Raw genomic sequence first — 276322 nt, forward strand, 5'->3', positions numbered from 1 at the left:
TTTCACTGTGCAGGGGAGGGATTGAAGCTTGGGAGTGTTCTGGGAATCCCCAGGAGGAGGGCAGGCACCTTTGCCCAGCTGCTCAAGTCTGGGCCATTCCCACTTTCCTTATGTCCACCCTGCCTGGACAGATCAGAAAGCCACCTTTGCTGTCTGTGCCAGCTGCTGTGTCCAGTGACAATTCCAACTGCAGAAACCACAAACTGGCGTGGGCACTAAGGGGAGTTAAGTTGTAAAGGGCAAACCTCCATCAGAGAGCAGCAGGGAGCTGATACAGGGCTGGGGAAGGGGTTTGATCTTTTCCTCTCATGCAGGGGACAAGGAGTGCTATTGGTTCTGCCTCTCCACTTGTCTGCAGAGCATCACTCCAGGAGTGACAGAGTTAACAAATACAGTGGAAGAGACAGCTCTGTAAGCTGAGCTACGTGGTCACATGCACAGGTTTTATTTTTAACATCCCAAAACTACTTGATGTTTCTGCCTGGGCTTGCTCTGTGTCCTTCTGATCTCCTCTCTTTCTTTGTGTGCAGCTCTCCCTCACCCACCTCACTTCAGCCCAGCTGAGCACAACCAGGAGACAAGTGTTTGGTACGTGCACAGGGACTCTATGATCAAGGTAAGCCTTTGTAAATAGAGTTGGAGGGTTTTTTTGGACAAACCTTGATGCACTGTAATGGTTACTGTAGCAAGCTATGAAAATCAAGACATCTTCAAAACAGCCTTAGTAATTAAGATGAAATAGAATAATCATGAGATGTCTTAAATGACACTCTAAAACAGAGGCAGCTGGTAACTGTGAGCACTTCTGTGACATACTGCTCTAAAAAAAACCCTTCCATAATATATTCAGTGAATTAGCTGTAGTTTGCAGCACTGTATGCAGGATTTTAAAAAAACCCTAAGATGCTGATTGTAAGATGGGAGCTTCAGCAGCAAATCAGATGATAAATCAAAAACTCAATTTCTGTTATTTTCAGGAAATTCAGAGAAGACAAGAAGATACAGTAAGGGTCAGAGGAAAGGCAAGAGCAATCTCATGGCAAAAATGCTTATACTTAAAATTAAGTGAGTTTTGTAGATTAAGACTGCAAACTTTATGTTGGCAATCTAGACTGAATGAATGATGAAGTAAGAACTGCAAGAGTTAAAGGTATTACTGTACCATTTAGTCTTGTGACTGCTTAGCAATTTTTATTCATTAATCATTTTTGGTTTTATTTTTATTTTTATTTTATTACTTAAATCTTAACCAATAACTCTGAGATTGTTTACACTGGGCACCTTTCAGTAAAGTATGTTAACTAGATTTTTACCAGAGTATAAAATAGATCCTGAGCCCAAAGAGAAAAAAAACATGGTTTGAACCATTACCCTCCTTTTTTTTTTTTTTTCCTTAAACTGCAACCAAACTGGACCTATTCTTTTAAAGCACTTGTTGAACTCAAACCAAGACCAAACCCATTTCCTAGTTACCAGTGCAAAGTGGAAGTTTGCTTGACTGTGTCTACCAAGGACAGCACAGGGACCCCTGACATGTCCAAGGAGCAGCAGAGCAGCTCCATGTCACAGCCTGCTGATCTGCCTGTCTCCCACAGGACTCCCCAGCAATCCCAGCACATGATACTGATGCTGAGCTATCCTGCACTATGCCACCAGCCCAGGGGACCATTTCAGAACCTGGAATTTTTGGGTGTGTTTCTCTCAGATGACCTATGGCTACATTGCACCAGGTAGGGAGGAGCAAGAAACCTGGATTGCTGATCCAGGTGTTCTAGTGGGGAGTGCAGTGCAGGGTTCCCACCAGCAGTGCCTTGTGTTACCTGTGCCTCACTGCTCTGAAGTCTCCCTGCTCCTCCTGTTAACAGCTTTAGTGCATTTCACCAGACAGAAATTGCACAAGCAAATTTTGGTGCCACTTTACTGCCCGTGTGCAGCACAGATTTTCCAGGCAAGGGGGATCTCCATGGTCCTGCATGTCAGGTGTGGGGAGCTGAGGAGAACCTGCTGTGCTGTTCTGAGGACCTGAGCAACAGGCATGCTCCGGAAGAAAGGCAAGGAGCATGGACTAAAGTCCTTGCCCAACCAATGCACTATACTGTGGATTTATTTTTTTCAGTATAAAGCAATTCCAACTTGTTCAGTAACTCTGAAATAGTGGTTATTGCCATGAAACACCACAGCCTCATCCAGATGATCCCCAGGTAGGAAATACAGGAAATTCTCACTGCTTCATCCTTCCATTGTTGGGCTTATCCAACAAGTCAGTTGTTTCACAGAAAATCTTACTCCTCCTCATGTCTTATGCTAAGGATTTGAAGTTCACCAGGATTGCCCTGGAATCAAAGTGCCCCTGTAAAATCCATGTGAACTTGTTCGAGGTCACCTCAAAAGTAGGTCTTGTTTATGCTCACTATTAGTGTTATTGATGAAGATTTCATCTACACCTTTAATTCTCCCTTTCCACCTGCCCTGAGCTGTACCATACTCACTGCCTGCCTCATTTAAAGCTTGGCTGGCAGCTTGTATGTACAAGGTCAGTCTGAATGGCAACTGCAGAGCAGGAATGCCATGAAGGACAGTGACCCACTGTGCTGAGTGCCAAGGGGGTCACCCAAGCTGCAGCTGACCCTGCTGTGGGTGTTGAGGTGTGGAGTTCCACTTATTTAGAGGTCTCCACGATTCCAGGTGGTGGCATTCTTGGATTTGCTTTTTATTTTGTGTCTAAGGAGGGGACTTAAGGAAACTTGGGCTCCTGGGATTCATGTACAAATGCAATACACTATGGTTTCCAATGGCACAGTGATTTTGTCCTCACCACTAAGAAATAAAAATATCTATTTAGCAAAAGGAGACTCAAGCCTGATTTCTTGACAAGGTTGTTAAACAAGTAGTGATTGAGGAAGAGCAGTGCAGGAAAGGAAAAGAAAATCACTAATTAAAGAAGACTTACTTGGTGTCCTAGAAAATGTGGTTCTACAGCTGGCTCTGCCAAAGTTTTTGTGCAGAAGGCATGCAACTGCAAGTGAAACATAAGAACCTGAGCATCTCCATGCTTGGCATTTTTGCCTGGCATTTACATATTTGTATAAAATACCATATTTAATTCTATATATTTTCATCTTTCTAAACTTTCATTCTATATCTGCCAAATAGAAAGTATTTTAGTATTTTTCAACTTCAAGTGCTCCTCTAGAATTGCAAAGATAAATTCATTATTGTGAACACAATCAGATCTAAGATAGTAAATATACTGACATGAAAATTCTTATATTGTAAGAAAATTAATGACTATTCCCCTCAAGATTTCAGTATGATAAAGATGAGATAAACACTATATACTAGGTAACAAGGGTTAAAAGAAACAGAGAACACTGCCTATCTGCCAGTTCACCAAAAGTATTCACATTCTTCTGTTGTAACATTATATATAACTTCAGCATTCTTGGCTCCAGCATTTGGATGTGAACTTTCATGAGATTTTTTTTAGGAGCTTGTTATCATGTTGTAAAATTTAGAAAGTTTGTTTTATGTTCATTTGCAATCTCATCTCAGAGGCACTCTTTAAGGTCATTATCTGGGTTTCTGGAGGCCCCTTTTGATGTTTCTTCAAACTGGGAGGTACCCCTTGATTCTGTGCAAAGAGCTCAGGTACAATGTATGGCCTTAGTATGTCAAATGGTCAGTCACATGCCAAATGAGAAAATACTTGTATTATTTTGGCTCATTGACTGCAAATTAATTAAATATATGTCTCCTGAAAATAAATTTTAATTGGTTTATAAACTGTAAGTTATTATCACTGAACAGGCCCACTCCAGACACAGACGTAGCTGCAGTTAAAATAGCAGCTGTATATTTTTAAACCTTACTTGATTTGCTGTCATGATAGTCTAAAAATATTTACCAAAGTGGACAGACTATGGACTGTAATGTGCATTCTTTCCTTACACAGTAGCTTGAACATGATTGAAGTAATCATTTCTGGTTTGTTTGGTTTTTTTGTTTCCTAACCCAGACCTTGAGAAACTTTGCAAGTTGCAGGGGATCAAGAAGTGTACAAGTTTAGAGAAATATTTTGTTACCTGACTTATCTGTGTGTCACCTGCCTCTGGATCTTATGTATCAAACCTACTGAGACAAAATTTGTAAACTTTCTGCTAAGTGTTTTGAGTTTTTAGTTTCTGTAAATACCATCAATGAAACCACAGCCAAGTAAATTATCAATTAAAATACAGAGCTCCTGACTACTGGCATGTCAGAATATAAGAAGCATTCAAACCCTGATAAATGCCAGAAAGAAACTCTCTGTCCCTTCTTCCTGTCCTCTATGTTCACAGATTTGACAATGAGAAGAGAGGAATAGATATCTTTTGTCTGAAAAGAACAGCATATACAAGTTAGAGATGAGGTAAACTAAACTAAAAAATGCCTGAATAACGAGGAAGACTGATTCTGCATCTGAATGATGCGATATGGTCACTCTTCATAAACAAAGCATGTATTTTCTTTCTCTACACATGATTTGGATGGGGTTTATTTCAGCATGCAACAATGTGAAAGCAGGCTTCCCTCCAGAAACTTTGTCATCAGCCTTTTCTGTGTTTTGAAGAACAATAAGGCCTATGCCTCTAATGTAGGGGGTTTTTTTTATCAACTATTTCTCCCCAAGAGTTACTTTTGCAGTGGAAAGTATTGTTCACACAGTCATGTTTTTATTGCAGTGTAATGTACCCAGCCTTCCTCTGACCTTATGCAAGTCATGGCTGGGACTATTTTTAGAGATTATATTTGCAGCAAAATGCTACAAGAATGAGAGCGGCAAGGATGCCGCCAGTGTGAAATAAATCCATCTGTATCTCTGCTTCTCTGAGCTGCATAAAAGTAGATGTAACTGAACAGCCTAGAGGAGGACAGGTGCCACCCCAAACCACATGTATTTAAGGACTTGGTGTGGCTGAGGCCACTCTGGCCAGCACCCTGGTGTCACCTCTGTGCAGAAGCAGGTGTTTCCTAAGGCAAGGATGTTATAATGGGAAGTCACAAAGTTTTATTTTCTGCATTGCTGTCTTGAGCTCTTTCCCTCCAAGGTGATGGTACCTTACACTTGAGAGTGCAAGTTTGTCTCTGAGTAAAGGTTCCCCAAGGCTGTGTGTTCCTTTACTCTGCAGGGCCAAGAGGGAATGGGGTTAATTCATTAGGAGGTGTAAGCAGGTATTGATCAGCACTGGAAATTGCAAACGACGGAACAAAGTTGTGTTGAGCAATTAACGCACATCAAATTTTCAAATGTGAGTGTTGGTATTTAGTGCAGAGACCCACAAGCATTGCCTTTCCCAGACATCTTTCCTTCTCTGGTGGTGTTCATGGCTTCCACTGCCAGGGTGTAAAGGTGTGAAAGATATGAAGTTAAGAGAACACCTTCAAGAAAGAGAGAGGAAGTTCTTTGCATAGAATCTCTTCCCCTGAGCCTGAGCCCACTTCCTCTGCAGCACACCTCTTCCCAGGGCTAGGTCACTTAACCCTAGGTTTGCAAAAGAAAACACATCTAGGTAAACACTACTTTTCTTTAACTTGTTTTCTTTAACCTAGGAAAAATAAAACAAATTATTTTATTACCAATACCTGTCTTTTCTCAGAGCCAAGTGAGAGTCTGTTGGACCTATGGTAGTTCTTACTGCATGAAATGGAGCAGGGGGGAGGGGTGTGTGAAGATTTGTCAACATTTTTTTACTATTTTCACATAAAAAAGAAAAGCATCCTGGGTCCTGTTTGAAAACAGAACTTGAGTTCCTCCTTATCATTAGCTTTTATCTTTCCACAAAGATTCACAGTGATTCCAGAATCAGGCTGGAATGCAACTCTTGTAGTAAGGAGCAGGAAGTGAAAAGTTGGGAGGTTTCTTCTTGCAGCAGGTCTTCTATGGGCCAAGTTACTGATACCAGTTGAAGGTATCCAGGGAAGTAGGGACTGAGCAGCCTCTAGTTCTGTAAGCCAACAACTGTAGTGTAAGGGTAAATCAGGAAAGCAGAGTAAAGAGGGCCAAGGAAACCAACTCTTACTCAGGCTGTTTTCCACAGTGGGAGCTGGCATCCTGAAGACAATTCTCACTCTTGACCTTGGTGGTGTAGAGCAAAGGAAGGTTCATTGTTCAACATTCGTGTCTTTGTGGGGAGAAGAGAAGAGGCCTAGGCCAAATCTAGAGAGGAAAAAAGAATGTCATTTTTCCTATTCAGTGTTGAGGTAGTGGGATGCTCCTTTACTGTGTTCCTAGCAGTCTTGATTTCAGCAGCCTGGTGAAATATTGGGACAGAAAACAGCTCATACCCAGCAGCCTGAGCTAAGGAGTAAAGACCTTGTCCGTATGTGTGCTGCTTCCAGGCCAGGCTGTACTGTGGGGGCTGGCAGCCACTTTCTCACAGCCTCATTCCCACCACAAGGGCACGTGAGCACCTCCTGTGTGGAAACCAGCTGTGGGCATGGAGGGCCTGTGGCCATCCTCCTTCCTTCAGGCAATAACTCTTGTCTTCTTGCCTTTGCCACACACAGCACCGGGCCCAGAAAGCTCCCCCTGGGCAACACAGGCACTGCGAGCGATGCTTCAGCCGGCACTGCCGCGCGCCCATTGAGGTCTCCGTGTCCTGCATGGTGATCAGCTGCCGCCTCCACTGCGGGGCCACCTTCCACATGTGCAAGGAGGAGGAGCACAAACTGCTCTGCCCCTTGGAGCAGGTGTCCTGCCTCAACTCAGCCTATGGCTGCCCTTTCTCCATGGCCCGCTTTAAGCTGGGGAAGCACCTCCAGGTCTGTCCAGCCAGTGTTGTGTGCTGCTCGATGGAGTGGAACCGCTGGCCAAACGTGGATTCAGACACAACGCTGCACAAGAATATTATGAAAGAGGCCTTGAATGAAGAATGTCTGGACACAGCTTTGGCACTCAGAGACCAGAAGATACTTTTCAGGGCTTTGAAAGTAGCTGAATTATTTCCAGAGTGGAGGAAAGAGGACGAACTGAAAGAACTAATGGATCAAGCCATGGGTGGGGAAGCAGGTGCTGTGGGAGGAGCTGCCTGTGGTTCCCAAGAGGGCAATGACCAGTCTGAGCTCAGCCAACGTGAGCGGGAAGATCTGGCAAAAGACAAAGAGGGAATGGATCTGGGGAGTTACAAAACATGGGAGAACATTTTCAGCAAAGAGCTTCTGGCTTGCCAGGTAACAGGCTCAGCAACCAGCTCAGGGCAAAAGACAGAGGAGGCTTCCAAGAAAACAGCAGCAGCCTCTCGTGCTGCCAGCTCCACAGAGAAGGCAAAGGAAGGACCTGATGGTGCAGAAGAGGGAAAGAGCCAAAAGTCTGAACAAGTAACACCGAGCAGAGAACTGAATGGACTGGCTCCCTGGCAGGAAGGGGTGCTGGAGAGGCTGAAGAAGGAAGTCGGTGTGGCAGATTACAACATGTATCTGGTACATCACGGGGGAATGCTCATCCGCTTTGGCCAGATGGCTGCTTGCACTCCCAGAGAAAAAGACTTTGTCTATGGCAACTTGGAAGCCCAGGAGGTGAAGACTGTATACACCTTCAAAGTGCCAGTTAGTTACTGTGGCAAAAGAGCACGACTAGGAGATGCACTGGGCCACAAGATGCCAACTTCAGACAAGTCAGTGGATACCTCAGAACTGGGAATAAACATAGAAGAACTACCTAAGACAAATATAGTTGAAGCCACACTGCTGTGTGCTCTGGAGAAAGAGCTGAAAGGCCATGAGATCTCTGAAGCAAGAGGTATCGATGGACTCTTTGTGGATTTTGCAACACAGACATACAGCTTTCCTTTGGAGCCCTTCTCCTCCAGTGCAGTTCTAGCAGATATTCTGGATGAAAACAGCCCACCAGAACTGCACATGGAGCTCTACACTGAATGTGTAACCAGAAGACACAACAAAAGCAGTTCAGCTTTCACATTCACTTGCAGTCATTTCTTTAGGAGGGATGAGTTCCCATTCCACTTCAAGAATGTGCACGCTGATATCCAGTCATGCCTGGATGGATGGTTCCAGCATCGCTGCCCACTGGCCTACTTGGGGTGTCCTTTTGTCCAAAATCACTTCCGCCCCGAGGGACTAAAGGCCAAGGTTATTTACAGCAAGCCTCTCAAGACGTTTGCTATTAAGCCAGAAGTGGACACCCTTCTTGCTGAACCAGGCAATTCCATAGTGGATTGTCGAGGGAGAAACAAGGACTTGCTGAGCAGCCTCCCAGTGGAAGTGCTCAAGTACATTGCAGGATTCCTGGACAGCTTCAGTTTATCTCAGCTATCACAAGTGTCAGTGCTCATGAGGGACATCTGTGCCACTCTTCTTCAAGAGAGGGGAATGGTCCTGCTGGTCTGGGAGAAAAAAAGATATTCCCATGGTGGTACTTCTTGGAGAGCTCGGAAAAAGGCAAGTGACTGTGACACTGGGAGAAAGAGTCATGAGTTCTCTTCAGATAAAACATGGGAATGACAAGAAAAGCTGCATATAAACATGCAGATGTGGGGAAGGTTCATGAGGTTGTGAATTTGTATGGGGGTTTGTTTTCAGGGCCCAGGGCTGCAGAGTGCAGGACATCTAGCAAAAGGATGAAGGTGTAACTAGACATTCTCTGACTAGCTGAAAGTCCCCACCCAAGCTCATCTTGGGTTACCCGTTTCCATGTGCACCATTTCTAGGCACTGAGAACTAAGAATTCCTGATATTTAAGTATTACCATCCCCGTTAAAAATGGCAGGTGATAACTAAAGCAGCAAAACCAGCAAGTATGAGGTACATAACAATCCAGACCCCCCTTTCACTTGCTATGCCAGCCCTGCACCATCATTCATTGCAGTGTCCAGAGTGAGTAATGCCCACCCATTGTAAGCACAGACAGATATTTAAAATCCTCATTTCCTCTCCCCAACTCCTGTCTCCTCTCTTGCATTAGATCTGGCAGTTCAGCAGCCTGTTCTCCAGAGTTCACAACTGGCAGCGCAGCGATGTCCCGAGCATGTCGGAGCACCTGAGGAATTGTCCCTTCTACCAGGCAGAGCCCAGGACAGACCCCGTGCTGCTGACGGGCATGAGCGAATCCCGGGAGCAGACTCGAAAGACTTTGGTCTCTACTTTCAAGCACAGAGTCTGAACAACTTTCTTCCCCTCTGACATGCTCCCTTCAGGGCTCTGAGATGAAGATTTGGGGATTCAGGTGTAAAGATTGTTGCTTCCAACTCTCCTTTGGACATACAAAATTGGCTTCTTCCCAACTGCGTTTGAAACCTCTGCATTTTTTTCCCCTGCATTAAATTGTTAAAGCTTCAACCACTGCTTACTAACATCACATGCTTTCTGTTTTCTGTTCCTGGTTTAATACAGCATCCTGAAGAAAGCAATGAGGATCTTATTTGAAAACAGCATTTTTACATCCTTGAAGGTAGGCTGCTGCTCCTTTACCATGTACCTGAGAGAAGCAAGAGCGGTTAATTTACTTAGCTCAAATAGATCTGAAACACCTTAGTTTTGTCTGGAAAGCCAAATTCTTGGAGCACAAGTAGGTGCCCTCCTGCCTGGCAGACCCAGGGACTGCTAACCTGCTCTGAGACGTGGGCAGAAGGAAAGGACACCCCAAAATTAGGTGAATTAATTAGAACTCCAGCGAGAACTTGGGAATTCACTCTGCAGCCACAGACCATCATTTAGGACCCTGACTAAGGCAAGCACACCCAGCTGAGTGCAAGCCTAAAGCTGAGCTCATGGGAGCATTCAAACCAAACCAAAGCAAGCAAACTTGTCCTTTGTTAGGAGTAACCAAGTGCAAACAATTTCAGAGGCTCAACTGACTTTTTATATTTTAAGGTAACAACTTTCTGTGTTTTATCTGAAAATTCATTAAAGCCATTAAAGAATATTTGAAGTCTTTTTTAAGACTGCCTTACCAACTCACTTTTGCAGTTGTAAATTGCAAATTCTAATTGCAAGCAACTGAAAACAGGATGTCAAAGAAATAATATTCTTTTCCATAAAAGGAAAGTAATTCAGTAACCCATTCAGTAATAGTATGGATAATGTTTGCTTCAGCTGAATGGTCTGGAGCATAGCATTTTTGCAGAGCAGAAGAGTGATTAGGATTTGGTTTATCTTTTAATAAATACACTAACTGAAACCAGAATGGGCTTGCTGAGGCAACAGATGAGAGGGAACAGGCATGTTACCAGCAGTGTCTGTCTCATTACACTACTTGAAACCATTCCAGTGGTGCTAGTCAGAAATGCCATGGATGTGGTGGTGGGTGAGATTCCTCTGAAACAGCCATAAATTTATTTGTCAGCTTAGGACAATTTCCAGCCACTGCACAGCCACAGGGTGCTGACTCACATCCTTTCTTTTTTAAGTTCATAGCCAGAAGTGGGAGCTCAGGACAGGTCTAGCTTTCATCTCTCTGTCTTGGGCAGGAGAACCTAGCTGGGAGCTGGGATATTTGCTGGCATGGACCACTACTCTTCTCACCTGGTCTGGTCAGGTGCAAACTGGCTCAGGCAGATGGATATGTGCTGCACTTGCCATCCTTGACCCTGGTGCAGATCTGGGATGAGGTGGCCATGCAAGAAGGAGCCCTCTCTTACCCAGAGATGCACCTGAGTGCTTGGTAACCAAAGGCATGAATTGCGTGGTGACCCAAACCACCCTGAGTGCAGCTCAGCCTTGCCTGCACCTTGCAGCTTAAGTGATCCCTGTGAGATTTTTAACCAGATGAGGATATTTTTCGTTTCCAGACACACACCTTCAAGAACTTACAGTCTGAGCTGTGAGGACAATGGAATGGTCCCAGGAACAAGAAAAGTAGCACTTCTTTTTCTTTTTCTTTTTCTTTTTCTTTTTCTTTTTCTTTTTCTTTTTCTTTTTCTTTTTCTTTTTCTTTTTCTTTTTCTTTTTCTTTTTCTTTTTCTTTTTCTTTTTCTTTTTCTTTTTCTTTTAGTCTTTTTCTTTTTCTTTTTTTCTTTTTCTGTCTCTCTTCTTTCTCTTCTTCTTTCTCTCCTTTCTCTTCTTTTTCTTTATGCTACTCTATTTTCTGCCCCTAGAGATCCTTTCTGGGAAGTCTCATAATGCTTTAGATATGAAATAAACTTCTCTGCACAGGTATCCTGTAGAAAACTCAAGCAGCATCCCAGGTTTATGAAGAGAAAAGGGAAGGAAATGAACACATGGAATCTAAGCTGGGCCAGGAGCAGTTAAAACCACTCTGATCCTTCATCCTGATGTTTAAGCCACTGCGCAAAAACAAACTGTCCATCCTTTAAAGTTGCTTACAAAACCTCCCCTGTCCTCAAAACATTCCATATAACATGAGCTGCCCAATATTATCTCCTTGTTTTACCCAGCTGACAAAGTTGACAGATGTGAAAACATACAGCCAGAATTCCTAGACTTCCTAGGTCTCTAGGAATTCCTAAGAGACTTAGAATTCCTAAGTCTCTACATCAGGGCCTCATTCTTCACTTATCATGTTTCAAAATCATCTGATTTTGAAATATGCCGAGCACCCAGCTGTAGCTGCAGACCACAGTATCTGCAAATGCATGTCCAAAAACTGGGTGCCAGAATCTACGCTGGGTTCTTGAAAATGGAGCCACTTACTTTTATGGATAATTTGGGGAGGATGGAAAAAGGGTTACTTAAATAATAAGGTCTCAGAGTAAGTCAGTGTTCAAGGCTGGCAGGAGACCATGAAAAATTTCAGCCTGTGAACAAGATCTCACATGATCAGCCACTTTAGGTGCTCTGAAGTGCTGTGGCTGCCCTGAACTTTTGGCCTATGTTAGGTGTGAATTTTGCTCATTTTACCTTTAGTGCCAGTGTCTCCAGCACCACTGTCTCTTTCTGCTTCTGGCTGCCTTCTGTCAGTTCCAGAGGATTTTGTTCTTGCCACTCCCTGCTCCTGGAGATGCCATGACTTCAGTTACAACCTTATAAAAATGGATCCTCCTTCTTCCCTCTACAGGAGGTGCCTGAGTCAGACTTCAGGGGGATGCAACCTTTGGAAATACAATGGTTGATGGTGCAGGTCAGAGTTAGGAATATCACAACCTCTACCTCGTGGGATCAGCCAGGGTGTGCATGGAACATCCAGGATAATTTCCCTTCTGGTATTCCTACAGGCCATAGAGAGACACAGAGTGTTCATTCATAGAGAGAGATATTTGCTCCTGTGAATACATAGGTGTATTTCTGTAAACTGTAAATTTGATTAAGTAACTTTCAGCATATCCAGTCAAAGCTGAAAATCCACAGCCAAAATCTTCAGGTTAGTCTGGTCAACCTGATCTGGGAGAGGCAAAGCTGTATAGGGAAGGGGAGATTACCCTTGCATTTCTGCATACCCACCTGGCCAATGTCAGCAGGGAGCTGCTTCTCACTTCATCCCAGCTTTACCAGGAGTGGAGAGCTGTGGGATGGTGTCAGATGCAGTTTTATTAATCTAAGGCACATGCCAAGCTAGCTCAGTGTTGATGGTCCTGCCATTAGCAGGATCAGAAGATTTAGGAGCTGGAAGGAACTGAATTTTCCTGCACTGTGTGTCTTGGTGAGCACAATGCTGGCTTATTTAAAAGGTGAGAGGCTCTGGTTTGGGTTCAGCAAGTCCTTAGCTCCTGGTCTGAGTTTGTAATTTGGAAAAGAAAACTGGTTAAATCTCAGCTTGAGTAATTTGATTAGAAAAAACTGAGCATGTGGTGTTTTTCAAAATAGTCTATTGTTTTGGCAGGGTCTGAACTGGAAAAGGGGATCCAATTCCAGCAGAGCATTGAGGTTGCTCTCAGTCCAGCCCCACACTCTGGATCTTCATGACTTTGATCTTGTTTGTGCTGTCCACAAGTCCTGTGAAGTGCAAGAGCAATACTCCACACACTCCAGGCTGGCGTGTCTTGCAGTGTTTCCTCTCACTGGAAGAGTGGAAGTGAAATGAAGGAATCGTGGAAATCAGAAAGGTCAGAGCAGGGCAAAAAAACTCATGACAAGAGAAGACAGGAAACAGAAAAGGTAATGGATTTGGATAGAGAGACCTGCCTCGTTGTAGGTGGTGTCAGGAGAGGCAAGAGGAGATGGGTGAAAGGGCACAGGAATGAAAGGAGTTGGGATGTGCTGCCAAAACCAGAGGTTTTCTGGATAAAAGCATTTCCTTGACAAAGACTCTGGAAATTCCCAACTGGTGCTATACAGTAACATGGGGCAGATGATAATTTTTAGGGGGTGAAAGGGCAAGTGACCTACTGACATGTATCCTAAGTCTGGGTTGAAGGATGGATCTTTTTGATGGACCTCCAACTCCCAAAACTGAGAGAGCACAGATAAGGTGACGTTTATCTGAACAGTGCCTGTTGTTTTGTGAAACTCTGTAACTCCTTGTTGCATTCTTAGGAATAAAAATTATTATGGTATAAAAAAAATCCATTCAAATTCAGGTCTTACCTTTTTTTCTTGACTTCATCACATAAATGTATGTTTTGCCTTCAAATCAGGTGTGGCAGTTCCTGTACTCTCATATTCATTATGCTCCTGTCCTCTGCTCTGCTTTTCATTATCATTTTCCTGGTTGAAGACTTTCATTTATGTACGTTTTATATATATTTAATTTTAACAAATATTTTTAGGTTTGACCTCATCCTCTTTGCAAGCCACTTTCTCCTTCCTGGTTGAGGTATTTACTTAAATGAAAAGCTATCTCTTCTTTAAAAAATCCATTTTCCAGATTAATGCTACATTATATCTACAAACATATGAAGGAACATTTTCTCCTTACCCTTCACTTTATGGCTGTTCATCCAGGTAGCTACAGAGGGGCTTTTGCTTCTTTGCTTTGCATGTTCCAGATCTCTGTCAGAAGTTCTGAGCATCTTTCACATGCAGTTTCCTTACCACTGCATTCCACACTAAAGAGTCTCAAATTCCTTGGGGGTTTAATTTCTTTTGAAACAAAACATGCATGTGCAGTGCAGGCTTATTCTTATTTATCTTCCCACAGAATTTATATGTAAGGAAATTATGATCACACGCTCCAAATTTATTTTTGATGGCCACCTGCTCTATGACTTAATTGCTATTTACAGCTAACAAATCTTTTGTAAGTTCAGTGATGGTTTGGTGAAGGAATTTGTCGTGTCATGCTGAGAATCATAGGCCTGAGGGCCATTATGATGATGAGAGATGATTCACTGGTCCATAACTCTGAAGCTATTTTCCCCATGTCGGCAGAGTCCTTACTGGGGTTTATCTCTTGATATTTGCTCTCTCCCTAGATATCCAGGTATGAACTCAAGCAGTTCACGGCTGGCACTAAGCTGCACCAGAGAAAAGCCTCTTTTAGCTTTCGAGTTCCATCTAATCAACCTGTGACATCATACATGTGATATTAATGAACTGGTTTTATTTTCCTTTCTACCAGCCCTGAACAGCAGAATTTTTTACACTGGAGATGTCTGTTAAACTACCGTGTTCCTGGTACTTGCCTGGTGTCCAGTTTACACCCGGTGTTGTTTCCTACCAATATCTACAAGGTGGTTACAAAGATAACGGAGCCAAGGTCTTCTCAATATTAACAGCTGATGTGATCAAGGGACAGTGGCAGCAAGCTGAAACTTGATGTGTTCAGGCTGAACCTCAGGAATGAGTTTTTTACTAGAAGGGTAAAAAAGCAGCACTGGAACAGGTCCCCAGAAAGGTGGCAGTATCTCCACTCTTGGAAGGTTTCCATATTTGGTTGGACAAAATTATGGTGACCTGAGAGTGAGTCAGAGGTTGGACTGGAGACCTCTGGAGTCTCCTCCCAGCATCACTCCTCTGATTCCACAGCATCACTTAAGATTCCCTCAGTGCACCAGCACCTGTCCCCTGGCCTCACCTGCTTCCCCTAGCTGAACCAGATGGTCCTTTGGCTGCTGCTTTTGGCTGCTGCTGCTTCTCTCATCACAATGAGTGCATTCTTTCCCCTTGATGTCTAGGCCTCTGCTCACTGATACCTCCTTATCTGTCATCACATAGTGATTTAGCAGGTTTTGATCTCCCTGAGTAGGAAAACAGATCCACAGGCTCTCCCAGCAGCTGTAGCACCACTGAATGGCTCCCTTGAACTCGATGCCTTCATGGTAAAGCTGTGCTTTGCTGGAATGTGTGGGTGCCCCTCTGAGAGCATGGATAATGCTGGACAATGGCCTGTAGGGCCAGGGAGCACAGGTGAGTGCATCTCAGACTGGCAGGGACTCACAGGGTGTGCTGGTAGGTGTGTGTGATCTTACCCTGGAGGGGCAGTGGGAGCACCAGGCAAAGCCACATCTGACAGCTCAAGGCTCCTAAGCACAGCTTCTGCAGGAAGAGTTGATATTCCTTGTGAGGCTTTTCCAAGCAGGACTGAACTGGTGGGTGAGGAAGGGACTGGGATGCAAAGGGTAAGTCTGTATCCAGACCTCTGAGCTGTGTCTGGTGGTTATCATGGTTTCCTGCAGATGTGTATCCATGATTTTAACTGGCCACAGTGAGGGTGAGTTCTGTTACTGTGAGGAGAGGAAACAGATCAGCAGAGAAGCAGCCAACTTCTCCCCATGTGTTTGAAAGACAGAGAAGATGCAGTTAAACACCCTCGGAGCTCATCCATTTCCTTTCTTGCAGCTTGTTTTATCCCCACTGACGTTTCTTCCTGCAAAGCCAGGGCTGAATTGGCAGCTGCTGGTGGCACTGCACGCCCACTGGGCTAAAGGGGAGCTGGAGCTGGCTCATGCCACTGCAGAGCAACCATCTTCTTTCCAGCTGAAGAAGGTTTTGCAGGGAAGAAAAAGAAAAAAAAATAGAAAAAAAAAGAAAAAGAAAAAGAAAAAGAAAAAGAAAAAGAAAAAGAAAAAGAAAAAGAAAAAGAAAAAGAAAAAGAAAAAGAAAAAGAAAAAGAAAAAGAGAAAAAGAGAAAGAAGAAAAATAAATCCGCTTCAGCCTCCAAGTCTTTCACAAAGATAAAGTAGTCTAAAAAGCAAATATGCAGAGAGGTGACTGCTTTCAAACACTGCAGGTTGGGAAGGGCTCCTCGACCCCAATGGTTGTGCCTCATTTCCCTGCTGCCTCCAGGCTCCCAAGCTTGGTGTAGGAAGAGTTAGTGGGTTTAAATGTAGGGGTTTTTTTCCCTGCAGCTTTGTCAGAGTGAAAGTGAAGCAGCTCTGGTGGCAAGTGTGGGACTTCTCCTGCACCCCCACCCCTGTAGTGAAGGTCACCCAGTGAAAAGAGGGTCCTCCCAAAGGTGAATGCTCTTCCAGAGAGGAAAATGGTACAGGTGAGAGGGGTCCACTGACAGTATCCATCCCCCAGGCAGAATCCCTGCTGTGTATGGTCTAGGATGGGAGGAGGTGGACCCTGAGATCCCCACACACACCTTTCAGCAGGCTGGTGAGGACCCTGCCCTGTGTCCTGGCTCATGGTCACTCTGTGGCTCTCCAGCAGGGTCAGCACTGCCCTGCTGCTCAGAAAGACCCACTGCAGCAGCCAAGGAGGGAACACAGCTGGCTACAGGTGACCAGGTGGTCAAAAGTCAATGAGGCTGTATCAAAGCTGCTAAGAAATGGGGACCCATCCCTTGGCTGCAAGGACTGAGCCTGGGAGACAAGAGATGTAGCATTTGTTTGTGTGTGCACCCCACAGCACCAAGCCCAGCAATCACCCAGCTGTGTTTGGCCAGTGAGGAAGGGAAGTGCCTGGAGGCAACAAGACTCCCCTGTCCCCAGGCACTGAAACTGCCCTGCACCCTCCTACCACTGCTCCCAACACCCATTGTCACAGGCTGCTCAACTTCTTTCCCTTGTCACAGACTTTTGTACTGTGCTATCAATAAATCAATGCCCTGTTTACCTCCTCCAGAACTTCCAAGAGCTCACATCATTCCAGCAGTGGCATCATTTGAGAGAGATGTGAAGCCTAACCTGACCTGCCCCAACACAGAAATTCCTCTCCCAAACACACATTTCTCCAGGCACTGGCAAAGCTGAGATGGCCCCTCCAGCACCACCTCCTGCCTCAGCATCAGCTCAGTCCCAGCACAGGCACCAGCCACCTAGAGCTGCCCTGGCACAGCCCATCTTTGTGAGTGCCCATCTCACCCAGGCACCAGGTGGGTGTCAGGGGCAGAGGGACAAGTGCTTCATCCTGCCGAGACCTCCTCACACCTCATCTACCCACCACGGGGATCAAAACCTCTGAGTCACTCCACATCTTCCTGGTTCCCTGTGCTTTCTTTCTGGTGTCCTCTCATACCCATTCTCTCTGTCCTCCTCTACCCTTTCACTTCTTCAGCTTTTATTTAACTCCCTGAGGTTCTGAGGGAGCAAACATCTCATTTCCTTCAGGGGAAAAGAGATTTTATGACTGAAGGTGAAGCAACAGAACAGAAGTCTGTAGCAAGTGGGCTGGACCCCAGTGGACAGGCACAAGAAAGCAGCCAAGCCCCAAGGAGTTAGGCACAGAGCTGCACCCAGTGGTCAGCTGGAGGCTGATGCTACTAGAGAGCTACTAGAGAGCTAAAAACGCTTCCCCCTGTTGGAGCTGCTGGGGTTGGCACTCTCCTTGCTGATGCCACATTGCTCCTGCGTCTCCTTCTGACCCAGCAGGGAACAGCAAGCCTGCAGTTCATTGAGTTGACACATCGGTGCAGCCAGCACACCTGGCCCTGGCTCTGTGTGGCTTTGGCTCACTTGGTTCCTGTCACACGTGTGACAAGAGCACGCACACGGCCAGCTCCTGCGTTGTTCAGCTGTGACAACTCGCTGGCTCCTCCACTGCTCCAGGCAACACATCACTGACCCTTCTCTTCCTCTGCAGAGCAAGGGACATCCCAAGGACAAGTGAGGGAAGTTATTGCTGCTGTCATCATCACTGACCTCTTCATTGTGCTCAGGAGAAGAACAGGTGGGAGTTTAAAATGCTGAGCTTCTTCCCTCGTGGTCGAGATGCAGAGAAGAGCATCTGCCTGTCCCCTGCCCTGCTGCTTAGGAGAGATGGAGGGCAGGATATCCCAGGATCCTGCAGGGAGTGGATGAGCTGGAGACTCATTTCTGGTGGCAGGCAGCATGAGGTGATATTTTGCACTGCTTTGGTCTTACTGCATTTTATTTCTTTTATTGTTTCTCTCTCATTTTCAGATAAACCAAAGTCTCAGCAACATAAAAGACTTCAGAATAGAGGACACCTTTGTGCCACTCACCTGCAGTCCTTTGCCTCCTGTTCCTTGACACATCCTGCTCAGAAAAGCCAGGCCTGTCCAAATATTAACAGAGTGCTTGGCTGGTATGGGAGGGGGAGGGCTGCCCTTGGTGGAGGAGCTGAGTGACCATTCAGGGATGCACGCACAGAAAAACACATTTTTATCCAGGGAGGGCAGCTTGGACAGCCTAACTCTGTGCTGCATGGCTGTGTTACAGACAACAGGCACACACTTTTAGAAATGCCTCTCCTCTGAAAAATACATTGCATATAGGTGTGTTTGTATGCCTGCACACATGCATGCATGATGTGGAAGTGCAGGTACATGCATGCATGTGTACATGTTGTAAGTAGATATACAACATGTGTGTAGATGTGTGCCTGTAGATGTATAGACTTGGTCAATGCCTACAAGGCATTAACCAAGATCTTTATGTATTTATGCATTTTATGGGTGAAGCTGAGCATATATGTAGGCAAAAATTGGTATTTCAAAATGGTAAATCCTCAAGCAGGGGAAGTTATGGGTTAAACTGATGGCAAATCAAGCAATCAAAAAAACAGGACTCCCCAGGTGAAAGCTGCAATAAAATTTTTATTAATACACATTTCACTGCTGGGAGTTTACAAGATGAAGAAGATCTGTGTCTCCGTAGTTGTGAAAAAAAAGACAGACACAATGCAGCCCTTTTCTGACCTAACAGGGAATTTGAAGGTTAACACTTAGAAATCTTGTATAAAACCAACAGGGGGGGGAAAAAACCAGAAGGAAAGGGTATGGAAAGGAGGTATATGGCACACAATAAAAGTGAGAATTTATGAAGCATACAAGGTGATAAGGAGCGTTCAAAATAATCTGGAAAAACTGGATTGCTGCAAGTGCTAACGGCACTTGGAAGCAGCTTTTTTCAAAATATATTGAAAACTAAGAAATAGCACTGAGAGCCTAGCCTCTGACTGGGTGGCTAAAGGTAAAACTGTTGATAATGATCACTTTTGATGGAGGCTTCTTGATACAGAAAAGTTAGTCATTTGCATGCAAAAATAAATGAATTTGTGTATTCACACTACAAGAGGATCATAAAAATCTTTCTGCAAATTAAGAAAAGTTTTAACAGCATCTACTAAGCATAAATCTTTTCAGATCAGTATTTGAAGCAAATTTGCATCTCAAAATCATAGAAATATGTGACTGAGGAGGCACCTGGCCCAATGGAGTTTGGAATTTAAAAGTCCTGGTGTACTAGAGAAATCCGGAGGTCTTGGAAAAACATGTGCCAGTGTCCAGAGACAGAAAGTGAGATGACACCTGACTGGTAGATGGTTCTGTTTTAATAATCATAGGTAAGAGAGGGTGAATTTATTACAAATTAGCTAGCAGATGCTGTAACAATTAAAATAATTTTCATAATTTAGTATTAAAAAAAAAGTTGTGAGATACAAACGTGACTTCATTCTTTGACAAAATAATATATTTGTTTGATGAAAGCACTGGTGAAAAGAAATCAAGAAACTTGTAAATTCTGAAGAACAAAAGGATAGCATCTGTATACATCACAATTTGCATTACATGGATTAATTAGCAGCTAACAGGCAAAGCTTCATTGCCCAAAAAGAAGCACCAATCACTGCTGAAAATGTGTGTCTCTCTGCAAGAGCTGTGCTGTCCAATAATTGCACCAGGAGATACAACTGTAAAATCATTGTTGATAAAATTTGCAATTGTCAACGTCAGTAGCTAAAGGAGAGGGAGCCCTTCAGATGAGCACGAGTCACCCGGCCAGGTGAACATCCTCAGCCAAGACAGGATGCTCAGGGGTGTTAGTGGAGGCTCTTCAGGTCCTGCACCACCACACTCCCTCCGTTCAATCCTTGAATCCCTCTGAATTGTCTGACCTGTGGGAACACTTAAGAGTGACCAGGGGCACAGTGTAGCTGCTGGTGGAAGCGGTTTTTGCTCAGATCCTTTCCTCTTCACTTTTGGTGCTGCTGTTCTGGCTCAGGACTCACGGGAGCTGGACTCGGACAGCCCCAGACACCCCCAGGTGGGAGCTGACCCCTGGCTGCTGTGCAGACAGCAAGGAAGGACAAGCTGCCAGGAGCAGGAGCCTCGCTGGCAGCCACTGGAGAAGTCACCTGTGAGCGACAGCGCGGAGTTGAAAGCCCAGCAAAGGCTGAAGCTGCAGCACCCACCCACAGAGCAGCCGCCCACACGGCTCTTCATTATCCTGAAAGCCTGGAGAGGGTCCAGAGCAAAATGACAGGAGCAATTAGGAAGGTCAGACAACGCCTGGCAGGGGACACTCTGAGCCATTGCTGTGGTCTAGCTAAACCAGTATCTCTCAGTCACAGCACAGAAAACACGGAGTGCTGGTGGCACCCTCACCTGTACAGCAAAGTGAGAATCAACCACTGCGAGTTTTGTGCAGGCACGTTCAGAGCAGAGCAAGACATCACATTCCCAACAGTGAGGATGACTGTCCTAGCTAGCAGTCAGCCAAAGGGGTAGACTGTCTTTCAAGGTATTCAGATAAAGGTCAGGATAGTTTTTTCAAGCTGTCCTTTCATAACAACGTAAATTTTTTTTTTAAATTAATTACATCAGTGAAAAGAGGCACTGGGTAAAATTCCAAGGCCTGCGTTACACCGGAAATGAGAGCTGGCACTTTGTCTGCCTTTTTGGCCCATAAACTGACTTGGAAGGAAGGGAAAATATTGGAGATATGGAAGAAATGCATTAGGAGTGGCCGTATTCCTCATAAGGAGAAATATACCGTGGCATTTGATTTTGTTTCACTACCTGCTCTCTGATACTCCCCACTAGAGTCTGCAATTACTGCACCCCTGAAGGTCTCAAGCTGGATTTAAATAGCAAAAACAAGTGAAGTATATACTCTGAAACAGAAAAAAAGTAATAGTCACTGATAAACAAGGTGACCTTGTGCTTAACGGCAATATTCATTCAATTTTAAATATGAAACACTTATTACGTAAAATGTCACTGAGACTAAGAGTGCATCAAATATAAACTTGATTGCATTAAGAAGACAGGGATAAATAATATTAGTCCTTCTGCTTCTCTGGGAGACAGCCACGCTGCCTTCCAAGGTCAAATGTGCCGTGGCCAAGTGCCACATGGCATCACTGCCTGGCCACGTGGATCAAGGAGCAGGAATCTGGTCATCATCTGATTAGCTGCTGGGCACACCAGCCCATTGTAAGGCACACTGTGTCAGTGCAAATAAATATTAAATTTAGGCATTTAAAACTGACTCCTTAGTAGAATTGTTGGATATAGGATACAAAATATTATACGTTTTGTCAACGTGCAAAACAAAAGATTAAGTTCTTTGCACTCGAGCCAACAAAGATTACTTGGAGGCTGTGGCTGCATTGTTTTGTGGATATGGACAAGCCAGAACATCTAAGGTGGTATTAAAAGAGCAGATATTTTTCAAAGAGTAAAGCAAAGCTCAGGATTATATTTTCCCCATAGGTTCCATGTGTTTGATTATGCTCATTCAATTTTAGTCAGCAAAATAGATTCAGCAGTTTAACTACATTGGTTTAGAAGCACTTTATGAACAGAGCTGAAGCTCAGCTCCCTCCAAGAAAGCATACACTGAGCAGAGGTAAATAATTTAAACAAACTGTGTTTGCTTCAACCTCACATTATATCACAACCACACATTCTGCAGTGCTTCCAGAGCTGTGGGCAGCACACGTACGGCAGCACAGGCACCGTGTTCAGCCAAAGCCCTTTTCTGGAACTTGGCAGACACAAGAACAGGAGAGGCCACTCCCAACCCTCCAGGTCAGTGTGCTGGCCCCCACCAGCCACGCACCTGCCACCTCGGTGACACTGGAACTCAGTGTACGTGCACCACAGGAAAGACACGGCTCACCAAGGATTGCTTTTCAAGCTGCAGAGGTGTCACTCCAGAAACACATGAGAATGCTGGATGGAGCTCTGAGCAGCCTGGCCCAGTGAAAGGTGACCCTGCCCAATGGGGTGGGACTAGATGATCTTTAAGGTCCCTGACAGCCCAAACCATTCTCTGATTCCTGGCATCTCTGAAAGTGTCAGAAGCCTTGAGAGTTGTGCTCACCCTCACATGTAACTGCCAAGTTCATCACAGATCAGACTGCAAAGAACCCTTTATGGGGTCTGAAGGGTTACAGAATTCTGACCAAAGACACATCCTCACTAGTGCTGCGTGTCTGCTTCTCCTAGTGACACCAATCTTCTGCACTGAACACTTTCTCTGACGTGTCCTTCACCTGGACTTCAGTAACATGAGCAGTGATAAGCTACAATGGACAACAAAGTGCCTGTAGCATTTCATATTCTCTGCCTCTCAAAAACCCCACAAATAAACAGAAACCACACACCAGAAAAAAAAAATAAAAAGAAGAAGAAAAAAAAGGATCAGTCTTTTTATTTCTCAAGGCCTCCAGCTCTGAATTGTGTCCCAGACAAAACACGGGACTCATGCTTCCCTCCAGAGCATGATGTACAACATTAAGTCAATCCAGCTCCCACCCACTGCAAAAGCATGCTCCTCCTTACAAGTCCCAGTTGAAAATTCCACTTCTCCCAGCACACCCAGGTGGGTACCCATGCATTTCCTTCAATGAGTGATGAGCAGATGCTGAAAAATAGCAGATATTCTCTCCGGATTAAAAATTAACCAAGAAATTCAAAAAGCCCTTCTGGAGTGGAGAGGGCTGATTTCAGGCTCCAGGAGCAGCAGCAGTTGGCAGCAGCCCCTGGTGAGGAGAAACAGCAGAGGAATGGCGAACATCCTCACCCCTGTCCTCAGGAAGGTTGCAGCATTGGGAGCTCCTTCTCCTGAATCAGGAAAGGAGAAAGGAGAGGAAAGAGACACAAGCACATCCCTCTGTCACTGCTGCTGTCCCCTTCACCAGGAGCTGGGTCAAAGCACCTGGACCACCACATATCTTTTGTCTTGCAGCAAGAGCCAACCACTGCACAAGTCCTGGCAGGCTCCAGTACCACAGGCAGCATTCATCCAAGCATGCATCCAAACCTTCAGGAGTGGACCAGAGCACACACACTGTCAGGTTGGCAGAGGACAGTATGGATGTCCTGCTGGGGGCATAAGCACCATGGAGCAGTGTGCCAGGCTGCTCCAGACTCTCTTAGTCTCTAGCTGTGCTAATCTCTCATCTTTTTTATTCATCTGAAGCCCAAACAAGCCCCAGAAACTGTTCCACCACCTGCCCCTGGCCAAACTGGGGCATCATGTTCAGCTCTGTCCCCTCCTGAGGCACAACATTGGGGGCAGACATTGGGTACACACTACTCGGAGCAGTTTCAGCCATTTTACTCCAGAGATCCTTTAAGACTCTTGGACAAGTGCCATTGCTCCCAGCAAGTTGTTACTGTTTGCTTTGTCAGTGCAGAACAGCCTTTTCCGGCAGCCGCTTCAGTTTCAGACACGTTGGCTGGCAAACCCCACCCTGCTGAAGAATGGGTTCTGCCACCCTGATCTCATCACTCGGCGCTTCACACAGGCTGCAGAGGTGTCTGTGATGGCCTTATCTCCCCTGGGCACTCCCTGCACAGCCTGATCACTGTTTTGCCCTTCACAACATCTGGCAGGTGCCTGATGCGTTTCAAGAGAGATCTGTTAATTTTGATTCCTTTTCCTAGCTGTTCCTTGTTTGACCCAGCTTACTGCCTTTCTATATGCAACATTACAAAGTTTCTCTACTTTTCCAGTTGTAAACAACCCCAGATGCTTTTTGGAACTTCTCTTACCCCACTGGACAATTGTTTCTGTAGCCCACAAGCAAAGGTGTTCGCCCCATTTTTCATCCCATGAGTGTGCCTAGTGACTGAGGATGGCAAAATGTGACAGGAATGAATTCAAGGTGATGAAAACGTGAAAGGGGGGACACTTTTGGACACGCAGCAGAAAACAGCTGGGACAGGTGCTGTTATAGGTCATCAGTGCTGGGCACTGGAATGTCACAGAGAGGGTGAGCGATGAGTAAGAGGGAACAGCAACCCTGCCCCACCAGGTAGTGGTGTGGTGACAAGAGGAGGCAAAAGGGGTCAGGGACAAATGAAGGGCAGTGGCAGAGGGCTCTGTGGGGTGGTGGCACTGATTGCCCACCATATCCAGGTGCAGCTGGCAGAGAAGGAGGGCACAACTTTCTTCTCTTTTTGAGTTCATTCACTACTGTTCTTCCCATTCAGCTCCCTCTCCTTCCCTTGTTTTCAATCCTGCTTTTTATAATTTTCTTTTCCATTTTTAAAACAGTTCTGAACCCTGTGTTTCATTTAGTATTGGTTTCTTTACAAATTGCTGGTTTTCCCTTCTTTAATATTTCTGTACATACCTACATCATCCTCACAGACCCATCCTCCCATGAAATACCATCAACATTTTATTAAGTCCTTAGCATGAAGATCAATTCCTGATAAACATACACATCCTCATACCAGGAGCAAATACTTTGAGATTCTTTACTGGCAGGGGATATGAAAGACAAAAAGCCTCAGACCCCTTGAAGTGGACCATTTTTCAAGGTACAGAGGAAGATTTTTCTCTAAAAAAACAACCTATGTGTCTCACTTAATGCAAATCCCTTCCCAACCCCAAAATTCACCAAGGTGTATAAACTTCTTGGTACATGAGATGTATCTGAAGTAGCTGAAATCTTGATATAGAGTTAAAGGAAGAAATGACAGAATGGAAGAGTGATTATAATGAAGAAAACTCACTCTTCTCACTATCACTAGAAGTAGTCACATGGCTTGACTACAATTCACGTTTTGTTGGCCAACCTTTTCTGCTTAAAAGGATGAAACAAACAAAAAAAAATTAATATGAATGGATCCAGATATTCTGAGTCCTACAGAGGACAAACTTGAGATTACTTCATTATAAAAACCAAGACAACACCAAAGAGTATCTTGTAACCTAATGCTTCACTTGAATTTATCAAGCTACAGCTTGAACAAAATTTAGGTTCTTTGCCTCCTGGGCCATTCCAGACCTTTCAGACCATTTCCAGACCATTGCGTCACTGCTAGCCTGAGATCTTGCAAGGGAAGACATAAAACCTCTCAAGCAGAAGAATGAATTGAACATTGGAACAAATAAAAGGGCGACTGGAAAGTGGGGGTGATGCCTTCTACTCCTCCTTTTGAGAAGGGTGTGGTGGGAGGTGCTCCCTTGGGCCATTTGGCTATGAAATCTGGCCTTGCCCAGAAAAGAATCAGGATTTATAGATTGACTTTTCTTCTTAAGGGCTTAATTACATTTGGATTCCCTTTTCAAGGGTATAGGTTTTGGCTTGTATTCCAGAGGAGAGATCACCATCAGCAGAGCCGAGAAACAGAAGCAACATGAAACCACTGGGACGGGACTGCCTGGGGAGGGCATTTGGAGAATCACACGAGGCAGTGTCAAAAATCAAGCTGAACATAAGCAAGGCTGTCGTGTCACCAGCTCTGGTAAAGCTGCAGGCAGGCAGCAGGGAGCACCTGCGTCCACCAAGCTGTGCAGAGGCAGCTGCTGCCTTGGGCTCGCAGGGACCAGCCCCAGCCCTGCCATCTCTGTTGGCTGGGGAGCAGCAGCTGCTGGATGAAAAACTGGTCTGAGGTGGCTGCTTCTGCCTCTGATCTCCAGGAACAGGCAGGAGAGATCAGGAAAGGGGTGGGGACAGAGAGCCAGGGAGTCAGGTGGCTGTGATAATGGTTATATTGTTCGGGCTGGAATGAGGAAATTGAAGATTTCACATGGGGGAGCAGGGGAGGGTGGGGGGACGTCAAAGAGGCTCCATCTTGATTGCCCACTTATTAATTGCCCCTCAGGACAAGGCAGATGCAGAACCAGTCCTATAGGTTTGCTGGCTGCTGTTCCAGCCTGGACTGTCCACCCAGCTTCCAGATGTGTGTTAGCTTAGCTGCGCCAGTGGGTGGGAATTTTGATCTGGCCATTCCCACACTTGGTCCCATAGCAGCAGGACTGGAATGAGATCAGTGTCTGGGGAGCTGTGGATCTGGCTGGGAGATCCTCCATGAGAGGATGTGCAGCAGAGGTAGAGTTTGGTGACTCTGATTCTCTCGTGCAGGACAACGGGTCACAAGTAATGAAGATGGCAGCTGGCTTGGACACAAAGTTGTGTGGCTAAAGAGTCTGGGTCACTGGGCTTCTTCAGCACCCTGCCTCATACACCATTTCCAAGAAACAACATCCCTTACCCTGAAATATGGATGACAGATGGGAGTCAGCTACATTTTTCAGAAGCTAATTCAGGTTTGCCAGATAAGTCTTCTGGGGTGCACTCACCTTGACTTCATTGTCCTAGGAAGAGAGACTAGGTTCCCTCCACCCAGTCTCCAGCAGGACTTTCTCAGTCCTACAATATTTTATTTTCATGATTCTGCCCAGTAGTCTCCCATCTTTCATGCTAAAAGGTACAGATAACACACAGAGCTTCAGTTTTCCCCTGGGGCTCCCTTTTGCTTCACCAGAGTGGTTCTCTGCAGCCACGCTGCTCCTACAAGGTACAAATGAAGACCTGCACTGAGAATCAGCCTCCTGGGGACATGAAAGAATGGAATTGTGTACATGGACATGCTCTTGCTACTTATTTGGGACAGACACCACTGCTGCCTAGCAAGCTACATCAGTAGCAAGAGAGAAGGCATTCAACAGCCCTGTAGATTGGTCTGCAAATCCCTGATGGCTTCTTAATAATGACACTCTTTGGAGATCCCCTTCACACCTAGGGAAACACCTCCCTGCTGAAGACAGCAGCCATTCAATGTGCAGCCTCACATCCACCCATCTTCGCCACCTACTGTGCTGGGGCTTCTTTGGCCAAACAAACTTACAGCAACATCCACAATGCTATTCCTTGACTGTTCAGATCACTAGTTTTAATGAAGAAAAATATAAGCAGTCCAGAAATAATCCCAAAATAATCACTGGGTTTTGCTTTGTAGCAGAAGGAAGGTACAATTGAATTTACAGATATATGAAATAATTAAATGGATCAAAGGTCTTACAAGTAGCTCAAAAACATGTATAATTTGTCACACTTGGAATCCATACCAGAAAGGGAGATTTTTTTATTTTTTTTTCTCCCATGACAGCAGGGACAGTAGCAGTGTGTAAAAAACAAGCTTGTTCTATTTTAAAATGTTATGTGCACTACAGATCATTATCAAATTCCTACCTGGGCAGATAATCGACGTACCTGGTAAGGAAACATTTCAAATTTGGTGCCATAAAGAGTGATTCATGTTTACTCAAAGGTTGTTCAGTAGCAATAAAAAGCAATCATGCATTCAGAGCTTGTGAAGATGAAATATACAGAAGCACTGCCCAGAACAACAGGGCGCTTCCCATTTCACAAGAAAAGGAACCAGTGACAAGGATCTTCTCAGCATAAAGCTCCTTGGATTTAAAATGTTGTTAGAGGTGGAGCAAATATGATGAACAAAAACTTCCAAAGATGATTTGTAGTGCCTGATGGAAGATCTTTTATTCTGTTGCAAGACTTGGGATTTCAGAAGACAAATTATCCCATAATTGCTGAGCCTGAATGGCAGTGAGGGTAATAACCATCACTGTCAAAACCAGTTCCATCAGGTGTGACTCACCTTGATAGGTCAATACCTCTGGATGGAAATATCCAGAAAGCTGTGGATGGGCAAAATGCTCAGAAGACTCTTGTGTGAGGAAAGCTTGAGGGAGGAGTGAACCCAATCACCCAAATGATCAACAGGAGTTGCTTTTGCAAACTGCACCAATAACTCCTTACCACTGACTTCTGTTTCAGTGCAGTGTGCCTGAGGAAAATGGTACCATTTTTGACTGACAATCTGGGTCAGAAAATGGTCACTTCCGTGATCTACGTCATGTATACACTAAGGGAAAAAAAAAATAAAACAGCACAAAAACTGGGAAGATGTGAGTAATAATTGAAAAAGCCCAAGCCTGAAGACTTAGCAAATTCTGATCTTCTGGTGGAGATTGAGACTGGCAGCTGAGCTGGCAACAGGAGACTTGTCTGCATTGACTCTAAAGTATTTGAGGAATCAAGTGATAATTGTGTTTGTAGCAATGTTAGAGATAAATGTTTGGTCCCTTTGTGCACTGGCAGTCGATCTGCAGCACACCTGTGCGACCATGGGGACACAGACACTTTTACAGACCCATGGCCAAAGGTGATATTCACACAACTGGAAGTCACCTCAGGGCTGATACCTGCTCCAAGGTGTGCCCCAGCAGCAGATAATGCACAGACACCGGGGGGGACAAAGAGGGAAAGGGGAATTGCACAGAGCACAGCTGTCATGGCCACTGGAAATGGGCAAAGGGCCAGTAAATGGCTTTTCAATTCTTAAAAAAACCCAAACAACACATGGGTAAAGTTTTCTGAAAAATAGATTTAGATGTGTATGTGTATAGAGAGATACACAGATACATGGGCATTATCATTATCTGCTATTCTTGTCCAAATCTAGTCAAAGACCAAAAGTTCTCCCAAACAACACGGTGAGGGAAATTGTCAGCTATGACAAAATGCTGAGAAAATTGTTTTAGACTGTCATTTGAATACAGCAAATCAGTCCAGATGTCTGAGGTCTTAATTACTCCTCACCTCAAAAGAAAACAAAAAATGTAAGTTACCTTTGTCTCACACCAACAAAGGGGACCATATTTCTGAAGTAATTTGCAAAAATCAGTTGAAGACAATTTAAAATCCTTTTACATACTGTGGAAATCAGAGAATGCCTACGAGTTACCAAATTTGTCTGTAGTTGCTAGGTGGGTCCTGTTAACTTAAATGAGTATAAAAGATACTAATTTATAAAAGGCATTTTCAGGGCAAAATAACTTTTGTTACTCCAGTAAGACAGAGTCACAATTCCAGTAGGAGACGTGGTACTGGAAGATTAGTCCATTAGTGTAACAGTAATTTCAGGAAATTGTGATAATAAAAGTCACACAAGTTTCTCTCTGTGAAGCGACTGGATTGGAGCTCCATAGTTTCCAGTGGTAATTGTAAAAAGTAAAGCTGCATAATTCCCAGTCTCCAGGTCTGTCTGAGCACATGAAACTTGCACCTGGCACCAGCCAGAAGAGATCACTTTCCTCCACTAAGTGACATTTCCTGCTGGCACTGCCCAAGATGGGGTACTAACAGTGGACACAAGACTGACACTGAAGATGGTGGCGAGCATCAAAAGCCCACCTTATTGCAAAAGCCAGGCTTTTCTAGCAGTTAGCTGGTTATCAGTGTACACAGTTTTAAGGCACAACAAGCCCAAGTCAGCCAATCACCATACACCACGATGGGGACATGCAGCAGTCTCTGCAGCATGACTCTCACCTCTCTCTCCCCCTATTCCAGGTGAGTCCCTCTCCCACAGTCCTCTTCTGCTTAGCCAAAGCAGCAGGCCTGAGCCATGATTTCACAAGGGCAACAAGGCCCTTATTTCATCAGGCTTCAACTAAACAATTCCCCCTTTTCTGTTTTCTGTGCAAAGGGTTTGTGTACCCTGATGTTAAAACGATTTGCACTTGTAAGGCCATTACCTTATTAAAAGTATTATTGGTCATCTGCTGGACACAGGATAAGATACATGGAATACAGATCACAATCAATAAAACCCATCAAATACAACCAGGCCACTGATAAAGAGACTCACAGTATAGAAGAACAAAAGGATAATGTCCAAGATCTCCTAGGAAGTGGAAATAAATGGCTACTGTTCTAATGTTCATGTGGTTGGAGTTCAGGGGCCACGCTGTTTAGGCAGGAGGAAGTCCATCAGCTGGAAATGTTGACCTTGACATCACTGACTGTCTGTTTGGAAGCCTGGAACAGGGAATGACTGCAGAAGGTTAGTAGGAACTCAACACCATGATGATGACACACCTCTGTTGGCAGGTGGCCCCTGTAAGTCTCCAGACAGCCATGATTTGGCAGTCCTACCTCTGCCCCTGCCTCGGCCACGAGAGCTGGATGCTGATTAGGTCACTTTTCTTTTCACTGGGCCTCATCCTCTCAGAGGTGATCAATGTTTGTCCAGACGAGCAGGCAGCCACCCTCGACCTGTTGGCAATGAAACACATGCACACCTTCTCCCCTAGGTTAATCAGCTGGGCCTTGCCATTGCACATCTAATTGGGAATCTTTATGTTGAAGCTTTTAGAAATTGGTTCTGTACATGCAAATCTTCAGAGCAGTATCGCTCTGCTGGGGACTAAATTTGATTATTTGTTTTCAAAACTTCTAGTGTAAATTTTGCATTATCTAAATGTTCTTGAAGAGCTGTACACCTTTTTTGGGGTTTTTTTTTTACAACATGCACATTTCTCACTATGCACATGAAAGTAAAACAATACACATGGTAAAGCAACAAACTCACACTAAGCAGACATAGGCAAGGAAATACACTAAATCAGTAGCACACGAGAGATAGGATGGTAATTAAAAATTATACATTATCAGTTCCCTAAATACTGTACTATCACCCAGAGGTGGGAACAGCTGACAAGCCTCATTTTTAGTGAGGACAGGGAGAACCATGCCCAGGTAAGGTTTCCAAGTTCACTTTAAAAGAAGTGTCATGAGTCCAAATGGGCAAGTCAAAGTGACTGGAGTATTGTTTTTATGCAAAAAACACAAGGGTTTGTCAGAGTACTGCCTGACCAGCTAGAGCCATGGCTTGTCCAGAGCCAAGGCCTTACCTGGAAAGGTCTCCCTAGCACACCTTAAAAACAAGCCTTTCCTTAACAGCAGCTAGGAAAGTTTCCTAAAATGGTGGATGTCTTGCAGATAGTTATAAAAAGACATGTTAAATCTCATAAAGCAGACAGCTTGTCATTTATCCTCAGTTAAATAGTATCTCATGGACAATACCTGTCATAAGAATTCAGTGAATTCATGTCATGACATTAAAACAGAATAAGAGTTAAAGAAAGAAACTACTACACCGCTTACAACTAAGAACAGTCATGATCTGGAATTGTTACTCATTCTTCAGTGTTACCAATGGAAGATAAAACAGCAGCGATTGTTAAAAATAATTATGTCAATTAATCAGTGTGAAACATTTACATTCACAAAATCCTTGATGACATTAAGGATTTCAGAAACTGTATTTTCACATATTTTACACAACTTATTATCTTATATTTTTTAACAGGTGGCTACTAATGTTTCATCAGTTATTTCAGTTGGTTTTATCTTATCGCTATAACAAAATAACTGCATCTTGTAATTCAAATGAGCAGACATTAACAGAAATTAATCTTAACAGAAATTAGCAGATCTTAAATTTAACAGAACCTTAACCTGCCAGAACTCAAATGTAACAGAACTTCAAAGTAACAACATGCAGGCAAACAATTGCTTTATAACTGAAATAGCAGTAACATGGATTTACTGGAGAGATTATAAAGGTGTGCCAAATATATTGTGATTTTATGCATTTGTAGCAAGGATTTTTCTGATGTAAGTAACTCTTTACTAGAGTTTTGGTTTTGGTTTTGTTTTGTTGTGTTTTTAAAGTGCAGCTTTACTCAGAAAAAATGACAACAGTGTAGTTTTTGGCAAATTGCCCTGCAAACCTGCAGTTTTTGAGATTGCCTGTACAATAGATTTGAGCTTGGCCTTATAAAGGTCAATGGGGTATAAATATTCAAGGCTAAAACAATAAGAACTTAGTTATATAATGCCATGAGTTTTACACAAGTAACTTGGTTACTTTAGTGGGTGTGTAAGACTGATAAACTGTTTTCATACCAAAAGATTCACAATAAAATTACCTTGTTAAAGCTGCGAGGTAAAAAGCAAGCGAACTGGTAACACTGGGATAAGTTTGTCTGCCTTTGCAGAGGAATTTCACATTGTAATTATAACTAAGTCTTGAAGAGCAACTGCAGATAAAGTTCAAGGTTTGCCTGGAATGTGAGCAAAAGAATGTCAAATTTATGACTTGTGCCAACTGCAGGCTTGAAAGTTAATTGTTGTTCCGTTAACATCGACCTAAAATATTTGCAAGGAGGGATCCCAGGAGGCACTGTATCTTACAAATATGAACCTTCTTGTCCATCAACTGAAATATTACCCATTTGCAAATATTTTTACAGGCATGTAAGATTTTGATTACCATGGTAATAGCTAACACCATTATAAATTAGCAAAGAATCAGTGTAAATTCAGTTCAATCAGACCTCAAATCAAAATTCCTGAAAAGGGAGCACACACTCCACAGGGCAAGCTCCACCAATCACGCAATATATCAGTGTCTCTGCCAAGGAACCCAGATCCTGCCCAAGTGCTGGGCAGGGTGGCTGTACCATCCAGGGGCTCCAGAGGGTATGGGGAGCTCTGACAAGCTGGGGGGCTTTCAAGCCCAGGGGATCCAGGTCCCAGAGCGAGTGGGGTCCCATCACTGCCATCCCAGACATGGAGGTGGCATGGTGGTGGTGGCCACTGTGGCTGCAGGGCCTGATGCTACTGTGGGGCTGTGCCATGGGCAGGGGTATCAACCCATTCCCAGAATCCTTGTCCTGGATCCATGCCCAGAGTTCATTATCTATGTCTGTCTAGGACTCCCTGCTGCAGCTGCACACAGGAGTTTTTAACATTGAGGTTTCTCTCATCTAGTAAAAAGGCACAGGGTTTTCTAACCTGTACTAAAAGCTGCTCCAGTGTGGAGAAATGACTGTAATATCTGTAAGGGTCTGCCTTGCCAAGCTGCTCCATCCCATCATTGCAACCTAGCATCCTGGTGCTTTGGTCTGTGGGGCTTTGTTGTTGGCCCCAGGCCTCTTCCTCACCATAATCCTTCCTCCTGTCGTTCATAGGCAGAGGAAGATAGAACAAATTTTGGAAGGGGGGAGATTAAACAGAGGAGCTCTCATGAGTTGGGCAGTGACGACAGCGGCAGCAACCTCTGCCTATCGACTTTGAATTGCAGCAATGAGTCCCAAATCAAGCCCCACATTGTTAGTCTTCTTCTGGCTATTTCATGGCCCTTGGTAGCTGCTTGCCATAACATTTGCCCTGCTTCCTCCCATGTTCTGACAATAAAGGCAGTCTGCACATCAGTCTGTACATTCACACTCGCCTATTTCTCTTGCACCAAATGAGCAAGGTGAGTAGCGCCCGCTTCTCATATGTGACACCTCTCTTCTGTAATATTCACAAAAGAATGTTCAAATCAGATTTTTCTTCTGCTGATATTTGAGCCCCCATGTCTCTGATCCCAGTTGCTCACCTGGAGTCAGGTGTCTCTGCTTTCTTAAATCGTCCAGACTTTCAGTCTCTCAGGTCTGCCTGTTTTGCTTGACTGAGCTCCACCGCTGGCTGCTCTCAGGTCTGCAGTCCTGACCCTAACACATCCAGGGTCACCATTTAATGGTGGACACAAGACTGACACTGAAGATGGTGGCAAGAATCAAAAGCCCACCTTATTGCAAAAGCCAGGCTTTTCTAGCAGTTAGCTGGTTATCAGTGTACACAGTTTTAAGGCACAACAAGCCCAAGTCAGCCAATCACCATACACCACGATGGGGACATGCAGCAGTCTCTGCAGCACGACTCTCACCTCTCTCTCCCCCTATTCCAGGTGAGTCCCTCTCCCACAGTCCTCTTCTGCTTAGCCAAAGCAGCAGGCCTGAGCCATGATTTCACAAGGGCAACAAGGCCCTTATTTCATCAGGCTTCACCTGTAGACAATAGGATATGGACCTGCATGGACTGTCAGCCCAACCCAGGATAATTCTAATCATGGAATGGTTTGGGTTGGAAGGGACCTTAAAGGTCATCCAGTTCCAACCCCCCCTGCCATGGGCAGGGACACCTTCCACTAGATCAGGTTGCTCAAAGCCCCGTCCATCCTGGCCTTGAACGCTGCCAGGGATGCAGCATCTACAGTTTGTCTGGGAAACCTGTTCTGGTGCCTCGCCAAACTCACAGTGAAAAATATCTCCCCAACATCTAATCTAAACCTACCCTCACTCAGTTTGAAGCCATTCCGCCTTGTCCTATCACGACATGTCCTGATAAACAGTCCCTTCCCAGGTCTCCTGCAGCCCTGTTAGATTCTGGAAGGCTGCAGCAAGGTTTCACTGCAGGCCTCCCTTCTCCAAGCTGAACATCCCCAGTTCTCTCCCTGCAGCCTGCCTTCACAGAAGAGGTGCTCCAGCCCTCTGATCATCTTTGTGGCCTCCTCTGGACTCCATCCAAAAGGACCATGTCCTTCCTGAGCTGGGGGCTCCAGAGGTGGATGCAGTAATGCTCCGAGGAAGCTGCATTTTAATAAGCATTTGACTATATTAGTCCATTCAACTCACACCACCCACTTTTTGCAGGTTTTATCTCGATGAAAGTTCAAAATCAATTTACTGGAGATACAATTAAGTTTAGAACTGCAGGGGGAAACGACGCTTTTGTTTTGCATTGCTCTTTGTCACGGGACAGAGCTAGCGGAACGCTGCAAATTGTGGCTGTAGGTTTATAACAAGCACCTGTCACAAGGCTGTTTCTGGCACGCTGACACTTAACTGCTGGCCTCAAAAGTGTACTGCTTGCCATTTTCAAGCATGGGATTTTGCAATATGAAGAGGTGAAAGTGGCTGAGTATTTTGAGTCACTAACCAAACCACAGCTAACTCAACAAGGATCAAAATTCAGTAACCAAAGACTCCGAACAAGGACTTACCTGAAGGAGGTAACCAGAAAGAGAAGAAATAAGTGAAAACTTCAGAGACGGCTAGTTTAAAAGAAAATCATTGGGAGAAAAGATTGGTAAAGGAGTTTCACGGTTATAATGACGGGAAAGTGTTTGGGACTTTCGGTCACATTTTGCTAAGGGTGTTCATCAAAATGGTCCAAGGAAACACTGGAAGGTTTTGGGTAATGCCGGGAGGCCTTGATTTCCCAGGCACAGCTCAGCGAAACAAGTTCCCACTCACGGTTGGACACAAAAGATTTCTTTAGCTAAGGCACCAGCAAAGGCGATGCGGCAACTGAGGCGTATCACTGACTTCTCTGCCCCAGCTTCATGCCCCTCGCAGATCCCACCCGAAACCCGCGGCTTTGCCCTTGGGAAGCACAGTTTGGCGATGGAAGCCAGGCCCTCTCCGCCGGCCGGTGGCAGGGCAAGGTCCCGGCGGGGACGGACCGTGGGGGTTCCCGGCCGGCCGGCGCTGCCTCGGGGACCAGCGCTGCCAACTTTCTTTCTGCATCGCCTGGGCTCGCTGGGACGCCGCGTCCCCGCCGGAGGGGATGGGAGGAGGAGGCTGGGGCTGTTCGAAGGCCGTACCTGGCGGGGCCGGGTCCCCTCGGGGCCGGGGGCCCCGCTGCCCCGGGAGCGCCTTGACCCCGCCGGCACCGCCAAGGTCACCGCCCCGACGTGTCCCCCGTCCCCCGGCCGCCGCTGCCCCGCCGCCGACACCGGAGAGTTTAAAGAGGCTTTTCTTCCCCGGGAGCGGCGCCTGAGGGAAGGGGAAGGGGCAGGAGGGGGCAGGCAGGAGGGACAGGCGGGAGGGGCGGGGAGAGGCTGGCAGGGCAGGAGCCGGGCGGGGTGCTGGCTCCAACTGGAAAGGAACCGGTCCCAGCCCAGCCGGGGAGGCTGCGGGAGAGCCGGCAGCGCTGGGCAGAGCACGCCGGCCCCGGTCCCGTCCCCGTTCCCGGCCCGAGCAGCGCCGCCCGCCATGGGCACCGCGCCCCCCGTCAGTGCCGCGGCCCCGGGGCGGGCGGGGGCGAACCGCGGGAGGGACGGGGGGCTCTGGGGGGCAGGATCGAGCCCGTGTCAGATGTGGGACGGGAGGACTCGGGTTGGGGACCTGCAGCCTGGGCGGGGGTCAGGGAGGAGAGGGTGAGAGCAGCGGGGCTCGGGGAGGATGGTGATGCAGAGCCGGTCTGTGCCGCGGGCATGGCTTCCCGGAGGCACAGTCCTGCTGGGAGACTAATTCCGAGTTTGTGCTGCAGAGTGGGTCTGTGAAGGCGGGGAAGATGCCAGAAGGGGAGAAAATGGGACAATGTAAGCAAGAAGAGGAGCAGCAACAGAAAGAGGAGCGGGAGGGTCTCATCGAATTCTACAGTTCCTACCAGGAGCTATTCCAGTTCTTCTGCAGCAACACGACCATCCACGGGGCTATCCGCCTGGTGTGCTCCAAAAAGAATAAGATGAAGACAGCCTTCTGGTCAGTCCTCTTCTTTCTCACCTTCGGCTTAATGTACTGGCAGTTCGGGATCCTCTACAGGGAGTACTTCAGCTACCCTGTCAACCTCAACCTCAACCTGAACTCCGACAGGCTGACTTTCCCGGCCGTGACGCTGTGCACCCTCAATCCGTACAGGTAAGAAATACACTTGCAGAGATGTTGACTGCCTTGACTTTGATGGGTGCGGGATAAAAGCACCTACTCTGGTTCTCCTCGTGGTCCTCGACTGCCCGCTGGTGTGGCTGTGCCGGTGGAAAGGACGCTTTTCAGAGGCCTTTGCTGCTGCTGCTGCTGCGGGGCACTCACAGTCCAGCATGTGAGCTCAGGCATGGTGTATAGCAGGCTGCGATGTAACCTGCCACAGGGCTACAGCAGATTTGCTTCTCCCTCCAAGATAGCCTCCAGCAAGGGGTTAGATTTTTACAGCTAGTGGCAGGAATCACCCCAGCAAACTCTGCTGCCTGTCTTATTCAGAGTTGTTGTTTGTGTGCACCCAGCCCTAAACCTGCTGCTCCTCTCCCCCCCCTGTACAGATACAGCGCCATCCGTAAGCAGCTGGATAAGCTGGACCAAATCACCCAGCAGACACTGCTAGACCTCTATGACTACAACATGTCTCTGCCACAGAGAGACTGGTCCACATCGTCCTCACAAAAGCGCAGCTCAAGGAGCCTGCTCCATCACGTCCAGCGCCATCCTTTGCGGAGGCAGAAGCGGGACAACATAGTCAACTTGCCAGAGAACAGTCCCTCAGTGGACAAGAATGACTGGAAAATTGGCTTTGTTCTGGTGAGATCCCTAGATACCCCGTGCCCTACCCACTCCAGTCTGCCTGGCTGCTTTTGTCTTGTTAGACCCTTGGCCATGCCTTTCCTTACGTAGAAGTCTGATTAATCTCCACTGGCTTTTGCTACTGACAGATAAAGGTAGAGCTGAATCCTTTGCTCCATACAATCCTGCTCCCCAAATTCTATCCATGTTCATGCAGGCCCCAGGGACATGTCCAAGTCAGTGTATATCTCTTCCCAAGAGCAGGAAAACCTTGTCCTTCCTGAGGGTACATCAGCCTTGCAGTTGCCTTTGAGAGCAGTTTATCAGCATCAGCTGCTGCATTGCCCAGTAATAGCAAAGGAGAAAGTATTTGATGGTCCTGGGCCACCTGAAAGCTGATCACGGTCGCAATTGCTCCTAGGTAGCAGCTTCCTCGCCCTAGGGTATTTGTGTTTGCATTTAAAAAGGTACTGAAGGACTGAAGCTAATCGCTCAGCAGTTAACTGGGGTTCCCACAGGATCACAAAAGTTTTTTCTGGACACACCCTGAAGGAAGGGCTCCCCATGCAAGAATTTAAAGCTCTTGGTTTTACACCAGGTAGAATTTATGTGCATATTACCCTGTACACCTTGCTGCCTCCTGGGTCTTACTCAGCCTCGCTTATTCACCTGGCGTCGCCCTTCCACCCAGGAGCTGCGCTGGGTTTTTTTTTTTTTCCATCTGATCACACTCAGGAGTCCTGTGGAACTCTTCACTTCCTCGGTCATCCCCTTGTGCTGAGGGAGCACAGCTTATCCACGGGCAGATCCTTGTCTCCTGGGTGAGAAGACTTCTCTGACATGGTTCTTCTTTTTCTTCTCAACAGTGCAATGAAAACAACGACTGTTTCCATCAGGCGTACTCCTCGGGAGTGGATGCCGTGCGGGAGTGGTACAGCTTTCACTACATCAATATCCTGGCACAGGTGCCTGATGCAAAAGCCCTGGACGAGTCTGACTTTGAGAATTTCATCTATGCTTGCCGCTTCAATGAGGCAACGTGTGACAAGGCGTAAGTAGTGGCAACGCCCCTGAAAACACCTATTTTGTGCCTGGGCTCGAGGGGAATCAAGGAACCCACATCAGAGAACCTCTTTTCCGAGGTGGGATCATTCCTTGTTCAGTTCCCATTTGAAAGGTCAAAAATTATCTTTCTTGGGTCTTTTGTGTGGGTTTTGCATATCAGGGTCACAGGTTCTGTGGCCTGGAAGCATGAACCTCGAAGGATGGCTTTGCCTTTTTCTGGGTTTCACACAAACAAAATAATTATACTGGTACAAACACCAGAGAGGGCACAGATGTACAGCGTAGAGGTATTTATATTCTACCCTCCACAGTGGTAAAGTACATATCAGCCCACAAAAAGGAATAAGAGAAGAGAGAGTTGACACAAAAACACAGTAAGAACATATCCCGCTTTTCTCCTGTCATTATTGGTCAAAAAGCCCCAAGGAGGTAGTGGAATGAAAACAATATGCAAGGAAGGAAAAGGGGTAGGAAAATCTAAGAGGTTCATAAGTATTAGGAAGATAATACAGTAATTGCTAGCACTGCTAAAACCCATTTGGGCTCTGAAAAGCAGCATGAAAAACCTCGTGTAAAAACCTGCCTAGCTCCAGGACATTTTTTACAGCACATTTTAATTGCTTTTCCCTGTTCATGAGAGTTTACATAACAAATACTGCCCATCTGCTGTAAGCCCCTGTCCCTGCTGATGGAAAACAGAGCTGTTTCCTTTCAGAAAGCCCTTCCCCTTGGTTTCACAGCCCTTCTCACTCTGTTTCTGTTCCCCTTTCAGGAACTATACCCACTTCCACCATCCTTTGTATGGCAACTGCTACACCTTTAATGACAACAGCAGCAGCGTGTGGACATCCTCCATGCCTGGGATCAATAATGGTGGGTGAGAGGCACTCTTTGGTGAGTAAGGAGAACAGCTTAGCTCTGTTTTCCCTAGGAGTTATTATGGGCATCCTGCTGTGATTAGTACTGGTGGTGGCAGATTGCAGCCCTGCTCTGTCTCGCCCAAGCTGCTTTCACCCATCTGGAGACAGATGTCTCAGGGACATGGCTGCCCCTCACCACTGCCCACTGAACTCTCTCTCCCTCATCAATGCCTGATCCTTATGCTCTTTGTGCCTTCTGGACTTGTGCTGGCCCTTCCTAAAGTTCTGTGCTGAGCCACAGTACTCCTGGTCTTCATCTTTCCCATTTTCCCCTTCAAGAAACTGACCTGTTTGTGTTCCTAAACCCCCTGACACCTATCCAGACCCAATCTTCAGGCTTTTCTTCCATCTGGCTTCAAGTTTATCCATGTAATCTCCTCAGTTCCCAGTTCTGTTTTTTCTAAGCCACAGTGATTAAATCCAGTTTTCACTGGCCTCTTCTGGAGTGTCCAGCTTTTCCTCTGGCCTCCCTCCAACCACCCTCTATTGCTGCCAGGCTTTGGTGCAGCCCTGGGTGATGTCTGTCTTCTCCTTTATCTCTTTCAGACTTCCTTCTAACCATCCTGCTCTGCCTTCTGTGCTGCACCACAGCTGGCCGTGACCTCCCTGGCTCTCCGATGTTCCCTCAGGTCTCTCTCTGGTGGTGCGCACTGAGCAGAATGATTTCATCCCTCTGCTGTCCACGGTGACAGGAGCCAGGGTCATGGTCCATGACCAGAACGAGCCAGCCTTCATGGACGACGGGGGCTTCAATGTTCGCCCCGGCATCGAGACCTCCATCAGCATGAGAAAGGTGAGCAAGCAGAGGAGGGAGAGCTGTGGGTGGGAGGTTTAACTCGGTGGACCTACGGTGTGTGTTTAAGGGAAGGGACTAATCACATGGAGTGAAGGGAGAGGAAGAACAGCTCGCTGGACTAGATGAGAAGCATTTGGCTACAGTTTGTCGGTGAACAATGAAGTGGAGGCAAGCAGGGGGAGCTGGCATCCCGAGGAAAGCATAAAGAGCAGATACCGATGGATGAGCAGTGTGTGGTGTGGGAGGTTGGGAAGAGGACGGCAGTGCAGGTGTTCTGTGCAGCGAGGCTCTGCTGTTGCAGGAGATGACCATGCGCCTTGGGGGCAGTTACAGCGACTGCACAGAGGATGGCAGTGACGTGCCAGTGCAAAACCTGTACTCATCCCGCTACACCGAGCAGGTAACTCACAGTCACCCCTCCTCGCTTCTCCACTTTCCTGACATGCTTCAGCCCCCTAACGGCCATGCCTGTCCTTGGGCTCTGTTAATAGAGTGATGTGATACAGGCAGCAGTGGGGTTGGTTCCCTTGATCAGCCTTTTCCGCCTTATGTGCCTCCCAGGTCTGCATTCGCTCCTGCTTTCAGCTCAACATGGTAGAACGCTGTGGCTGTGCATACTACTTCTATCCCTTGCCCCACAGAGCAGAGTACTGTGACTACACGAAGCACAAAGCCTGGGGTAAGTGGGCAGCAGGGACAGTAGGGCTCGTGCCCACCTGAACCTGTTTGGTCCCATCATCTTCACTGAGCTTCCCGGTGTCAGACATCCAAATGACAGTCTTGCCTTGAATGATTAGCCTCTTGTGGAAGGAAACCTCTTCTGGGTTCCCCTTGCTGCCACACACCACCTTTTGTCTAAAGATACTGTGAGCTTACCTGGATTTACTTTCTTTGCTGTTCAGGCTACTGCTATTACAAGCTCCTGGCTGAATTCAAAGCTGACGTCCTGGGCTGTTTCCGCAAGTGTCGGAAACCTTGCAAGTAAGTTGATCACCAGTCAGGCAGGAAGATTGGAAAGTATTCCCAGAAGTGCTGGGAAGCATTCACTGATGGGCAAAAGCTCGAGTCAATAGCTGAGCCCCAGCCTGAAATGGTATTTCTCCCATCAGGAAGCCAAAATGGCTGAGGAGCATGTGGGTTGGCTTGGGGGTGAGCTCCCAAGGACTCTGCATTCCACATGGTGGGAAGTGGGTGGAACTTCAGCATGGGAGGGAATCTCCAGGTGTGCCTGAGGATGGTGAGACCTGGCCCTGTGGCTCCTACAGCTTCAACAGCTAACACAGCCTCCTCTTGCCTTGCAGAATGACAGAATACCAGCTGTCAGCTGGATACTCCCGCTGGCCTTCGGCTGTCTCAGAGGTAAGGGGGGGGTGTCCTGGCTTCCCAGCACTGCTCCCACTTCCCAATTAGTCCTTCCTCAGTGGGTACTAAACCTGCAGGAGGTGACTGTGATCATGTGACACAATTTATTGCACTTTCGTTTCAGGACTGGGTTTTCTACATGCTTTCACAACAGAACAAATACAATATCACATCCAAGAGGTGAGAGCCCCTAAACAGAGACTGTGTCCAAACCAGAAACCATCCCAATGGAATGTGTGTGTTGGAAATGTCAGAGTTAAGATTAAATCACTGATGGGAAGAGATCAGGCATGGGACCTGTGGACAAGGGCAGTGGATTTGGGTCAGAGTAGATACATAGCGAGCCTTCAGCAAGAACTGGGGACCCAAGTGAAAAATTTTGAAAGAGGTGAGATGCTGATATGAAAATAGTAAGCCCCACCACTTGCTGTATGTTCTGGGGTCACAGTGAGTGCTTGTGGAAAAGTGGGAAGGAGAGCTGTGTGGGAGCTTTTGCCACAAACTTTGGGTTTTACAGTACAGTGCCAGAAGTGCACTGTAAGTACCAAAGACTGTATTTAGTGCAGAATGAGAACTGCAGAGATGGGAGAAAGCCTCTGGGTAGTATGTGTGGGAGAAGGACAGGGGGCAGAAGGGGACAGAGGCAATTAGGCTTGGTGAAGAAATGTAGGGATTGAGGAGTTGGGGTTACTGAGCATCATGTCTCATTCACAGGAATGGAGTTGCCAAAGTGAACATCTTTTTTAAGGAGTGGAACTACAAGACCAATGGAGAGTCTCCAGCCTTCACGGTACACACTTTACTACCATGTCTTCTCTGGCCACCCATTCCCCCACGATGTCCCTCCACTGTGTCAAGCTTTTGTTCCAGCAGCATTGCTGGATATTGTCTCTTTTCCTTGGGCAGGGTGAGGGGAACCCCCCCAGCCCCACAGGGAAGAGGGAACAGGCAGGGAGGCAAAGTCCCAGATGAGGGCTGTTGTCACTGCTCTTTCTCCATCTCCTGCAGGTAGTGACTCTGCTGTCCCAGCTTGGGAACCAGTGGAGCCTCTGGTTTGGATCCTCTGTCCTGTCTGTGATGGAGCTTGCAGAGCTGGTTCTGGATTTCATTGCCATCACCTTTATCCTGGGCTTCCGCTGGTTCCGCTCTCGGCAGAAGCTGCCTCTGCCGACACCCGCTCTGAGCAGCCAGGATAACGCGGCTTTCCAGGATGAGGCACCAGCTCTCCACGCTCCACATCGCTTCACTGTTGAGGCTGTAGTGACCACGCTGCCACCCTACAACAGCCTGGAACCACGTGGGCCGAGCAGGGATGGTGAGGAGGGACACGAGTGAGGCAGCGGCTTCTCCCACCGTTCAGATGGCTGGCAGCTGGAGCAGAGGCTGCTCTCTTTGTCTGTGGGGCCTGTGTTTCCTTCTTTCTTCATGGACCATAGCAAGACTGCTCCATGGTTGGCCTGGGCTCATTGCTTTCACTTCTGTAGGCACATTCTTCAGTCTCATAAAATACTATTGCTGTGGGATCACCAGGGATGAGAGTTGATCTAGTGTATGTGTGGGGGAGATGTCCTCTTGATTTCCTTATGCTCTGTGCATGTGCACACCTACATGTGCAGGCATGCTTTCTTTTCCCTCCAACAAGGATGCTGCCACAGTTCTGGTCTGTCATTAATTAAAGAGGTTTGGCAGGTGTGACTGGCCTCCTCTGTGGTATGACAAGGAACAGGAATGGAGTCTTAGCAGGGGTACAAATCTCTCAACAGGCTGAGCTTCGTTAAGCTTTCCCTAAATCGGTTGCTCTTTCCTCATTCTTCATGAGCTCTCAAGCCTGTGTCACCTACCCTCTCCTCCCCTCAAGGAGAGGCCACTTGAGACAAGAGCCACTGGCACGATCTTAATCTGTATTACAATACACAGTGCTCTGGAGAGGTGCTTGAAGCTTGCTGCCACTCCCAGGTCAGGGACAAAACACCCTGGCAAAGTAAAGGCTCCCTTTTCAAGCTGCCTTTGTGCCATTGGCAGATCTTGGGTGTCCCCCCTTCCTTGGGATGCACCATACATGTGTATCTCCAGCTATTCGATTGTTTGATTTGCCCCAGAGCTGTTGGCAATCTCTACAACTGCTGGACCCTCCCTGCTTTCTTCCTGAGGGAAGCAGTTTGGCAGGATTATGAACACTCTCCAAAAACCCCAGATGTAACCTCTGCAGCAATGGGATCCTGCAAGAGAGGCTCAGAGCAGCGCAGGTCATGCAGTGCATGTTCTGTTCCTCCCAGCCCTTGTCTGGTCCACCCACAGAAACTCTGCTGAGCCTCTTGTTCCTGAGGGAAGCACAGGAAAGTACTGCAGGCTCCAATCAAAAGTGCTTCCAAGGAAAGCTTTAGCCATGGGCAAAAATGGTCCTCTTCTCAGGAACTAACTTGAGGACCTTTGTGTGAGAACACGTTTCTTGCAGTGAGCTTTTCTTACAAATACTCAGACTTCTGCTGCAATGGTGTTTGCTCTGCACTTTATGGGGTATCAAGAGAGCAAGGGTGATGTCCTTAAAAAACAGGATTATCCACTTCACAGGACAAACAGAGATACCAGAATTTAAGCAGTTTAGGCAAAGACCTGTGGAACCCTGTAACCACTCACACTGTGAACAGCCACTTTTGAATTTAAAACTAGTTAATCATAACAAAAGAAAAACTGAAGCTATTTTAAAATTTAAGGTAGATGCACTGCCCTTGGGAAGTTGGAGGAGTTTACTGTAGTATCTAAACTGTTGCCCAATTTTTCCCTTTGAGATGCTAAACACATGCTGGTTGTACTGCTCTTGCCTTGATTACCTAAAAGTATTTTCCAATTCCCAGCAGAGTGATTTTATTCTTCTTCACACACACACACAAATGCTATGTTCTTTATTGCACAAATATTCCTGGTTTTACAAATTTTATCCCAGTGTTCAGCTGATAACTCTTGTTTGAAAGTGGAGATAATGTCTCTCAGCTAGGAATAGAAGCTGGTAATTCGGGAGGTGTCCTTCAGCAAGGGTGGCAGCCCAGCAGGAGGGAGGGGCTGCAACAAGCACTTAGAGGTGTGGAAACATGAATTCCTCCTTGGAGGCCTCCATTAGAAAAAAACCCCAGAGCTTCTGCAAACATGAAAAAAATCCATTTTCTAAATGAAGTAAAAAAGAGTGAGCAATGAATGAAATCTCAAAATTTCAAAGTACCTCTGTGAAGGCAGTTTCATGTTCTGTAAACACAGCCCAAGAGGCAGAGGTAAAAGCTAGGTTTAGTTGCTGAAAGTAACTTTGGCCACAATTAAAATACAAAAGACAGGCAGATAGAGGAGCGAGGATGCTGCACCCAGTTCTTGGTCACAAATTCAGTAGTGCAGACTGATGCCTTGGGTGTTTTCTAGCACATGAATGAGCAAAAACCTGACACTGGACACAAAGCTGTTTGCTTCACAAAGCCACCTTCAAATTAAGAAAGGATAAAGAGCAGGTGCAACACCTTAAAACAGTCTTTGTATACCATAAACATACAGTAATTCATATGGTAAGCATGATATTTCCTCAGTATCCAAAGAATAAGACAATGCTTCACAGCACAGAACCATAAATAACCTTGCAGTAACCATCAAATTGATGAGACCTGCTGCATCATGCATAGTCAAGTGGGTGATTAAAGCAAGATTAATCAGAGGCATAACTACTTGAAACAGTAAGTTCTCTTCATCAGTAAAGAAATACAGCTGCAGAAGGCGGTGATGTATGCCCTGGGGGAAGCTTGAACCATGCCCTATCTGTTCCATAAAAGTGTTAAAATGCAAAAAAAATGGGCTTTGACTAATGAACTCAAAGCAATGGCACCATTCAGAACAGCTGTAAATCCAGAGTTAAAAGCCTGTACAAACATCAAGAAGCAGTTACACAAGTTGGCAAATAGATGAGCCCTCCCCATCCTGTGAATCAGTGCAAAAACTGCCACCTTGGGAGAAATCAGGTTCCAGAAATAATCCCTACATTTCTTGTAGGCTGGCAAGACCACAAGTGAGCTCAGCAGATGTATAGAGAGCTTGGTCTGGCTGAAAACAAGAGGCAAGGCCAGCAGAGCTGGAATGAGAGCCCAAAAAACAGGAGTGTTTCACTGGGAATGTGAAAAACTGAAGAAAAGGGAAGAAAGTATGCAGGGGTGAATATGTACAAGAGGAGAAGGTTGAGGGGATGTAAATGCTCAGTAGTCATAGGTGTGCTAGAGGCATAGCAGAGTCATTTTGAGGACATGGAAAACATGCAAGGAACAGCTGAAAGTTGTGTCTTTTTGGACTGGGAACAGATGACAAAACTATTGTTTTTCCATAAGAATTAAGGTAATAGAGGAAAGGCATGGAAGTACAACATAAGGGTCTAGGAAAGCTAGGAAAAAAAAAGAGCAAACCATCCCTTTGGAAAACAAACAATATATTTAGAAGAACTGAACCCTGCTTGCTGGAGGGCTTAAGAGAAGCTGGACAGATGGGTCAAGGACTGTCTGCACAGACTGAGGTCAAACCAAGAAGGAATTTGAAGAAAGGGTTACCAAGCTCTTGGGACAGGTTCAATAAAATCTGTGGGGTTAGATACTACATCAAGAAATGGAAAGGGCAGTAGTGCGGCTGGTGAAAGGACACAGGGGAACCACAGAGATCAGGAACACACCGGAGGCACAGCCACATTCAGTCACAGTTCTTTGTATTTAACAACATGCAATATTTAAAGGGGGCTTGTAAGCACAAGAGGGGAAAGTGCCTTCAGCTTCCAAGTCATGCTTAAAAGCAATGAACTAAAAAGAGCTTATAATCTTTATTAAATTCTCAATATGTTTATGGCAAATTTAGTTTTAAAAAATAGTACAAAGGCTTTTGGAAAAGAAGCCTCTGATGGAAGAGCATAAAGTGTCATCTAGTCCTCTGCAGAAATTATTCAGTGGGTCTGTGCACAGAAGGACCTTATGAAGCTGCTCATGGTTGAAAGCTGGGGAGCAAGTAAGGGTGCTTGAGTAAGTGTTGCACTCTATCTCAGGCCAAAAATAGGTCAAATAGTATCAGGAGTGTGGACGCTCAGGTACCCAACAGACATGGCTGAGCTGCCTATTTGTAAAACCTATATCCTTATCTGTTACATCTCTCAGGGCAATCACTTGTTTTGAGGTCAGAACAAAGACAAAACCTCCCCCTTATTACCTCTCTTAAGGCTTCAAGCCCCAGTGGATACATCAGAGCAGGGACCTCTGTCACTTCCCAAGGAAGCCAGGTTCATTAAAAAAGTGTTGATGCTGCAGTCCAGGTCTGAAGAAAATCTGTCTTCCCCACCATCATTTGGTTGCTCTCCAGCTGAGACAGCAAGTCCCACCACTGATGAGAGCCTGCACCAGCACAGAGACACCTCAGGAAAGGCCAGAACAATGCCTCAGGCATCTACAAATATGAAGGTTTAGGTACATCCACTCAGGAGCAGTACAGCTGAGGCTTTTCTTCCACCACATCTGAAGACGTCAGGATGAAGCAGTTGATATGGAAGCTGCATTTTATATGGAATGGTTTGGGTTGGAAGTGACCTTAAATATCATCTCAGCTCCAACTCCTTGCCACAGACAGGGACACCTTCCACTAGAGCAGGTTGCTCAAAGCCCCAACCAACCCAGCTCTGGACACCTCCAGAGATGGGGCATCCACAGCTTCTCTGGGCAACCTGTTCCAGCTCAAAGGCATGTTGAACATGTTCCGTGTTTAAAGGCACAGCTTGACTTTTTAATTAGACATACAAAGAACTATTCTCCCAAAGCCTTGGCCTTGCTTTTGGAGCACATTTAAAATCTTGTTTTGTCTGGGTAAGAGGGTGCAGGAGCAGCAGAAATTCTGATGCAGGTAAGGAGGGCACCTCAGAAGAGCTTCCAGTAGAACATATTTTCAATGCCTAACAGAGGATTTATGGCTAGATATGCAAGTCTTTGCAAACAGCCACAACATGACTCATGAACTGGGCTCAACCCTGGGGCAACTTTCAACAGTATGCTCAGCCCCAGCTCTGTGCTCCAGAGCAGCTGCCAGCTTTGGAAAATGAGCATTCAGTCCCCAGCTTTGGCTAGGGACTTGGACACTGCATCATCAACAGTCCAAAAGTGCATCTGTCCTCTGAAAACATCTTCCCTATCCCCCTACATGAGTGAGGCTGAGAACTGACAGGAACGCAACACAAAACTTGGCAGGAATTGTAGCACAACTCGTTTGTTCAGGTTGTGCAGGCCTGAACTGTGTGGAATTTTAGACTGTACCTGCTGCTTTAATCCACCAGCCAGTCCAGACACCCTCCTTTCCCAGGAGGGCTTCCATCTTTGAAGAATTAGTCTAGCTGCCTTCCTCCAAATTCGCCACTGAGAGTTGTTCCAGTGTGTTCACTGTGATTTTGGTGATGTTTAAGACTGGATTATCCCAAGATTGATCATAAGGGAACCAGAAGCCACATGGAAGACTGTTTTACAACCTAGCTTTTGTAGCAATAAGGGCAGATAAGGGCACAAGTACCTAATTTTAAAAGAAGTCTGCACTGGACAAAGCTCTGTCATTTCCTTTTAATGAGTTTCAAATGTACAGTGAAGCAAAACAAAGAGGCACTTACCTTTATTCCAGTCATGCTCCAAGATATATTGTGAACAGCACCCTACTCTTGGAGAGCTTCTTTTGGGTCCTGAACTTGTATTCCAACACCAATGGAGAATTATTTTCTGGGTTTAAGGATCTGAGGTTACTGAAACCTAAAGGCAGCACAGCCTGAGAGCCAGAGCTGCCACTAACACAGTAGTGTACAGAAGGCAGTCCCCTGAGCAGGACAGTGGCTGGACATTTGGTGGCTGAAGGCAGGCTTGGCTGGGCAGCCTCTTCCCCCAGAGCTGCTGGTTCCCACATCTTGTTACAGACTTACCAGAGTCAGTCCAGCACAACTGGAACTACCTTCATTTACAATGGAAAACCAGCCACTGCTTTGAGGGACAGAACTTCAGGTATGTGCATGCTATGGAAGTCACAAAAAAAAAAAAATTCCAACAGTTTGGCATCCCAACCCCTTCACGCTCACTGACAGACCAGACAGACTCAGTAAGGTGGTGAATTGTGTTTCTTAGAGACCATTAAAAGTACATGAGTTGATTTCTAGAACATGCCAGAGGAGATTACAGTTGTGTTTATAGAGGAAGTAAACAAACTGCACGTGCATGAGTGGCTGTGATGCTGTGGGCAGCAGAGTCCCTTGCTTTTACTAAGAGGGCCTTGGTGATTTGTTTTGCCCATGCACAGACACACAAAGGAGGGGAAAGGGAGCAGAGGAGGAGGCAACATACAACAGCAAAGAGAAAGAAATGAAAGAGACAGCCTAGGGGGACCTCAGCTCCCAGAGAGACAGGAGGAATGGGACACCAAAGGCTTGTTTAGAAGAGTTTGAGAGAATTGCTGGTCTGGGGGCCTCGAGCTTGTAAAAGCCTACCCCCTAAAATGAGAGCAGTAGCAGGCACAAGCAGGCCCTGGCTCCTCTTCAGCAGATGCACTTCTGACGGTCCATCCCATCTCAGTTCCACAGGGAATTAGGGAATGCTCAGGGGACGAGGGCTGCTCCACTCCAGATCTTCATCTCTGCCCTCCCCCAAGGCGGAGAGGAATGGAATTGCAGGGAGATGAACTCAAATGAAAATGCTAGGGCATGGAAGTGAGCATGCAAAACCTAGCCCCTTGCCAGGTGTCCTGGGAGGCAGAAAGGGGTGTCCCCAGCACAGCCAGTGAAACAAAAAGCATCTGCTCCTGCCATCTTTTGTACTTCGCTCCTATCTGGGAACTCCAGTGACGTCCTCCCTGCCTCCTCTTAGGCCAAAACAGATCCCAGTGCATTCCAGAACAGAGGCAGAGCTTTCCAAATTAAAGGAGTACCCTCTTTCCAGTCTAGATTACAGGCTACAGCTCAGCTTGTTACAAAAAGTTAAAAGACAAGATACACATTCCTCAGAAGACTCCACAGAAACAGGGCAGCTCATTTAACCCACATCTGACAACACATGCAAACAACTCACAGCTCCTGTTACTTTTGATGGAGAAGAACGAGGGAATTGCTCACAGAAAGCCACAGACACAAGTTTACTTCCATCAGAGACCACCCTGGACCTAAATTCAAGAGAACCCACAGCAAGTAGGAGGATTCAGTTCGATCAGCAAGATCTCTAGGGGCGTAAGTTGGCAAACTGGAAAATCTGATGTCACTTTCCAATATCCATGCCCAGAGTATCATTCCCCTTTGAATCCCCAGCTAACCATTTCAAGTGTTTTCTAACTCCTGCTGAAAGTTAGGGCTTTGTGGCAGCAGAAACAGAGCAGATATTCTTCATCAGAAAGCTGTGCAGCTCATTCAGCCTCATCTGGAATACCTCCAGCCCCTTCACCTCTATCTGCTATGGCAGTGAGCTTCCTCGACGTTCAGCCCAGTCACACAAAAGCAAAACACCAATTCCCAGTCTGCCACTACTCCAAAGTCTTCCTTCTGGAAAGCTACAAGACAGTAGGAAGCTACAGGGTCCTGGCTTGTGTGTGCATAGATGAAAGGCATATTTGACACTCCCCACCAGACTAATTGTCGTTCATTTGTTCCTTGTGGAGAGAGACTTGACTCCCACACATCCTTTTAGATAGCAGCAATGCCCCTTTCACTTAACTATGTTTAGCCTGTTGCACTTGACTGAGGTAATCATGTAGGCCCTCCTTTATAAAAACTGAAATGGCCATGTTCAGGCAGCAAGTCATCTGGAAATAAGGACAGGCAGAAAAAAATCATTTCTTCAAGTGCTCACCTCTCCATGGCTAGAGAAACCTACATCACTACGTGTAGCTTAGATGGCTCACAGCCACTGGCCAACACAAACCAGCTTTTATTTCAGAAGCTCGATGAAAAGCTCAAGTCATGCTGCCACTCTTTTTAGGCAGAACACTAAAGGCTCTCACATGCTGAAGTCCTTCATCCCAAAAGGCACTGTGTTAAGGCATTCTTATTTTGCTAGAGTTCACACAGGCACTATTTGACAAGCTTACACCCAAAAATAAACACAAAAAGTTCACTGCAGAAGAGTAGGAGCAAATAGCTACCCACTCTTCCTCAACTTCCCTTTCCTCTAAACTTAGAGGATGCTCCCCAAAGCTGCAGCAGCTATTGAAAAATCTACCTATGTTAAGTAAGCAGCTCAGAATCCTATACAGGAGATAAATTGAAATCAATAGGGAAATTAATGAAGAAGCTAGGTGAAAGGGAAGGAAAGGAAAAATTCAGAGGCAAGAAGAGACAGGCAAGGTAACAGGGGACAGGAGGTTGCAGACTGAAGGAGCTACATTTAAGTAAAAAAGTAGACTGGAGACAAAGCAATGGAAAAAAGAAAAAAGGAAAGAACAAAAGGGCAAGTTACACCAAAGGTCCCTCAGAGAACTCCAAACCACCCACCAGGGAAGGAACTTGCCAACCCACCCACTCCAGGGTAAACGCCCCTCATACTTACAGCTTTGTCTGACCTGGCAGGCAGAATTTCCCATTTCTACAATGATGGCATTCCCCATTCCTCATATTACTAGGTAAAGCATATCATTTCCACACTAAGTGAGGGAGTTCCAGCACTTCTACCTCCCTTTCCCAAAGACTGGAGTTGACACTTATGCAACTAAGACCCTCAAGCTTTCAAAACAAAAAGGAAAAGTTTAAAGTGCTCTAGAACTGGTGTTTCCTCACCTTGGAGCCTGAGGTTTTTGGTACTTACTTGCAATCACCACCACCACAAGGGCACCAATCACTCCCATCATGATCATCATCTGAAGAAAAAAAGATTGTCCAAGAGCAATACTCAGAACAGATTGACAAGCTCCCATTCTTCCTGACAGCCAGAGAACCCAAGCCAGGCCCAAAGGCACGGCAGCCAAGGCCTCAAAGCCTTCCCACAGCAAAAGAATCTTAAGCATTTGAAATCTCTACTTGAAAGCTCTGCAGGAGAGGAGTAGCCCAGTCCCCTCCTGACGAGGAGATGGTGGCGCTGGGAAACCCACCTTGCAGTTCTTCCACCAGTACTTCCTTTTGAGTTTGGCCGCGCTGCTCTCGAACACCGAGGCGCCGGCCTGCAGCGCGTCCGCCCGGTCATCCAGCTCCGACAGCTTCTCGTCTCGCTGCAGCACCTTGTCCACGTTCACACACATTATATCAACCACCTGCAGGAGAACAACAGTGGCAGCAGTTCTACGGGTAAAGACAGCTGAAAATGTAAGAGGAGTTATTTAGCCAATAACTGGTGTGGCAATATTAACAACAAAAAGCATGAACAAGGGGGAGAGGAAAAGATCAGGAAGAAGTAATTTCAAGTCACTGCCTACTCTGGAATGAAAAAAATAAAATCGGAGAGTCGCTGTTAAAACATCACTTCAAGTACACTTCAAGCAGGTCCTCAGCCTCACATTCTCATCTGCTTCTAAGAGCGCTCCGTTCCAGCAGCAAGCCAGAGCCACCCTCGCTGTGAGAGGAGTCAGGGCTCGCTCCCTCCCCGGGAGCTGCGGAATGACCGGATCGGCTGCGTGCGGCTGCCCCGCTGAGGCACAGGGGTGCCACTGCCCGCCAGCAGCCCAGCCACCGACTCCGATCCCGGGGAGCCAGGCAAGGGCTCCCCCACATCCCTGCACACAGCGTCCCCCTGAAGCAGCCCGCAGGGATTAAGAGCTGGCCTGGATGCTGTACAGCTTTATTCCCATAAGAGATGCGCCATAACGAAGTACCAAAAGAATCTGGCAAGCCCGGCTCTTGGAAGTCATATCTGGAATTAAGTGGCTTTTAAACATAAAGCAATCTCTCCTCCAGCCTCTTTAATAGGTTTGCCAGTCTATTTTTGAGTATGGGGCATTAGTTAATTTCTGGCTTTGGCAGAAAGGAGCCGCCCCTCAGCGGCAGACCCGGGCGAAGAGCATCGCTGCAGCAGAGCAGCGGGAGCGGAGCCCAGGCATCCCCCGGGGCTGGCAGCCACTGACCTCCTGCACCTGGGCCTGCGTCTGCTGCAGCCGCCGATTGCTCGTCAGGTTCGGGGGAGCCCCGGGGGGACCCCCACCGGGGGCTGCCCCTTCGGGAGCGCCTCCTTCGGGAGCCCCTCCTTCGGGAGCGCCGGGAGCAGGCTGCTGAGCTGGGTCAGACCTAAGGGAACACACACATGAGCGAAGAGAAAACTCAGCCGCTCCAGAGGGAACCCCCAAATCCACACGGACCCCAGCGTCCCCAGGCTGCAGCAGCCTCGGGAGCTTGCAGCCTGCCTGGATCCCGCCGGACCGGGGGGACCAGGCAGTCACCGGGCTGGGAGCAGCGGTGGCCGCCGGCCAGGCTGGCTCCAGCTGGGGCCCCGCACATCACCACTGGAGCCCAGCCCACGCCCCCACGCCCCCAGCGGGGCAGCAGGACCGCCCGGGGGCGGTGCGGGCAGCCCTGCCCGCGGCTGCTGCAATGCGCCACCCGACCCCACCGCCGCCGGCCCGGCCGGGACGCGGGCTCCGCGCTGACCCCCGGCCCGCACGCTGCCGCTGCCGCGCCACCCCCGCGCCGCGCCCGCCGCGGCTCGCCCACGGCCCGTGGGCGGGCGGACGGACGGACACTCACATGGCCGGGCCGAAGGCACCCGCGGGACACCGAGCACCGAGCTCCGCACCGACAGCCCGGACCCCGGACCCGCACTTATAACGGCGGGGCCCCGCCCACGGAGCCAGCAGCCAATCAAAAGTTGCTCCGCTGAGAGCCGCAGCTCGGCACCGCCCCTGGGCTCCTCCTCAGCCAATCAGCGCTCCGCGCCCTGCGGGGGGAAAAAGGCCCCGCCCCCTGACCCCAACAGGGCAAGCCCCGCCCCGTCGCGAAACTGTCCAATAGGAGCAACGCCCTGCGCCCCGCCCCCGGTCTGGCCCCGCCCCTGCGGAGGTCCCGCGGTGCCCGGTCCGGGGGTGCCCGGCGCTCCCTGCGCCCCGCCGGGCCCGCTCCCGATCCACGGCCCCGCTCCCTGCGCCCCGCCGGCCCCGCTCCCGAGCCGCGGCCCCGCTCCGCAGGGCCCGATCGTGGGCACCTGCCCCGTTCGGTTTTCCTCTTGGAGCGCAGCCCGGCTGGCGCTGCTGTGGCGGGGGCTGCGGAGCGCTGCCCAAGTCCCGGCTCCGCAGTGTGTCTTGGCTCCGGTGACGCCGCTGTCCTGGCAATTAAGAGATGGTGTCGCTGGCCCACCTCCAGCATAGAGCGCGTCATGAAAGGGAAGCTGAGCAAGACCCGACCGAGCTTCTGCAGCCTGCTGGGAGGAATGAGGCTCACACAGCAGCCCTAAGAACGGCAGTGTGTTTGGGGTTTTTCCATCTAAATATCTGGAGAAGCCTGCTGGATCAGAAGGGGAGATTCTCCAGCTCAGGACAGAAAAGGGGGCAGGAGTGTACTGGAACAAGAACTCTTCATACAGAATTCGGCATGGTGAGTAGAGAGTGACAAGCGTAGGCTCACACTTACACTACCTTTTCCTTCCATAACACGATGCAGGATGTTCATGTAAGTGGTGAGTAGAGAGTGACAAGCATAGGGTCACACACTACCTTTTCCTTCCATAACACGATGCAGGATGTTCATGTAAGTTTTTAGTGTCAGTTCTCACAGATTATCAGGTACACAAGACAGGTAAGTTACAGATTACAGCACGGTAACTACAAGATCATGGTTAAAAGGTGAATAATGCAGCACTGTGACTGGAGACAGGTGATTTGCAGACAGGAGCAGTCCAGCACTGACCTCAGAACTCCAGGGTTTTACATGCTGCCCTCAGACAGAAGGCACAAGTTGAGGAAGAAGCTTCTGTAGCCTGGCAGCCTTTCCACTGCAGGCTGAGGACCATTCCAATAACCACTGCAAATACGTTTGAGCTTATGGAATTAGTGGCCACAGAGCTTCTGCCAGGCTGGTGCTTAGGGATGAAGAGATGACAAAGGGTACAAGATACACTCTCTGATACTTTTCCAGTTTCTGACATATTTTCAGTCAAGGATTTGCTATACCTGCTCAGTCTCCACTTGGATCTGTGCAAGCTTCCTGAATCCACACCTTTTGGTAAGTCCCACGGGTCTGTCACCCTGCCACTGAAAACGTGGACTTCAGCTGTTCAAACAGAGAGTTTGCCTTCACTTTCCTCAGGCTCAGGCCCAAAGTTCTTTCCATTCCTTCCCTGCCACTTCCAACCAAACGTTTTTGGAGACAGAGCAGCACTGCTCTGTAGCAAGATACATCAAGTCAGCAGATAACTCCCTAATTACTTAGCAGCTAAATTAACAACTAAGGCAAATACTTGCTCATCTAAATGGATTTTTCCCAAGTGTACAGTGCTGTGATGCTGGACTAGAGGGATGCCAGCTGTGATTCACTGTAACCTCTCCTCTAAAGGAACTGGCAACAGTTATGGAAAACTAGAAGCTAGAATTAAAAAAAAAAATAATTTACATACCTGAATTACTTTGTAAATCCTGCCTAAATTATAAACAAAAGGCCATTTGGTCATTAAGTGTCATTAGCAGGGGGTAAAGTCATCATGAGTGTGGAATGAGGCAAATCCCATTCTTAAGACAATTCTGATGCATTTCAGCTAACATTTGGATCATTCACACTTAACCACAGATGAGTGGAGGGCAAGGGGAAAGCCTTGAGCAGGAAAACATATCAGTAGGACCTCATGCCATTAATTTGAAAAATTTGACTATGAAGAAAAATCTAAGCTGTTGAATACTGGAATTATCATGTGAGCTGTGTGAACCCGGGGCTCAGAGATTGAAAGGATGCTCAGGACCTCGTGGCACTAATTTGAAAAATTTGACTATAAGGAAAAAATCTAAGCTGGAGAATACTGGAATTATCATGTGAGCTGTGTGAACCCGGGGCTCAGAGACTGAAAGGATGCTAGAAGCTTGGCCAAAAAACCAGAGGAGCAGAGGGTCAAGTTCAGGGATGCAGGCTGGAACAGATGCCTGCAACAAGTACGTCAGAAATGAGTGAGGGGGCACAGAGGAGCTCAGGCCTGGAGCAGCAGCAGGACCTCGGCACTTGGGTGGAAATACGCAGCAAAGGCTGTAGAAAGCACTGGGAACTCAACCGTGTGGAAGCTGGCTTTATTCTGACTGCAACGCCACAAAACTACACTCCACGGGCCGAGGCCACCGCTGTTGCCTAGCGGTGCTTGCCGGTGCGATTGAAGCGCTTGTACAAGTAGCGGATCCTCTTGTTGAGCTTGTGATAGTCCTCTGCAAACATCCGATCGCCCACCATCTGCTTCTTGCGGATGCACCTCTGCAGCTCGTTCCCCCGCCAGCCTCGCAGCCAGGTGGGCCCCATGATGAGACTCTTGGGGTGGATCTGGAAGCCGCCTGAGAACGGGAGAGCGGAGAGATGAGGGCAGGCACTGCGGAGGGCTGTTCCCGGGGCCGGCCCCGGTGCTGCCCGCAGGTGAGTGCAGCCTCGCCAGGGGGACGCGAGTCTTACCCAGGATGCCCACGTTGTCATACACCCCGAACAACGCCCGCTTCTTCGTCCACCGATCTACCGGCTTGCGCTTGGGCGGCTCCTTGATGCGGATGGGCCGGGAGAGCCCCGCCAGGGGCGAGGACAGCGGCACGGGGAGGCCGGGCCGCACGGGCGCCCAGCGCGCCCCGCCGCAGTCGCTAAAGCTCCGCTGGGCGCAGGGCAGGGGAGCGGCACGGCCCAGCAGGGCCCGGCCCGCCGCTCGCAGCAGCAGCGATGCCGCCGCGGCCATGGGGTGACCCCCGGTGCCCCGGGTCGGGACGGGACGGGACGGGAAGAGCGGCGCCGCCGCCGCGCCGCCCCTTCCGCCGCGGGGCGCAGGGGCGCGCGGGTGACGCTGCGCCAACGGTCGGGAGGGCAGGGCAGCCGGCGATTGGGCGAGGGGCCGGCGCGCGGCGCAGCCGCCGGGCGCTGATAGGCCGGTGGCGGGAAGGGGCGGGGCGAGCGCGGTCCGCGCGCGCTGTTTCGAGCGCCCGGGGCCGTGCGGGGCTGTGGCAGCCATGGCGGCGGCCCCGGAGTTCCACCTGCCCCTCGCTGCCGCCGATCTGCTGCGCGATGGCGGCCCCGGGCGCTACGTGGTGCAGGAGGTGCTGGCGGCCCGCGATCTGCCGCCCGCGCTCGCAGGTAAGGTGTCCCTACAACCCCTTCCTGCTCGGGCCCGGCTGTGCCGCCGGCTCACGGGCATCGCCCCCGGCTCTCTCCGTGTTTTGCCGCAGCGTTCCGGGCCGCCTTCCGAGCGCGGGGCGCGCTGGCCGTGCTGCAGCACTTCGACTGCGTGTACAGCGTGCTGCAGTGAGTACGGGGCGGGGACGGGCCGCAGCGGCGGGCGCTGTCCGCTCTCCCCCTCACGCCCTGTGTTTGTCCCGCAGCCACTTCCGAAGCGCGGGCACGGCTGTCAAGGAGGACGCCCTGGAGCTGATGAGGCACGGTGGGTACCCGCTGTTTGCGGGACTGACAGAGAGGTTGTTTTCCCTTGGCAGCTCAGTGATGATGTAAAGGCTAATGTGACTCGGCCAGCTGGGCTGCACCCTCAGCCCGCTCCTGTCGTACGGGTCTGTAATCTTGGTGGACGATGCTGAGTTGTGCATGTTCGCTGTAAGGGCAGACCGACAGAAAATCCTCATGCCCGTGTCCCTGGGAAATACATCTGTGGGATGTATCAGCTCAGAGGGAGTGTTTCTCTGAGCTGGTGGAGGGCTGTGGGGATAGGACAAGACAGCATGCCCGAGGACTGGGTTGCAGGGGGCAGCCCGTGTTACAGCTGGTGAGATGTGAGCACACATCTTTGGTAATCTGATGGCTGCTCTAAGCTTCCCAAAGAGAGGATGGCTGAGGGACCTGGCAAGGAGTGCTCATGACTTTCTGCTTCTCCTCAGTGATGTCCCATCATGCCAATGAACTTCCCACTATCTTGAGCGACTCTGAGCTGAGCCAAGCAGACCGTGCTGCTCACCTCAACGCTCTGAAGATGAACTGCTATTTGCTGACTGGCCTGATGGATGCCTTTGAAATAGAAACCTGCAAGAACAGCTCTTTGGAGGCAGATCCTAGTAGGAAGGTAGGTGAAGAGACTGGAAGAAAGATAATAAAAGTCAGAACAAAATTTTAAGCTTGCTGAACTCTCTAGTATTTGTCACATTTTATAGCTGAGTTTATATAGACATGATGCCATTGAGAGCAGTCCATAATGTGGAGCACTGGTGCGTCTGTGAAACTGCATGGAAAACAGCAAAGGGACTATTGTGTGTCTAAATATCAGAAGGGACTTGGATGCCCAGACCTTTCTATTTCATTCTTGAGTTTCTGGCTGGAACTTAATGTGCCAGTATTTTCTCAATGTCTCCTTTCTGTGATGGCAGTGCATGCAGGTATAATCCTTAAACCACAGGAGACACTGGTGCTGGCTTGAGCTGAGAGAAAGAACTGGGGGAAAAAGCCCCTGTGATCTCACACTTCTTGCTGGTGTTTTGTCTGTTGTGAAGCTGCTGATATATCTCACTGTGTAATCTCCTTTCTAGAGCAGGAAGAACCAGGCCAAGACTTCTGGATCCTTGTGGGAAGAGGAGAGGGAGCCGCTTTTACAGCTGCTTACACAGCTGCTGCAGCTGGATCTCCGTCAGCTTTGGGGTGGTTTAGCAGTGGAAGAAGAGTTTGTCAGGTATGAATTGGAGCAGGTGTATTGGTGGAACGAGTGACTGGTTCTGAGGGATAAAAGGTTAAATGATAGATCTACCCATGAGATGGTATTACAGCCCTGTGTGGGGTGCAGATCATTGGGAAGCTGAGGAAACAGCTCGAGACAAAAGCAATGTGTATAGGAGCCACTTCCTCTCCTCACATAGGCCACAAAAATTTCAGATGCTTGCTAATTTTTAGAGGACACTGGAGAATCTCTCAAATGGAAATGTGTGGTGTGCTAGAATGATGTTTGTGCAAGTTATGACAGTGAGGTTTGCTGTCTGTCTTCTGTGGGTTTAGCTTAATGACAGGAAACTGCTACCGTATCCTGGAGAACCCCAGTATCGGCCTTCAGAGGTACCGGGTCACGCGGGAGGCTGTGACACACCTGCTTGCTGCAGCTCTGGTTCACTGTGACCACATGTTCAGTGAGTTCCTGCTCTTCTGCCTTCTTCCTGAAGCCATTCCCAGTTACTTTCCCTGACCTCCTTCTTCCTTGTCACGTGTTAAAGGTGCCACGCTGAAGATCACGCAGATGCTGCAGCACTTTGAACATGTAGCCCCCGTGTTTGCACAGGCCGTGAGCCTCTGGGCTAAAGAGTATGGTCTAAAAAGCCTGGTGGGTGAACTGCTAAGGTGAGAGAAATACTTGGAGGCTTGTCCTTTTATCCCTAGCAATTTGAGGCACCCCATTCCTTGTTTCGTCTTTCTGTTCAGGGAAATTGGACAGAAGTGTCCCCAGGATTTGGCTCGTGAGGCTTCTGGAGTCAAGGGTTATGCTACTTTTATAAGTGAACTGGCTGAACAGATTCCAGCTCTGGTGCTCTCCAACATGAGTGTTCTCCTGCCTCACTTGGATGGGGAGGTACGTTTCTGCAAAGTCACCTGTTGAAAAGTCAAACAGTTGAGATGCAGCTATCCAGTTTTTCTGTCTGAAACAGAACAGAGCTCAAATATCCCAAACCTGCTCTAAATATCCCAAACCTGCTCTACTGGAATAGATTCTGTCCTTACCTAAAAGATGCAAAGGGAACAGAAACCATGGCATCTCTGGTTGTCACTATCAGATGTCAGAGAACAGGAGCCCCATCCAACCTGGCATTGAACAGTTTTAGGGATGGGGCATCCACAGCTTCTTTGGACAAACCTGTTCTAATGTCTCACCACACTATCAGTAAAGAATTTGTTCCTCATATGTAACCTAAATCTACCTTCACTTTGAGGCCATTCTCTCTTGCCCTCAACTGAATACCCTGGTAAAAAGTCCCTCTCCAGCTCTCTCACAGCCCCTTTAGGTACTGGAAGGTGCCTCCCCAGAGCCTTCTGCAGGCTGAACAAGACCAGCTCTCAGCCTGCCTTCATAGCAAAGGTTACTGTGTCTTGCACGCACAGCTATGTTCACCCAAACTTAACACAATATCCATACTGAAAAAAAATCACTTAGGGCTGGAGCCTGGGATTTGGAAAGCCCAAACTCTGGGCATATCAAATCATGTCTTCTGGTCCGTTCCTAGTTCAACAACTCCTGTCTTGGCAGAGTTACACGATGCGAAATGCCATTCTGGTGGCTATGGCAGAAGTGCTGGTGCAGGTGCTGAATGGTGACCAGCTGGAGGAAGCTGCCCGTGGGACTCGGGACAAGTTCCTGGACGTGCTGCAGGCCCACGTGTGTGACGTCCACAGCTTTGTTCGCAGCCGCGTGCTGCAGCTCTTCACTCGCATCGTGCAGCGCAAGGCAAGTCTGTGCTGGGCAAATGGTGCTGCCTCAGTCATCTCTTCCCATCTTGTGTGTTCTGAGGGAATTTCTGCCACCCTGCTTTTTGTTTGCGGAGATTGAAGTTTTAACAGAGAAATGTGGTGTCCCTGTGTACTGTGGGGTCTGCAGTTTCTTCCAAGATACCAAAGATCCCAAGGGTGGGGGGAACTGGGGGATGGAAATTAGATGCTGCTCATTATTACCAGGACAAACTAGAAGAAAGAGCATAGCATACAGCCTCTTTTCACACACTGGTATGGAAGAGCATTGCAATTACCAGATATACTAAAACTCAACTCAGCAGGATCCTGGATAACCTAAATCCTGGCTTTCAGTGGAGGCTGGACCAGAATATATCCAAAGGTCTTTTGAGCCCTAGATTTTTCTGTGAATGTGTAGTCTGTGCTTTTTAGTACATGAATATGTCTGCAGTAAACTTTTCCCAAGTCTCTGAGCCTTCTTGATAACTTTATCTGTGCTCTTGTGGTGTTCTAGGCCCTGCCTTTGACTCAGTTTCAGTCTGTGGTGTCGCTGGCTGTCGGGCGGCTCAAAGACAAATCTGTCTTGGTGGTTAAGAATGCGATCCAGCTCCTGGCTGCATTTTTGTCCAATAACCCCTTCTCCAGCAAGGTAATTCTGGTTCATATGGTGGATATGTCAGATGTCTCTTTGCAAGCTAAATATTTGCAGGGTGCTGTAGCCAGGGCAGTAGCATTTCTGTGTCTTGTGGGAGGAATGGTGTAGCCTTTGATTCTGCAGGTGGCAGCTTTCTGGTCTTCCCAGGTTTAGATTATGAGTTCTTGGACTCATTCTTCTCTTGGTGAATCCATAGCTATGCTGAAGGCCAGGAGGGATGTGATTGAGGTAAAAACCTGCAGCAGTTTTGAGTCCACTGTGAGGTTTCCCTCCTTAGGATCAAAATCAGTTTTTTAGAATATTCTTCATGGATCTGAAGTTCTTTGTGTTTAGCTGCACCTTCTCCTGAGTTTTTGAGCCTTAGATGGGCAACTTAGGGCAGTTCTCATTCTAGGATCGGGGCCAGAGTCTACTCTTCCACTTTCCCAAAACAGGGTTATTATCCATGGGGATTGACAACTAAAGCAGGGAGTGGAAGAGAGAGGAGAATTCTGCCATTTCAGGAAAAGGAGGATAACTAACATATTCTTCTCTTCCTGACATCTTCAGCTAAGCTGGACTGACTTGGATGAGCCACTGAAGAAAGAAGTGCAGAAACTGAAAGAAATGAGGGATCGTAGCAGACCCACAGCAGGTAATTTCCTTTCTTCTTTCCACTTTCTAGGACAGTCCAAAATGTGCTTTTCCTAATATTAAATTTGCTCCCAGGTTGTGACAGCTTTTGTCTCAGATCTTACCTGTGTGAGACCAGATAACTGGGATTAAACTCACAACAGTTTTCCTTATGGTGGTGTTATAAAAGGATCCTGTGTGAGATGGTGAAAACAGATAACTGGGATTAAACTCAACAGTTTTCCTTATGGTGGTGTTATAAAAGGATAATATTAATGCCCATGTCTAAATCAACAGTCCTTATAGCTATGTATGCTATTTTCGGGGTAAGAATTGAAAATGTCTGTGAACACCCTCCCAGGTTTCTCTTTTCTACCACTCAAGGACTGCTTGAGTCATGATTTTGATCAGATGTTATTTAAACTTGATTTGTGGGCAGCATCAAAGTCCAAGGCTAAACAAATGATGGTTTTCTTACCTGTCTTTTTTTTCTACCTTCAGTAGTTTATTTGTTTTAGTCAGAGTTTTTGTCTTATTCTCACTGCAGTCTGGGTGGGATCAGCAATGGGAACAGTGCCTGCCTGGGGATGGGGTAGGGGAAGTTCCTAAGTTCCAGGTGAGTTTTTCCTTCCCATTAAAGGTGTCACCTGAGTCTGTGTTCTTCAATCCCTCTGGTTTTTAAGTAGCTCCAGTGATCGTCCCAGAGGAAGAGTGGGAAGCAATGCTGCCAGAAGTTAGAGCTGCCACACAGCAGCTCTTTGAACCACTTCAAGAAGAGGAAGAGGATGTGCTGGAAGTTGAAGAAACAGTGGAGAAGACAGTGGAGCAAATCACTGGGCTGTTGAAGAAGCTGAATTACAAGTAAGAAGGCTGTGCAGTTTGACAATGTTTATCCCAAGGGGTGATTTCCAGTAACATTACTCTGTAGGAAGAGATTGACGTGGGCACCCAGCACAAGATGCTGTTAGGAGCTGCTATCCCAGGTGTTCAGGGCAAAGTTGGATGGTTTCCCTTGTGTTCTGCTCTGATGTGTTGCTGATGCTCTCTTGGGCAATGTCATTGTCCAGGAGCGCAGCCCGCCTTACGCAGAAGGCCCTGTGTCGCTTCCAGGGAATGGAGCCTTTCATTGGCCCTGGGGAGGAAAACGAGGAGGCAACAATCCTGGGTGTTCTGAAGAGACTTTACACAGGTAACTGTATCACTCTGTATCTGTTCTCCAAGTCCAAGATCATGGCAGAGCCAGACTAAAACCCTCTGGAATGCTCTGTCCCTCCTGACCTATGGGGCTCAGTCTGTGTGTACGGCTCCCAGAGCTGCAGCATCTCTGCACTGTTTGTTCCTTGTTTGTCCAAGTACCTTCACATTTTACTTGGATCATATTGATCTTAATTTTTGGTTGGAACAGTTCCATGGTCCCACTAGAAGTGCATTTCTGGTGCATTAACTCACATATCTGAGGGGAGTGAAGCCTGTGTTGCCGCTCAAACCCTTCTGCCCTGTCTGAATTTGTCAGGAGTTCTGCTTCCTGAGCAGGTGGTGGCACATAATGTTTACCCCCAGCAGCCTTGAGCAAGTATCTGCTTCAAGCAGAGTCTTGGTTATCTGGGACCTGAGCCTCTGGGTGTATTTTCAAGACTTTGCACACCTTGTCTGGTGTTTGTTTCGGCATAAGGTTGCTTAGTCACATTGAACATCTTTATGTTGGAAGTCTATTGTCTAAAAATCTTAACTTTGTGAACTCTCTACACTTGCACAGACTTTGCTAGGGAGTAGTACTGTTTGCCTTCTCTTGGTTCCATTTTAGGGCCCTCTTCTATCTTTGGGGAAATACCAAGTTCAGATTAACCCCATCAGCATTTTAATGACATTTACCCCAACTGGACCATGCCTTTCATACCCTTTTACCAATGTGGCAGTTCTCTGGAAGGTCACACTGTAGTACTGGAACTTGCTCCACAGCATGCTGATATTTTGTAGCTGGGTCTGATTGCAGAATTTGGATTTTTGTATCCTGGCTCTTGGAAGGTGTCACTGTGGGATGGGGAGAGGAGGGTTAAATTGCCCTGAACTGTGCCTGTTTCTCTGGTATCTTCAGTACTGCTCACAAACAAGTGTGCTGTGCAGGTTCATGCCCAGGTGAGAACAGTGAGGATCCTCCACGTGACAGCAGCAGTGACAAGACTGAAGAAGTTGTACAGGAAGAGCAGCCTCAAACAGAGCTGATCAAACAGGAGATGTTGGTGCACTACCTGCAAGATGCTTACAACTTCTCAGTGAAAATCACAGAAGCTCTGAACCTGATCAGCAAGATGATGTACGAAAATTCTGTCTCAGGTATGTCAAGTAACCATGTGAAATAACCTTCTTTCGCCATTCAGCATTTCTAGATCTTTCCTTTCTTGAGAGAAAATGTTGGAGTGGTAGAGCTCCAGGAGAAGGAGAAAAGCTTGAAGGAGCTGCTCTTCATTGGGCAGATGTCATAGACACTTCCAGGGTACTGGAAAAGCAAGCACCATCTAAATGAGTGTCATTTAGATTGAATTAAGTTGAATAGGGCATAAACAGGGGTTTTAGGAATCCTTTTTTTTTTAGATACCTGACATAGCTTCAGCTGGTAGGTTGAATAGGGCATAAACAGGCTTTTTAGGAATCCTTTTTTTTTTTTAGATACCTGACATAGCTTCAGCTGGTATGCTGGCCTCAAGAGGGGAACGAAGCAGCTGCTCTCATCTAACGCACCTTTCCTCAAACTTTATTCTCTAGTTAAACGTGAGCCTGATTAACAGGTTCTGTTGCCTGGTCCTCTTCAGTGCTGTAGAGAAAGGTGGTGATCAGAAGGCCTTTGAGTTAATTCAGCAGTTCATATTTAATATTAGAACTACTGTAATGGCTTAGGTATTTTTGTAGTGTTTATCAGAAATTGGCATTTCCAAGGGATGAGGGGCACAAGTCCCACTGCCATCCTCTCCAGCACATCCACTTGCACAGATCTGGGCTATGGATGGGTGTGGGCACTGCAGTGCCCCAGGCTTCATGCAGACACTTCTGAGGCTTCATCTCTGTTGAGGGCTCATGTTAATTGTGATAAGCACATGGGCTTCCCCAGCAGGGTTTGGTGTTGTTAGCTGTTTGCACACGTGGAAATGAATTCCTTGGGTTCAGTGTTTATACAGGTCCTTTGATGTTCAAGGCCAAGAAATTGCCCTACTTGGTACTTAAACACCTGGGGTTTGATTGTGGGGGTGATTTTTTTTTTTTAATGGAGGTACAAATTTTAATCACTTTTCATCTCCCTGTTGTCCTGTGCTGTAGTGTAAGGACAGCAAATTCAGTGTGTGAACAGCAGAGGTGTTTTGAGACAGTCTCCATTTGGAGAGAGTATGCTGCTGGGTTAGGAAGGGACTGGTGTGTGCTCACACTGAGGCTTTTTTAATTAAAGATTTAATATTTGAAGATTTAAATTTTTTTCTGTTGCAAATTTATGTATTCTGGTGTGACTGGAGACAGGGAAAGCATACCAGCTCACCTGTTAGATGTTCTTAATTGTGATTTGTAAGGGCTTATACTGGTAAAAGCTCTTACTTAACCAGAGGTCAGACTCTGTGAACTGTTTGTTGCAGCACAACTCCTCTGATCACAGCTGTGGATGTCTTGTGGTGCACTCTAACTTAATGGGTTTTGGGGGTTTTTTTGTCTTATGAGAAGACTGGGCAGTCTATTTCAGGAGTCAAGCTGGAATCAAACACAGTATTCTTTACCCCATTTGTACATCAAATAGCTATGTTCCTCTGGTTATGGCATTGCACTGGGGCTTATATTCATCTGTCTGCTGCAACTGTGAGATCTTTTTTCCCTAAGCTACTGTTTCCCAGAAGAGAACTTTGTTCTTCCTCAAAGATATCTCTGTACTCTTTCCCTAACCATATCATATTGGATTTAGCTGTAATATTGTTAATTTGTGTCTCCTTTCTGGGACATCTACATCTTTGTACTAGTGATCCCATTCTGACTCAAACCCTCTGTAAAGCTTGCTGTGAGACCAGTACTCCTGTGAATTTGTTTTAATGGCCTCTTTAATGGGAACTGGGGAAGAACTGCACTATCACAGCTGTTCTCTCTGCAGTGGTGCAGGAAGCCATCGAGTTCTTCGTGACAGTCTCACAGTTTGGAGTGCCCCAGGCACTGCTTGGAGTCCGCAGGATGCTGCCCCTCATATGGTCAAAGGAGCCTGGAATTAAGGAGGCTGTGCTGAATGCCTACAGACAGCTCTACCTGAGCCCCAGCGAGGATTCAGAGAGGTATGGATCTCCATAACCAGATATTTTTTTTTCTTTCCCTCCCTCCATTCCTTTTCTGCTGTTGGGAATGGGGTATGGACAGGAAGAGAACTGACAGTTGCCATGCTTCATGCTGAGCTGAAATGTAAGGTTGTTATCTGAGTATCCCAGTCCTCCTGCAGGAACTACTGCTGAGCTTCTGTTCTTGGTTTGTCATAGAGCTCACGTGTAGGAAATTCATGCAGCAAAACTCTGTGAGACCTTGTGAAGCAGATGCTGAGAATTACTTGAAGTTAAACGGTTGTCAGGCACTAATATTTATTCTCATAAATTTCACTTTCATACAAAGCATTGCCTAAATAGTTTGGGTAGGGTCCCTGTCTGATAGGGAACAAGAAGAATGTTTCTTTTGCCAGCAGGATTCTTGATTGGCAACAATGAATTTCAGCCCATTAGGAGTCACCTGTTGATATGGAGTCATCCCATGTCCAGGAGTCTTACATACTTCACTCTGTGGGCAAAGTTGTTGGCCAGTGTCAGTTGTCCCATTCTGAGTTCCTTGTAACTGTAGTTGTTCACCCTGCTGTGATAATAAGAGGAACAGTGTGGTCTGAAGTTAAAACTATATTTCTGTTACCAAACCTCAGGGTTTTTTGCTGACAAGTCATACATGCTGGGGCCTTGGTCACATGTAGGCATTTGTCTTCTGGTGTACAAATACATTCCTCATTTCTTTATCCTTCACAAGGTTGGTTCTTATTTGGTTGCTTTCACCTGTATTTCTGTTTGTATTTCAGTCAGACCAATCTTAAATATTTTTCTAACAATTTCTACATGCCTTAGATATTAGAGATGTTAAGATGGGAGGATGTTAAAGGGTCTTTGTTGTTTATCCTTCTTGAGGATTTGGTGGTGGGAGCTGGCTAGTACTTGCAAGTTTGCTTCTGCCATACTAGAAAAGAGCTATGTCTCCTCTCTGCTCTGGCACTTGCTCTTTTTTAGTGCTTACCCACTTGTAAATCCTGTTGGATATTCATACAATAAGATAAGTAGGATTCTTGGTGAGATGCACCATAACTCACCCTCATTTGTACCATCAGGGCAATAAAGAGCACCTGCTGCTTCCTATTTCTTTCTGATAATACTGCCTGGAAACAGCACTTGTACACTACAGTTTGTGCTCTGTGCTCTTCATAGAGAGATTTTCAGTTTCTAGGGAATTGTACTTTGACTTGTGGTTAGAACAAACTGGGAAGTGGCTGCTTAGTGCCTCTGATTGGATCTTTAAGCACCAGAAGGAGCACCGGTGCACAAGGCAATGGACTTATAAGCCCACATCATGCTCATTAGCCCTTGTGTGACTGAGAACTCAAGTTTGTTGTGGGAGTTTTCCTGATGCTGTGGATCATCTCTGTTACCCAACAGATGTTTTCAGCTCTTTCAATAGGGCAGTAATTGTGACAGTTGCTTTTTCTTTACGTTTTAGTATTTTATTGTTATTTTTCCCCTTTTGAAGGGCCAAGGCACAGGCCCTGGTGCACTCTTTCTCCCTCATCATGGTGGATGCATCACTGGGAACGATACAGTGCTTAGAGGAAATAGTGAGTATTTGCCTTGCCTGGGTTTGGGCTGTGCATCTGTTTTATTCCAATGGTAGTCATTGCAGATTACATCTTTACTTTGAAGCTCATTCTCCTTTGCCTCTCTGTAATTTTTAAATTGCATTCCTTTTGCAGAGCTCAGAGTTTATGCAGAAAGACGAAATAAAGCCTGCTGTGACCCAGCTGCTTTGGGAGCGATTCACGGAAAAATCTCCGTGCTCGTCGCTGGAGCGCCGCGCTGCTGTGATGCTGCTGGGCATGATGGCACGGTGAGCCTGGGGCCAGGTCGAAGCCTCTGAGTGGAAGGATGTACAGGCAGTCAATTTTTATTGAAGAGCTGTGGGTGCTGCATCAGCTGACTCTTTGGCTCTAGCTTCAAAAATAGTAACCCTGTCATGGGGTAACAAAGCCTGGAACTAAACATGGTTGTGCTGGATCCCACCAACACGGCCTCTGAATGATTATGAGATTATTTTCCTTGTGTGAGCCCATCCCTTCCCAGAGTTTACAGTGTCACAACTCTGCAGCTTTGTCTGTGTTTGGATAAGAACAGTGAGAAGCTGCTGAGCAGAGATGTCTGGAGCCTTTAGCATGAAGAAAAATGAATCTTTTTCACTTTCTGGAGGCAAAAAAAATGTATCTGCACTAAAAGGTTTTCACTTGCTCAGTTTCCCAGCCCAGTACTCTTTGGCATTCAACTTACTTGCTCTTCTTGCTGTCCTTACTTCAGTCCTTCATTAGTCAGAAACAGACCTGCATAATGATGATCCTAAAGTTTTCACAGACAGAAAGGGGAATGGGTGGGTATGGATTTGAGATTGGCTTTTCTTGGATAAGTGTTGGTTTGGTTTGTTTTGTTTCCCACAGTAGAGGAAGGAATGGTATATGTCACAAGTCCTGAGCTCCTCTACTCTTTCCAACTTTCCAAAAATTTTGTTTTTCTTACCCCTTTAAGTTTTGGTCCTTCCTGATAGGAAAGAAGAGTCAAGAATCTTCTTTCTTTACAAAGAGGCTGTTGATCACTTTGGAGAAACTCATCTCCTATTGGAGAGTGGATTATACTGGCTTCTGTGGACTACTGCTTGCTACTCCTCCAGCTGTATCTTGAGTCATTTGGATGGGTTTTATTTTTTCCCCTCTTATTCAAACCACTCCCTTCCACAAGGCACAAGGAGTATTTCTCTTGGTTATCCATACTTGTGTAAACTTTCAGCAGCACCTCATTGTGATATCCCCATCCCTTCCATTCCACAGAGGAAAGCCAGAGATCATTGGTAGCAACCTGGACATCTTGGTGACAATGGGGCTGTCTGAGAAGGCATGTGAAGACTATAGGCTGCCTCAAGAAGTATGCAATGTTATTTCCAAGCTTGCTGGTAACCCTAAGGTAAGGCTATGGGTTTGTTCTTGAGGTCATCCAGAAACAACAAAGGGGGGAAATTGTTTGCATGGAAGAAAAGAGAGAGGTAATTAATTTTTTACAGATTTTGAAATTAAGTAGGTTGAGACCATTCAGCAGCACTGTCTGGAAAGCTTAGCACACATCAGTGAGCATGTAATAAAAGGATTTTCATTAGGCAACAGGCTGAATTCAATTAGCGAAGAGTTCAGTGCACAAGAAAATATGTTTTCCTTTCAATTCTCTTCTTCAGACTCCCAATTCTAAACTGATTTGTGTTTTCTCAACCATGAAGCCCTTTCCTCTACTGATGTTTTCTGGTGGTGTGATTCTTTTGCCCTCCCTATTAATTGATATTCAGGAGTTGTCAGCTGTACAGCAGAATATAAAACATGAAAGGCTTTCAAACCTGTCCATGTTGTACTTAGAACAACACGATGGTTGATGGCTTCTTTCCCTGGGAAACAATTTATACTTCTTTTTTTAATACACTTGGAAAAAAATCTGGTTTTTTGACTCAGTCATTTGGGGCATTTTGGTTCAGGAGTCCTCCTTTACAGAGCAGCATCATTCTGTGACAGCCCCTTCCACTGGGGATGTTGCTGCAGGAACTTCATGAGTTTTTGTGTATCACAACATTCTTAAATGTTCTAAAGATAGCTATAATTCAATTTTTGGTTGACTTAAGTCTGCAGTTAAGCTTGTATGTGAAAAGGGACTGAACTGAAAATACTTGGCTGTCTGACTGACTGGCAATAGCTCTGCTGCCCCCAGCCATCCTTCCAGCCAGAATTCAGTACAGAGGACAGGATTGTGGTGAATCAGGAGTTCTTGTTTCAAGCTACTGAAAGCTGGTAAATCCTCGAGTAAATTCTGTTTTGTTCAAGTCTATATTAATCAGGCAGACACAGGTGTGCTGGGACACCTCAGGTATTGTCATACTTGGCTTAGTAGTTCTCTAGGTTATCTTATTCCCAGCCTAAAAGGTGGTGTGACTGATACAGAATATATGCAACAACCTAAGTGTGAGGTAGTCTTGGATCTAGACCTATCCTGTGTTATTTCCACTGATGATATTTTGCTTTTAAACAAACCCATATGGTTCTGGCACGTTGACTTACTGTTGATGACTTTAAGATGCCCCAGAGGTGTCCCTCTTTATTCATTGCAGAGAGTGAGTAAATAATATCAGATTTTAAATTAATCCTTTTGACATTTCAAAAGAGTTACTTTGATTCGAGGTGAGAACTGTCTGGGTTGGCCTGGGATCATCATTTGGTCAAGCTTTAAATCTACTCAATGTATTCACCATACTGTCACAAGTGACAGTAAAGTCCCTGCTGCATGAGCAGTACTGGATGTCCCTGGCATGGGTTTGATTAACACTGTGCACACAGGAAGGCTGAGTACTGGCAAGGGCATGGGCAGATCTCATGAGCTGCTGCCATGGGAGTAACTCACCTGTTGTCTCTGCAGCCAGCACTGGAGAAGAGCAGTGCCCCTTTTCGACTGCCCCAGAACCACACGCTCTTTGGTTGCCTGAGTGAGGCTGTGACTAAAGGTGAGCCCAGGTCAGCAGGAGGGTTGGAGGAGATGGGGTTGGGCTGCGAGACCTCCTGTGTTATCACTGCTCTGTGTGGGTACATTGCTCCCTCTTCTCATCAGGCTTTGCCCGGCCAAGCAGTCACTGGATCCCCTTCATGGAGGCAGCTGTAACACTCATCTACCAGCTGGCAGAAGGGGCAGAGGAGATCTGTGCTGACATCCTGCATGTGTGCAGTCAGCAAGCTCTGGAGAAGCTGCAGGAGGCTGATGAGCAGAAAGCTGGTGAGGGAAAAAAGCTGATGAAGGAAATCTGTACCTATGGTTTCAGTGCTGCTTGGGGGGCCTTGAGCAACTGCAGGAGAGCAGAGCTGAGGGGCTGGTGGAAGTGTTGGCATGGGAGGGCATGAGTGCTGTGCAGGAGTCTGTGGAGATGGGTTATACAGTGACACTTGGCACTGACTAGCAGGGAAGAGCTCTAGATCAACACTGAACTGGGGCCATTTTTCTGCTTTAGATGCAGGGGATTCTCCACGCAGAGTCTCTGATGGTTCTGGCAGTCTCTCCACATTCCTGCTGCTGCACCTGGTGGCCCTTGTGGGACAGGTGGCACTGCAGCAGGTAGCATATTTGGAAGTGTCAGTGAGTGCAGAGCTACGCAGGCGCCGCCTCCTCAAAGAGGAGAAGACCAAGAAGCAACCTGACACCAGCACAAAGAAGCAGAGACCCCAGGTGAGAGCCAAGGGGTTTTTTCCTATGGGCAGCTCTTCTGGTGTCCCAGCTGCAGCAAACTTCTCAAGAATGCAACCCTGAGGCTGCATGAGGTACAGGGCAACGTGTGCTTCAGGAATAGAAACAGACACGTATTGGTCGGGATTGACAGGGAGAGCTGAGGTCCTTGAATGACCCTATTCACTAAAACTCCCGCACTGGTCTTGAGTTTTGAAGAGGCAGAGGGGAGGGAGTGAAGGGTGATGTCCTGGCCATGCTTATCCCACTGCTTCAGGCAAACATTCCCCTTTCACTCATCACCTTTTCTCTTACCAGTGCAGTCTTTTGCAACTGATGCAGTAGTGGTGAAGAAACATCCATTTGTGCCCTGAGTTCTGGAAAAAGGCTTCCTAGAACCCCGGTCCAGAAGATTTGAGAGTCCTGTCCTCTGTTAGGTAGTAGTGATGAAGGATTCCTGTCCTCTGTTAGGTAGTAATGATGAAGGATTAACAGTAGTCTTTCTAACGTGTTTTGGAGGCTACAAATGCCCTGTTTGGTTAGGTCTGCCTTGGAACACTTTCCAGAGTGTAATGAGGCTGACTTTCCTGGGTAAGAATAGAGAAAAACATTGTGTCCATCTAGGTATGCAGTCTCTATTAGATGCTTATACTGCTAAGTCTGCAGAGAACGTTGTAGTTCATTTCCTCATCCACCTGCTTATCAGTGTCCATACAATTTTCCATAAAGGAGGAGGTTGTTATGAGATTTTCAAAAAAGTAGCAGTTGGATACAGATTTGGTCCCCATTGCAATACCCATGTCTCCTTTCTTCCCTTGTGTTGCTTTTTATTTGCTATAAGGTTTCCCATAATCTTGCTCAGAAAACCAGCAATTCAAAGGCTGATTTGAGCTTCTTGCTTTTAGTATTTGAATGTCCCTTAAGTTATGCAGGACTCACACTGGTGTTGGATGTCTCCTAGGCCAGTTTTGTCTTAGTAGTGTCAGTAGTGTAAGCTTTCTTTACATTCTGGGCTCCTCATTACAAGAGAGATGTGAGGTTCCTGGAGCAGGTCCAGTGGAGGGCAATAAAGATGATTAAGGGACTGGAGTATCTCTTAGAAGGAAAGGCTGAGGGAACTAGGCCTCTTACAAGCCTCAACACTGAGAGGGGACCTCATCGATGTCCGTAACTATTTGAAGAGGGGGGTGCCAAGAGGATGGAGCCAGGCTGTTCTTGGTGGTGCCAAGCATAGGACACGAGGCAATGGGCAGAAATTGATGCACAGGAAGTTCCACCTGATTATGAGGATGACCTTGTTTACTGTGGAGGTGACCAAGCACTAGAACAGGTTGCCCAGAGAGGTTGTGGAGCCTTCGTCACTTGAGATGCTCAAGAACTATCTGGACACAATCCTGTGCAATGTGTTCTAGGAAGACCCTGCTGGAGCAGATGATCCACTGTGGTCCCATCCAACCTAACTGTGTGATCCTGTCATTGGTTCTGTAGCATGTGGGCTGGCAAATCCCAGACTACCCTTCACAGCTTCATTCAGTTCTTGGACAAAGTGGGTTATTACACTCTGTGTCAGTCTGTTCTCCACTTTAGTTGTGCAGCTGGTAACATGCATGTACCTCACACCTGAGAGAAGAGAACCCTGTGAAGAAAGAGGTTATTGTTGCCTGACACCTTTCTTAGAGTCTGCTCTCTGCACAGAGCACGGGGAACGAGACCACAATGGAGGAGGAGCTGGGCCTTGTGGGAGCCACGGCTGATGACACCGAGGCCGAGCTCATCCGCAGTATTTGTGAGGCAGAGCTTCTAAATGGTAAGTGTGGCTGCCACCGAGGAATGCTGGCTGTCTGCCTGTGTGAAAGAGCAGGTACAGTGGGTAACAGGTCCTGAAGGAGGAAGGCTGTTTCCCTGGGAAGGAAGCACTGTCATTTTCCATGGTGTCAGTTTCCATGTAGGCTGTCTGTTTCTTGGCTCTGCCTTTCTGGAGGTGGCTGTTCAGTGGTGAAAGTGAGTCAACCAGTTACTGTAGTTTGCAGCAGCTCTGAGATAAATGGAGTAATTGTTCTTAAAGCACGATGCACAGACAGTGCTCTCATGCCCACTGTCTTTATCCCCATTCTCTAGGGAAGCACCTGCTCTCTGCCTTTGTTCCACTGGTGCTGAAGATCTGCAACAACCCTGGACTCTACAGTGACTCGGCGCTGTCAGCTGCTGCAGCCCTCACTCTTGGCAAACTCTGCATGATCAGGTACTGCTGAGCCATGCCAGAGCTCTTTTCCCAGCCTTCCTAGTACTAAAGCACATGCAAATGTTGCAATTCCTTTCCCAAGGAAAGAACAAACATAGTGTTTATAGATCGCTTTTTTTTAACTGTTTTTTTTCTTCTGCTCTCTGAGAGATGGAATTTTGCTATCTACCTCTTCTTTCCTGTACCCTGTCTTGTTAGCTCTGAGTTCTGTGACTCCCACTTGCGTCTGCTGTTCACGATGATGGAGAAGTCCACCCTGCCTGATGTGAGATCCAACCTCATTATTGCAGCAGGAGATCTAGCCATCCGCTTCCCCAACCTGGTGGAGCCTTGGACATCACATCTCTATGCCAGGTAATGCTACGCTCGTTGCTGGGAGAGGACATGTGACAAAAACCATGTGGAAGGGTGACACTGGGCCTCCAGAAGGTGAGAATGACCCAAGAAAGCAAATCTGAAGATGCTGGTGCAGGGAGTCCACCAGAGCTTTAGGCTGTCAGAGTACCAATAACTCAGAGACACTCCCTTGCTGCTCTCTGCAGTGACTGTTTGCTCCTGCCAGGTTGCGGGACCCCTGCCCGAGTGTGAGGCAGACGGCCGGGCTGGTGATGACTCACCTCATCCTCAAAGACATGGTCAAGGTGAAGGGCCAAGTGAGTGAAATGGCAACTCTGCTCATAGACCCAGACGAGGCAATCGTGGCAGTGGCTCAGAACTTCTTTGGTGAACTGGCCAACAAGGCAAGTGGATGCTCAGGGACCTTATTGCACAAGAGTGGGCAAGGGCTGTTAGAGGCTGGATCAATTACATGAGCCCTGGAGAAAGTGTGTTAATGTGTAGAGCCATTGGTCTGTCTTTCTGTGGACTAAATAAGGGTAGTTAAAAGAAATTTTGCAATACAAGTTTTGTTTCATCCTTGCTTGGTGTTGCTGAATTTGACCTCATCCATTCACACTGGAAGGCAGGCTCCAAACCACTGCCCTTTCCCTTTGCTTGCTTGTATATGCCCAGCAGAGGGTTAGGAGCAGTTTTCTGTAGCTTGCCTTTAGGCCTTACAGTAGAGTTCCCAGACCTTATGGCTCAGGCAGTGCACCTTCTCTGAAACCTTTCTGAGTTGTTCTTGGCTGTGGGACACTGAGATATTTAAACTGTAGCAGTTTCTGCCCAAGCAGGTGAGAAGAGGAGCAGTGTTACCCCCACTGTTCACTCCTTGTGCAGCCTCACGTGGGCCCTTCAGAGTTTGAGTTTTACTGCCTGAGAGGCTGCAGTGACACTGGGACTTTTCAGTCTTGCTTTGTTAAAGCAGGGCTGACCACCTGACTGCACTGACTTTCTATCTCTGCAGCATGGATGACAAAGCTATGTATAAAGCTATGTAAAAGCAGTGGGAAAGAGAATATGGATTGGACTGTTTCAGGCAAGAAAATGGGAAGCAGTTCCATGAACTGAAGAGCTGTTTCCTTTATCAGGACCCTTTTTTTAATTGGGTTGTGGCAAGGTTGGAAGGCAAAGAAAGTGCGTCCAAGTCTGCCAAAGAGCAGAGCTTGTGGTGCAGTGTTTAGCTTGTTGGTTGGCTGGGTTTTTCCCCCCCAGCCAAATAGTCCTGGGTAGGTTTTGCTAGCTGTGTAAGCTCGTTTCAAAAAGCTGATGCTTTCAGTCAGTAGATTTGGGGTGGAGAAAAAGGAGGTAATTTTAAGTGGGCAGCTTATTTGGCTTGACTCAAATTATCCTGTATAATTCTGTATCTCATGTAGAAACTTGTGTTCTGCACAGGGTAATGCTGTCTATAACCTGCTTCCAGACATCATCAGTCATCTCTCGGATCCTAACAGTGGTATAGAGGAGGAATCCTTCCACAGTATTATGAGGTATTCTGAGGTTAAATAAATCTCTTATTGCCAGGACTATGTTTATGCAAAAGGGGTGCCATATCAAGGGAAGAAAACTACATTGGCATGTATAATATGCTTTTCCAGTTGTTCTCTTTGATCTGACTTTTTCAGTCTGTACGGGAAATGGAATCATGCTGAGGGGAATTGATTTTAAAGCCACACAGTTGGCTGTGAGGAGAGACTCTACAAAGAGTAACCACTAACTCAAAATTACTTTCCCTCTAGAAAAGGAAAATAGTTGGTTTTACAGATGGAAACATGGATATGTGTCATTAGGAATACACAACAGGTTTTAAAGACTGCTGCCTTTGTCATTTTGGTGGCTGCTGGAGTTTTGTAAGCAGTTTTAGTAAAGCTGTAGTTACAGTAACAGGTTTGGGTCTGAGTTGGCTTTCTGGTGGTTTGTTTTGTGTGGGGATTTTTTTTTTTCTGGTTTGGTTTCAGTTTTTTTCAAGAAAGCCCGACTCTGGAGTATAGAGATCTTGGAATATTTCAATCTGAGGTTATTGGTTGCTCATAGACAGCACTAATAATGACTTTATTGGTACAGACATTTTCATGTCATTTCTGGAACTTAGCCACATGAGGGTTTTTCTGAGTCATTTGAATCCCTGTGCCTTATAGAGGGGGGTGTTAGACAAAAGTATTGCTTTTGCTGAAGAGAAGAACAATAAAATCTCCTGTGATTTTTCAAGTAGTCTTTCTGTCTATGAGAATCCAGTGCATTTAGGAAGAGGGATGGGATTTCGGATAGGCAGGAATTTCAAGACACAGAAAAGGTCTATTAGTGAGGGTGTAATTGAAACTAAAACTAATTTATGGTAGTAAAAGTAGATGGATATCTTTGCTTCAGCTTTAATTAAGGAGGGTAATGTGAAATACTGGGAATTATGGCTTGTGGTTCCTGACAGCACAGGTAGAAGTGGAAGTTAATGCCTGAAGTGAAACAAACTGTCACAGGTAGACAAGAGGCAGTGTGTAAAAAAAATCCAAATAATCTTGGAATTTTCAATACTGTTTTTAATTAATAGCAAACTGAAGGTGTTACCACAGACATAGAGCATAATTGTAGCAATTGCATTAAAGTGTGATTGGTGGGGTTAAGACAGGTGTAGGATGGACTTTTTACTTCCAACAACATACATGGAGAGAACTGGAGGTGTCTGGCAAGAGAAGAAGCAGTATTGATTTAACAATGTAGACAGGCATCAAATTAGCATCAGGATAATTAATTTTAAAGACCTGATCATCAGTTAACACACCACATATCCTTTATGTAAGAAAATAAGGAAATTAGTCGTTAAAGGTTAAATGATGCTGGGAAAATGCAAAGGGAGGACTCTTGAGATGCTTTCTGTTATGTATCTTAGAAAAGCAGCTTGGTGTGGTGGTTGTAGACATAACAAAGACTGAACAAGGAAGTGCTTTAGAACAACTACATCAAGGCCAGTGGCAACCTGACAGAGTTAAAGTTAACAGAAGTGTTGGTACAAGAAATAGGGAGAGTAGCAGGACCTTCTTAATAAATAGAAGTTATTCAGTGATTTCGAAGAGGACATAGTGCAAAATGCACAAGTACTTAACTGTGCTAAAGTCCAGGTGTCTATTCCTCAAGAAGCTAATGGATTAAGTTAGCATTTAAATTCTGTTAGACTTTGTTCCCATTTTAGTGCAAAGTACTGCTCACTTCTGCATTGATCCAAAATGCAACAACACACTTTCAGCAAATTAATAGCAAAAAAGTCACAAGCATGGTTTTGAGGAGGGAAGACGCTGCATGCCACAGTGCTCCCCTCAAGGTTTGCTTGTCAAACAATCTAGTCAGTCAGTGCAACTTGTGAAGTGAGGAGATTGTCTGGAGGTGCTGCATGCTCTTAAAACGGGATAGAAGGAGCAGATAAGAAGTCAGCACAGCTGCCTTTTCAGCACCCCTACTACCTGAAATGGGGATTCCTCTGTGGGCTCTAATCTTTTACACTTTTTGTCCCCTTGCAGACATCTGTTCTCATATATTACAAAAGACAAACAAACAGAGAGCTTGGTGGAGAAACTTTGTCAGAGATTCCGGACTGCCAGGTGGGTTGTAATCTTAATTTTCCTGCCAAGCGCTTCTGCTTCTCAGGATTTTTCAGAAGAAATGACCTTGTATGTGGTGGTTGTAAAAGGTTCCCATTATATTCTTCACATAACAAGGTGACAAACACAACATAACTTGGTTTAGGTCCCCCTTTTTTTTAACTACCTTCTCCTAAAAATACATGAATATTTGTAAATTAAGGTTTTTGTTTTTATTATGCAGTGATTGACCCCCTCTTCCTTCCTTTTTTTAAGGAAAAGATTTAGTCTAGATCTGCATTATAGCTGAGCACATGTGGAGACATCCCACATGTGGATTTTACATGCCTTTGTGATCCTTCTCCATGGGCTATTCCCTTGCAGCTCAGCTAGGAAATTAGTGTGTTCAGCTGAGAAGTTGGGATGTTTCCAGCAGTCCTGTCTGGGGTGATCTCAACTATCAAGCTGATATAGGCCTGTCCTTGTTCTGTGTGCATGGGCTGCTCAGTACCAAGTCTACGCCTGGGACTCTGTTCTATGTTTTTTATTATTATTATTTTACCTAAGGGCTTATGCCATCATACACTTTGGCTTTTGCTCTGCTCCATCTTCCAGGATGTGCCTACCTTGCTTGTGCGTTGCTGATTACAGAGTATAGAGTGCACGACCCACACTGTGAATATGGGATATCATTTTTCTTTCTGGGTTTGGGGGCTTTTTTGCTACTTTTCTCCTTGCTTTTCTTCCCAAGCTGTAACTTCACTGACCCAGGCGTACACTTTTTGTTTCCTTCCAAGAAGAATAATAATAGAAATTTATCTCCTTCCATTCCAGTGAGATATCTTCATTTTAACTTCCACTGGCTTTGGTGTACCCTGCTTCCCTCCATTCCTGTGGTTTTCCTTCTCCATTGTTGTGGCTTTGCCCTTGAGATTTAAGCTGTCTGCTTATCTTGGCCATTTGTGCACAGTGCCCGGGCATGTGACTTGCTCAGCTGCCTCAGGGAGTTGCATATTTCCCAAAATATTTGGATTTTGTTTCCCTGAGCAAGAGTGGAGAGTGGTCCCTCTCTCCAAAGTTGTCTCTCAGGAGCACTGGTGATCTCTTCATGCCACATTTGTAATTAACTGTCTGTGTTTATGTTGTGTCTCATCTTTAGTAGAATGTCCTGATATTTCTGTACCACCAAGGTGATCAGCTTGGTGCACACTAGTGGTACTGCTAGAGCAAGACTCTCACTCCAGGCTAAAACAGGAGCTTATCAGAGAAGATTTGCATCCACCATCACTCTCCTCAGCATTTCTGGAGCTCTAAACATAGCAACTTGCCAGGTGTCATTCAGACTGTAGAGGTGGAAACACCTGGATGCTGCAGCTTTGTTCTCCATCTGTCTGGGTTTGAGCAGGGCATCCTGAGACAGCATGTGCTGGACAGACTTGAGGCTCTCACTTAGTGTATATTAAAAATAGGGGCTTTGGCCTTGCTTTTTCCCTTCCCATTCCATCACAGTGATCTACATTAGGGATGTTAGTTTGTGCTTTTTTTTTCTTTCCTTTTGGTTTTATTCCAATAACTTTTGCTGGAATTTGAATGGAATCATTCTCTGATACAGCATTTGTTATTTGTTGACTTTATAACTTAATGAATATGACCTTCCTTATGTAACTAACCAGGAAAGGGAGAGAGAACATCAAATACAGCTTCTGCTTGAGATCATCTCAAACATGCAAAAATGAACAGCCAGGGGGGTTTCTTATGTCATTGAAGTAAGGCCCTTCAAGAGAAGTCCTGACCTCACTGAGTCTTTTCCTCCTGGTCAGCGGTAATTTCTGACACTTTTCAAACAAGTGACTGTGTTCTTTAGCAGTGGTGGTGGTGTCATGGAATACAGTGGTTGTTATCTGTGGTATGGCACAGCACCCTGTCACTGACCTGCAACACAACAACGTGAATCTCATGCTCTCCAGGGCAGAAGCACCTGCAGGAAATGCTGGTAGCTCTGGGTGAGATGTGCTCATCCTCACACACCCTTTTTGGAGGAGCTCATGGTGATCTTTGTCTTTGCCAGGACTGAGCGTCAGTATCGGGATCTGTCCCACTGCCTTGCTCTGCTTCCAGTCTCGGAACGGGGCCTTCACAAGCTGCAGGACAACTATGACTGCTTTGCAGACAAGCTCCAAGACCCAGCTGTCTACAACTGTTTCCAAACTGTGCTGGCTCGATTCCGCAGAGCGGGCATCAAACCTGAGACTAAAGTAAGGGTGTAGGACAGGGTCCAGGCCAGAAAAACAATTGCTTTTTACATACAGGGACTGGAAAGCCCTGCAGTTTTTCATTTTAAGCACACTATTCCTCAGCCCTAACAATTTATCAATTTATTTATTTAACTTAATGGCAATTCTGCTCTGAATGTAATACTTCTCTCCCCTCACCTTCTCTTCTTTTTTTTTCCCCTCCACTGCTGTTTTACATCTCCATCAGGCTCTAGCTGAAGAGCTGGAGCAGAAGCTGTCTGCCTCCCATAACCGAGGACTGGATTCCACAGAGACATGCCAGGATGGTAGTCAGACTCCAATGCCAGCGCCAGCCAAGCGGAAACCAATAGGAAGTATGTTCCTTGTTGTGAGATTCCAGCCTTCCCCTGATCCTGCAGTCCAGCAGAGACACCTGAGGATTTTTCCTCACCCTTACAGACAGAAGTTTGCTGCCTTTCTCTATTTTTTTCCCTTTTTCTTGACAGGTTCACGCCGCCAGCCCCTCAGCCCAGCTAACACAGATAATGATTTTGTCACACCCCCATCCCGCACCCTCCGAAATCATAAGCGTGCCCAAAAGCGCCCTCCACGCAAAAAAGCCACCATTACCTTCTCCAGCGACGAGGAGAACAACTCTGAGGATGGTAAGGCACTGAACATGTGTGCTCTAAGGGGGGAAGCACCACAGATTGGGCCCAACAGGGATGTCCCTTTGGTCACGGGCTTCAGATCACTGTGGAGGTTGTCTGTAGATTTCTCTGCTCAAGGCAGTGGAGTGCTCATTATTGACACGTTTTACTCTCTTTAGAGCTATTGGCAGAATTAAGAGAGGAAGAAACCCCCACCAAAACAACTCCCATCACCAGATCTTCAGCCCGACGGCGGCGCTGAAGGAACCATCTGCCACTGCCTTTAACTAAAAATAAAACTCCCTTTATGCAACCGTCGCCTTCTCTTGTCTGAACTACCCCAGAATACAAAAGTGCTTTAAACGAGGACAAAATGGAAGTTAACACCAGGCTAAAGCAAATCCAACCCTTTCTTCTGATATCTCCACAAAGAAAGGCAGTGATGATGAACACAGTTGCCACTTGGACTGATTTTGCCCTGACTTTGCAGATGAAAATAAGCTACTTTTTTTTTTTTTTAATCTTTGGAAGAAAGTCTTTCTAAGAAGAGCCAAACTACCCACAGAGTGCAAAATGCTCATTCCTTTCTTGTTTTGTATGTGCTTTATACTACACTATTCAGCTTTTATCACAGGACCAATGCAGTGGTGCTGGGTTTAGGCCCTTTTATATTTCATGCTTTTTGAGGCTCTTATCCTGTAAATCCAAAGCCATGGGTTTTGAGGTGAAGGCACCTGCATCTTTTTCTTGTGCATATCTCATCAAAGAAGTGTTCGGGGAGTGGGGTGTGAGGAGAAAGTGAGAGAAAGGCTAACTTAGACTAGAGTACTTGAATAAACAATAGGTAAAGTCCATAAGAAAAAAAAATCTTTTAAAAGCTAAAAAACAAAAAAAAATTCCAACACTAAAACTTCAGAAGTAACTTGTAATAATGCTAATTTGATAACTTACTAAGTATTAAGTGTGAGAAGAAAGAGAGAGAAAGCCTAACTTAGACTAGAGCACTTGAATAAACAATAGGTAAAGTCCATAGGAAAAAAAAACATCTTTTAAAAGCTAAAAAACAAAAAAAAAATCCAACACTAAAACTTTAGAAGTAACTTGTAATAATGCTAATTGAAGTGTTCGGGGAGTGGGGTGTGAGGAGAAAGTGAGAGAAAGGCTAACTTAGACTAGAGTACTTGAATAAACAATAGGTAAAGTCCATAAGAAAAAAAAATCTTTTAAAAGCTAAAAAACAAAAAAAAATTCCAACACTAAAACTTCAGAAGTAACTTGTAATAATGCTAATTTGATAACTTACTAAGTGTACTGATAGCCTTGATTGTCTTACTGCTTTCTGGAATGTATTTGCTGCAAATCCAATTATGTTTCAAGTAAAATTGGCACTTGGGTTTTTTCATTTCACAAATGCCACATCAGTTTTCAAGTCAGTCCTGGCACTCCTTAAACTGCCCTGTGAACATGAAGTGCCCTAAATTAGATTCTGTGTTAATCACATAAATAACCTTTAACCTTCTGTCTAGAGGCAAGTTGGCATTCATCCCAGAGCTCTTACTACAGAAATGTTTCCTCTTACCTTGTCAGCTGCCTAGAAAGCAGACTAGTCACTAGCTGGGCAGGAATGGGAAGGGCGCTCTTCCTCTCCACTGCTTCCCGCAGATCTGCAGTCTCTGTCTGAGGCTCTACCACCTCCCCACAGTTGTGCTCACCCTGGGTTACCCAGCAAGTAGAGCATGCTGCTCAGTTCCCTTCCGCTCTGGCTGCAGAACTAGCTGCTGTAGCTTATTTTGATCCCTGTTTTTAAAAAAAAAACCAAAACAATAATTAGGAAGTGCATGGCTTTGCACTAACCTGAGCATACCTCAATGGATATAATCATGTTAAATGCTTCAAGAAACAAGTGAAGTGGGGAATGATGGGGTAACAGGTGTATTTATAAACACTCCACTTGAGTTCCCATGACTCGGTGAAAATACCTGCCCACTTGCCTCCAGACTAGAATAGCCAAATACCAATATAGATATGCTCCAAGGCCAGAGCACGCCAGTAGCCTCAGGACAATCACATGAAATACAAAGATCAGAAAGCTACAGCAATGTTGTCCTTCTCCCCTCCTTCCTGATAAAATACTCAGTGAGGGCTCCAGGAGGCAAAGGTAGCAGCTACAGCATTGACAGTAAATACAACACAGAGTCATGCACACCATACGTGATTCCCTCACCACCCACAGGGTATGACACTCACATACAGGAATAAAAAAAGAAAGGACAGCATATATGGATGTCTGCCCAGGCTCAAAGTTTTACAAGGAATAAATCTTATGTAGATGTGAGATAATATGTTGCTAATGCTACAGTAGGGGAGATATGAATGGGTGGATAGAGGAAGTGAGGTGGCCATAAAACTCCTAAGCACTGGCTCACCTTCAGGCCATACTTTTTCACAAGAAGTGGTTGAACTTTTTCCTTCAGGGGATTCACAGTCACCCTTCTGGAAAGAGGGTTTGGCAATCAGTGACTGGACTGATATGCTGGCTCCTTCACTGCTTTGCTCACTGTCCTTTGCTCAGGCCACTCAGACCCTGTGCTACCTGGGCAGGTGAGAGTGAAAAGTCAGTGGGTGAGAGCTCTGACTGATCCCTCCCTGCAGGTTGTTCAGGTGGAGCACCTTCCTCTCCTGATATCAAAAGAATGAGCAGTCCTGTGTCATGCACAAAAGGAAGTCCTGAAGAAAGATGAGGCAAAATCCAAGAGGGGTTTGGGCAGCTACACACTGGCTACAGCCTTAAGTAGATCTTTGCTGCTCTTCTGTTCCTCACAAAGGTCTATTTTGGTGGCTCCCACAATGACCATAAATCACTGCTGAAGGAGTAATCCCACTCCCCTGCTCCTGAGGCAGTGGGATTACTCAGTGCCAAGATCAGTGGTGTTTCCATTCTCTAGGGATTCCTGACTATGGTTGCTCAGAACTCCTAGAAATGGTACCAGTGGAATAATGTGAATATTGTACACTTCTAGAGCCTGCAGCAACCATCATCCCTTTCTATCACCGTGGGCCAAGGGGTGTCCCCTCAGGGTTCTTTGCTCAGATCCCAGATCTCCCAGTCTCCAGTTGCCCTGCTCCTTTCCTATATGAGCAACTGTTTGTAGGAGGCTGATTGTGATTCAGCAGCAGACCACTTTTCTGGTCTTGCAAGCTCTAGAGTCAGTGCCCCAGCATCCAAGGGGGAAGGGTTTTTATAAAGGAAACTTGTTAGCATCAGAGAGGAAAAAAGGACAATAACCTATTTGAGTCTGAGAAAACTGGGGCAATCGAGGACTTGTCTGCCAAAGCCTTTTCACTTCACAGTCATTGCCAGGACATGTCAGAGTAACTATTCAGTTCTACTGCAGTCCCAGCAAGGATCTGGGACGCGGAGCAGCTGCAACATCACGGCACCTGAGTCACTGAGCACCTGCATTTTATCCAGGCTTTGCTGGATTTACAAGAACATACAAGAATCTGCAAGAAAATTTGCAAATTTTCTGCAGTCTCTGAAGTTTCTTGCTTGATATGGGTGATGGTTTTTTCCCTCTTGCCAGCCGCAGCTCTTGCTGAACCCAAGGAGGACACTTGTCATTTGAGTTCTCAGAGCCTGCCCACCCCTGCAGGGCTGTCTTTGTGCAAGTGGACTGGAATTTTGGAGCAGTTGCAAACACATTTCTGGCATTCTTCTTGCAGTATGGGGGCCACCCCATTCAAGGGTTGCCAGATCAAACTGCTGCTACATTTCATATCAAAACCAAAGCACTGTTGCTTTTGCACTTACCTTTCCCTCAGGAAAGGACTGACTCTGACTCATGTAACCGGGTGGAGCTGCTCCTGCCAGCAGCAGGAGTGCTCGAGAACACTGACTCAGCTCTTTGTGGATGGCCACATGTGACTGGGAAGTACAGAACAGCATCCTCTGGGACACCCTGCATGCAGCATGAACATGTGCTGAGTTCCTGTCCTTCCTTTCTTTTCCATCCCTCTGGCTCCTTACACTACCTCATCCAGCACAAGGAAGGGCTGCTGTGCACACACATCCCTGTCCCCCATTTGTGCCCAGGCACGCCTACGTTGGGTGCGTGTCCTGTGACTGTCCAGCAGTCCCCTGTGCTTTGGAGATTCAAAGGTTGGTGTGAAAGCAATCCTGTTTCCCACAAAATGTCTTGGTGGGACCTCGGGAGCCCCTCCATGTGCTGGCCTGGGTGACAGGAATGTCACATTGCTCTGGACACAGCACCAACCATGGGCTGCAGCCATCAGCTGGAGCTAACAAAATTGGATGTTCACAGCTGTGCAAAGTGCTGCTTCCAGCATCAGTGCCCCACACTGAAGGCACACACTCAGTTCTCAAGGACTGGATGCAAAAGGTTTGTAAAACTTTCTGTCTACTTGGGCAGAGAAGAAATGGACCCACAAACCTGCATCTGCAAATGGAAAATGTCTGGAAGGAAGAAAGGGAGGGAACAAGGGAAAGAGTGGCAGAGCAAATATCTGAACTGTGCCTTTTGTTATCTCTGAAGACCTTTTTCTAATTTTCTTCTTTCTTTGAAAAAAATTTAAAAAAGAAAGCAGGCAGAAGAACATGTTCTGTAAAGTTCTGGCCTGTTTTGTGCAACAGTACCGAACAAAGGGAAGTTGAGGGTGTTAAACTCTCCCAGCACACCTACTGCTAATCCCGTACTGGGGTACAGTCCCCCCATTCCTCTCCCCTGACAAACTTTGCTGATGAGTTTCTGTCTTAATACCCAGGCTGACTTCTGCACCCTGATCTCTAAACAGTGACCTCATTGCCTTGTTCAGCTGGTGAGAAACTACAGTAAAATGGAAGAGGTAAACAAAGTGGGGGGAACTAATGGCCAGAAGATTTAGGAGGTAGGAATCTGCTCCTTGCTATCCTGCTCCCATTGTGTGCCTGAGCTTGACAAAGTGCAAGCTGAGTCTTGACAAGCTCTTTTCTGTGACGGTTCCTCTGGAAACTCAGCCCAGTCCTCCAGATGGTGACTTGGGACAGACAGCCTGCAAATTATATGCTAATAGTACTAGACCCACGCTCCTGTCAGTGCTACAAACTCTGCATAGTACTGGAATTCACCCACCTTCTGCAGCAGGAGCTCTTCATTCCCAGCCCAACTGTCTCACCAAGATATAAATATTAAAAACATAAGCCTGTGTTGTCACAGAGCTGAATTTGTGTCCACTCGGTGCAGCCAGCACTGTGCCTACCTCTAACTGAGCTGCAGTTCATGCTCACACTGATCAGAGAAATAACATTAACAGCACTCTGCCTATGAGGAGTATGTTCAATAGTCCTACACAATGCAGCCTTCAATATCCTCCTTTTGGGACGTGTTTTGAAGTGTCACCCCATCCCTGACCCTGCGAGACACCTCCAGGTCCTGGCCAGCAGCAGCTCAACTCACATTTGTCTTCCCAGACACTCAGTAAACACCTTTGTGTCCTTTTTCTTTAGAGGAAGGGGTCTTGCTGAGCTCACCCTGAAATATATCACCCTGGACAAAAGGGCTGAAAGGTTAAGGAGCTCCAGGGGGTGGTTCAGCAGGGAGCTGGGGCCAGTTGCCTGCCAAAACTAAAGCTATAAAGGCAGAGAGGGGTTAGGGACCACATCTGACACAGATGCTGTGAGTCCTGCCTTGCCTCCCACCAGCCCTGGGCTAAGAAAAAGATGCTGGGGCTTCGGTCATGGTCTTGCTGCTCATATTTCCTCTTCTTGGTTCTGCTCTCTGCCAGCGTTCAGACTGTGTCCTTACCAGGACAGAGGCTACAGGTAGGAGGGAGTGGGAGAGAGCTGAGGTTGATTTCAGGAGGGGAGGAGGGAGGATGTGTTTGAACCTTGAATGAGAGGTGGTCCCAAATTCCAACTATAAGAAGGCTGCTGTCTATTCTTGTTGCACTCTCCCCTTCAGCAGCCTCAGATCCAGGGTGACTTTATAATTCAGCTCCTAAGGAGCACCAGCATTTCAAGATAGGAAACAGACAGCTTTTTAGTGCTCTGCAAAAGCTTTTAACAGTGAAAAAACCTTTTAACAGGTCCTTTCTAAGGCCCCTAAGGAGCACCAGCATTTCAAGACAGGAAACAGACAAAAGCTTTTTAGTGCTCTGCAAAAGCTTTTAACAGTGAAAAAACCTTTTAACAGGTCCTTTCTAAGGCCACTCTGTGTCAGCAGCCACCAGACATTACAGTCATGTTCATGGTTCTGGTTCTGATTATTTCAGAGGGAAGATGCATCCTCTTAGGCCAGGAGTTTTGCTCCTAAGCTCAGTATTACCCCCATTAAAGACCCTCTTTAAGGCCAAGAGCCCTGTCAGGATGCCAACTAAGGGCTTCTTTGCTTGAGTAAATCTTTATCTCTGCAATTACAGCAAAAATATTTTTGACTTTCCAATCTAGCCAGCTCCCTCTTACCCAAACCTTAACCTGAGTCCCAGCACCCTGCCTTTACGTCAGCCTGGAAAAGCCACAGGGAAATAGTCAGGACTTGAACTAAAATCACAAGACTGATCCTGCTATGACTCACCACTTTCACTCCTCACTGAGGATGCCTGTGTCCGCTTCAGTTAACTTGCTACCACAAAGGGCTGCACAAAGGCATCCTCAGCCTTAGCTCAGCATCCATGTGAGGGACAGATGTAGAACGGCTCCTGCAGGCTGCTTCTGTGGGCAGCAATGCCATGCCTCCACTGCACCCAACACACCCCAAACCCTTGTCTCCCAGCAGTGCAGCAGAGGGCTTACAGTCAGCACAGCTAACCTAGAGGATTTCCAGCAGATGGGGAGTCCCTCTTCCTCACTCCCCCTCTGCTCCTGCCTCTCCCTCATTTTTATCAGGTATTTGAGGCAGGACCATCCTTCCCAGCAGCTCTCTGGAAAAATGAAATAGTACTCACCAGCCTGAGCACACAGAGATGCTCAGCATCCACAAAAGGAGCAAGGATTGAAGAGTTACCTTCCAAATCTGGGGCAGGGCAGGACGTGTGTATGGTTTTACAAGCATAGGGCAATCTGCCTGCAGGCAGAGCTCACAGCAGCTGTCTGCCTGCTGTTTTGGACGACAAAGTCATTTCAGACAGTGGGAGCTGCTGGTCAAGCCCTTCCCTGTGTCTGGATGCAATGTCACAGGGACAGTGCTGTAAGCAGGCATCACTTTAATGTCCTGCCTGAGCCCACAGCAGGGTATGGCGGCAGTGGGTACCGGGGGGTACCAGGCTTATCACCAGAAGCACAGGCATCACCTCTCTCTCCTCCGTTTATCCCAGATGCTCCTTTCACGATTGCTGCCCCTGGAGCCCGAGTCCACGCTGACCGAAGAGGACACGAAGGAGGGGTCCAGCTTCGGTCCTCAGCTGCTCTCCTCCACTCTCCCCTTCCTCCCGTCTGGAGTTAGAGCTGCCCGTCCATCCCTCTGGCGCAAGAACCTCGCCAGTCGCAAGTGGGCACTGCCTGGAGACTGGGCCTGGAAGGCCATGCCCAGGGGCTGCTTCGGGCTGAAACTGGACCGAATCGGGACCTTCAGTGGTTTGGGGTGTTAGCTTTGGAGGGCGGCCGAGGTGAGAGGGCCTAGAGCGTGGGCTCGAGCAAGCGGGCAGGGAAGAAGTTCAGGGCAGAGACAGCGAGGGGCTGGGGCAGCGGGGCAGGCTGTGGGGCCGCCACCTGCCAGCCGCCGGGCAAAGGCCGGCACCGGGGCGGCCGGTGCTGCCGGCGCGCTGGGCGTGCGGCACGCGCGGCTGCGGCGCGGTGCGGCCGGGGGGGCGGACACGGGTGAGCTATCGACCGGGCACGGGGCACAAGGGCCGCGCTGCTCACCCCGGCCGCACTCTGCCCCCGCCAGAACAAACACCGGGGCCTCCTGTTTGCGCTGAAGCTTCCCCCCGAGAGCCCGCCTCGGTGGGCTACGGCTGGGGCACCACCGGCCCCGGCACGAGCTCGTAGCCCTGCTGCTGTGCCCCGCGAGCCATCACCATGTCCTGGCCTTTAAGAAAAGGTTGTAACCTCAGCTGGGTCTAAACTTAGCCACCAGCCCCTCAGCAGCACCGGGAATAGCAGCGGTTTAAGGAGAGTAGGGTTACGTTTGAGCTGCATGACCCCTCTCTCGTTCCCCACCCCAGTACCTGCGTGGTTCCCCCAGCCTGCCCACCCCCTCCCTTATCCTCAAAGCCGGAGGGACATTCCAGCTCCCACCACCCCCTCCCGCTCTGACAGTCCAGATTTCCATTCCCACTGTTCCCACACCTTCCTCCGGGATGGGATATCTGGGATTTGTGCGTGCTCTGGGCGTTGCACCTAAGGCGGGTGTGTCCCGCAGCACCTGCCCCGCATAGGGATGGAGGCGGCAAGGCTCGGTGAGGGAGCCCAGCGTGGGGGGCGGGGAACCGGGCAGCGGCCATGCCAGGAGCGCTTCCTCCTCGCAGGCAGCCAGGGAAGGCGGGCCGAGGCGGCAGACGAGCAGGATTTCCGCCGTCACGTCCCGCGGGCAGCGGCAGCAGTGCCGCAGTGCCTCATTAAGATGGGGCTCACGCTGCCGCCCGTGGCCTGCTGGGGCAGCGCCCGGCCAGGGGCCCCGTCCGGAGCACGCCTGGATAAACCCACCCAGGCGGGGGGGGGAGGCCAGCCTGGAGGCGGGAGAACTCCCAGACAGTACCTCCCGACAGTGCCGGGGGCAATGGGGATCCGCTGCTCCCTCGGGGTGACCCGAGCATCCCTGCAGTCCCTTTCCCCTTGCAGCCATAGAATCTCATGGAATGTTAGGGGTTGGAATGGACCTTAAAGATTATCCAGTTCCAACCCCCGTGCCACGTGCACGGACGCCTCCCACTAGAGCAGGTTGCTCAAGGCCTTATCCAGCCTGGCTTGGAACACTGCCATGGTTGGGGCATCCACAGCCTCCCTGGGCAACGTGTTACAGTACCTCATCGCCCTCACAGTAAAGAACTTCTTCCTAATACCCATCCTAAATTTCCTCCCTTTCAATTTATACCCATTACTCCTTTTCCCATCACTATAGCTCCTGACGACCAGTCCCTCTCCGGCTTCCCTGTAGGTCCCTTCGGATACTGGATACTACTCCATCCAATTGGGCACAGGCTGCAGCCGGGGCGGGTGTCTACCTGGCCTTCGTTATCAGGTGAAAGCAGCGCATACCATCCTCCGGAGCAGCAGCAAGCCCGGCGGCAGCAGCCCCTGACCGGCTATCACCCTCCCTGCCTCCTCTGGCAGGGCTGCAGCCGCCCATCCCCGCTCTGGGGACACCTCCCCGCAAGGACCGGTGCATTTTTCACCACCAGCACCGCCAACCCCCTTGGGGTGGCTCGACGGGAGGGTGATCGCTACGGACCCTGCGTTTCCAGAGCGGGGCCTTTGTTAACGGGGGGCGGCGGGGCGGGGGAAACAGGGGGGGTCTTCAGCTGCCGCACCCGCAGCACGGGCGCACGTAGCCCGGTCCGGCCCCCGCGCTGCCATTCGACGGCGTCGCGGCGGGGCGGGCCCCCGCCCTACCCTCACGCGGCTATAAAGGGCGGCGGAGAGGCGCTGCGCCACCTTCTCACTGCGCGCCGGGCGGTTCGGAGGCAGCAGGTAACGGGGGCGATGCGCGGGGGGAGAGCGGCGGCGGGGGGTGGGCGTGCGGGAGCCCTCTGCCCACACGCGCGCACCGCCCACCGGCAGGGCGTGCGGCAGCCCCCGGGCGGAGCGGGGCCGCGTGGCGGCGGGGCCCACGGGCACAAAGGCGGCGGCGCCGCGCAAAATGGCGGGGGCGGCGTGATGGGGCTGGCTGGGAGCGCGGGCCCCCGCTTGCCCGCTCTCCCCGTCCCCCCCCACCGCAGTGCCCGCTCGCCCCTCGGCGCGGGCGAGGCGTTAACGGCGCCGGGCGCGGGCGCCGCTGCCCAGGGTGGTTGTTGGCGGTTCCCCTCATGCCCCTACCGGTGGTTTCTGCCCGCAGGAACATCCCGAAGCGGTAAAGATGGTGAAAGTCGGAGTCAATGGGTGAGTGCCGGGGCCGACGGGACCACCAGGGATTTGGGGAGGGGTTGGGGGGGGGCCGGCAAGGTCGCCTGAAGGGCGCGGGGAGAAGATTTGGGGGGAGGGAGAGGTTGAATCCCGCCGGTCCCGCTCCGCCGGCGCCCCCCGGGGCAGAGAGCGGTGCTGCTGACTCACTTCTCCTCGGGTTCGGGGTGACTCACTCCGGAAGGGGCTGCCGTTGCTCGGCTGCCCCAATTTCCCTCTCCCTTCCCGGGGATCCCTGTAGCCCCCCACCAAAAGGTCTCTCGGTGGATCGTGTGTCGATGGCGGCACCGGGGATGTGACCTTCTCGTGCCGGGCCGAGGAGTAACCGGATCCCCGGGGCTCTCAGTAAATTTAGCGATTGACCTTTCTGGGGCGGGGGTCGCTCTTAATCTTTAACCGGGGTGCCTTGGCCTTTGGACGAGCTGCAGGGCTCCCTCCCGCCCTACTGGGCAGGGAGCAGCGGATGATCCCGAGGGAACGCTGCCAAGGACTGCCTCCCGTGCCCAGCTGGGCTGGTTCTCTGTTGCACCTCCTCACCCATGTCTTTTTCTCTCCAGATTTGGCCGTATCGGCCGCCTGGTTACCCGGGCTGCCGTCCTCTCTGGCAAAGTCCAAGTGGTGGCCATCAACGATCCCTTCATCGATCTGAACTATATGGTGAGTTGCTTTGCAGTGCCCCCTCTGGGCCTTTCTGAGTAGGGCTCCTCTGGATCTGTTCTGGTAATTTCCCAGGGTGTTAGAGGATGATGGCAGCCTGGGTGCCTGACCTTCCACTCCCCCTCTCTTTATTAGGTTTACATGTTCAAATATGACTCTACTCATGGCCACTTCCGGGGCACTGTCAAGGCTGAGAATGGGAAACTTGTCATCAATGGGAATGCTATCACCATCTTCCAGGAGTAAGTATCTCTTTCCCAATTGCCCCTGTGGAGGTTGAAAGCAGGTGTCTCATGGAGCAGCTTGTAAAATTTTGTCCCTCCTTAGGCGTGACCCCAGCAACATCAAGTGGGCAGATGCTGGTGCTGAATATGTTGTGGAGTCTACTGGTGTCTTCACCACCATGGAGAAGGCCGGGGTGAGTATGCCACAGAGGCACAGGAGAGAGAGGATAGTGCTGCTTCCTACCTGTCGGGCAGCCACCATGTACAGGGCTGTGAAGGACAAGAGGTCTGAAGAAGCAAGCTCAGAAGGATCCTGAGTTATGTAATCTCTTATCTCTCTCTCCAGGCTCACCTGAAGGGTGGTGCCAAGCGTGTGATCATCTCTGCCCCCTCTGCTGATGCTCCCATGTTCGTGATGGGTGTCAACCATGAGAAGTATGACAAGTCTCTGAAAATCGTCAGGTAAGGAGAGAGGAGCTTCCTTTCTGGCCTGGAGCTCTCACCAGCTGCCAGGGGTCTCACTTCACCCCAGTGGAAGTGTTGCCTCTGGCTGATGTGCCTTTATCTCTCTACCCCAGCAATGCTTCCTGCACTACTAACTGCCTGGCGCCCTTGGCCAAGGTCATCCATGACAACTTTGGCATTGTGGAGGGTCTCATGGTAGGTGTGCAGCTTGGTGCTGAGGAGGGTGACCTACCACAGATCCCCTCGTGTGAGAGGGAAAGCACCTGTACTCCCTGTGTCACCTGGGATGCTCTTTCTGGAGAGAATTGGCTGTGTCCTTATTGCTGTGCTCTTTCTTCAGACCACTGTCCATGCCATCACAGCCACACAGAAGACAGTGGATGGGCCCTCTGGAAAGCTCTGGAGGGATGGCAGAGGTGCTGCTCAGAACATTATCCCAGCATCTACTGGAGCTGCTAAGGCTGTGGGAAAAGTCATTCCTGAGCTCAATGGGTGAGTGTTGCCCCTTCTCAGTTGTCAGGAGGAGGCCAAACATTCCTAGGCTGGCAGAGGAGTGCCAGCTGCTGTCCCTTACTGACTCATGTCTCTCACAGGAAACTTACTGGAATGGCTTTCCGTGTGCCAACCCCTAACGTGTCTGTTGTGGACCTGACCTGCCGTCTGGAAAAGCCAGTAAGTGTTGTGGATGAGGTCCTAACAGCTTCCAGATGTGCCCCTGCTTCCTCTAAGCTCTGTATTGCACCTGGAATTGCCCTCTCTGCATCCATCTTGTCCTGAAGATGTGATCTTTGTGCAAAGAGACCTGCTGGGGTGTTCCCATGTGTGCCTCCTCCCTCCCCTGTCCCCAGTGGACATTTTGTGTCAGGATCTGATCATCTTGGATCTGTCTGTCCTCAGGCCAAGTACGATGACATCAAGAGGGTAGTGAAGGCTGCTGCTGATGGGCCCCTGAAGGGCATCCTGGCATACACAGAGGACCAGGTGAGGAATGCCTGCTCTCTCAGCCCAGTGGTTCTTGGCTCTTGCCTCATTTCTCTGAAAGGCTGTTGTCAGCAGGATCCTGATTTGGGCACTTGGAGTAGAGATGCTGGGCAGCCATATGCACGACAATTCCTTGTGTTTCAGGTTGTCTCCTGTGACTTCAATGGTGATAGCCATTCCTCCACCTTTGATGCGGGCGCTGGCATTGCGCTGAACGACCATTTTGTCAAGCTGGTTTCCTGGTAGGTGCAGCCCTGGGGGACTGGCACAGGCAGGTTACAGACTTGGGTGTCCTGTTGGTTACCACTGGTGATCCAGGTGGATACACAGAGCTCCAGTCTCACGGTGGAGTGAGATTGCTTCTTACCTGAAATTAGCATAGCTGCCTCCTTGCCCCCAGAGGGTAGATGGGAGTTCAGTTGTGTGGGATGGGGCAGAGAAGCAGGAAGAATGGAAGAAGGGGGTGCAAGAAATGGGTCAGCCCTGACACGCTTGTTTTCTGTCCCCAGGTATGATAATGAATATGGATACAGCAACCGTGTTGTGGACTTGATGGTCCACATGGCATCCAAGGAGTAAGCTGAGCACACAGTCCCCCCTGCTGCCTAGGGAAGCAGGACTCTCCTTTGTTGGAGCCCCTGCCCTTGTTCACCACCGCTTAGCTCTGCATCCTGCAGTGAGAGGCCAGTTCTGTTCCCTTGTCTCCCCCACTCCTCCAACTTCTCCCCGAGCCTGGGGGAGGTGGAGAGGCTGATAGAAACTGATCTGTTTGTGTACCACCTTACATCAATAAAAGTGATCACCATCTGAAAAGCCTTGTCTGTCTGTCAGGGCGAGATGGGAGGAGGGGGCATGTATGCAATGAGCAGCTGCAGGCGCCTGCATGGCACAGTCTGTGCCAGCTGCAGTGAGAAGCAAGCTGGGGAGTGCAGCCTGCTGAGCTGCTTGTTCCACGTGGGAGAGCCCAGAGTCCAGCCCCTGAGCCAAAACAAGGTGTGGTGCAGGGCTGTGCCCCACAGCAGGTGTGGTACGATGGCAAGCGCCTCTGTGGCTCCAGCCACCTCGCTCTGGATTTGCTTGTCTGATGGGCGCATGCAGAATAGAAGTGCTGAGCAGATGACTCCTGGATTTGGTTTGGTAAAGGGGCACAAGAAACTGATTCTCCTTCCCCTGCCTCTGCAGGGGACAAGGGAGATATTTCCTGGTGTTACAAGGCGGGTATTTCACTTGCTTTTACCTTTTAAAATGAATTGGCTTAGCCCCGGAGGAAATGGCTGCCTAGGGACGTGTTGGAGGCCATCGCTGGCATGGTGGTGGCCAGTCTTAATTCTGGCTTAATTCTGTGCGTAAGGAGGGGCAGTTGCAGTTAAGCTGCTGAGCAGCAAATCTCTGCAAGGTGAGTGTCAGCCCTCTGCCTCCCTGCATTAGTTCTGGAAGCATGAATGCCACTGGGCAGCAAGGGAGCCTTCCATGACCTGTGAGCACCAGGACAGATAAGCAGCGCACTGCACACAATCACGTGGACCTCCATTTTTAGCAGCTTAATTTAGCATCTCAGGGCTGATGTGCTCTTTCCCTGGCAGGCACGGTTGGAGCTGTTGTCCGGACCCCAACTGCTTTAGACCCTGATCTGGATGCTGCAAGGACGTAAGCTGGAGGATTTAAATTCCCAGGATCAAGGTATGCCGGACACAGTTTCCCAGAGCCGCTTATCTCCAGCAGCTGGGCTGCGTAAGAATTAAATGTTTGCTGGACTAGAGGGCGATGACTCAAAAGTTATTTTGCAAAGAGAAGAGGTTAAATAACCTGCCTCTGGATAGGAACTGGGATTCTGAGCAGCTTGTTAGCCCTGGGACAGCAGAAATACTTGGATTGCACCACAAATGGCTCCGTCATTGGAGCTTTAGGTAAATGGTGTCAAATGGGAGCTGCCTGGTGCTGGAGCTCACTGGAGGCAGCCCTCCCATGGAGCTGGGTTTCTGCTGGGGGCGCTGTGTAGCCTGGAGACCTGTCAAGATTACAAATGAGTTGGGGATGGGTTGGTCCCATCCTCTCCTTGATTGCTGTGCTCGGATGCTTTGAATGGCTGTGCTGCTGCGTGCACATTGTGTGTGTGCCAGTCAGCACCTTGCTTGAGAATCGGCTGTGTAGCCTGGAGACCTGTCAGGATTACAAATGAGTCTTGGGTTGGTCCCATCCTGTCCTTGATTGCTGTGCTCGGATGGTTTGAATGGCTGTGCTGCTGCATGCACATTGTGTGTGTGCCAGTCAGCACCTTGCTTGAGAATCTGGAAGTGCAGAGAGGCTACTGAAACATCTAAAGGGGGGGAGGATAGAGGTCCTGTTTTCCCATGTAAAACATATTTTGAACTAGGTTAAAAGCTGGAACATTTATGTGAGTCAAATCTTTCTCTTAAAAAGCTTTATGTTTCCTAAACGAGATAAGACTACCTGAAAATTCTAGAGCAAAGAATTCTTGTTATTTAACAAGCATGAACCCTATCCAACTCGAGATCAAATTGCTCTGAGAATGAGCAAAGTCATACAGCCTCAGGGTGGAGGAAGAGTATGTGCTCTCAGACCAACAGCTGGGAATCTCTTGAAAAAGTTTCACTCTGTTTTCAAATACCATTTCAACTGGTTTACGATCTCATCTCTCCTAGAAAAATTATATGGTATTGAGGCGAGGAAAGCCAGGAATCACAGCATTCAAAACATGGTTGGTCTTGTATGGAAACAGGGAGAGTGAGTGTGGCAAACTAGTCATGCAGCTTTTGGACTGCCTGGAGGCCTTGGTTTCCTCTCTCTAATATTACCTCCCTAAAATGCACAACTCTTCCAAATCCTTCTTTTGCATCCAGACACTGTGCCTACAGATGGCACTACAGCAAGGCCCCTCTGGACAGATGGAAAAACTAGCTCAGTGACCAGCCTGTCTGAGAACTGCAACCCTGACCTAAAAAACCCCATGCAAATTTTTTTTTCCCCCACCAGTTTGCAAAATTGACATATGTGACTGTGGATGGCATTGAAATAAAGATGAAAGATCCGTGGCAGCTCCTTCTGTCTCTGGAGAGGAGTTTTCCCCCAAGTAGGGGAGCTCTAGGTTTGCTGACAGTGTTACTATGGAAAGCAGACAGAAATGCTTGGTCAGGCAAGGCAGGTGCTCAGGCAGACATAAAGAGGCTCTCATTCAGCAAGGTAGTGAGAAGCGATTGTGCCACTTTGCTGGGACAAAGCAACTCCAAGAGCAGCAGCCACAAGCCAGAATCCATCCTGGTTTGTGAGCACCTTGCAAGGGGAAGGTACAGAAAGACACTGATCCTGGCTAAGGGGTTGACTCTGCCTTCCTTGGCTGGCCAGGCACCAGGGCTCACTGTGCAGAGCCATGTAGGAGAGGGATGCACCTGGGAAAGCTCTCTGGTGACCCAAGACCAGCTTCTCTGATGGGCAGCCGACCATTTCTAGGGGTGATAAGCTCTATGTTTTATTCTTCTATTTTTAAGACAGCTAAGGGTAACTAGCAGTGGTGTTACAGAAAATTTAGTTTTATGATCACTTTGAACATTTAGATAAATTTTCATACTTCTTTGGCATTTGCACAGACTACTACACATGCATTACTTCCCCAAGAAAGGTCCTCAGACCACCTTCACGTTGAGATGTCAGCATGAAACCTCAGCATTAAGGAAGATGCCAGGTAGTGAAAACCAGCTTGAGCAGATGTGGAAAATAATTAAGTTCACTTGAAAAATCACTCCAAAACATAACAAAATATTGTAACTGTGTAAGCACAGTGAAAAAAGGTCTTGGACATTTAAAACATCCTATATCCACTTTTAAAGTAAATCAGTATTTAAGCAAAGCAATTGGCAAGACCAGGGCAAGGAAGAGGAGATACAAGTCTCTGAAAGACTTATGACACAGTTACAAAAGACAAACATCTTAAAGGGTGATGTTTCAACCTCCTTCATAACTGATGCCATTCACAAAATGCAGGTTCATGACTAAGGGTATGCAAATACCCCTGCAGGCTCCAGCAGTGCTCACATTTCATCAAAACCAAGCTGCCTACCTTTGGGCAATCACAATGTATACGTGCTGCAAAAACAAGTAATTTGTTACTTACTCTTCTGAGCTGAATGTAATCTCTTACTCTAGGACAGCTGACTTACCTCCATAAATTACCTTACTACAGAAGTATCATCTTCTTGAGGGAGTTAATTAAGTGTTCCCTGGAAGGAACAGTAGTGCTGGGTTATACTTCACAGCGTAAGATTTGAAAAGACAGCTGTCAAAAAGCAGAAGCTGTAGTCAAATGAAAACAAAAGAAAAACTCATAAATACTAGTAAATGAGACTTAGTAACTGTAAAGGGGGGAAAAAAAAGGATATTCTGTGACAAATAGAAAAGGAAGGCTGAAAACCTCTTTCAAGTGCATCTTGGAGATAAGAAAGCTGCCAAAAAGCTGTAAGATGGTGTGGGAGTGATTAGGGAAGCTTAAGTCCAGAATAAAAAGTGAAGTTGATGTTTTGCTGTCAGAGGAGCTTTGAGGGGTTGCCAGACAGGAGATTTCCCTCAGCAGCAATGAGATGGAGTCTCCACTGAAAACTGAAGCATCAAGACTTGAGAACATGTCTGTGACATGAAGGGCAGCAAACCACATGTGAGACTCAGGTGGTCTCCAGCATGAAATGGATGAACAGATAACTGTGCTGCAAGTAACTCACCACTCACCTCAGCCCCCCATGATGAAAAGCAACAGAATTTAGGGAAAAACAGGCTGGCAAAACCTTTCAAATAACTGCCTAAGGACACGAAGACCACCTCGCCAGGCTGAAAACTTGTGGCAAGGCTGGTTGCAGCTGAGAGATGCGAGTGGCCAGCATCTGGGGCCATCTGCCCCACCAATCAACACTTCCAGAAAAATGTGGAGCACAGGGTGCAAGGTGTGTTGATTATGCAAAATGACCCAAAGCATTCAGCCCTGAATGAGCCTGTGGAAAGGTGCAGAAGGATCTTGTGACTGAGTGACTGGGTTATTAAAATGCTGGATGAAATTCAAGGTTGCCAAGTGAGAAATACTACATGCAGGCCTCAAAGCCCTCTTTTGACATTGCCCAAACCTCCAACAAACAAGTGAGCAACTTTTGTTGACCTTGGTCTGAGTCCTGTGACAGAAGGGAAAAATTAAAAAAAAAAAAAAGGTGTTGTGTATCTCTGCAGTCTCGAGTCCTGTGACAGAAGGGGAAAATTTTAAAAAAAAAAAGGTGGTGTGTATCTCTGCAGTCTCCAGTTTTTTAGCTGCCAAGCTGGATATTGGTTTAGGTGCTGGACACCAAGTACCAAATCTCACAAGGCCTCCAGCCTCCCCATCTCCTCAGAATCCTCGTACGCCTTTATCAGCCTGACTAAACTGCCACCTAGACCAACATCATGAAGGGATCTCAGGCACTGTGCGAAAATGCTCACTTGCCTTTCTTTTTAGGAGCAAAGGAACTAAACTTTTCACTTTCAAAACATTTTTTCCAGCCTGGAATCATGGTTAGGTGTCTTTGGTCCATCTCTTCCAATTTCTGATGCAAAGCAGGACAAAGGACACCAATGTGACATGTGGATAAAAGATGTTTAAAGACATCCTCAGTGTCTGGCTGAGAACTTGCACATGACTGCACGTAAGCCCAGCTCCCTAGGTCTTCCCAACCCTTCTGTTCTCCCAGGCAAGGTCAGTCACTATTTCTTGCTCTTGGATGTATCTATGCATGGCTATGTATGTCTGGCAACAGAACTTCTCTTTTCACCCTATTCAGAAATATTCTGCAATGCTTCCTGGCACTTTTGACCAAGACATTTAGCTCTTTTGAGAGTCTGTGTCATTTCCACATATCAAAAATGGTATCAGTTTTGTCTGTCAATTCCTTGCCCTTCTATAAATATTCCTTAAACTGCAGATTTTTTCCCATCCCTTCATGATTTCCCGCCTCCTCCCCCCTCCACTGGTTTCTCATTGGCTTTCATCCATGCTCTGTCAGACTAAGCACTGACGTCATTTGCTTGCCCATCCACCCAGGCTTTTCTTTAAATGACTTCCCTGATGCTTTTAAAAACTGACCTCAGCAAACCACGGATTTCAGCAGCCAGTGTTTTTCTCTCGGGGTGGAGGTTACCGCGCTGTGCAGACACCGTTTGCGGGAGCTTTTGCTTTCAGCACTGCTCACTCCAACTCCCCAGGCAGCCTCAGGCTCTGTGTGGGGGCTTGCTCATCCCTACAGCACCCCATGCACCCTCAGGTTAGTGTGCTCCAGGTCATCTGTGCCTGGAACTGCAGCAGTGCTCAGCTGGAGATCCTGTCAAAGATCCTCCTTATTGCTAACTGCCTGGAAAGTGCTTCATCATTCCCCTCTGAGCACATTCTGCATTTTCCATACACAGAGCAGACTTATCTGGTGAGTACTTCTCTTCTTTTTTGTCTTGTTTTGATTATTTTCCTGATTTCAGCCAATAAAAAGAAAATATTACTGTTAGGATTGATTTTTCTTTAAATATAACTAGAACAGCATGTTAGTTCCTTAAACATTCAAGTATTGTTATTTTTCTCTGAGGTGATACAAGCAGCTGAAGACCTTTTCTTCAGACAGCTGAATATTCTCTTGTCCCTCTATTCCTTTTCTCCTAACCACAGTTGTCGTAGTTGTTACAAGGATTATTTTTTGTTCATGTAGGTCAAGCTTTATTATTATTTCTATCAGTTATTCTTATTTCTAAGTACTTTTGTCACATGGTCACTTACTCAAGGAAGTTCACTCACTAAAAGTTATTTTATGTTACTAAATCACAGCTTTTTGAAAAACTGGAAAAATACTGCTGTTTCCAGATCTGCAAGTTCACTTGTTTCACTCTAAGGAGAAGTTACAGGACAACACACAGCTCTCAGCTGTGACATTTTGTCCTGGCTGATGTCTCAATTTGTTTCTCGGTTGATCCCTTGTCCTTAGGCAACCATCAATCTTTACCCAATCTTCATCTGTCATAAGGACATACAAAATCATTGCCTTACTTGGGCATTCCATCACTTGTAAATTGATGAGAAATTCCCCCTGGCACAGCATATTCTTTGGTATCCCAAGCCAAAGTCTCCTATTGACAACATAATTTTTCTTTAAGCAAAGCAAAACAGGCAGATATTTAAAAAATAAATGTTTTTTGGGGGGATTCAGGAGTATTTATAGAAGACCCTTCAATGCCTTGATGAAATTGTATGTCAGAGCATGTTTGGCTATCAACTCTATCTATAGATTATATATATCTATATATTATATATAGATATATAGAGTGAATATGACTTTTAACATCACTTGTAAACCAAATTCACTCCCTTATCCAACAGGTCAGACTGATCTAGCAGTTCTACTATATGGCTGTGACCCTTAAAAATATCAGTTAACTACATTTCTTCCTACCCTGCTGATTTCTATTTCCTCTTGCACTTTGCCCAGATGCAGTCTGCTCTCGAAGCTGGAAATGCTGCCTCTTCCCATCTGTTGTGACATTTGTCCAGCTTGACCCTGATGGCTTTACCATCACTCCTAGCGTTAATCATCACGTGCAGCAGCTTGCCAGATGTTTTCAGGAGCATGTCCCTGCATCATCCAGGTGTATTCCCAAGGAGACAGTACCTCCACCGTGTTCTGCATTAATTCTGACCTCTCCTCTTGAAAGGAAGTTTCTTCCCTGTAGCCAGAGTACTTGACCTACTTGGTCATCACCGGTGAGTTCTGGGGCACCCTGTGTCACAGGTACCTGAGACACAGCAACCATAAATGTACAAAGAGTATGGCAAAAGGCTTAGGAAAGTCAAGCTTACGGATCAAACCGAGAAACAAGAACACCTTTCTATGCAGCTTTGTCCTCTCCTAACTCTTGACTAAGAAACATGGTAAATAAAATAATAAAACAGGTTAGCTGGAACCCAAAGGTGTTCTGGTGAAGGCTGTCAGCATCCCATCTGGGTCCATCCAAGGAATCCTGATATGGGGAAGGGTAACTCACACCACCGCGAGTCATGCGGGATGAGTGACAAAGTGCCTCCAGCAGGAGGGTGCTGGGTGGAAAACACAGGACCTTGACTGACTCGACAGACAAGTCAGACTCTTTCAGTGATAGGATCTAAAAGAGATGGGATCCAGGAATCAGTGAAGGGAGGGTAACGCAAGGAAGAAGATGTAGGCTACTTAGTGGTTAGGTTTCCTGAACCCACTGAAGCAAGTAAAGCACCATCCCACACTCGTGTGGTCAGGTGCAAGGAAAGTGATGTTCCCCACCCTCTCTGTGGAAACATCTGCTAGGATTCATCAAGAAATTTAGTGGGCCTGGTCAGAATCCCAGAATGGGTAAGGATGGAAGAAACTACCACTGGAGTAATCTGGTCTCAACCCCTCTCCTCAAGCAGAGTTATCCCAAAGATATGGCACAGGATTGCCTCCAGATGGTTCTGGAATATCTGCAGTGAGGGAGACGCCACAACCTCTCTGGGGAATCTGCTCCAGTGCTCAGACACCTGCACAGTAAAGAAGTCCTTCCTTTGTTCAGGTGCAACTTCCTCTGTTCCAGTTTTTGCCCATTGTCTCATGTCTTCTTGGCACCACCAAGAACAGGAGCCTGGCTCCTTCCTCTGACACCCAGCCTGCAGATACTCATAGACATTGATGAGGTCCCCTCTCAGACATCTCTTATCAAGCCTGAACAGGCCCAGCTCCCTCACCTTTCCTCATGAGGCACTTCCTCACCTAATAATCTTCATTCCCCTTTGCTAGACCTGCTCCATGTCTCTCTTGCACTGCAGATTCCCCTCACCAGGGCTGAGTGGAGCCTCACCTCCCTTGCTTTGCTGGCAATGTGCTCCTCCTAATGCATCCCAGGACAACACTGGCTTCTTGGACACCAGGACGACCTGCTGGCTCATGGGGAGCTTCTTGTCCACATCCCCAGGTCTTTCTCTGAAGAGCTGCTCACCAGCAGGTCAGCCCCCAGCCTTTGCTGGTACACGGGGTTATTTTTCCACACATGTAGGGCCCTGCATTTGCCTTTGCTGAATTTCAGAAGGTTCCTCTCTGCCCATCTCTCCAACCTGTCCCTCTGCAGGACACTGGAGTACTGGCCACTTTTCCCAGCTTGGTGCCATCAATAAACATGATGAGGAAGCATCTACCCTTCATCCAAGTCATTGATGAGTAAAATAAGGATGGGCCTGGTACTGAACCTTGTGGGACACCACTAGTGACAGGCCTTCAGCTAGACTCTGTGCCACTGACTGTGACCCTCTGGGATCCGCTGTTCAGCCAGTTCCCAACCCACCTCACTGCCCACTCATTCACTCCACACTTCCTAAGTTTGTCTATGAGGATCTTGTGAGAGAGAGTATTGAAAGCCTTGCTGCAGTCGAGGTAGACAATATCCCCTGCTCTGCCCTCAACCCTCCAGGCGGTTGTCTCACGGTAGAAGGCAATCATGTTGGTCAGCCATAATTTGCATTTAGTGAAGTCAAGCCCACTCTCCTGATCACCTTCCTGCATTCCACATGCTTAGAGATAACCTCCAGAATGAAGAATGAGGGGCTCCATCAGTCTGGATTGAGGTGAGGCTGACTGGTTTCCTGGGTCCTCCTTCTTGGCCTCTTTGAAGAGTGGGGAGACATTTGCTTTCTTCCAGGCCTCAGGCCCCTCTCCTGATGTCAGACCCTTCACAGATGACTGCTATGGTGTTCACCAGCTCCTCAGCACTGTGGATGCATCCCTACAAGGGCCATGGATTTGTGGATATCCCATTTCCCTAGGTGATCTCTAACCCAATTCTCCCTGTCCAAGGGAGAATCTTCCTTCCAGCATTCCTGAGGGGTAAGAAGCTGATGAACCAGTCTGCCTAAATATTCAGGGGGAAGACCTTATTGCCAGCCCAGAGATACAATCCTAAAAGTTCTTAAATGTTCAAGAGGTCAGCACTCAGCAGCCACAGTCCTGAGCTGAATGCTGGCAGAGGGACTGCCCAGATGCACCCTGCCATGGAACCCCACTCAGTCTGTGCTCAGACTGCTCTTGGGTATAAAACACTCACATTAATGCACCGACACTGAGCTAGACAGGACTCGAGAGTGCTTCCTGAGCTGGCACTGCCGAGAGGCGTCCTGGAACAGAGGTGACTCTAGGGACTCAAGAAGCAACGCCGCACTGCGCAGTTCCTGGACATCGCAGTTCCCAGCAGGGTGTGTGGTGCAGAAGAGCAGGCTCGATACTCCCCAAAGAAGGAAAAGGAGCCCACAGAGAAGAACTCAGTAGATGGAGGGACCACATCTCATTTCAGCATCAAAGATGTGGGGTCACCACAGTTAGACAGGTAGGTGGCCCAGCTAACACCAGGGGCCTTGGGCGGTGCTTCCCATACCGAGGAATTGCTGAGGCAGAGGATCCATGCCGCATATCCTGCCAGGGAGATCTTGGAGGCTGTCAGACTGGTGGGGGAACAGAGCCCCTTGCTGGTGATACAATGCACCAGGGAACAGCATCTTGCACATGTGGGTGGCAGAGATTTTGGTTTCACTGCAAACAGAGTCCTGGCAGGCAGTGTGGGAGCAGGGTCGCCGCGTGTCCTGGGACATGGGTGTCTGTCACCTGCTGCTCCCCTGGGCAATGACTGCTCGAGGCAGAGATGTCAGTCCTCCCGTGCTTCATGCCTGAAATCTCTCAGGGTGTGTACTCTGCAGTCTTGTGGGTTCCTTAAGCAGGACCAAGGCAAAGGTATGCGTGTCCTGGATTATGCACGGGGGAAGCCAGAAGTCGTCAGCCACTCACAGAACTCTCCTCAGGAGAGAAAGAGAAGAAAACACTGCAAAGATGCCTACAGGAAAGGGGAATTGCATGAAACTGAAGATCCTCCAGACAGGATAGGAAGTGAACCCTCATCTACTGTGTGTGTGAGGCATCATCACTTGAAAGCAGAAAACTGAAATAGTAAAATATTTCCTCTGGCTTCAGCTCTTTTAGGTAGAAAAATAAAGAGGGAAGACAGGAAGAAATGGAAACAGCTGAGCAAGGTGGCATAGAGGTGAGGGCCATGGCAGGCACTGAGGCACGCAGCTCCCATCTACCCACAGACCCACAGGCAGCCAGGGCTTCTGCTGCTTCCCAGCACCCTGCTGCTCCCGTGAAACACTTTCCCAACTTCCTGCAAGAAGTGAAGACAGCAGTCAGGAGCTGCAGCAGACCACAGCCTGAGGAACTGCCATTCCCCAGCACCAACAGCGCTCCACCTGCTCCCTTATTTCCTGTTTCCTGCTCAATTCTTCTGCCATTTGCAGGGACTCGCCTCCCTGCCTGCTCCAACCAGCTCAGCCCCTGCTGAAATGCCAACACACGCCTTAACAATGGGGCAGGCACGGGCAGAGCACCTCACCCTGCCCGAACATGGACACTGCTGTAGTGCATGGATGCCACAGCGCTCCCAGCTCAAGCACCCAGCAGCATCAGCCAGCCAGGCCACAGCTACAGAGAGAATCTTGCATCCCTCAGCCCCCATTTTATCTTCCATACCTAATCTTAGTGATGATCCAAAAACTCTACTGCCAGGTACTTCCTCTTCCCTTCAGTACCTTTAGTGGGAAGCATTTTTTCTCCAGAGCTTCACCTGCCTTGGCTGTGCAGGCTGTATCCACTTCTCAGTGCCCACACTGCCTCTCTGGATCACACTGCCTCTCTGGAGGCTGCTCGCTCCCTCCTGACACCCTGCAGGCCCCAGCCTCCATCACCATCACCAGAGGAGCAGGTGCTGCAGCCAGCCAGGACAATGCCACAGGAGACGGTGGGACAGGGGATCCCCCACTGCAGTTACACTGAGGTGGGATATGGGACTGAGGACAGGCAGGAAGGTGCTCTGGGATGCCCTGGTGTGGCAGAAGAGGCCAGGAAATAGGAAGACATTCACAAGCCAGGATCAGTTCCATTTTCAATCCTTCAGCCTCTGCATTGATGATGCTGTGGGTTGAAAACAAGGCAGCACCAGTGCCTGTTGAGGGCCAGTGGCTCTCAGAACAGGGATCTGACCGCTGTCCCACCCGGGACTGCCATGGGGAGACCCACTGCTGCGGGCTTGGGGTCTGATGGACACAGCCCCGCCTCAAGGCACGCGTCGCCCGCGGCAGCACAGGGAGAGCCCACACCCAGCCGAGCTGTAGAAAAGGAAACTGTCCCATTTAATGACCTCGCCCCCGTAACACAGACGTGAGCGCATCGCCGACGGGCGGCAAAGCAAAGTGCACAGTGAGTGGGACTCGGCCCCCGCCCTGGAGAAGGCGTGGGAGGGCTCGGGGCGCCCGGCACGGCGTGGGCACCAGCCAGGCGCCCGGCCAGCAGCAAGGACAGGGAGAGCCCCGGGCTCGGTCCAGTTGGCACCAGTGTCAGGTCCAGTTTGCAGGGAGGTACGGCTCTCGTTCGGCTCCGTGCAGCGCAGGGAGGGCAGGGGCAGGTCAGGTGTACCAGGACGGAGGCCAGAGGAGGTGGGTCTGGGGGCGCCTCGGAACAGGTCCTGCAGAACGCCACCATGGCAGGTTTGGAGCCTCCCTGCCCGAACCACGGTTTAACCAAAGCAGGGAAAGGGAATAGAGAAGGGGCTGAAGGCAGAGCAGCCCGGGCAAGGGCCCTCAGGTCTATCTAGCTATTCCCATTTGCAAGGTATCCGGTGAGGGGGTGTGTGGGATCTGCCAAGCACCCCAAAACGGGAGTGAGCCTGGGCGACAGACGGTTACCAGCAGTTCCACGTCCCTGACAGTCTCTCCCAGGTGTGACTCAGGCAACCCCGTGCCAGGAAGGGGGTCCGAGGGAGCCGGGCCTCCCCTCATTATCTGATGGAAGCATCGCTGGGGGGATCACGGTCAGACTCCTCGCTCTCCTCATTCGGGGCTGACTCGCTGTTGGAGGTCGGGGTGAAGGCAGGAGACTTTCTGCAGAGAACAGCAAAGGGCAGCAGTCACAGCATCGCCCAGGGTGAGGGAAAGGACCCAGTTTGGTGTGGGCAGAGGTCACCAGAGCAAGAAGGACAGAAGCTGAAGTGCCCTTTTGGGCGTGTGTGTGTGTGTCTGCAGGCTGCAGGAATCCTTTGGGAGGGTGTTCCAGAGGACACCATTCCAGAGCATGAAGCAGAGCGAGGGGAGATGCTGGAGGGGCCTGCCCAGAACAGGACCTTGACAAGGTATGCAAGGCTAGGGGTCTGTGGAAGTCCACCACAGGGGTCCCCAGCCTGGAGCCACCCTGGCTCCAAAACTTTGGGGATTTACACAATGTCCCTGCACAATGGCAGCTCCTCTCTCCATCAGGGGGGTCTGCCTTCATGTGTCAAGAGTGACTCCTGTGTGTCTCCTACCTTCTGCAGAGGCTGCCCCATGACCTGTGTGGAGGCCAGCCAGGAGTCCAACAGCCTCTGGGAACTGCCCTCTCCCCACAGCACACGAGGGCAGGGCAGGAGTTCTACCATGTCCTCCAGCTCCCCCTCAGCACCACCCTGGCTTCGGGCCCAGGGCACGGGCGTCCTGGCTCTCCTGCTGAAGCTCACCTGTCCCCAGACTGGGTGATGAGCCGCCGGCACGTCTCCATCTGCACATCCAAGCCTCGCTTCATGCTGCACATTTCCATGTACTCGTGCAGGTGCCGGTTCATGTCATTTTTGGCTGTGGCCAGTTCCAGCTGCTCAAGGGAAATGGTGCAGAGATTATCTCAGGGCACGTGGTGCAGGGCAGCAGGCATGGCCAGACCAAGGGCTGTCACCCAAGTGACCTGCTCCAGCATCCCTCCCCCAGGGACCCACTCCCCCATTTCACATCCTCCTGTGCCATGGTTCCCCCATTTCCTCCTCCTCCCACCTCTATTTGGTCGATGGTTTCCTGGTACTCCTTCTCACGGCTCTTGAACAGCGACTCCGTGTCCTTAATCACCTTTTCCAGGCTGTCATCCTGCTGCTGAGGAGAGCAGACAGCAGGTTTAGAGGCAGGGAAGCGTCCAACATGAGGAACCAAAGGCAAGAGAGACACAAATCAGAGAAAGAACTGGCAGCACAGGGAAAAGAGGAAGAAATATATCCAGTGTAGTACAAATAAGACAGGAGTCAGTCCTGTCAACATGGACTTGAGAGACTCAGGACTCGCCATACTAGGCAGTGACCACATCAGCCCAAACAAGCCCAGCAATGCACTGAAGATTTGGAGAGCACAGACTATTCCTGAGCATCCCCAGGGGACTGCCAAGAGCCAAAGATTCGGGATGACAAGGGCTTTGGCCAGACACCAAGGCCCCTCTTCGGGCAGTTTTGCTGCACAGTGGGCTCGTGGGCTGGAGAACATGAGCAAGGATCACCAGAGACCAGTCCAGCCAGAGGAAGTGTTCTGTTCTGGATGGGCTGTGGCTCTTCCCACATGTGTGCACCCCGACCTCAGCACACCCCTCAGGCTACATGTCCCTGGCCTGTCTCTAAAACAGAGATCTCAACAGGGAAGCTGTAATGTATTCATGCAGAAAAGGCAGGAGAGCATCTTGTACAGGCCTGCAGAGGGAAAGGGGCTGAAATCTGGTCTTTGAGAGAGCGTCTTCCAGGCTGAGGCAGGATCGAGCATCCAACCCAACAAGACCTCAGGGCCCTGACACCACGGTTACCTCCCCCTGCACCTCTGCGGCTGCAATGGCGTATCCAGAGAAGTCCTCCCAGAGGAGCAGCGTTTCTTCCGTCTCCTCCCATGTGAGGCTGTCACAGTCATCCTCAAAGTCATATTCCCTCCTGGGCAGAAGGGAACAGCACGTCAGCACCCAGCAGGAGAGCACAGCAGGCAGGGGGCTGTGTTGGTGCCAAAGCCTCGCCCTGCTCATGGGCAGGGCTGCAGCTCTTGGGGGTCTGGGCAGGGTGAACACAGGTGTGCCCAAACCCAACAGCTGATGGGAAAGGGGCTGGTTTTATGGTCAGAGGCTCCAGCAAATCCAGATTCCCAAAAGGCAGGAAGCAGGGTGAGAGAAGGGGAGCTGAACCAGCTCCCACTCTCGGCACAGGTGGGCTCAGCTCTCCCAGGGGGTCAGTCCCACTGTGCCACAGAGCACAGGGTGACCATTCTCCACAGCAGCACCTCTCATCTTGGGAAGGGAAGCCACAGACCACCCTTGCCCTCCCCACCCCAGGAGCAGCAGGGAGCCTGCTGCTGGAGCCTGGCTGGACAGCACGGGCAGAGGTGCAGAGCAGCTGCACTCACAGCTGGTTCAGCATCCTCTGCATTTCCTCATTGATACTCATGGCCGTGGACTCGTCCTCCTCCTCCTCCTCAGGTTTCCGGGAGGCATCGCTCTCCGACAGCGAGGTGTCCTCGTCGCTGACCTGCTTGCGCTCCCGCTTCCGCCCCACCGAGGCTGGGACCTTAACGGGAGACAAGTGCAGAGACTACAGAAACGAGGCCGGGTCCGAGGTCAGGAGCAGGCAGTGGGGAGGAGATGGAAAGGAGAGGAATGGTGCAGGGACAGAAAGGCAGGGAAAGAGAGAAAGACAGAAAGAAAGGAAGGAAGAAAAGAGAGAGAGAGAGAGAGAGAGAGAGAGAGAGAGAGAGATGGGCTCATTATGATCAGGTTAAAGATGGTTGCAATGGATAAAACATGGTTTTAGCATTTTCTAAAATTAAAACTAAGCAACTAAAGATGGAATCTATGAATTTGATGAGAAAACAAACAATGTGGTTTTACTGCAGAAAAACTCAAATCGCCCACCACCCCAGTCCAGAGACAGGGAAACACAGTGACAGAAACAGGAAAAAAGAGACAGTCTGAAAAAGGTGAAATATGTCAATATTTATAGGCCGACCTTTTTTAAAGAAAGTTTATAATTTTTTTAATTTCTCAACTGAATGGAACTAACCAGTTGCTTCTGTAGGGACAAAGAGCGAGACAGAAAGGCAGCAACATCCAGAAAGAGAAAAGAGACAGAGACAGAGAAGAGAGACAGAGAGAAGATGACGGAGAGGGGAAGGGAAAGGAGAGAGATGGAGTTAGAGACAGACACTCAAGCACCTTGTCTCCCTCCTGCAGCTGTTTCCCTAGCTCTGTGGGGTCCCCGGGCCCAACACAACAGGTCAGCAAGAGGCTGAGGGGACTCTTGATGTCCAAAGCAACATCTGGAGCTTTCCATCTCCACTCTGTGCCCTTTTGCCTGGTCCTCCCAAGAGAGACAGAAAGCAAGGGACCAGAAGGAGCAAGGGCGAGGGTGACCAAGCGTCTCCCCTAGCAGGGGGCTGGTGCTGTCTCTTCTACCTCCTGCTTTGGGATCTCTCCTCCCCAGAGCTGGTGGCTGAGCTGGAAGCAGCAGCGGGCGCTTCTCACCTGAAACATCTTGATCATGTCCTCGCAGTTCCGCTGCTGTGCCACATCACACAGCTTGGCAGTGATGTCGATGCGACGGCAGATGTCCATGTCCACCTTCATGGCCTTCTCCTGGATCTTGGTGTCCAGCTCCGTGATGTTCTGAACCCACAGCACCACAGGAAGGGGACAGGGAGGAATATTAGGCAAGAGAGATGGCAATCAGTGCCCCCACATTTCCCCTCACGCAGGACTGCTCCCTCATCCCTGCTTTGCTCACTGTGCCCCAGACCAACCCTGCCAGTGCTCAATGGGCCCCACCAAGGAACTGCTTTTCAACACAGCCACACCACGTGGGCAGGACACTGCTGTGGGGTTGGAGAGGGATTAGGGACTCACATTGCTCATGAGTCCCTTGAAGACAACAAGCTCTGCCTTGAGCTGCTCCACCTTCATGGCCAGCTCCTCCTGGCAGGCTTCAGCCTCCTGCGCTTCCTGCGCCAGGGCGAGAGAGATGTGCAGATCAGCACCAGTGTGGGGCAGCTGGGCTGCAGGGGAAGGGGGAACAGCAAGGCTCACCTCCTGCAGCTCAGTCACCCGGTCCTGCAGCTGGACACGCACCGTGTACTCCTCTTCCCATCTAGGGAGACAAACGCCGGTCAGATCCCATCGGCCTCGCCTCGCCGGCTGCCAGAGGGAGAGGACGGAGCGGCAGCTGCTCACCCCAGAGCTATCCGAGCGGGGGGATGGCAGCACCAGGGCGGGACGGAGAACGTGCCCAGGAATGCACGGCCTCTTGTTTTCAGGCCGTGGCAGCTGCCGAGCCCATCGGCCCCCGGCCACAAACGCTGCCCCAGCACGGCCATGGGGGGAGCTGGGGACACCGGCTCGGCACGGCAGCTGGCCGTGGCCATCACAGCCCACCGGCCTCTCCCTCTGCCCCTGAGGCCTCCGACCCTCAACAGCAGCTCTGCAGATGTATTGCAGAGCTGCCCCCACCTGCATCGTTTTTGTGATCACGTCTGTGTGTCTGCAGCTCACCCTGATCCTGACACCAGACCACCTCACAGTGTGAGTGACCACGATGGGCACCAAGGGCTGCTCTTCTGCCTGTCCCGGTGCAGAGGGCTGCCCTGGGCCAGGCCATGCTGCCTCGGCAGGGGCACAAGACTCCTTGGCTCTACTGCTGCCTAACAGGCTGGATTAAAGAACACTGTGTCATCCCACAGGGAAGCAGGATGGATTGTGCCACTCTGTGCCGGGCTGTCCGGTGGGTATTGGGCTCTGCAGCTTTGCAAAAAGCAGAGCTGCAAGGGCGCCCAGCCTTGCTGTGCAAAGACACATCCCCTAGCAATTATTGTATTATATTTCACTGCATGAGATCAACCCCTCGGGTCTCGCTGCAGTGCTGGCCCAGCCCGTGGTCTGCGGGGAGGCCATCAAGCCGTGCTGCTCTTGGCCAAATGACGATCCCATAGAGCAGGGGGGTGCCATGTGCTGCGCTGCGGCGTGGGGCAGGGCTGCTGCATTCTTACCCAGCTCCTGGCTCTTCTGGGAGAGCCAGGTTTTTCTGAACAAGTGAGATCACTCTGGGATAGCAACCAGAGCTGGGCTCTTCCTGGTGCTGTGAGGTCTGGTTTCTATTTAATGCCTGCAAGCACCAACACAGACACTCCGACTCTGCACAAGGATGTGAAAAATCTCTCCTCTCACTTACCCACTCCAAGTTTGAACAATAAATCCTAAGGTCTGGGAGGCCAGAAAGCATATGAAAAGCCCTCACATTTGTTATCTCAGAGTATCTGGACAATCTGACGACGTGGGAGAGCACTGGCTTATGAATTTCTAAGCTCTTAAAGCTAGCAATGCTGCTCCTTACTCAAACAAGGACAAAAGTGTGCACTCCTCGTGCTGGTGTTGGATCCATACCACAGCTTCAGAAGGGGAATCAAAGAGTGTTCCCATCCCTCCGGGGAAAGAGACATGAATGGAAAAGAAAGGAGAAAGTTAAAAGGTAGAATTGCCCTTATATGGGAACTGCTCAAACAAAGCCTCCCTCCCTAGGGACAAAAAACGCCTTCCAACAGAATAAAAAAACTTCAGCATCTTTCTTGGTGTGGCACTGCCTCTTTTTTGGTCCCCGCCTCCCTCTGGGTCCCCTATATAGCCCAGACTCACTGGGGACACAAAGCATAGCTGCAAAGCCTGGTAAGAGTCCATTTCACACCAGTGCTGTGGAAGACGAGTGCAAGTCACATACACACCAGCTTGAAAAGCAGGAGAAAACAGCAATTCACCCCACCAGGGACAAATCCACGCACCCATCCGCTGCAAACCTCTCTCCTGCTCATCTCCTGCCTGGCTCCTTCTCCCCTGCTCCCTCCTGCAATGCACCACTCCTATTATTAGGAGTGGTGCATCACTGCGCCCGCAGCCGCCGCTGCCAGGTCGCTGCCAGCTGGAAGCAAGGCTGCCCCGCAGCACCCCAGGGCCACCGGTGTGCCAGGGGGAGAGGGCAGGGCCTCCCTGCACTGCTGCAGAGCAACAACCTGCCCAGAGGCAGCCAGCAAGGGCAGCAGGGTCTCAGCTGCACGCAGACCTGACCATCTCCTTGCCAGCTAGGGGACAGCTCTCCCAAAGCCAGAGACGTGGAAAGATGCACTGCTGTCCCTGCCAGGTGTGTCCCTTCGACAAGTTCACTTAGAAAAATCAACAATTCCCCCATTTTTAAAAATCCTGCTCACTGCCACAGGCACTGGGGTGCTTTAGCCCGTCCTGCAGGTCAGTGCACACTGGGGCTTTGGGCTGCTCGGGGTCTTATCCTCAGGGAAGCTCCACTTATCCCCCCTCCTGCCACATCTGAACTGTGCTGGAGCTCACCTCAATGGGGATGGCCCTGCAGCCTGGCACAGCTCCTCAGAGGGCAATTACAACAACAAAAAACCTTCTTGAAGCACTTTAATAAACAAGGGGCCTTAGTGCCTTATAAGAATGGAGAGACTTTGTACCAGACCTTTTGCCTGCAGTGACAAGAGGTGATTTTTAAACTAAAAGAAGGTAAGTTTAGATGGGACATAAGGAACAATTTTTTATGATGGTGGTGAGATACTGGAGCAGGTTGCCCAGAGAAGTTGTGGATGACCTATCACTGGAAATGTTCAAGGTCAGCACTTTGAGCAACCTGATCTAGTGAAACCTCACAGCAGGGAGAAAGGAGTGGGTAACCCCTAAAGGTCTCTGACCCAAACCATTCCGTGACTCTAACACACCGTGCTGCAGCACTGCTCACTCCACACCTCCAGTGTGTCCTTGCAACATCCAGGACAAGAACTACTTGTGAATACAAGGAGTAGGTGTAGCAGACAGCACAAACCTGATGAGACTCTCAGATCCCCAGCACTTAGCAGGTCTGTGTGATACTCACAGGCACCCTTTGCCCCTACCCAGGCCACCCAATTTCAGTCTGCTCCTCCCAAGTGCAGCTCCTGTGAGCCTCCCTCCTGCTGCTGCAAGTATTCTCATCCCTCCCCACAGCCCTCCTGGATCCCTGACTTGAATTTCAGGCCCTGTGTATCCAGAGAGAAGCTCCTGCTGCACTGCTCCAAGTGCTGTGGGGCACACAGAAGCAATGCTGTCCTGACAAAAGCACAAAAGCTCCAGCACCCAAGCCATGGGTAAGAGAACTGGGAAGTCCTGTGTTAATATGGCCTCTTCCATCTGTCTCCAGGCAGGTGGAAAATGCGTGACACCAGCTGCACTGTCCCCATGGCAGATCACAACCCACTGTGGCAGGGAACTCTCAGCTCCCAAGGGATGTTGGTGTCAGCCCCCATCATGGAGAAGGGTGTGGAAATGGAATCCTTCTGTCCCATTCCCCTGTTTGGGACCTGGCTGTACCCGTCAGGAAGTTCCCAGTTCTGGACAGGGTCTGGGGGTGGGGTCTGCTTTCCCCCAGCTCCTGGTAACACACTCCAAAAATAGATCCCACCAATAACATTGGCTGATAGCAGCTTGTGGTGCCCCCCCACCTCACCCTCAGCAGTCCCTCTGTCACCCCCTCTGCAGCCTTCCCTGAAGCTCACTTGCCAGAGCAGGACAACCCTGAAAAGCTCTCCATTCTCCCAAAGTTTCAGCAGCACCAACAAACACAACTTGGCTGACCCACTCTGAGGCTCAAGCTTTCCTAGCCAAAAAACTGGCTCCAGCTTCCGACTCTCTGATCTAAAAATGCAATGCAAGGAGTGCTGCTCTTCTCTGGAGAAGGAGCCTGACCACTGGCTTAATAATAAAAGGCCTTAGGTACATGCAGCAGTAGGTGGGAAAGAAGAGATGCCAACTCTTCCTTTCCACATACCTTGCTCAGCACCTCCAGAGCATCTGACAGGCAGGTTTGCTCAGCCTAAGCCTTACAAAGCCAAAAGCATAAGGTGTCATCTTGGACCCCAGCCTTGATCTTGGCACTGGAGCCCGTGGCCGTGCAGAACGGGTCGGTGGCACAGCTCCTGTGGGGAGCTGGGTGTGGAATCACAAACTTTCTAAAGCGTCATAGCATGACTTCTGAAAACACCCCAGAGCAGTGGTGGTGTCAGTCGCCGGTGACGCTCTGGCCCGGCCCTGTGCTCTGACCCCACAATGCCAGCCCAGCCTGATCTCATCCTACGTGCGGATCCGGGAGAGGCCTCGGGAACTGGCCTGACACAAAGCAAGAGCAGCGGCCACCCTGCACGGGAAAGAAGAACCGGCCAAGAGATTAGCTTTGCATTCTGCTTCACCCTTCTCCAAGGCACGTGCCAAGCCACAGCTATTTTGGGTCAGGAGGAAAGCCCCTGAGGAGTGGGGTGTCCTGCCTCGGATCTCTGCTGCTCAGGGGCCAGCTGGAGAGCACTGGCCAGGAAAGGGCCTAGGAGAGGCCAGCCATCCTGCTGAGGGGCTTCTGCACACCTTCCGACACATCCAGAGAACTCCTTCCTTCCCAGCAGCCTTCCCCAATCCAAACCCGCTCACTGCTGCGTGTCCACCTTCCTCACCTACTTTCAGCCTGCTCCTCCTTCCTGAGCATTCCCAGATCCCCTTAGCTTTAAAACACAGCTCCTGGAGTTATTCCTCCCCTGCCTGGAAAAGCGTCCCTTACGCCAGGTTGGAAAGACGGAAGGTTGGAAAGACGGAAAAAAGCTCAACAAACATCCCGAGAGGGTTCGCACGCCGGGTGGCAAGGGAGGAGACCCAGGCACAAACAAACACTTTCAGGGGTGCGCATTTTTCCTCATGCTGCCTGCAGCCCGCGCTCCCGAAAAGTCTGGCCAGGACTGTCGCCTTCCCTATCGCCCCCCGGGCAGCCTCCCCGGGGACAGCTTCGGTGTCCTTTCGGTGTCCCGGGGAACCCCTCGCTCCCTCTCACCTGCGCTTGTACTCGTCGCGCTCCCTCTTCACCTTGGCCAGCACGTTGTAGAGCGCTCGGATCTCGGGGGTGATGGTGTCGATCTGCACACCCACCCCGTCGGGATGGACCCACGAGACGCCGGGTCCCTGCACCAGGGTGGTCTCGGGCCCCGGGCCGAGCCTTCGCGCTTGCGAGAAGGACCAGATGGTGCCGGGCATGAAGCGGGAGCCGGCCGAGTAGGCGGAGGGCTGGCCGGGACCGCCGGGCCGGGAGCCGGGCGACCCCAGCGCCCGGGCCGAGCCCAGCCCCAGCCCCGGCCCCAGCCCCAGCCCCAGGGTGCGGATGGGACCCACGAAGCCGGTCTGCACCGCCTGGTCCCGGCGCGGGGGCCCGCGGCCGCGGCCGCCCGCCCCCTCCTCCAGCGCCTGCTGCAGCTGCTTCTCCAGCTGCCGGTTGCGCCGCTCGAGCTCGTGGACCTTGGCCAGGAAGCAGCGGAACCGCAGGTTCAGCGTCTTGAGGACGCTGATGTTGGAGCCCAGGTCGTTGCGGAGGGCCATGGCGGCGGGAGGCGCGGGGAAGGGGCCGGCGGGCGGCTCCGCCGACAGCGGCTCGGCGGCGGGCGGCGGCGGCAGCTCGGGGCCCGCCAGCCCCTGCTGCTCCTGCGGCAGGAGGAAGAGGTTGGGGCCGAAGAGCGGGTTCATGGCGGCGGCGGGACGGGGCGGGGAGCGCCGGGCGGGGGGATGCGCCCGGCCGGCCCCGGCGGCGGGGCCCCGGGCGGAGCGAGCAGAGCTGGGGACGCGGCAGAGCCTCCCTTTCCTCTGCCGGCCCCCGCCCAGGGGCGGCCCGGCCTCCCCCGAGGGTTTCGGGGCGCCCCGGGGCGCAGGGACGCCGCCCGGTGCAGCGGGATTCCCCGGAGGGAAGCCCCTCTCCGGCACCGCTCGCTGAAGCCCCCCCCGTTACCGATTTCCGTAACTAGCCCAGCCGCAACACAGAGCGCTTCTGCCTCCTTTTTAATATTTTTTTTTCCCATAGAATTTAGTGTTTTCCCTGAGCTGCCCCCCTTAGAGAAGGCATAACTTCGTCTCTGCACCCCAAAGCCTCTCGTTGTCCTCTCTGGAGCCCCCAGGGCAGCCCTGCCCCTGCCGTGCCAGCAGCCCGCCCACGGGCTGGACAATGGCGTGATGTCCCTTATTGTTCCATGTCCCTTATTGTAGCCTTCTTTAGGTCATTCCCTCTTACCCCCTGACCCCGACCTCAGGTGAGTTTCGCAGAAAGCGCCGGCGTCGCCCCTCACCCCATTATCCGGTGGGAGGAGATGCGCACAAATCCATGGCTACATAAATGTTTTATGGAAGTGGACACCTGTGTGCCCTTGCTGTCTGCGTGCTCCTGGCCCGTTCCCCCAGGACTTGAGGAGCGGAGCTGAGTGTGGCACTTGCGCCAAGCGGCCTCTGATGTCTCACGGAGCCGAAGGGGTGAGCGAGCAGTGGGTTGGAATTCAAAGAGATGCCCAGCACCACCCTACGCTGAGCTCTGTGGAAGGAGCTGGGCATGCTCCAGTGTGCTACAGCCCTTCCCTTGGGATCCAGTGTATAGCTCAATCCACGCTGCCAGAAACTTCCCAGCTCCACTGAGGATGGCCAGCTTTGTGAGTCGTGACTGAGAGTCTGCCTATTGTATGTTCCCTGCTGCTTCTCCTCCAGGGCTACAGGTCTCCTCCATCCCTCCGTTACTCTTCTGCCATCCTGACCTGGGAGCAGTCCAAATCAAATTTGTTCCCCTCTCCTGCCCACAGTTATGTCGTGTGGCCTGCCTGTCTCCCCTGTCCTGCCCACGACTCAAGGCTCCCCAGAGTGCATTTATAATACTTCCACCAGTAACCATCTGCATCCTCCCTGGCACACCCATGACCACTGAAGCTCAGCTGGATTTCAGTCCCTCCGAGATGGGCTTAGTTTGGGGAAGAAGTGAGCTTTTCTGTCACCTCTTTTTTAATGCTTTTGCTCTTCTCAAGCAGATGTTCCTTTGCTCTTCCTCTGACTAGGGGGGGCTGAGTGGTGGCAAGCAGTGCTTTTCTCCAGGGAGAGAAGGGCAGGAAGGCTTTCCTCATGGGCAGGCAGAAGAGATTCCCATCTCCCAAAAACCAGCGCTGCAACAGCAGCTGGTAGGGAGCAATGTGCCTGGCAGCAATGCTACCAAATAAACACCCAGGGAAAAGAGAAGGACAGATGGACAAAAGGGATCCCAGTCAAGAAGCTTGTTTTGAAGCAGCAGTGACAGTTCCAGCTCGGAAACCTCCCAGCATGTGACCTTCAGCCGCTGCTGACTCCCTCCTTCCTGCTGCCACGTCCTGTCACCCGTCCCCCGCGCTGCCACAGCCTGCCTGCGTGCCTGGCAGCCCGTGCCTTCTGCCAGCATCCTCCCCTCTCACACACTCCTGGTTTTTCCCCTCCACACCCCTGCACCTGGGAAAGCAAGGTCAGACTGGGGGGATCTGCTGCTGCGTGCAGCCAGGGGAGGGCACGGGCAAGAGCAATGCCACAAACTGTGCAGAAAGTGCTTTCCTGAGCTCTGCCCTGCCTGGCTGGGGAAACCCAGCAAGTGGAGCTGATTAATGAAATGCCAGTGGAGGAAGGCATTGCCATCCATCAGGAAAAGCTTTTTTTACCAGCAGGCCAGCGCAGCACTGGAGCAGGTGGTGGGATCTCTGTTTGTGGTGGTTCTTGGGGCTCAGCTGTGCAAATCCAGTGATGTGAGCTAGTGCCAGGACAGCCCTGCTTACAGACTGGGCTACAGACCTCCAGCATCTCTTCCCACCAACACTCCTGCTGCCTCCTGGACAGGAGGCAGCGTGGAGCCTCCTTTTTTCTCTAACTTTGTTTGCTTAGGATACTTGCTGGACTAAAGGATTCCTACTGATGCAGAGGATTACTGGGGCAAAGGGCCAACTTATTCTACTTATTCCTGCAGAAGCCCAGAAGCTGGAGACAATCCTGCTACCCAGGGGACCACAGCACTCCTCCTCTGGGGCTCAATCTCACTCCAGCACAACAGCTCCTGCTCCTCATCTTCCCCTCTTGGTTCACCTTAACACCTGGCACTGCTCCAGACCCTCCCACTGCTCCTGCTCCCACTTTTATCAGCTCAGGGTCAGCAGTGGCACTGCTGGACTGCAGCTGCTGACACGCAGAGCTGCTCGTTACAGCCCTTAAAATCATTCCTTAGCCAGTGTGAGAAAAGACACTTACTTGCAAACGTGGTATTTATCTTCCACGGATTTTAAGGCCAAGGAAGAAGCACTTGCATTTGCTGACCCTGTGCAAAACAGACAGTGCAAATTCCTGTAGTTCAGATCAGGTACTCCTGTGGCACTCTGTCTGTAATTGCTGACAGCGCAGTGAAAAGAGACTAAGCCTCTACCACTATCCTCCACGGGCAAATCAAGGCAGGTTTCCCAGCTGCAAACCCCTATTAAAATCACCTGTCTCCTTTGCATGTGCCCAGCTGTAACATCCATTACCAGGCTGAGATGCTCCTCCTCTCTCAGATCTCAGAAGCCCTTGGTAGCTAGCACACCCTCCTGGCAAAGGTACTTCGTAGGTGAAACCTGTCCAGATCAGCTCCACAGCTTCCACAGATGCTCCTTTTGGAAGGCATAGGTCTCCTTGGTGTGTCTGTACCCCATCTCCCTGCTCCCCTTTCCCCCCACGTGCCTCAGTGGTACCTCCTTCCTTGCACAACACTGCTGAAGTATTTCTGTGTAAACTCTCAAGTCTTCCAACGTCCGAGATTCTTCACTAAAACTGACCCGTCAAATTGCTTCTATCCACAACCAGAGGGAGGTGTTGCAATGCACACACGACTTTTGGGCCTAGCAGAGTCATCAGCCCAGCCAGCTGCCTGGATTTGAGTGCAGATGTGGAGAAATTGGTGCAGAGGAGCAGTTGCCAGCAGCGGCTGGGTGATCGCCACGCGTAACACACAGAAATGTTCTGGTCTAACAGCAAAGGAGGGGATGCATTTTCTTCTAAAAAATACACAAACACCAGTCCAGGAGGGAGTTTTGGAGCCAGGTCTTCATGAGAAGGCAGCTCTAGGCAGTGCTAGAGCCTGGGACCCAAGAGACTTTACCTTCTCAGCATTATTCCAGACTCCATCAGGCAGGTGGGACTTGCAGACATCCTCCTCAGGAGCTCTCCACACCTCCCTAGCAGGGATGGACAGACAGCCTGGGGGAGCAAGCCCCACTGATGGGTCTTAGGCCATTTGTGGATTCACCCCTACAAAGGTCTCTGTATCTCTGGGTGCTGTGTGCAATGCAGTCTGTGCACGAGGATCCAGATTTCACACCCTAGTCCCTGAGATGAGCAGGGCAGGATTTCAGCCCCTTGCTCAGGATGCAGGCAGCCACAAGGCAATGCAGGCAGAGGCAGCGTGCCCGGCCCAGAACAGACATTACAGCACATGACATCACTGGGGTCAGCGACCGACCCTGTCACTGCTGCAGTCTCTTCTCTTTCCATTACACACTCCTGTCCCCAGAAGTCTTCCTTTTCCTTCCTGCAGCACCCCAAGGTGCAGGGCCTGCCTCTCTCTGCCGGCGTGCAGAGGGGAGCTGCTGGAGCCTGCAAGGCAGGAGCTGCCAGCTGCCTGCCTTCATTGTGCCCTGATAAGGCTTCTCCAACACACTCCCAGTTTGGGGAGAAGGACAGCACGCAGCACAGTGGAACAGATATCACGACTCCTCTCAACAAGCTTTTAATCTGTGACAGCATTTTTACCCCTCAGATCTGCTTTCAATCCTTGCTCTGCCTCAGTTCTTGCTTTGCTCTGTCTCAGCTCCCGCAAGCCTTGTTATCAGCAGCTTTCAGATATTAAAACACATTAAAGGAAGGTACTGAAAGATGATCCAGCAGTCACATTCTCCAGAAATCTCAGCTTTCAGGTAACAAAAGATTCCCAGAGTAAGGAGGTGGCTGCAAGCACAAGCCTAATGTGGCCACAGCCTTGTACCAGAATGCAGAGGAAACCACCAAGCTTTGTCCCCAGCTGCTGCATCCCCAGTACTGCCTCTGAAGCTCAGTGGTGGCCTTTCAATGTCACACTCAGCATTATCTCTCTGAGCAGCGATAACTGCAACAGCTGAAATCAGGAGCAGGAGATCAAACCACCAGAGATGAAAATTCATCCCATCTCTTCCCAGCTATAACAAAAGGTTTGCAGGCATGCCAAGTGATTGGAACAATGCTCAGCAAGAGAGATGTTTTCTTGACACACTTCAAGCAGTGGTTATTCCTGCATTTCAGGGATGAAATTCCACCATAATTTTGACATTTGCTGGAAAACAGACAGTTACCGTGGGATCCCAGCCAGGAAAGCTCCATCCCTGCTGATGGGGTTATCAGGATGAACAGGATCTCAAGCTGAGGCTGCACACTCACTTGGTTACCTCAGCAGGGGCAGCAACATGGGACAGATCCACATTGCTCCCGAAAGGACAGGCCTGGGGCTCAAAGAGGCTCTTGCTGCTTTTCTTACTAAAACTTAGGGTGCATCTGTCTTCTCTGAACATTTCCCAGTTTTACAGCTTTTATGCAGATAAAGGGGGGTACTAGAAATGCAATACTGGGGCAGTAATTCTTTCCCTTGGGTGCTATTGCACCTAGCATTTATTTAATTATTCTGAAAGACGTCGAAAATCTTCCCTTGGGTCCTTTGTAACCAACAATCCAGACCTCAAAACACAAACCCAAAGTGAGACAGTTGCATTCAGAGACTCCTCCCTGACCTAATTCACATGGGGAAGGAAGCATGGGGAAAAAGTTAATTTTCAACTAAGAAGATATTTGTTTAATGGCTATTCAACACAAAATGATAAAGTCAGTTCCCCCCTCCACTCCAAACAGGGTTATAGTAAACAAAACACACAGATAAGCCCTAAAAAGCAGAAGATAACAAGGTCTGTAACAAAGACCAGGACTCCTGAGACACTGAGAGACTGAACCATTACAGGAATCTCTCAAGTGCAACCTTGAAAAGCTTCAGCCAGAAACTTCACAACTGATAAAAAAGCAGCATTATCATGGGCTTCATGGGAAAGAGCAGATCTGTGATGGGATGCTTGAGGGAAACTGCAGGAGGGTGTAAAGTTTGTTATGCAGTGTTTTAAGGAAGATTATGGGAACAAAATTTACTATGGGTTGTTGAGGAGAAGGATCAAGGGAGGCATCGAGCTAAATCAGGGAGAATTGAGCATGGGAAATGGAGAAAGGAATAAATAGCAGCCAGTCACACAGAGAGTGGCGGCTGGTCGGTGTGCCTGTGTGGCTGAGCCCTGCTCCCAATTACCACCATCTGGCCTGGCCTGGCATTAAGCTAATCCCAGCCCTTTTCCCTGCACGCATGCACGCTGCTGGCCCTTAGCTAACTGCGAGCTAGGCTGGCCTGCCAGCAGGAAAGAGGCTGAGAACCAGGCAGCAGACAGATCACAAGCCCGAGGACGCTGCAGTGACCAGCAAAGTGTGGGCAGACAATGCACCAGCATGGTCCAGGACTGATGGGCCAGGGAGCAAGAACAGGATAAGAACAGGATTAGGCCCTTTTTGTTCGTTTTTTAAGTGCTGTTTGGTGTTTCCCTGGGCACCCATCACAGCAGGTTCCCTCAGTTTCTGCTGATCACTCTGTGCCTGGTGGCATTGACAGGGTGGAAAGCTGCAGCCTCACATGTAGCAGACCAGGACATTTAAATAGAAACAGCCCAGACCACTGCTCACTGTGTCTTAGGAGGAGCAGCTGCAGCTGGGTGACCATAAAGGCAGAGATCTTCACTGTACAGCTCCACAAACCAAAAACAATCCCTGCTCAAGTCTGGGAGGCCAAGAACTGAGACACTGCTGGGGACGAGAAAAATGGTGAAATGGGGACAGTCACAAGAGTGAACTAAGTGACAACGGGGAACTGGGGAAGCACTGGACTAGAGCCTTGCCCAGACAAAGCACTCAGCTGACAGCTCTACACAATACAGCCTTCATGCAGGCAGCAAGGATTTCAGCTCCCACTGCTTCTGCACAAACATCCCTGTTGCAGGGAATGAGGACAGACACCAGAAATGCCAGAGCATTTAGCTGGGAGTAAGAGGGGTTTCTGCTGCAAAGGAATAAGGGGACACAGCAGAATTCTGTATTTAATGTTCCAAGAAAAAAGAACAAGACTTGAGCAAGAGTATAAAACTTTTAATGGGTCAGTGCATCAGTCCTTGATGCAAAGGGGGCTATGACTGTCCCAGGTGCTCAGAGCTGCAGAGATGATCTGCACAGAGCAGCAAAGTGGGGGTACACACAGAGCTGCAGCAGCCTTTGCTCTCCAAGGAAGGGACCAACACGTGGAAAAGCAGTTCCTCTCACTGTCCATTCGCTTTCACTCTGTGCTTCTTCTTCCTGGTAGGGACTTTAGGCCGCATCATTTTGGGGGAAGGCCGGACAGCCTTCAAGGGTCTCCTCTGGGCTTGCAATGAACGCTTCTTCTTCAAAGCAGGATGGGGCAGCTTCTGCTCTTTGTCAGCCTTTGATCCCTCAAGTTTCTTCTTTTTGGGCGGAGGCTCCGTGATGGTGGTATCAGGGACAGCGGACGGAGCTGCCGCTTCCACAGCAGGCTCTTCATCTGAAAGGAGAGAAAGGCGCTGTGAGGAGAACCCGCGTGGCTGCTGCAGGGGAAGCAGCCTGTGAGGGCAGGCCCAGCCAGCCCGGCTGAGCTCCAGCACTACGTCACCTTTCTGTGCCTGCGGGATGGCATTGGAGAACTTCTTGAGCTTGGCGATGAAGAAGCCGTCCATATTGTGCGTGTGGGGGTAGAAACGACGCGTGGACTTGAGGGACGGGTGGAAGCGACGGTCCTTGAACCTGGAGGAGGAAGTGGGGTGAGGAGTGATACGGCACTCTGCTCAAGCCTGGCCACCAAGGAGCAGTCACCTGTGCAGCTTGTGACCTGGCACGCACCTGGTGAAGCCTTCCTTGCCAAAGTCCAGGCCCGTGGCCACCAAACGGACATTGCGTTTCTTCAGGGCATAATCCACAACCCACTCGTTCTCCTCCACCTGCCAGAGGCTAAGCATTAGGATCCAAACCCCACCATCTCCTGAGGAGGAGGTGACCACAGCAGATGATGCTGGGAGGCACTTACCATGATGGAGCAAGTGCAGTAGACAATGTAGCCCCCTGTCTCTGAGGCAGCATTGACCGAATCTATGGCGCTAAGAATCAGCTCCTTCTGCAGGTGGGCACAACGCAGGATATCCTTCTCATCCTGAGGGAGAAAGGAAGGTTAGGATGCCACAGGCACAGGGAAGCACCCCAGGCCTCTGCTGTGGATGAGGGAATGACAGGAGAGCAAAACACACATAATGTACAAGACTATGGAGTCTTCTGCAGAAGTAACACCAAAAAACCAGCCCTGGTACAACACCCAGAATAAGAAAGAAAAGGAAAAAAATATTGTAGCTATCTCTCAAGAACAAAGCTGCCCCCAAAGGCCTTCCTCTCATGACTCATACTTGAGTCTGCACTTGCCACCCACCTTGTTGGTTTTGACAGCAGGATCCTTGGAAATGACACCCGTTCCACTACAAGGAGCATCAAGCAAGACACGGTCGAACCCTCCAAGCACCTACAGGCAGATGTAGATTTGGAATTACGCTCACAGGTGGGGACTCAAAACAAGGCAAGATTAGAAGAGGAACCAGAAGACTGGGAAGGCAGGAAACACTCCTTCTCCCTCTTCCCTGTCCACCTTCCTGCCTCTGTATCATGTAACAAACACAGTCCCCAGCAGCTCTGCTCATCCTGCTGTGACAGGTGACTCTGGAGAGCACAGCTTCACCAAAGGGACAGCAGAGCAGCTCTGGGCAAGCACTGTAAGCAGAACCTACCTTGGGGAACTGGCGTCCATCGCAGTTACTCACAACAGCATTGGTGACTCCCAGGCGGTGCAAATTCCCCACCACGCTACGCAGCCGCTCGGCGTTGCTGTCATTAGCCAGGATCATCCCTGTGTTCTTCATAAGCTGAGCTGCCAGAGGGCAAAACACACCAGCAAGGGGCTGAAAACCTCACGTGCATTCACCTCCAGTGACAGCCACCCCCTCCTTTCCTCGAGTTCAGTCCCCCTCCATTCCCCCTTTCTGTGTGGACCAGTGGGAACTCCTCACTGGACAGAGCATCCCTCCCAAGGCTCCAGGGTGGTACCTATGTAGCTGGTCTTGCCTCCTGGAGCACAGCACATATCCAGGATGCGCTCATTCTCCTGCGGAGCCAGTGCCATGACAGGGAGAAGACTGGAGGCTCCTTGCAGCATGTAGTGTCCAGCCAGATACTCGGGGGTGGCACCTGGGCAGGGAAGGCAGAACAGAAGAAGGTGACACGTGAAAGAAAGGGGAGCAGGAGCGGGTGAGCCCAGCCCTGCAGGGTAAAGGTGATCTCACCGATGGGCACAGTGGAGTCATAAATAACCAGCCCCGTTTTCGACCACTTCCCCAGGGGGTCGAGGTTCACGCCACGGTTGATGAGAGCCTGCAGGGCAAGGAGAAGGGCCTGAGACGCTGCTCTGGGGGACAGGCAGCTCGGGACATGGCCACCAGCCCCAGCTCACCTGCGCCAGGTCCCGCCGCCGCGTCTTCAGCGTGTTGGTGCGAATGGTGACAGGGCGCGGGACCTCGTTGGCCTCCAGGAAGTTCACCAGCTGGATGGAAGAAGGGACACAGAACAGAGACAGCAATGAATTCCCAGGGAGGCAGCCAAACCCCCGTCGGTCAGCGCAGCTGCGGGCAGGGCAGGATCCCACCTCAGGGAGCGGGAAGATGTCCATGAGCTTGGTGAGCAGGAAGTCGCTGTAGGAGTAGTAGGCGGCCATGTCCCGGCGCAGCAGCGCCAGGTATTCCTGCCGGGAGCGCCCCTCCTCCCGCTTCACCCCAAAGTCCTGCAGCACCTCCATGTTGCCCTGGATGCGCTGGTGAATGACGTGCAGGTCAGGGGGCTCGGCAGGTGGGGACACCGTCAAGGAATCACCGACAGCCAAGGAACTCACACAGGGCTCTTTACAAGCACAATCAGCCGCGCTGGACGCGCGCGCCACAACAGAGCCTGCTCCAGAAAGGCTCTGCTGGAATGCTGCTTCCATCAGAGCTCAGCAGATGCAGGACTCAAGGGATTAAACTGGGCAAAAAAAGTCCACAAAGCAGAACTAGAGGGTGCTTAACATAATTACTTTAGAAAAATAGAGAAATTTTCTTTCTATTGAAAAAAAACCAACAAAAGAAGTGTTTTAATACTGAAAGCATTACCTGCAGCAGAAAAAAGAGACCAGAAATTCTCCAAGGGCAACCAAGCGGTACAGAGGAGTGTAAGAAGGGAGGCAGGAAATGAAAACCACCAAAGTCCAGAAGCAAGCACTTTGGATGCTAGAATTGCTGTCATCAGAAACTCTGGGAATGGGTTACGCAAACACCCACCAGAAAAATCAGGGTAGAGAGGAACAAACCACATAATAAATCATCCATATGTATTTAGGACTAGAAAGGAAATTGGGGCAGGTTCCAAGCCCCATACAGGGCGTCACAGATTTCCTAACTGTGCTATACAGAAGCACAGCATTATACACTATCTATTAGAACAGCTCAGCTAAAAATACCTTGTCATGCACAGACACTTTTGCTAAGCAATATGCATGATAAAGTCCAAGTGAAGCTCTTTGGTTGTATCCAGGCCCCGTGCTGCATCACGCACATGGCTTCTGGATGTCACAGATAAAAAGGATATCCTCCTTCTCAATCTCTTCACTAGTTGGCAGTTTAAATTGCTCATCTATATCCAGGTTGAGCTGCAGATCTGGGCCCTCTTCTTCCTTCTGTCCCATTTTCTGCTTGCTTGCCTCCTCTGCTTCCTCTTCCTCCTCCTCTTCCTCTTCGCTGTCATCTTCACTGAGGGCTTCCCTAAGGACCAAGAACAGGATCACACAGATGCTTTTCAGCTACCACTTCTTACATGGCACAAAAGACAGAAGAATAACAACACAGGCTCCTCATCTACCCAGAAAAGGCTCTACACACTCACCTCTCAGGCTTCTGCTTCAGGGCAGCTTTTTCAATAGGCAGCAGCTAAACAGAGACAAAAGATTAATGAAAAAAAATCCAGTTTTTTGTCCCCATCCACAGTCGTCCCCTTGCTCCCCACCATCTGTGAAATTTACTTGCTCTGTTTAAAAGGGACAACAAACAAAAGCACTGAATGTTTTGCTGGAATCAGCTACTAAACTTGAAATCATTCTTGTGAAGGAAAGAAGGGAAAGCTTTCCACCACCTCTCCACCCCCTGCCACCAAAGCCCTCCTTTCCCCCCAGGCCCAAGGTGTCCTTTCAGCCAACAAATCCACGTATTTCTTGTGTAATTAAGAGCAAGAAGTTCCTACCTCTTCTTCCTCTGATGATGAGGCACCATAATCGTCCACCATGTCCTCGCTGCTCCCATCCTCCTCCTCCATCTCCCAGCCCTCTTCCACCTCACCATCACTGGATAATTCCACATGGTTCCCTTTTGGCTGGGTTTTCTTGGCTTTGGCTGGAGCCAGCCACTTGGAATTGCTATCACTGAAGCCGGAACGGCCACGGGCAGTTTGTCCTGCTGCCTTTACAGCACGTTTGTCCTTCTGTGGGGACACCTGCTCTTCAGCTAGAGGCAGAAGAGGCAGTTAAAAGTTAGGCATTATCTCCACAATCAGCTGCTCTGCTTTTTCAGTTGTTACACAAGAAGGCTGAGTGCTGAGCTGCCTGTCCAGAGGAGGGACTGCTTGCTCTCCACATCTGATGAAGTCCTGGGCATATTCTCACCTGTCCCTCAGTGCACCTTGCAGGAGATCTAACCAGAATCACCAAATTAAAACACTGCCACAAAACTCTGACAGTATCTGCTCTAACATATTGCAGTACTCTCTGTCCCAAATCTTTGTCTATCCTTCCTTTTTTCTACTTTAAAAGTTTCCTGGGCTACACAAAATGTAACACAAAGACTTAAAAGTCTCAGCTATAAAAGCAGCCTGCAACAACTGTGCTGTGAATGGAGGATAAGTAAAAAATGGATTTAACATGCAGAAGGGAGACCTTTGACTAGTTCTTCAGACAACTCTGCCTCCTGGCATGGCAGCCAGCAGAAGTCAGATAGAATTAATTGTTATTATCTACAACACAGAACCCAAAAGAGGTCCCAGATGATGAAGGGTCTGGAGAGGAAGCTGCATGAGGAGCAGCTGAGGTCACTTGGTCTGTTCAGCCTGGAGAGGGGGAGACTGAGGGGAGAGCTCATGGCAGGCTGCAACCTTCTCATGAGGGAAACAGGAGGGGCAGGCACTGATCTCCTCTGTGGTGACAGTGACAGGACCTGAGGAAATGGCCTGAAGCTGTATCAGGGGAGGTTTAGGCTGGATATTAGAAAAGGTTCCTGACCCAGAGGGTGGCTGGGCACTGGGACAAGTTCCCAGGAAGTGATCCCAGGAAGACACCGAGCCCGTCTGAGTTTAAGAAGTGTTTGGACAACACCTTCAGGCACATGCTGTGACTCTTGGGATGGTCCTGCGCAGGGCCAGGAGAGCGCGTCTGAGTTTAAGAAGTGTTTGGACAACACCTTCAGGCACATGCTGTGACTCTTGGGATGGTCCTGCGCAGGGCCAGGAGCTGACCCAACCATCCTTGTGGGTCTCCTCTAGCTCAGGAAACTCTGGAATTCTGTGACTTAAAATAACGAAATTCCACGTGTCCTTTGCCTTGAAAATGACGCTAGAGAAGGACGGTGGCGGCAGCGCCGGGGGGAGCAGGCCGGGGGCCCGCCGCCCGGTTGGGGCCCGCTCGCACTCACCCGGCGGCTCTCGCTCTGCTCCTGCCGCCGCTCCTGCTCTCCGCCCGGCCGGGCCGCTGCCCGCTCCCAGCCGCCTCTTCGCAGCCCTGCACCGGAGGGAAGCGCCGATCAGCCCCGGCCCGGCGCGGCCGCCCCGGCCCGCCGGCCCGCCCCGCTCACCTCCTCCTGCCGTGCGCGGAGAGCCTCTTCCTGCCGGCCTCGGGCTCTGCGGGAAGACACGCGGCGGTCAGGCGGGCGCGGGCGGGCGCGGCGCGGCGGGGCGGGCCGGTGCAGGCCGCACTTACCTGGCGGCAGGAAGCGGGCCAGCTCCACCTCGGCGCCGCGCTGCTTGCGGGCCTTGCGCCCGGGGCCGCGCTTCTCCTTCCTGCTGGGGTCGAGCTTGCGCCCCATGGCCGCGCCGCCGCACCGGGACCCGCCGCCGCACGTGCCGCGCTGCCCGCCGCCACGCCGCCCACCGCCGCCGCTGATTGGCCCTGCCGGTGACGTCAGCGGCGCGGGCCGCCCGCCCCCGGGGCGCGAGGGGCCGCGGGAACGGCGGGAGCGGGAGCGGGGCTGCTGCAGCCGGGACAGGGAACAGCGCAGGGCAGGCAGCAGAGAGTGACTCTGCACCTGAGACTGTCACGGTGAGGGCGCAGCGGTTCAAAGCTCACCTAGCCCAATACCCATGCCAGGTCAGGGACAGCGCTCCTGAGAACAGGGTCCTCACGGCCTTACAGAGCCTGGCCTTAAACACTGCCAGGGCTGGGGGCAGCTACTGCCCTGCTCAGAGGTGTAGATACCCCAAAAGCTGCTCTGATACCGCAAAAAGACATGACTACATCTTTCAACGCTGAGACCACATACTTACCCCAGTACACTCATGATACTAGAGACAACAAAATAAAATACAAGGAAACTTTATTTTTCAGTTTTATCAACGTTTTGCTCTGTTTTTTGTTGGTTTTTCATTGTTGTTTGCTTTTGTCTTCAAGCTGCTTATTAGTTGACAAGTCCGGTCAGTTTTTGTATTAAAAAGGATTTTGATGGAGGTAGCTTTGTCTCTGTCCTGGCTTTTGCTTGGTCTTGCCTGCGCACTTGTCTCAGTAAACAAACTCAAAATAAACTTAAGAACGAAAACTGGAATTCCAGGCGGAGGCAACGAGCAATGCAGCCAGGTTCTCCATGTAACAGACATGGCGCTGGGGCCTCCAGTCACTATGTACAGAGTCCATCATACATCCATCCCCCTCTCTCCTAAACACACTCCTTGCTCCAACGGGCTGGCTGCAGAGGAAGGAGTTTCTTCTCCTTCCAGAGACCTGAGCAGCAGCTTCCATGGAGGGAAACAGCACCCAGTCAGGAATGTCAGGCAGAGGGGTAGAGTGTGAAGGGGTGGGCTAGGGGAGTCACTTCAGCTTGGCCGAAAGGTCAACAGCACTGGGCCAGGAATTCACTGCTGCTGGGCCACCTGCAGGGCGAGAGAGCAGGACCTGAGCCTCGCGGGCTGGTCCCGAGGCCAGGCTGGCCGAGGGAGGCCCCTCCCCAGAGCTCCCTCACTGACCAGAGCGGGTACGTACTTGTTGGGGAGGGGGCGGCGGCGGGGGCTCGCTGCTGCGGTTGGCCAGGCGGCTGAGGATGTTGCGCTCCGACATCTGCAGGCGCACTGCCACGGGGGGGATGCGGGCAATGGTGGCAGGCAGACGGGTCACATCTGCCTTCATGTCACTCAAAAGCTCCTCCAGCTGCTTCAGAACTACAAGAGAAAGGGACATCTGTTCGGACGGGAAAGGGACACCCCAGAGGGGACGGCACTGCTGAACACGTATCCCACCCCCGTTTAACACACCGCATTACCTTTGTGCAGCACAGCATTGGCTGGTTTATTCCCAGCCATCGATTCCTTGGATAGGTGCTGGTGGCTCTCAGCCAGGCATTCCACCTCTGCAAAACGTGTGTTCAGAGCCATGGATGGGTGGGATGGGTCTTCGGACATGTTCAGGTAGGCAGCTCGCCGCAACTGCTCCTCAATCACCAGCGCTTGCTCCAGGAGCTGCAAGGTGGGGCAGGAATGAGTCTTTCAGCAGCAGCCTGAGAGGGAGCCTTGTCTGTACCCCCAGCCTCCCCTGATCCAATTCCCCACCATCTCATAAGGTGAGATTGTGTAGCTGAATCTCCTTTCACCAGCTGGTTTCACCGAGTAGCCCAAAACAACACGGGCTTCATGAAGCAAAGTCAGGTACAGAAGGAAACCAGGGTACATTGGGTTTAACAGACTGCTACAACTCCTCTAGTACTTCATTCCTCCTCTTTTTACACATTCTTTATGAGGCAAATTGGACAGAGATTACTCTTGGAACCCAAGTGAAAAGTATTCCATCCTATTTTATAGAAAGAGTCAAAAATCTTGTAAGGATTTGGAGAAATCAGCTGGAATCCTGTCAGTGCAGAACTTATCATTCAGTCTATAGTCAATCAATGTTTTGCCCCAAGACTGAGACCTACATGGCTTTTACCTGATCATAAATCACTCCCACAACTAAGCTAGGCTCACTCCTAAAGAGGATGAAGGAGAGACTGAGGCAGCCCTTTAAGCAACCAGAGTTCTGTTCAGGCACACGGAGGGAGTTGTAGCAAACCGAGCAGAAGCTGTGACTGTAACAGCCGCTTGAACCTTAAGCCTCTTGCTTACCAGTTATTCAGTAAACATTTGGATAGAGAGCACTGAACCCAGCTCCCCAATAACACTTCCAGAAAAAAGGGAGCTCCTATTGGAGCAACAGCACGACACTACTTTTTTATTACCCCTAAAACAAAAGGCATTGCATACATCTTTCACTTTCTTGGTGGAAACTCAGAACTGCAAGAACCTGTTCTTAGAGATCCAGGCAGTTATCACACTAAAGAGAAATCCTTACCTTAAATCTCCTTGCCAAAAACTTATTCTTTATTTCCAGGAAGTTACCCCTGTTCATCTCACCCTTGAAGGGTTCATTGAGGATGGCGTAACGTGGATCATTCTGAATATCCTGCCAACGGGCATAGCCATGACTGAGATGGGATGAGCTCAGGCAAACAAAGGCAGTGAAAACAAGGGAATACACAGCCCAGGCAATACTGTTGTCCAGGGGGAGTGGGAAAAGGGGGTACAGAGAGGGGACAAACAGGAGCCAAGGAAGGGGAATGAGAACTATGTCCTGCTAAGTCTTAACTATGCTGCAGGAAGCTCCCCCATCCCACCATCACTTTCACTCTTGTGAAGATTAAGCACTCTCTCACTTAACCTACACCGGTCAGATCCAGAACAGTCACTTTCACCGTGACAAATTATGTACAAGGTGGGAGAATGTGTGTGTCATGGCAAGGATACTTGATAATCCCAGCTAGGAGCCAGTAGTCGTGACGCCGATGCCAGATCTCGTAGGTCTTCTTGGTGACAGTGGCAGCCCGCTCTTCATTCTGCCAGAGGGAGTGTAGCTCTGCAAAGGCAAGGGACACCAGAACAGTTGGAAGTTATTTCACAAAGCTAAGCAGGAGCTTATAAACAAGTTCAAGCAGACAAAGATCACGTACCAGTGAAACCACCATCTGCTATGTTGAACATGAAGCGCTGCTTTACTGCCTTCTTGTGCCTTTCATCTACTGACTCTTTCAGCATCTCTCCGTTCTGCAGCATCACCACATCTCTCTTATCATCATCCTTCTTCTCATCTGTACACACAGGAAATTATTGCTACAAACATGGCAGACAGTGCAACAAGTTGGACCCACAATGAATCCTTGCAGGAGAAGGGTTAAGGAAGAGAAGGGAGTCATAATACCTCACCTTTCTCATCCAAAGTGATTATAGGAGGGTCAGGAGGATTTTCAGTAGCTGCTCTGTCTTCCACTTTCTCCACATCAGCTGCAGGAAAGAAGGGGAACATGAGATGCACAGAACATAGCAAGTCCAGTTTTGTTCTTCAACCAGTAAAACCCAATACTATACTGTAACTTCCCACCGATTTTCTACATTCAAGCCTATTTCTTTAGGATTAAGTGCTTTGTACCTTTGCTTTCTACTTCCATTGGTTCATCTGATCTTTCCTTCACTTCTGTTTCCTCTACTTTTTTTTCATCTGCTTCTGTGGAGTTCACTGGGGATTTTGCTTCCTGGGGCGGTGTCTCCACAGGCTGAGCACACTGCAGAGGACAGCAAACAGTGAGACAAAAGTATAGCAGTGCATGACAATCGAACACAGTCACAGTCATTTGAAAAGCAAAGACACAAAACTGTGAGGCAAATTCTGAGGACCAGAGAATTCTCTTCAAGTATCACTCTAAAAACTCATCTCTGGCCTCAGTTAAAATGAAGAGGAGGCAGAAGTAGAGAAATTCACAATTACAAGGCAAAAAAGCCAAAACTCACCTCCATAGGGGCCTCTGTTTCAGCAGCAGAGGCACTGAGCTCCTTCTCGGGTTCAGAAGGCTCTCCTTGCTCCTTAGCACTAGCTCCTTCTTCTACTTTTACTCCATCTTCTGTGTATTCCCCATGCCAGAGCAGCACAGCAGACAAAAGAGAAGCAAATCAGTAAGGTCTTCCCTACTACCAAGACCACTTCTTTGCTCCCAGAGATCAGGCCCATCAAAACGGAACTAACATGACCCCTCTTTTCCAGCCCACTACAAATATGCTGGGCTTCTCACTGCTGTCAGCTCATCCCAGGAAAGCCAGTGTCCTCTCTTGCCTTTAAGGGCTTGCACATGTCTCTGGCAGCCCTCCTAACATGAGAGTAAGTTGATCTGCGTCCACCCCCAGGCCCCACCACCACAGTTACGGTGAGGGGAACAGCCAGGCTGAGGTCAGGACGCAGGGCTGCACAAGAGGGGAGCCCTCACCAGGTGGAGGAACAGGGGCTGGTGTGTTTGGCTGCGTATCCCCTGGTGTTGAAGGAGTTGGAGTTTTGGGAGAGGGTGAGCTGGGCTGTGAAAGTTTCTTGTTCTCCTCTATCTCTGCCAGTTCTGGCATACTCCAGCGGCCGTTCACATGGAATTCCTGCACCTGCACAAGAGGGAGAGAAAGACGTATCACTGGAGGAGTCATACAAAACCCATCCTTACACCTGCAGAGGCAGACCACTGAGCACACAAGAAAGGTAGGTGTGAAAGAAGAGCTAGCTCTCCAACTCAAGACCTTGGTGACTACAGCTGTATGTATGGCCAGCAAAGGCCACACTGCTCTGCCAGGCACCCACCTTTTTGCGTATAAGTGACATGACCCCAATGCGAGTGAGGACATGCTGTCGAGAAAGACCTTCCCGTGGGACCCCATCTGCAAAGGTCTCTGCACCATCAGCTCCAGGTTCACATAAATGACGCATGAACAGCGAGACATAGGCCCTGCAGCGATGGAGAGACAAGCAATTCATCCATAAATTGCATTATCTGGAGACATGCCTTGTCAGACCCCTTCCAGCACATAAGGGAAATTACCCCGAGACTCTTAACTCATAGTAAGAAGCTCTGCAGCTCCAGGCTCCTTCAAGGGAGAATTTCCTAACAGAATCACTACAAATAGAGGACACACAGCTAACTCGAGTCCTGAGCCAGAAGCAATTATAAACTCAAGAAAGACTCTGGGAGAGTATTCATTACATGCTACTCCTATAAAAGCATTTACTTTTGGTGACTGAAGAGTCAGATCCAAGTAAGAGAGTTCGCAACAATCCCAGCTTATACTTCATTCTCCCATAAAGAATCAACCAATACATGAAGGAAATGTAGTCTCCAAGAAAAGGCCAAATTCTCATTTTCCCCCAACAGGTCTAGTTGCTGTCAGTCTCCCATTCCTGCTTACTGCAAACTCACTTGAACTCTTTCTCTGACTTGCCACGGAGGTCCCGAACAAGCCACTGAGTGGTGAAGGCATCCTGAGGTGGCATTCCATAGCGCATGATAGCATTGAGGAAGGCCTTCCGCTGGCGAGCGTTGAAACCCAACACCTGGAACGAAGGAGCAGACAGAGGGATATGGCAAGAGGAATACAGGAGCAGCTGGGATGCAACTGCCTTCCCTGGTACAACTTACCTCGATGTTCCCTCCCACACGGGCCAGTAAGGGAGGCAGAGGCTTATCCTTATCATTTCTCAGGCCCTTGCGGCTAGGCCGGCGAGCTGCTGAAGAGAGAAATGCAGCTAAGTAAAGAGACAATGCACAGCACGTTGTTGTGTGAAAATTCCCCAGCAGAAGAGCACCACAAAATGTATAAATCGCCCAAATCAAGTCCCAGTTGTTTCCACACTCCAAGCAACCCAGGAACTCTGACTCCAGTAGAACTTACCTTCAGATCTCTCATCAAAGTCCTCGTCCCCTTCTTCAGAAGCAACTGAATAGTCTGACTGATTATCTGACTGGTCATCCTGCCAGTCTGAAAGAAAAACAGCACGTGAGCCTGAGACGCTACTCCGTTACTTCCCAGCAACATATACTTACACCCGTTTTCCCCTCAGGGTCCTGTGGATTTGTACCTCTATCCTCCTGTGAGCCATCGTTGTAGTTAACTTGCTTGCGAATACGTTTGCCCTTGCCCAGGTTCCTGGCCAGATCCTCCTGTTGTTGCTCATAATGGTGACGGAGCAGTTTCTCCCAGTAATCAGGATCTACTGATTCCTCCTGCTTAATAATTTCCCGTTCAACCTCCTCTTCCTCCTGCCAGAGAGGCAACAAACTTAGGGCCCTATGCTCCAAGTCCCAGCCTGTCATAGCAGATATATGCCTGCCTGCTTAGCCTTAAAAGCTTCAGAGCCCAATTAACTTAATTGATCCTCAATCACTCAGGAGAATGTATTAGCTGACATCCATCTCATACTCACCCCCATCTCCTCCTCACGAACCACATACTGGGCCACCTTGAAGGAGCTGAGATATTCATTCATGCCCTGAAGTTCTGTATCTTCTGTTTCATCCTGGTTCCGATCCAAGAGACGCTCAATTGCTTTGTCATCGTAGTGGATGACACTACTGTCCTCACCTTCCTTGTTATCCCCTGAAGGAAGAGTACAGGCACTGTTGCTGTATGGATCTCACTGGACCATGAAAGGGAATGCCACCCTAGACCCTCTCTATAGAACTATAATCAGCAGTGTGTCTACAGTCTCTCACTAATTAAGGAGCCAGATCTCCCCACTCCCTTCAGTTCTACTCCCAGGCACTCACCCCCCTCAGTAGCTTCATCCTTGAAGAGCTCTTCAGTGCCAAATTTCAGAATATCATCAAGTTCCTGTTTGGACATGGAGCCTGTCTTGGAGCCCAACCCTGGTCTCACTACGAGGTGAGTCAGCATCATCTTCTTCTTGGCCACCTGAGTGATACGCTCCTCCACTGAGGCCCTTGTCACAAAGCGGTATATCATCACCTTCTTGTTCTGCCCAATTCTGTGTGCACGGCTGAAGGCCTACAAAAGAGATGTGCTCAGAACAATCTAGAGCTGCACATGCAGCACGTCTGATATAGCCCTCCTACCTCCACACACCTCCCACCTGCCTTCACATTCGCTCTTGGCATTAGTGAAGGCTGTGCTCTAGAAGATTCCTCCACTATTTCACTTCCCATCTTTACCCATCCTCACTGTTCTAATTTTGCATATTTCTAGAGGGGAAGTCTCACACTCATTCACTCTGATTATTTAATGTCTCCTCTTCCTCAGGATTACTCCATAATGAGTGATCCCATTCAGACTCACCTGGATATCATTGTGGGGGTTCCAGTCTGAATCATAGATAATCACAGTATCTGCTGTGGCCAAGTTAATACCAAGACCCCCAGCTCGAGTTGAAAGCAGAAAGCAGAACTGCTGAGCTCCAGGAGCTTAGATTAAAAAAAAAAAGAGAACAAAAGTAATCAAGAGTGTGTAGTATTGAAAGAAGGATTTGCAATTGACCCACATCACCTGACAGGGAATTGCTAATTTAAGATTCCAGGAAAGCAATAGAAGACTTGGGGCACAACAACCCCATGATGAGTATTAAGCACACACAAGGCAAGCTTTCATTTTACAGAAAAAGTAGGCTACTACCTACCATTGAAGCGATCAATAGCCTCCTGACGCATGTTCCCTGTGATTCCTCCATCAATCCGCTCATATTTGTATCCTTCGTGTTCCAAAAAATCTTCTAGAAGGTCCAACATTTTAGTCATCTGCATATAAGAAAAACACCACCACAGAAGAGTGAGGGACACGTGGATACCAGATCAACAGACTTCTTTCTCAGAAAAAGTATTCCAGGCTTATGGGTTTTTCTCCATATACCTGAGAGAATATGAGCACTCTGTGACCTCCTTCCTTCAGGTTCTTTAACATCTTCTGGAGCAGCAACAGCTTTCCAGAGGCTCGAATAAGTGCACTACCATCATACATGCCATTTGGCATTTTTGGAGCTTCCTAAAAAGAAAAAGAGAAAGAGGGAATAAGGTACAAGGGACAAAAACACCTTGAAGGGATGTAACTTGGCCTTAGTCCCCAGCTGATGTTGGCTCCTCTGACCTTGGCACAACCACAAGGTATAGCACTGCCTGTATGAACATCAGTGCTACTCTGTCCCTGTTCTCTTGCAATTTGACTCCTATGTACCCTCCCTCTTTTCTTAGACCCTACTCTTACACTCTTCACCACCTCACATTGAATCAAAAGATAGCTCCTACCTATCACATAAATGTGTTGGAAAAGAAATGGCCTTCCAGCATGCTGGGTCTAAATAAAGACAGGATGAAAAAAAACACATAGAAGCAAAAGGAGAGAAAGGGGAACCCCTCCATGCCTCACCTAGGGAGCTAACTGGCTTCCTGATAACAACCAGCAAGGAATTTGCTTATACAGAATAGGTGAGTGGACATACCATAGCAGCCACAGGGAAGAGGTAGGGGTGGTTACAGCACTTCTTCAGATCCATAACAACATTGAGCAATGAGACTTGGTTACCACCACCTCGTGCATTCAGTGCCTCAAAGTTTCTTGTCAAAATGTATTTATAATATTTCCTGAAAACAAAAAAGAAAATAAAACAACTCAGACAGTTGTCATGAGAATGACTAACCTACTCTTCCCTTGCTAAACTCTGCACAGCTTCTGGCATTACTACCTAGGCTCTGCCAGTGGCACTCACTATCTCTTTATCCCTACACCAGAGCACACACTTAGTCCTTCCTCTGCTCTAGTGGCAGCCCACTATGCAAAAAACCCTGTAGGGTAAGGGTAAGGCTGTTGCAGCATCCTCTTTGAAACTGCAGAGCAGAGAAACAGTAGCTCAACAGCAGGTGCTCTCCTCAGCCCCACACTCACTTCTGCATGGGACTCAGCTCCACTCTGACAATGAGCTCAGTCTTAGATGGCATATTCTTGAAAACATCAGCCTTGAGACGCCTCAGCATATGCGGGCCCAGCATGTCGTGCAGCTTCTTGATCTGATCCTCCTTGGCAATATCTGCAAACTCTTCTAGGAAGCCCTCCAAGTTACTGCGGGGAAACAGACACTCAGCAAACGGCACAAAGGAAAAAGAGCAAAAGAGCAAGCGAGGGGAAAGGAACAAGACAGGCAGGCTGACTGGCACTGCAAGACATACTGGAATCTCTCGGGCGTCAGGAAGTTCAGCAGGTGGAACAGTTCTTCCAGGTTGTTCTGCAGGGGAGTTCCCGTAAGCAGCAGCTTGTGCTGGAGGGAGTAACCATTCAGCACACGGAAGAACTGGAAAGGAGAGAGCAGGGAACAAAGTGGGAAAATAAACCAAAACACACACACAAATACATCAAAGGCTTATTAAGTCATAGGCTTACCAAAAAAAAAAATCTAGAAAGTTGACACCAATCTAGGGTTCAATTTAGATCACATCAGCTGTTTGGACAAGAGTTCCAAGTAGTTCACATTCCAGTCAGGGTTACTAGACTGATCTTATTTGGATCATTGTTCTGCATAGCTAAACCATGACTGCAGCAAATCCTCTGAGCCATCAGGTGCGAGTAGGTTTCCTTTGCTCTTACAAGTTACAATGTCTTTCAGACCACAAATCATTTCTAGACTGCTGTACTATGTATTTTTTCTTGCTAAATTAGTGTTCCACATTCCTACAACTACTCTGCCTTGAGAATTCTAGAAATAACTAAGTCACTCTTCCTATTCATATCACTCCTGGCTGTGTTCCAGAGCCTGGAACAAGCAGGGGAGAAAAAGAGCTAAGGGTTTGCCAATGTGTCTTGAAGGTAATTTGCACTGGTTTTCATAAAAATGAAGTCATTCCAGACAGATGTAGTGAGCAGTTAATGTACTGCACTGAGAAGCACAAGTGTACCATGCTCACCTGCACAAATTGACAGTAAAGCAGTAATTTATTTATCAGTTTGGCCACTTCTTTGCTTATCTTACACTTTAGCATGACACAAGGTCAAACTTAATGAAAGCAAATGTACTAGATGGCAAACAAAAACCAAATCACTTGTGTTTTGGTTACTGCACCAGAACAGTACTTCTAGTGGCCTCCACAGGGATTTATCTATGTAGTTATAGTTAAAATATTTTTATTTTGGAATCAAATGTGGAAGTTACTAATTATATCTGCAAAACTTTATGAGATGACCCAAATTTGTCAAGAAGCATCTGACCTATCTTGCAGCCAAACACCTATAAGCTGTTCTTATAGGACAGGAAACTGCTGTAGAAGAAGATTTCATGGTTCTGCACAGTGTCATAGTGTGACCTTAAGCCTTTACATCCTCTTTCAATTAATGAATATTAATAGTAAGCATTCATTCCTACTTCCAATGGTTTCAATGCTAAGCATAGAATGGCATGCAATCTTAGTGCCTACAATAAAATAAGATCTAGAAACTGAACTGCATGCACAGCTGTGATGTCTCAGGAAGATACCTCATGCCAAGATCCAAAACACTAAAGCCATTTAAACAAAACAAACAAAAAAAGAAATCAAGCAGCAATTTTCTCTTTCAGTCTCCAAGAACCTCTAAAACTGGCTTTCCAATAACAATTGTTTTTGGCATACTGAGCACTAGAATCCAGCTGAAGACAGACAAATCAATACCAGAATTAAGGCACAAGGCCTAGGGAGGGGCTGGATTAACAAAGTACAGCCAAGTCTACTCAATTCAAACAAGCTTAGTAAAGGTGCAGCCTCATATTAAAGCAGCAATATGGCTTTCAGCACCTACCTAGGCATTTTTAAACACCTCTGCCCACCTTCAGTTTCTTTAACTCCTAATTAGTTCTGCCACAAAGCCAGATAAACACAGATCAAGCCCACTCTGGAAGCAGGGTAATTCTGCTCATGGAGCATGTTTTATGCTCAGCATGGTAAACCTTTACAGAATGGAGGTGGTGCAGGTATGTGATGCTTTCAGAGAAATAATTTTAATTTAAAAGCAACAACCACATCCAGGTTTTTCTGATTTTCAGTCTAGACCAACTGCCCATTCACCTGGAAGAAAGCTGTTTTAACCAGTGATCTGTATAAGTAAAGCTGTTACCAATGATGACTGATCTCCAAATGCAGGCTGTTGATTTTTCTTTTTATTAACACATCAAATTTACTACTGAACAAATGACTAAGAGCTGCCTCTCTCCCCTGCAACATATGCCATGCCCATGAACCACCTATGCTTCTCTGTACCTTAGACTGGTTGTTCTTCAGTCTGTGAGCTTCATCCACAATGAGACAGGCCCAGTCAATAGAGCCTAGTATGGCCATATCAATTGTGATCAGTTCATAGGAGGTGAGGAGCACATGGAACTTGACAGCAGCCTCCTTCTGCAAAGGAAAAGGATGAACATGTAATGGGATAGAGGATGTAGTGTTCCTCCATAAAGTCATCCTGATGAGCCGTGGTCAACAGCACATCAAAAACTTTCATACCCGTAGTCTCCTGTCACAAGACTCAAAATGCTGCCCAAACCATTTTAGCCTTTTAATTCCCTATTGCTCTCAACACATGTGAGTCTCCTCAACCCCCTCCTCAGTACCTGCTATTTTTGGACAGATGCCAAATACTCTAACAAAGATGTTTAACAAGTAAGTAGTGAGTAGAGGCATGTTAGAGAATTGAGATTTTGAGATTTGGAGAAGAGTGGCTCATCAGAAAGCTAAGACTTCAAAAAATAAATAGTTTACCATGGAATTTTAAATTACTATTAGTACTTAAGGCTGTTCCATTTCAAAGGAAGGAAATTAGTCTATCTGCCTCTACCACTGAAAATGCTTTAGCTTCCATCTTGGTTTTACTAGGAAGACTTCAGTTCTACAAGAAGTTGCCATCTAGGTCAGGGTCTTCCTTCCTGTCTGGGCACAAAATTCAATTTCCCACATCTGGGTATGGCCTGTCAGCCAATTTCTCAGGATGGAAAGGTTCATACTTTTTTTGTATATCCGTCTTTCACACACAGTGGCAATTCTGACATCAACTTTTATCTGTAGAAAAGATGCACAACTTAAGTAAGGGAAGACTGAGGGACTTGCCTAGGGCCAGTATTACTTTAGTCAACTATCTTTCTCCAGTACTACATCAGTTCAGACTAGCAGGAGTGTTTAAACAGTCTATAGCAAGAGTCAAAATGTCCACTTGTCATCAATTTGCAGTTATTGCCCCTTGGAAACTACAAGCATCGTCAGTGGTCAGGGACAGCAGAGTATCTGAATCCCAGCTGCTGAAAGTCAGTTGCATGTCAGTTCAGGCCTGTGTTAAAGCAGAGTTCTGTACCTTCATTCTGGACGCTTTTTTGCCTCCACGTATGGCATTATCCTCAAAAGTGAACTCATTCTCACGGATGATGGCCCGGCTGTCTTTGTCCCCGACGTAGGTCACTACATACATATCTGGGGCCCACATCTCAAATTCTCGTTCCCAGTTGATGATTGTGGACAGTGGTGCACTCACCAAGAAGGGACCCTTTGAGTGCCCCTGCAAAAGAGGCAGTAAGAGCATGAGATGGCTGCAATCACCAATACAGGCAGACTCTCCCTGGGCAGTGACCTCCCAGCTCTCACCTCTTTGTATAAGGAATACAGGAACACTGCTGTCTGCACAGTCTTTCCCAGACCCATTTCATCAGCCAAGATTGTATCTGTGCCCTGGGCCCAGGAGAAGCGCAGCCAATTCAGCCCTTCCAGTTGGTAGGGATGCAAGGTCCCCCCTGTCACATCGAGGTACTCCGGTTGCCGGTCATATTTCACTGTTGGCTACAGTGGAAAGAAGGAAGAGTTGGAATCCTTACACTCATTTAGATAACTAACAAGAGTCCTTTCTTAGCCACCCTTATATTCACCAGTACAAATGAGGCTTCAGAGATGACAACCGGTCTAGCATCAAAGCCAATTTCCAAATGGCCAAAGGCATCCAACAAGAAGCCATTTCTTTTTGTAAAACCCTCTCACCTAGGCAGTCTGACCCAATGGACATGGTGGACCTTTGTCTGAAGGCTCTCTAATGCCATTTATTCTTTGGGCTGTGAGGGAGCTCCAAACCATATGCTGCTCACTCTTTGATTTCCTATTTACTTGCAGGCATCCCAAAATAAGCAGCTCTATCAGATGGCTCCAAAGCAAAAAACAATAACTCACATCTACTGTGGGAGTCTCAGGGGGTCTCTCCAGTTTCCGCATCTTCACTTTCTTTAACTTCTTACCAGGCCTGCCCTCTTCACCTCGCATCAGCTCCCTGTGCAGACACAGTCCCAAGTACATGTGAGTTTAATGGCTTTTTATTAACAGATAGAGCAAAAATTATTGCAGAGAACAGGAGGGCAATCACCCAACTCAAAAAGGCTCAAGAGAACAGGGCTGGAACCTTCATGAACTGGTAGAGAGGCACAAGGTCCCTGCCCAAAGGCATAAGGAGTCAGCAACAACAAGATCCTTCTTGCCCATTTCCATCTATTAATCCAGCCAGTGCTGGAGGCTGACAGACTTAAGTACTTTCTTTTGAGGGAAGGGAAAGGAAAACAACCTCTAGATACTTTTCCTACCTGTGATTCCAGTAGGCTTGCTTGTAGAGGTCATAATCTTGAATATCCACATCTTCACTTTCCCAAGATGCCTGGTCATAGGGTAGGTCTCTCCATTTAATCAAATAGTGGACATTCCCCTTCTTATCCACACTGCAGAAGAAACCAGTAAGTCTCAAGCACAGTGAGATAGCAGTATTCCCCCAATCCATTCAAATGGAAGGGAAGAACTCTTAGTGAAGCAGCAGAAACAGAACAATGTCTATCATACCAACAAAGAACTCGCACTGTTTCTCCCAGTCATACTGCAGTTTAGCTCATCCCCTCTCCCTTAGTCCTGCTTAAGGTCTTTGTTGAAAATCCTCTTTGTTACTCCCCCTACCTATGATTAAGGATCCTGTGGATCATCATCCACTCTGGCTTGATCCCGTATCGATAGAAACGCTCTTCCATCTCAGCGTATTTGGGGTCCTTGTTTTTCCTCTTTCGGCTTTTCTCTTCTTCCCCTCCAAAGTCTCCCGAGGGCGGCTCATCCATGTCATTTTTGCGTTGGTAGTTACGAAACATCACCTGGCAGTGCAACTCCAGCTGCAGTCAGGACACGAGCAGTCAGTAGGTGTTTTAGCCTCAGCTGTCCAACCACCCTCATGCCATGGTTAGGTTCCTCCACTCACCTGCAACTCCGACACCCAGGAGCAGTGCCAGTAGGACATGCCCTGCCATTTGACAAAGAACTGCCTTTCAGGCCGACCCTCCAGAGGTTTCGGCGGTGGAGCATTAGGGTCTGCATCAGGTGGGCGGGGTGGTGCAGGGCCAACTGGGGGCTGACCCCATTTCCAGATCAAGATCTTCTGCACCTTTCCTTTCAAAGCTGGGCACTGGGAAGTTAAACACAGCACGATACATCTTGTGCATACATACATCATGTATGTACTCTAACATGGAAGCTGAAACAAGAGTCACCTTTATGGTTTCACTACACAGATAGAATTTGCTAGGCTTGAAAAGCCCAGTAGTCTGCCCAACTACAACTTCATTGGAAGTCTGTGCAAAAAATATTTTTTGCTGTAGAACTAATGGCCCAACTTCAGCAGCTTCTTTTTGTTCATCACTTTATGAAACCAATGAACATCATTTATACTGTTCAAGAACTTTCTGGAAAAGGATGGTATTTCTCCTAACCATCTACTAAGAAAGGTCTTAGCATTACAAAGCTTACAACAGTGCAAAACCAGCTTGTCTCAGCATCAGTTTAAATTACTTCAAGCACTGAATTTACTTTCACTTGTTCTCCTGCCTCTACACACATACAGGAGCCCAAAAAAGTGATCCATGGCACGCTGGACCAAAAACTGCCCAACTGCTCTGCATGTGGGCAAATCTCTTGAGACTCAAAGGCTGTAGTCTGGCTCTCCCCACTGTCTGGAGAAAGCAATCAAGGCACAATACAGCTACAAAAAGTCAGGCCTTTAAGCTTCATGACAAAAGTGAGACAGTCTTCAAAGGACCATGTATTTCCATAGAAATATGATGATCCAAAGGGATTAGATCAATCACCTCTTGTAGCAACAGGACAATGGTACTAGCAGAAACTCACAGTGCAGCGAGGACACAGCCATTCTCCATTGGGAATCTCAGGCAGTGGGGGATTCAGACAGTGGATGTGATAGGACGAAGGACAGGCATCACAGCACAGCAGCTCTCCTCCATCCTTGCAGACTCTACAGAACTCCATATGGTGGTCATCCTCTTCCTCAGCATCCCCCACTACATCCTCCAGGATTTCCTCACCTTCAGAGTTATCCTCCTTTGCTTCCCACTGAATGCCTTCTTTTTCCTATGGGAGAGGGAAATCAGAAAAACAAAGTGATTATTTCATTACCACAGAAACAACCCCAAGCCACTTGACATCCCCCTCATACGTGATCTCTTGCACCATGTGGGGAATCCAATACTCACACAGTGTGGGCAGCTCCATTTGCCCTCTGGAGCTTTCTCCATGTCTGGGTCCAGGCAAACCATGTGGTAGGCACGAGGGCAGGTATCGCACAATATAATTTCTCCTCCCTGCTGGCACACCTCACAGTAGTCCTGGTGATCAGTCTCATAGCCATCCACAGCCACTGTGGAGTCCTCCTCACCTGCAGAGGGTGATGAGGAGTTACTGCAGTACAAGCCACAGGTACAGGTCTCCTATAGCCAGGGAGGGTATTCTCCCAAAAGCCTACATAGCCAGCTAGAGATCCAGAATACAAAACTCTTAATCCATATAAGTAAACAGGGCAAGAAGGAAGACTTGGAAACAGGAGCAAAACAAGTCCCTTTGTGCCCCCTTCCATCCATTAAATAAAAGGTACAGTTAAGGCCAGGAAAACTCAGTACTGCATCCGTTTCCCTAACAAAGAACTCCTGAAAACCTTTTCCTTATTCAAAATAATATCAGCTTCTTCCTTCACAATCAATTCTCCCTCAAGTATGCTATTAAACACCACACTCCACACAGACTACTCTCTAATCTTTCTACACACTTAGCTGTGCCTGTCTCTAATTGTTGACAAGTATCTTTACCTTTCTTTTTCTTCTTCCCAGCCTTGAGTTTTTTGCGACTGCGGCTACTACGGCTTGTAGATCCATCTGACACAGAGTAGCTGTTGATGCTGGCATCATCAAAGTCTGACTCCACATCCAGATCATCATCTTCACTCTGAGGTGGGTAAGAGAAAAGCTTTGTTACTCAGACACACATGCTGGGCAGCAGCAATCAGACACACCCCCAGGATTACTATCACATCATGACCTCCTCCTCACAAGGTCAAGAAAGGAGCATCACTTACTGATGATCTTTTACGCTTGGAACCAAATCCTCCCAGTTTGATTTTCAGTGGTGCCACCTTCTTTGTTTTAGGTTTCTTGATATCAGGAATACGAGGACTGGCCTTTGGCTTCCGCCGGGCATTGGGTCCTGGGAACACAGGAGGCAGAGTCAGAAGGGCTACGGCCTTGACAGCACTCACGTTTTATCCTCCTGCCAGACTCTTCGTCTCACCTTTGCCCTCCTTTGTCTTGGCTTTCCTGAGTGGCACATCTACGGGGGGCTGTGGCAGGACAGCATCCACGTTTGTCACCATACTCTCGACTACTGCAACAGCTGCAGCTGCAGCAGCTGCCACAGATGCACCTGAACTTCCCTTGAAGGGGTTGTTGGTGCTGAACTCCCTCCATTTGGCTCCCAGTACCATCATCATCTTCGACACTGCTATTTTAGGGTTCTTGGCTGCAATAAGTGGCCTGTGTACAGTTAAGGAATGAAGAAAAGGTTACTGAACCACCCTGAAATCTAGATTATTCCTGCCCACTGCCACCCCCATCAGCAACTTTATCTCAAACTAAATTCCTTTCTAATCTCTGATCTCAACAGCCAATGAATCTCCCCACTCTCATCCTTCACTATGTGAAAGATCGAAATGTTTACGGGCAAAAAAATGGAATTTAGTGTAGTAGGGAAGAAAGGGGACTGGAAGAACTTGCACCATCTTGATGACTGAAAGCAAAAAAGCTAGGGATCAGTTATTTTACTGTTGCTTCAGTTTTTACTCTAGGTACTACACAAGTGTGCCTTAGGTCCCAAAATCAAGGAATCTAGTTTTTGTCCCATCTCTTTTTTTTGTTCCCAAGTAATTTCAAGTGCAGGCTTGCAGCTCACCTAACAAACTGGCTGAAAGCTTTGTAGTTGGTGAGTGTGCGGTAATCCTCCTCTGTGAAGATGTGATCAATATCCTCCATGCCCCAATCTTCCAGCAGCTGAGCAGATGACTTCGGCTCCTACGAAGAGAGAATCATGGCAACTCTGAGCAGAGCTTCCACACATCTTCCACATTCCATAGATCACCCAGGGAACTCTTTTCCCCTGCATCCACTTATCACTACCATAGGACACAGCAGCAACAGCAGATCAGTGGAAATGGGAAAAGTATTTGGATTCAATATCAATTCCATGTGTGCTTAAAGTAGTAGAGAGGGAAGAATGCAAGGTGGAAAAAAAAGGAAGTCAAGAGGGTCTAGTGGAAGAAGAGACTACACAGTCCCAACTCCCTGTGCAATCACCAAGGGAGAGCACAGTGATCCCCCCTATCAGATACAACATGGGAATGAGAAGCAAGCAGTCGGCAGAGTAGCTTGTTACCTTTGAGTCATCATCTTCTTCCTCCTCTTCCTCCTCCTCCTTGCGCTTGGCTTTGTTTTTCTTTTCCTTCTTGGGTCCTAATTTCTTCTTTTTCTTCTTCCCAGGGGTATAATCACTGCCCTCACTGTCAGAGCGCAGAACCTCTTCTTCTTCCTCCACAAACTCATTCCCCTCACCAGAGCTGTCCCCCAGCTGGGGAGGGAGAGAGAGATCAGGCATGAAAAACACCCTGGATAAACACTAAACACTGTTCTCTCCCCACACTCTACCGGATTCATTCAAAAGATTGCTGCTATCAGCCAACAACAACAATAAGCACCCTCACCCTACAGATCCATATTTTAGAGTGTGACCTTAGGCATCCTTTTTCTCACCTCCTTCTTCTGACGCTTGCTGAGCTTGGGAACTTTGGGTTCCTTCAGTTTCTTGGGCTTCTTCTTCTTCTTGATTTTGGGAGTGTCAGCCTCTGACAGAAGCTCTTCTTCTGGCTCTTCTTCAGGTTCTGGATGTGAAGAGGCAACATGTCGCATTCAACCCCCCTCTGCCTAGTACAGTATAGCCCCCCTTCACAGGGATCAACTTGTCTGCTTCTTGCTACATACTTACAGAGGTGGTTACAACTCTTACTGTTCACAATAGATACTCAAAAACTGTATCCTAAGGCACCACCAACATGGCTTATCCCCCCTCCCAACACTACCTATTCCCACAATCTTGCTTCTCCAAGCAAAAGTGCACTCGGAACTTGGGGACAAGAAGTTTGCTGCAACCCAACAAGAAGAGGAAAGAGCATAAAACAAATGGCCACATCTAGAAGGGGCAAAACAGTGAATTCATTTGAGAACCTGAGGAGGATACTGTTTCAGTCCATGGCTCTCCAGGGGAAAAAAAAAAAGACATGTAAGGCTCTTCAGCAGTACAGAACATCCTACAGCTGCATGCAAAATACAGGCCAGTAAGGCACTACTTTTCCTCCTCCATAGGAAAGTTGTTACTCAGCAACTCTATTCTGATCCAGATTAGACAGAACCTTCCCCAGCCCCAGCAGCTAGCAAGCTGACTGCCTGGCCAGCACACACGCCAGTTCCCCAGCACCAGCGCGCACTTCCATCTGCGTGCCCCCGTTCCTGGCTGCCCTTGGCCCGAGGGGGCAGAGGCAGCCAGACAGCCCTTCCTTCTCTTTGTGGCAGGCTGCGGGAGCAGCGCGGCCACCCGCCCTCCCCGCCGCCCCGCCCACCGCACACTGCCAGAGTCACTCCTTCTCCCTCCAAGGGAAAATGGCCTCCTGACCACCCGGGCTGGGCAGCATGGAGGAAGCCACAGGTCAGAGGAGCTACTGCAGCTGCGCTTGAAACAGCACAGACAGAGGTCTCAGAGCCTGGAGTCCCATACCTGGTCCCTGCCATATTCCCAACCAATGGATGTCTCTTTGCTCCCATGGTGCTGCAACACCAGGTCCTTCAAGGATCATACATCTTCTCCCCCAAGTTCTGATTTAGAGCCTCTAATGACTCACCCTTTCCAAGGTACCACCTAAACCTCTCAATTTTGCAGTAATTTTACCTTTTTTTTTTTGCAAATAGATTTTCATTACTGATAGTCCCATACTGCCCAAGATCTCAGAGGTGCCAGAAAACTCCAGAGACAAGGCTTAAGAAAAAAATGCCAAACGAACAAAAATCCTAAACTCCACAACACCATCTTCCCTCCTCCAGGTACATTTCTCATATATGAGACAATCCTCCAGCACAAGTTAGTAGGAAATCCCACACCTGTCCTACAATTGACTATATACATCACTCCTTTTTCACAAGGAAGTGAAGAACCCCGATGCATGTCCACAGAGGTCATCAGCAGCAGCAACAACAACAAAAAAAAGCAAACCAGAAGAAATCCCAAGGCTCTAACTCAAGTCTCATGTTGACAATGAGGATGCAAATACAAGGGGAAAAGCAAGACACAAGGACTAAAAAAAAAGCAAAGGTGAGCAAGCAGCACAGAGTAAGAATCCTCAATAATTGGGTGTGGTGATGAAGGAAAGTGGGTCACGCAACAGCCCAGGGCAGTTTGGACGTCAGCCGGTCTTAGTTCCCAGATGAAAGCAAGCCAGGCAACCTGCCCTTTCACATACTACCTCCTCTTCCCCCTCCCCATTCATGAAAATTGAAACTCATTTCGGTACCCTGTCAGAATTGGGCGCTCTGCCTCCACCCTCTACACCTCCTGCAAGCTCAGGCCCTGACAACCTGCAATGGCTTGGAACAAAGTCAGCTCCACCTGACACAAAGCCTGGAGCCTCTCACTTCAAAGTAACCCTGGGACTCGGATATCAGAAACATACATGTGACTTGCAGCAAAAAAAACCCCAACAAAACAACATTCCCCAACACACCATGCATTTCACATATTCAGCTCGAGACCAACATGATGGCCACTGCACTTGCATGCCCTGCAGGCTCCCCGTACCTGGATGCTGGGGGATAGCGTTGTTCAACAGGATCTCCATGTCATCATCATCACTGCCCCCTGAGCACGGTGATGGAGATCCAATGCCCGAAGCCATGTCCTCCACGCTGGGGGAGGCCTGGGCTTACACAGGTTGTCTGTCGTCTTCTTGCCAGTCTGGCCAGTACTTCATTGAAAAGAAAACGAGAAAGTTACAGCAGACCTGAACTCCGTTCTCCCAAGCAATAGTGCTACTAAGAGGATCTGTGAGAAAGCTTAGGCAGCAACTTTACTGGCTCTGGAGCCTAAGGATAATAGAACCACTGGCAGCAAGTATCAGCTCGGAGTTGCGATAAAGCACGCTTTGGAGATACTAGATATTAAACTGAGTCAGCAACTCGTCGCTGGCGAGGAAGCCAAAACAGCTGTCCTAAAGGAAAACTCCCGTCCTCTGCAGCCCGGTGCCCTCGGTTATTTCTGCCTTGGGCCGGGAGAAGGCAGCGAGGCAAGCGAGGCAGCCGGGCTGCCAGGGGAGCCCCAGGGCCAGGGGCCGGCTGTCAGCGCGGTGCCCTGGCCAGCAGCCCCAGCCCGCCCCGGGCTGGCACTGCAGCGCTGGCCCAGCCCCTGCCCGGCCGCACACAAAAGGCCGGGCGGGCGGTTGCGGGGCGGGGGAGGAGGGGCCGGACCCGTCCTGCGGCCGCCCGGGCAGGGGACGGCGCGTCCCCGCAGGAGCGGCGGCCGGAGCCGAAGGGGCGCCCGGCGGCGAGACGCGTCTGCCGGCCCGGACGCCCCAGGAGGCGGCGGATGGCCTCGCCCGCCCTCGGTTCCCTCCCGGCTCCTCACCCGGCTCCGGACCCCGGCTCCTCTCTCGCCGCTGCCGCCGCTGAAGGGAAAATGGCTCCGGCCGCGGCACCGCCTCTTAAAGGGGAAAAAAACCCGGCTAGGCCCCGCCCCCTCCCGCCTACATCCCATAATATGCCCCGGGACCCCGGCAACAGGCCCCGCCCCCATCTNNNCCCCGCCCGCACCTTCACCCCGAGGAACAACATCCCATAATGCTCCCCCGCGCGCGCTCGCACCCCTTCGCTCCGCCATCCCATAATACTGACCCCCACCGGGGACATCCCATAATAGTGCCCCCCGCCCCGCGCGGGACCCCGCGCGCCGGGGCAGGGCGCCCCCCCCCGCGCGCCTCCCGCACGGGGCTGCCATCCCATAATAGGCACGGCCCCCTCCCGCGGGGAGCGCGCGCCTTGGAGGGGAGGGGGGGGGCAGGGCGCGCTGTGAGGGACCCCCCCCCGAACATCCCATAATAGTCACACCCCGAGCGCGCACATCCCATAATAGTCACACCCCGAGCGCGCACATCCCATAATAGTCACACCCCGAGCGCGCACATCCCATAATAGTCACACCTCCCCCCCCGCCTCGCGCCCAGGCAGGCATCCCATAATAGTCGCCGGGAGCCACCGTCCAGCCCGGCATCCCATAATAGCCGCGGCCGCGGGCCCCGCCGCCCCCCGCCCGGGCCCGCACCGGCCCCCGGCCCCTGCACCGCGCGGCCTCCTGCGCGCCGCCACCGGCCCCGGGCACAGCTCCGGGCACCGCCCTCCCACCGCCGACCGCCCCCGACCTCGGGGCTGAGCGCCCCGCTGGCTTCCCTGCCCCGTCCTGCCGTGCCCCATCCCGCACGCCCCGCCGAGGCTGTCGGTGCCCGGAGCGGTCACCGCCACCGCCCCGCGTGCGGGCAGCCCGCAGTGGCTTCGGTGCCTCCCCTGCACCTCGAGGCTCCCTGGTTGCCGGTACCTGCAGATCTACCCAGCCCAGAGATACGCGTTCTCCCAGAGACTGGACCAGAGCATGGAGTCTCAAGCAGTGCCAGGGGAGGCTTAGGTTGGGCATCAGGAGGAGTTTCTTCGTGGAAAGGGTGATCGGGCATTGGAATGGACTGCCAGGGAAATGGTGGAGTCACCATCCCCAGAGCTGTTTAAGGAAAGGCTGGATGTGGCGCTTAGCGCCATGGTGGTGTCCGGTCAAAGGTTGGACTTGATGATCTCAGAGGTCTTTTCCAACCTGACTGATTCTGTGATACACGGCGTGTCCATGTACTCCATTCCTCCCTGTCACCCAGCGCCCTGCTCCCTGCTGAAGCCTCCACCAGGAAACTCATCATCGATTTACACTGACGGGAACGGTCCGTGGGTATAAGTATACTCCAATTATGCACATGCAACTGTGTCATTAATTTCCCATTAAACAGAATCACATCCCATAATGCTGCCTTATCCTCTGTTGAGCATTTTCATAACACTATTAATCTCAACAAAGAGGCAAAGTCCTGTCCATCTCTCCCAGTAAATGTGTGGGTATCAACGCGTTGCCTCCGCGGTCCCACGCCTGGTGGTGCATGCAGCCAGTCTGCAGCATGAGTTGCACTTCCCGTGCCCTCGTTCCCACCTTGCCAGCAAAGACTGGACCAATACATGCCAACAGGCTGTTGTGTAATCCATGTTCCTGCACATATAAAAATCCCCCCAACTTCTCCAGCCATCAGCAGCATGCACCTGTACTGTCCCTGTCCATACCTTTGCCCACATGACAATGACGCTGTCATTGATCTCGGCTCCATGCAGGAAAAGTGGTAGGAAAGAGCACACTGTTCTTCCACAGATACTGTCCATCCTTTGCATGGATCAAGCAGACCATCCAGCGTTACAAAAACACGTGGTGGATGACACCTCCACCAAACTCACATGGAACTCTGCAGGACTTCTCATTCCCTCTTGTGCGTGCTCCACAAACCCCTCCTAACAGGAGCCAGGCAGACAGCCACACCGAATTCCCGAGCTGAGCAGCCCAGCACCAACTCCATACTTGCCTCTTCCCCCCAGTGGCTTGGCTCCAAGGGGAGAGGTGTGATGCAGATGAAGATCCTGCAAAGGGAGTTTAGCTGCTGGGGCTCTCTCTGCAGGTGATTCCCAATGCTCCTGCCAGCACGGTTATGGTCTGAAGAAGGCTGCTTCCTACTGCTTAGGCAATGTGTGCCCTGATGCCTCTGATGCTAAGGCATGAAGCTTCCCCATGAGCCACCACCTCCCTGAAATCTTTCTCTGCCTCACAAATGAACGCATTTTTATCATTAATGTGCCCAAGGTTCCCCACCTCAGCTCCAACTCATTTTTCCCTTTGTAACTTGAAGTTTCTTAGCAGAAATCTTAGTTTTCCCTCAAACAATAATTCCATATGGGATATACATTATTATGATTAAGGTGTTTTCAGTTTGTGAGAGCCAAGTAAATTAAATGGATTAAAAATATATATATTTCTATTTTCCATTGATGAGGAAAGGATAGACTTCCATGAGATAGATTTCCAGTTATTTGGCTGCTTTAAACTTAAAAGTTTCTATACATTACTCTGGTTCAATAACTTACTCAGTTTAATTGAATCTTTTGAGCTTACAGCGCTTGGCTTGGAAACAATTACGGCAAGATCTGTGTAATACAATCTTCCCTACCTGTGCTGATGGGTGTCAACACTCTGAACAAGCCCACTGCACACTTCCCATAGGGAAAACATCGGCAACATCTTGCTTTGGTGCTGCACCCGTGTTGGGAAACCCAAACTGGCCAGAGGACCTTCCACACACCCCTGACCAGCTCTGCTTCCAAGAACAGTTGGGTGAAGTGGACTCTGTACTCCCACAGCAACATGCCGGGGTGACCTCTAAGTAATTCCTGCAGTTTTGTGCATGGTCCAAGTTAGTCAGGGTTCAGGTCCCCGCGTGGGACCCCAGAGAATCCTGCCCCATCTTCCTCCACCTCATGGGCAGCTGTTCCTGACCAGGCTTTTATCAAGCCCACAGCCCTTTCTCACTTTCACTTTTAATTTATGTTCACTTTTAAACATATTTCCCCAAGGTAACAAGAAGAACAAAGCTTTTGACATTGTTTCACCCTGGAACTCAGGCTGGAAACCTCTGTCCTGTGTGTTTCAGTGTTGCCCAGGGTGGGACGCGAGGGTGGGAGGAAGGAACTCCAGAGCATTTCGGGAAGAGGGGAGACTCTCCAGCCTAGCATGGGCCGTTCGTATGTGGGACACAGATAACAGACTACAAGCCTGACATGCTGGTGCTGCAGACAATGTGATCTGAAAGATCGGTTTATGGTCTTTCAGGCTATTTTTTGTCAGCTCCTCTTGCGTTCCGTAACAATACAGAGGGGCTGATGGGTATGGGTTTAGACGCTGGGCACTGCAATGCTGCCACTGTATTGCTTCATTTGTGGGCTGGGACACAGCCATACTTCTGCTCTCCTCATTTTCGCTCTTTCCCGGACTGAGGGTTGCTCCAGCCAATCTGTAATATCTGTTCTGTCAGGTTACATACAACCGGTAACATGAAAAATATCTTTCAGTGTCTGCATAAAACTGGTAGCCTCCGATGTACCTGTGAACGTGATGGTGCTCTGCAAAGGCTGCAGCTACATTTCAGCTCTGCCTTTAACCCACTTTTGACTCTTTGTAACTAATGTGGATGGACTTACTCCTGGTGTTTGCCATTCAGCAGCCCTGTAGGCTCTCCCGATGGTACTGAGGCTTGCCATGACTGAGCTAAGGTTTTACCATTTCTGCAAAGGAACCCTGAAGATCCCAGGATTTCTGAGAAGCCTTGCCCTTTTGTTTTTTTCTTTGGTAAAGCAGAGAATTTTGCCCTAGATAATTTTCTTGAGCTGAGAGGGGGTATCAAACTCTGAGATAGGTAATTTTTACTTTGGAATTAGCAAGAAAATGGTTCAAATTTTCACTCAATATCCAGTTATTGTCCCAAAGTCTGTGTCTCTTCAACACCCAAGTCCCCCTGCCCCCATTTTAAACTGTCTTGTCAGAATTCTCTAGCCCCAGCACTAGCCAAAATAACTGTTCTGGATTCTGCAAGTCTCCCCCAACACTACAAAATCTTTTTCCTCTGTCCAGGATACACTTCTCCACTCCCAGCTTTCTACAAGTCTCCATAGCAAGCTGAGGAAATCTAAATGACCAATTTTCATTGTTGTCTTCATCATGCACCCACCTTCTATTTTTTTTTTCTTATGCAGTTTGAGTGAGGTTTTTTTCAAAGAAAGCATGAGCTTACTTCTTTAGCCCAACGGAAGTGTCTTTACTTTGGTGCCAGACATGGCAGAAAATGACACAGGCAAGTCTCCTCGTTTTGTGGAGAAAAGACAGCCTTTCCTGTCATGTCCAAGGAGCTGCTCCTGCAGCAGACAAATGCCACTGGAACAAGAGGCAGAAAGAGCCTTGCACACAGAGGATTTTGGAGCATACAACCAGAATAAGGTCAAGAACATGTGCTCCTTTTTTTGAGAACATCTTACTGTCAATGGAGGATCGAGTCTCTCTCTAACAGCCACCTAGGTGAGGGCTGCCCGTGTGCCAGCGTGACTCTGCATCTACTTCCCGTTAGGGGAAGAGCATTTCAGACTTCGCTCAGCACTCGTCATGAGCCTCGTCTCCTGTTTTGCCAGGAGAAGGAGGGGGCAGGGAGAGCGGCGTGGCCGCACCGTGTCAGCCAGCCGTGCACGGTGCAGCAGGCGGCACACAGCTGAGGCGGGGGAGAGACAGAGAAGATTGGGGGTTGATCAGCCCCCTGGAAATCAGAACGGCTGATCTCTATCTCCCTGTGCTTCGCTGGTTTGTTTGCTTTAAAAAACATCACATACTTGGTACTGACACCTATGGCTAAGGTTACTCGATATTTTCCATCACAAGTCTGTTTTCAGTTACTCAGAACTTTGCCAGACATCAGATAGTCAGATTCGAATTTTCCATGTTTATTTTCACTTTTTTTTTCTTGAAGATGGAGGCACTTAGTAAGGCGTAAAAAACAAATGCTATTTTGCAATTATAAAAATTTGACACCAGTCTTTTAACATAGAAATATGTATATAATGAATAACAAAAGCTGCAAGCAACACACAAAAGTTAAGAATGCTTATTAGTTACCATATTTAGGTTCTTATTTCCCTAAAGTGCCTTAGAGATGTCCTGATCCCCTCCCCTCTTCATGAAACAAATAGCTGGATCCAGCCAGGGAAGGAGCCAGTGGTCTCAAAGGGGCTGCATCAACACCCCACTGGGGGTGTTTGCCTGGACTGCAGTTCTGCCATACCTATTTTTGCCTCCTGTATCAAAGCTGGTGCGTGCTGGCAAAAAAATCACTAACACCGACTCACATCTCTTGAGCTCATTTAGCAGAAACACTGAAAAAACAGGCTGGGACAGAACTCTCCTTCATCTCCTACCTCCAGCTGGATCTGGGAGAGGTGCTTCCAGCGCTGCACCCAGCAACAACTGCGCTCCAGGGAACGCTGCTAATTAGCCTGGAGGTTGCATTCCCCATTTGGCTGGGCGAGAACACTGCTGCTGAGCAGAGCTGATGGACTCGGGCTGGCTGGAGAGGAGGGGAGTCAAATCTCCATGGATCCCGATGGTGATACCTGCTAGGTCACCATGGGCTCCAAAGCGGGCAAAGCTGCCACTGGCACACAGGTCTGGAGTGAGAACCAGACCAGGGACTCTGGGGCTGTGCCCCGGTGCAGAAGGCAAGGATCACACACGCTCTGGGACGCACCGGGCAGGGACATGTCTCGCTTTGTGCCATCTTTGGGTGCTGTTCTCACACTTGTGCACGTTCCTTGAACTTATAGAAGTCGGAGCCTTGTGACGCTTGGACTTAGACGGCAACTTTCTGCCTAAGAACGATACGCTTGGGACTAATGTACAAATGAGATGCTGAGATGCTCCACAGCCCCAGTTTGAACGGCTGCGGGCTTTTTCCCTCCCTCAGCGAAGCGGGTGAGAATTTCCTTGCGGGGGCCAGCAGGAGCCCGCAGGCTCGCCATGCTGGGGGCCCGGCCGCGGGTTCCTGAGGGGCCCAGGTGCGGCTGGCAGCCAGGAGCCGGCCCGGTGCCCGGTGCATCCCGCGCTCCCCTCCTCCCGCCGCGCTGCCCCGGGGGGCGGCGGGCCCGCGCGGCCCCACCCCGCATCCCATAATAGTCCACAAAGGCGACTCCATCCCATAATAGCCACCCACGGGAAACACGCCATGGCAACCGCCCCCCCACCCCCGCGCCATCCCATAATACCCTGCCGGCTTTATTGGAGGGCAGGGGGGGCCGGGGCCGGACGGGGGCACCGCGGGGAGGTCCCGGCGGGCACCGCCAGGAAGCCTGCCTGGGGCTGCAGCCTCCCCGCGGCGCCCCCTCCTCCTTCCTGCCGCATCCCGTAGCCCTTCCCAGGGAGGCAGCCCCGCCGTAAGGTAGCGCCATCCCACAACGGCGGCCCGGCCACACCGCACTGGGAATGGTGCCATCCCATAATACTCCGGGCTGCGGCGGGCCCTGCCATCCCATAATAGCCGCCCGCTCCCCCCCCCCGCCCCGCTCCTCGTGGGGCATCCCCCTCATCCCACATCGGCCCGGCCCCCTGCGCCTCCCCTCGTGTCTGCCCTGGCCTGGCCGCTGTGCTCCTCTTTGGCTTCCCCCTCACCTGGCAGCCCGGCAGCCGCCTTGGCCACGCACCTTCCCAGAGCCTTGTCCTGGCTGCCCCAGCCCGTGCTGGGCCCCTCGCCGCGGTGCCTTCAGCCTGTCTGCCCCCAGCCCGGGCACTGCCCGCCGGCCCGGCCACCATGGCGTCAGCAGGAAAGCACAAAGCTGGAGCGAGTGCCGTGCCGTGCTGTGCCATGACGCCCGTGGCACACTGGTTCGGACGGAGCCCCTGCTGCCGGGGGGCCTGGGGCAGCGCTGGCATGGCCTTTGTGACCAGTGAGCCCTGACCTAGTTTGCCAGGTGCTGTGCTGCCCTTGGAAAGGCCTCCTGCTCCTTGCCATTGTGTGCCGCGTTGGGGTCGGCTCGCTATCCATCCACATCCGCATTATCACGCGTCTGGTATGGAAGATAACTCCACATCTTGCCATCGGCTCATATTGAGTGTGTTTGTTGTACTTCTGAAGGCAGTTCTTACCACTGTCTGGGTTTTGCTTTCAGCCCCCATCCCTGCTTTTGTGCCCCAACTGGATTTAGTGTTACGGGCTGCAGGGAGTGTTTCGGAGCTGCTCCGTTCTCCTGGGCTCTTTCACTACCTGCAGTTACAAGGGCAGCTCGGCACTTGCAACGTTTATTTCTTGTTAAAGCCAGCACATGTGTCCTGACAGCTGAGAGAAGAAAAGGAAGTGTGAGCCCCAGAAGCTGAAATAGTGACATGTAAAAGGCTGATACGCAGAAAAGAACCAAAAAACTGTAATTCCCCACACTCTGAGCGGAAGCTACAAATGATAGACTTTGTGGATTAAAAGGTGGGCTGGGAAATAGTAATGCATGGTGACAAGAGAGCGAGGTGTTTCCTTGTTGGATGGGATGCAGTAAAGATGCCTGCATCCCTTCAATCAGATCCTGGCAGAACATTCCAAGGAATGAGGTCTTAGAGCAGCAACAGCAGCAAGTTCGGATGCTGCTGCAAGGAAAGGCAGGAAGCGTTCTCTTTTCCCTGTGAGGAACCCACGGCTGCTGCTGCTGCTTCCATGGGGGAAGGTGCTCCGTGGGGCCTCGCCCCAGTGAAAGCAGAGAAGGGGTCTGCCAGGAGCACGCCCGTGGCTGCGTGCCCACCGGCGCCGCCGCTGAGGTGTGGTCCCTTTGTCTGTTGGCTTTCCCGCAGCAAACGCAGGAGCCCCCTTTGCAAACTCCGTGTTTTACAGGGAGTCCCCCTGTGGCGGATCTGTTTTACAGGGAGAGCGACTGCAGGGGAGCGTCAGGCGGTCGAGGATGGAGTCTGCAAATTGCTGCCCGTTTTATTCTGCCTGTCGTACGTTTTGTTTGCAGATGATCCTCTGGCATCTGTGAGAAACAAGCGAGCAGACACACACAGCACTCCAGTGTCTTGGAGCTCTGGACTCAGAGAATGGAAGCCCTGAGTCCTTCTGACAATTCTTCCCACTCGCTTTTTTGGAGGTTTCTGTGCTCTTGGGCACCTATTAAGCTGGTCTCCAGCCTGCCTCCTTGGGAATATACCTGGTTTTGCCTTCTTTTTAGGGAGCTCTGGACTCAGAGAATGGAACCCCTGAGTCCTTCTGACAATTCCTCCCACTCGCTTTTTTGGATGTTTCTGTGCTCTTGGGCACCTTTAAGCTGGTCTCCAGCCTGCCTCCTTGGGAATATACCTGGTTTTGCCTTCTTTTTTACCTGGAGAGTAGCTGAAGGTGCAAGTGAGGTCATGCCAGTTGGAGTTAACAAAGAGCTCCAGTTTGCAGTGTATAGTCCATACCACACCATTTGCACGTGATGTTTAAAGCAACTTTACATCTGTTTAGTAAAACATCAGGAAAGCCTAATGCAGAGGACAAACTTAAACTGCTCCAAGCCTGGCTTTTAATTGGATAAATCTGTGGTTTGGGTACACAGTTGCTTAGTGGAAATCCGTCACATTTGGGTGCTCCTGTCCCCTGCAGTAGATGTTGCTCCTCTCTTGGCTCTGGCAACAGAGCAGATGTGCCTGCTCAGTGCCTGCTGCAGTGGGAAGTCCAGCTTTTCATGGCACAGCAGCTGCAGGAGGAGGGCTGTTCTGACTGCAGTGGCCGTGTACAGACCCTGCTGGAGCGTCCCACTTGTCAGGGCCTGCCTGCCGTGCCAGCAGCCATTTCCTCCTCTCTCCTGTTCTCCTCAGCCACCATGTCAGGTCCTGTGCGTGCAGCCTTTCCCGTCTTGCACCTCTCACAGGCAGACAGGGTGAGTGCTGCAGCCCGGCTGCTGCCCCGGGAGCAGGAGCCGCGTTTCTGCAGGAGCGAGAGTTGCCACCCAGCGTCTGTGAGCTGCAAGCGGGCACAGGAACGGCATCGGCGTCCCGGGCAGCGAGCCATGCCAGCCTGCAGGCTCTCAGTTTGATTGCACTCTCAGAGAACAGGTGCCTCATCCTTTAAGAATACACCAGATTTAATTATACCGCTTCAAAATGTTCTGTCTTAGGTGAGGCTTTGAACATGTCTGCATTAGCCGTTTATGGAGGTGTGATAAGACTGTTTTTAAATGGATTGATTTACACTGGTGACATTGCTAACAGGCCAACCACGCCAGCTTTTGCGTTTGACCTTCTCTCTTTCCACAGAAATATTTTAGGCTTTGTGTGTGAATTTGTTTCCAGCTATCAGGCCTCATTTCCCCACCTGCCTCACAATTCAGACAAAGCTTCTGAGAAGCCCTGATCTATGGCAAAGCAAGTCCTGTATTCCTGCCTGATTCTGAAGCTGCTAGGGACAGCAATGTGATTGATCCCAGAGTGGCAAGTTCAAAGTGCAGGTTTTAGCAAGGAGAAATTTACCAGCAGAGATGGAATTAGACAGACTGGGCATTCCTACTCTAAACCATTCAGTTGCTTGTAATTTTTATGATTGGAGCTGAAATGTTCTATTCTGGCTGTCTGCCTACATCTGATTTTTTTATAATTTTTGTTTTCTTTTTAAATATGGCTTCAGCCTGTACATTAAATCTACTCAGGGAGAAATAAAAAAAGGCAGAGCAAAACATTTTGGATTTGAGTGTTAAAGTGTACGTTAAAAAGAACAGTCTTTTGCTCAACTGCTTTGGAGGAGGAAGCTGAAACCTATGAAGGAGAGCTGTCCTTACGTTAGAGCTACACTACTCACTATCCCCATAAAAATCCATGCCAAATTTTGATCAATGATAAGCCTTTAAAAAAAAATCCATTTCACACATGCTCTGTAGGGACATTTGAGATTTTCCCTGTGTAGTTCTTCCAAGATCTGCTGTCAACACTGTGTCACAAAGGTGGGATAAGGTTTTGTGAGTGCCAGCCATCTTGTGTAAGGACCCAGCCTCTGGTGACTGCTCTGGGCCAGGCAGGGGAAGGAGGAGCAGCTGAGTGAAAGGAGAACAGCAAGTCCCTTGGGGAAGGGAAACATGGAGAATAGATCAGGGCCAGGAGCTTTATGATCCTGTCTGTTGTGAGGATAAAGCCAGGAGTTACTGGAAAACAAAAGGATGGAAGTGGGAGAAAATAGCCTTGACTGGCTGAATAACATGACTAGATGGAAAATCAGAGTGCATGGGATTATAGAAGTCAAGAGTGATTGCTGTAGTGGAAGCAGGGCCTAGAGAGAGGGAAGACTATTTGAAAAAGCAAGCAGCTAGTCTTGGGAGCTGTGGAGAGAGCAGCAGCATTGGAGCCAGTGAAACGAGGAGCAAAAGAGGAGCTAAAAATGGTAGGAGGGGTGTAACAACACTGGGTGCTGGATGTGGAGATAGGAAAGAACAAGCTGTGCCAGGCTCATTAAGGAACCAAAGAGCAGGAAGAGCATTCAGATAACAGAACAAGGAGACTTGAGGCAGGGGGGTGGGCAAGGAGCTGGCCAAACAAGTGCTATTGTCCATCTTCTTCTAGGGGCACAAGCAAACCTTTAGGTTCTTGCATCTCCTCATTGTTGAGTCGTGATTCAGGAATCCTGAGGCTGGCAGCACTTCTATCCTGAAATGTTGAAGGAGAGAAAAAAAAAAAAGTAAGACAGAGGTGATCCTACAACAGATTCCAAGCTGTCATTCTCCACGGGAAAAAAAACACTAATCAGTTAATCCTAAAAAAGATCTGATTCCTTCACTGGCCCATATATGACATCCTGAGACCATCTTAGGGGCAAAAGCATCCCTCCTGGTCCCAACATCCTCATTTGCTCCCCTTCCAGACTCCTTGGTAATGTCACAGAGACTGGACCAAATGAATGAGGACTGTCTATTTTAAAGTCTGTGCCTAACAAATCCACAAATCCTGGTGCTTTTTTTTTTGGTTGTTGCTTTGTTTGTTTTTGTTTTGGTTTTTTTGTTTTTTAGGAGGGGTTGAGTAAGCAGACCTGATAGAAAGCTCTTTATATATAAAATGGATAAGGTGCTCCCAGCATCTGCGCTCTACCTCTTCCTAATTCCTATGTGCTCTGCTCACTTCCACTTGAAGTTTCCATACCTGCCCTTCTCACTTGCTTGCTGCCCAGGCTGTAGGGGGTTTCACCAGAGTTGCTGATGGGCAGGAGACAGATCTGGATGTGGTTCATCCAAAATTTGTTGAAGGCTGTGAGATTCTTCTCCTTTACCCATCTTTTTCAAAATCCATGAAGCCACAGAGGGTGAAGTGGGACAGGCTGAGAGTGACTGAGCCCATGAGGTGTGCCATTCCCAGACATTTGTCTGTCTCTACAACAACACCTGGTATGTTTGCTGACAGATGCAGTCACCTAGACTTGAAGCAGAAACAAGAATGACATTAAGAAACCTCCCAGAGCAGCACAGAGGGGCAATGCCAGGTGTTAAAGTTGTTCTTCAAGTCTTGTGTTATCATATTTTTAAAAACAATTCTTTAGTCAACAGCCAAATATACTCCACCAGATACCCAAAACAAGGACATTGCACTTTACCAACAAAGTTTCCAGTTTACCCTGCCCTAGTTGCATGTGCAGGCAAGTGGAACCTCTCTTTTTGTAATTTGACCCCTTTTATGGATGCTCAAGCATTTTCTTCCCCTCTCCCTGTCCCTCCCCTCTCCTCCACCTCCTCTCTTCCTGGAGAAGCTGTGGGAGCAACAAAATATAAGAAAGAGATGCTGACTTTCCTTGACCAGCTTTCTCTTCAAAATTATACCCTGGAAATAATTCCCTCATCTGTCTGGGAAAGAAATTTGAGATGGATTTGATGCAGGCTTGGTGCAGGACAGTGAGACACAACTGCAGCCAGGAGCGACACAAGATCAGCAGGCTGTAAGCTCCAAATGGCTGCAGGTTCAGACACAAGCAAGGCCCCATCAGCTTCCAAAAGCATCCATCACTGTGGCATGAGTCCAAGGGGATGAGACAAAAGGCCATTCTGGACATTTGCCGTGGCATGCAAGCACAGAGCCTGTGCTATGAAGATCCTGTGTTCTTGGTAGGGTCACTGTACTGTCGATTTCTCAAAATACTCCTCTGGTAAAGAGCACAAGCATCTTCTCCAATAGCTCTCAGAGCCTTTCCCATTTTTTTCAGGCTTTGTTGCAGCCTGATGTCTCATAGGCAGCCTTGGCAATTTGAAACATAAACCAGGACAACTACCCTCTGCAGTGCTCTGCTGCTTCCAGGAGCTTGGCATGGAGAAGAGCTGTCTGTCAGACTCCGAGATCCACACCCACCACCCTGCTCACCCTGACAGGCAGGAAAAGCAGTACAAAGCTCAGGCAGATCAAACCATCAGCGCTGAGGAAGTTGTTTCTCAGGATCACTAATACCACCCCCTGTGCTAAACACAAGCCAGTATGTAGAGAAACGCTTTTTTAAAATTAAATTATTTTTTTATTTTCTTAAGTTGGTGAAGGCTACCCCCTATAGAGGGCTGCGGAAGTCAACCCAACGACAGAAATAAAAGGGTGAAAAAGGCAGGCACAATCTGCTTCCTCCCGTGTTTTGGTGTCCTTGGGAAATTGCTCTCCCAGCTGAATGACATTTTTGGTGGAGAGTCCCTCGGGTTTTTGCAAGAGTAGTTTTTCTTAGTACTTTCAGATTGCATGTCCAGAAAATGGCATGACGAAGGACGGCATGGAGGGAACAGAGAGCACAGGGTCAAGTTGGAAGAAAGTGAAACAGAGAATTGTATCTATGACAGGGCCCTCCAAAGCTTCAAAAATAGCTCAAGTGATGAGCCTGACCATTTCCCTTTGAAGCATTGATGTCACCGTGCCTGTGGCCATGATCCACTTACCAGACTGACGATATATTGCTACTGGCAGTTACTCTGAAGCTAAAGTCAATAAATACCATTTCTAAATTAAGTAGCCAGAGAATTTTCCTATTGCTTCTCCTATATTTAATTCTTCCTTGTCCAGTAAGTCACGGTGTCTCACCCATTGCCATAACTCCCTCACCATTAGAAAGTACAAAATGCAGAATGACAGAATGGCCTATGTCAATTTTTGTCTGCCTTACCCTTTTACTTTCTAAATTCCTCAATCACATTACCTCTGACTAAGATGGCATTTCCCCCTTGATTACAGCTGTGGGCTCTTTCACTAGATAATAAACTTCATGTAACCAGCCACAAGATCCACTGATGTTTTTCTCTCACTGTATTTCTTCCTGAATAATTCCCCACATCACTTCCCTCCTCTGGAGGCAGGTTCTTTTGGAGCACCAAGTGTGCTCCTTGGTGGTTCAGGTTACATTCCAGATGTGCAAATAAGGTGACCTGGTCAAGAAGACAACCTCCACTTCCCAGGCCAACAACAAACGCCTTGCCACCCTTTGCAGCATGACCCCAAACAAATTTGCTTGTGGCAGCACAGGTCCTTTCCCTGCCTACAGATTGTCACCAATAATTTTGGCAAGTGCTAATGAGGCATCATTACTGCAAAATATCTCCCCCATGTTTCCCAGCTGCAGGTCTCCCATAGCATGTGTGCCACCCACTGGCTCCGTATCCTGGGCACACAGTGCTGCTCTCAGCAGCTGTACTGCAGGGACTGCTGTCCCTCAGCCGTAGCAGCATGTTTCCCCAACACTTCTCTCTCTTTTTTCTTTTTTTTTTAACCTCCCTGCCGCCTCTGAATAGGCTGTAACTGGGGACTCAAGCACACTGAAATTATGCAAATCGTCCCACCGGGTTTTTTGTAATGCTAATTATATCAAATGCATGCTCATCAATGAGAATGTCTAATTCCCCTTGCTCATTATCTAGATGTCACACACTGATATAGAAGCATCTGAAAAAATTAATCTCCTCATAACACAGTATTTGTGAACCCCTTGCCACCACCTTCACAGCTCCTGCCTTTGCCCCAGGACCCCCAGGTGATACCGGGTACAAGCACATGCACCAAACTGTCCCCAAAACCACCACTCCTTTGCTCCTTCCTATAGAGGAAGGAAGCCTTATCATGAGGGTTTGGTGTTTGATTCACTTAGGTCTTGTGTTTATGACTGAAATCAACAGGAGTGACACGATGGGTATGTGCTATCTAGCACTCCAGAAAGTGGCATCCGAAATAGTTCAGAAGATACATTTTAGCTACTAAGTTTCCTGCCCATAAAATAGTAATAATACCTTATCAGCTAAACGGCCTCCTGAGAATGACGTTAATTCAAATTTATAAAGCCACTGGAAGTGGGGATGGTAAACACTACAGAAAAGGAGAAGAAGAAAGGAGAAGATCAGGAGCCCTGTTTGCAGACTGGAGCTCACATATGTGTGATAGACAGCTGATGGATTTGTATACAGCATATGAAAAAAAAAAAAACCAAACCAAAGAAGGGGATAAAAAGTAAAAAAGTAAAAGGCCACTTTTTTTTTCTCTCTATGACCGATGTTCTTCCTACATCGGTCATGATGTAGGAACAAAGAAGGGACATCGAGAGGAAAACAATCTGTCATTACGTAACGAAGGACAACCGTGGCACCTACGCACAAGGAGTCCAGGAGGGGAAAAGTCAGGCTGGCATTTCTCGACTCAAAGCGCAGGGCTGCGACACCTTCTGTGGGATTGTGCTTTCATTTACTGAAGTGCTCCCTGAATGTGTGAGTTCAACATTTGCCAGGTTCGGATCAGGTAAAAACTCTCAGGAAGACCGTGCCACGGGCTAGATTACTTCCAGATGTTTTTTTAATTGTGTTCTTAACGCCTTACGGGGATGTTACTATCCTGACAACAAAATTAACTCATTTTCTCCCCTTGCTCCCAGCGAAGAAGCTCTCACACATTTACTTACCTCAGCTTTACAGCTTCTTGCCTTTATTAACATTTCTTTTTTCTTTCCAAATTGCTTTTCTTCCGCAAGCTGTGCGGAGCTGCTTTGCCCCGGTGCATCTCGGAGGGGGCCGGTGCTGGGGGAACAGACATCCCGGTCCGTGTGCCCGGAGCCCCTTGGGGGCGCCGCCGGGGGCCGCTGTTGGCCGCGGAGAGCGCGGAGCGGGCGGGGAGCGGGGCGGGAGCGGAGCCGCCTCCGGCCGCCGCAGCACCGCCTCCCTCCCCCCCACTTTTATTTTTTTTTCTTTCCTTTTTTTTTTTTTTTTTTCCCCCCACATGGTGTTAGAAAACCTCTTTCATCATCACCCGGAGGTGAAAAATTTGATCCTCTCCCTCTACCCCTCGCCCTCCTTGGGAGAAAAGTTCTTCCTTGTTCCTTTGTGTTTCAGGGGCTCCAGTGGAGGAGGGCTGGCTGCCCGTGCTTCAGGGGACAGCGGATGCAGCGCAGGGAGGTTTTCAGCTGCCATCGGAGCTTTGTCGCTGTCACTGTCTGAAACAGGTAAAAGCAGTGACAGCTATGCCTGACTCTAGTACTTGCAGACTCCCAGATAACCTCAGACAAAATCACCAGCACAGCAGGTTCTTCGGTGATATTACATTATTTCTTCTTATTTTGCTTGGGAGCCGCCACTGGTCGCGATCTCGCTCCTCAAGGTGCTGTGCAAACCAACCAAACAAAAAGACCGATCCATGCCTAAAGATCTCTCCAGTGTAAGAGCAGTGACAGTGGGAATGTGGGAAACAATAAGGAGACCCTGAGCCGGGTTTGGTCAGCAGGATGTACAGCAGCAGCAGCGCAGCGGCAGCCTGGCCTCTGCCGAGATGCTGTTAGCACTGCAGAACACACGAGTTCGCAAAAAAGGCTTCAAAAGCAACACACAAAACGTGAAGCTTTCGCTGCGCTCAGCCACAGGATCAAGGACTCTGCAGCTGAAAGGCAAGCAGGGTATGCAAAATGTAATCCGAGCAAGAACAGCTCCGGGAGGGAAGGATAATAAAAAAAATGCCTGGGATGACAGATCAGCATCTAAAACACAAGGTCAGGGAGCCATACAATTATTTAGGCTGGAAGGACCTCTGGAGGACATCCGTTTCAACTCCCAGCAATGGTGGGGGGGAGTGGAAGGCAGGATGTACCTCCCAAGCTCAAAGCAGGCACAGCTGAAGTTGCTCAGGGCATTTGTAATACAAAATACATGTTTTGTTGTAGGGATACATCTAGTGGTGGGAGGCACACAGCCAGTACACAGTGGAAGGAATAAAAACAGTAATAAAAGCAATTTGAAGATAAAGTCTGGCTTGTTCTGGGACTTCTGAAACATCTTTTCAAGCCAATTTACAGAACTCAGAGTATCAGAGGGTTTCTAGAAAGTATAAAATACATTTTAATAATAATAGTCAGGATTAATAGTCATAACAATACTTTTATATATTAACCAAGTAGGGAACCATTTCCAGAAGCATAGGACATATCCATTCTGGAAGTCAAAGGAGTTGAAATCCTAATATATTTGTACATTTTTGCAGATACTGTCTGATCATACAAAAGGAGTGTTCTGTGCACCTTTGCCATCTCTCTGACCTTTCACTTGTTTAGTCTTACTTGATCAGGAGACATTTGTTTAATGTTCACATCTGCAAATGACACGAAGTACAGGGAAGTAGTGAATGGCACCTTTTGCCTCTGACATACTTAACAGGAATACTAATTCATCACAGTAGGATGTAGAGGGTCACCTATACAGGTTGAAAATACTTTGCTAAGCTTATATTCCCATTTAATTTTCTCCCTTCTTGAATATCATTTCTTCACATAGCTCCTGTTGTTCTGAACAGAAGCTTTCAAGTGGTTCTGTTTTGTATCCATCATACCCTAGAACTTTCAGATTTGTTTGTCTGGGTTTTTTTATACACTGACTAAAAAGAAGCCATAAAGCAAGATAAGGGTGAATGACTCATTTCACTAAAAGACAGCACATACATGTGCTATTCCTTATCACCATGTGATGGAATAAAAAACTCCTGAAGCTTACAAAGCAAAAATGCGGAAGCAGAAACTTAGCTAACACCCATTCTCTCTGTCAAACATGAAAAATATCCCAAATCCCCTCTAGAATCCAAAGCAATTACATGTGACTAGAATCCTCAAAACCAAAACTAATGCAAGCTGAAAAAGATTGAATACCCAAAGGACAAAACACAACAGCCCACACTGGGCCCACAGCTATCTATATGTAACAATTAAGGAAAGCCTTCAGAACCCCAAAGTCAGGAACTTTTCTGCTGCATGTAACATGACCAGCAGCCCTCTTTATTGTTAAACCGGTTGATGAGATTCATTAGGAGATCAGCTTTGCAGTCATTTATAATTTAGTCAAAATATTTGAGCTAAAATTTCCTCTGCTGGAGGTGGAATATTTATTAAATGTTCCAGGTAAAAATAGTTCCACTATTTTCAGGAGTGAAGCTACAAGAAAAGATCATGTTTTCTGGTGTGCTTTTTGAGAAGTTGTGTGCTGTGGAGGATACTGTAACTTCAGCAGAGGAGCGGCCTCTTCGGAGGGTGTGGCATCTGCCAGCTGACATTTCATTCATTCTTGGCAAGCTTGCCAAGAGAAGACAGAGCCACACTCTGCTCGTAGTGGCCCTGAGAAGGCACAACAGCCATGACTTGCAACAGTCCTGGTGAGCATTAGGAAAAGCCTCTCCCCAGGGCACGTTTCAGCACTGCTGTGGGTACCTCAGCAAGCTGAGGAATCCTCATCCTTGGAGGTGCTCAGAGCTCACCTGGGCAAGGCTCTGAGAAACCTGAACTGCCTTTGGGTCCCACGTACATCCTCTCTGCTCCTGGCTTTGGCTGTGTGACCCTGGGCACAGGCCAGAGGCAGTGGAGCTGAGCAGCCTCTTCCCTCTGATGACTTTGGGGAGAGTTTCCAGAAAGCTCTGCTGGAGCCTCAGCCAGGACTGGCCCCCTGCCCCAGGAGATGCTTTTAGGCTGGTGACTTGCCCTTGGCTCCTGTCTGAGGAGTCTGGCTGGTGCCTGACCATGCAATCTGTGGATCTAGACCCGTGGATAGGCTTCTTGGCTTGACCCAAGACCTGCCTTGTCATGATGGACTTGTCAGGCAATCTCTGGACTGTGGCTCACCTTGGTTCCTGCCTCCAGACCCAATCCTGATGCTGACTTGACTTCTTACTTTGACCTTGGACCTGCCCCATCACCACAAGCTTATGTGATGATCTGGATTCCCAGCTGAACCCGGCTGTCTGCCTTTGTCTCCTTCCCTTGCTGGCTAAGACTCGTGTGATGATCTGGATTCCCAGCTGAACCTGGCTGTCTGTCTATACCTGCCTTTGTCTCCTTCCCTTGCTGGCTAAGACTCTTCCCCTGCCTGCCTTGTTACATGCCTGGATCTCAGCTCTTGTATTCCTTCAGGGAGTTGCCAGCCCTCACCTCCCCCAGCAGCCTGCTGTGAGCAGGCAGCCTCAGTAGAGACCTCCAGAGGTCCCTTCCCACCCAAATCTTTCTGTGAACTTGTAACAGCACTCCAGCCAAGTTAAAAGGAAAGAAAAAAGTAACTTCTCTGTGCAGGGAAGAAATCATAGCTCTGAAGGCATTGCATTGATGCTTAGGTGCATGGTGCATTACGCTAGGGAAAGAAGAAAGAACCAGAGGGACAGGGACAAGGAAAGGGGTCTAGAAAGGATGAAGGTGGCAGAAGGTTTGAAAATGAGCAGCAGTGCATCTGCTGTAATATCACTCCGTTATCCCATAAATCCCAGGACAAAAGGGTCACAGAAGAGATGCACACAGCTCTGTTTCCTCTCCAGTTACACTGTGTCACATTCATGGCAGTCCTTTAAAATAGGAATATCTACTGCCCTGCAAGCCCTCTTCCACCTTTCTCCCTGCATCTCTTGGGCACCATTAAATGTTCTTCATCTGCAATGGATTTCAAGGCTGCTGTGCTGGTGATGCATGGGCTGAGCAAGGGGACAGAGCTGGCTCACACAGGGCATATGTCTCACAGGCAGGGGGTGGCACAAGGATGTCTCTGCAGAGAGGCTTGTCATCTTCTACAGGTCTTCCTGAAGACCTGCTTCTGCAGTCATCTCTCATAAAAGAGAGGGTCTTCAAGGGAGACTGCAAAAATGGATTTAAAACATGGTATCTCCTAACACCAACCCGTGATGTATTACAATACATTTATTCCCACAGCAGTCATGAGGTAGGAACTTGAAACCAGATTTATTGCTTATTGAGAAGTCTAAAAACTATAAACCTTAGCAGTCTGGACTACATTTCTTGTCACTTTCCCTGACCTTTCCTTTAACATTAAGAAAAACAGAACCAAACCACTGTAATGAATCCACTCCAGAATAGCCTGAGACCTGCTGGAAGCCACAGAGAGGCTGTTTTGTAGTGCAATTGGAAAGGCAACCCTTGGCCATCAGCAGGAGTGAAAAACTGGGGCTTCTGGCACTGCCTGTGTACAGCCTGATCTTGCTTCTGGGGAGATTTATAGGGCTTTCACATACAGTGCAGCCTGGAAAAGCATGTACAAACAGTGCAAGCAAATACATCTCACCACAGCTTCATTCTCTGACATCATTCCTTTTCAACAGTGAAAATCACTCAGACCTGAAATCAGTCATCCTATATAGGGGCCAGCAACAAGAGAGTGCAAAGCACTAACATCAGCATGAGCTTCTGACACGATGACAATATTGGTATCCTCTCTTTTGTTCTGGGGCCATTGGGAATGTAGTTTTTTAAAGCATGCTAGTGTTTCCCAAGCCATTTTGCTTTAGGTAAATGTATAGCCATTGTGCCACGTGCGTGTGTTTACAGCTGCAGATTTGACATACCTCCTGAAGATTGTTTTGCTAAGGTCTGTGATTTTCTATATAATTAGGAACCTATTTTCTGCAAGATTACTGAAAACTCAGCTATTCTCCTTGACCTCAACAAAGCTTGCTAAACGCTTCAGTTCTTTCGGAAAATTAAGATACACATTTAGGTGTCCTGTGCTGGACCTGTGACTCAGATTGAAACAGCTGGTCAAAGGTTTTCCTCAGTCACTGCTAAATTCACTTTGTCAGCAGTGAGTACTGTATCTGTGTTCTGTTGATCCCCAGAACTGCCTCAGGCCATAGTGCAGCCAGGAGCTACTCAGTCAGGATGGGTTTGCTACAGGAATTCATGCTGGCCAGACCTAGACTCACTAAGTTTGTTTCAAATCCTTGTTCCCCACTCTGTTTCCTGTACCAAAAGAGTCAGGTATGACCATGTCACGAAGGCACCTCTGTTTATTCAAAACAACCTTTCATCCTTCAGCTTTGCATCATCACGTTCACCCACAGAGAGTCTGCTGTGCTCCCTCAAACAGTTTGCTGCATCCCACAGGCTTGCTGTAGTTATTGCATATGTGACTCTGCAATGGTATGGCTTTCCTGGGCTTAAATCTCTGAGTCCTCAATGGGGCCATTCAGGAACACTGCAGTAGGAAGTGATGGTGAGGATTCATTGGGACGGATAAAGTTCTCAGATGGGAACAGTTTTACTTTAGACACAGCGTGGTCTCGGGCTGACTTACACTCCACAATCTGATGCTTAAGCGTTCCCATCTCTGAGTCCCAGGCTTGTCCCCGCCGCAATTTCTTGAAGGTGTTACGGAAGCCCTCAGTGCTGAAGTAGTAGACCAAGGGGTCCAGCATGCAGTTCATGCTGGCAAACATCATCGTTATAATTAACGCCTGGCGCACCGAGGCCTGCGTTTGTTCCTCGACCTTCATCACCCGGGCCTTGATCATCCCATAAACCGCCAGGGTAGTGTTGTAGGGCACGAAGCAGATGATGAAGATGACCAGATTGACCAGGAGGAGACGGACGGTCTTCCGCTGTCGCAGGGTCTTTGTCTGGCTGGGCTGGCAGAGCTCCTGAAAGATGCGGATTGAGCAGTATGTCACAGAGCTGAGAGGCAGGAGAAACCCCAAGATTTCAGCCAGGATTACCAGGGGGAAGAGGTTATTCTGCCACATGTTGTCGCTAAAGCTTTCAAAGCACAGATAAATGGTCTGGTTTTTTACTTTACAGTGGTTTTGCTTGTGGACTATGGCTGTGGGGATGGAGCCCATGAAGATCACAACCCAGACGACGAAGCAGAGGAGCTTGGCCACCTTGGGGCGCCGCAGGTGCCGCCAGCGAAGCGGGTGAACAATGGCAACGAAGCGATCCAGGTTGACACACATGAGGAAGAGGCAGCTACCGTACATGTTGATCTGGAAGACTGAGCCAGAGACCTGGCACAGGAAGCTACCAAAGGGCCAGTGGTGGTTGGAATAGTAGTAGAGTCGCATGGGCAGAGAAAGTGTGAAGCTGAGGTCACTTATGGCCAGGTTCAACATGTAGATCATCACTACAGACTTCAGGCGCAGGTATCGGACAAATATCCACAGGGCTACCACATTGAGTATCAAACCTGTGATGAATATCAGGGTGTAGCCAGGCATGAGGAGGTGGTGGTTGAAGGTGTAATCCTTGCATGTCTGGGATGTATTGGATGTATTGGATGTATTGGATGTATTGGATGTATTGGATGCTGACATGCCCAGCATGGGTCAGGGAATGCTCTCGCAGAGATGGCTGAGCCTGGTGATGGGCTAAGGAGGCACAAAGAAAAGTGCTGAGGGAAGTCGTTCCCCTCTGAGGAGCCACGGGCAGGTCATTCCTGTCACCTGCTGCTGGGAGGTAGATGAGCAATATCTCTCTTGGCTGGCACTGCTTTGGATTGCTGGTCTGTGGTCATCTGGCACGGATGGTAATGTGAAGTCTGCTTCTGCCCCCAGTTCAGCAATTCTTTCCAGTGGTTATGAGGTGACAAGGTGATGGAGGATCATTGCCAGCTGTCAGTACAATTCCTGGTCAGAGTGGGAGACCAAAACATAAGAGTTTAAGTTGGAGGAGGAAATCTCTTGAAATGTTAAAATCCCACCATGGTGGCTTCTGCAGTAAGAACTCACAAAGAAACCAGAGGATGAGGGAAAATGGACACTAGAAATGTGAATAATTACATGGCAGAAGAAGACAGAGCACAGAGAAGGTGGTTGTTGCACAGAATCATTTATCACTCAGCCCCAGAAAATGCACTTGGCTTTGATCACTGCTGAGAACACATGAATACAAGAAAGGGACACCACAAGCACACACGGCAAGCAGTTGAGGCAGCTCCAGAGAAAGAGAAAGAAAAAGAAGAGAGCAGTGTTTTGAAGGAAAAATGCTGACTGGAAGGAACTTGAAATAAAAATGGCACAATACTGTTTTATATCAGAGAAAAAGGACTTTGTACATCCACTTCAGATAAAAAAAATTACAGTACAGTTAGACCTGACTCCACCCAAGCTCCTTTTCTTACGTAAAACAACACACACAGACCTCAGTTCCAGTGACTCCAAGGTCCTTATGTTTCTTACATTCATACAGTTCCTTTGGTGTCCTTACTTGCATGGGACCAGTGGTGCTTCTTTGGATTGTATGTCCTCATTCTGCTGCTTGAAGCAGCCCATATCCCAGAAACAGAGAGCACAGCCACAGAGGGGAACACAATAAAAAAGGATGTGCCATGGGATTCATGGGGACAAACTTCAAAGCAGTGTGAGGCTAGTAACCACTCTGGGTACTAACTAGCAGCACTGTCCAAACACTGATCAGCTGGAGTGAGCCCAGTGGAAGGCCACCAAAATGGTCTGGGGGCTGGAGCACTTGTGCCATGAGGAGCTGCTGAGGGAACTGGTCTTGTTCAGCTGGACAAGAGAAGGCTCCAGGTGATATAACAGCAGCATTGGAGTTTGCACGGCAAGGTTTTGGCAGCTGGGAGAGCTATAGGTGTGGTTCTGTGAGAGTGTGCTAGGAATTTCTTCTGTGTCTGATATAGCCAGTGCCAGGAGGGACCTGCTACTGGCCAAGGCTGAGCCCATACGTGATGGCACCTCTGGGATAATGAAAGGGAAAAAGCTACTGTGAGGCAGCAATTGCAGGCAGTGAAGGAAAGTGAGATATGTGATAGAAACAGCCCTGCTGCAGACACCAAGGTCAGTGAAGGAGGGGAATGAGGTGCTCCAGGCACTGGAGCAAAGATTCCCCTGTTGCCCCTGGAGAAGACCATGGTCAACCCATGCTGGAGCACTCTGTTCCTGAAGGACTGCACTCTGTGGAGGGGACTCACACTGGAGCAGGGATTGGGTTACACAGTTCCCCACAGTTGTTTGCAGGGACCCTCATAAGAGTCCATGTAGACTGTGATTTACTTCAGAAGGAAAGTGGAATTTTCTATCTAGAGAACATCTTTACATGAAGTTGATATTACTCGGCAACTTGACAGGCATGTCATGCATGTCAGACCTTCTGGATGGCATTGTGTGTCAAGGCACAGATCCAGAGAGAATCTGCTGCACACAGAACCGTGTGCTGACCTCACAGGGAGGAAGAGAATCATTCTGCTAACAACATGTTAAACAATGGAAGTGGAAACCTAATACAAGAGTGTAGACAGCTACCAACTTGCCCATCCTTTTGTGTTGTTGTGCAGGTCCATCACCAAAACAGGTTTCTTAGGGAAACTTCTACTGGTTTATCAAGCTATATCTGAGTGGATTCTACCCTTCCTGGTGGATGAATACTTTGCATGAATTCTTGTGCAAGTTTGGAGTATAAAATAAGCTGACAAGGCAAAAGTGCAAGAATGTTGTTGGTTTCATGCTTCAAAAAATCTCAAGGAGGAGCATCATCAGTGGTCAAAGGAGATGATTGTCCTGCTCTGCTTTGCAGTGGTGCAGCCTCACCTGGAGTCCTGTGTGCAGTTTTGGGCACTATAAAAGAGACATTTAGAGACTGTGCAAAGGAGGGCCATGAGGATGGTGAAGGACTTTGAGGAGAAACTGTGCGAGGGGCAGCTGAGGTCACTTGGTCTGTTTGCTTGGAGAACAGGAGACTGAGGAGAGAGCTCATTGTGGTCTACAACTTCCTCAAGAGGGGAAGGGGAGGGGCAGGCACTGATCTCTGTGCTGACCAGTGACAGGCTCCAAAGGAATGGCCTGGAGTTTTATCAGGGGAGATTTGGGTTCAATATTAGAAGAAGGTTCATCACCCAGAGGGTGGCTGAGCACTGGAACAGGCTCCCCAGGGCAGTGGTCACAGCACCAGGCCTGACAGAGTTCAAGAAGTGTTTGGACAATGCTCTCAAGCACAGGGTATGATTCTTGGGATGTCCTGTGCAGGGCCAGGAGTTGGGCTTGATGATCCTTGATGATCCTCATGGGTCCCTTCCAAATCAGTATATTCTGTGATTCTGTAATTCTAGGAGAATATGTCAGCTTTTGCTGGAGCAAACACCCTGAAATGAATAGCAGACTGGTCAGACCTTTATCCTGATGGAAACAAAGTTATTGAGACTGTGATTTAGTGAGTGACCATGACCTGCTGTAACACATGTACTCAGACAAGCCAGATGTCAGGTGAAAAGGACTTATCTCTACAGACAATGTGGTTTTTTTCAGGCTTTCCTGAGGTACTCAATTAACAGATCTAGAGATTATAATATGTAAGCACAGTCCATGGTGTGTCAGGCTTTCTACCACTAATATTCCATCTCAAACTGTGAGGGTGAAGGGATTATGTTAACAACAGTACAATCATGCAGTTACACTGCCTCAAGTTGTCTTCCTGCTTCCAGAACAAATTGTAGCCCAGGAATTTCTTGAGCCACAGGTGACCTAGTTGTACTCAGTAGGCCTCAGGGAACTTCTATTTCATTGTGGTTTTTTCAGTCATTTTTTTGAGTTGATGTAAAATTTACCATCTACATTATCCAGTGCCAGGAGTGCCAAGGAGTTCCACAGCTTACTTGTGCCTCAGATGAAGAATCACTTCATATAACCATCTCTGATTCATCATCTGCTAGATTCAATTATTAGCTTTAGTGCTGGAACAGACAGGGCAAAACCCATCCCTATCCACCTTCATTTCATGGCTGATAATATTGTAAATATCTACCACATTCCCACTCAGCAACTTTTTTTTGTTTTGTTTTGTTTGTTTGTTTTGGTTTTGTTTTTGTTTTTTTTTTTTTTTAGGCTAAAGGGTCCTTGTCTTCATAGTTTTTCCTTGTAGAGAAGCTGTTCTGTACTTTTGAACATCCTTGTTGCCCTTCTCAGCACTTTTCCACTTCTGCTGCAGCCTTTGTGAGCCTGTGCTGGGGTGCTGAAAACATGCAGTGCTGATAGTGTGGATGCACTGAGCTGCGTAGGTGTAGATCTCATTTGCAAGTGGTAATGGCCAGTTCAGTTTGCTTTTTCCCATCACTTCACTAGATAAAATTTCAGCTGTTAGTTTAAGTCCAGTCACTCACACTTCTCTTAAGCTCTGCAGTTTTTCGCAGGCAAACTTCATCTTTTTAAACTTGAATAATTTTATGTCTCCAATAGATTTGTTATTTTATTATTCATCCCTCATGAATAAGTCAAACAGTCCAAACCCCAGCACAGGTGTCTGACAACTCCACTGAGAAAAACAACCTTCATTCTCTGTCCCTTCTTTTAGGCACTTTTTATCCAGGCAGGAACATTTTCTTTACATTTTTTTTAAGTACCATTGGTGAGACCGCCTTTGAAAGCCTTCTGGAAAACCACATGGGCCACTGTTCACATGCTTATTGAGCCCTTTAAGGAAGAACTGTGGGAACAGCATCTCTTTATAAAAGGCATGATGACTTTTCCCCAGTAATTAGATGTGACCGCATGCCAATTGATTTTTTTCTTTATTATAGCTTCTACTAATTTGTTCAGCAAAACCATCAAGCTCCCTGGTCTGAAACCCCCCAAGTGCCTTTTCTTAAATTGAGTCTGCCTTTAAGAGCTGCTTTAAGCAAAGGTTTCTATGGCACAATTAGTCAGGTCTTCCACCCTTCAGTTATTTATGACCTCTGGGGTAGGAGCCGTGTGGTTTTAGACACTCTTTCCTTCATCTTGCTGCTCCGTGGTTGATCCTACTACTGTTTTGACCAGAAGTTCTTTTATGAACTTCCCATAAAGAAAGTTTCTGCTGTGGAAATCTCCCAGGCTTCCATAACTACATAAATACCAATGAAAGAGACCTCTTCATTTTTTTACTCTCCATCAGGTTTTCTTTCTTTTCTGAGTGGTCTTGCCTTACATACTCCAGCCTTTCAGCCTTCAACAGTTCTGAACTGGCAGCAAAGATCACTGAGAGCAGAAAATAGACTGGGGTTTTGAGGGGATTTTTTCTAGTGGGTAGATGGAAACACAGAAGAAAGAGTCTGCTGTGGTGCTGGTATGGAAGCTGAGCTCATAGTCCCAGACTTGCCATAACAGATACAGTGACCAAGACACATGAGAAAGGAGATGTATGCAGACACAGTCATTGCAAAGATAAAGTTGTAGGTGTGGAGAGTTTCTCCAGTGAGCTTTGGAGGTTCTGCTTTGACTGTCCCTCTCTGAAAAGGAAAGCTATGGGTAGGTAAAGCAGGCTGGCAGCAGGGAGACTGATTATCCTTGCTGGTTAATGTCTGAGAGTCAAAAGGCATGTTCCTTGTGGCTGCCTCCAAAAGAACCCCAAGTACTCATTGCTCTGCACAAAAGCTGCCAAGAGATCTCAAGCCACCCTCTGTGTAAGGAGGCAGTGGTACCACAGCTGAATAACCCCCCTCCTCACAACAAGATGCCCTATTTAAATCCTGAAGAAACTTTCTCTTTGGTGACTGACCTTATGTGTCCCAGGAGGTGGAAAAAGCATATTTTGCCTCTTATTTGAGCCCCTGAATACCATCAACTTCCAAGACTGTGACTTCCAAAATTAGTGGGATTTTGATTTTTTTCATTTGTTGGGTGAGAAGCCCTAAATATACTTTAGGTCTAGGACAGGCAGGCATGCCCTGACATGGGATGTGTGCCTGGCACCTTGCTGCCTGGTCCTGACAATCCTCTCTCTCCTGTCTCACTAGGAGTCATGGCCTCCAAGCACTACAAAAATGATGAAGAATCTGAGTATGGGGCTGAAAAATGAGGTGGAAAAAGAGAGATGAAAAAATACTAATGAGGATGCTGCAGGGTCAGTGTTTCTTGTTAGTGGCTTTCCACTAAAACCATGGGGAGTTTTGTGGCTCCTGTGAGAATGCAGAGAGCAAATGTGGCATTGGGGTGCAGAACTTAAAACACAAACTGCATGAGCTCGCTTACTCGTTCTGAAATCAAAGAGGAAACAACAAAAATGTGTCAAACCTCAGAAAACATACCCGACTTTACTCTAGAAATTGGAGATATATTTTTTTTAATAAATGTGGGTGCTTTTTACCTGCTGTAGGTGATATTCAAGCCCCACTTTTCATGTGTTTTTCTACGCAACAAATTAGTTTTTTGTGAGGATTTGGTTAGATTTTGCGAAGACATTAAAGCCTTAGGATGGCTTGTTGTTAAAGAGAGACACATGATATAAAAGCTGAGACCTTTGTATTTAACTCATGAGGTTTGATCACACTGCTATTGCCTCCTCCTTAGAGATACTACCCCTCTTCACCTCCTGAGAGTCCCGTGGAAGAGGGCTGCCACGGTGGGCACCTTGGCAAGTAAGCTCTGCAGGCTGCCCGTGCTTTCAGTATCACAGGATCCCAAGGAAAGCCTCAGTCTGAGCAAATACAGAGATGTGCCTTGCACCCCCAGGTCCACGGGGCCACTGACCTGGGGCAGATGTGCCGCAGTGCCTGGCAGCACAGGGCAGCAGCGCTCGGGGACCGCTGCCCAAGGTGCCAGACCATCCGGCTTCCAGATGTGCCCGCTGCCTTACCTCACTGCTGGAGAAGAGCCAAGTGTGGATGCCGGCTGGCTTGCTGCTCCTTCTGCAGAGGTCTCGATCCGGGCCCCAAACCCACAAAGCAGCTTGGACTGAAACAGAACCAGGCGGGCTCTTCATCCAAATCACAGCTGTCCCCTACCGTGCTGCGGCTGATTCTACATCTGGCATGCTGCAGTATGTCTCTTCTCCTTTCTCACTTCCTGATGCACTTCTGCCTGGCTACAAAGCATGAACTTTGTTATCAAGGGCTGATAAGCTAAACCACATCCTACAACAGCAAACGCAATCATGAAAGAAGCAGTACCCAGGTGTCCTTGCAACTGAGAATACCTGCTCTGGGTCATAGTGCCAAATATGTGCTTGTCTTGCTAACTCAGCCACCCCCAGGACTGACAGAGGGGAAATAAAACGTCCCTCTCCCCAAAATATTGCTAAACAGGAGGTAGAAGTGAAATATGGGAAGTGAGAGCCAAGTTGATTTAATTGCTAGCCTGCACAAAGACTTGGAGTCCTGTCACTCCCGTGGTCTAGGGGGCTTTGGGATTGAACTCCTGCCCGGGGGCCCAGCTGTGCATTGCTGGCATGTGGCAGGATCCCAAAAAGAACCAGGCTCCGGAGAGGTGTCATTATCTGTGGCAAGCAAAGGCATGTTTGCCACGAACCTCAGTCCCTGGTGTTCAAGGCTACAGGAGGCAGAGTGCTATGAAAGTACAAGGGCTGATTTACCAGCACATCTGTGACCTGGCACTGCCACGTGTAACTGGGAAGGGAGCTGCCCTTGTGCAGAGCCCATCTGGCACTCTGTTGCTTCGAGTCCTATTTCTGCTTTGCCAGTCTCAGCACACCTGGAAGAAGACACAAGTCATGGCGACACTCCTAATCCCACTGTCGTCCTGCCCCAAGAACAGCTGTCCTGGGAAGCTGCTGTGGGCTCCCTTTCTCTGCAGCCCTTGCCTGCTGGTGTTTGATTTTCTCATTCCCTGCCTCCCTTGTTCTGCTGTTACCGACTCCCCATTCAGGGAATGACACACCAAGGGATATATATGCTCCTGCTGATCATAAATCCTTGGAGGGCACAATAGCACCCGAACCACTGAGCTCACCCTGCTTCTTCTCAGTGCCTCTCTTTTTTAACCAGACCCCTTTTCTCACTTGCTAGTTGCTGGGATCTTTGTTCTCATGGCTTTTTGTGTCTCTTCAGTTCCCATCAAGGTGTTGTTACTGATAAAAGCTTACAGATATGCCACAGGGGGTGTCCTTTGCCTAAGGAGTGTCTGACACATCCTCTAGGAACTCCCCCCTCCCCCTGCAGCCCTCACCCCTCACACACATGAGCACACACCTGGCTGAGCCCGGCAGTCCTGGCTTTTCCATGTGTGAGAAGACAAGGACACAATGGCAGCCAGCCCGGCCCATGAGCCCCACAGCATCCTCACCCAGCCAAGTTCACTCACCTCCCCGGATCTCGGAGCCCCAGCCCAGGAGCTCTGTGTCCCCTCAGCCGGGTGGGCTCACACATCTGCCCCTCGCTGTCTCTTGGAGCCTCAGCTCGTGGGGAAGAGCAGCTCAACCCCCGGCGTTTCCTCACCGCTGTCTGAGCGAGCAGCAGGTAAGACCAGATTACTGGGGTGTGTGTTGGAGGCTACACCCTGATGCTGCAAATCCCAACATGCCTGCCACCCCGCAGTGCGGGCTCCAGAAAGTAGGAGCAAGGAACCCAGCAGGAGAAGGGATGCAGGCAGCTGGGAAGGCAAGGAAAGAGGTGAAATGCACGCTACAAGAGAGAGGCTGCTCAGGTCTGAAAGGATGACTGATGAACCACAGTGCTCTTCAGACTTCTTTGTGCAGCAAAATATGGGAGAGCAAAGGGGTGAATCCCTTTATGGAAGCCCTGCTTCACTTTCTGAATGATTCAGACAGGAAAAGCAGAAACTTGTGGCTGCAGAGGAGTTTTACCTTCCAAGGTGGTGGGAACACCTGGGACTTCCCAGGTTGGCTGGGGAAAATGGCAGTCCTTTGTCCCGGGACATGTCAGCTCCCTGGTCACACAGCTCACATTTTCCTGGGCTCCCAGGGGCTCTTAGGAAAGGGGTGCCCAGTGAGAAGGGGGGCAGCCACCTTGTTGTGCCTCCTAGGAGAAGGGCAAGGGCTGATCATGGGGAAGGACAGACCATGGGGAAGAAAATGAGGGAGGTGAAGGGAGACCTGCCAGGGAAGAGTTAAGAGAGGCAGGGAGCAGCTGGGCTGTGTCTGTTTGCTGCAGCTACGTGGGCTGCAGGGTAGAAAAGAACAATCTCCAGCCTGGAGGAGGCAGATGAGGGAGTGTCTTCAAGAACAGTGGATGTGGATGAGGGAGGCAGCAGGTCTTCCCCTCTCTGCTCCCATGAGCTGTCACTGCAGGGAAACTCTCTGTGTCCCCAAAAGGTCTGGTGACAAAGCAGTGAAGAGCTGGTGGGTCTGGCAGCAGTTGCTTGGTGCTTCTGGCTCTTCTTGTGTGGAAGACTCTGTCTGCTGCTGAGCGGGTCTTGGGCTGCCTCCTGCTGAGGAAGTGACTGGACTGTGGAGGAAGGCAACCACACATCTCCTGACAGGATGGCACAGGAGAGGGTGTGACACAGACGCTGTCCCCTCCCCAGCCGTGTGAGCTCCCTGTGATGGATGCCCACCCCAGAGCCTAGCTCAGAGCTCTCCCACCATGCTGCCCAAGCTGTGGCACTGGTGTGGGTGACCTCGCAGGGCCAGCCCAGCAGGGTTCTGCAGGCTGCAGGGTCTCTGATGCTGGCAGACACACCTGGACAGCCCATGGTCACTGCCCAGGGCTGGGGCTCCTCCTGCTTTGCAGTGCTGAGCTGGAGCTGATGTGAAAGCCACTGTTGGGCAGAGGCTGTGGAAAGCCACAGAAGGGGATTCAGGCAGCTGCAGCTCTGGAGTTGAAGGTGGTGAAGTTTTGGCCGGTGTGGCTGCATCTGATGCTGATCCACGTGCAGCACATCACTGCTGTGACCTGGCTGTAAGTATGCTTTGTGCTTGTATTGTCTGGTTTGGACAGCCACCTAGGGAGGTGCTGTCTCCTAGAAAATAGGGTGAGAACAGGGTGGAAGAAGGAATCTGGGCAACCAAAAAGCTGAAGGGGCATCTCTGGGAGAATGGAGGGAGAGGGATGGTAAGGCTGAAGAGGTGCAGACCAGAACGGGCAGCAGGAATGTCCAATTCACAGACAACGTGGCCACAGCCCCCTTCCCTGCACCATTTCTGCTCTAAGACATGGCTAGAGAGGGTTAGTGCTGCAGAGGTGAGGCTCTGGCTCTAGCCCATCTGCAACTGAACCTCTGCCCTGCCCCACAGGTCCCTGGCCAAGCAGACTTCCCTGCAGGAAGGGGCTGTGGTGGCCTGATGGGGCTGGAGGAAGAGCAGGTCCGTGTTTGCTGGTGGCAGTGAAAACCATGGAGGCGGCGAAGTGAGGTGTGGAGCTGGCTGTCCTCGAGTGCCAGTGCCAGTTTCCCTCTCACTGCTGGAACTGCTCCACCCTGCAGGGGCTGCAGGTCTTCGGCAAGGCCACCGTCCAAGGTCAGCGAGGGCAGGCTTGGCATGGTGTCCCTCCAGTATGCCCACTGTCCCCTTGACACATCAGCCTTTCTGGGCTAGTGTGCAAGGGCTGCACTGGACCCATCCCCAGAGTGGCCAGTGCCTGCTTCCACATGCTAAAGTATCAGAACAGAGCAAACTCAACTGAATGCTCTCACACACACAAGCATTCTGGAGAAACTTCTTCCCGTTTGGCCACATTTGGCTTTTTGGTCCCATTGGACCACACTGGGTGCCACCTCTGCAGACTGGTAAATTTTTCAATGACCCTGCCACCTACCCTGCCACAGAGCCATGGCACTTACTGACTCCCAGCCTTGGGAACAGCTGCACTGGGTGAACATCCTGACATGTATTTCTCCCGAGCAGTCTCCATCCTTCCTGCATGCAGTGACAGCCTCTTTTCCCACGCTCTGCCCTATAAGTGCCTTTGCCCTCTGCAGACTGGTGCCACTTCTTGTCCCACTGCGGGCACACGGGAGTGTGCTTTCATCCACGCCATCCCGGCTGTTGGCATTGCTTTTGCTGTGAGCCGTGCCTGCAGCTGGGGGAGACAGGCCGGAAAAGGAGACGCTTTCATTCTCCACAGGGCTTTGGGAGACCCTCTCAGGGCTTCTCTTTCCTTGTCACAAGGCTGCCTTCCCTCTGCAGGTTTCCAGTGGTCAGGCTGCTCTGATGAGAACCTGTTTTATAGGATTGTGTTCTCTCAGGCCTTCATGGACAGCCCTGAGAGGAGCCGCGGTGTCTCCTCCAGCCGAGCGCTCATGAATCTGCCCAGCAATGAGGGAGGAAGGTACGGGCAGGACCAAGGGCTGGCTGCAGGGCTTCTCCCTGGCTCAGCAGAGCTCAGTCCAGCCCCGCACCCCAACAGGCACCTCAGGGCAGCCAGGGGCTCCCAGAGCAGTCTGCATCCTGCTGCCTTTCCTAGCCCAGCACTGTGCTGATCACCCTGAGCCGGCTCCTGCCTGTGTGGAGGGGAGTCCCAGCCTCCCCTACTCAATTCTGTGCAGTCTCCTTTTCTGCACAGATCCCAGCTATGGGTCAGGAAATAATTTAGTGTGTTCTGTTCCGAAGGGCCTCCCTGCCCCTCCAGCCTCGCTTCAATAAAGGCAGACATCTGCAGGGCCGCAGTCAGATCTGGTCCCTTGAACATCCTCCACTCTGGCCAGATCTGTTCCCCTCCCCACAGCCCTCCAGGTCAGAACAGCTCCCCATCCCTCTCTCTGTATCTAACAGACCCAAACCATCTTGTTTCCCACAGAGTGCATCTCCTTCTGTCCATAATGGGCTGGATTAAAAAGACACTTTTGCCCTTTCCTTTCCCCTTTCCGGCCCCGATCTCCAGCCCCATGGGCGGTGTTGGGGGAACATCAGCACATGGGAGGTGCTGGAGGGCAGGAAGGTTCTTCCGAGGGTCTGGACAGGCTGGATTGATGGGCACACAAAAGCTTCTTGCTCACATGCTGTGTTTGGGATCAGGACAGTCCCTGTCTCTGGTCCCTCCCCAGTCTCTGGACATGCAATAAATGCCTTTTCCAGTGCTCAGCTGCTCCTTTGGCTGGAGACATGTTTCCAAGAGGAGTTCCAGTAGCTGCCACAGTGAGGCTCCCCTCATTCAGTCTGATCTCAGTGCCAGGGAATGTTATGGAACAAGCTATCCTAAGTGCAATCACACAGCGCTACCAGGGAATCGGCCCTAGCCTGGATGGGCTCATAAAAGGCAGGTCCTGCTTGACCAACCTGGTCTCCTTTTATGACCAGGTGACCCGCCTAGGGATGAGGGAAAGGCTGTGCATGTTATCTTCTACCTGGACTTCAGTAAAGCCTTTGGCACCAGTTCCCACAGCATTCTCCGGGAGAAGCTGGCAGCCCATGGCCTGAGCAGTGCATTCTTTGCTGGGCTAAGAACTGGCTGTGTGGCTGAGCCCAGAGAGCGGTGGAGGGTGGAGTTGCATCCAGCTGGTCACCAGTGGGGCTCCCCAGGGCTCCCAGTCCTGTGTGAAAACTTTAGCAATGATCTGGATGAGGGGATCCAGGGCTCCCTCAGTCAGTTTGCAGGACACACCAAGCTGGGTGGGAGTGTTGGCTGCTGGAGGGCAGGAAGGTTCTTCAGAAGGTCTGGACAGGCTGGATTGATGGGCTGAGGCCAATTGTGTGAGGTTCAGTAAGGCCAAGTTCCAGGTTCTGCTTGTCAGTCACAACAACCCCAGGCAGCAGCACAGGCTGGGGGCAGAGTGGCTGGGAAGCTGCCCAGAGGAAAAGGACCTGGGGGTGCTGGTGACAGCAGCTGAACATGAGCCAGCCGTGCCCAGGTGGCCAAAAAGGCCAATGGCACCTAGCCTGGATCAGCAATAGTGTGGCAGCAGGAGCAGGGCAGGGATTGTCTTCTTGTGTTCTGCACTGGTGAGGCCACACCTCGAGTGCTGTGTCCAGTTCTGGGCTCTTCACTTCCATAAAGACGCTGAGGTACTGGAGTGTGTCCAGAGAAGGGCAACAAAGCCTGTGAAGGGTCTGGAGTGGCACAATGAGATGGGGTTGTTTAGCCTGGAGAAAAGGAGGCTCAGTGGGAGCCCTGATGACTCTCTAGAACTCCCTGAAAGGAGGCTGCAGCCAGGTGGGAGTTGATCTCTTCTCTCAGGCAACCAGCGACACGACAAGAGGAAATGGCTTCAAGCTGCGCCAGGGGAGGTTCAGGCAGATATTAGGAAAAAAGTTTCTTCATTGAAAGGGTGGTCAGGCATTGGAACAGGTTCTCCAGGGAAGTGGTGGAATCACCACCAGGCTCCCAAGTGGGAAACAAGTGGCGCTTTGCAATATGGTTTAGAGGGCATGGTGGTATTTGGTCAAAGGCCTTGACTATCTTGCAGGTCTTTACAAACTTTAATCATTTTTTGATTGCTTCCTGGAGAGGCTCTGGAACCTCTCTTGCCACAGCTGCACCTCCTTGCGTCCCTCCCTCGCACTCAGCACCCGGTAGGTCTTGTTAGGCCTGCATTCCACGCGAAACACCTGCAAGGAGAGCCTGGCTTCGTGGGGTGGTACCGCTGCCCACCCTTTCCCAAGGAAAGAGACCTCCATGGTGGATGGCACCTGGAGGCTGGGATGATGGGAGCACCAGGGGAAGAGGGGAGGACCAGCTGAACTGACAGCAGAACTGTGTGTTTGCTAGGATACAGGCCAGTCCTCTGTCCTGCTCTGGTGATTTGGGATTTTGCTACTGCTTAGCAGATGAAGGAGATCCTGCCCTTCAGGGATATACAGGGATACTATCCCTCATGTTGTCTGTGCAAATCTCACCCAGCAATGACTCCCCAGTTGTATATTTCTCTCCCCACCTCCCTCAAACACACCCAATTCTGTCCTCCCAGAAGGAAAAGCAGTGGGCCAGTGAGTCCAGCAGGGGCTCAGGGCTGGCTGTGGAGGGGCCAGCCATGGAAGAGCAGGCTCTGCAAAAGGCAGCGTAGCTGCTTCTCACCCTCTCGTTGTAGATGCTCTTCAGGAGGCACTGGTAGCTCTTGAACATGCAGTAGTTGGGATGCTGAACCCCGCTCGAGTCACAGATCTGGTGACAGGAGAATGAAGGTCAGAGAAAAAAGAGGAGAAGGAGGGATGGGACATCCACTGATGGTCACGCACCTTTCCCGAGCCATCCACGTCTGGGAAGGTGTCATACTCTGTCTTCAGCCAGAGGGTCACAGCAGGGTCCTTACAGCCATAGACGGCCATCCGGCTGCACCAGTACTCCATCCTCATCCCTCTCAAAAAGTCCATGTTGTAGTCCTCCAGGGTCTGTGAGGACCTGGACTGCAAAGGGGTGGGATAAAGTGAGCCGTGCTTCTTCCTCCCCTCCCCCAGCTCCCAGTCCAGGCTCCTCCTGCGAGGGCAGCAGGACACAGAGCTCGCTGGGTACCTTGCCCTCTGTGTGCCCCTGCTGGGCTGAGATCTCGGGGTTGATGTAGGTGACAAAGCTGTCTGAGTCGCAGTGGACGCGGTTCAGGGTCTCGATGTTCTGGCACTGCTCCCTCTTCAGCGAGCAGAACGCGCAGTCGGGGCACAGGTCCACGTGGTGCCGCCCAAGGTTGTCACACACCTGGGGTGGATCCAGCGGGGAGTCGGGAGAAAAGGAGACTCAGAACCTCCCCAAAGAGGAGGCTGGGGAGTTCCCATATTCCTGGCTTGGAGCCTGCCTCCCTGGTCGCCCAGGTCAGCTGCTCTCAGGAGGTGGCTGTGCACAGTGGGGGCCAGAGGTGGACACTGGTGTCTTTACCGAGTCTCCGAACCCAAAGATTCTTTTTTCCATCTCCTTCCAGGCCATGGTGAGCATCGATGAGAGGCAATTTCCCTCCAGCACTGCGTAGCACAGGATCAGCACTGCCTCATCATTCTGCAGGGCCAGAAGGCTGACAGAGAAAGGGAAGGAGGGAGCCATCTCATTCCTTGCACAAACTGAAGAGACGCATCTTTAGCTAGAAACTGAAAACAACCCCAAAACAAAGTAAAAATTCCCTTCCTAAAGAAACCTTGGGCTCTTGGCTAAACTGCTCTCTGCAGGGTCTGCACACATGCCTGTGTGACACTGAGGCTGCAGGAGGGTTGCTGTGCATTCAGGGGCATGTGAGAGGGACTGGATGAGGAGCACAGCTCAAAGAGCTTTCCCAGGGCCCCTGCAGCAGCTGCTGCCTAATTTCATCCATCTGAGTGCACAGTGAGGAGATGTTTGTTAGATGTCTGCTGAGTGTTGAACGTCAGGCAGCCCCATTTGGTTCTGGAGGATGTTGCATATTAAACCTCCCTCCCAAGTATTTGACAGAAACGGAGAAAAACTTGTTAACTATGAACTTACTGTTCATCCAAACTGACATGGGTAGCTAAAAGTAGAAAACTTAAGGACAATGGGATGAGAGCAATGAGAATATTTGGCATCTCTTAGGAACAGTGGAATTTGTAAACATGGTACAGAACTGTTAGCAGACAGGGATGGTTGGTTTCAATCATCATCAATGATGCAGAAGAGGTAAACATGCTCATTAGATATTTGCCTCTTGTGTCTGGAAACAAAGCCAGTGATAAATAAACAAACTTTGATCTGACAGAGAGTAAAGAAGAGCAGCAGCTGCTTAAAATGCTCTTAAAATCCATGCATGGGCTAACATGTATGGTCGAGTTTTCCTGAGAATATCTGAAACTTCTTGGAGACCTTCAGATTAGCATTAAAATTAAAAAATTAAGAAGAGGTGGAGGATCTGAAAGAAGGTCATGAAGATGAGATTTCCTAAGGCCTGGAAAACTTTCACCTAGAGGTAGAAGCTAGCAAAGCTTCACTCAGCTGAGCAAAGACACCAGTGGTTTCCACTCAGTCAGTCAGCCCTTCTGCCAAGGAGGGCTTCAGCTGGAAAACTCTCCTTGTCAGCAGGTGGAAGAGTAAAGACATTTGGTGACTAGAATTTGGGGCGTGATCCATTCAAACCAGAAACAAACTACATCTTCCTGACACCATGGGTGTTTAGCACGGGAGCAGCTGATGGGTGCTTCCCCCACAGCTCAGAGACTTCAAAAAGATATCCCAAACTGCTGTTAGGAGTGGAGTTTTGGGCTCAACCACACAGCACTGTTGTCTTCTTTGAGGCTCACCAGACATGACTCATGTCCTGTGCTGAGCAGGAAGGTCAGGGCAATTCCTAGACATGAATGTTAAAAGTAATGAGCTTCACAGAAATCTGAGTTGTGCCACACTGCCTAATTTTACTACGAAATTCTGCTGTGCTCTCTGTCACATCCTTTTCCTGCTCTATCTCTGCTCTCCATCTATCTCTGCTGTGAAGTTTTCTGGCTTCACAGTTGCAAATTTATGAGCTGATTTACCACCTCTGGGTGAGTATAACAGCACTGCTGCTGGCTCTCTCCACTCATTGACACGCTGCTGAGCTGTTTGTGGATGCACGGAGGTTTCACCATGCTTCAGGGAAAGGGATGGGTCTATCTAAAGCAAGTTCCTAATGCAAATCCCTCCCCAGATTAGTACCTCTGCCTGTTATTGTCCTAACCACTGCCCTGGAAAAAGCCTAATGGGTCCTGTGAAGCAAAGATCCAAAGAAAATGTGGAAAAAAAACAAACCAGGATTAAGAAGAATCTGTGGGCCGAGATCAGTAGCTGATCCAAGGCAAAAGAGAAAACTTCAGGTACCAGCTTATCACACTTCATCATCTCAGGATGTGGAAGGACACACAGAGCCTGCTTCAGTGGTATCTCTGAAGAGTGCTGGGGAGCAGCATCCGCCTCTCCCGCCACGTAATGACAAGGATTTGGGCCATTAGCTTTCGGCTGCTGAGCCTTCCTGATACTGCCTGGCTGAGGTGCAGGGAGCACCTGAGGCGAGCAGAAAAGAAGATAAGGAGAGAACAGCAGCTTTCCAGCACCTGGTAAATTCTGATTTAGGGGGGTTGCTGCAGGAAACTAAAACCGGTTATGAAAAAGCCACTTTTAACAGCTTCAGAAAGAGGAACAAAAATCTTTGACTGCATCCCAGGACTGGGATCATCAAAAAGATTTTTTTTTTCTCGGGATGGTATTTTTAATGAAGGGTCTGGCCTTAAAATGAAAGCCTCTGGGGTTGAAGTAGATAAGCACCACAAGGACTGTTTGGAGGGGTAAAGCCAGGAGGAGGGTGGGGGGGGGAGTCACCAGGATTGTGTGTATCTCTCACTGCACATAACTATCTCAAGGGTGGGTGTCCACCAAGAGGATAGTTCCAGACTCTTTACAGTGGTTCCTGGCCACAGGATGAGGAGCAGTGGCCATAAACTAAAACACAAAGAGTTCCACCTCAACATCAGGAAGAACTTTACATTGAGGATGGCAGAGCAGTGGAACAGGATATCCAGGGAGGTGATGGAGTCTCCCTCTCCAGACAATCAAAACCTGCCCGGACATGTTCCTTTGTCACCTGCTCCAGGTGACCCTTCCTTGGCAGGAATTGGACAGAATGATCTCCAACCCTAACAGTCCTGGGGTTCTGAGAAGGCTCAGAGCAGCCTTGCTGGGGAAGCTGGGCTCACGTGAACCACAGGCGAGCATCCACATGTGAATGAGATCTGGATCCAGGACAGCTGTGGTGCTGAAAGGGGTGCAGGGGTTGTAGGTGACAAATGACACAACAGTGGGAAGCTCTGGGAAAAAAAAGGCAAGTGCAATTCTTCCTGCAAACAGAAAAGCAGAGAAGGGAGGCTGAAGTCTTTCCACGTACCCAAATGCTGAATCCCATCACTGGGTAGTGTGCCCAGAGCTGGAACATGGGCATGTTTTGAAGGGACACTGAAAGTTGCTGCAGAAAATGAGAGTTGCATGGGCTTTACAAGGTAAGGGCTACAGAGCTCTCTTTAGCTTATTGCAAGACTGAATCATGGTTTAGAGTTAACTCTGAGGAGAGGATATACTGGGAAATAAGGCAGAAAGCACAATAAGGACTAAAAATAGCAAATAGGTGCAACAATTTTCATTTCCCTCTCCCGCCCAATGATTCACTGCTACCAGCAAGACCACAGGAAAGTGCTGCAGATTCTTCTTGTGTTACTACCCCTGCCCTGTCTCCCTCTACAGATCACAGCTGGCCTCATCAGGCACTATGAAAACTGGAGTAGCTGCCAGAGCAGCTGCCACAAGCCACGGGGGATGAATAAGAAGGATGGATGTCCTGCTGGGCATAAGACCCTAGGGAAGACTTGCAGCTCTGGGATCTGTGTCCATCACAGCCCTGCCCACCTTGTGTTAAAGTAGATGCTTAGTGGCACCTGTGCACAACGACCAGTCCCACCCAGCACTGCTCCTCTTGCTGGAATGGAAGTGCCTCCAGGCATTTTGCCCCTTTTTTAGGTCATGCTTTGAAGTCCCTCTGAGAGGAGGTGGGATGTGGCGAGCTGCAAAGCCGACAGGCGAGGTCTATCTCGCCTTTTTATCCTTCAGTGGGGGTTTAAGCTTTGCTTAGCATGATTGATGGGGCTCGGCTGCCAGTTACAGACACACAGTCAGCATTAGTGTCTTTGAGAAACTCTGCAGCAGAGCAGCGAGTGTCATCTGCCATCACAGCAGTCCCCCAGTAATCCCAACAGAACTCTGTCACAGCAAGGCTCAGTTTCAGAGGCAGGGGGAACGAAATCCTCAATGAAACACCATTTTGCCTGAGAGCACATACACCAGGAAAACTTTTGCCAGGCTGTGAAAGCCTCCTACGATATTAGGAAGGAGGATGACATATGTTAGAGGCTTGCAAGAAGACAGTTATGGCTTTAACAACACGAGGCAGTTCATCTTTACATGCAGAAGTGAATCTCTGGCTGCGCTGTGGCAGTGGTGTGCAGCGTGCTCAAGAGAAACCACAGATGTGCAGTGAGGCACAAAATCTGTGTGCTTACAGGAACATCACCAGCCTGCAAGAGCACGAAACCAAAATGACTTCTCCATGAAAACCACATCTAGACACCTTTTTTTTTTTCCTCTTGGTAAGCAAAATAATATTTGCATGTCAGTCAAAGCAAATGGTCCTCAGCCACAAGGTACCAAAGGATCAAAAAGTGACTTTGAGTGAAAGCATAATACCCTTTTGCAGGTTTTTTCTCTGTCACCAGCCCCAGGTACCTGAGGACAGAGGCAAACAGATCCTGACAGACCAGCTGAGAAGAGCTGAATGTGCTCCATGAGCTCCTAACACATCCATAGGCCAGAGGAGCTGGGGAGGGTGTGTGACAGGCTGCAGCAAGCTGTCCTGGTGCAGAGCCCCGTGCTGAACTGCTGTCATGCTGCCTCCAAAACCAGAATGGGGAACCAGAAACATGCCAGGAAGAGCTGTGCACACATCCAGAGTGCACAGAGGTGCACATGCTCAAGGAGAAGCAGTAGCTCTGCACAGCTTTGGGCTCCTGGCTGTTTCCTAGTCCAGGGCTGCTGTAGCTCCCCTTGGGTGAGGACAGAACACTCCTGGGAGGGTTCCTCAGGTCAGGCTGCTTTAAGAAACATCTGCTTTGCCTTGCACACCAAGAGACAAGGAGCACAGCAAGACACATCCCAAGGACCGGTGTTTGCAAGGACACTGTTTCTGCACATCACCCAGACTCCTGGGACACGTGTTTGGAGGAGGACGAGTGCAGAGACGATTGTTTAGTGCAGATGGCCACAGTGTGGGGAAACAAAAGCATGGCACAAAGCCCTGCCTGCAGCTCAGGCCCAGACTGAACTCAGTTTGCCCAGGATACAAGGACAGTGCCGTCTTCAGGCACTAACAGTGCTGGATCACTCTCTCCCTGCTCACTTTGTGCTGGAGCGAGGTGTGCCTGGGGGCTCCCCAGGAACCATCCTGCTCTGGATGGGACAGCTTGCTCCAGAACACTTGCCCACACTCACCAGCTGCTCCGAGCAGGGACATGGATGCCCTGGGGTTGCTGTGCACAAGGACAGCCCTGCACGGGTGGTGTTTGGTACCCAGAAAGAGCAGACTTCCCCTCACCTGCCTCGGGGGGGAATTCCCTGCTCTGATGTGCGTCCTGGGCTCGGGCTGGTGAAGTTCCAAAAGGCGGCCTTGGTGTCCAAGGATGCATCCAAGGAGAGGGCCGAATGGATCAGCTGCCAGATGCTTTTTCTCAGGTTTTGTTCATCAGGGGATTCCGTCCTGGAAGGTGAGGTGGCAGCCCAGAAATTTGGTGTGTGCACAGTCCTGCTCTCCTGCCAGGGCGTGGGCACCTGTGGCGTGGCTATGGGGTGCTTCGTCGGCCACGGTTCCTGAGCTAACAGCGCAGGAGAGAACTTGAGAAGCTCTGCCACGCTGTCCTGCAGCAGGGCATCAGCAGGTGACAGAACAGCCTGCTCCTGGGTGCTGACACAAGGCATGGAGCGGCCGAGGGTGGCTTTTGGAGGCCAGACAGAAAGCTGCAGGGGTGCAGAGCAGCTACAGGAGACCAGCAGGTGAGCAGGGGTGCCCAGCACAGCTCGGTGCAGCCGTACCTTGTGTGACAGGGGAGGCTCTGCCCTCTATCGAGGGTTTCACGGTGCTGGATGGCTCCGCTGGGGAAGGTGGAGGCTCTAGAGACTCACTCAAACATGGGATTCTCTGAGTGGAGGGGACAAACACAACTCTCACTGTGTTATCTTCCCTTCCTCCTCAGCCTTCCATTTCCCACGGCATACTCACCCCACCTGTCCCACAGCCCACTCCTTACCTTGATGAAGAACTGCTGTTTGAGGCAGCGGTACTGGGCGAACTGGCAGAAGGTCTGGAACTGCACTACCTCTGGAAATTCAGAGCAGACTGGCCCTAGAGACAGAGATGTGGCATGGAGGCAGGCCTGGGTGCACCAAGAGAGGGGGACCCTCTCAGGTGGCAGCTTGTGGATGCAGGGAAGGTCCAAGCTGTGTGCCCCAAGGTGGAGATCACAGCCTTAGGCTGTCAGAGGTCCCAATTCCAGGCACCACATCCCATTTCCCTCCAGCTCCCTGAGGGTTTCACTGTGTCCTTCTGCCCTTTTTCACACAGTTACCTTCCCTATGACAGACACACAAATTTCCTGTTTCCAGCCCCTGAGGGTTTCACTGTGTCCTGCCCTTTTTCACACAGTTACCTTCCCTATGACAGAGAGACAAATTTCCTGTTTCCAGGATCTGATGCTTCTGTTATTAGTCCTTGCTGGGTTTGAAAAAGAGAAAAAAGGCAAGTAATGATATAATAGGTTAAAAAGATGACCAGACCAGCCTGGGAACACCAGAGAATCAGAGAATGGTTTGGTTTGGGAGGGTCCTTATAGAGCATCAAGTTCCAAGTCCCCTGCCATGGGCAGGGACCCCTTCCACAGGACCAGGTTGTTCAAAGACCCATCCAGCCTGGTCTTGTTGGGTCAGGGATGGGGCTGCGACAGCTTCTTCAGGCAGATGGCTCCAGAGGAGACAAATTCTTCAGGGCAAAATAAATTGACATTGATTCCAGCCTTGCAAGGGATGGAGGAGGTTCCATAGGGCCAGGATGCTGCTGCCAAAGCCTGTGCCTGTACACACATAAACTGCAGTCTGACCAGCACTGCCAGCACACTGACTCCAGAGCTGCAGCTCCTGCAGTGATTGCAGGAGAGCCAAGGGCGTGCAGGAGAGCAGAAAACCCTGAAGAATTGGCTGATCTTGTGCTCCCTCTTCTCTAGGAGTGCGTGGCCTGGCTGGCACAGCCAGCCCTGTGAGAAGAGGGGGAGTGCTGGCTGAGAGGGAGGGCATTAGCAGTGAAATTGCACTGCTCTCCTGATGTTGCTCATGCACCACCCTTTACCCTGTGCTCCCTTCTTGTGCTGAGCAAACAGCTGCACCATCAAAAGTAGAATTTCAGACACACACCAGGATCCCAGCCCAGAAAAACACCCAGCTTGTAGAGAAAACTGCAGAACCCCACCCCATCCCTTGCTTAAAGCACAAGGTGTTGCAGGGAGCACTCCAGATCCTCACACTGTGCTTTGTTTAGAGCACAAGGTGACTGCCTTCCTCAACACCACACCTGGATGGGCACAGTCAATGCTCATGGATAGCTGGGTGTAGACAGCACTGCCACAGCTCTGTGAGGACAGCAGAGGCTAAACATCAGAGGGCACACACTCTGCCACATCTGTTCCACCTCTCAGCCTGGCTGAAACGTGCCAAAATAGCCCCCAAACTGGAAAAAAGGTAACACAAAGGGGGATAAATTCTGCTGGATAGGTGTGTTAGGCTGAGGGATAGGAGAAAAGAAGGTAAAGAGGGCAACCTGCAAAACTGTCCCATCTTCTGGCATTTCCAGATGTTTCTATTCTTGAGAACTGATCTCTGAAGGCAGCAGCAGTGGGAGTGTGGCTGGACATGACAAAGAGCAGTGCTGGGGAATTGGGCACCACAAGAGAGCCAGGGACAGACCCTGGGTGCACAAAGCACCAGGGCACAGTGGATTGTAGGGGCCCAAAAGTGAGTGAGGAGCACAGGACCCATCCCTGGGTCTGGAGATGTGGGGTGGGACTCGTTCCCCCAACACAGCTGCAGAAACCAGCAAGAAATAGTTGCCCTCAAGCTGCAGTCCAAATAAGCACAGTTGGCTGATCATTCAGCTCATTGACGTTCATATCTAAATATAAAGACATATTTTTTTATGAGAAAATTGCTCCTATTTTTTTTTTCCTCTGAAGAAAAATACAACAGAAGTAGTCCCAAGTTTTTCAGCTGCACAGATATAATTATACCACTTAAATTCTCTGATGCAGGGGTGCAGGGAAAATATGACTGCAGAGATCTGAAGGGTGCTGTTGCTATGGTGCTTTCTGAACTGGGATGTTTCTTGGCTCCTGAAATGTTAAACACTTAAAAAGGCAGCTTATCATCTCAAGTTTTCTTAAAGACCTACGAGAGCCCATGAGCTAAGATTCTGCATTAACCCTCAGATGAAGCTGGAAGGAGCTGGTAAGAGATGAGGAGCTACAATGAGTTTAAGAAAATTGTGGCCACTTTTTCCTCCTGCCACCCCACCAACAGAGAGGGGGAGAAAGGAAGGGCCACCAAAGTGGCTGTGGCTTTTTTGGCTTTACATGACCTGGAAAGAAAGGCTGGGACAGCAGTGCTTGCTCAGCTGGGTGAGGAGGAGGAGTCACAGCAGCCCACAAGGGCTTGAAGGAAACCTACAAGAGGACAAACCCTTTTTGGTGGTGCCAGACAGGGCAGAGGAGGAAGAAATGGAGAGCGGGAAAAACATGCGAATTCCTGCTTAGGAGGTTAGGGCTGGCCTTTGGGAAAAGGTTTTTTTCTCCAGAAAAGTGGTGCAGCAGTGAAAGGGACACTCAGAGAGCCCGTAGAGCCCAAACCAACCCATCTCATTCCCACAGCCTTGTGGCATTTTGGGGCAGAGAAACAGCCACGCTGTTTCTGCGTGCTCCTGTGGGCCCGGGGCTGGGTGATGGCCTTACCTTCGGGGATTTCCCCGTGGTTCTCGTCCTGGTCCAGGTGTAGGATGCTGGGGCTGAGGCAGCCGTAGGCCTGGCGCAGCAGGCAGAACATGTTGGCCTGCCAGGGCGGGTGCAGCCTGGAGAAGAACTGCTCGTACTCCCTGTCTGACAGCGCGCTGCCTGGCACGGGCGCCGCCGGCGCTGCCACTGCGGCCCGTGGCACGGCCAGCAGTGTGCCTGCGGGACAAACACACCTGGGCTGGCATGGCATGGCACGGCATGGCATGGCATGGGACGGGGACAGGCGGCTGGAGGTAAAGGAGCAGCTGGCAGGTTGCCCTGCTCCGGTCCGCTGGCACAGCGTGCTGGGACAAACACTTCAGATGCTGGCCTGAAGTGTCCCTCCATCAGCCCTGCCTGCAGGGTGCTGGGGTAACCAGGAGCCCCAGGGAAACGGGGCCATAAGGAATAAAAAGGAAGGGAAAAATCCAAAAATCTTTAAAAGGCAGATTTTATTGTGAGCTTGGTTTGGACTGGGGGGAAGTGGGGAAGCATTTCGATTTTGGTTTTGTTGTTTCCCTTTTATGTGTGTGTGTGTGTTTGTGGAGGGAGGTTGAGTTTTCTGGTGTGGTTTTGTTTTTGCTTTTGTTTGTTTGGGGGTTTTTTGGGGGGGGGTGGTGGTGTTGATGTGCTTTTTTTTTATTTTTCCCCTGAAAAGCCCCAGCCTGCAGAGGCACCCACAGTGGTGGAGGCTCCCCTGCCCCCTACAGCACCACGCTATGGGCACATCCCTGTCCAGGGCGACTCCCTCCATCTCCTCCCTCCGCTCTCTGCCTCCGGCCGGGCCCCCTCTCCTGCTGCCTCCGCACCATCCTCTGTCCCCCCCTAAGGCCCCACAGGAGCCTGCAGCTGTCCCGGGCGGGCAGAGCTGGGGCGGCAGGGGGACTCCCTCCCCTCTCCTGCTGCCTCTGGCTGGGTCCCCTCTCCTGATGCCTCCGCACCGTCCTCTGTCCCCGGCTAAGGCCCCACAGGAGCCTGCAGCTGTCCCGGGCGGGCAGAGCTGGGGCGGACATGGCCTGAGGGTGGTCTTGTGAGCCAGGGGCTGGGCCAGCAGCAGCAGCAGCAGGGCTCCGGCCGCGGGCTCTGGGCAGTCACTTACTCAGTAGCCAGAGGAGCCATTTGGTGTGTGCCACTCGCTTCGGCATCGTGGAGCTGCTCGGTGGCCAGGCGGGAGTCACTCACAGCGCGCAGGAATTCCGAGCGCTCGGGTTCTGCCCTTGGCAACGGTGGAACCATTCCCGGGCCGCGGCCCCGCAATGGGAACCGGCCCGCCGTGTGGGGCTGGGCCGGCCTGCCCGCGGCCCGGGGCACACGCCGGGCCCCTGGGGACAGGGAGGAGCGGGAGCCAGGCTGCGGGGCACCGTGGTGGCTGGGAACGACCCACAACAGCGTTTGGGGCCTGGCCAGGCTAACCTGAGGCTGAGGGTGCCCCAAAAATGGCACCCGTGGGGTACCTTAAACCCCAGATTGTTTTATGCGGGGAAAGGAGGCAGTATCTGTTCCATCCGCAGGGGTTTGGGAAGCACCCGTGCCTTCCCGGGAGTGTCCCAGCTTGCTTCAGGGTGCGGTGGGAAGCTGGCTTGATCTCTCCCACTCGATGAACTCCCGGGGAGCAGCAGCTGCTCTCCCTCTGCTTCTGCCCTGAGCACTCTGTGTGCACAGTAAAGCCTTCCCAGGAAAAGCAGGAGGATTGCTGCCGGCAGAAAGGGTTTGGGGACCACCAGCGCAGAGCCTGAGGACTGACTGTGGGGCGGCCCCACAGCCGTGCCCGTTCCTCGGTGCCGGGACAGCCGAGGTGCAGGCACGGACACCGCAGCCCTCACGGCCGGGCACCTTGCGGTGCCGCGGGCAGCGAGCACGGCTGAGCCGCTGGCAGGAAAACGCTTGGCACAGCAGCTCCGGGAAGTGCAGGCGTAAGCAGAAGCCAAGCTGGCACAGCAGCCTGTCACCCCTGGCTCTGCGGAGCCGAGGAGGGGCTGCGGGCGAAGCGGGCAGAGCTCTCAGCTGCAGGCTCCGCTGCAGACGCTCCGGCTGCCGTGGCCAGGCTGACACATCGCCTGCCACAGCCCTGCGCGCAGGAGCCGCCTGTGCCGCAGGCCCGGGAGGTCGCGGCCGCTCTGCCGTGCGGAGCAGCCGCAGGGCGCTGCGGACGCTCCGGCTGCCGTGGCCAGGCTGACACATCGCCTGCCACAGCCCTGCGGCCACTCGGGCCCGCGAGGTGACAGCTCAGATCGCTGCAGCCAGCGGTCTGGTAAAAAGGTGTGTGCTGTCCGCACGCAGCTCTGCGGGGCCTGGCAGGGGACGAGCTGCGGTTTGCTTTAAGGTGTCTTGGTGGAAAGTAGCGCTTCTTTCTGAGGAGCTGGAAGCCTGACCATTCAAAAACAGCACTCTGAATTTTGAATGCTTTTGCAGCTCTTTAGGAAAACAATGATCAGGAGAGTTTTTCCAGCTAGCTCTTGCTACCCATATTAAAACAGGAAACACTGCTGGAGCTTGAATATTTTTGGCAGCTCCTAGCCTTCCATTACTTAGCTTGAGACATATTGCTTATTAGCTGATTTTAAACCATTGCAGGGCCTTCAGCTCCCTAGCTCTGTTAATCACCTCCACTTCTCTGCAACGAAGGAGCCAAGGCTGAGCTCTGTCACCTTGATTGAGGAGCTTCCCAGAGAAGTTCAGTGCTGACCTCACTGGCTGATGGAAATGTGGGACTAAGGAAAGCACACTGATGTGGCGTGCCATAGAATCATAGAATGGTTTGGGTTGGAAGGGACCTTAAAGATCATCCAATTCCAGCCCCCCTGCCACAGGCATGGACACCTCCCACTAGAACAGGTTGCTCAGGGCCACATCCAGCCTGGCCATGAACCCTGCCAGGGATGGGGCATTCAACACTTCTCTGGGCAATGCCACATGGTGTTATTGATATCTGGCAGGTGCTGGTTACTCTGCCTGTGTCTTCACGTGCCAGCAAGAGATTTATTTTCCTGAGAACAGGAAGCAAGAACGAATGCAAAAGAAGGGGCAAAAGAGGGAGTGCCCCTTGGCTGGTGCTCTGGCAGCAATGCCTGTGGGGAGCTGCTGTTTATTTGGAAAGGTGGTTACGGATGTGAGGACATGCTGGCTACCCAGAACTTCTCATGCACTGTGGCACGTCCTGGACGTGGTTCAGGTTGTCAGAATCCTTCAGAAAACTCGTAGTCCACAAGTGGACTCTACAGAAGCCAGCGAGTCTCTGGCATGCAGCCAGCAGGGTTGGGAGGCTGCGAGAGCAGGAGGCACTGCTGTGCTGTTTGATGAGGCGTGTGCCAGCTGGCTGTGGGGCACCTGCATTTCAAGTCTTTGCAAAACCAAAGTCATCTCTGGGGGAGGGAAGGGGAGGGGAGGAACAGCAACTTGTACACGATGCATCAATGCTGCAGGTTGGGGGAAGTCTACTCCCTACTGCTGCATCAAGCAATTACAGTTGTCAGCAATGCGGAGCACGGGGGTGATGCTAATTCCAGTGTTTCTGATTTCTGAGGGCTCACTTGGCACCTTTAAGGCTGTACCCTTGATGGCGCATTGCAAGCTGTGTAATTTTTTGCAGTGAAGCAGATTTGCACCCTTGTTTTCAGGGCTGCCACACGGCAGAGTTTCCTGCAGCCAGTGTTCCTGTGCCAGCTGGGACACAGCGGGCTGAGGGACACAGCTGTGACCCCCAGGCCTATGGAGTCCTGAGCCAGCAGCAGGGAGAGGCAACAGCGGGACAAGAACTCACTGGAGTGGTGTTTTCCATGTTAATATCCAACTGCATGTCAACCCTGAGCTTTGTAAGAGCCTGTCTGGTTTGTGAGGGACCACCCTTCAGCAGAGGAGTTTCTCTTCCTTGCTGTTGTCTCAAGTGCTTTGGGTATTTCTCAGCATTTTCTGTGCTGCACCAGCAGCAGCATCAATGACTGAAAACCTCTCGGAAGCTCCAGGACTGTGGCTCACAGAGCTGTGTCAGCACAGTGAGTTAAACCGGGGGGTTTGGGGCAGGGAGAGGATGTCTGGTCAGCTGAAAACCCCATAAAGCTGGAGGCCACAAAGATTAGGTGTGCATTCCAGTGGCTTGTCAAGCAGCATCCCCAGAAAGCATGTGTCTTAAATTTCAAATGTGAGCAGAGATGATAGAAAAATGCTTCCAAACCCAGCTGGATGTGTGTTGGTAGAAATTAAACAGCAGGCTGCTCAGGGAGGAGGCCATGAACAGCTCTGCTTGTGTCGATGTTGGGGTGGTCTCAGGAAGGGTGGACAGAGCCCCCGGGACACGCCAGGTTGTGCATTCCTGGCAGCGCACCAAAGGAAGGTGTGGTGCCTCCGTTCCCTAAAACACACACCTGAGGGAGCAGGCAGAGAAGGGGGACACTCACTCTGCTCACACAAGGATTTGCACAGTCTGAGGACACTCAGCAGAGGGGACAGCCCTGCCAAGAGCCCCCAGGCCAGCACAGAGCAGACAGGCAGAGGGCCCCTTCCCAGTCAGCACTAACTCTTCCAAACACTTCTCCAGGATGCCAGGGCTGGACACCTTCACCCCGTGGGAAGGGCTGTAGGTACCAGCCCCTGCAGAGCAGGGCACAGATGCCCATCTGCACAGGCAAAAGCACCTGGGAGTGTTCTGATTCAAACCAAAATTCTCTAAATTGCTGACTTTATTCACAGGTTAAATCATCTTCATTCTGCATTTGTACTTTATTTCGGTGGGTTTACTGTCATTGGCTGAGACCTATGAGAATATGCTGATAAATATAGACTTTACATTAAAATTGGCACTCTTTTTAACCTGGTAGATATGTTAATCTATTCACATTTGTACAAGCACCGCACAGTTATAACGTGCATTAATTCAAATACTTAATTTACATTTTATTTTGTTAGGAAATAGTGAATGAAGCATTTTTTACTTGACATTTAGAAAATGGAATATTTAATTGATTGCAAAAACAGCATTTAAAAATGGTTTCTTGAATTATTAATACAAACTAAAATGGAGTGGATACATAAAAGCCTGCTTGAACAAACTGCTGTAGCCTTTTTAGGCAGGTTTGTTTCATGCAAGAACAACCTGATCCAACCACAATTTTATCCCTAATGTGAGCAGGGGCCTGGACTACAAAGCTCCAGAGAGGCTTCTTCCCACCTCAGTCTTTCTGTGGTGAGTAAATGAATTCTTCCAATGACTGCATCATTCAGGCTTTCAGAACAAGGAAATGCCAAGGTCTCACACTTCTTTTCCTTGCTTGTTGTCAGTGTGTAAAAAATAATTCCTCTCCTACTCCCAGATGGGGTTTCAGTTTTGAGTGAGTTGTTTCTTCAGTGGCAGCAACCCAGCCCACTGAAATTAAGTTGCACACCTGCAAAAACAGACCGAAGGGGACACCTTGCTGAACATTTCTGTCACACCAAGACGGAGGAGCTTAGTGTTTGTCACAGCTTTGCCTGTCCTTAAGCCTTGGGCACAAATGTGTTTTTCTAAAACTAACACTCCTAGTTTCTTTTATGTATTCAGAAAAATAAACATAAATTAGCATAAATTAATCAAGATGTTTGACTATTTTTATAAATGAAATTCATTTTATTGGATAAAAACAGCTTTATTTCTTCTTATACTGTAAGTAATAGGAAGCAGAGTTGGAGAAACTTCCTTCAGTTGTCTTTGGAAAGAAAGGTAGGACATTTCATTTCCTTCTATTAGTCTTTAACTCTTTCAGTGCTGCAGAAACTCTCCCTTGCCTACAGCCAGGTCTTTAGAGCAGATGTTGCCACTCAGGCTCTCAGTGTCTTCACACTGGCAGGGAGAAAGTAGAGCTGTGGTTGATTATAAAAAGAAAAACAGCTCAGAATTTTTCAAACCAGGCAGGTCTGAGACGAGATGGGCTTATTTTGAGTCTGTATGAGCAAGCTGTCTCTTGGGAATGTCTTCCACTGCCAACTTGAGACCTCTGGGCCGATTTGGGCAACATTTGACTTGAGTATACGTGACAGTGACAGTGTCCACCACACAGCCCTGGGTGCTGGCTAGGTCAGTAGTACCTTAAGAGTGCTTAAAGAGAGGCTGGGTGTTGCTGAGCTGTGGGGTGAGTTTACTCACAAGCAGGAAAGGAAGGTGGTGGAAACTGAGTCGTGGCTGGGATGGCTTCCATGCCACGGAGATGGTGGTGGCAGAGCCTGAGGGACGGGAGCCTGAGGAGCACATCTGCTCCTTGGAAAGGGGAATACATTGCTGAATGTCCTCGTCAGCAGATTTGCCCAGCTACTCAGGAAAGATGCCCACAGATGGGGCAATCAAACTGGGCAAGATAAATTGGTCGTTTGTGTGCAGGACCAATTATTATTAATAAATGGGCTTAACAAGGCTGCAAAATTCTTCCCTCTTGTCACGCTCTATGGCTTCAGCCTCCTGAAACTCAGACTTGACTTCACTCATCAACTAGGATATTTCCAATCACTCTAAAAGGGCAATTTCTCCAGCACCGTTTTAGAAAGTGTTTATGTTGCACTGACAGCTGTTCCAGGAAATCTGCAAGCTAGCCAGTTCTGTAACAGAGTTCATGATTACTTTAACTGAGTATATCCCTGCTTTAAGCACTTCAATTCTAGGAGAAGTAAACTTCTCAGATCCCATTACCACTACAGTGATCCAGGTAACTATTAACAAGGATCTTAAAAAAAAAAATCAAGTAATTTTTGACAGATTTTTTTGGCAACTTCCCATCAAACTGATTTTATTTTGTTGACGTGGATTTCTTGCTTGTTTTAGAGAGAAGCAATTTACTGCCCCGCTGTTCCAGTATTTCACATCTGGACTGTTGTGGCAGCCTTCTTGACATCATTAAGGACCAAAAAAGAGCTGGCCCTTTTCCAGCCTCATAGGTTTTCCTGAGCAGACCAGAGTCTGACAGAGATCAACCCACAGATGCCTCCGGGTGGCTTCCACAGGATGACAAACATCATTTATTGAGGACTGGTGATCAAAAAAGTCTTTGCCCCAAGAGGTGCCATTTAAAACCCTTCTTTACTGTTTGCCTAGGAAGTACACCATCCCCATATGACACCAGCACCAACACAGAATAAATATTTACAGAACACTTCCCCTCCTCTCATTACAAACAATTCTGCTATCTGCAGTCAGTAATGGACAAGTGCCATGTTCAATTATATCAAAAACAAAAGACATTCTAAAAAAAGCTGCTCATGTTTCCAGCCTTGTCACTTACAGGCTTTGTTCCTACTGGCTTCATTTTTGTACTTTGTATTTTCTAGCTTCTACTGGTTCTTTTCCTCCTCTGCTGATTAAATATTGCACAGCTATTGCCCTTATTCCCTCTCTTCCAAGGTTAGCTTTTAATGTGCTTTCATTTGCATTTATACTTGCAAGCCATTTAAAAATGCCCAGGTTTTATCCAAATTTTGGTCGAAGTTGTCTCACTGTGCAAGTCAGAGCATTCCCTCAGTGGCAGCAGAAGTCCCTGGAATGCTCCTGGCTGCTGGCTAGTTCTTCAAACCCCTCTCTGGCCCACAGTTCCTAGAGAGCTTGCTGCTAATGCTGGCCATTAAATCCCGTGTCCTATCCATGGAAACCAAGCTGCTTGGAGCAGTTTCCATCCTTCATCAACCCTGCCCGGGTCCTATCCATGGAAACCAAGCTGCTTGGAGCAGTTTCCATCCTTCATCAACCCTGCCCGGGTCCTATCCATGGAAACCAAGCTGCTTGGAGCAGTTTCCATCCTTCATCACCCCTGCCCAAAGCCCATTTTCCAATTCACACCTCATCCACCGTTTCTTCTGTCAGTTGAGCACCAGTGGATGTCCGAGTATCCCCAGCTGAAGAGATGAGTTCTGCCACAGCCTGCTCTCCCACTGGATCAGGGCAGAGTCTCCCTGCTACTAAAACCATACCAGAGACACAGCCAACACCTTCCAGAATTTGCTTCACCTCTCTTTATGAAAGGAAGCCCCAGGAAGTGGTGTAATAAAATCTGGGGATTGAGATTCAGGCTGTGGCAGGGGTATTACAAACCATGTAAGCCACAGCCTGGGGAAGAACTCATCCTTTTTTCTGTGCAGAATGAACAGAAAAACAGAATGAACATCCCTTCTTGAGGCAAAAGCAGAGACTCACTCCGTGCTAACTCACTTGAACAGAAAATAACACCAGCTTCTGAGCTGAGGGCTGCAGGGTCCCCGTGCAGTGACATGGTGGGAGTAGCACTGATCTTAACCCACACTGTCCTCTAAACCCGAGCAGAGCTTTGGCTTCATAACTAAACCAGCAAAATCCTGCATGGATCCTCATACAAGTAATTTGGGTGAGGAAAACATTCCATGTTTCAGGTGAAAGGTTTAAACCTTCCTGATGAGCAGACCACAAGGAGGAAGACTTGGTTTGTCAGTCTCCAGGCTGTGCCAGTGGAATTCATAAAGAGGAGCTTCAGTATGGGCCATCTCCTCACAGCTATCTGCAGACACTACAGACCTTCAGACTGCAGACTTCTGGAATTGTTTTGGAGCCTAATGTTATGTTAGGAACAGCAGGCAGAGTTTCTGGCAACGAGGTGATTGTGACCTTCTGGGAAGCAACCTATCTGGAAAACCTATCCACCTTCTTGGAGACACGGAACATCAGGAAGAGTTTCTGGCAGTGAGGTGATTGTGACCTTCTGGGAAGCAAGCTATCAGCATGTCTGGAAAACCTATCCACCTTCTTGGAGACACCGTGGTTTGTCCTGATGGCTCATCTTCTCAGCTGTGCTGCCCAACAGACAGTGAGGGTCGGCCTTTGCCACCTCCACTCCTCCTCATTTAAGAGAAGGCAACTGATGAAGTAAATGATCAAACAACAGTGGGAATAAATGTTCACCTTCCTGTGAGGGCCTGACTGCAGGGGCAGGTATTTTTCACAGCCACCAGAAAGCTCAGAAGCTTTCTGCAAGTACATTAGGTACATTTTCAAGCCTGACTTATGCAGAATGTCACTTTTTAGGGACAGGACTGCTGCATGAAAAAGCTGTACCACATTCACCATTTATAGAAGAGAGAAAGAAAAACTAGAGAGACCAATTGCTGCAGTTTATTTTGGAGGTGACATCAAGGCAAACAGAGCATTGGTTTCAATGAATTTTATTTCATTCTGTATTATACAAGTGGGATCTGAATCCCCAAACTTCCCACCATCAACGTCATGGAGAAGCACTGCTACACAAGAGGAAGGCAGAATTTTGAAGCCGGAAGACAGACTGGACCAAGCTGTTTCTCCCCACGTGGTCAGAAATTCTTCCTCCTTCACACAGTGTGCTTCCCAGACCAGCAGGTTTACCCCAGGAATAAGAGAGACAAAGCTAGCTCTAAACATCCCTCTGCCTCCTCCTCTCCCCAACAAAAGAGGCTGCCCAATGCCAGCAGTGGAATGGTTAAAGACAGGGAGCACATCAGGTTTTCAGTCTCTCAACCAGCCCACTAGATTAAGAAGTAGCCTGGTTACTCCCTCTCTCCTGAAAAAGATCCAGGAAAATGAATGACCTAAAATGCTGAAGACTTACCTCCTTTCCTTCCCCCATCCCATAGCCTTGTTCTCTAAGCAGAGAACAGGCAATGAACTCTGAGGAGGCTGAAGGAAAGCCAAGGAAAATCAGGGGCTACCTGAATCCCTGGGAATCTGGTGGCTACCCTGGTGCCCTCATTCATTCCCTTTGAGGTTCAGAGACCTGTTTGGAACAGTACACAGAGAGGGCCTCCCTTAAGGACTCAGAAGCAACCAGGGATACAGAACACACAGGAACCACCGTGAGGGTACACACCATTCCAGGGATGGCCCAAACCACAAACAGGGCAAGACTTCCCTTCAGCCATGGCCCCAAGGGCTGGGGGAACTGGGACGAGGCCCTGGCAGGGGGAAGAGAGCTCCTGCAGCAGTACTGAGGTCTCATGTCAATTTACTTCTTCTTCCTCTCCTGGGAACAGCGAGGGCAGAACCTGTTAGAAAGGGAAGTACAAAGCCAAACTTAGGGCATGACATGAGCCTCAAGTGCATGGTCCCAAAAGACCTTTTCCAAGGTCCCTGACAAAGCCTTAATTCAAATTTTCCTTTTAATGGTATCTTCTAAGTGTGTATATACAGTACTTTTCCCCCTGCCACCAAGGGCCTCCCCTTTCCAAAGGTCAAATGGGCCCCCCAGGCTGCTTCACTCACCATTTTCCTCTTGGTTTTGTTGTCAGACCCACACAGGCAAAATGAAACCATTCAATGGAACACTGTTGGGACGAAGAGCAGCCAGTTAAAGAGCAGTTTCCCTTTGAAGTCGTTGCTTTTGGGCTACCAGAGTTTCCCAGCATTTAATCACAAACTCCAAAATCCCTAGCAGTGATCAAGGATTGAATATTCACACCCAACCTACACACTGTTAGCAAGGAGAACTTCCCTTCTCCCATGCTAAGTTTAGGGACAAGAAAACAATTTAAGGAAAGCCCTGAAGAGGGAGGCACTTCAGAGGCCATTGCCAGCCACACCTCTGCCCATCCCAGCTACCTCTCCTTGTCACTGCCTGCTGTCCCAGGGCCCACCCCAGCAGGACAAGACTTTCCATGCAAGACTCATCTCCACTCCGTTCCCCCCACTGCCACCATCATGTGCAGGCTCTTACATCTGGGTTGTCACAGCCAATCATCTCCCCATAGGAGACCTGGTGGCAGAGGCAGTAAGTGGGCTCATTGGGGTCCACGGGCATATCCAGCACATCCGAGGGGTGCACGTTTCCAAAGGTGACAGAAGGCATCCCATACTCTGTGCTCCTGCAGGACAGGAATAAAGTACATCAGCAAAGTGACTGGCTTTGAGAGCCTTCGTGTGTCCCTTGTCTGCCAGAGACAGGTACTTCTCTTAGTTAAGTACATACACCCAGGGGGACCTGCTTTCCCCTTCAACCCACACTCCCCTGAAAGAATAAGAAAGCTTCCTTCCTCTTGCTTCCCAAGAAGGGACAGAGGACACACAGTTCCAGTCTGGGGATCTCAGGGAAGCCTGGCTAGGCCTGCCTTGGTCTGATTTCTGGTGCTGCTTCTCATTCCCTCAAGTCTCTTAAACACTCACGTGCGGACGAGCTTCAATTTCTTTTGGGCAGTTTTTGGTGCTTCCTCATCAGAGTTTTTCCCTTTGGAGCGAGCGCGGGCAGCTTTTTTCTCTTTCTGGGCTCGGCCCTCTGGCAAGAAGAGAAAAAGGTGTTGCATCTGTCACCCCACCAGAACAGACACCTGACAGTGACAACCTCTGCAGCACTAAAATACACTCCTGCTTTGGAATGTATACTGGCTTTGGGCCGTGCACCCCATCTGAATTTATCTAGCGGCCTTGAATACGCTCACACAAGAAGAGCCCAGTCACCATCTTTTTACCTGTCCTTCAGACTCCAGCGCAACAGTCTTTGATCTGCACCACTCCAGAGCCTGCCTTCATCCCCACCACTTCCACAGTCACTCGGCTGCCTCCTGAATCAATCTGCAGCCCAGTGGTGGTACTCACTCTTCTTGCCCTTGCTGGAAGAGCTGTCATAGTCACTCGACTCTATCTGCTTCTCCTTCAGGTCTGCTTCAAAGCGGGCGAGGTCTGTGTCCAGCCGCCGGATGTGCTTATCGACCTGCAGGGACAGCAGAGCCCAGGGGTTACCACAGGACAGAGCCCAGGAAGGCAAAGAGAGCACAAAGAGGGGAAAAAGGGGCAGGGGGCCCTTATTAAGCCCACTAAAGACTTAGGCCAACTAAAGAGCCGAGGAGCAAGAGTGGGCATGGCCTAAAAATGAGAGATCAGGGCCTTCTGAGATGGGTGGCTTTAGTCTGGGCGCTCACATGATAAGCACGAGACACTTCCCTTCATACCATCTCGTAGGTCTGCATAGCCAGCTGAACCTTGTCGTCCCCAAACTCCTTGCACTTTCCATAGGCCTCCTGGATTTGCTTGAGAAGCCCCAGTTTTTCCTCTGAAGACAAGGTCCGTGCATTGCTGATATACTCCGTGGCCAACTTATCGATCTCTGACTTGAGGTCTGAAACAAGTGAGCCATTAAATACACAAACACCACGCACACCACACTGCCCTCCACCAGGAGAGACTGAATGGCTGGAGCAGCTCCAGGCCTCCTCCCCTGCCTGGAGATCCCCATGACAAAGGCAAAGCAGAGCAAAGCTGGTCAAGCCACATACTCCTTGTCTTGCCAACAAAACCATCCCTGATGCTCACCTTCTGTCCTCTGATCCAGATCTCGCATGAGCTGGAAGTTTCTCTGTAATTCAAATGGCAGGTTCTCAATACCTGCAGAGAAAGGACAACACATGGAGAAATCAGGCTCTTGTCCACGATGCCAAGGCAGGAACAAAGCTAACCAATAACATACACATCAGCCTGCTTCCATTTGGTGCTGGCCCCAAGGGAGACAGGCTACAAAAACGTGATATATTTAATGCAGAAGCATAGTTCTAGAATACATATTAGTTAGAAGAAAACTGCTGCCACGCAGAAAGGTCCACACTAAGAAAGCAGAAACCCAAAATCTGTAAAGAAAGCAGAAACCCAAAATCTGTAATGAGTGTCAGTCATTATAATACAACGTCTCCATCCAAAAATTCCACTCAGTAACGAAAAAACCACCCCAACAGCTGGTAAATAAAGCCATTTAGTTACTTCTACACAAGGATGTAAAAATTAAGTTGATCAAATGCCAATTCACTGAAAAGTGAGTCTGTTTAATGCATTCTTGTAACATACAGGGGTCCATAGACACTTTGGGCAGAGCAAAGATCAAGTCTGAGATGGGATGGGGAACAGAGAGCAGTCTTAACCCCTCGTGACTTGTAACTTGTTGTGCCTTCTGCACTGTCATCTCAGTGTGGTGTGTCCAACACCTGGAAGGATGCCACACACTGTGAATAATAAATGTTTGTAGGGCTCTGAATGAGCAATGTGAAGTTGATAGTCAATTAATTTTCAATGCACTATGCTACTCACCCCCCAGGCATCACCAGATGCTCAACTGGCAAAGCTGGTAAAAACAATTCTCATTTTTCCATGCCTGTCTAATCAAAATGAGATCTAGTGTCACTGCATTAACCTGAAGTCTAAGCTTGATTATTGTCACCTTTATAGCTAATAAAAATAATAAATCTCTCTTGTAGGCTTAAAAAAGAAGGTCTTGGGGAAAGCTCTTCACAAACACAAGAGAAGCACATCTCAGCTTCCTGAACTCGCTCTGCAGCTCACATGGAGTGCATCACCAAAGCCATCCAACACATCAGTCCAGGCAGCAATCTCTATTTTCCCTGCACATATTTCTACAGCAATGAATGCCTTTCCACTTCCCTGAAGAGCAACCAGTTGACAGGGAAGGTTCTGTAGGCAAGAAGAAGGTTTTAACAAGTTTTAACAAGTACTACATAACAGGATGTGAAATTAATTCCTATAAGAGATAAAGCCAACTATGGGCCTTGCTGAGCAGTGAAGTTGTTCCTTTTACTTAGACTTTTGCCCAAACAGCATTATAAGAAGTTACATGCACAGTACTTAGGAGCAATCAAGCTGCTGCTTCAACAGATTTCTGTTGCCATTTCTGATGTAGTTACCTGAGAAATGCTCAGACAGTAGGTGTCCTTAAGTACCCAGACACATAATCCATAGCACATGCACATCACCCCTGCATTCAAGGACAGTTAGCAGGGCAAATTCAAATTCTGAAAAATTAGTAAGTGGCAAAATTAAATCTGTAGGCACATCCCGAATTGGATACTTCCATGTTTGTTCAGCACGACAGACTTCACACAAGGTTTAAGCAGCTGATACCGGATTACGTCCCTGTGGTCCGAAAAAGCATCTCAGAACACGACGGGGACACAATGCTGAAAATTATTATTGCTTATAGAGGGAGCTTATGGCAGGGATGAAATTCAGCTTGGGAATCTAGAGACCATGCCTTCTTCCCTCCTGCAATCCCCAGCCTCATCAACTCTAAACCTTTCAATTTACACAGCAAATGAAACATGGGTCATACTGCAGCACGCTGCTTTTCATTCCTCTCCAAAGCGCCCGCTGCAGAAGACAAGACAGGTATCCTCTAGAGGAAAACAGAAGCTCTTCCTGCACTGCACACAATATGTCAAATTTATATTGAGTTTATTAATCCTGGAAGATCACAGCTTCTAAATTCTGGACTTTGTGGTTTTTAGAAAAGATTAATGTAATTTCTTTTTCTCTTCTGAAAAGGACAGATGGTAAAAGCACAAATTCCACCAGGTACTGTCAGCTTTCCCTCAGCAGGGCTAGAAACCTTTAGACAGAGCAAGCTCCTGAACCAGCACAAAAACCAGTAGGATGCTACCATGAGGGCAGAACAACCCCACATGAGGTTAGGGTCACATTTCACAGTGATATTCTTGCACCAGGAGAAACTCAAGCAGGAGTTTGATTCAGCTACACAACCTGAAAAGAACCGTGCTCTAGTTTTTACAGCCATCACTGTAAAAATCTGCCACCACCACTGATGCCAGCACATGCCCTCGTCTGCACATCTGTCTGTCTTTCTTTTGCCTCAATGTGCTTTGTCTGTTCAGCCTGTGCCCCCACCCTGAGAGCCCCTCTCTCCCCAGAGGCTGCTCCCCTCAGTGCCAGCCCCTCAGTGGCTCCCTGCCTCATTCCCTGCCTGGTTTCCTGCCTCCAGGTGTGCAGAGCCCCCTGCTCCCGGCAGCTCTCGCAGTGTGGCGAGGGCTGTCACCTGCCTCTGGTCCTGGCTGAGCAAATGCTCAGCTCAGGCACCACGGGCAGATCATTTATGCACATCTGAGCCATGATCTTCCAGAGGCTCATTAGCTGGGCAGGCTTCCACTGGGGCTGACGAGACAAACCCCTGCCAGTTGAATTCCTTCCCTGCTAAAACCAGCAAAATGATTTCCTAAAACCACAGCAAAACATTTCACTCTGCAAATCTATTATTGGACAAATGTTCTGCCACTGCTTCGTCAATAAATGGAGAAAATGAAACAAGTGACAGTACAGTGACTTTATAATCAGAACTGCTACAAAGATACTTTATCTATCTGTTCAACTGAACGTGGAAGGAAGATGAGCAGACCATTACAAATTATGATCCAGAGAGAATCTGGCAATAACAAAAAGCATAACAAGATAAAGCTGCAGATAAGCAAGTTATAACTGAGCAACAAACTATTTGTATGGTACATAACTTAATCTAGCTGTGGGGATGTTTTCTACTATCTGCAGCTTAACTCCAAAGCTCTTGCATAGCCTTAAACAGAAGTGACTCTGCATCACAGAATTTATCACAGGGGCCAGAACACTTGCAGAAATTGCTTGACCTGTGCTGTGCTGGCTACCAGACATTATCACTCTCTAAGTGCCATTAAAAAAAAATTAGATTTGAGTCTCCATTTCCTCATTCCTACCACCACACTTTTCCTCACTATTTCTAAAAAAAATATTCATGTTATTTATGTAATTTCATTTCCTCCTGCTTTTCTCCTTTTTTCCCTCTACAATTAATTTTGCTCTTTCATCTTAGTAAGATTCACTTAAAATCATGATGACTAAATACTATGTATCATAAAATACCCACGTAATTCTCAGATTATGAAACTGATAATTGTAAAGAAAGAACACCCTAGAGGCATCTTTGATCGCTTGAGAAGAGTGATGATATGCAACAACAGACAGAAAAATAAGGAAAAGCAAGACCCTCTTTCCACACAAACGGCACAGCAGCAGGAGAGGAACAGGATGGTGAAAACACACAGGGAATAAAGTGCTAGCAAGGCCAGCAGCCTGGCCCAAAGCATGGGCTGGCATTAATGCAACTGTGTCACAGAATCACAGAATGGGCAAGCCTGGAAGGGACCAAGTGGGTCACCTGCTCCAACCTCCCGGCTCATCCCAGAGCACGTGGCACAGGATTGCCTCCAGAGAGCTCTGGAATATGTCCAGAGAGGGAGACAGCACAACCTTAGTGGGGGAAATCTCTTCTGGTGCTTGGTCACCCACTTAGTAAAGAAGTTCTTCCTCATTTTCAGTGGAACTTCCTGTGCATCAGTTTCTGCCTCGTGTCCTAGCGCCTGGCAGCCCTGAGAGGAGCCTGGATCCACCCTCCACACCTCCCTGCAGGTACTTAGACACTGATGAGCCCCCTCTCAGACATCCCTTCTGGAGGCTGAACAGGCCCGGCTCCCTCAGCCTTTCCACACAAGAGAGATGCTCCAGTCTCCAAATCATCCTCATTCCCCTCTGCTGGACAGGCTCCAGGAGCTCCATGTCTCTCTTTAGTGAGGAGCCCAGAACTGGACACTGCACTGCAGAGGAGCCTCTCCAGGGCTGAGCAGATGGGCAGAGTTCCTGCCTCAACCTGCTGGCAAGGCTTTTCCCACTGGACTCACTGCACAGATCCATACAGAAGCTTGGTGCAGCCCCACTGATTCCTCTCATGGTCTGATTATCCTGAAAATTACCGGTGCAGCTCTCTCTGTGAATTTTTTTCATCCCTTCCTTTTCTTACCTCGTTTTCATTTCTGATCACAAGCTAAAGTCTCTACCTACCTTCATCTTTTCTCTCCTCTAATGTTATCCCCCCACTAAGCCCATTCTTCTTTCATCTCTTTCACTCTCCTCTTTCCTCGTCATTCTTTTCCCTGTTCATTCTTCCACAGGCATCCATGACCATGCTGTCTTCTCCCTTCAGAACCACGCACTCTCTCTCCAAAAATCAGAATCCAACACCACTTTTTTCCCTCTCCAATAATTATTATTTTATTTACTTCTTTTTAGAAACACACGTGGGCTGTCAGGTGCAGGCAACTGATATTTAAACTTCATCTCCTTAACTCAGATGTTAACTGTGACACACAAATGCAGAGAGCAAGCCTACACAGCCTGATAACTTCAATTGTGCTTCAATCCTCTGCAGCACGTCTGTGCTGTGCCAAACAATGGATTTGTGCTGCCCAAAATCCTAAAAACAGATCAGCAGCACCAAGGACCATCCAAACACACAGTACCCTTCCCAAGACATCTGTTCACCCACCACGTTGAGATGCATGTTTAAATTTTATTAAAAAATGGGAAAAGACATTTTGAAACATAACCACAGTTGCTTTATTGAACAGCTTAGATTTCAGCAAACACTTTAGACATGACATTGCTGAGGGCAATTAAAACAATTCCTGCTTGTGCCAGGGACTGCCACAATGAGAGGGTAAGTTCTTTGCCCCCAAAGACTGCAAACTGGCTGGGATCTTGCCAGGGAAGCACAATGGGCATTTTGGTACTCCATGAATCTCATAGTTTTGCAGCACTTGAAGTACACTGCAGGACAACTGGCTTGCAGCAATCTTGGAGAGCTTCCTTGTTCCCTCATTAGGGGGCAGGGTGTCTTTTATATCCCTCCTTTCAGAGTGTACCACCCTCTTACACTCCTGCTTCTCCTCTGTCCTGTGTTCTCAAGTAATCAATCACCTTCCTATGCAGGTATTTACTGAAGCTTTTACACAAGCACCTTTACTGAAATTGTGCCTGAGCACAATCTATTCCTTTCCCTCTATTCAGAGACAGCTCAGCCCTGCTGCAATAAAAAATCCCAACCTGTACCATTATCCTCACAACACCCTGGAAGGGATAACCCTAACTACAAAGAGGGTGCTTAGCTGCATGGCAGACTGATTTAGCCACAACCACCCAGGAATTCTTTGGCCATACCACATATCCCAAGCTTTGGGGCAATGCACTGCATATCTACTTCAGACACTGTCCAAACCACTGGGCACCAGTCAGCCATGGAAATCCAATACTCCCCAAAATGTGGGCCCATTTCTGAGGAAGGGAGGATTCTTTTTGTTGTCTTACTATTGGAAGGGATAACCCTACCTGCAAAGAGGGTTAGCTTAGCTGCATGGCAGACTGATTTAGCCACAACCACCCAGGAATTCTTTGGCCATACCACATATCCCAAGCTTTGGGGCAATGCACTGCATATCTACTTCAGACACTGTCCAAAACACTGGGCACCAGTCAGCCATGGAAATCCAATACTCCCCAAAATGTGGGCCCATTTCTGAGGAAGGGAGGATTCTTTTTGTTGTCTTACTACAGCAGCTCAATGCTACAGCATCCACAGACAAGACAGCAGGGAATGTTGTTAAATGTCAGAAAAGGGATGTTTAACAATAAAGATCAACCTTGATTTGAAAAGCTTGGAGGGCTTGGAAGACTGACACAGCGAATGAGACTCACAACACCCCTGGCATTTCCAGCCTGCCCCAGACCTCCAAAGGCAGGGACAGCACCAAAGAGACCACAGGGCTGTTTGCCAAAACAATGACATCAGATTTGCAGTTGGGTAAGTGAAGAAACACAGAGAAAACACAGCATGCTTTGCCATGTAAAGCTATCTTGTATCAGCTCCAATAAAAATATCAGCCAACAACAAAACCAGTTCTAAATGAATTGGTCATTAAATGTATCAGCTCAGTGTGGGCTGTGCCAGTAGCTTTCACACAGCAACAAATGATGCCTATGAATCACCAAATTCTCTCCCCTGCATGAAATGTTTTGTAATTTTCCATAGATCATGTGTGGTGCATCACAGGTGTAACTAATGCAAAGTCTCTGTAAGGTGAAAGGCATCTTTTACTACTCTAGAACAGTGACAAGCAGAGAAATGATTTATTAAGAGACCTGCGTTTCTGAAGAATGATGTGAGAAACTCTAGAGGCAGGGACAGGGGTATGGCTGCATGCTACACTGGGGAAGGGATAAGAGTAATGAAGGCAGGGAATGCAAGAGATAAAGGAACTGCTGGGGAAATTGGAACACAGCCAGGTCTGGGAAGGAAACAAGGGCTCGCCTACAGCAATTCCCAGCATCACACCCATGTCCTCTAAGAGCTTTAAGACTGCAATACTTATCACACCCTCCTGTGATGAATCCATACAGAGGAAAAACCAGGCAGATGTAGCCATTCCAAAAGAAAAATCCTATTTTACTAGGTTAGCTAATGTTATCAAGGAATGAAAGGACATTCCCATGCCAGTTGTGGGAGAAAGAAGACTTCCATGAGGACATGTGCTGCTTCTATTGCTCTGTGCTTATGCTGGCTCAAGTCTTCCAGCAGTGACAAGCCCTGATGGTGCATCTCTGTGTGCCTGCTGACAAATGCAAACAGAAGAAGAAAAGCAAACCCGATGCCTCCCTGACCAGGGTAAGAAAGGGGAAAAACCCAAGGAATATTGATGCACTGTACCACGTTAACTTACCAGCTGAGGTCTCCTCCATCACCTCCACTACAGCATTTCCAACCTTGTCTGAGGGCCAACACTGAGCCAAACACAGGAACTCAAGCTCGAGCAAGCAAAACTCTTGAGTCTTTATGCACATTCCATCTTTTAATCACAAATCATTGTTTTCTCCCTTCTTCCATTCATTTCTACATCTCTAACTCTGTTACACCCGTAGGTTTTTCCTTACTAAAGCTGCACTGTGTTTCTGCTTGAGGGAAAGCACTTTTTTATCTTGCTTTCTCCCCTCAAAACCAGGCATAAAACAGTTTAGAAAGCAGAACGAGGACAATATTTGAAAACATGGAAATCTTTTTATGTTTAAATTCAGCCACTGGAGAAAAACACTCAGGAAGAAAAGTGAAACAAGAGACATTCCTCTTGTCCCATTCCCTGAATCCTCTGGCTCAGTAAGTAGGATGAAGGAATGAAGGGGATCAGAGTAGACAAGATATGGAGTTTCCCTGTCAGGATGCTCAGCACAGCAGGGATGTGTGTATTTTTCTGCTGCAAAAGCATCTGCCAAGAGCATAACACAGCTCAGAGAGATTTACTTTGTAATTAACAGCTTAAAGCCAAGGAAAAGGGCATGCCTAATCCTAGGTCCAAACCCAGTTTCAAATACAGCAAGACTTGAAAGCTGCTGAAATACCTGACCTAAGAAGCTTCTAGACACCTTTTACTAAGAGAACTCTTCTTAACTGGGCTGTTCCACCAAAAAATAATGGAAAAGAACTTTAGATGCCTAAAGCAGAGGGCTCAAAATATATGAACTGAAACAGCTGGGGCTGTATGCCTAACTCTGTCAGACTGCTCGTGCATTTTAACATAGAGATTTTAATCACCTACTCACATGATGTTTCATACAAGGTGTTTCTCATCCCCAGTGACTGAGCACTGATTCAAAGCTGTATTTTATTCTCTTTGCTCAACACAGAGTCACATGCTCAGACCCAGAGCTCAGTGTGAAAACAGACTTTGTAACCAGCTTTTCCAGGTGTTCACTGTTGTGACAATGAAGTGTTGTCACAATGCTGCAGTGGAGTGGCACATTTCCCTCACCAACACAATGAAGGCCACAAGATTTACTGAGGCCAGGAGATTAAAGCCAAAAGTCCAGTGAATTACAAACTCTCCTCTTGAAAAGTGCAAAAATGCTTCATAGCATGACTTTTGAGATTTATCTGTTCCAGGCAGACTCCAGCTGCAGCTATGAGCGTTCTGCACATCTGCTCCTCTGGCTAAAAATTTCCACTCATAATCTGAGGGAAGCACAATCCAAGCAAGGAAAACCTGAATAAAGTGGGACTCACAACATAAAACACCCCAAACTCACTTTGTCAGAGTGATATTCAGTTGCTTCAAACAGGAGGCCACCTTTTTTCTTCCTACACTTTTCACTTAATTCCTTACACACCTTCCTTTATTCAAAGATATGAAGAGGTCCTGCAAATAACTGCCCTCTTTCATCACACATTCCTCATTCATTCCCTGAGCAGATCCAGGTAGAAAACCACAGGAAAGAGAATCTCTGTGGGAAGGAAAAAGACATTCAACTGAAAACTGTGTCTGCAAGAGCACAATACTACTAAAAGAATCCTGTTCCAAGACACAGATGTAAATTAAGAATTAGACACTTTTTATAAGAGATGACCAGAAGTTCTGGACTTTTTATTTCTATCAAAATTCAGGAAGTTTCAGGATATTGGTGAACGACTTTAAAATGGAAATGGATGTTTTTAAAGCATATAAATAAGCAAATAATGTGGGAAAAAAAGGGGAGGAGCAAGGAGGAAACAGAATGCTGTCAGTCAGTCAGCATCAAGAAGAACACTCGTGTCTGAAATACTGCAAGCATTTCCCAGAGCCAGGAGTCAGGCAGAAGGCCAGGAGAGGAGGGCAGGCTCAGAGAAGAGCAAAATGGGTAATTAGGAATGTGTGCTATTACCTATCAGCAGCCTAGCCTACTGAAGGCTCTGGCGGGTGCTCTCTGATGCCAAGCTCACAATGCATACATGCTCTCCTGAAACAAACCTAGAATAAGCACAGCAAGTGTCTCATGAGTAGCTAATAACAGCAAGTAATGTACACCAGACAAAACTGAAAAAGGCCTTAGAGATCTAAGGGCAAGCAAAAGAGGCCAAACCATCACAGCAAGGAATGTTTTGTTCTTCCTAAAATCTTTGCAACCAGATGGTTTTAGGGACTTTTAGATTGTGCACATCACTTTCACATTATTTTTTTAAGCAAGACACCTCAACAACAACAGTGACTCTCCTGTATTAATATCCACCTTCAACAGGATGGGAATCTCCAATCCAGCTACAGGACCACAACTCTCAGCTGAGGGAGGAGTCTTTGGCATTTCCTCTGCCTGTACAGGAGAGGAAGAGGAGCTCCCAGGCTGGCTGATTTTACTTGACTCTGGTGACATGATCCAGAGGTGTCTGACTTTGGCAGGAGCGTTCTCCAGCCACCAGCCTTCCCTGCTCCCCAGCTGCACATCCCAGGCTTCTGCTCCTCTCTCTCTGCCCTGCAGCTCTCACCCAAAGTACACCTCTGCCCTCCCAGCAGGAAAACCCTGCATGCCCCTGTGCACTTATTCCTGGTCCATCTGCCTCCTTCTCCTCGCTCCCAGCAGGAGCCTCAGTCACTGCAGCCTTCTGCCAGGCACTGAGAACTGCACAAGAACACAAACCTTCGCTGCTCTCCAACCTGCCTCCTCATCCAACGCTTCCTCCTGGCTTTTGCCTCCTTCCTTGCACCTTGCCTGTTCAACTGCAGCTTCTTTTCAGCTTTCACTGGCATTTACTGCGGTTCTTGAACATTCTTAGAGACATTTTCTCTCCTAGAGACAAAAGGAGCACCGAGGACGCAAGGAACGAGACACCTGTGTCCCTGTCAGTGCTGTGCTGCAAGAACCCCGTGTAGCAGGACATCTCAGCAGCCAAACTCCATTTGTTTTCCATGCATATGCAAGCAGACAGGGAGAGATTTAGCTGGCTGGGTGCAGCGAGGCAGAAGACACATTACCAGAACCTTCACAGACACCATCCCGTCAACTCCTGCCCTGGCTCTAGTGCCCACACCTGACCAGCAGGAAAACAGAGAACAGCATTCCTCAAAGAACAGCTTATTCAACCTTCACTCATTACCCCCCTCACTGAGGAGCAACTCCTCCGATGGAACTGCTCGGCTGTTCTAAGAACGCGTGGGTAAAACACGCACTGAAAGCCTCATCCCCAAAGGGCACAGTTCTACCAAGTTTTACGCCCCTTAAGGCAGGACGGTAAAATAAGAGGTATCATAGGAGGGCTCTGATACCGCTGCCATCTCCATTAGCGTGTACAGAGCTCCTCTTCGGCCAGAAATCAGGGCTGCATTTGTACACTGACAGCGTGGAAAGCTACCATAACCACCGCCGCACAGATCCAGAAGTTATCTGCGGCTCCATGTCATTCCCGGGAAACCAGAGCCAGCCAGGCTCCCGCTCCCGGGCTCCTCTCTCAGGGCACAAACCAGCCGCGCTCGGGGCCGCGCTCTCGGGGCTCCCGCAGCAGCTGCAGCCGAGCCTTGCCCCACGGCCCGGGCCGGGCAGCGCCCGAGGGGCGGGCAGCGCCGCTGCCCGGCCGCGAAGCCGCTTCCGCCCGCCTGCCCCGGCGCTTCCGCCCCGCGCCCGCCGCCATTTCGGGCCCCGCGACATCGCTCCTGCGGGGAATGGCTCAGGAGCTGGGCCTCTGCAGCCCTGGAGGCTCAGGGCACTGAGAGGGGACCCCGTCCGTGTCTATGAGCGTCTGAAAGGAGAGCGTGAGCCTCTCCTAGGCAGAAACTGCAGCGCGGGAAGTTCCACCCGAACATGAGCAGTAACACAGATGGAGGGTCTGTGCTGTGCGGGACGGGCACCAGGAAACTCTTCCCACAGACCAGCAAAGGCACCCCAGTCCAACACATGGCCCTGCTCGCTCTCTCTTCACCGTGCCAGAGCCACTTGCAGGTTTAGAGCCCGTCCCCCGCCGTCCTGTCCTTTGCTACACGCACGGTGTGGTGTTGGGAAGTCACACGTGATTGTGGAGGAACTGAGACAAAATTACCTCACTTCTGTTGGTCCTTAGCTTCCAAGACATGCAGGGTTGGTTTTTTCTAAGAGGTCAGCACCTATTTAGCATCCTATACAGTTTGGGAGGCACTAGGTTTGGTAAATACTACATTTCATCCACCTTTCTCCTGCCTAGCCACCTAGAGCATCCTGCTTTATCCTGACAATCCATGTAATGACAGCCATTGCTCAGGACTGAATGCTCCAGATTCTGGCCACAAGGAGAAGTGATTAGATTTCTTTTTCTCTCTTTTCCCCCCAAAGATCTTCCAAGATGCCATGCCTTTATGGATATACTAGGATTAGTTCTTTGAGCAGCCTGCACTGCAAGACTGAGGAGCTGTTACATAAAGGAACTGCAGCTGTTTGAACTATGAACCACCTTGCTGTAAAACTACTGGGTTAATTCAGAGAGCCTCTGTGTTCTGACGATGGAGTTTTCCATTCCTCTTCCTACAGTCATTTAAGTTATTTATGACATATTTTTAATTATTCAAAACACATTTCTTAGTCTTTTCAGTTCCCATGTGGAGCAGCTGGCTTCAGTTAGCTGAACATTATTGTTAAGCCTCTTTAAAGTACTTCAAAATTCTCGTATAAATTGCCTTATACTCTTAATTAAGGGGAAGGATGTGGCTGTTACATAAAAAAAATAATAAAAAAAAAATCTGCTCCCTATACCACGTCACAGTCCTAAACCAGAATCTCCCAAACACATCCTGCTTGGGGCTACCAAGCTGAATGGAGCTGATGTTAAAAATCAGACATTCTTAGACATCACAGATTTGTTTAGGAGACCACCTGGGAACCCCATCTTATCCTCCAAGCCAAGGCTAGGAAGATGCCAGAAAGACAATCTCCCTCTGGACTTCTTGCCACTGAAGTACAAATGATAGGGCCAAGAAGAGGCACTTGCCTAAAATCTAAATGGCAAATCTCAGTAAAGTGTACAAATGTGTCTCTAACTGCATGAACTGCCACTGTGAATTTGAAAAATAAAGGGGAGAGGCAGTTTTGTGTGCCTGTGTGGTCTCACAGCAGTAAGCAGAAACTTTACCATTCCAGCAAAAACTAGTTCCTGAGCCCCGAGTCCCGGAAAGCTGGTTATTTTTGCTTTCTTTACAAAGTCAAAGAAAGGGTTTGCATGGCTCAGGGCTCAGAAGCACCCTCGCCCACAGAGGAGGTTATCTGTCGAGGAGCATGTTTTAAACACTTCTGCGGGCTGCAGTCCGAGCAGGGGCGTGATGACCGTGCAGGAAGGTGCTGTCCCAGCTGAAGTAAGCTCCAGAGACCCAGGCCCATTTCTGTCTAACCCCTGTGGCTGTCACACTCCTCCCCTGGCCCCAGGCTGCTGCCTCAGCTCCATCCTGCAGCTGATCCTGCAGGCAGCTCCCGGTCCGAGCTGCGGGATGAGCGGTGCTGCCCGGCCTACGGACGCAGTCTGCAGGAGTGGTTCCCAACCTTTATTGATCTACAGATGCCTGTGTGTTTTCCCTTGGAAATGTAAACATCTGCGTCCCAAATTCGGATTTTAGTTACCTTATAGACTTCTTAAATGTTGTCCCAGGATTGTGAGAAGGCCAGTGCTTGAGAGGGATCCTCATGCAGAGCCCAGCAGGACAGCTGGAACTTCCGACCCTCGTTCAGTTACCTTTTTGCTGCTGAGGTACATCCAGCTCTTCTCACTCTTTAACATTCTCAGTTCAGAGGTGCCTGAACTTTCAATTTCCTGTCTTCAGGAAACACGAGAGGTACCCACGCTTTGTTCTCAAAATGGCAAATGATTGATCTGCAGCACTTGGCCCCAAGGGGATTAATCAACTTTACAAATGAAAGAGGATGCCAAAGGCCACAAATTATAACTGTATCCATGTTTCAAAAACATACCTACTTCAGTAGCAAAACTAGGCGTAGACTCTAGTTCTTTGGTGTCACGATTTCTTTTCTTGCAGTTTTTTTTCCATTCATTACACAGACACTACATGAAATCGAAATGTTTGTTGGACCAAGTTACTACATCTCTCTAGTACTTTGGTGTTCTACTATACAGAAACAAGAAACCATGCACACAAATTTAATCTGTTGTACCTGAAAGGACGATTGAACAGGTACCTATCTTGTAGTTAAGGAAGTGTACAGAGCAATTTCATTCTATGTTCTGAAACTGCACTAGTAAACTTGGGCAGCTTTCAGGTACATTACCTGCAAAATATCAGAAGAAAATCCTAAACATGATATATATCCTTTAGTTGATATAAAGATGATAAAATAATCAATAAAAATATAGAAGACAGACAGAATCTCATAATTATATTCTATATTAGGAAGAAAGTTGGATGATGTAGACACATCCATGAGGTAATGAAATATTACCTATTGCCAATGAGATTTAGGAAGATGTTTAGTTCTATCCATTAAATAAAACATCCTAGAAGTTGCATAGCTAGAAACTGACAATCAGTAATTTGAAAAGAATTATCTGGCAAGCAGATGGAAGCAATGGGCTTTCTTTTCCAAACAACTTTGAAGTTCTGAATGTGTTCCAGACCAGCCAGTACTTTTACTTAAGAAGTATTTGCAAAGCAAGTGGGCTCATCCAGGTTGTTGTAAGGCAGTTAACCTAACACTGATGTGGCAAAATCACAGTGGCATTGACAGCGGCTGCACTCAGCTAAGGAAAGGAACATATTGTTGTTTGTTTTAATTTGAAGGAGAAGACCTAATTAAAAGAACTGGATATCCTTGCATGGCAGACTGAGTTTGGTGGCTGAAGATAGCCATCTAGGGCCAATGTAGCAAGACTTTAACTGAACACTGCACAGCTGGGTTGCTGAAAGGGAAAAGAAAGGCAACAGATAAGAAGGACATGATGGAGCCAAGCCTTATCGTGAAACACCTCACCCAGCTCAATTTAATTCAGCTGGTTGGAAAGATGAATACAGGGACTTGATCATGGTCTGTAATTCATTACACAAGAAGAAAGACTTCTTATAGCAGAAGACTTTAATGTACTCAACAAAGGCATAGCAAGACCCTATGGATTAAAATAAAAAAGTAGTAATATAGAGTGGCAGTTTCAATGGCAGTGATAACTAACAAAAAAACTGTAATGAGGGACATGGTTGATTAACCATAAGGCTTTAAATTATAAAAGTCTTAAATCTTTCTTGAAGATTTAACTGAATTATAGACCAGCAATACTATCATTAGTCACGGCTGAGATTCTGTTACTGTTTGTGGGTGACTTTTCTAAATGATTTCCAGCCTACATGATGTTTCCTTTTAAAGCAATGATAATTTGTAAAATCCAACTAAGAACAGAAAACCGGCTTGGAAAAAGACAAGAAGAAAAAGTGCTATTGCCTTTCAGCAAAGATACAAGATGCAACCTAATACAGAACTCCAGAGTCATTTTCAAGTCTTCTTGGGTACAAACATATAGAAACAAATGGATTGGCAGCACAATGAAAATGCAGGGTCAAAGAATTAATGGAGCTGAAGAAGGACCATGGGATCTTGTTAAGCGAATATTCCACTCTTGTGAGTGGGAGGTAAATAATTGAACTGTTGTTGGCTTGAGTGCACACAGCTGCAGACTGCAGAACCTCAGGCTTCATCTAGAGAGGGAGGAATTTTGTACAAGCTGATACATTTTGTGTCTCACAGGTAGCTACTGCACTTTTTAAACCATCTGGAGCACTCTGAATATGTGAAACAACCACGGGAATCCAAAGAGGAAGACCTAATCCAAACTCAAATAAGTGACACAGATAATGAGGGCAAGGTATCTTCAATTATTTCCACATCAGCAACAGGACGAGGTAAACAGAAATTCTCACTGATAAGAAAAAAAGAAGGCCCAGAATAAAGTGGTATTTCTGAAGCTCAGTGGGAGAGTTCCTTAGTAAGAAATAATTAATTTCTTCCTGGCCAACAGTAAAATCTATAGGCTCAGCAGCAAACTGCACAAACACAAACAGCAACACCTTTGAAATGACTGGTAACAGGAATTGTACAGCCTCAAACACATATGGATACCCATGCCAGGTATCAGATTCCAAGAAGGGAAAGGGCAACAGACAGCAGAAAACAAAATCTCAAACCAGGGACCAGGAAAGGCGATTTCAAACACCTTTAACATATAAACCAAAAAATCATTGCAAAGAATTTTAACTTGTGAGCTGTTCCCCAGGGAATTCAACCAGTCAGCAAGGTCTTACTCTGACTTTTAAAGCCTTCCCAGCTTAATTCAAGACACTGCACCCAAACAAAGTAATTTTTCAGACTTCAAGATGATGCATTCAAGATGAGAACAACTTGAGTGAAGCTGGCAGTTTTGTCCTGTCCGTGTGGAACACGGACATGCAGAGGAGACACAAGTAGTAATAAACCTGTGCTGAGTCTGATAACTTCCACGGGGAACAAAACTATAAACTGAGCTGTCCATGGGAAAAAAAGAAAGAAGGCAGAGGAATATGAATTAAACTCTCCTGTAAGAAGAAATGTAACAGATGGAAAAGGTGAAGGTCAGACAGCAACCAACATAAATTAGACACTATAAAAATAGAGAAAACTCTTAAGAAAAGCTTTGTGACTAGAAAAACTAGTGGTAAAAGGAAAGGAATATTTTGCTCTTTCATTCCTTTCAATCACAAAATAAAGAAACCTTACTAATATTACTGATCTATGCTAGATAAAAATGGTGAAAAATGCTAGTGACACAGAACAGGAGAAGCCAGTCAATAAATACTTCCAATTCCATCTAAAGAAAGGAACAGAATGTAGCAGTCATATGAAAATAGCAACTTCTATCTAGTACCATAGTATCAAAGTAGGAGATGAGACAACACCTACTAGGGATGTATGTTTTGATATCAGCAAAGAAACAGAAGGCCTGAAAGAGTTTAGTAACTAGCTCTCTAGCCCAGTGATTCTGATCTTTAAATTAAACTTGGGATATTAGACAAATACCTTAAGACACTCATGACAATACTCCCAAAAGGCAAAGGAAGCGACTCAATGACAAAATTATGGAAAAATTGTAGAGATGAAGAATTAGTGAACGAAAAAATAAAGCCTATAACACAAAGGTTTTACGAAATACAGATTCTGTAGTAAAAAAAACCAAAAACAAAACAAACAAAAAAAACCCCAAACCCTAATTTCATTCTTAGATGACATCATTATACATTTGGTTTAACAAAGGGGACTGCATAGGTGCAACATACTTAAATTTTTATAAGGCATTCACTTAGCACCATAAGTCAGAAAGATAAACTGTACATAATCAAATACTAAGAGGATTAAGAAATGCTCAGCCTACAAGTCTCAAAAGAAAGCTAATGAGAAGTTGCACTCAATGCTTTTCAAGTTAGCATAGGTCAGATGCAATATTGCATTTCAACCTGGATCTGAAAGTAAAAATAACAACTGATACAGTTTGCAGGTGACAGATCTATGAAAGCTGTGAGTAACCTGGTCCATCAGTCAGCCAGGTCCATTCACACAGGCTGCACTTGGACACAGCCCCACGAGAAGCCCCCAGGGAACAAGAACCCAGAGCATACCTGTAGAGAAGGGAAAATACTGTCATGGAAAGCCGAGATTGGATGATCAGACTTGAGCAGACAAACAGCCACTGTGAGCTCCTCTATAATGCTGTGAGAAGAGGGAAAATGCAGTCCTCTGCAGACTTAAGGCAAAGAGCCAGGAGGACCTCATCCATGGCACTGGGGCTTCAACACTCAATTCCAAAATGAACGTGTTTATAAGATAATGACAACTTTGACAAGATGTAGAAAGAAAAGACAAGAGTAATTCATGGGCTGGAAGAAATCTCTTACAGTGGAAGATTTACAGAGTTCTATCTGTTTACCTTGTCAAAAAGTGGATTGAGAAGAGACATTAGAGTGTTTAAATGCAAGTCTAGGGGGGAAAAGTCCCATTCAGGCTCTCTGAATCAGAGAGATGAATGTTTCCAGAACTAGGAACCAGAAGCCAAAGCAAGGGGAAATCTGGCTTAAATATTTAAACAGTGAAACATGAAGCTCTTGCAGCAGGCTACCAATAGATTTTATGTCCCAGTGCCTCAAAAATCAAGCCAATGCATTTTGTCAACACAGTTCAAATACTGATCAGTTCTTGGGGCTCCGTACAGGCTAAATGGATTGAAATGTCACCTGTGAAATGCAGGAGCCAAACCAGACAGCTCCTTCTAGCCTAGCCTATGCACCTACCAAACACTCCACCCGTTTGCAGCCAACCCTGGTGACTAAATGCAGAGTAAAAGCTCTGCCACAGGCTCCCCAGGTGCAGAGCTCCTCGCTTTCCTTGTGCAAACCGCAAAGTGCCAAAGGCAGGGATGTGCCAAAGGCAGGGATGTGCCAAAGGCAGGGACGTGCCAAAGGCAGGGACGTGCCGCCCTCGCGCCTGCCCGCACGGCCCCTCCAGACTCAGGGCAGCCAGACTCCTGCAGGGGGAAGGAACACACGTCACAGGGGCAAGCTGCTCACAGCAGCACCTTCAAGGAGCCTTTTACACCGATTTATTTCTATACAGGGTGGTTAAAAAAAATAAAATAAAGCCCCTATTGGTTGTTCATACAGAAGTCTGGGATTCTATAGGCTTTGGGTGGGTGACTGATTTTAAAACCCAACAACACATGCTTTTTCCCTTGCCTTCTCATTCTCTTCCAAGTCAGCCTCCATGATCCAAAGAAACTAATAAGTAACACACAAGACTAGCAGTCATGTGGACCAATTAAAAAAAAATAAGAGGAAGGAGAATTGAAGACGAAGAGAAAGGGAAAAACAAACGAAGATTGAAAATAAAAATTCGCCAGGATAATGCGTTTTATAAACACAGAGATAGAAACAGTTACAGCAAGGACAGAGCGGGCCGGGGTGGGGAATAGATATTTATATATATATATATATATAAATTCAAGGGGCCTTCAGTTTATTCTTGTTGGCTCCCCCTTCTCATTAGATTGGTCTCTCTGTGGGGATCTTCATCCCCTTCTCTCCACTGTCCACCTTTTGGGGATTCTCTCCCATGACCAGGGTCCAGAAGAGGCCACCACTGCCATGTGAGTCCAGCCCGTCTTGGCAAGAGGGAGCCTGGGAGAGCACTCTGGCAAGAGATGAGCAGGAGAAGCTAGCCTTTCCCTGCTTCCTGCCAGCCCCTTGAAAAGACTGGTCTATTCCTCCTCCTCCTCCTCCTCCTCCTCTTTCCCTCTGGGAAACTGGGGGCAGGACAGGTGTGTGAGTGTCAGAACTGCTGTCATTCCACCTTTCAGGAAAGGGAGTAGAGAGAAGGGTGATGATTATTTTGGCAGTCTCTTACCCTCCCTCCAGTTGCTTTTTGGTTTGTTGTTGATGCCTGCAGGCTTTTCTGAGGAGGAGAAAAGCAGGAGGGAGAGGAGGAGGAGTACAAGCTGCTAGGATATCATCCACAACGGGCAGGAAGGGCAATGAGCAGGAACCCACATTCCTACGGGGCCACTGTGCTGCTCAGACAGCTGTGAGAGAGGCAGCAGCCAGTTCAGACAGACTCCTCTCTACTGCTCTCCACCAGGGGAGGAGAAAGAATGCAATACTCTACAGCCCTTAGGCAGTGTAGGCACCTGTCCATCCCAGAGAACATGCCTCACCTCTCCCCCCTCCACTGGTCTCACCTTCCACTGGGGAGAAGGTTTCTCCCATCCAATCCTTGGGGCAGGACGAGCGACCCCCCCTCCCTTTCACAAGCAGGAGGGACAGGAATGGATATTTCTCTCTTAGACACTCAAGGCAATCCTCAAAGAACCCCATCCAGCTGTGAACCCTGCCACATTCTTCTGTGGCCTGCTAAAAACATGTGTCCAAGCCCCTGTATATACAAGGGCCATCTCTCCATCCCATCCACCATGCGCGTCTCAGCACGCAACCCCGCTTCGTACACATCCTACAGTGAGAGAGAAGGCAAAACAGGGGCCTTTCTTTGGGTTTCAAAGGAGGGGCTCTTGCATGAGGAAGTGATCCCAGCACAGGAAAGGGGCTCTTGCACAAGGAAGCATCCTCCTACCAGGCAGGCTGTTGCACAGAAGGAGCACCCCCTTGAGACAGGCTGTTGTGCAAGGGGCTGCCATGAACAGGGTTACACAGCCAGGAGAGGCTGCTGCAGGAGGAGAGGCCGGAAACTGTTGCACGAGGAGGGCCGCTGCACAAGCGGTGCCCCTGGCACAGGCTATGCACAAGAGGCGTTCTGCTCCCTGGGCTGAGGTCTCTCTAGGAGCTGGAGAGGTGCTCCACTTGGATGGCGCTGGTGCTGACAGTGAGGCAGATGTCCTTGTGATGCTCTGAAGTCTTGTAAGGAGTCAGGTCAAAGGAGCACTGGGGGGGAGGGTTGGGTTGGTTAGTGTCTCCAGAAGGGCCCCCTGCTGCCCCCCCGCCCTGCGGCTGGAAGTGCTGCTGCTGCTGCGAGGCCTGGGCTTGTGCCTGAACCACCTGCTGCTGTGGGTCAGGGATGTTGTGTTTCCGCATGTGCTTCATCAGGTACGTCTCCTGCAACGGGAAGGACCACGTGAGGGGAGGGAACGACGCTGGCAGGAGCCAAAGCCAGCAGGGAGGGACACGGCAACTCAGGGGACTGCTCCCGTCGGATCTACGGGAGCTGCTCCCTGGGAAGGTGAGGGCAGCAAACACTCACCGAGGTGTAGGCCCGGCTGCAGATGGAGCAGGTGTAGACCTTGGCGTGTTTCACCGTGTGCGTAGCCAGGTGTACCTCCAACGAGGCGGCATCCGTGTACGCACGGTGGCAGTTGTGGCACTTGAAAGGTTTGTCTTTGTTGTGCTGCCGTCTGTGGGACTGGGGGGTGGCAGCAGCAGGGAGGAAAGAAAGCAAGCGTGAGGAAGGAAGGAAGTAAGTATTACTACTGGAGATGGCTTTACCTCAAACACCCTGTCACAGCCAGGCCCCGAGCTCCTGGCTGCTGAAGAAGGAAAGCAAGCGTGAGGAAGGAAGTATTTCTACTGGAGAAACACCCTGTCACAGCCAGGCCCCGAGCTCCTGGCTGCTGAAGAAGGTACACCTGGCTCCTAGCATAGGGATGGAACTTCTCCCTCCAGCCCACCACACCTTCCCCACACACACCCTTCCCTCTCATGCATACTAGGGATTTGAAAAGCAGAGACTCTTAATGCTCCACAACCCCCATCTTCGCAGTTTCCATGCAACTCTCAGTCTTTTCCTGGTCTCTCCTTTTCTGCCCCTCTACACATCTGCTTCCTGCATCTAATACCTTCAGGGCAGGATTTGCTTAACTGCTTGCAGGTGTTTGCAGCTCTTTGCTCTTTGGCACACTCTACAGTCCCCCTCCTCCAGGGTACTGCAACAGGACACACCACCTCTGCTTCCTATATCCCTACCCTTATGCCCTCCATTTCATTGTAAAACAAAGAAAACCCACCCAGATACCCAGACTTTATTGGGTGTAACATTTTGCAAAAGTCTCGCCCCAGCTAAATTAGAAAACTGCAAAACAGATGGGGGGAACTTCACTAAGGTCTCACCACTTTCAAGTCAAGTTAATTTTACAGGATGCGACCACTTATGTGACTTCTTTGGGCCATTAGTGCCACAAGGCAGGAATCTCTTCCCTGCCCAGGGTTTCAATAGCTTTCTGCCTTCTTTTACTCTCCTCCCAGCCTCCCCACTTCCTCCACCTCCTCCACCACAGGCACCCTTGCCAACCCCTGCTGGCGAGCAGGACACACCCAGCCCCTTACCTGCAAGTTGGAAAGCTGGGTGAAAGCCTTTTCACACCCAGGGTGAGCACATTTGTAGGGTCGGTCCCCGGTGTGGATACTGTTGAGGGGGAAGAGCACAAACGGGAGGCAGTGAGCAGACAGGGCAGACTGCCAGGGCCTGCTGCTGTGTGAAGGGCATGATGTTGCCTCCAGATGCTGTTCTAGCTGGACAAAGAGAGCTCTGCCCAGCTCCCGCGTCCAGTTAGAAGTTGAAGACAGACAGTCAAGCAGATTTCAGAGTGAGTAGGATCGAGGAGCAAGAGCTTAGGAATGCCTGGACAGCTCAGCATGTGAGCTACCCAAAAATGTATTGGGAAGGGGTCTGGAGGTCCAGGCTCCCTGCTCCAAGCTCAGGAGTCCCAAATGACCAAGAGGAATCTGTTCTCTTGCTTACACAGTACCAAGAAAGCAGCTCTGTTCCCTCCAAGACAGACACACCAACACTTTTTCTTTTAAGTAACAGGCTGAGTTTACCTCCAGTGTTAATCTGTCCCTGTCCCCCTGCAATGCCAGGAGCAGCTTCCACACACTCAGTCCAACCCCCGTGGTGCCAGGCTGGGATCCCCTACAGCCAATGCCTCTCTCTCTATCGCTCTCTCTCTGTGCCGCCCGCGGTGCAAGACCAAGGATCCCCAGGGACAGCACGTGCCCACCTCAGCCCTGACGTGGTCAGTGTCTCCTGCGCAGCCTCCACTCCGTCCACTCAGGTGGGTCACCTCCTTCTGGGGGTGCAGCCGGCCGCATTCCCCGCCCGCCCCCCGCATGCTTGGCGCGCGTGCTCCACAGGTGCATGCCGGCAGCGCGGGGGGACCAGGGCCAGGCCCCCAGCCTCCTCTGGCCCTTACCGTGTGTGCTGCTGCAGGTGGGAGAGCTGGCGGAAGGCCTTCTGGCAGTAGCGGCAGGTGTAGGGCTTGGCCCCCGAGTGGATGCGGAGGTGCTGGGCCAGGTAGGATGTGTTGGCGAAGCTCTTGGAGCAGTGAGGACACTTGTGCGGCTTGACAATCGCCGTGTGGAGCTTGGAGTGGATCCTGCCGAAGAGGAGGAGGAGCAGCAGCAGTTGGACATGACCGCCATCTGGCTAGTGCTGATGGAATGAGGGCACAAAGGGGGTGGGACAGCACCACGCTATCTGCTACATGAAGGAACTCCAAACACAGCGGGAGCTCTCTTGGTCTCAAACTGTGCTCCCCTTGGATTCAAGAGACCGTGGTCTGTCTGCACCGGGGGAGGATCCAGAGAGAGGAACTATAGAGCTTGGACTGAGGGGCATTGGCAGAGTTGTGTGTGGGAAGCCTGCGGCTGAAACAGCAGGGGGGCTGCAAGCCTGGACTTGAGATGTTTGGCAGAACTACGCTGGGGAGACAGGGAACAGTTCTCCTAAGCCCGTTCTACTCTCACACTGACACAACCAGCCCTACCTCCTGTCAGAAAGCGTCACTCCGCTGCCGCCGCCTCTCCAGCGGAGCGGGGCTGACCTGAGCGCACCCAGCCCTCACAGCGAGGGACCAGCCTCACGTGTCCGACACCGCTACTGACGCGTACAAGACCTGACCAGCCTGTGACAACCAGCCAGGTCTGCCCAGGCAGTCGCCCACTGAGGTGCTCGCAGCATGCTGGGATGACGGCAACATGCAGTGCAGAGGGCCCCAGCCTCCTCTGGCCCTTACCGTGTGTGCTGCTGCAGGTGGGAGAGCTGGCGGAAGGCCTTCTGGCAGTAGCTGCACGTGTAGGGCTTGGCCCCTGAGTGGATACGAATGTGCTGGGCCAGGTAGGAGCTGTTGGCGAAGCTCTTGGAGCAGTGAGGACACTTGTGTGGCTTTGTCTCCGTATGGGACTTGGAGTGGATCTGCATCTCCGACTTGGAGTAGAAGGTCAGCGAACACATCCGGCACCTGGGACCGGGGCGAGGGGAAGAGACAGTGTCACATGGGGGTAAGCCCCAGTATGGATCAACTCTAACTGGATGGGATCGTCCACACTGAGTGAAGAAGGGGCGTTTTCCCACTATGTGGTACTGGGGAGGTTTCACCTGGGAGACTGCTTGGCTTGGTTCAGTCCCAGGGGAACTGGTGTAACAGAACAAACAATACTTCACAGCCAGACAAGTGAAGGTGTTGGAAGAAACCAGCTGGCTTGCAAGAGAGGTAGGGCAGCACTCTGAAAATTTTCCAACAGCAATCCTAAAGGGATAGGAATAATTCCCAGACAAAACCCCAACTTTGTTAATCTATGATTTATTGTAGTAAAAAAAACCCTTGGAAATCCCAGGTTATAGTTTGTATTAGAAGTTAATTCCATGTATTGTGAAATCTGTGAGAGCAGAAATGGCAAAATCCACTTAACTCTGCACTTAACACTCCTATTACTGGAGAAGACACTCAAATATTTAGGATACAAAATGCTGAGAATAACAGCAGTACTGCTTTTCTAGTGGGTCTCACAAAGATACTCTGGATATCAAATGTGGTATTTCATTGGTCTAGTGGGCTTTCATCATTTCAGTCTTACTGTGTGATGCAAAATGTTTTGTCTGGGTGTTTGGATCCATCTGTTCCCATAATGATCAGAAACGTATTTGTTAACACACAGACTCTCTGAACAAGAAGAAGCAGTTGGCAAAGCTCTGCTACGGATGCTGCTGTTAAGAACTGCTCCTCCACTACGACACCAGGCTGTTAAGAGAAGCTCGTACTGTTTTACAGTTCAAGATGGTAAAAGCTTTTGTCGTTGTTAACTTGTCAGAGAGATAGAAGCTGCATCCAAGTTACTCATTTCTTCCCCACCCTCCATGTGTGTCAAACAAGGGGCAGAGTAAAGGTTTATCTGAATTTAGGTTTTTCATTTAGATTAAAGACAAAATAGAATCTCCACATGTAATTTCCAGGGTCACATTTGAGAGAAGAGATGCCAGCCAAAGGAAGGCTGGTTAACATGAATTCAACATTCATAGTGGTTTTGTCTGGGAATTTCTTGAGTTTCAGCAACAACAGTCTCTGCAGGTATTACAAGCCAAAGAGCTGATCCTGCTCTTCCCCATATCCATCTCCTCTCAGGAGGATGCTTCATTGCATCTACTGTTGTGACTCTGTTGGAGCCAGAAGCTTTATGATGTGTGCAGCCTGATTAGGTATGTCATGTAAGCAGTATGTATCCAGCACCTACCTTAACTTCCACAGGCCCTTCCGAGCCACAGCTTGATTCCAAGCCATTTAGCTGGAAGCCACGCCTTCCTAGCAAGCACTCTAACACACACCTGTCATAACATTTCCCTCCTCTCCACCTTTGCTCTTTTACATTCATTATCATCTCTAACAGTTGTTCCCATGTGTCCTACCTTCATCTTAATCCATTTTAATTGCAAGCCCTAACAGAACATGCAAACTAAGTATATCCTTACATAAATCCCTCTTCAATACACACACACCCCCAGCAATCCCTGATGGAATCAATAAACAGAAGCAATTTGGCTGTTTATCCCTACACCAATTAAAGATATAAGGAGTAAAAAGGAACATCAGCATCATCTTTTTTTAAAAAAAGTAGCTCTTGGTTTATAAACCAAGTCACACAGTTTGTTCCAGACTTCCTGAAATGCCAGTAATCAAGTCATATTTACATGATGAGAACTGTGTATCCTTGAAAGCACCAATGTTAGAAATAACTCTGAGGTGAACATGAACTGAAAAATACCTTTGAGTCGCCAAGTCCAGTTCCCTGCTAATGCAAGCAATTACAGCATAATCCCATGCTTGACTTTTAGCAAGCTCCTTCTGAGCAGATGCTGACTTCCATTACTCTCAATTGAACCCCGTTCCACAGCACTGGCCCTCTGATAAGGAACCATTCAATTGAGAACAAGCTCCCAGTGTGATGCTGTGCTAATATGGCTCACCAAAACAAAGGGGAATAGCAGGTATTCTGTTTGTATACAGGAGGGGAACGACTGTTCTTGCCAACAGCATGTCTAATTCTGAAGTCAATGTCCTCAACAATTACTGCAAAACTCACACAGGCTCAGCAAACTTAAAGAATGATGGCATGTAGAAAATTGGCTTTGCAGGAAAGATTCACCAACTCCAGTTGATCTGGGTTTGGAGTACAGCTTAAAAGATCACTTGCTCAATATGCAAATAAATCTACGTAGGGAGAAAAATATCAATTACTAGGGGCTTATTTTATGAACAAGTCAGATATAACGAGGAACAACAACTGACACCAAAAGTGGAAAAAAGGGGAAACAGGCCTTTTCCAGCCGTGAGAATAATGTATCTTTGGAACAAGGCTTGGAGGCCACAATATGGTCTCAATCACCTGGCCCCTACAATCAGCATTCTGAGAATCCAGGTACCTTTCTGAGAGAAATACCCTTCTAAGGGGTTTCAACAGAATGCTGGGCACTAATCTCTTCTGTGCTGTACACAGGACTCTATATTTTAAATAGTCTATTCTGTTCTGAAAAATTAATGAACTTTACTGGGCCATCAAGGCTAAGCAGTCCCATGCATTAAATCCATAGTGCCATAAAGCCATCAACTTTATCTTCCATGACTTCTGTGCACCCTTTACTTTACTTATTTGCTTTGCCAGGTATCTGCCTTCAGGTCAAAAATTCTCTAAAATAAACTTTAATGAAGAGAAACAAACTGCACGTCCTTTTCTATTTTCAAAATAAAATTATAAAGAAGTTTTCAAAACACCACTGGCACTTGCACGACAATGATAAACCTGATTATTAGCAAAAACGGGCCTCAACAACGATAACATAACTCCCCAAAACCCTAACCTCCCCAAAAACCCCAAAATCCAAACAAAACCCTCAAATGAACAAACCAACCAATCCGTTGTCTGAATTTAGCAGCTACAGACATTCTGATATTGTTTTTCAAACAACATTTAGAATTAAAATCTTGCAAGAACTCATTTTCTAATCATCTAATTAGCATCAACTCTGAGAGAGCAAGAATGTTATGCAGCATTAACAAATTCATGAGCCTTATGAGTTAAAAAAAGCCCTGGAATATAACAGAAAGCTGCACTTCAGAATTTTATATTGTGTGGTATCAGGCATTTTCATGGGAACAAATGATCCATTTAATTAAGGGCTTTGCATTCTGCTTCAGACAACATCAAATATTAAAGGGGAAGATGCAATCAGCCCTCTAGTGGGCAAATATGGATTCAAAAAAATGTTAAATCTATATGGATAATGAGAATATCCCATCTGACACTAGCAGCATTTCAGTGTTCTACTTCAGTGAAATTCTGGCTGGGGAGAGGAAAAATAGGGAGTGCTCCTTGCTAAGCATGAATGAAACACTATATGGAATAATTGATTTCTACCCCCCCTCTGTTTAATATCCATTTTTAATAGTCTCCCCACTGTGCTTCTAAACTGCCCCTCCTTTGGCTGCATTCTTTCTGACAGCAAGAAACAGAAATGACTGCAGCATTCCCATTGATGGTGTGACACAACATCCCCTGCAGCAGCTTGTTATGGCTCTGCAAATTCAGACAGCCTTGGAGAAAATATCCTTAATAAAACAGAGGTTCATATCAACAGTGAAATTAGCACTCAGCCATATGCCAGAGATCAAAAGTAACCCCTTCCAATGTTTACCATGCTTTCTTTTTTATATGAAATAAAGACATTCAAAAAATGGTCATGCTAGACAGAGACACTCTCAAAAATCATGAAATGCCAGCAAAAGGTGGATGTACAATGCTAATTCTACTCCCATATGAAAGTCATCACAATGAGTCATAAAGAAAATGATGCCTATAGCAACTAGACTACAACTCTGTGGCACACAGTGCTGTATTTTTTTCCACTTTTCATGGAATGTTCCGCCTCATTCATCAGATGCTGTTAGGAGATAAAATGCCATCTGAAATACCAGCTCATAGTAAAATTTGCCCAACATGGATTAACAGCCTTTTTCAATCAAGTGCTTAATTAATCAGTATCACGGTTGTGAAAACTATGTAAGCTTTTATATGGCTCTGAGAATTCTTATTCCTAGTATCTACTGAGAGTAGTCTTACAAGTTAATTGAGTCCTTGCTTTTTCTGTTAGGCTACATATACAAGTTAGACCATCAGTAAAACTAAAAATCAAACCAGGAAAGTCTGAAGTTAGACTAGATGACAAGAGTAAGTTTAGGCTGTCAGAATCAGCAGTCCATTTAAAAAGGAAGGAAATGTCCTGCCTTTGCAATGCAGAGCTACTGAAGTAACTAATGCAAGCATAGCATAATAATGGATGCACAGTTCATGATAAATGCTTGACCCTCCCATTCCCCCATTTTTTTTAAGCTAAACACTTTCTTGTTAATATTTTGTAAGAGGAGGAGAAAGGAGACAAAACTAACACCCAAGCTACACAGGTACACTTGGGCAACATGCAAATAAAGCCAGCGAGCCTGAAAATGCCAGATGAAGGCACAGGAATTGCACCTCTGCTTCCACACTGGCACACCCAGCATCAGCCCCTACTCCAAAGCCAACACTGTGCTTCCAATGAACAGTTTATACTTCTGGAGTGTAAATCTATCAGCTATGCTCAGAGATCTTGGTCAGCTTACTTCCACAGTCCTTCAGTCACCTGGTGGCTTGGTAAGGCTGCAGAAAAGCATACTCTCATATACTGGCAAGGCAAAGAGCAGTTCAAAATGCTCTCATCATATGGCACTTTCCAAGTTCCCAGATTTGAGGGCATTCCTGCCTTTTGTCCATTTTTCCAAATGACCCTAAAAACACCTGACCCAGAATTTTGTGGTATTTCAGCATACTTCACATGTTGCCTGTCTTCTTTTAATGACTCAATCATTTATGCTTTCAACAGTTGCACCTTAAAGCACAGTCTTGCACTGGGAGCTTTCAAGATGCCACTTAATCCCTAGAAGTCTTTTTCACAGCCATTCTTTTGCAGGATACTGTTCCTCCATATTCCTTATATTAGACCAGAGACTTTCAATAGTCCAACAAAACACTTCTGTCTGATAATGTTTTCCATTGTGTCCAAACATCTGGACCTTAATCCCTGGCTGCTGGAGACATCAGGCTGTCCCAGAAAGCGAAGTCTTCCACGGGACTGTATTAAAATATATTTTGTCTGAACAATTAACAACCACATAAAGATGCCATTTTTTTTACAGCTATCCACCAGCATTGCTTTTATCTTTAGGTTATCAGCCATGACTTTCTGTTGACCTCCAAATCATTGAACATCAGGCCTAAGACGCTGTCCGGCAGTTTTTGGAATCAGTCACCATTAGCATAAAAGACCAACAAAACAATAAAACACAATAATGTGCTTCCTAGCATAGTGATAACATGCAAGAGCTAAAATTAAAAGAATACAAAAGGCCCATTAGATAGCACTAGGAAATTTGGAAACACCAGGATTAAGGTCATCCATGTCACCATAACTTGGCTCCGCAATGCAGGTGCGTTCTGATACAGCTTTATTGACTATTTCCACAGAACTGCACTCTTGTTATGTTGCACACACAGATACTTAACAAGCAAGCATTCAGTTTTTTATATCACCACTCTGGACAGCCTTAAGCCTCGTTGACCACACACAAATTTGACCTCGTGAAGCAGATCATTTATCTCCTGTACCCACCACAGAAATACCAGTGCTCCATAAGCACTCATCTATCCCTACAATGTCCCTGTTTTAGTTTTTGTAAGGGAAGGGAATCACAAAAGACACAGTGACACACAGTAAGAGAGATGTACCCACTAATTCCAAGAGGACAAACTGATATCTGTGACCTCTTTTTTTCCTTTAAAGGAAAATTCCTATTACATACATTCATATCACTGCTCCTATAGATTTCTATGCTACTCCTATGAGCTACAACACTTCTGCAAAGCAGAAGAGGGTCTGACCTGTAACAGAGGAGTGTTCAATGACACTTGAGATTATGGTTTTGGAAACACCAGATGTTAATTATTTCAGGGTAACTCTCTATGGTCATTTGTAGCCTGAGACAAATGCAAATCCACTGCAGATTCAACCTAACTCATACTTGCACACACTTCAAGGCAAGATTATCTGTTGGGCTGTAGGATACCACAGCAATCTGTGGCAGAGGCAAATGTAATCAACAGTTCTTCATACTAGCAAATGCCTTCCCTAGATCATGCTCCACAATTCCACAATCCCATGTCAATGCATTTCATTTTCTCTTCACAGAATATTCCTTTCAGGTTCAGCAAACATCCTATCATGCACCAATAACTAATCAAGGAATAGGGCCAAATTAAGGTGTAATCAGATAGGAGGCACAAAATAGAGTTTTAAAGTTCCTTCTCTCCCAAGCTGAAACTGTGACTGTCCTCCTCATTCCCTTGCACACACTCATTCATTCCATTGACAAGTAACATGCCAAAATTAGAATTTGTGACTGCAGAACTTCTCCTGTCAATTCCTTCTGTTAGGCACTATGAGGAACTGCCAAGGGAAAGCAAGTATGTGCACACACACAGTTACAATATCTCAGCAGAAGAGAGAGAACTTACCATAACACAAGGTTTTACCTCATTATACCCTCAGGCATGTAGCCAGTCAAATAGTCATTTTCTAAGCTCCAAGCACTGCATTTATATACAAAGCAAGGATTATGTGTACAAACTGCATGTGTATATGTAGATGTGCAAGTGCAACAGTGTTCCTTAGAGCTCTGAGATCGTAAGCCAATGCAAACCAATCTGGAAAAGGAATAAGGATCTTAAAAGGCAACACGAGTTTCAAAATTATGCAGCTCAGGGAAGAAGAGAGACTCTCTTGGAGTCCTCTACTGAGGGAAAGGCTAATAAGCTCACCCTTGATTAGACATCAGAGAATCCACACAGGAGAGAGCCGCTGGAAACCAGGCATCATTAGTTCCGCTGCTCACGGAACCACTTGTTAAAAAAAGCAAACAGAAATTCCAACGTGTGGCATCATACTGACACCCACGTTGGTCATCAGCAATCTTAAAATCCACTGCACAGACCTCTGCCACTGCAGCTAAGATGATAAATGACAGCAACAATACTTTGTCACCTTTTTCTAGCCTAAGAGGGAGATGAGGTTCTTTGCCAGAGGAGGTCACATTCTTATGCTGACATCAAAGCCATGGCAAAATTTAGAAACACTGGGTTTAATATTTCTAGGCTTTGGAGGGAATGTGGTCAAACTTTCTGCCTGACACTTCAAACTTAATTCCCCTTTTGCCCTTAGCCTTTTAGCCCAGAGCAATCCCCTCTCCTGCACCAAGGCCCAGACCCAAGCCCTTTACCCACACGCCTCTTGATCCTCCACTGCAGGGCATTTTGCTACTTCATTCCCTCAGTTACCTAACACTTATCTCCTCTCCCTCATGCTTCTGTTTCCCAAGGCCCAGACCCAAGCCACCAGACCCACATGCACCAGCCTCTTGATCCTCCACTGCAGGGCACTTGGCTACTTCACTCCCTCAGTTACCTAACACTTATCTCCTCTCCCTCATGCTTCTGTTTGTCTGTCCACATCCCATACTCTTGTCCCTATCTGTTCTGACAGTTCTAGGTACCTCATTTTCCACCACCTAGCAGGTCTGGTTCTTTCCTCCACCCCCCAGTCTTGGCTGTTTATAGCTAGCTTATTCCTGTGCTAGCTCTCCCCTCTGTCCCTTGCAGAGAGGCTCCCCATCACATCCTCTGCTGCATTCCCTAGTTTGTAGGCTCTTGTCTCTTCTCTCCTCCTTTCTGGCTCCCATCTCTACCAAGTTTCCAGATTTCCTTGCACAAACAGCTCCAGTCCCTGCTCATTCTCATCCCTTCCACATTTGAACCAAGCAGTGTCTTCTCATGCCTTGCTGTTGTGTCCATCAGAGGGGGAGGTTACTGTCCACACTGGGCACTAGAGACCCTTCTGAAGCAGAAGGAGCAGCTGTGCCTGAAGGAAAAGCATGTTTGGCCCTTCAGTGCAATTCTAGAAGATGCTTAGAGCTGCAGGAAGAGAAGATATATAGCCCAATCTTACACAGAAACTGAGAGAAGTTAGGCTGCATTTGTCCCCTCTGTGGAGATGGACTGTCTGCTCAGTGCCTGGGGTCATGCAAGCCTCAAGAAGCCTCTAAGAGAATATTACCTTCACATATTTCCACCTGCAAACTATAAATCATCTCAGAGCATGCTCAACAGATTTTTTCCAAGCTTAAAACTGGCCAAATTCAACAATATTGTCACAGACATATGTGGCTTACCAAACTCATAGCCAACACATTACAAATTGATTCAAAACTATGGGAAGTTCACTAAACAGTAATGCTAAATCCAGTACAGGAGAGAAAAAATAGGCTTAAAACAAGACATGTCTGAGAAGATGGCCACCTGCTGTATTCAAACCACCAGTTCCCCTTGTGTCCATAACCTTCTCTCTAATGAGGGTCTCCATCCAGCTTCCTCACCTTCTACAGCTCAGTTCACTAAGGCTTCTGTACACTTTTGCACCTTGGACTCATCTCTGAAGTTTCCAATGTCCCTCAGCTGCTTAATGTCTCTCAACCTTCCTGCTGTTCCCCAGTGAAAGTAAGGAAAACTCAAAACTAGAAGTGGAGAAGACAGAGCTTGTTGATTGCACTATGACGGTGAGGCCCTTCTCAAGCCGACAACCTTTCTGCTGGTATCCAAGCTCCAGAGCACAGCTTGCAAAACATTCCAGACTATAAACTGCTGTTCATCCTAGATTTTACTTAGTACCAGAGCTTAGCAATGCCTATACAGAGCTCTCTTCCTCTTACAAAGAAACTGCTTAGAGAACTGTCAAGAGAAAGAGAACTGATCATCAGGCCCAGAGCGGCTGAACACTTTGTCAGTCTTGTCCACTGATCACATCACACCACAGACTTCTGAAACTGCACAGGTACAGGCACCACACCAGGACTAAAAACCAATCCTACTGTATCCAGGACCTGCTTGCTACCTTTTCCTCAGCACCTTTTAAAGCACTGGGAAGAAGCCATGTGCTCCACACTGCCAGCATCTTTCTAGAGGGACTCTCGATGCTGATCTCATTTTCCAAAGAAAAAGCGAAATCTACAAAGGCGTTGGGGAAGATTAACAAAGAGCTGACAATGAATCCAGACAAGACTGAAGTGACATTACTCATGAAAGAAAATGCTTCACAGGACTGGGTTAGATGCTGTCCCCTGCAGGTGCAAGGATTCTTCCAGTAGCACAGTGAAAAGCACCAAGGACTCTGCCTGATGAATCCTAAGGACAGACGTCAAAGATCTGCAAGCATTGCCATCAGCAGCAAAATCCTCACACCTTTCCTTCCAAAAAAAAAACCCCTAGTCATAGAGATTCTTCCACCACCTTCACAGCAGCCTACTAATTCACTTCTAGACATGATACAGCAGTAAAACAGCTGCCATTTGCTGGAGCAGGCATCTCTACATTTAGTAGAGAATGGGATGAGTACTGCAGTACATGTATCAAGGTTTATGCTCCAATACCTCCCACATCTGCCTGGCTGTGCTGCTCACTCAAGGCCTTACTCTGTCTTTATCACCATACTAGGAGTCAGGAATTACAAATATTAGCCACCTGCCCAGACACTCATGACAAGAGAGCTCACAGAGCTCAAAAACAAAGCTTAAAAAAATAATTAAATTTGACAAAACAATCCCAGGTTTTAGGAATTGGGTATTAAAAAAAAAATAAAAATCACACTGATCAATGTAGTACAACTCCTTCCAGGAATCAGAGTACATTATTCTCAGTGTCTCATCATGGGAATCAGTGAAATCATACAAACGTAGTCATATGAATGCCAAAACCAACTCCTCCTCCAGCCTGAGAAAGAAGCAGGAGTAGAGCAACCTCACCCACAGTCTTAATTTAGCTAGCATATGTCTGCATACTGTAGTGACTAGAACTACTGAAATCATCCTCTACAACACAGAAGGATCCCAGTAATGCTCAAAGTTTTAGCCTGTGAGTCTATTCATATGCATATTATAGAGAAACGATTTTACTATGCTGCACAAAGGCCTTCTCTCCCACAGCTCCAAGAGAAGATAGTGCTTTCCTTTAGATTTCCAACAATCATTTTTAGTTCCAAACTTGTACATGGGATGCATCATCCAAAGTGCAGATCTCAAGGAGGGCAGAAGTACTCCCTCCTGAAGTACCATTATTGGGGGTCTTCAATAAATCTCAGTTTAGCTCTCTCACACCTAAGCACTGCTCAGAGAAAGGCCTGCTTAGAGTGGGAGCTGGTTAAAGAGGTACCACACTCAGATTAAACATAAAGAAATCTTAAACATAAAGAAATTACATGTTCCCACATATACACTCATCTGTTTTTTTCCCTGCAAAGGCTTTTTCATGAGCTGTTACACAGACTAAGCATGTTCATGAAGTTTCTGCTGAGTCACTCCACCTGGTCTTGGGCATCTTTTTTCCAAACTTACAAGTAAACAAGGAGCTATAATTAAAGCCCTGGTTCAGCTTTAATTCTAGTGTTCACTGCCAATTGTGTCCCCTGTAAATACATATTTAACAACCTAATTAGCAACCCAGACTGTAAGCAGCTTGAGTAGTGTGGATCTGTGGCTATGGCCCAAAATAAATGGTGGGATTACAAATAGCAAGCCACCTAACACTCCCACCCTTCCTCACCATACGCTGATTATATTTTCAAAGTGGAAGAACTGGGACACTGGCTAAGATAAAAAGGCTGATCCAAGCTCTGGTTTTGTACCCATTTAACTATGTTGATTAAAAAAAAGTAAACATTGAAAAACCGCTATAGATAAAAGTGAAAAAATGCCTGGGGTGGATGCACAGATTCTATGTAGATGCCTTCATATTCCTAAGGCAGAATTCCAGAAAGGTTAACTATATCTGTACCAAAACAAAGAACATCTAGGATGATAAAAGCAAAACTGTTTGATATGGGATCCTGGGCACATTATAGGCAAGTGAGAAGACTTAGGGACCGTCTCCTATTTCTGTTTCAATTTGGCTATTTCGCCTCTTATTTATCTTAATCATCCATCAGAAACACCTATCATGGAATCACCCAAAAGTGCTCCTGCTTCCCACCTAAGACAGACCATCACATTTACTGCCTTCCACTTTCTGCTCTGTCTGGTTCCCACCTTTGCTGAAACACCCACTGCTTATCCTCTGGTTCAAGTATTCCCTCCTACCTTATCTCTCCCCTCCCCACCACTTGTAAACTAAAGCCACATCCCTCCAAGTTCAGAAACTCAACCTCAGGGCTCAGAACTCTCCTCCCTCTTATCTGACACACTTAGGGCTCAGAAACACCCTTAATATTTAATTCAGAAATATCTCTTTTTTTTCCCTTGTTTTGTTTGGAATGCTGAGATAGAAGATCACATGGGGCAATACACACAGGAGCAGACACTACACACAGCTCACTTCCTGCTCAGTGTGTCTCCAGTTTGTAGTCTTGACACTGGACAGACTGGAGTCCCAACTGAGGAGCACCCAGGAGGAGCAGGGCTCTCAGCTACACCAGGAGTGCTCCAGCTGCACCAGCCAGCACTGCACTCTGCAGTAGAGCAGCCATACTACCTGGCTGTGCCATCAAGGATGTAGTTTAGCCTCCATAACATCCTGGTCATTAACTAACCTAGTAACATTAACAACTATATATTCAGGAAATCAAGACTGTCCACTAAAAGGAAATTCTTAGTTTTGGGTCAACCTATCAGCTTGTAACTATTCCTGACCAAAAGAAAACTCAACTCTTTCTGCAGCTCTAAGATTCTCTACTCAGGGACTCTCTAGGTACAAGGCAGAGATCTCTTGTTCCCCATGTAACCCTCTGAAGGGTTACACCCCATCCCCATGCAATGTTACAGTCAAGGTTTAACCCCACTCCCCACCTGTATGTCTTGCCATCCTTGTGCTGGTCCTCATCATCCTCGTTTGTCAGCACAAAGGGGTCGCTCATCTCTGGCAGCCCCGACTCCTGCAATCGTTTCTTCTTCCGGCCCCGGGGTGGCTTGGGGGCAACTCCCCCAGCCCCGCCACCTTCTGCAAGGGTGGTTGTCCCTTTCTTGGACAGGTCTGGAACCACCTGCAGGGCTGCCTGGGAGCCAGGGGGTAGCGCAGAGACAATCATGGGGGCTGAGATGGGAAAGGTCTGGGCAGAGGCGGCTGTGGTCACCAGAGAACCTGACGGGGAAGTTATCACCAGACCAGGACCTGCAAACAAAGGAAGGTGGAGGAAGTCAGTTATTACATCTCCAATTATGCCCAACCTCCTTATCCCACAGAAGCACCTGCTTTTGACTACAACACAAACAGAAGGGTAGCTTCCCCTCCCAAAGCATTCCCAGTCTCCACTGCTGGAAGTCAAACTTCCCTAAAAAGGGTGGATGTATGGAGTGCCTAGAGACTCACAGCGAAACCACACCAAGGCAGGCCACACCATCAGTAAGGCTGGGAATAACCTACAGGCCAATAAGGATTCTCCAGGACCTCGTGTTGCCCCATCCCACAGTGCCCTTTGTAGGCTGCTGCAGCCCTTGGAGTGCCCTACCTGCTGTCATGAGCCCAGCAGACTGCACTGGTACCACGGTGATGTTCTGAGTCACGGGGGCTTGGCTGTGTGGTGTCAGCTGCTCCGGCTTGGTGTCCGAGTCCATGGAGATCCCAGTGGGCAGGGCCACAGAGGTGGGGACTGTCAGCAAGGCAGGGTAGTGGGGGGGAGCCAGGCTGCAGCCCTTCTCTGTGGGCAATAGCTGCTCCTTCATCTTGTTAATGAACATGGTGTTCTCAATCTAAACGGGGGAAGGACAGGTTTTAGCACAGCCTGGCACAGCTTTGCCCAGCATTTGGCTGAGCAAGGAATGCAACAGAAACACTCATCGTGCAACACACATTGTAAACTTCTGACAGGAAGCAAGACCAACACAACAGGCTGGAAGATCTTACCTGTCCCGAGACGGTGGGCACTGCTGGCCAGAAGTACGGGGAGGAGTTGAAATGAGATTCTTCCATCCTAGCTGGGCACAGCGGGCAAGAAGAAGGGGGAAGGAAGACAGACACACAAACACACACGAAAAACCCATTAAACTCAAAGAGATTCCAACATGGAACTGACTCAGTCTAATGCTGTGACAGTTCCTTAATCTCCCATTTCTTGAGCAATTTCTCCCCCCTTTTGAGCTATCTGCCCAAATAAAAAAAATTATTTTCAGGGGGAAAAGATGCCTGTTATTCCCATGGGCTTGTGTCCATCTGACATGCCCCTTGCCCAGTAGTCCTCCATGCAAAAAACAGACTAGAAACCCAGAACACATTCAAATTTTCCAAATTATCGTCCACCCAAGTACAAGGCATAAATGAAGTCTGTGCATCTGCAAGCAGGCAAATACAGATGAAAACTGCTTTTCACCATCACAGACAGTCTGACCCCACAGGCAGAGAAAATCTTGGACCTTGCCTGTCCCTCCACCCCAGCTCAACCCTAAGGACCCAGATGCAGCAAAGGGACATTAGCAGTATGTTACACAGGAAGAAAGACAGGCAGAGAGAGGGAAACAGACTTGCCCAAGATAACAGACAGCCACAGCAGACCAAGAAGTCAAACTCAGGGCTCCTAACTTCCTGCTGCCCACCCAGCCCCACTCTTGAAAGAAACACAGAAATATCATTCAATATTCCTGCTCTCCTCCAATGTGACTAAGCAGTAGGAAAATAACCTGATTCCCCTGCTCCTGAGATACCCTATTTCCAAGTGAAATCATGTTGTGGGTCCCACTGCCCATTTTCTTCCCATCTTTGGGACAAGATTCTGTAGGACTCTGTCCCCAGGCAAGTGCCCACTGCTCCATCTCAACTCTCCCTGCATTCAGAAGATGAGTTAGACACCAAAAGAGTCTCCTGAGCACAGAGGTGTAATCTCTTTGGGAACACCTGACTGAAGAAGCACTTTCCTTTCTAATCCTTATATTCCTCTATGTAATACCATTAGTGAACAAAGTTTGTGACACTTGCAAAAACACTACTCAAAACCTAAAGAAATTAACAAAAGAGTATTTTCTGAAACAGAAGATACATCTATTCCTAAACAAATATGGCAAAAGTGGTAGGTAAAAACTATGTTCAGAATACATTTGGCAGAGAGCATAACTATTGCATGTTTTTCATTCAGCTACCTGCAAACTGTCCTACTCATATTTCTGTTTTGGTCTGTCAGTGGTCTAATAATTGAACAATATTGCTTCTGAAGGGTCTATCTCAATCATCAGGGGAGCCCAGAGGGATGCCCCCAGTAGCATGAAACACATTACAGAAGTATATGAAGACAGAATAAATACATGTGGAATTGCTGTGTGTGAGCCAAAATGCAAAGATAATTTTCCTCTATGTGGAGGAGCAGTATTTAAATGAACCAAATTACCCGATAATTTTGTTTTTATGAATTGCTCATGCAACAGCAAGGCCAAGTACTCCTGCCTCACTCAGTCACTGCAAATCAACCAATAAACACACTTAAGGATAAATTATTTACCTTACGTTGGTGGCATGCAGTCAGACTGCTCGCTGCCTGACTGAATTACTCTGGATTTACACCGCTGTGATTCAATCAGAGGCTGATGGGGCAAGACTCTTACCTTCCTTCCTCTGCTTTCTTTGCTGAGCCAAATTAATTATTAAGTACACTGCCCACAGCACAGCCCTATGCATGTAACACTTAATTACATGACTTTTTTCTTCCACAGGATGGGCACACATGAGATAACACATCCTTGGCAACTGAGCACCACCTGAATCAAGAGCGGTATTTTGCTTGGAATTTCCAAGTTTGAGGTTTTTTGCTTGGTGGTTGTTTTGTTTTTGAAATAAATAAGCAGTTATTTGCTTAGCTTCCACATCAAAAACACCAAAGTGAACCTGACTGTCCGAAACCACAAAGTCTCATATAATAATAATAATAATCAGATGCATTTTCCAGAGAAACTTTGTAGTTGTCCAAGACTCCCTGGGATGCAACTGCAAACTTCAGGAGTTAAACAGAAAGATGCCAATTTAAGCAAAAAAAACCTCACAACAGCTTTCTTATTTAAAGAGAAGAAGTAATGAAAGGAAAGCCCATGTCCAGATTCCAAAATCCAGACTAGCAGAGGCCAGGGCACTCCGTGGCTGCCTGTCTCCATCTTGTCTTCCACCAGAACCTCACAGAGAATCTAACTTTTGTTTGCTCAGCTTACACAGTGTGCAAGTCAAACACGGCTCTTACTGATTCTTCAAAGGACGGCTACACTGATTTCATTAGACTCCCTTAGAGTCCACCTCCCTGTCCAAAAATCTCAGTGCTTGAGCATGTTATCTATCAGGCCTCAAACTTCGGGCTTGAAAGGCTGAAGTGTGATGGAGTTATAAGAACGTGGAAGAAAAGGAGAAATGGTGTAAAAGTTGAAGCTTTCATGCAATTTCACTAGCAAGCCAGTCTTCCAAAGGCAGAAAACAAAGGTAAGATTCCTCCACCAACCTACTGGCCTAGTGCCCAGAGCTGTCCCTCCCCTACCCCACTTTCAGGCTCCAAGGGTATTTTGGAAACATGCACCCCTATTGGCAGCCCCCATCAGACGCTGCTCACACTTACTTTACCAGAACTCTGCTCGTAACCCTTCCAATTGCTCTATAACTACCAGACATGGGCTGGAGCTTCAACCCTGCACCACAGCACGCTCCCACTGCAGGGCCTTCATCATCCCAGCTTCCACAAACACGCCAGAGATGGGACCTTCTTCCTATTCACCAGTCTAGTATCAGACAGATGCCAACGTACCCTCCTGATGTAAACCAAAAACACTTTCTGTGTACAGACCACAAATGCACATACACCAAATAAACAACCGAGTGAACCAGAGAACTCACAAGGGACAAGGGATCTGGAGTTCAGACCTCACAGAATCACATACTGAACGTGCTGCACTTATGCTTCTTGGCAGGTCATCACTTTAATCGTAAACAGATAAATAAAAGCACGTGCAAGTACACGGTGAGAGAGAGGCTGTGTTTCTGGAAGGCACAGTCAAGGTTGGATATGCAGGTATTTATTCACAAGTTGACTTTTAACGTGGGTTTCTTTACTCTCCAGATGCCTGGCTTTTATTTCCCATTGGCATGGAGTTTCCAGTTAACAAAAGGCCCTGAGAGCGATGCTCGGGAACAATTTACACTGTTGTTTTACGTCTGCCCAAGATCTTTGTTCAATGACAAGGAGCTCTTAGGCTTAATTGCTGCAAAATACTAAGGATGCTGAAAGCCACACAGGCTGTCACAACAACACAAAAAACGCTTCCCCGGTAATCATAAGCACCACAAAGTTCAAACGCTGTTACACCTTTAGAACAAGCGCGTTTGAACACCCATCAGGAACACCCCAAATGTCCCGGATACCAAACCCGCACACCAGAGACAGAACTGCGGTGCCGTTCCCCGGCACTTGTGCAGCCTCTGAGGAACAGGTGCCTGCCAGAGGCAAACCCCGCGCCCCGGCTCCCCGCTCCCCGCGGCTCAGGCGCCCTCTCGCCCCCGCTGCGGGACCCGCGGCCCATCCCGCCTCTCCCAGCCCCGGCGGGGCTCACCCGCGCAGCTCCGGCAGCTCCTTACCCCTCTCACTCTCCCTCCTCTTGCATGTCTCCTCCTTGCAGGGCCGGCTCTGCGAACAACCCGCCGGGGTTACCGGGGCCCCGCACGGCNGGAAGCCCCGCTGCCCGGCCCCCCGCCCGCGGCCCCGCCGCCCCGCACGTTACCGGGCTCCCCCCCAGCGGCGGCCCCGGCCCGGCTCCGGCGGCGGCGGCCTCCTCACCGGAAAGACAGCGGGGAGGAGCTTCCGGGTCAGGGGGCGGGCCGCGCCTCGGCGCTTCCGGGTCGCCGGCAGGAGCGGAACGGCGTCATCAGCGGAGCGGTTTCGCTTGCAAACGGGGCGGCGGAGCGGCGGCAGCGGCCCGGGGCGGGCTCCGCGGGGCGGGGGCACCGGCAAGAGAGGGGGGCGGTCGCCCTCATGAATATTCATGAGGCGCCGTGAATGGTGATTCGGCCGCCGCCGCCGCCGCTTCTGGGTCGGTGCGGGACGGGGCCGGCCCGGAGGAGTTTTCCCGAGCGCCTGGGACGGTCCCAGCCCGCGCTGGCCCGAGCGCTTCCTGTTAAACGCGTTTGTCCCGCTAAGCCCACAGCAAGGAGTTCCCGCCCGCTGGCCCGGTGCCAGAACCGGCACCCCGGACCGTCTCGTTCCCGGTGGGAACAGCGGGGAATGGCCGGGCGTGGAGGGCAGCCCTGCTCCCTCAGCCGGGGCTCCGTGTGAGCTCGGCCAAGCGCCGCCTGTGCTTGTCCTGTGGCCGCTTCAGAGCTGCGGGCTGAGCTCGGCTTCGCTCCGGGATGAGCCCGGCTTTGGCGCCGGGCCGCCTCCAGGTCGGGCTGGGTTACCTCCCTCACCCGCGGTGTTGAGCTGTTTGCAGTGCTCTGGCTTGACAGAAAGCTCTTTTTTTTTTTTTTAAATTGTTGCGTGAGTTTTCTGCCAGCTTGGCATGCTGTTACAGCTCTTCCGAGGCAGCGTGAGTAAGAGGGTGGGACCGGGCAGGGCACAAGCAGAGCGGCCAGCGGTTAGATGGGCTCGGGCGGTGGCGAAGCCGCAGCATCCGGAGCAGCGGGCAGAGGGAAACCTGCCTGTCCCCAGAGCCCGCGGGGCTGCTGCTCATCGCAGGGGACACCAGACTTCCTCCTGGAGGAGTCGGGATTAGCCCTGCCTTCTTCAGCTGGAGTCACGTGAAGGCAATTGTTGATTTATTTAAATAAAAGGAGTTGGCAGCCTAATCAGTTTGGAAATTAATTTCCTTGTTAATTTGGGGGTTTTGACTTGCTCATGAATATTCACAAATGCTCATCTTGTTGTGGTGGTTTTTTTTTTCTCCTCTCCTCTATGTAATTTATTTTTGTGATTGTCAGATCACCTCTGAAGGTGACATTTCTCTCCTCGTTCTGCAACGCAGCAAATGTATTCAATCTTATGCCTTGGAAGAGGAGCTCCATCCTGGCACTGACATCTCTTTTACTTCTCTCTTCTTTGCCAGAGTGTCCTTTACAGCCTCCTTCCTCCCTGCATGCTACCTGGGAAGAAACAGGAGTGAGTCTCCTGGAAGAGGGCTGGCCTGGACGTGGTAACCGGGAGTGCTTGTCAGAATGCCCTATACCTGGCAAGGGAGATTGTCACTTGAGGACTGGGACAAAGTGGTTAATTTTTCTTAGGGTGCCTGGAGTTTTCTGCTCCCCCTCCTACCCCGCGCTGCCAAGCACCCTTCAGCAGCACGTGAGGCAGCGTGACTAACATCTGCCACAGACACTTGATTTGTCTTATCTCCTTTCCTTCGCAGGAGGCAAAGTCAGAGAAACACGGGTGTGTGTGTGTCTCTGGAGAGTACAGCTGGTCTCTTTACCTTCTTTCCCAGCTCTCTTTTCCCTCCCTTTACTTGTGCTGGCAGCTCTTGCTCCTTTCCACACAAGGGAAGAGCATCCCGGTTGGCACTGCGGGTTTCTCCTGGTGAGACATGCCCGTGTCCCACGTGTGTGTGTGTGTCTGTGTGTTTAGGGCTTCTAGGATTTCATAACTCTGGCAGGCTGGGCTCAGCTGAGGAGCGTGGTGAATAAAAACCTGTGTAACATCCCTGGAGCTGGGGGCGGCAGGAGCAGTGTGGGGTGAGGAGGTGCCCTCCTCAAGTGCCTTGATGTGTGCAGTGGAGACCCCCAGGCCAGTCTCCAGACCAGCTCATTTCTTTGGAAAGGCCAGCTTTGGTACAGCCTCCCATTTTCCAGCTCGGAGCTGTGTGAGGAGGGGTGGCCAGGCTGCAGCAGCCATGGGGTTTGCCCAGCAGCACCCCCAGCCCAGGCAGGGAGCTGGGGAGGGGGTGGCAGAGATGTTCCCAACTCTGCAGCAGGGAAATGAGGCAGCAGCGATGCAGAGTGACTGCAGGAGGTGAGGGAGCCCTGGAGCAGGTGGTAGGTGGAGGTTAGCGGGGCCTCCCTCCCGGGAGCAGAATCATGTGAATAGCACAGCCGGGTTCCCACCTCCTGCTGAGGGCACCAGCTCCTGACAAGCTCAGAAAAGAAAACCTGTGGAGAAAGCCAGCCGGTTACCAGGACAATTGCTCTCTCGCAACCTTTGTAACAACTTCTGCTGTGCAGCTCTGGCCCGGGAGGGTGGCAAACACACACCTCCACGCTGGCTGCCTGTTCCATCTCCCATCCTTGTTGCCTCCTCCACAATCACATCTGACTGTCACGTTCCCACCTCAGCACTTTCCTTCTTTATCTACTCTCCTGATTCCTCCAGTTCTCTCTTTTTTCACCACTCCAGCACAGAGCACACCCCCCTGGCTCTTCAGTTGTGATTACAGACCATCCTCCCGTGGTGCCACTCCACTCCCTTGTGCTCGAGCACCTTTTGTTTGCTGTCTGTGTGTAAGCTGCACTGCCCACGGTGGCTGTCCTGGTAACATACGTGGTATTTTGTGTCACAGGATCCTGCTTGGCTGGCTCCTAGGGCTGCTAAACCTGGCCTAATGAGGCCTCATTAAGCTGGCTCAAGTGGTACCTGAGTTTGTTGGGGCTATACTGACCAGTAGGCAGAGATGGACAGATTGACTTGGAAGGTGTGATGATATAGTGACACACATTTTAAGGATGGCAGCTGCTCATTCTCACCCAAATTTTTAGCAGCTTGTAGGACAATATTTGGTTTATTCTGCAGCTGGTATTTTAATCTTGAGAGTACATTTCTCAGCAAGGCGTGTTGTCCTCACTCTTTTCAGGGAACTGACATCTCTTTGGCAATCGGCTGATTAAATCCCCTGGCAGCACACAGCAGAGAGCATTTCAGCACGTCATTCTTGGTAGGTTTTTTTCTGTTGTGTTTTTTTTTTTTTCTCCTGCTGCATGGAAATAGATTGCATTTTCCCCTGCTTGGTAACTTTTCTGCTTAGTGTTGTTTAAGCTTTTAGAAATACACGGTAATGGAGAGTTATAGATGCGTGTTATCCTGCACATGCTTGGTTGCCTGAATAATTTCATCATAATGGCATCTTGCTCTGTTGAGGGCAAGGAGCAGAAACCACACACCTGGGATACACTCTGGAATTTGAAGCACATGCAGCAACAATGCAATCCTTTTTCAGTGAAAGAAGTAAGTTTCTATAAGTTTCTCTGGAACTGGGAGAAACTGGGAGGACTGGGAACTTGGAGGTGGGTCCCTGTTGGGCAGGAATGTAAAAACCTGTGATTGGATCAGCCTTGGCTCCAGGCTGAGTTCATTTGGCCACTGTAGTGTAGTAAGGGCAGTTAGTTACTGAAAATCTGACCAATGTGCCATGAATACAAATCCCATAATTTCGAAGGAGGAAAGAGTATTACTCATTAGATGTGTCAGGACAGCAAGAGTGGCTGAGGACCTTCAGCTCAGGGCAAAAATCCCAGTTACATCAGGAGTGCCTGAGAGGGTCTCTCTTCAGTGGGCACAGGCAAAGCCTGCTCCAGTAGGGCGATAAGTTCTCTGTGGCAATAACCCCTGTATTTTATTAGATCCCCACAAAAGTTATCAAGAAGCATTTTGAACATGATTCAGCAGTGAGCCCTTCAAGCAGTGAAGGTCCCCTAGGCTGCATTAGCAAAGGTGTAGTCAGCAGATCAAGGGAAATTATTATTCCCATCCACCTGAGAGGTGTGAGGCCCCACCTGGAAGATTACACCCAAGCTGCAGCATGGCCAGCAAAAGGCCCCCAAGGGGAGGGGAGAGCACACAATGCACAAGGAGAAGCCTGGGGGAGCTGGGTTTGTTAAACAGGGAAGACTGAGGGGGTTTCTAGTTGCTGTCTGCTCCTACCTAAAGGAAAGCTGTAGAGAAGAGGAAGCCAGCAACAAACAAGGGTCAAGAAACAAGGGACAAATGTTGGAACAAAGAAATTCTAAACATGTGTAAGAAAAAATTTCTTCCCCTTGAGAGCAGTTCAGTAGGGGAAGATGTACCTTAAAAGACTGGGATATCTCCATCCTGGGAGAAGTTCAGAAACTTGTGAGCAAGGCCCTAAAGCAAGCTGGTCTAGCTTTGGATTTACCCTGCTATAATTGGACTAGAGGCTTCTAGAAATCCCTTCCCACCTGACTCTTTGTGTGGCTCAGTGTTTCTGTGCTGCTGATCTGCCATGAGCCGGTGCTCAGTGTCTTCACAACGCAGGGAGCCAGAAGGTCAGTGTGCTTGTTTGGCCCCGTGGAAATGCATCTGTGCTGACAGCAGCATTAGCATCTGCAAAGCCTTTCTGCACGAATGTCTCTTCTCCAGCTGGCTCACCACCCTCTGCAGCACAACTTGTCCCATTTTATACTACACATGCACCTCCTAACAGCAAGATCTGGTTGGTTTGGGGGTGACTCCTTAAGCTGTGACACCCATGTTTTTCTGAACAGCAGCAATCACTGAAATGTCATTTAAAACTATATTGCAGCATGCGAGAGTTCCCTCCCTACACAAAACCTGCACCCCTTCAGAAGCAGAGAGACTTTAATAACTGCTTTAAATTCTGGTTTAGGTGTCTGCGTGTTTCTTTGCAGTCGGAAAATCTGTGATGGGTTTCAGGGGATTTCTGTTCCCTTTCAGAAGTTAAGTAGTCACTTCTCAGCCCCCCTATTTTTCAGAAACATGCCTCTGTGATAGCCTAAACTGTGGCTTTCAGCTCACCAGGAGAGCAGAGGGGTGGGTGCTCGGCTGATGCACTCCTCACACACAGCACCTTCAGTGCTCACCACAGTGCTGCTAAAACACCTCTGGGTCTTTACAGCTGCCTCCTGTCATTTCTCAATAAGAAAGATGATGCTGAAAAAGGTGGGAGAAGAGGACAGAATAAAGGGTGGAGAGCAGTAACTTGATGTATTAAGGCAAAAGCAGACCTCGAGAAGCTCTATCAAAGCAAGACTGGAGCTCACCACCTTACCTTGATATTTGTGGATTTTTTTTTTTTCCCAAAGCCCTCTGAGGAAGCAGCAGTTTTGGGAGCAAAGATTTGCAGCATATCCATCAACTTCAGAGTAAGCATGTCAGGGCTGGGGAAAAGGAGCTATATTTCAAGAAGAGAAAAAACAAAGTACTCTGAGCAGCTGCAAACCCATTAGTCTAGTCTCAACAGAGTATAAGGTTAAGAACAAATTACAGAAGGAAAACAGAATTAAAGCTACAGCAGTAAGTGGAAAATGGAATCAAATACAAAATGGGTTTATCAACAAAAGCACTGTGTGCCCTTAACTTGATCCTTTTCTTTACCACCTTTCCCTTACCTGGGTAAAAAAAGAAATTGGTAAATCTAATCTAGTTGGATTTCAGTAGGGCATTTGTTGCAGTAAGGGCTGGAAGGCAGCTAGATAAGCTGAAGTGAAAGGAATTAGTAGGAGAATTTTAGATGGGTAGAATGCCGGGGAGAGGCAGATGATGTGTGGAGTCAAAAGGGAACTGCCACCATGGAGGAATGTCACTGGCCTTGGGAATAATTCTGCTTTCAGTAATGGCTCTAGCTCAGCAAAAAGCAGCATGAAAAGGAAGTTTGCTGATTAAATGCATTTAGGAGAATTACTCACAGTCTGAACAGAGAAGTGTGAGGTCCTGTTCTTTGCTCCTGCTAACAGGAATGTCTTTTACACACAGAGATTCGCTGGTTAGAAATGACAGAAGAAGAGACAGATCTGGGTGCATTCATCATTCACGAGATGATTATGAAGCCCCGATGTGACGTGATCACAAAGACAACAGCCTTAAAGAGATCATTACGTTAATCTTATTTAGGATGCTGTATACAATTTGTCACTCATCTTCAGCAGTGGGCTCGGGGCTGGCAGCAGTGTGGGGGAGCTGGAATAGCAGAGTCTGTCTCTGCCTATCCTTGCTCTCCATAACAGCGGACATGGAGCCTTCCTTAGCTTAGGGAAAGGCTGGAATGGATGAACTCCTCTCTAAAAACCCATTTTACACACAGGGATGTGAGCAGTGAAATGAGCCATTAGAGAAGGGACAGAGCTCAGCCATGATTTAGTTGGGCAGTCCTTTTCTGAGTTTGGCCCTTTTTAAGGCTGCACAGATTTACCTCTCCCTACACTTTGCTGTGCTTCCTTGGCAGGCAGAGCAGGTTAGCACGACAAGCACAGCATTATAAGAAAAGATGTGCTGAACACAGGCCCACAAGCCCACATTTCTCTGCTCCATCCCCCAAAGAGTTTTTCCTTCAAGGGTAAGAGATCAGTCTGAAGTCTTGTGCTCTTTATCTAGGTGACTTCTTGGTGTTTCTCTCACACAATGCCTGCTCCCATAAGCTCTCTCAGAAAGGAAGTTTAAAACCCAGCATCTCAGAAAAGGATCGGTTCTTTGGAGAAATACACAAAAGCCAGTCTGAACTAAATGTGCCACATGCCCCTGTGGCAGAGCTGAAAGGGTTTCATTGTGCTGGTTTTCACATTGGAGAAAGAGTGCTAGGTCTTGAACCTGGTTTACACCTGGATGGGATTAGTGCTGATCTAACACTCGACTGAGGGTAGGGGGTTGCAGTAAGTATAGCTTGCTGCAGCTTGCTTCTGACAATGATTTCTGAGGTTTATTTAATTTAATTGGGGGAAATGAAATTGGGACGAGACCTCAGGCAATCATGTAATTCAGCCTCCTGACCCGACGACAAGATTAAGTAAGCACAACTCATTCCTGACAGATATTTGTTGAACCTCTTCTCAACAGCCTACAATGACAAGGCTCCCTGGCCAATCTAGTCCAGCATTTTATTGCTGGATAGTTTAAAAGCTTTTTCTACCACACAGCTTAAGCTCTCAGTGATGAAAATGAATCTACCGATTTTCACAGCCCCGTTGAAAAGTGTCTTTCCACCCTGACAGAGCAATCTCCCCAAACCAGCTGTATATACTTTTTGGCAATTGTGTGCATCTTTTGGAAATTCCAACTGTGGGGTTTTTTTCCCCCACTGTTTGTGCCTTTCACTCTATCAAAAGCTTTGGAGTCAAGACGTATCACATCTACTACACCCCCCCAGTTGGCCAGTGCATTCCCCTGTCAGACAGTGAGATTAGATGGGCTTAATGTGATCTTCCTCATGAATTGAAGTTGGAGGGTTTTTTTCAGGTTTGAAGTGCCCATCGGAGGGGAAGCTAATTCATACGTGCAGCTGCTGCCTGACAGGGATGAGAAGGAGGCTGGGGGAGAGGGGCTGAAGGGGAAGGAGGTAATTCCAGCCAGGACAAGTAGTCTGCTGTTTGGTTTCTAGGGATAACAGAGTCTGCCAGGAGCCCCGTGGGTAAGCACTGCAAAGTGTGGAAGGACAGTCTGCTACAAGTGTTTTCACGGTGTGTAACATCAGAGATGCACCAAGCCTGTGCACTGTGAACCCCTCTGGAATTCATTATGGACTCAAACATGCTGAGAGGTTTTCAGAGTTAACAGGCTTGGGCTGAATCACTCTGGGTGGCTTTTCAGATTTCAGCAGCACTTGCACCTTTATTGTATCCCAGAGTTTTCACAGCATCTGGAGCAGATCCCTGTGGGCAAGGCTCCCAAGTTTCAGGTAAACATCATGTTCAGGGAAGTACTTTTTTAGATGTGTTTACAACATCAGCAGGGAGAACTCACCAGCTGCCTTGCTTCCTCTCACTGTACTGCAGACAGCTTATCTCCCAGGGTTACTTCATCATCCTCCTTGTGCTGTAGTTCCCAAAGAGCTAAGCTCAGCAGCAGTAGTGTTAGCTAGTCACAGCACATCTTGCAAGCTTGCCACTGTTTCTCCCCCACATCACACACCTGGACACTCCTTTTTCCCCAGCAGGCAAGGCACACAGCCACATGGCAGGAGGGAACAGCTCCTGATGAGAAGCGGAGCAAGTTGCAGAGTGTTTCCCTGTCCATCCTGTCTTTTTCTCCCATACCAGCTTCATCCTTCCCTCATTCCACCTCTTCCTAGGATGGAGAAGTCATTCTGTCCTTGTTAGAGGCTAAGCCTGCCATCTGCTGAAGCCACGACTGTATCTGTGCCAGAGTACTCAGCCATGGGACACAGGGCAGGCTGGGGACCTGCAGTCACCCGTTCTGCAGTCACACAGCTGCTGCACTTTTAGCCAGATTCAGCTGCTGCTGCCTGAGGCAAAGCCAGGCACAGCTTGGGGTGGCACTCATCAGAAACCATTCCCAGAAGTGGTTTCACAGAACCACAGAGTGGCTGAGGTTGGAAGGGAGCTCTGGAGGTCTCTGATCCAGCCTGCCCGTGCTGAGGAATCACCCAGAGTGTCTCTGTGAGCCAGCAGTCCATGCTGGGTACGGACATCCAGCTAGACTTTGTGCCACTGCTCACCCTCTGTGCCCAGCCATTCAGCCAGGTTTCAGCCACCTCACTGTTTGCTCATCCAGCAACTTGTCTGTGAGCATTTTGTGGGTGACAGTGCCAAAGGCCCTGTTGAAGGTGAGGCATTTTATCATAGAAGGTTATCAAGTTGGTCAAGCGTGACTTCCCCTGGATGAATCCATCCTGACTATTCCTGATGATTTTCTTGTCACCCACGTGCCTGGAAATTATTTCTAGGATTACCTGTTCCATCATCTTCTCAGGGATCAGGGCGAAGCTGACTGATCCTGGATCCTCTTTCTTGCCCTTCTTGAAGACAGGAGAGATGTTTGCCTTCCCCAGGAGTTCAGGCACTTCTCCCAGGTGCTATGACCAATCAGGAGTTATCAAGAGTGGCCTCGCAATGGCTTCTGCTGGTTCGCTCAGCACTTGTGGGTGCACCTCAACAGGATTTGATGCATTTCTTCTGTTTCAGAGGCAAGCAGATCCAACTGCCTGTATCCATAAGCGTGTCTGCCTATTTGACAGAGCACTGTCCTTTTCTCATTTTGCACTCTCCATCCTTATGTTCCTCACTCTCCTCAGTGCTGTCTGCTTTCTGGGTAGTTTTCCACTATTCAAACTGAGTGCACAAGAGTTGCAAACTCGTTCCTGGGCCCTCTTACAAGACTCAAAAGCTCCTGGATTATGTATTGATTCTCCACATGGAAGCTTCTCTAGACAGGGCTTTAGGGAGTCCAGCTGTGGCCAGATGTTCTGCCTGGAGGAATGTGGGACCCAAGGGCACATGTTTCCTGCCCAGTGCCTCATTGGAAGCAGCAAGTCCTTGGATCAGGGCAGGTGAGTCCAGATGCAGCAAGTAGTGCTCTGCAGGTTCAGTTTCTTCCTTCCCACTCAGCTGGCTGAGCTCCTCCTCCCAGACAGGCTGGCATAATGATCTCCACATCCTCAGGGCAGTTCTCAGTCTCACCTAGATACTCAAGAGTTCCTAGAAAATCTTTTGCATCATTACCGGGCCTCATTTTAGCAAGGATGCTTGTGTTTTCCAGGAACTCTCTCAGCACCACGGTCACCTGGGGCTGCGCTTCCTCCAGCCTTGCAGGCAGAGTGAGCATCTGTCGCAGAAGCCTTGGCTCTGTCTGGGGAGCAGCTGCCACCTGAGAAATCACTCTTTGCTCGTTCCCTGTCTCCTTTTTCTGGAGTGGAGCCCTCCAGGCCTGCCAGCTGACAGCCCTTCGCTTCCCCCCGATCAGCTCCCATCGTCTGCACATCCTTGCTGTGGCAAGTATGGCCAGCTGCCCTTTTGGGTCAGCAAGAAGGCAGGTACTGCACACATACACATACAAAAAACCTCAGGAAGTAGAGAATAAATTTGAGAAATGCTACTTGCCCCCCCAAAACTTCTGGAGATAGGAGCCCAGCACAAAGCCTGGCTGCACAGAAGGATGCTAAGCAGCCTGTCTAGGGCAGGATTTGTGGCTGTCCTTCATATTGAATTTCCTGTAAGTCACTCTTTAGAAAATACGTACCCAGCAGCAAACACTGTAAGAAAATTTGTTTTAAACATTAGCAGTTTCTAAAGCACTAATATTTTAATGCAGTGAGAAAGGTGAGCTGGAAATGACAGCAGCATGGGTAACAGGGCAGTGGTGTACAGAGGGAGCCCCTCTGGCCATTCCTTGCTTCTGTGCTTGAAATCACCATGTATTAAAATTTCCAACATTTTCAGCCCTGGCACTTGTGCACTGTACATCTCTGTAGCCACGCTGGCAATCCTGGTCTGAATTCCCTTCATATGGAGCCTGGGATGGGGCTGAAGCTCATGGCAGCCTCCTAGCATCCTTCACCTTAGACACAGAAGCCTCTGTGGTAGAAACAGGATGACTGCAACTGCACAAAGGGGCAAACACCCTGATGCTGCCAAAAATCACAGGAGCCCTCCCCAGCTGTGGTTGTGGGCTGGAGATGGCTTTCCCCCACCACAGTGACTCTGCAGTGGGTCAGGACCTGCCCTCTCAGTGAGCACTGGTGTGCTCTTCCCAAAGCACTGGTGTGCTCTTCCCAAAGCACTGATGCCCCACGGCTGCATTTTTATGAGCTGACATTTGCCAGGAAGTTGCTGCCTGGGGTGTTTGTTGCAGAGTAGAGTGCCTGGTGAAATCTTTACCCCAGGACGTCCTAATCACATGTAATCTCCTTCTGTCCTTGAAAGTGGTGCACTGAAAGAACCCGGTATCCCATGGGCAAAAGCACTTTGCCTTTCATCCCAGAGCTGGCAGCCAAACTCCCCACCCTGCCTGCCCCCAAGGGACTGGCTCAGCCCTCCTTGCTCACCCCCTCTGGTCCCAGGTAACGCTCCCACTGATCATCACAGAACGCTTTCTGCTTGATGCAGTGAATGCAGACAGAGAGCTGACAGTCCCTCTGGCAGCTGCCAGCTCAGAAGGTGCACAAGTAAGGTTGCCTGGGCATGTACTTTAGCTCTAAATGCCCTGTTTTTCCACAAGTTTGCGTTTTGATGAACATAATGTTCTGGGAATGAATGAGCTATCACCAAGCAACATTAACTCTGTGTTAACAAAGGGCTTTGACATTGAATTTAAGCCTGAGGACAGTGCTGGCACAAGAATGAGTTATCACAGTCTGGGCCATGGGTACAGAGGATGGAAATTAGAAGGAGCTTCCCTCCTGCCAGTGCAAGGATCTGGAACAGCCTTTCAACAGCAGCAGTGAAGGCCAGGAGACAACTTCTTGTGGGACTGGAAGTCTCTGAGCAAGAGGATGCAATGGGGCTGCCTGCCACAGGCCAGGAGATCTCTATCAGTCCTCTCTTCTTATGCAATTGCAGGACATTTTCATAACAACTCTGCCCTCAAAGCAGCTCAAGCCAAGCTGGGTGCCTGGGGCTTGCCTGGAAGTGGGGCTGTGCGGGGCTGTGGGATGGTGCTGTAGGGCTGTAATTACCCAGGAGTGAGGACGTGCATCCTCCTGCCTCCAGCGTGCCGAGAGCTAAGCACAGAAATTGGAGGGGACAGTATGTGACAGGCAGGCCCAAGACCAATTGCTTCAGGTGATGGCTGGGTGTCTTGCAGATCTGAGGGGATTTCTGATGAGCAGAAGAGGGCTTCTCCACACTGCAGCATGGGGGAGAGTGAGCTGGGCACTCAGGAGCTTTGAGGCCAGCTCCCCACTGGCTTAGTGCCCAGCCAGGTACTGATTACTGGCCAGGGTCCCTCCATCACCCCTCTCCCAGCTGAATGAAACCACCTTGGCACAGGATGGGAAAAGGGGACGAGAGAAGGGGATGCCCCAGGAGCATCTGTCAGGGGGAAAGATGACAGCAGCTCTGCTGTCCACCACAGGCTGGGTGCTGGAGTGAAGCAGCTGCAGCTGCCTGGGAGCACCGCCTGCCTCGCTCCTCTCTTCTGCCAGCCCTGGACACCACAGCCCTGGGATGTGGCCCACAGCTCCAGCCAGCCCTGCCTCCCAGCACCCACCTGCACTCAACTGCCCAGCGCAGAAATCCTTGCATGAAACACCTCACTGCCAGATCACAGTGGAGTGAATGAGCTGGGGATAAAACGGGAGTTATGGGAAACTCAGTGGTTGACTGTCTCTGTTCTGTTCTTTAACAGATGATTAAGGCCTTGCCAGAGCGAGGTCTACATCGTTCCTCAGCGAGGAAGGTTAGGGGTTTCAAGCCTAGCTGCTGACTCATAACCAAGAAGAGGAGAAAAGGGAAAATTAGCATGAAGAATGCTGCTGAAATGGCTTGAATGTTGTTCAGAGATTACGTAGAAAATATATTGCTGCCTGTGTTATGGCTGGTGTGTTTAGTAGATGTTCTTAATGGAATCTGATCTTTTTAAAAACATGGGACACCTGTGTGTAGAGCATTTGCCTTATATCTGCAGATCCACTGCCAGAAGGGGCAGATTGTTAACAGCCTTCTCCAGAAAGCATCTTTAATTCCTGACGTTGTAACACCAGTGCTTTGTTCTAATTCTAGATGCCTTTGGATACCTTGGTGAGTTGTTGAACCACTGGATGGCATGTCCCTGTCCAGAGTCTAGCCTGGCTCTGCAGGGATTAAAATTTGGTCCCCACGAATGCATGTCTGCAGATCCTTCTGGGACACGAGTTTGGTGCTCCAGCTTCCCCATTAAATACTCAGTTTCTGGCTGCGCTGACTGGCAAACTCAGCAGAGGCCTGGAACATGACCTTCATCTAAGCTCTGTCACCTCCAGTGCACGTTGCTTCTGGATCAAGGCTGAGGCAGGCGGGGGAGGCTCAGGCTGCTGCTCCTGAGATAACTGGAAGGATCAGGGGAGCTGGGTGAGTGCTCAGTCTAAACAATGGCTTCAGAGTCAGGGCTGTGATCATACTCAAATTAATTTCAAATATGCACAGTAACACAAGAAGCAATTTGCATAAGACGTCACATGGAGTTGCATACAATTTCGCATATTTAAACAAAGCACAATAAAGCACAGCTCGGGCGGGTATGTGAAATCATTTGTGCAGTGAACCGTGCACACAAACGACGTACAATTATCACCAAAGAAGAAAACAAATGGCAGCAACCACCCAGGATGCAAAGTGAGCTCAGAAGTTGTGAAAAAAACAGCTTCTTCCTTCATCCAGCATCCTGATAGATGCTTGGAGTCAGGTTATCAGGCACTTCTTTTCCAGCAGGCCCTTCTGGTGCAAAGGATGGTTCTCGCTGGTTCATACCACTACTCACCCCTTCCTTCACATTTGCATCCTTGGCTTCAGCTTTGCTAAGCACTTTCTTCATGCATCATTCTTTCTGGGCTTTCCAGTGCATAGATTTCCAGGTGTGAGGGACTCTCCCCTCACCAGGCACTGCTCCAGTATCTGCTCCACGTGGTACTGTCCTTGCCCTTTAGTGGCAAAGGCCAGAGGCCAAAAGACTGGCTCTGGGAGCACAAGGGCAGCCTCTGACAGCCTCGTTTTTGGTGGTCTCAGTGCTGTGGTTGTTCAGAGTGCAATCCCCATGGCTTAGTTCTTGGTACCTCTGTAGGTCTCATGGAGTGGACTCCATCTCAGCTCCTGGAAAATGATGGCCAGACAACTAACATAGGTAAGGAAGCAAGATAAGGGAACAGCATTCCTTAAGTGGGAATGTATCATCCTTTGGAGCAAACATCAGAGGGCTGAGACCTTTAAACCTGCAAAAGAGACTTTCAGCCCCTGACCTACATTTTGTGACAGTCCTGCATCTCTCACGCATGGGTTGGGTCAGCACTGTAGCAGTGAGGCTGAGCTCTGGGGGCTTTCCTTTCCCTTCCCTCCCCAGGAGGCAGGGGAGGATTCAACTGCAGCTCCTGAAACAGCTGGAAGGATCAGGAGAGCTGGGTAAGTGCTCAGGCTAAATTGGGGCTTCAGTATGGCAGCACCCTGGTCCCCATGAGCTCCCAGAGCCCTGCTTCACCCACATTGTCTTCATTTACCCAGCACTTTCAATGCCCCCAGCTCTAAATTTCTATTCTGGTCCCTGCCTTTGACCCTCCTTCTCCTTCCAGCTCCATCATTAAATCCTAGCCACAATTTCTGGTTTCTGCCCCCTCTCTCCTCACCCTGCCTTTTCCTGTCCTCTTTCATATCCCTGCTCCCTCATACCTCTCTTTAGGCCTTTGCTTGACAGCCTCAGCTCCCTATATTTTAGTTAGGCAATTTGTTCCTCTCTGCAGGACTGCCTGAGTATGAACAAAGAACTGTCACCAAAACCCTGGAAGAGGCAGTGTTATGCTTAGTCACCCTTTTGTCCCAGCTCTCAGCTAACTTGCAGGTACCAGGGGAAAATCTGTCTCTTCCCCATATCCTGCACTCAGAATTACTGCACTGCATAGGGAGCTACAAGTAAGCTGGCCAATGTGGGTAGATACAAGAAACCCACATTTATCCAGGACAGTATTTTTGGTCTTCAGTTTTGTCATGGAGGCCCTGATGCTGGATATAAGAGAAATCTCATTATAAAGGAACCTCTTAGGGCTCCTGCTGTGTATCCAGCCAACGCAGGGTGCACAGAGTGTTGGATCTCATCTGTGTGATGTTTGTGTGATTTGTGTAATATGTCACATAAGAAAAGAATTGGCAAAGCAGAAAAAAAGGCATGGGAGAGAAACCACTTTGGGCTTAGATAACTCATCCTGGTATTGCCAAATGTGTCTGAATCCATATAATAAGACTGGCACAAACATCCACTGTAGGTGTATTTAACCACTGCATTCATGTTTTGGTTAATTAACTCGTTCAGGCAAAACTGTGTCCTAACCTGGCTGGATTGACTCCCCTGACACTAGCAGAGGACACCCACCACTGACAGCCCCTTGGTTTGGGAAGAGCTGTGAAAGCTTCTGCAGTCTGTGTCACTTTACCAAGGCTCAGGGAGCACCTGAGAGAATGTGGATGCCTGTGCTTCTGGTGCATCCTTTCATAGGCAAACTAACAAGGAAACCAACTGGCTCCCTAGCTAGGCCAGGCTGCAACTCAGATTTGACCAGTGCATGCTGTAGGCATCACACCATGTTCCTCTGATAGAAAACAAGTCACCCCAGGCTTGTTTACTTGCTTGTTTGTTGAACCCTTGTGGTATGTCCAGCTGTCGACAAAGTCTGAGCTTCAAACTAGACTGGCTGCCCTAGAGCATCTGCTCTCCTGCCACTGGAGCGCTAACTAGGAGCACAGAGAGGCAGGACAGGGCCCTGGAGCAGGAACTGGCATTTGCTTCCCTGCCAGATCCCTTGTGAGGATTGATCTGAGGCTGAAGATGGTTTTGCTTGCATTCTGGTCACTCCCAGAGAAAGCTGGGCTTTGGATCAATGTGGAATGCGTCACTGAATGGCCTATTATTCACTGAGTGCAATGTGCGCTCGGAGACACAGCAGCCCTCAATAAAGATTCAATTCTGCCTCTAAGGATCAAAGCAGGAATGAACCAAGGGAACTACTCAACTCTTTTACATGACGCTGAAATGAGAGGTTGCTTGTTTCAGGGCGACTCTTTATGGCAGTTTCAAGTTGTGCATTTCTCCTAATTAAATGGCCATCCACACAGCCAGGTCCCTTTAGTAGAGTGCAGAGCTACCTGTGATTGAAGCTCTCCATTCCCCCTGCCCAAAGGCTCACACTGGAGTTAGCACAGCTTGTCCACGCTGCCATGCCCACTCCACACCCTCCTGGAGGAGCACAAGGATGCCCACAGCCCCACAGGTGTTTTCCCACCACTCTCCCCATGCCCACACAGCTTTGGGATGGCTCTCTCCCAAGGTGAGCTGCAAAGGAACACTAAGGAATGACATCCAGCAGCACAGGCCTGGAGAGGAGGGCAGAGCCAGAGCACATGGGGTCCTAACTTCCAGCCACAACTCTGGAGAAGGTCCTCGAGCAGGGGAGGTGAGCAAGTGTTGTTGGTTGCTGCCACATCCCTGCAATACAGACTCTTCCAGCTGACAGTTGCCTGATTTTTTTCCCCCCCATAATGGGATAATTTATAGCAGGTTATACAAGGCATTCAGCTGGAGGGAATCCCAGATTTTGGAGATGGTTTCAAAATGTTTTTCTGAACTACTCTCTTTCCCAGGAAATCATAGCAGTCAGCAATACCTCATGTTTAGTTTTTGGCCACTCATTAGGGTGATTTTTATGTGTCTTGAAGTCATTGTACAGGTTTTGTATGTTCTTCTTTGATTAAAATATTGCATTCATTCCTCCCATCTCTGCTGTCCTCATTCAGAATGTAACTCCCAGTGCTAGCTCCCTGCTGGAGAACAGGATGTGGGGGAGATGCCAGGGAAGGAGGTAAGGCTGCAAGCAGGAAAGGAATGGAGATGCTGGAAAAGGAGTCAGAGCTGGGACCAGACTGGAAGGGTGGGAAGTCAACACGGACAGGTGGATAGGAGTGATGTAGTGGGGAGTGGTGATAGGAGGGGAGGGGACTAGACCAGGGAGTCGGTGTTTCAGGAAGCCAGAAGAATAAGGGGCAGCTTGTGGAGCTTCTCCTGTGAGTCAGAGAGTGAGTCCTGGTGAAAAAGGGTCTGTTTGGCTGAGTGCCTGCAGCCCCAGCCTGTGCAGAGAGGGCACCAGAGGAAAAGCATCTGATGACAGAGAGAAGTCAGCAGGAAGGACTGAAGCTGCGGCTGGAAGCAGATGAGGTTTGTGCAAAACATCTCACTGCACCAATGAGTACATGAGTGCAATTTCAGCACAATGAGAACCTATCCTCACCTCTGTCAAGTCTCTCCAGCTTGCCCAGCCCCAAAGCTGTTGACTGGAGAGGATCTTTTGCCAAAAGCAACAGGTGAAAGTCTTTGCTCTCCCACACTCAGCACAGGGGCAGTAAGAGGGGCTGTTCAGCCTCTTGTGTGCCTGTACCCTGGGACTGCCACTGCAGGAGTGTGTCTGCTCTCTGATGGGCCTGGGGCCACCACCAACCCACAGAGATCCTGTCCAGGGCACAGGGTGCCATATGGAGGGGCCTGGCCCTGCAGCAGGAAGGGCAGAAACCTCAGAGTCCGAGGCCAGGTCTCATCTGCGAAGCCTGCTCCTTCCTCCAACAGTAAAGCAGAGGATCAGGGACATCTCCAGTGCCCAAAGGACTCAGACAGGACAGAGGGAGCAGGGGCTGGGAACCATCCCCATCCTCAGCAGTCTTCAGCCATTGCCGGGAGCAGCCCTTTGGAGTGGCCATCGAGCCTGGTGCTCCCCAGCCCCGATTGTCGCTGGGCTTGCGGAGTGAAGGAGTTGCAGGAGACAAGGATGCTTAATTACAGAGCAGCCCTGGAAACCAGCAACAGCAGCAGCACAGTGGCCAGGAGGGGAGGCAGCAGGGCTGTAAATAGAAATTGCGGAGGCAGCCGCGGGGAACAGAGTGAGGGAGGCTTCTGCGCCTGCAGCGCTGCATGTCCCTCCCTTCCCCTTCTGTCACCTGTCCCGGACACCCTGGCCCCCAGCGGGACAGGCAGCAGCCCCAGAGGCAGGACAGCAGCTTTGGGTGGAGATGAGCGTGAAGAAGGGCTCCTCCTCCGTCCACCAGGCACCACCTCCCATGGAAATGCAGGAGAGCAGTCAAAGGGGCCCTTCAGTCGGCAAAGAGACTGAGGCAAGATGGACACGGGGCCAAATTGTCCCCTCGACTCACAAGAAGAGAATGTGGGATGCCCCAGAGCAGTCTGAGCCCCCATCCCAATGGGGTCTGCCCGGGGTGCACCTCTCATCCCACCCTGGCTTTTCCAGCGTGGCACCTTCCACGGACGCAAGGGGTCTGCTTTCAATATTTTGCAAAGTTTTATTTAAAAATGTTGAAACTAACATCCCACAAGATTTGAATATTTCACCACAAGGAGAAGAGAAATCCTACAAAAATATATATCACAGCGCACAAGGGCAGGGGAGGGGGAAGAGCGAGACTGAGCAGAGGAGCAGGAGGAGGCTGGAGGGGAGGATGGAAGCCGTGGCAGAACGAGACCGGGTGGCAAAGGGAGAACAAGAGAGGAGTAGGGAAAGAGAAACAGTAGGAGGGGACAGAGAACCAGGAGGAGACTATGGTACAGGACAAGAGTGGGAAGAGGGAAAACAGTGGGAGAGGGCAAACAGCAGGAGAAGAGGAGTGGAGAGCCAGCAGGTGGTGAAGGAAGGGGACCTCTCTCTATGGTCCTGCCAGGTAGGGCCAGGACAACAGTGGGACATCAGCAGGGATGCAGCTGGGGAGCTGGAGTTTGACCCAGGACTTTTGTGCTGCAGGTCTCAGCTCTAAGGCTGTGCCACAGATGTGGTTTTTCAGAGTGAAAAACTAAACAGTTTAATTCAGAACAGTCTCAAGGTGGTCCTGTTTGAGAACTTACAGGGAATGAACAAACCACTCCTTTCCAAGCATTTTTCTTCATCAGGAAGTGGAGTGGGAAATGAAGGGACCAGATTTGCAAGGGCACTTGGGTGCCATTGAGGAAGAGGTAGATAGCCCTCTCTGAATTTTGGGATTCTTGGCTGGATGTTAGCCCCGGGAAACTGGACTGGAGGAGAGGTGTGGAAACACACACTGGAGATCTGCTCCCTGCCTACCAATTGCAACCAAGCAGGTGGAAAAGCCCAAGCAGGATTTGGCCTTGTGGTCATACCACTCTCTTGGGTAAAGAGAAGGAGACTCCAGTTCCTGCTTTGAAGCAGGACCTCCCTCTTTTCCACTGTGCTCACAGAGAGACCACCCTCGTGTTCAAAAAGCCAGAGCTCTCTAGGAGCTCAGCAGAGACACAGTCACTTCATCTCACTTGGCCCACCTGGATGTTTCCTTTTAATAGCATAGAAATGTTGGGCAGAATTATCCCAAGATTGTGAACACTTCCACTTGGTTTCCCTGCACACTTTTCTCTCTAATGGAAAGAAAAAACTTTCTGTTTCTAATGGAAAGAAAAAAATCTTTCTCCTCCATTCAACTAAAAGACAGGGGAACCTGATGGGCTGTGACTAAGAAGGTGCTATCCTCTGCCCTGGCTTGGTGCTGTCAACCCATCCATGTGCACATCCTACAAAATATTACCCTGGGCCAGGGTAAAGACCTCAGGCACGCTCTTGCTCCAGTCTGTGTAGGGGAAGATGGTTTATAAGACTCCAGCCATGGAGAAAACAGATCCAGTGAGATTATTTATTAACTGGAAGAAGCTTGTGTGTCCACATGTGTTCTGAGTGTTTTGTTCCAGGGACAAAGCATAGCAATGAATGTTTGGGCAGAACAATGAAGTTGTTTCCCTGTATCTAACCTGTTTTGTGTGAGAAATTGAATGACTATCATAAAAATGTATTTGGCTAGGAAAATTGTTCTTAGAAAAGATGTTCATTATACCCAAGCCTCTGTTGTTGTAAGAGTTTTCTCTACACAGCTTCACCAGCTTTCCCCTTACCACAGCATCCATGAAAGGTTTCTCTCCCTGGAGATACTTTTACCAAAACCAGAGACATGTAAAAGGGGGAGGAAAAAAACCCAAAGCAACAAAATCTGATTTGTTTGCAGAATTTACAAAAGCCTTCCCAGGAGAGCGCAGGGCTTCCCCACATCAAGAGTTGGAAAATGTTTTCACTATGCCTCCTGTGGTCCCCTGCCACTTTCTTACAAACCTTCTCTCCATGCAGCATGTGGAAAGAGATACTCCAAGGACAGCCATTGAAGTGGAAGAGTCTAAACTCTGGCCTTGTTTCAACAAATGCTGTTGATCAAAGAACAATCTAATTAATCTGGTCTGGAAAATTACTTCAACCAGTTCAAGGTATTGCAAATTGCCAGCAATCAGCAGTGCAGCCTCCTGCAGATGTCCTTCCCCAGCAGGGACGTGCCAGGGAGAGGGGGAACAGAGGCAGCAATGAATGGGGCAGCAAGAGGAGCTGCCACCTGGTCCTTCCATGTTCATCTGCAGCTTAAAAGTCCACCAAGGCCTTGCATGGATCCCGAATAAGAACAGGCTCAGTAACAGATCGATCTACGGTAAAGCACTAATATCCCCTGCTGTAAGCACAGAATCAACCTGTGCTTAGACTAGAGATCTCCAGAGTCCTTTTCCACCTACATCTTTCAGCCACTCTGTGCTTTTAATAAGCCAGTAATTTTATTTGACCTGTCATTTTCTCCAAATCTCTACTGTTTTTGGGAAGCTTATTGTAATTTACACTCTGATTTAAATGCCCTTCACAGTGAGTCAGATGGGACCCGAGAACACCTAATGGTTCAGCTGGGTAAACGGGCAGAACCAGGCCTCTTATGAAATTCCCTGTGCTTTGTCCTCTAAAGAACAGGCTTTTTATGCAGAGATAAAGGATGAAAGGCCGCTTCCCTCTCTCCAAGATTACTTTTGTCAGAGACCTTGTACGGTGCATTAGGGCCTTCAGACTGTGGGTGATTTTCCTGCCTCTGGAAATGATGCCAGTGGACATCAGTACAGCAGTCAAAGGTGTTTGTACACTGCAGGGGCAACCTTATCTAAATGTGCATCTTTTCACCTCAGTGGTTGTCAGTGGGGTTTTAATTAATTTGAAGTTGTCCCTAAAAGCTAAGACGAACTATCGTCAGTAAGCTGAAATTTGCCATCTCGCATGTCCTCAAAGTGACACCCATGGGTCCATGGCTAGGAAGAGGTGGAGATGCATGGATCTTGCTCACACAGGTAAGTGACAGTGTGGCTGCCAGCCCCACAGGCCACCACAGCCCTGAAGGACATGCACAGGCAACCAATTTGGACAGGTTACTTGTGCCATTGCTTTCAGTTTCTAACCAGCTGGGGAAATGAATTAAGCTTCATCTGGGAGCCCAGATACCCCTCTCTCATGTCCTTGGAGAGCACTGCCTTGTGGGTTTCCAGTCACCTTGCACTCCAGGAGAGACCTACCAGCAGTACATGACAACCCTTCCAGTGCTTTTGGTCATCCGAGGCGCAGAGTCCTGTCTGCTGCCTTGTTGTATCTGCCAGGAATATCTGAAAGCAAATCTCTTCCCGAGCTCAGCAAAATTCAAGTTCCTCGTGCCCAGCAATGTCTGCATTGCACGCTTTAGCTGTGTGCAGGACACTTGCTAAGAAACACGGTGAGCAGAGGGCTTCACCTCGGATTTTCTGGAAAGCATCATCACAGACTGGTGTTATTCAGAAAAACCTTGGTGAAGGAGGCTGAAGGGGTGGAGAGGGACAGCAAAGAGGCTTTCAAAGATCAAAACATTTGGAAAGCTAAAGGAATAATTTCCAACTTTAACTGGCAAGAGAAGTGGCATGGGGGTGGGAACTGAGGGGAAAAAACTGTGGATGGAGAGAGGAAGAAAGATACAAGCTGAAGAGAAAAAACCCCAAAGGAGTGTTAGGCAGAAAGAAACTGGAAAGATGAATATCTTCCATCTAAGGGGAAGATAATGTTTTCTTCAAGGAAATGGGTTGTTGAGAGGGCCCAGGTGCTCTGTGAGCCTCTTCTGCCCAAGCTTCACCCACCATTGGGACTCTCAGGAGGGCCAAGGTCTCAGGAACAGATGAAGTTGCCACCATCCGAGTCACCTGGCGGGCAATCCTGCAGCCACTGAACTCCAGACATTCACTGCAAAGCACACGACATGGGAAGGGACACACGGAGGGTGAGGGCCCACGGGGACAGGGGTACGCCTTTCCACCTTGCCTACCCCCGACGTCAGGCATGCACTGGTGAGAGAGTCATGGAGATCCAAGTGTGTCTGTGCACATATGCTAGAAGAGGGGCTGGGGAGGTCAAGATTTCACACCACCACCAGCTGTCTTCCCTTCCACCATTCTGCTCTCTCGTCACCCTGTCCTGCGTGGGCAGGGCGGGTCCCCAACCTTCCCCCAGCAGGAGGCTAAGGAGGCCCAGCTCGTCCGTTTGCCCAGGCACATCCCGGTGGGGTTAGTTAATAAAGGTGGTGGTGGTGGTGGTGGGCCGTGGCACAAGGAGGTTGCTTTTTTTCCTGGGGTAGCAGAGGCGGGGAGAGTCCGCGCTCGCCAGCGGTGACAGGAGGGTGGGGGAGCCAGCTCAGCCTCTCCCGGGAGTGTCACAGGTTCACCAGTGGGATTCTGGGGGAAAGAGGGAATTGGAAATTAGTCAGCGTTTAAACTGCCCCAACCTCCCACTCACCAACGTCACCTTTGCCCTGCCTCGGTGTGCCTGTCCCCCAGTCCCCTGCCAGCCCCTCTTGCCCCAGCTCACTGGCCACTCACCGGTTGAGCTGGAATGCTGCATTCTTCCCGTGGCCACCCAGTTTCTCTGCACCCTCCTGGCCCTGCCTGGACTGCTCCGCCTCAGGAGTGGGGGTCAGGGGGTCGCCGTAGGGCCCCAGGATGCTGACCGTGGTGGGGGAGAGGTCTGTGAGGGGCTGCTGGCTCTCTTGCTGCCTCCCACTGCTCTGCTGCCCCGAGTGACGCCGGCGTTTCTGATTTCGGTCCCAGCTTTGGAGAGAGCAAGGGGTGAGATAAAGAGACAAGCTGCAGCCCTTGATGACGCAGAGGTTTGGGGGATGGACCCCGCTACACTCAGCATTACAACCCAGCATGGCCGAGTGCCAAACCTTGCAAGGGATTGCAGCACCAGATCTGCAGCCCTGGGACAAATGGGTCCCAAGCCCACAGACTTCCTATAGACACCGGCCCAGTGAGAGCCTCCATTGGCCCAAACCCCACTCACCAGAACTTGAATATGATTCCAGTGGCAACCAGGACGATGATTATGGAGATGGTGATGGTGACGTACAGCTGGGGGTCCACACCTGCGAGACAGAGGAGCGCGGCTTGTGATGGCCGCTCCCTCCGGTCCCCAGAGAGCAGCAGGGCAAGGATGAGTTCTGCAGAAGGAGCTGCTCCTGCGGGGGACCGGGGGTGAAAGAAGCAGAGTGCAGATTTACCTTCCCCCCGGGGCCCGAACAAGAAGGGCCGCAGGGTGGCTGGGGTCTCGCGCAGGTTGAGCCCCGCGTTGTGCAGCAGCGAGTGCGAGTTGGGCTGCGCCGTCGCCATCCCGTGCGGCGAGACAAAGGTGTATCCCAGCGGCGGGAAGCCCGGGTTGGCTGAGTTTGTGTCCCCTCCATCCTCATCCGACACCGTGGGACCCCACACGATGGCCCAGGGGTACTGGGAGGAGGGCATGCCGTCCTCGAAGCCCGAGGGCGTGGCGGGCCGGGCCCCCGCGGCCTGGCGCCTCAGCCGCACCACGTGCCGCAGCTCCGCTCCCCGCGCGGGCAGGGCACGCTGCCGCGGCGCGGCCGGGCGGGACTCCGAGCGGGAATCTGAGCGGGAATCCCGCTCCGGCTGTGAGGTCCTTTCCCAGATGCAAATGGACCGTGGGGCCGAGGGGCTCCGGCGGGTGCAAAGAGGCCGAGGGGCTGCTGGGCCCCGCGAGCGAAGAGACCATGTGGCAGGAGGAGGGACGGCCAAGACGACGAGCAGGAGATGCCACAGCTGCAGGGAGTGGATGCGGGAGAGGAGTGGAGGCATCCTGCTGCGGGGTGGGGGGAAGAAGAAGAGAGCCTGATCTAAACGCTGCTCCTTTGAAAGGCCAAGCAGCCGGGAGCAGCCCACCACCCACACTCCTGTTTTCTTCGCGCCTCACCTGCCAGTGTGGGAAGCTGTGAACCTACCAGGCACTGGGCTCCATCTCAGATGCAACAGTGTCTTTGCTCAGTCGGGATCTTGTCTCATCTTCTTCACTGGGAACCAAAAGGGAGGGGTGTCAGTGTCCCCTCACGCAGTGGTGGTGGCTCTCTCCTTGCAGGCAGCGTGTGCCGCCCCAGGTGAGCTCCCGGCCCCGGCTGGCAGGATAAGGGGAGTCCATGCACGCACACGTGCACCCTCTCCTGCTCCCATGCCCCCCATGCATGGAGGTGCATCGTCCCCACCCCCATGCCAAGTCCCCCCAGAAACACATGCCTTAGCATAGGCTCACAAAAGCAAGGAGCGATCTCTGGAGCACACGTGCCCAGGCACATGCGCAGCTTCCTCAGGGACTCTCCTGTCTTAGGGCCGAGAGGGGAATTCAGCATCTTTGTTTGCTTATCGCTGGAACAAGTTGGAATCTTAATTCCTGTGTTTATTTATAGTGTGGAGTGTGTAATCCATTTATTAAAAAAGAGCCTCTTCATTGTGTGCCAGAGCGAGGGAGCGAAAGGGGAAGCATGAGAGTGGTAAACCAAGATGACTGAGAAAGAGTGAATCAGCGAGAAAAAGTCCAGCCTCACTAAAGAATTTAAGAGAAAAAATATGCCTATCAAATATTTAGTATTTACTTTCCTCTTAGCTAACATGAAATTACCTTCCCACACTCTTAATGTCCTCTGCACTGTCCCATCCCTCCCTTTCTCCTCTATTCCTCCCTTTTCTTTCCCACCTCCCATGACTGAGCAACAAAAGCACAGAGAGAGGTCAGGTCCTCTCAGTCGGATTTCTGCCCCGGACGCTCAGCACCCTCCGGCATCAGCCCGGGGGCAGGGCTCCTGCCCTTCCTGCTGCCAGCCCCTTCCCTTGGCCGACCCTTCCCGGGGAGCTCTTATGTGCCTGACCCCGGATCCTCCCCGCAACCGCACGCACAAGACAAAAAAAAAAAAAAAATTATGTGAGATGTTCAGCCTGCTCCTTCATCGTGAAGAGGAAGGCATGAATGCCGACAGCCCACGGTCATGCCCTCCTGTGGCTGCCGGGATGGAGAAACAGGCATGCTTGGCTGAGGGAGTTAATGCAGAGGCCAGCCCTGCCCCTCCAGCCCTGAGCCAGCTGTGCTGCACCTCCCGGCTTCCAGGGGTTTACTGCCATCCGCCCCTGCTCACCCCATGCCCCGAACAAAAACTGCAGCCCCACCTGCGTGGGAGGCTTCCTTTTCCTGAGGGAAGAACCCAGGGCTTGCTGTGATGTACACCTGAGAAGAGGGGCCAGGAGGAAGGGCACCCAAGACTAAGTAGCTGTCTAGCTCCTGCTGCATTAACCGGGGATATTTTTAGTTTCCTTCTGTTAAATATTTAAACAAAGTTCACAGAAAAAAAAAAAAAGAATTGTTGGCTAATGTGCCCTGCCCCTCCCTCCGGGGCAAGATCAGTCTCTGGAGGGATCCTGAGATGAAGATGAGGAGAAAAGAGCAGCTATTCTCAGCATTTCTTTGTTCTTTGCTCCTGAACCTCTGAGCCTTGGAGGGGACTCAGTATTAAAATGCAGCTCTGCAGAGAGGCAGCAGAATGGAGCAAGTTTCTTCTGAACCCAGATACTGGTGAGATCTTGGCCATCTGGATTATGATCACGATGCCGTGGAAGATCATGTCTGGCAACAGAAATCCATGACTGAATTTATTTTGGACTTTGAAAGGGAGGGAATTCCAAGCATGGAGGACCTCCTTGTGTGAATCCCCAGGCTGGAAGGCACACAAGTTGCAGGAGAGGTTTGAAGGCGGCTTGGAATGCCTGGGGCCATGCCTGGGACTCACCATGGGACAGCAGTTCCCTGGGATGAAGAGCCTGCTCTGCCTGTGGCACAGCTCAAGTCTTTGGGGGCAAGGGGCTGTTTTGCTTCGGGAAGCAGGAGACGTGGAGCTGGACAGTGCCATCCCAGCAGGGATGACCTTCTCCAGGTGCAGGCAGACCTCAGTGCCAGTCCCACAGGGAAGTGTGGCACAGCAGTGGTGCACATGTAACCTCTAGCACTCCTCCTGACAGCGATGGCTCTACCCTCAGAAGTGTGCCTGGGGGTAGGAATGCGCTCTCCTCGCTTGTTGGGAGATCTCATAATGGAGACATCGCCGTTCTTCTAAGCTGAGATTGAGAGCTCCAACAATGACACCCAGTCTATGGACTTCCAGGGTTGAAAACTTGGGAATGAGATACCCTACAGAGCCAAATCCTGGATGGCTTTCATACACGGTTGTCTAAATGTCAGGCCTGTGGAGCAGATAACGTATGGAATGAGCTGAGGAGGGGTGAGCCCCAGAACTGACCGCCTCCTGTGCATGTGATGCCGAGCAGGGGACAGCCCACCCGTGGGGGTGCAAGCCTCAGACTGCAGACACTGCTGTGCATGGGTTCTGCTGCCTTGAGTGACGAGCTGGTGATTCCCGATGCCCCCACCCCAACAGTGGCTCCAGATGAGTGCAGGAATGCTACAAAGTTGGTTGGTCTTCGTCCACACATTCTGATCTGCTGATGAGATCGTGGCCAAAGACTAAGAGTGTGTCCTGCACTGGCACACCCAGGGCTGATTGTGGAGGAGCTGGGAGCAGGACAGAGGTGTCTCCCGTGGCATGGAGGGCGTGGGAGCAAAGGAATGTTTCAAGTGAAAACACCAAGCAATGCAGGCTGTATTCCAGCGTGCTCGGAGCGTTTATGTTCGAAATGGAGCATGGATGTCCCTGTGGATTATTGACTAAACAGCAGACAAAGCATGTCTGGGGCACTCTGCGGTCAGCCACCGGCAGCAGGATTGTGTCCTGGGCACCGACCCTCCTGCGTTGGAGGGCAAGAGTAACACATGCCCTTTGTTCAGCTCTGGATGCAGCTCCCAGTGTGGATCCTGAATAAACTGCTAGATCTTCAGAGCAGAGGAGGGGATGCCAATGCTCTCACTACCTGGGAGTATAAATCCCACCTTATACCATTCAAGAAGCCTTTGTGTGCCGGAGCAGAGAGATTGGATTTCTGCACCACTACCTCATGGCAAGGCTCTTGCTTTCATATGCGTTTCCCAGGTCTAATGGCAATAAAACTGGACAGGGCTACTCCCAGAGTCTGAACAGGAAACCTGTATACTTTCACTCTAGGTACAGAGCCTTCACTCAGCCTTCTGGTCCTGTGATGCACAGATGACAGAGTGTGAATGACAAAGCTATTTCCCCGGGGCACTTCGTTGAGCTCAGTTTGTGAATCTTGGTGCTTGAAAGCAGTGAGTAAGAATTACACTGTTCTTTGCTGCTGCATATGGGCCCCACCATCACTCCAGACTGGGGCTAATCTGTTAGGAGCTGCTCTCATGCATTTGCAGGATGGAAGCATGAATCCTACTGCTGTTCTCCACACCCATCTGTGCATCCTCCCTCTTTGTAAGTCTCCTGCAGCATGGACCTGCCGCTGCTGGGACATGAGAGAGCAGATCACAGTAGCCATGCCCCAAAGCATACATAGCAGTTCAGTAAATTCCCAGGGGAGCTGGGAATTTACATCCTACCAAATGGCTAGGAGCAGAGCCTGCTGCACTCCTGCTCAGATCAGGGAGCTCGGAATAAACCCTGAATGTGACACCCTGGGCTCTGGAGTTCACATACTACTGTGCCCCAGGAAAGCCCTAGGATTCGCTTACTCCTTCTCTGTGTTCCTTGTATACCTTAGTGCCATAGATAAATCCTATCCAAATAAAAAAAAGCATCACAGGAATAAAAGAACCAAGGTGCCAGCCGTGTGCTGTAGCTCCCTCGCATCAAGTGCAATCTGTAACCTTCTGTTACAAAATGCTGAAGTTTGACAAATTCAAATGAGGAACAATACTATTAATAAAGAGGGTCACACTCCAGCACAATTCACCTAGGCAGGTGGTGTATTCCTTACTGCCTGCAGCCTTTGCCTGGCTGTATTCCTAAAAGAGATGCTACAGTTCAATCAGAAGTTATGGGCTTGGCGCAGGAAATTAAATTGGTGAAATTCTCTGGCCTGTGCTCTGCTGTAGGTCAGTCTCGATGATCAAAATGGTCCCTCTGGCCTTAAAATCTGAGAATCTCACAGCTTTCTCAACGCCTAGCCGAGATCAGCTCTGACTGGAGAGCAGTTGGATGAAGCCAAGCGCACACAAGCCGCGTTAGTGAGGAGCGGGTAGAGGCTCTTTCCATCCGGGGATGGGAAAAGAGTTGCACCCGATTCTGTCTGGCTCAGCTGGCAGATGATGATCTATCTGTATTTTTGTAACATCTAGAGCTTGACTGCTGTGATACTGTGCCTCTAGGAATGAAGCTGTCTGCTCTCAGAGCACTCCAGCTAGTTCAGAATGCAGCAGTCTGTTTGCTCGGCGACTCGAGCTGCCGGGAATGCATCACCGTGCCCCTCTGCACCCCACATCGCCTGGCCTTCCAGCACAGAGTCCGGTTCAAGGTCTCCAAACCAGCATTCAAAGCCCAGCATGGGACAGGCCCCAGTGACCTAAGCAATCAATCACCTCTCCTTATGCAGCGATGACCTCACATGACGGATATATTCCACTGGAACAATGAAATTGCCAACCAGTTTGGGGAGAGGGGGAAGGGATGGAAGAAGGGTAAAGAGGCTCATGACCCTGAAAAATGGAACATTCACAAGAGCTGGGCCAAGATTATGAAACTTACTGCTGGCTGAAATAACGCTCACCATTAGCAACCCCGCAGCACCGAGAGCTTCATGCAAATCCTTGCTTCGCCCAGCTCCCCCACTGCAACGATTCCACTCAAAATAGTGAAGAAAAAATCAAAACAAACCTGAGGAGGACCCAGCCCTCCTTACAGAGAAGGAATGCTAGGTTGGCTGTCATTTTTTAATCTACCAGCCAGCACTAAGGGCTGTGGTGACAGCTACTGATACGAGACTGTGATCTGGGACCACGGAACCTAGCAGCTCTCTCCAAGCACTGAGCAGAGCGAGTTCAGGCACTGGCAGCGAGACACCCCCCACACTGCGTGATGCCCTGGGCATCACCACCCCTGTATTTTTCTCAGTGGCCATGAACACCCCGGAGTTCATGGTCCAGGAGGCAGAGATGCAGTCATTACTGATGTGGCAGCAGGAAGCACGAACCCCGGTGTTGGTGAAAAGAGGTTATGTATATGCCCTGCTGTATTTGGCTGGGTGGGGACAGAGAAGGGGAGGAATCCCACAGCAGATGACCCAAGGAGACAATTCTGCTGCACTCAGAGGAGTTTTGGCAGCTGGGACTGTGAATCCGAATGCTGGTGCCCTGGGGTGGAGGTGCCAAGCCCATCCAGGGAAAGAGTTCCCGCTGTGTGTGGGGCTGGGGGCAGCACCTCCTAGAGCTGGCTGAATTTGGAGGCTGGCAACTGGAATGCAGTGGCTCACATCAGGCTGCTCTACCTGGCGTCTGAGGCTGAGAGGGTTGGTGGCAGCACCCGGGAGGATCCAGCAGGATCCCGGGGGGGCTGACACTGCTCGCCCTGAGTCAGTGCAGGTCCTGCAGCGTTCAGTGACTTGCCGGTAGGAATTCCGTGCCAGGCTGCCAGGGTGAGCACTTAGAGGCTGGGTATGACGATCCTAGGCTGGGGCAGAATGCAGGGCTGGAAGGGTGATGCTGCATTTGGATGTTTTCATAGCAAGGGAATGGGCGTGTGAAGCCCATCAATGGTCCTCTGAGCTTAAGTCTCCCTGCATTTGGGAACTGTGAGTGTGGCCCCATTCCAAGCAGCACTCTAGGATGCCGGTCCCCTGCCATCTAGTGCCTGCCTGCAATACATGTCATGAGTCTGACAATCTTCTGCCTCCCAGTTTCCTACTGTTCCCGGGCATCCAAGTGCTCCAAGTGCTGAGTCTCCACATCTGAATCGCTCTCTCTTGCATGGTGCACCCTTGGCCAGGCAGGAGGTGAGATTGACCCCTCCGTTTCCTTTCTCCAGCTGCGCCAATTTGGCTGAAGTCGCCTTCCTCAGCGCAGGCTCCAGTGCTCCAGCACAACAGGTCTGTGATGGAGCCCGGAGCTGGAGGGTAAGAGGCAGCGATCCCTCGGCTGTGCCCCCTCCCTCCCGGCACCTCAGGCATCCCCTGGCCCCGACTAAAAGAGGAGGAAAAGGAAGGGGGAGGAAGGAGACAGCCGGCTGGAAGGAGACAGAGCACCTAGATGGGGAAAGGGAAAAGAAAAAGGGGGAGAAAGGACACGGGGAAGGAGACGGGGAGAGATGACTTGGAGACGGGCATGCAGCCCCCCTCCCCGCTGCAGCCCCTGCAGCCCCGTCCCCACTGTGTCCCCCAAGCCCGGGCCGAGAGGATGAACTTACCTTGCGGGGAGACGAGCGGGGCGCAGCCGGGGCGGCGGAGCACAGGGCTGGGGGAGCACAGCTGCTGCTGCCCGTGCTTCTCATGGCCAGGACGAAGGAAGGAGAGGAGGAGGAGGAGGAGGAGGAAGAGGAGGAGGAAGGTTTGCTGAGGCTGAGCCTTGGCTGAGGGAGAGGGAGCGAGAGATGCCTTGAAATAAACAGCTGCCGAGGACTGGTCCAGCCCCTCTTTCTCTCTCTCCGTCTCTGTCTCTCTCGCTCGCTGCCTCCCGTTAACCCCATGGCTGCTGGCACGGGCGCGCCCGGCGCCGTGGCCCCGCTGCAGCCCGCGGGGGGCGGCCGGGCGGGGCGGGGGCACGGCTCGGCTCCGCTCCGCTCCCCCGGCTCGTCGGTTATTTCGGGATCTTCACAGGAAGCGATTAGGTTGCCATGGAGAGAGGTGTCTCCAAGGGACCCGTCGCTCCAGCTCGCTCCGGCGAATGCCACCCCCGGACCGGTCCGTCCTTGGGGGCGGAGGCCCCCCGGGATCCCCCTCCCCCGGGCCGCCCCCCGGGGCTCATCCCCGCCGCCCCTCGCCTTTCCGCCCCGCGGCAGTGCCCTCGGGGAGATGCCAGCCCTCGGTCCTGCCCCCCGTCCCCCGTCCCCGCATCCATCATCCCCGGGCTTCGGGCCCCCGGGCCCCGTGGCCGCCGCGGGACCGGGCGGGGGGCGGCGGACGGACGGACGGGCGGCCCCGGCGGGGCAGGCGGCGCGGCTCGGTCGAGCCTCACGGGCAGAGCCCCTGGGACACACGGGGGAGGTAGGAGCGATGGGGAAGGGGGGGAGGAGGGGGATCCTTCCAAGGTGTGTTTTACCCGCTGAGGGATCACCCAGGTCTTTTGAGCGCGTCCCCAAGCGCGTTTCTGCCAGGGATCGATGGGATGCGTCTGGAAATGGTAGGGATGTGACAGCAAAATCAAAGGAAGAAGCTGATGTGCCTTTGAGGGGCCGAGTGTTTCACAGGGAACATCTCCCTCCACCATCAAGAACCAAACAGAAAGCACAGACCAAATCAGAAGGGAGCAGCTGAGCAACCAACGGGCGAGAGAAGAAAGTCAATGACAGAGAGACAGTTTCCACTCCAGGGCCTGAAATATGAGGAAGCAAGACAGTAATTTCCTCAGATCCTCAAAAACAATCAAACTTTTCATCATAAAGCGATGAGGAAAGACTGTGACTGACCCTGGGAAAAAAAAATACCAGAAAGAAATAATAGAGACAGCACTGAGCTGTAAAGCAACCTGCCACTGCATGAGGGATGGAAGCAGGTGACAAATGGACACAAAGTACCGAGCCTGAGCACGGCAGGATGGCCAGAACAGGTTGTGCCAACTTTGGACAGATATCTGAAGGGTGTGAGTCTGTTCTTCACTAAGCTTCCTGTGAGCTCCTGTGCCAATGAACCAGGCTGCTCCGAGCTTTCCCATGCCAGGATGTTTGAGTCTTGTGTGTGAATTTGTGAGCATGCTTAGGAGAGTCAACAGGTTTTTCACATGTTTGGGAGTGATGTCGGTGTGTGTTTGGAGGATCAGCA

General features: G+C 49.1%; 15 protein-coding genes, 3 long non-coding RNA genes and 2 other non-coding genes across 75 annotated transcripts in view; 8 read left to right on the top strand and 12 right to left on the bottom strand.

Moving 5' to 3' along the window:
- The window catches only part of FBXO40 (F-box protein 40), a 13896-nt gene extending 442 nt beyond the window's left edge, over window positions 1–13454 (top strand). For 3 of the 6 annotated variants that reach the window (XM_039717894.1, XM_039717893.1, XM_039717891.1), the window contains exons 2-5: window positions 531–616; window positions 6547–8436; window positions 8960–9445; window positions 12773–13454. In XM_039717894.1, the coding sequence (XP_039573828.1) occupies window positions 531–616; window positions 6547–8436; window positions 8960–9157 (2174 nt within the window). In that variant the 3' untranslated portion in view covers window positions 9158–9445; window positions 12773–13454. Of the gene's footprint in view, window positions 1–314; window positions 442–530; window positions 617–6546; window positions 8437–8959; window positions 9868–12772 lie in introns of all 6 variants that reach the window. The other 3 variants (XM_039717895.1, XM_039717896.1, XM_039717892.1) reach the window with 3 other exon arrangements.
- Window positions 13455–18559: 5105 nt separating this feature from the next.
- On the bottom strand, window positions 18560–53220 carry VAMP1 (vesicle associated membrane protein 1). 13 transcript variants are annotated; one of them, XR_005628502.1, is made up of 6 exons: window positions 53062–53197; window positions 52446–52605; window positions 51480–51638; window positions 51197–51248; window positions 46602–46783; window positions 44276–44523 (listed from the first exon to the last, which is right to left on the bottom strand). XR_005628502.1 is itself a non-coding variant. In XM_039717862.1 (5 exons), coding segments are annotated over exons 1-5 (510 nt in total). In that variant the 5' UTR covers window positions 53064–53220; the 3' UTR covers window positions 18560–20236. The 13 variants fall into 13 exon arrangements, 11 of the variants coding, with proteins under 11 accessions (XP_039573796.1, XP_039573794.1, XP_039573787.1 ...); XR_005628503.1 differs by lacking the exon at window positions 44276–44523 and adding an exon at window positions 48037–48429 and having other exon boundaries at window positions 46683–46783; window positions 53062–53174; XM_039717862.1 differs by lacking the exons at window positions 44276–44523; window positions 46602–46783 and adding an exon at window positions 18560–20373 and having other exon boundaries at window positions 53062–53220.
- Window positions 35142–42757, top strand: SCNN1A (sodium channel epithelial 1 subunit alpha). Of its 2 annotated transcripts, none has more exons than XM_039717849.1 (13): window positions 35142–35978; window positions 36238–36608; window positions 37007–37262; window positions 38111–38295; window positions 39082–39182; window positions 39859–40022; window positions 40327–40425; window positions 40587–40704; window positions 40928–41006; window positions 41327–41384; window positions 41512–41567; window positions 42102–42177; window positions 42396–42757. In XM_039717849.1, exons 1-13 carry the CDS (start codon window positions 35265–35267, stop codon window positions 42720–42722), a joined length of 2604 nt encoding a protein of 867 aa, XP_039573783.1. In that variant the 5' UTR covers window positions 35142–35264; the 3' UTR covers window positions 42723–42757. The 2 variants fall into 2 exon arrangements, with proteins under 2 accessions (XP_039573783.1, XP_039573784.1); XM_039717850.1 differs by having other exon boundaries at window positions 35151–35645.
- Window positions 53221–53402: 182 nt separating the features above from the next.
- NCAPD2 (non-SMC condensin I complex subunit D2) lies at window positions 53403–80110 on the top strand. 4 transcript variants are annotated; one of them, XM_039718146.1, is made up of 31 exons: window positions 53403–53904; window positions 56706–56781; window positions 56859–56917; window positions 57366–57547; window positions 58008–58147; window positions 58468–58595; window positions 58680–58803; window positions 58885–59032; window positions 59705–59902; window positions 60419–60553; window positions 61109–61193; window positions 61855–62032; window positions 62239–62360; window positions 63296–63505; window positions 65295–65469; window positions 66965–67049; window positions 67185–67318; window positions 68304–68436; window positions 69925–70009; window positions 70114–70275; window positions 70508–70722; window positions 72415–72526; window positions 72838–72961; window positions 73160–73315; window positions 73524–73701; window positions 74735–74829; window positions 76849–76929; window positions 78977–79163; window positions 79390–79516; window positions 79649–79807; window positions 79972–80110. In XM_039718146.1, the coding sequence occupies exons 3-31, from the start codon at window positions 56908–56910 to the stop codon at window positions 80052–80054; spliced, it is 3951 nt and encodes a 1316-aa protein (XP_039574080.1). In that variant the 5' UTR covers window positions 53403–53904; window positions 56706–56781; window positions 56859–56907; the 3' UTR covers window positions 80055–80110. The 4 variants fall into 4 exon arrangements, with proteins under 4 accessions (XP_039574080.1, XP_039574081.1, XP_039574078.1 ...); XM_039718144.1 differs by lacking the exon at window positions 53403–53904 and adding an exon at window positions 56463–56613; XM_039718145.1 differs by lacking the exon at window positions 53403–53904 and adding an exon at window positions 56463–56613 and having other exon boundaries at window positions 61858–62032.
- On the bottom strand, window positions 55564–56518 carry MRPL51 (mitochondrial ribosomal protein L51). Its single transcript, XM_039718151.1, has 2 exons — window positions 55951–56518; window positions 55564–55835 (listed from the first exon to the last, which is right to left on the bottom strand). The coding sequence occupies exons 1-2, from the start codon at window positions 56489–56491 to the stop codon at window positions 55639–55641; spliced, it is 738 nt and encodes a 245-aa protein (XP_039574085.1). The 5' UTR covers window positions 56492–56518; the 3' UTR covers window positions 55564–55638.
- Window positions 56969–57291, top strand: LOC120506525. Its single transcript, XR_005628531.1, has one exon. It is a non-coding gene; the product is annotated as a small nucleolar RNA U85 (small nucleolar RNA).
- A 7678-nt stretch (window positions 80111–87788) lies between the features above and the next one.
- On the top strand, window positions 87789–92983 carry GAPDH (glyceraldehyde-3-phosphate dehydrogenase). 2 transcript variants are annotated; one of them, XM_039718149.1, is made up of 13 exons: window positions 87789–87825; window positions 88882–89414; window positions 89779–89822; window positions 90401–90500; window positions 90636–90742; window positions 90828–90918; window positions 91071–91186; window positions 91303–91384; window positions 91530–91681; window positions 91783–91861; window positions 92087–92170; window positions 92315–92412; window positions 92680–92983. In XM_039718149.1, exons 1-13 carry the CDS (start codon window positions 87804–87806, stop codon window positions 92747–92749), a joined length of 1578 nt encoding a protein of 525 aa, XP_039574083.1. In that variant the 5' UTR covers window positions 87789–87803; the 3' UTR covers window positions 92750–92983. The 2 variants fall into 2 exon arrangements, with proteins under 2 accessions (XP_039574083.1, XP_039574084.1); XM_039718150.1 differs by lacking the exon at window positions 87789–87825 and adding an exon at window positions 88150–88183.
- Window positions 92984–93346: 363 nt separating this feature from the next.
- On the top strand, window positions 93347–103985 carry LOC120506445. 2 transcript variants are annotated; one of them, XR_005628512.1, is made up of 4 exons: window positions 93347–93566; window positions 93754–93850; window positions 97703–97895; window positions 99667–103985. It is a non-coding gene; the product is annotated as an uncharacterized LOC120506445 (long non-coding RNA). The 2 variants fall into 2 exon arrangements; XR_005628511.1 differs by lacking the exon at window positions 93347–93566 and having other exon boundaries at window positions 93676–93850; window positions 99667–100976.
- A 403-nt stretch (window positions 103986–104388) lies between these two features.
- IFFO1 (intermediate filament family orphan 1) lies at window positions 104389–114684 on the bottom strand. Of its 6 annotated transcripts, none has more exons than XM_039718028.1 (10): window positions 113936–114684; window positions 109117–109177; window positions 108937–109032; window positions 108559–108699; window positions 108098–108106; window positions 107445–107629; window positions 106873–106981; window positions 106074–106166; window positions 105767–105897; window positions 104389–105158 (listed from the first exon to the last, which is right to left on the bottom strand). In XM_039718028.1, exons 1-10 carry the CDS (start codon window positions 114616–114618, stop codon window positions 105056–105058), a joined length of 1611 nt encoding a protein of 536 aa, XP_039573962.1. In that variant the 5' UTR covers window positions 114619–114684; the 3' UTR covers window positions 104389–105055. The 6 variants fall into 6 exon arrangements, with proteins under 6 accessions (XP_039573962.1, XP_039573960.1, XP_039573959.1 ...); XM_039718026.1 differs by having other exon boundaries at window positions 106861–106981; XM_039718025.1 differs by having other exon boundaries at window positions 106074–106169; window positions 106861–106981; window positions 113936–114683.
- A 6444-nt stretch (window positions 114685–121128) lies between these two features.
- NOP2 (NOP2 nucleolar protein) lies at window positions 121129–127257 on the bottom strand. The gene is made up of 16 exons (XM_039718141.1): window positions 127097–127257; window positions 126972–127017; window positions 126813–126898; window positions 125374–125633; window positions 125020–125063; window positions 124726–124898; window positions 123752–123951; window positions 123560–123649; window positions 123393–123480; window positions 123157–123297; window positions 122841–122980; window positions 122489–122578; window positions 122096–122218; window positions 121912–122009; window positions 121685–121815; window positions 121129–121576 (listed from the first exon to the last, which is right to left on the bottom strand). The coding sequence occupies exons 1-16, from the start codon at window positions 127200–127202 to the stop codon at window positions 121317–121319; spliced, it is 2076 nt and encodes a 691-aa protein (XP_039574075.1). The 5' UTR covers window positions 127203–127257; the 3' UTR covers window positions 121129–121316.
- Window positions 127258–127692: 435 nt separating this feature from the next.
- CHD4 (chromodomain helicase DNA binding protein 4) lies at window positions 127693–148330 on the bottom strand. 6 transcript variants are annotated; one of them, XR_005628490.1, is made up of 40 exons: window positions 148239–148330; window positions 147417–147582; window positions 145325–145452; window positions 144951–145142; window positions 144471–144589; window positions 143814–144055; window positions 143602–143729; window positions 143336–143471; window positions 142727–142908; window positions 142365–142604; window positions 141442–141645; window positions 141150–141355; window positions 140789–140920; window positions 140385–140481; window positions 139812–140003; window positions 139525–139725; window positions 138441–138578; window positions 136386–136507; window positions 136105–136278; window positions 135662–135803; window positions 135076–135207; window positions 134846–134963; window positions 134509–134633; window positions 133983–134220; window positions 133640–133812; window positions 133295–133475; window positions 133108–133218; window positions 132855–132943; window positions 132636–132769; window positions 132023–132167; window positions 131667–131829; window positions 131197–131306; window positions 130838–130970; window positions 130615–130692; window positions 130362–130499; window positions 130159–130267; window positions 129707–129839; window positions 128646–128841; window positions 128369–128533; window positions 127693–128259 (listed from the first exon to the last, which is right to left on the bottom strand). XR_005628490.1 is itself a non-coding variant. In XM_039717783.1 (40 exons), exons 2-40 carry the CDS (start codon window positions 147511–147513, stop codon window positions 128242–128244), a joined length of 5745 nt encoding a protein of 1914 aa, XP_039573717.1. In that variant the 5' UTR covers window positions 147514–147582; window positions 148239–148330; the 3' UTR covers window positions 128115–128241. The 6 variants fall into 6 exon arrangements, 5 of the variants coding, with proteins under 5 accessions (XP_039573714.1, XP_039573717.1, XP_039573716.1 ...); XM_039717783.1 differs by having other exon boundaries at window positions 128115–128259; window positions 128369–128544; window positions 132855–132940; window positions 133108–133194; XM_039717782.1 differs by having other exon boundaries at window positions 128115–128259; window positions 128369–128544; window positions 133108–133194.
- LOC120506524 lies at window positions 131501–131639 on the bottom strand. Its single transcript, XR_005628530.1, has one exon.
- An 8170-nt stretch (window positions 148331–156500) lies between the features above and the next one.
- On the bottom strand, window positions 156501–163341 carry LOC120506346. Its single transcript, XR_005628491.1, has 3 exons — window positions 163177–163341; window positions 159417–159689; window positions 156501–158927 (listed from the first exon to the last, which is right to left on the bottom strand). It is a non-coding gene; the product is annotated as an uncharacterized LOC120506346 (long non-coding RNA).
- A 4115-nt stretch (window positions 163342–167456) lies between these two features.
- Window positions 167457–176273, bottom strand: LPAR5 (lysophosphatidic acid receptor 5). Its single transcript, XM_039717784.1, has 2 exons — window positions 176071–176273; window positions 167457–170135 (listed from the first exon to the last, which is right to left on the bottom strand). Exon 2 carries the CDS (start codon window positions 169830–169832, stop codon window positions 168675–168677), a length of 1158 nt encoding a protein of 385 aa, XP_039573718.1. The 5' UTR covers window positions 169833–170135; window positions 176071–176273; the 3' UTR covers window positions 167457–168674.
- Window positions 176274–182544: 6271 nt separating this feature from the next.
- LOC120506332 (acrosin binding protein) lies at window positions 182545–194832 on the bottom strand. The gene is made up of 10 exons (XM_039717745.1): window positions 194475–194832; window positions 193785–193973; window positions 192613–192828; window positions 189871–189965; window positions 189162–189580; window positions 183932–184064; window positions 183575–183754; window positions 183301–183468; window positions 183140–183226; window positions 182545–182673 (listed from the first exon to the last, which is right to left on the bottom strand). The coding sequence occupies exons 1-10, from the start codon at window positions 194830–194832 to the stop codon at window positions 182545–182547; spliced, it is 1974 nt and encodes a 657-aa protein (XP_039573679.1).
- A 6899-nt stretch (window positions 194833–201731) lies between these two features.
- On the bottom strand, window positions 201732–215532 carry ING4 (inhibitor of growth family member 4). Of its 4 annotated transcripts, XR_005628484.1 has the most exons (10): window positions 213935–215532; window positions 204905–204976; window positions 204544–204710; window positions 204191–204305; window positions 203762–203870; window positions 203316–203463; window positions 202865–202926; window positions 202473–202647; window positions 202315–202379; window positions 201732–202166 (listed from the first exon to the last, which is right to left on the bottom strand). XR_005628484.1 is itself a non-coding variant. In XM_039717703.1 (8 exons), the coding sequence occupies exons 2-8, from the start codon at window positions 204930–204932 to the stop codon at window positions 202608–202610; spliced, it is 669 nt and encodes a 222-aa protein (XP_039573637.1). In that variant the 5' UTR covers window positions 204933–204976; window positions 213935–215532; the 3' UTR covers window positions 201732–202607. The 4 variants fall into 4 exon arrangements, 1 of the variants encoding a protein (XP_039573637.1); XR_005628482.1 differs by having other exon boundaries at window positions 201732–202379; XR_005628483.1 differs by having other exon boundaries at window positions 202315–202647.
- Window positions 215533–222603: 7071 nt separating this feature from the next.
- Window positions 222604–244890, bottom strand: ZNF384 (zinc finger protein 384). 16 transcript variants are annotated; one of them, XM_039717704.1, is made up of 12 exons: window positions 244712–244890; window positions 244513–244561; window positions 243500–243689; window positions 240823–240889; window positions 240428–240668; window positions 239769–240090; window positions 234703–234783; window positions 227538–227762; window positions 226716–226898; window positions 225850–225928; window positions 224771–224929; window positions 222604–224625 (listed from the first exon to the last, which is right to left on the bottom strand). In XM_039717704.1, exons 3-12 carry the CDS (start codon window positions 243550–243552, stop codon window positions 224350–224352), a joined length of 1686 nt encoding a protein of 561 aa, XP_039573638.1. In that variant the 5' UTR covers window positions 243553–243689; window positions 244513–244561; window positions 244712–244890; the 3' UTR covers window positions 222604–224349. The 16 variants fall into 16 exon arrangements, with proteins under 16 accessions (XP_039573638.1, XP_039573642.1, XP_039573639.1 ...); XM_039717708.1 differs by having other exon boundaries at window positions 240823–240893; XM_039717705.1 differs by having other exon boundaries at window positions 244656–244890.
- A 10-nt stretch (window positions 244891–244900) lies between these two features.
- Window positions 244901–254484, top strand: LOC120506316. The gene is made up of 3 exons (XR_005628486.1): window positions 244901–245313; window positions 247707–247787; window positions 254318–254484. It is a non-coding gene; the product is annotated as an uncharacterized LOC120506316 (long non-coding RNA).
- Window positions 254485–262558: 8074 nt separating this feature from the next.
- Window positions 262559–275096, bottom strand: LOC120506486 (PILR alpha associated neural protein). 5 transcript variants are annotated; one of them, XM_039718122.1, is made up of 6 exons: window positions 274753–275096; window positions 268396–268464; window positions 267667–268253; window positions 267450–267531; window positions 266987–267214; window positions 262559–266842 (listed from the first exon to the last, which is right to left on the bottom strand). In XM_039718122.1, the coding sequence occupies exons 2-6, from the start codon at window positions 268410–268412 to the stop codon at window positions 266821–266823; spliced, it is 936 nt and encodes a 311-aa protein (XP_039574056.1). In that variant the 5' UTR covers window positions 268413–268464; window positions 274753–275096; the 3' UTR covers window positions 262559–266820. The 5 variants fall into 5 exon arrangements, with proteins under 5 accessions (XP_039574056.1, XP_039574060.1, XP_039574059.1 ...); XM_039718126.1 differs by having other exon boundaries at window positions 267667–268285; window positions 268368–268464; XM_039718125.1 differs by having other exon boundaries at window positions 268368–268464; window positions 274753–275095.
- The window catches only part of LOC120506487 (basic proline-rich protein-like), a 5580-nt gene continuing 4287 nt past the window's right edge, over window positions 275030–276322 (top strand). The window contains exon 1 of the mRNA XM_039718127.1: window positions 275030–275548. Coding sequence (XP_039574061.1) covers window positions 275030–275548 — 519 coding nt within the window. The remainder of the gene's footprint in view (window positions 275549–276322) is intronic.

Source organism: Passer montanus, unplaced genomic scaffold (genome assembly GCF_014805655.1).
Source record: "Passer montanus isolate IOZ18808 unplaced genomic scaffold, ASM1480565v1 scaffold39, whole genome shotgun sequence".
NCBI classification, from domain to species: domain Eukaryota; kingdom Metazoa; phylum Chordata; class Aves; order Passeriformes; family Passeridae; genus Passer; species Passer montanus.

Excerpts from the sequence above, each read along its gene's own strand:
- SCNN1A (XM_039717849.1), top strand. The coding sequence starts at position 35,265 with ATGCGGCAACTGAGGCGTATCACTGACTTCTCTGCCCCAGCTTCATGC. Across the intron at positions 40,023-40,326 it reads CCTCCATCAGCATGAGAAAG|GAGATGACCATGCGCCTTGG; the intron begins GTGAGCAAGCAG and ends CTGCTGTTGCAG. Across the intron at positions 40,705-40,927 it reads CACGAAGCACAAAGCCTGGG|GCTACTGCTATTACAAGCTC; the intron begins GTAAGTGGGCAG and ends TTTGCTGTTCAG.
- VAMP1 (XM_039717862.1), bottom strand. Across the intron at positions 51,639-52,445 it reads CGCAGGCCCAGGTGCAGGAG|GTGGTTGATATAATGTGTGT; the intron begins GTCAGTGGCTGC and ends GTTCTCCTGCAG. Across the intron at positions 51,249-51,479 it reads ACTGGTGGAAGAACTGCAAG|ATGATGATCATGATGGGAGT; the intron begins GTGGGTTTCCCA and ends TTTTTTCTTCAG.
- NCAPD2 (XM_039718144.1), top strand. The coding sequence starts at position 56,490 with ATGGCGGCGGCCCCGGAGTTCCACCTGCCCCTCGCTGCCGCCGATCTG. Across the intron at positions 61,194-61,854 it reads TCGTAGCAGACCCACAGCAG|TAGCTCCAGTGATCGTCCCA; the intron begins GTAATTTCCTTT and ends CTGGTTTTTAAG. Across the intron at positions 79,808-79,971 it reads GGAGAACAACTCTGAGGATG|AGCTATTGGCAGAATTAAGA; the intron begins GTAAGGCACTGA and ends TACTCTCTTTAG.
- MRPL51 (XM_039718151.1), bottom strand. The coding sequence starts at position 56,491 with ATGGCTGCCACAGCCCCGCACGGCCCCGGGCGCTCGAAACAGCGCGCG. Across the intron at positions 55,836-55,950 it reads TGACAACGTGGGCATCCTGG|GCGGCTTCCAGATCCACCCC; the intron begins GTAAGACTCGCG and ends TCCCGTTCTCAG.
- GAPDH (XM_039718149.1), top strand. The coding sequence starts at position 87,804 with ATGTCCTGGCCTTTAAGAAAAG. Across the intron at positions 91,385-91,529 it reads GCATTGTGGAGGGTCTCATG|ACCACTGTCCATGCCATCAC; the intron begins GTAGGTGTGCAG and ends CTCTTTCTTCAG. Across the intron at positions 92,171-92,314 it reads TGGCATACACAGAGGACCAG|GTTGTCTCCTGTGACTTCAA; the intron begins GTGAGGAATGCC and ends CTTGTGTTTCAG.
- IFFO1 (XM_039718025.1), bottom strand. The coding sequence starts at position 114,618 with ATGAACCCGCTCTTCGGCCCCAACCTCTTCCTCCTGCCGCAGGAGCAG. Across the intron at positions 109,178-113,935 it reads CGCGACGAGTACAAGCGCAG|ATGGGAAGAGGAGTACACGG; the intron begins GTGAGAGGGAGC and ends TTGTCTCCCTAG. Across the intron at positions 105,159-105,766 it reads ATCACCCAGTCTGGGGACAG|AAAGTCTCCTGCCTTCACCC; the intron begins GTGAGCTTCAGC and ends TGTTCTCTGCAG.
- NOP2 (XM_039718141.1), bottom strand. The coding sequence starts at position 127,202 with ATGGGGCGCAAGCTCGACCCCAGCAGGAAGGAGAAGCGCGGCCCCGGG. Across the intron at positions 124,899-125,019 it reads CTGAAGCAGAAGCCTGAGAG|GGAAGCCCTCAGTGAAGATG; the intron begins GTGAGTGTGTAG and ends CTTGGTCCTTAG. Across the intron at positions 123,481-123,559 it reads GGCGGCGGGACCTGGCGCAG|GCTCTCATCAACCGTGGCGT; the intron begins GTGAGCTGGGGC and ends CTTGCCCTGCAG.
- CHD4 (XM_039717780.1), bottom strand. The coding sequence starts at position 147,513 with ATGGCTTCGGGCATTGGATCTCCATCACCGTGCTCAGGGGGCAGTGAT. Across the intron at positions 141,356-141,441 it reads CCTGGGTGTCGGAGTTGCAG|CTGGAGTTGCACTGCCAGGT; the intron begins GTGAGTGGAGGA and ends TCCTGACTGCAG. Across the intron at positions 131,830-132,022 it reads TGTCACTTATACGCAAAAAG|GTGCAGGAATTCCATGTGAA; the intron begins GTGGGTGCCTGG and ends CCTCTTGTGCAG.
- LPAR5 (XM_039717784.1), bottom strand. The coding sequence starts at position 169,832 with ATGCTGGGCATGTCAGCATCCAATACATCCAATACATCCAATACATCC.
- LOC120506332 (XM_039717745.1), bottom strand. The coding sequence starts at position 194,832 with ATGTGTCAGCCTGGCCACGGCAGCCGGAGCGTCCGCAGCGCCCTGCGG. Across the intron at positions 189,966-192,612 it reads CCACGGGGAAATCCCCGAAG|GGCCAGTCTGCTCTGAATTT; the intron begins GTAAGGCCATCA and ends CTCTGTCTCTAG. Across the intron at positions 183,755-183,931 it reads TCTTTGGGTTCGGAGACTCG|GTGTGTGACAACCTTGGGCG; the intron begins GTAAAGACACCA and ends GATCCACCCCAG.
- ING4 (XM_039717703.1), bottom strand. The coding sequence starts at position 204,932 with ATGCGAGATCTGGATCAGAGGACAGAAG. Across the intron at positions 204,711-204,904 it reads TCTGGATCAGAGGACAGAAG|ACCTCAAGTCAGAGATCGAT; the intron begins GTGAGCATCAGG and ends CACTTGTTTCAG. Across the intron at positions 203,871-204,190 it reads TTCCAGCAAGGGCAAGAAGA|AGGGCCGAGCCCAGAAAGAG; the intron begins GTGAGTACCACC and ends TCTTCTTGCCAG.
- ZNF384 (XM_039717704.1), bottom strand. The coding sequence starts at position 243,552 with ATGTCTGGTAGTTATAGAGCAATTGGAAGGGTTACGAGCAGAGTTCTG. Across the intron at positions 240,669-240,822 it reads TGCCCACCGTCTCGGGACAG|ATTGAGAACACCATGTTCAT; the intron begins GTAAGATCTTCC and ends TCCCCCGTTTAG. Across the intron at positions 240,091-240,427 it reads TGCTGGGCTCATGACAGCAG|GTCCTGGTCTGGTGATAACT; the intron begins GTAGGGCACTCC and ends CTTTGTTTGCAG.
- LOC120506486 (XM_039718121.1), bottom strand. Across the intron at positions 267,532-267,666 it reads GTTCGGGCCCCGGGGGGAAG|GTGTGGACCCCCAGCTGTAC; the intron begins GTAAATCTGCAC and ends TCTGTCTCGCAG. Across the intron at positions 266,843-266,986 it reads GCAGCATTCCAGCTCAACCG|AATCCCACTGGTGAACCTGT; the intron begins GTGAGTGGCCAG and ends TCTTTCCCCCAG.